This window comes from Carcharodon carcharias, chromosome 2 (genome assembly GCF_017639515.1).
Source record: "Carcharodon carcharias isolate sCarCar2 chromosome 2, sCarCar2.pri, whole genome shotgun sequence".
NCBI lineage: Eukaryota > Metazoa > Chordata > Chondrichthyes > Lamniformes > Lamnidae > Carcharodon > Carcharodon carcharias.
In genome coordinates, this window is record NC_054468.1 from 215,405,944 (window position 1) to 215,672,819 (window position 266,876).

Sequence of the window (266,876 nt, forward strand, 5' to 3'; positions counted from 1 at the left end):
CCTAATAACTTGCGGCGATTCATACTTCTCTTCTTTGCTACAAGTTGCCAGCTGATTTGTGCTCTACTAACACGTGTGTTGTTCAGACACTCCTAATTTTCAGCAAAATCTAGCTCAATGATTTAGATTCAGATCGATGTTTTAAAAGAGGGTCCACACCCAAAACTGTTATTAGTCTGTCCTCTCCACAAATGCTGACGGGCCTGCTGTGTGCTTCTAGCATTTTTGCTTTTGTTTCAGATTTCCGGATCTGCAGTATTTTGCCTTTAACAACTAAAAACTGCCTACAGCTCTCTATTTTCAGAATCTGATCGATTGCATATCTCAATTCAAGTTTTCGCTATTGTTATCAGCTACTTTGCTTTCTCAAGATTCTCTTCCACCATTTATTTATATTTCCTGCTAATCCAGCACTGGATTACACAATCATCCCGATCAGACTCAGAACTTCACAATTTTTAAAAAATTCATTCATGGGATCTGGGCGTTGTTGACTAGTCCAGCATTTATTGTCCATGCCTAATTTCCTTTGGGAAGGTGATGGTGAGCTATCTTCTTGAACCATTGCAGTTCATGTGGCACAGGTACCCCCACAGAGCTGTTAGGGAGTGATGTCCAGGATTTTGACCCAGCGACAGTGAAGGAGCGGCGATATATTTCCAAATCAGGATGGTGTGTGGCCAGGAGGGGATCTTCCAGGTGGTGGTGTTCCAATGCATCTGCTGCCCTTGTCCTTCTCGGTGGTAGTGGTCATAGGCTTAGAAGGTGCTATCTAAGAAGCCTTGGTGAATTCCTGCAGTGCACCTTGTAGATGGCACAGACTGCTGCCACTGTGTGTTGGTGGTGGAGGCAGTGAATGTTTGTGGATTGGGTGCCAATCAAGCTGCTGCTTTGTCCTGGATGATGTCGAGCTTCTTGAGTGTTGTTGGAGCTGCGCTCAGCCAGACAAGTGGAGAGTATTCCATCATGCTCCTGACTTGTGGAGGGTGAACAGGCTTTGGTGAGTGAGAAAGTGAGTTACTCGCTGCAGGCTTCCTAGCCGCTGACCTGCTCTTGTAACCACAGTATTTATATGGCTGGTCTAGTTCAGTTTTTGGTCAATGGTAATCCCCAGGATGTTGCTAGTGGGGGTTTCGGTGATGATAATACCATTTAATATCAAGTGATGATGGTGAGAATCTCTCTTGATAGAGATAGTCATGTCTGGCACTTGTGTGGTGTGAATGTTACTTGCCACCTGTCAGCCCAAGCCTGGATATTGTCCAGGGCTTGCTAAATTTGGACCTGGATTGCTTCAGTATCTGAGGAGTCATGAATGGTAAACATTGTGCAATCATCAGCAAACACCCCCACTGCTGACCTTTTGATGGAAGAAAGGTCATTGATGAAGCAACTGAAGATGGTTGAGCTGAGAATACTACCCTGAGAAGCCCGTGCAGTGATGTCTTGGAACTGAAATGATTGACCTCCAACAACCACAACCATCTTCCTTTGTGCTAGGTACAAATCCAACCAGCGGAGAGTTTTACCCCTGGTTCCAATTGACTCCAGTTTTGCTATAACTCCTTGATGCCATACTCAGTCAAACTTGGTTAAATCTGATTTGTTGGTTGTCAGGCTTACTTCTATTTGTGATGAGATAGATTGTCTTACAACAATATACCGGGGCAATTTAATCCCCTTCATGGACCATTTTTAGTGCACGTATATTCTTACCTGAGAATGAAATCCTAGTCCTTCTATTTAAAAACAGACTGTGATAACATAGTGCAACCAAAATTTATTTGAATGCATAAGCAAGTTCCTAAGACTGGCAGCTAGTAGAAATTAACCCTCAGGGATTTAATGGGTAACCATTTATTCAAAAAAAAGATTTAGATGTGGAAATGTTCAGTTGTATTGTTCTAGTGAATATCCTGATACACACTGCAACAGATTCAACAATTCATGCTGGAAAATGCATTTTTCAACCTTATCTCGTTCGACATCAAGCAACTGAATGATTAAACTCTGGCATTTATTCTCTCCCTTCAAGGATTGTGGATGGACACCAGTTAAACTGCAGGGGTGCTGCCCCCTACTGCCAATTTACTTATGTTTTACCAGTTACATGTTATTGACATTTATTAGTGTGAAGACAGTCAGTGTTCTGTGCAGTTTACGAAATAAAAAATGGGCTTTGTGGTTTCTCTCTGGCAACAACGTTGTTACCACAATATCTTAACAGTTAACCTTAAAGGTTCATTTATGAAACATGTTTTCCACTGTTCCTCAATTCGTAAGAATGACCTTGGTCCACCACTCTTTTAATGCTTACTCTTTGCATTACACATGTGGACTCTGCTGAGTATTGCAGAGATTCAGTTATTTGAGTGTAAAAGTGGAGATCTATTCTTTACATCTACTTCATATTTTATGGTGAGTCATGCTGCTTATAAAAACTGTCTGTTACCAGGAGACAGATGAATGCATGGCTGAAAAGATAGTGCAGGAGAGAGGGCTTTTGATTCCTGGGACATTGGGACCTGTTCTGGGGTAGACGGGATCTATACAGGCAGGGCACCGCAACAGAACCAGGACCAATCTCCTGGCAGGGCAGTTTGCTAGTGCTGTTTGGGAGGTTTAAGGTTTGGGAGGGTTTAAAGGGTTGCAATTGGATGGGAACCTGGATGTTACATTAGAAAGGAGAAACTAGGTATACAATGAGTTGGGAGAGACCAATAAGACTAGAAATAATAAGAAGAAATAATAGGTCTTAGGTGTGGTGAGAGTTGGAGGAACTGCAATCTGGTCTAAATTACATTAACAGTGCATGCTTGGGGAGGCGGTGGCATAATGGTATTGGTATTGTCACTGGTAGAACTTGAATTCAATAATTATCTGGAATAAATATAATAATTATCTGGAAAACCATGAAACCATTGTCAATTGTCATAAAACCCATCTGGTTCACTAATGCTCTTTAGGGAAGGAAATCTGCCGTCCTTACCTAGTGTGGCCTACATGTGATTCCAGTTCCACAGCAATGTGGCTGACACTTAAATGACCGCCAAAATGGCCTAGCAAGTAACTTTGTATCAAACTGCTAAAAACAAGTCCAGAGGAATGAAAACAAAAACAAAAACAGAATTACCTGGAAAAACTCAGCAGGTCTGGCAGCATCGGCGGAGAAGAAAAGAGTTGACGTTTCGAGTCCTCATGATCCTTCGACAGAACTTGAGTTCGAGTCCAAGAAAGAGTTGACATCTTTTGATGATCTGCTTCTATCACTGCTTGTTTGTCCCTATAACCACACCCCCACTCCACCTCTCTCTCTCTCTCTCCGCCCCCCACACACACACCTTAAACCAGCTTATATTTCAACTCTTTCTTGGACTCGAACTCAAGTTCTGTCGAAGGATCATGAGGACTCGAAACGTCAACTCTTTTCTTCTCCGCCAATGCTGCCAGACCTGCTGAGTTTTTCCAGGTAATTCTGTTTTTGTTTTTGTTTTGGATTTCCAGCATCCGCAGTTTTTTTGTTTTTATCCAGAGGAATGAAACCAGGCAGACAACCCAGCATTGACCTAGGCACCTGAAACAACAACGGCAAACTCAGCCCGATCAACCCTGCAAAGTGCTCCTTAAAACATCTGGGGGCTTGTGCCAAAATGGGAAAGCTGTCTCATAGGCTAGTCAAGCAACAGCCTGATGTAATCAAATTCACGGAATCATACCTTATAGGTAACGTCCCAGACACCACCAGCACCATCCCTGAGTATGTCCTGTCAAACCGGCCAAGCAGAGGTGGAGGCACAGTGGTATACAGTCGGGAGGGCATTGCCCTGGGAGTCCTCAACAACGACCCCATGAAGTCTCATGGCATCAGGTCAAACATAGGCAAGGAAACCTCCTGCTGATTACCTTGTCCCCCTCAGCTGATGAATCAGTACTCCTTCATGTTGAACACCACTAGGAGGATGCACTTTGGGTAGCAAGGGCACAGAAATTTACTCTGGGTGGGGAGGCTTCCAATGCCCATCATCAAGAGAGGCTCTGTATCACCACTAGAGACTGAGGTGGCCGTGTCCTAAAGGACATGACTGCTAGCCTGGGTCTGCGGCAGGTGGTAAGGGTACCAACAAGAGGGAAAAACCTACTTGATCTCATCCTCATTAACCTGCCTGCCACAGATGTATTTGTTCATGACAGTTTCAGTAGGAGTGACCAGTGTGCAGACCTTGTAGAGACAAAGTCCAATCTTCACATTGAAGATACCCTCCATTGTGTTGTGTGGCATTACCACAGTGCGAAATATTTTAGATTTCGAACAGATATAGCAACCGTGAGGCACTGTGGGCCGCTAACAGCAGCGGAATTGTATACAATCACAATCTGTAACCTCATGGCCTGGTATATCCATCACTCTACCATTACCACCAAGCCTGGAAGAGTGCAGGAGGGCATGCCAGGAGCAGCACCAGACATATTTAAAAATGAGGTGTCAAACCATTGAAGGTACAACATGGGACCCCTTGCATGCCAAACAGCATAAACAGTAAGTGAAAGATAGAGCTAAGCGATTCTATAACAAACAGATCAGATCTAAGCTCTGCAATCCTGCCACATCCAGTCATGAATGATAGTGGACAATTAAACAACTCACTGGAGGGGGAGGCTCCACAAATATCCCCATCCTCAATGATGAGAGAGCCCAGCATATCAGTGCAAAAGGTTGCAACAATCTTCAGCTAGAAGTGCAGAGTGGATGGTCCATCTTGGCCTCCTCCGGAGGTCCGCAGCATCACAGATGCCAGTCTTCAGCCAATTCCAATTCACTCCACATGAATACAAGAAATGACTGAAGGCACCGGATACTTCAAAGGCTGTGGGCCCTGACAATATTCCAGCAATAGTACTGAAGACTTGTGTTCCAGAAATTGCTGCACTCCTAGCCAAGCTGTTCCAGTACAGCTATAACACTGGCATCTACCATGCAATGTGGAAAATTACCCAGGTATGTCCTGTACACAAAAAGCAGGGCAACTCCAACCCAGCCAATTACCACCCATCTATCTACTCTCCATTACCAGTAAAGTGATGGAAGGGGTCATCAACAGTGCTATCAAGCGGCACTTGCTTAGCAATAACTTGCTCACTAATGCTCAGTTTGGGTTTTGCCAGGGCCACTAAGCTCCTGATCTCATTACCTTGGATCAAACATGGGCAAAAGAGCTGAACTCCAGAGGTGAGGTGACAATGACTGTCCTTGACATCAAGGCTGCATTTGACCAAGTGTGACATCAAGGAGCCCTAGCAAAACTAGAGTCAATGGGAGCTGGGGAAAATTCTCCACTGGTTGGAATCATACCTAGCACAAAGGAAGATGGTTGCAGTTGCTGGAGGTCAATCATCTCAGTTCCAGGACATCAATGCAGGAGTTCCTCAGAGCGGTGTCCTCGGCCCAGCCATCTTCAGCTGCTTCATCAATGACCTTCCTTTCATCATGATATCAGTAGTGGGAATGTTCGCTGATGATTGCACAATGTTCAACGCCATTCGCAACTCCTCAGACACCAAAGCAGTCCATGTCCAAATGTAACAAGACCTGGACAATATCCAGGCTTGGGCTGCCAAGCAGCCAGTCACATTCGCGTTACACAAGTGTCAGATAATGACCATCTCCAATAAGAGAGAAACCAACCATTGCCCTTGACAATCAATGGCATTACCATTGCTGAGTCCCCCATTATCAACGTCCTGGGGGTTACCATTAACCAGAAACTGAACTGGACTAGCCATATAAACACTGTGGCTACAAGAACAGGTCAGAGGCTAGGAATTCTGCAGCGAGCAACTCACCTCCTGACACCCCAAAGCTTGTCCACTATCTACAAGGCACAAGTCAGGGGTGTGATGGAATACTCTCCACTTGCCTGGATGAGTGCAGCTCCAACAATATTCAAGAAGCTTGACATCATCCAGAACAATGCAGCCTGCTTGAGTGGCACCCCATCCACAAAGATTCACTCGCTACACCAGTGACCCACAGTGGTAGCAGTGTGTACCACCTACAAGATGCACTGCAGGAACTCACCAAGTCTCCTTAGACAGCACCTTCTAATCCACGACCACTACCCTCTAGAAGGACAAGGACAGCAGACACATGAGAACACCACCACCTGGAACTTCCCCTCCAAGCCACTCACCATCCTGACTTGGAAATATATTGCCATTCCTTCACAGTCGCTGGGGCAAAATCCTGGAACTCCCTCCTGAACAGTACTGTGGATGTACCTATACCACATTGACTGCAGCGGTTCAAGACGGCAGCTCACCACCACCTTCTCTAATGCAATTGGGGATGGAAAATAAATGCTGGCCTAGCCAGTGATGTCCACATCCCATGAATGAATATAAAAAAATTGTAAATGCCAAAATAGTGCCAAATAAAGTTGTTGAGGTGCAGGCATAGATAGCCACAAATGGAAACATCATGTTGTGGCAATAATAGAGGCCTGAGTCAAAAAAGGGCAGGATTGATTGCTAAATTTTCCCAGATACAAGATGTTCAGGGAAGATAAGGGAGTGAAATAAAGGAGTATTGATTAAGAAGGATATTGTAGTGCTGCACAGAGAGGACATCCACGAGGATTCAAGCACAGAATCTATTTTGTTAGAGTTAGGAAACAATAGCAATGCCATCAGACTACTGGGTGTATTCAACTGGCCACCAACTAGTGGAAAAGATAGAGAGGAGCAAATTTTCAGGAAAATTAGCGGCTCATAAACTTTAAAGCAGTATTACTGGGATAGCACAAATCATTGAATGTGACAGGGCAAGTTAAGAAATGGTTCAAAAGGAATATTAATAAAGTACTTTACAAATAAAGGTACAGAATATAAAAGTAAGGAAATTATGATGATCCTTTATGAAACATTGGTTTGGCCTCAACTGGAGTATCGCTTTCAATTCTGGACACCACACTTTAGGAACAACATGAAGGCTCTAGAGAGGGTGCAGAAAAGATATATGAGAATGGTTTCAGGGATGAGGGACTTTAGTTACTTGGTAATTTGGCAAAGCTCAGGTTGTTTACCATAGAGAAGGTTGAGAGGAGATTTGATACAGATGTTTAAAATAATGTGGCATCTAGACAGAGTAAATAGGAGGAAACCGTTCCTATTGATGGAAGGGGCGAGAACTAGTGGATACAGATTTAAGTTTATTGACAAAAGAACCAATGACGGCACGATGAAAACATTTTACATGCAACGAGTGGTCAGGATCTGGAATGCATTGCCTGAGTTTGTGGTGGAGGCAGATTCAATCAGGGTTTTCAAAAGAGGCTGGATAAATACTTGGAAGAGAAAACATTGCATGGCTGGAGGAAAGGTTGACGGAATGGGACCAGCTGAGTTGTTTTTGCAGAGCGCTGTCATGGACACAGCTGGTCAAATGGCCTCCTTCTGTGTTGTAACATTTCTATAAATCTTTGATTCTATGACAACATATCAAATCTGCACTCATCAGTTGCCTAACAAGTAACTGGTGATACTATCTTTTGCATGGGATGAGTAGGGCCTCTTTGGAATTAAAATTTGGAGTTAATGCAAGACTTCCACTCTGGCCTCTCTGTTATTGGCCTTATTTACAATTTGTCAACGCAAACTTGAGGAACACCACCTCGTTAGGCACTCTACAAACATTCAGCCTCAGCAATGAGTTCAACAACTTCGAACCATAACTAGGACTCCCATTTTCTCAGATAATTTAATGACATAACAATTCTGTTTTTACCATGGACCATCTTTTGGTTCTTCGTTGTCCCATTACCACCCTCTCAGTCTTTCACCATCACTCCTATCATTTAATCATTCCTGCCCTCCACCCTATCACTGCAGGGTTACCACTTCTGATAATCTCCTACCTGCAACTCCCCCGTCCAGTCAACAGTCCTTTCACCCATCTCTAACATTTTTATAATGAAAAGACATAGATAGGCTGGTGGAACGAGCAGATATGCGGCATATGAAATTTAATGCAGAGAAGTGTGAAGTGATAGTTTCCCGCCAAAATGTAACAGAGGCAACATACAAAGGATACAATTCTAAAGGGGGTGCAGGAGTAGAGGGACCTGAGGTATATGTTCACAAACAGTGAAGGTGGCAGATTGAGAAATCGGTTAATAAAGCACATGGGATCCTCGGCTTTATAAACAGAGGTGTAGTGTTATGGTGAACTTTTAAAAAACATAGTTCAGATTCAACTGGAATAGTGTGTTCAATTCTGGGCACCATACTATAGAGAAGGATGTGAAGACGTCGGAGAAGATGCAGTACAAGAATGGATCCAGGGGTGAGAGGCTTCAGTAACATGGATGGATTGGAGAAGCTGGAACTGTTAGCCTTAGAGAAGATTAAGAGGAGATTTGATTGAGGCATTCAAAATAATAAGGGGTCTATGACAAAATAGATAGAGAGAAACCGTTCCCATTGGTGCAAGGATCGAGAACCAGAGGATGCCAATTTAAGGCGACTGGCAATAGAAGCAACAGCAATGTGAGGAAAAAGGTAAAGCAAATGGTTAGGCTCTGGAATGCATTGCCTGAGATTGCGGTGGAGACAGATTCATTTGTGGCTTTCTAACGGGAATTGGATAATTATCTGAAGAGAAAACATTTGCACGGCTGGAAGGAAGAAGACTAGGCAAGTTGCTCTTACAGACAACTGGCACAGACATGACTGGCTGAACGTCCTGCTTTAATGGTGTTAAAACCATTCTATAATTCTAACAATAACGTTCACGCAAATAAATAACTTTTTTTCAATGCCCTTACGATTTTACTCCTGGTTTGCTCCGGTAGATTAATATTTCATTCTTGAAGACTCTAGGAGGGTTCGCAACCCATGTACATGACAGACCAATCAACTTGGACTTTTATACTGTTAAATCTCTAAACTGTTCCAGTTCTGGTCAAAGGTTATCGAACTAAAAACTCTTGTTGTTTTTTCTTCATTTCTCTCCACAGATGCTACTCTGACCTGCATGGCATTTTCAAATATAGGTGCATTTTTTTTCTTCATGGCGGGAAATTTTAACCATAACCAATAGCTGACCTACCCTCATAAGCTACCGCCGTTCCCCGCTCCGACAGGGACAAGGAGTGGCGGGGGCGGAACGCGCGCGCTGACGGCAACGGTAACCGTCACCCTTGCTCGAGCGCCATTACGTCAGCGTTATCCACTAGCAAGATGGTGGCGGCGCCGAGTGCTTTACGTCTCGTCTTTCGGCCTGCACGGGATTTCACCCAGTCAATCTCGCGAGGCTTGGTTTCCCAGTCAATCTCGCGAGGCTTCCGCCGCTTGTTCTGTAGTCGGAGCCCGGTCTGGTTGAGAAGCAGCAGGTTTGCTAGTGGAGTTATGGGCGGATGTTAAGCGATCGAGGGTCTAAATAACACGGACTTGTCGGGATGATGATAGCTCGGGTCACCCGCTTTTGTCACAGGGATTTCGGGAAAAGGGTAAGGAGTTAGTGCCGACCCCAGACCCTAAGGCCAACGTGTCTGAAGCATCTTAAGGAGCACGTCTCAAATAATTGCATTTTTTTTTTTAAAATGACCTTTCATCCTATCGTTCTACTCAGTTTGCAGGTGTATTTTGCATTAAGTAGAATAAATGAATACTACCCAGATCCCGATTAGGCGACATTTGTTTTTGATAATACCTTCGCCCTCTCAATGTACTACCTAACGTTGGATGATGTGTAACTGTGGCCTGTTGAAATGCCAGACTTACACATGCAGACAGATACAGTTAGGCAAAACTGTTATTAAGGAAAATACCAGTGCACTTATGGACATCTGTTATTTTTTTGTTACAGGTGGGTTATTTTGTATAAAATATCCCTGCTGTGCGTGGCAACATGAATGAATTTGTCCATTGCTCAGTTCATGATGTCACAGCAACAATGCATATATGCAAAGACCTTTATTTGTAAAATATAGGATTAAGTAATAATTCAGATGAATCCAGTTCACCTTTAAAGTGTTTTTAAAATCTTTTAAAAGTAGATCAGCAAAGCCTTGTAAGTCACAATATATTTTCTCTTTCCTTTTACCTACACAATACGAAGATAGTGTTGTCGGGTGTTGGTTACAGTTAGGTAGGTCTGGAGAAGCCTTCATAGTCATATGCAGGTTAAAAGTCTTTATTGATTCTTCGGACTATTTGCAAATATACAGGAAAGGATACAAGCTAGAGTTGTCTCCATGCTTGCTGGTACACACAGCTCTGTCGGATATTAGACTGACCCTGGGTGTGGGTTATGTGCTGTCTTACATCACTGTGTGGACAATACTGTACTCTGTGTCACATTAAATCTATATATGCCAGACCCTTATACGACATTTCCTCCAAGTCTTTATCCAAAGTATTAAGTGATTATAGTTTAGCTTATGTCTTACATTATTAGTACGATCATACATTTATGTTGCCATTATTACATTATCACTACCCCATCTCCCCCTTCAAGTTCTTGAATTCAAAGGTTCAGGTGGTCTGGAGGCCTTTATAACCCTTCCATATCTCATTCACCCTACTGTCAGAAGAGTGGTAGGCTCTGTTGCTGCTGGTTCTTCCTGTAAGTTTGGAGGTTGTTCTGGCATCTGGGTATGTTCCTCGATATCTTTCCATTTCATGGTGGGATGACTGGTCTAGCAATGAGGAGGAGACTCTTCCTGTTTCTCCTGAATCTGCCCTCTGCAGCCAACCAGTAGGAGCAAGATTGGCCCACGCTCTTTCTATTGACGGTATCTTCTCTCTCTCTTTGAGGTCTTTAATTAAGACCTTGTCATCTTTCTGTAATTGTAGCAAGTTTCTGGCGTGGTACCTCCAGTTATAAGACTGTTCTCTTGCTTGGATGCCCTGGTAATCCATGGTTACCAACCCTAGAATGAGTTTTTTTGGCAGGATTGAAAGTTTTGTGTGGAGTTTCCTGTCCATCAGGATTTTGAGTGGGAACAGGCCGCATTGTAAAGGAGTGAACCTGTATGTCAGCAGTACCATGTGGAAGTCCTCGTTCTTTTTTAGAAGGCCTTTTACTACACAGACCCCTCTTTCAGCCTCCCCATTTAATTGTGGGTATCTTGGGGACCTGGTGCAGCGGTGGAAGCCAGGTGTGGTGAAGTACTCATTTGAAAATTGTGTGCCATTATCAGAGACAATCTCGTCAGGGGCACCATGGCACGTCAACATCTCTTTTAGTGCCTTAATTACAGCTTCTGTGGTAGTCGTACATGGTTGCTTCACCTCGATCCATCTGGAGAAGTAGGAATGATTTGAAGACAAACAGGTCAACGCCCAGCCTCTTCTGGCCTGGTAAGGAATTGTGTGGGGATAAGGGGCTCTCTTTCGTCCTGCCTGTGCAACACACACACCTGGCAATTTGCAATGGTTTCTTTAATTGCCTTGGAAATGGCTGGCCATCAGACAGCAGATTGGGCCCATGTTCTGCACTTGGTGATGCCCAGGTGGTCTTGATCTATTTTTTGAAGGATCTCTGGCCGCAGGGAGATACTGATGGCCAGCCACTCATTGTAGACCAGGAGGTTTCTATAATCATAAAATGTTTTTGTTGTTCAAACCAGGTTTTTATGGTCCCTCCATTTGGTCTCTGCTGAGGCCATCCTTGCAGTATCTGCGGATGCAGGCACATCCTCATCGCACATTTGTTCCTGGCGGATCTGTTGGAGTTTACTTGTGGTTGCTGGCGAGTGTCTCCTTGTCAATTGGGCGTATGCTTCCAGTTGTGCGTTGATTGACATCCTGTTTTGTCATGAGGCCCACTGTGGCCTTTGAAAGTGTGTCTGCTGTTGTATGTTTTTTGCCTTGGACCATCTTGTAGGCGAACCTCACGAGGCAAAGGCAAACCCTTTGGATTCTGGGAGACATCTTAGCTAGCTCCTTCTCATCCAATAAGGAGATTAGTGACTTGTGGTCCATTTCGATTGTAACCCTGAGTCTGATTATATAGTTTGAAAACTTCTGGCATGCCCACGTGACTGTGAGGCTTTCCTTTTCTATGATGGCATATCGTCGACAGTCCTCTGGAAGCATAGTACACAGGTTGGCAACTTCCATCTAGTTATTCCTGGAACCGGACCGCCCCCACAGACCTGCTATGGTGTTGGGCAGGGGCTGGGTCATAGTGGGCCAGCATCTCAGTGGAGAGCAGCATCGCCTCGAGGCAAGTGAATACTTTCTGTTGATGTGAGTCCCAGCACCATGCTTGGCCTATCTTAAGTAGATGCCTCAAGGGTTCTGAAATCTGTGCCAAGTTAGGTAAAAATATTGCCAGCTGGCTCACCATCCCAAGAATCACTGGAGGCCTATAATCAAAGCTGGAATTGGGAACTCGCTGATAACCTTAGTTTCTTGTGGGTCTGCCATGATGCCTTTATTACTGACAATGTGGCTCAGGAATCGAATCAATGTTTTGGAAAACTCACATTTGTCACTCAGAGTCAGTCCTTCTTCTTGCAAGCGCTCCATGAGTGTTGAGTCTCTTGTCATGTTCATCCACTGTTGCACTGTGAACCAATACAGCCCTGCAGAATGGCCAACGTTATGTTGGAATATTTTTGGTACTGATGTGATTCCAAATGGCAGGCAGTTAAAGCTGAATTTGCTGAAGGGGGTAATAAATGTTGTCAGCAGCCTGGGCTCTTTGTCAAGAGGGAGTTGCCAAAAGCCATTGTTTGCATCCAGTTTTGAAAATACCATGCTCTTCAAGAGTTTAGTCAGGCTTTCGTCCATGAGAATATGGTATGTACTTCTCTGGCTATGACTTTATTGAGCTATGTCCGGTCGACGCAGATACAAATGGACCCATTTGGATTTGGGACTGGATCATCCTGGAATACCATGCAGTTGGTTGTGTGACTGGGGAGATGACTCCCATGTTTGTCATCACATCCAACTGCTGCTGCACCTGGTTCATGGGTGGGTATGAGCTCTTGTGTGGTACAAATAGGCACAAGGGTTTAGCATCCCCTCCTGAGATCCTGTATGTGTTTTTTCAGTTACCCCAGTCCTGTGAAGAGTTTCAGGAACTCACATTTGTACTTGGAGCCAGGCCCTTGCTGGCTGACCTCATCAATCTCCTGTAACAGGTTAAGTTCAACACAGGCTTTGAGGCTTAGGAACGAACAGTCCTGGTTGTGGATCATAAAGAGGATCTCAGGGATTGTTTTATTCTTATATCTGTGTTGCCTATAGGGTGCCTTTCACTGGGAGCTTTAAGCCTCCTGTCCCGTATAGGGGTGTCGTGGGTTATGTCAACCACTGGGTCACTAGCCATGGTTCTTTATTTGACAGGACTGCTATGCTGGCTCCTGTGGCTAATTTAAAACTTGTTAAATGGCCATTGACTGAAATGTCTGCATTCCAAAATGAGAAACAGGATCTTTGATCTCGCCCAAGAAGCATGGCTACGTCTGGGCTTTGCAGTCTCGACCTCGTGGATGATCTTTGGGTCTTCTGTGCATTTCGGTTTCTTGCCTTGCACAGTTTGCTGTAGCGTCAAATCTTTTGCACTGAAAGCATTGGGCTGAAATTGCGGGACATTGATCTCACCTGTGGGGGCACTTTGCTCCACCGCGTTGGTATAGTTGCTCTGCTGGCCGGCTCAGATATTGCTTAACCTGGCCTATGGTGTCCCTTTGACTTTGTTGCTTAACTAGCTGAACTGTGGGCTGCTATCTGCACAACGGTTTATTTTCTCCCCTTGAAATGGTTCTGTATGCTGCTGATGGAGTTCTGACTGCCTAACCATCTGGATTGCCATTTCCAGTGTTAGATCTTCCTTTGTTTGCCAAAAGTCAGAGAGTTCGTCGTTCGCTACTCCTACTACTATTCTGTCTCTGAGTTAAGATTTTAAGTCTCTGTATTCGTAATCTTCTACCATCCTGTACAGATCATTGAATGAATCACCAGGTATTCCTGGCTGCTGGATTCACTTGTTAAATCTAGCTCTTCGTCTAGATTAAAATAAATGTTGAAAGATTTTAGTTCTTCAAATTTAGCAGAGGATTCATTGATTCCCTGTCTTGCAGTAATGTCATCCACAATTGGACCTACCGAGTAAAGCAGCATGTTAACCTGCTCTGCATCTGACTGTTTGTCTAAATCTGAAGCAATGTTGTATTTTAGGAATCTTTGCCTCTGAACTCCCCAGTTATGTGATTGATCTGTGCCTTAGATTATTCCGAATTGATTTGGAAGTGTGGAATTCTAATGCATGGTTACATTTTTTAAAGTGTAGGTTCTGCTTTAAGAGCTTTCTGAATTTCTAGATGGTGTCGCTGTTCACTTGGAGAGAAAGGAATTCCCCTTGCTTGCCTTGGTGGGCTCCACTACAATGGCAATTGCTCTCAGCTTGGGAGAAAAAAAAATTCAACAATGGCTGCGAGTTCTCTTGCTCAGCATTTTACTTTAAAGTCGAAAATTTATCAAATCATGGCTTTTGCTTTCAGCTTAGTTTAGAACTTGCGATTCTCCCAGATTATTTAATTATTTTTTACAATTCAGAGTGCTCGGGCGCCACTTGTTCAGGCACTAACTCAGGAATTGGGTTTTAGTGACAGGTTTTTTTCAAACTGCACTTCTGACTCTGAATTATTTAATAATTTCTCAGGACTTGTAGCCTGGAGTTCTAAAAGATTTAGCTCACCCCTGATAGGTCTGCCGACTCTGCACTCTGGAAGTAGAAGCTGAACTTTCAAAGGAGCTTCAAGGAAGTCTCCTGCTGCTGTAAGGAATTTTAAATTTCTGTCCTCAGCTTCCAAGTTTTTCCCTGGTGATTTTGCCTCTGCACCTCTGCTTCTGGAGTTTCTTTTTAGGAGGTCAGGCTGCATTGCTGAATTTTTTCTCCATCTTCCAGCATTTTAGTTTTATTCTTCATTTTCTGCAAGGTCTTGGGTTTTTCCACAAGCTGCCACCATGTTGTGGGATGTTGGTTACTGTTCTGTAGGCCTGAAGAAGTCTTCATAGTCATATGTAGATGAGTTGTAAGTCTTTATTGATTCTTAGCACTATTTACAAATATACAGTAATGGGTACAAGCTAGGAGCTGTCTCCATGCTTGCTGGTACACATGGTTCTGTCAAACACTAGACTGACCCAGGTTGTGGATCATTTATTCTCTTACATCACTGTGTGAGTGATACTCTACTCAATCTCACATTAACCTTGTGAGCCAGACCCTTATTACTACAGATAGTTCCTTTAAGTTTAACAGCCCCTTCCCCCACCCACCCTATTTTTTTTCATCTTCATGAAATGTCTTGTTATTCTGCCATATATTTCCTGGAAAAATGTTTCAGTCACTAGGTAAGGTAGGTATTTATTCCTACAACTACTGTGCATTGAAAATGCTTGCCTCAGTGCTCCTGGATACTGTACTTTTTAAGTAACAGAAAATGTTGCCCTAAACAGAGCATCAGTTTCCACAAGTATGCTGATCATACTTTGCTCTACTTTACCGCCACCTCTCTTGATCCCTGTACTGACTCTAAATTGTCACACTGCCTGTTTGACATCCAATACTGAATGAGCAGAAATTTCCTTCATCTAAGTATCGGTAAGACTGATGTCTTTGATGCCCGCCACAAACTCTACTATCTAGACACTGACTTTGATAACAGTCCTCTGAAGCGGCTTGGGATCTTTTACTATGCTAAAGACACTATTTAAACAGAAGTTGTTGTATGCATTGCAGATTACAGAGGAACTAGTTTCCCAAGCTTCTTTGGGAAATATCTTCACTAAACGGCCTCTTTCACTACACCAGTTGATGTACTGATTTGAAAAGTTTGACAGTCAGGTCAAATGCATCTATATGTCAACATTATTTCTTGTTATTCCTTATTGAAAATGAGTTGATTTCCAGTTGTGCTATCATGGACAGATTTTTAAAATAAATTTGTATCTCAGTCCTCATGTAATCCATCTTCATTTTTTCTTTGTTTTCTGCTTCCTTCTTTTCCCACGCAAAATATCTGTGATTGTCTCTGTATCTTTCTTTTACATTTTCTTCATCCTGCAATTAAAACCTACCTATCCTACTTGTTTGATACAATGCATTATTGCATTATCACACTGTCCCCTTTGTAGTACTTTTTTTGGCAAAAATGTAAAAACATTAGACTCTATTCTGCTACAACAATAAATCTGTATGACTCCACTGTGACCCATATTCTTTTTACACTTTTTGATAAATATGAAATAATGTTTTTATTAGCTTTATACATATCTTTATGAAATGTAATTGTTGAAAACTTGCTTCTGAGAAATGAGTGAAACCAGCTATGTTTTGAGGTCTTGGTTGTTGTTTATCTCATGTCTTATGAGTCAAAAGTAATGCAACATTCAAATGAGTAAATAGAGTTTAGTGTGTGCCTGAGCCCAATGGACAATATTTTAACGTGCTGTCATTGCTTTAATTAGAATGCTTTCTTTCCCTCTTGAAATAGTTTGTGTCAGCACTGTCTGGGGGAAATGAGTTGCCATCCAATCTCCACCTTCAAACAAACTTCATTGAGATAGAGAAAAAAGGTATGCTATTCAGTATTGTTTTGTTTAATGAAGCACCTAAGCACTGGACCCTCTCCCCACCCCCTAAGTCTGTATGAATAGTCTAATATCAGATTCTGCTTTTATTCAGCTGGTAAGGAGAAGATTGGAAACATGTTGTGGAATGTCATAGCATCCATCTATCCTATTTGTTTGATATAATGCATTATTGCATTATCATGCTGCTTCCTTTGTAGTAATCCTCTGCAAAAGAAATTAGACTCTATTCTGCTACAACAAGTTAATAATAGCCAATAGTTTTGATCAGATTATCCTAGAGCGATAAAATTACTAGCTGGTACTAATGGCCTCAATATCTCAAAATTACCTTTTGCTCTCCACAATTTAAATTGTAGCTGTTGTTTTTGATTAAACAATAAGGCTGTAAATACAGTTCTTGTCTATACCTTACAGAGAGTTCCAAAGATTCACAACATTCTGAAAGAAAAAATTTCTTTTCATCTCCGTCTTAAATGGGAGACCCCTTAATTTTAAGCTGTGTCCCTTAGTTGTAGCCTCTCCCACAAGAGAAACATCCTTTTGGCATCCACCCTGTCAAGTCCCATCAGGATCTGATATGTTTCAATAAGATCACCTCTCAATTTTCAAACTCCATGAATACAGGCCAGCCTGTCCAACCTTTCCTCATAAGATAACCCCACCCCAATCACAGGTATCAGTCAAGTGAACCTTCTGTGATATGCATTAAAAGAGGGTCAAGAATCGATGGAACTCTCTTCCAAAGAAACAGTGGAGGCAGGGTCATTGAATATTTTTAATGCAGAAGTGGATAGATTCTTGACTAACCATGTAGTCAAAGGTTATCAGGGGTAGGCAGAATGTGGAGCTGAGGCCACAATAGGATCAGCCATGATCTTATTGAATAGTGGAGTAGAATCGAGGGCCAAATGATCTACTCCTGCTCCTAATTCATATGTCAGTTCATGTCGAAAAAAATCACACGTAGTGAAAGCAAGTTCATCAACACCTGTCAACAATCCTGGGGATTACTATTGACCAGAAACTGAGCTGGACCAACGATATAAATACTGCGGCTACAAGAGCAGGTCAGAGACGGAAATTCTGCAGTGAGCAACTCGCCTCCTGACACTCCAAAGCCTGTCCACCATCTACAACAAGGCACAAGTCAGCAGTGTGTTGGAATACTCTCCACTTGCTTGGATGAGTGCAGCTTCAACAACACTCAACAAGCTTGATAGCATGCAGGACAAATCAGCCTGCTTGACTGGCATCCCATCACCACCTTAGACATTCACTCTTTACACCACCAGTGCAGAGTGGCAGCAGTGTTTACCATCAACAAGATGCACTGCAGTAACCCACCTAGGCTCCTTTAACAGCACCTTTCATGCCTGTGACTTCTACCACCTAGAAGGACAAGGACAGCAGATGCATGGGAACACAATCACCTGTAAACTCCCCTCCAGGCCACATACCATCCTGATTTGGCACTATATCGCTGTTCCTTCACTATCGCTAGTTCGAAATCCTGGAACTTCCTTTCTCACAGCACTGTGGATATACCTACACTATGGTTTGCAGTGGTTCAAGAAGGTGACTAACCACTACCTTCTCAAGGGCAATAAATGCTGGTCTTGCCATTGATGCCCACCTCCCATGGATGAATAAAGTAAAAAATGGTGAGGAGAGGTTATTCTAGTTATTAGCAATAAAATTGACCAATAAAGTTAGCTACTTGAAGAGGAAAACTACCAAAACCAGGAGGCTGCCTATCGTTCTAGGGAATTCTGATTTCAGTAGTTCAGTGGTCACTCATTTGCCGCACCCAAGGTTGTAAGGTCCATTGTCGGCTTTATTTACACTTGGGCACATTGTGTTCATCCTGAAGTAGAATGTATTTTTAGATTTACATTTTTCAATGGACTTGAAGCAATATAATCTTCTCATAGCATAGTTTTAATTGGTAATACTGTATTCAAGGACAAGTAAGATCATTTTTTTTTTGATTATGGCAGCATTCATAATCTGGTTGATATATTTCAGGACCACCCCCAATTGAATCTGGATTGCCTGTTCTGAGAAAGTGTGAGATAGCAGTTCCTTCACATCTGAAACCCAGACAAGCTTGGCTAGAGTCTTTGCAGGGCTATACTGATGACAAACTAGGTATCGTTGATTTGCATCCTGATGTTTTTGCAGTACCTCCAAGGTAATGTATTCACTATATTTCAAGAGCTGAAATTTTATCTAATTTGTTAATTTAAGATGATCTTAATGTTGTTCCACCACCTTTCCTGACTGCCTAAAAAGAAAATACTAATTGTCATTATATTAGTTTGGCACTGTATAACCAGCTTGTTTCCCAATGCTATTAGTCTATGTACTTATACAAATTAAACTATGTACTTATACGATTTGTATTTATACAAATAAATGTAAAAACAGGTGGAGACTTGGGATTACTATAATCAGTAGACTTAAAAAAATTAGAACATTGAAAATGTATTTCTTGTTATGTAGTGCTGCTGCGTTCATAAATTAGTCTCTGTCCAAGATATAACTTAATGTACTACCTAGTGGATCACCTGTAGCACTGCTGATAGTGAGTTTCGAGGAAATGCTGTTTTATATTATGTAAGGTATAATGTGAGTATTAAGTACTTTTACTATGATAGCAATAGTGCAGACAGCATTTTGAGCACTGAGACTGTACTCGCAAGACCATGGCTTTTGCAATGTGGGGCCAGGAGGATGAGGCAAACGATTGGGTTGAGTCAAAGGAGAAGTTGCAGCCTGGTGATACACAGGGATCTTGGGACGAGGCAAAGGGGCTCAGTACTGTGAGAAGCAGCAAGGAACCATTGGGCAATAGGCTTGATTTTAAGAGATCTGAGATGGTGGCATTTTGGAAAGCAGTGACACAGTCTGAAGGGGAGGGAGAAGAAGGTAATTATAGCACATGGTAAATTTAACTATGATAGGTAGATATGACAGAAATCTGCTTCAGGAAGTGAGTGTGACATTTGCAAGAGTTGCACATTATACACAAGACTTTTCCCATCCAATTAGCAGATCTCTCGTGGCATTATTTATGGTGAGTTAGACAATATGCTGCTCCTTCATCCATGTGGTAATTTTATAGCATCCAAGGAAAAACAAATTATAAAGCTGCTTAAAATTACCAAAGTTTAAAAAAAGGCTCTTAGTTTGCTAAGATGCTACAAGTTAATACTCTCTATTTGTATATTATAATCACTTAAAATGTTCAATCTGTAAATTATAATCACTTAAAACATACAGTTCCCTATGATGGAATTCATCATAGCACTTGCAATATTGTGAAATGTAAGTTTTACAAAAAGCCTAAATGTCTCTCTCACATTTCCTCAATAAAGTTTAATTTGTCAAGGCAACTGGAGTTAAAATTATGTTTGTATACAAAGGAAGATGGTTGTGGTTGTTGGAGATCAGTCATCTCAGCTCCAGGACATCACTGCAAGAGTTCCTCAGGGTAGTGTCCTCGGCCCAACCATCTTCAGCTGCTTCATCAATGACCTTCCTTCCATCATAAGGTCAGAAATGGGGATGTTCGCTGATGATTGCACAATGTTCACCATTTGCGACTCCTCAGATACTGAAGCAGTCCATATCCAAATGCAGCAAGACCTGGACAATATCCAGCTTGGGCTGACAGGTGGCAAGCAACATTCGCACCACACAAGTATCAGACAATGACCCTCTCCAACAAGAGAGAATCCAATCATCGCCCCTTGATGTTCAATGGCATTACCGTCACTGAATCCCCTACTATCAATATCCTGGGGGCTACCAGAAACTGAACTGGACTAGCCATATAAATACCATGGCTACAAGTGCAAGTCAGAGGCTAGGAATCCTGTGACAAGTAACTTGCCTCCTGACTCCCCAAAGCCTGTCCACCATCTACAAGGCACAAGTCAGTTATGCGATGGAATACTTCCCTGGATGAGTGCAGCTCCCATAACATTCGAAGCTTGACACCATCCAGAACAAAGCAGTCCACTTGATTGGCACCACATCCTCGAACATTCACTCCCTCCACCTCCGATGCACAGTAGCAGCAGTGTGTACTATCTACAAGATGCACTGCAGGAATTCACCAAGGCCCTTTAGACAGCACCTTCCAAGCTCATGACCACTATCATCTAGAAGGACAAGGGCAGCAGAGACATGGGAACACCACCACCTAGAAGTTCCCCACCAAGTCACACATCATCCTGACTTGGAAATATATCGCTGTTCTTTCACTGTCATTGGGTCAAAATCCTGGAACTCCCTCCCTGACAGCACTGTGGGTGTACCTATACCACATGGACTGCAGCGGTTCAAGAAGGCAGCTCATCACCACCTCAAGGACAATTAGGGATGGGCAATAAATGCTGGCCCAGTCAGCAAAGCCCACATCCCGTGAATTAATTTTAAAAAAGTATTTATTAAGGATTCAGTTGGAGGGAATTTATGACATGGAAGAAGAGATTTTTTCATTCATTCTCAGGATGTGGGTATTGCTGGCAAGCAAAGTTCCCTCCTAGCTACACACAGCAATTCAGAATGTACTGCGGAGGGAGCCAGCAGGCCACATACAACCAATGTCCCCTTTAAGATATACACATGTATGACAATCTTAAAGTGACCGCACAGTGCCAACAGGCTGCGCACAGCAAAGAGAAATTAAAGGGAATGTTACTGAGAAGGCCAGCATTTATTACTCATCTCTAATTGCCCTTGGTGATGGTGGTGGACCTTCTTGAACAACTGCAGTCCATGTGGTGAAAGTGCTCCTACAATGCTGGTACTGAGGGAGTTCTAGGATTTTGACAATAATGAAGGAACATTGATACATGTCCCAGTTCAGATGGTGTGTGACTTGGGACCTTGCAAGGTGACCATTTTTCCAGGCACCTGCTGCCCTTAGTTTTCTTGGTGATAGTGGTTGTAACCTTGGGAAATGCTATCAAAGAAATTTCCACAAATTGCTGCAGGGCAACTTATGGATGGAATACACTGCAGGCATGGTAGTGGAATGGGTGAAGGTTTAGACTCGTTGATGAGGTGCCAATCAAATGGCCTGCTTTGCTCTTGGTGTCAAAAATGGACCAAGTTTTATTGTAATTGTCAGTTGCATGCAAAATAGCGCATTGAAATGCATTTCTTGAAGAAATTGTTGCACTTTTTACCCACAATAGTACCATACTTTATTACTTGACCTAATGTTGACCAATATAATGTGTTTACAGTGGTTACTTCAGAAAACAAATGCCAAGGATTCATTTTATTTTTATTTTCCAACAGAATTGACATTCTACATGAAGTTGCAATTTGGCAGAAAAATTTTAAAAGAATAGTAAGTACATTTTTTTCTGTTTGTTTAGAAGGTAGGCTATTCAGTTCACAACTAGGTTCATTTTCAAGTTCATAACCTAGAAACAGTAGTAGGTCATCTAGCCCCTTTAGCCTGTCCAGCATATAATTATATCAAGGCTTATCTGTATCTTAAATACCATTTATTGTTTTTCCTTTTACTCTTATTTTGAAAAAAACGATCTTAGTCTTGAGAATTTCCATTGACCCAGAATCCACAGCCCTTTGTGTGGGGTAGGGTGGGGTGGGTTGGTAGTTCCAGATTTCCACTTGCCAGGAGGAAATCATTCCTTTGCTCCCATCCAATCCCTATCAGAGTCTAATTTTAAACACTTGGATTCTAAACTCTAGGGAATGCAAGCTATGTTTAAGCAAGCTGTCCTCATAATGTAACACTGTAACATAGATTAGGACTGTAAAAATACTGAGAGAAAGAAAATCCAATTTAATTCAGTTCTTTTGCTAAATTTGTAGAGCCATGCTAAGGTGAAGACTCGAGCTGAAGTCCGAGGTGGAGGTAGGAAACCATGGCGACAGAAAGGAAGTGGCAGGGCACGCCATGGAAGCATCCGGTCACCAATATGGAGAGGAGGTAATCTAATGTTTAAAACATCCATAATCGTTTCCGTAATTGTGTTAATTTACTTTATTATTCATGCTCGCTTTGGGGGAGGATTCATCCTAAAGAACAAGCAGCGGAAAACTCCTCTTTTCCCCTCCTTCAGTTGAGATGAGAAATTAATTCACTCAAAGAGTTGTGAATCTTTGGAATTCTCTATACCAGAGGGTTGTGGATGATCCACATTGATTACATTTAAGGCTGGGATTTTTGAAATAAGAACAAAGTGCTGGAAAAGCTCAGCTGGTCTGGCAGTATGTGAGGAGAGAGAAACAGAGTTAATGTTTCGAGCCCAATGTGAACTGGTTCCAAAGAAGAGTCATATTGGACTCTCAACATTAACTCTGTTTCTCTCTCCACAGGTGCTGATAGACTAACTGAGCTTTTCCAGTGCTTTGCTTTTATTTCAGATCTCCAGCTTCTGCAGTATTTTGTTTTATTTTGGACAGATTTTTGGTGTCTCGGAATCGAGGTGTATGGGGAGCAGGCAGCAAAGTAGAGTTGAAGCCCAAGATCAGCCATGATTGTGTTGAACGGCAATCTTAACTGGTCTACTCTTCTATTTCTTGTGTTCATTTTTTATTCCAGAAACATAACATGTACCCTTTTTAATTGAATAACATACTTCAACAACTATTGGGTAAATTGTCAGAGGAACCGTTGAGAGAAAGCCTAGTTCTGAAACTTCCAGTAATATTCTATAGTAAAATGGATAGGGTAAAGCAGAATCGTAGAACCATAGATATTTGCATATAACACAGGTGGTGGTATTTGGGTTTTTGTAATGCAACCCAGAACAAATCTCACTGCTCCACTGTCTCCCTTTTAATATTTATTCACTGTTCTCTTAAAAGTTATGTTTTTGAAATATTAGGAAACATAAGCAATGCTCATCTGTACATTAAAATTAGTGCTTCTTACAATGATAGTCTATGGCTATTTGCAGTTCAACAGAAAATTTAAACAATCATTGTGGTATGGAAGAACAATGGGGAAAGGTTTCCACTTTGCTATTCATAGTGAAATAATTGATGGAAACTAATTTGGAGTGAGAACACTCAGCAAAATATAAGCTGGATAACGATCTGGATGAAAAAATTGTCAAGCATCAAAGAAAGTTTCTTTTATAGGCGGTGTTGCCCATGGTCCCCGAGGGCCAACTAGTTATTATTATATGTTGCCCATGAAAGTGCGTGTTATGGGTCTGAAGGTGGCTCTCACTATGAAGTTTGCTCAGGTAAGGATTAGTTTGTACTCTTTCTAACTGTGATTTGTAAACATTATATCTACTTAATTTCACTTTTTGATGTCTCCAAACCTAGACTTTTTTCAGTTGTAACTACCTGGTGGCATATCTGGCCAAGGCAATTTTATTAATTAATACAAAAGCAAAATATAACATGCTGGAAATCTGAAGTAAAAACAGAATGCTGAAAATACTCAGAAGCTTAGGCAGCATCTGTGGAGAGAAACAGAGTTAACATTTCAGCTCTGATGAAAAGTCATAATCATCAGCGCAGAATGTTAACTTTCTCTCCACAGGTGAGCATTTAATTAACATATGGAAGCTACTAAATGAAGTGCCTTAGAATAGTTAAGCTTTTTCAATTCTTAACTCCACTATTCCAGATGAATTAAAGTGCCATTACGTAGGATATATGGCACAGAAACAAGTCAGTGATTACCTTGATAGCCAGTCTGTGAAGGAAGAAACCAGAGCCAACCTTTACTTGGTATAGATTTATTCAGTGAATCATTAAAGGTACATACCTCCCTGCGTCAGCCGATGTCTCCTTTTGTGCTGAAGTAACCAATTCCCTCTGCCTGTATGTATTTAACCTGAACTGATACAATTAACAAGGTCTTTCAGCCCAACCAGTCCATGCAGGTGTTTGTGCTTCACTTGGGCCTTTGGCTATCTTTCTTCATCTCTGTCACTGTCTGTTGAGGTAATTAGCCATTGTCCACAAAGGATCATGGACATCTCTCTCTCTCCATTAGAGAGACACAATTCATTATATATAGCTTGAGGAGCACCACTTTGAAAGACTGGGCAAGGCAAGCCTCCATGAACTACCACAGTCAGCTGAAGCTATGCTGTTGGCATTAGTCTGCATCACACTGCAGTCATCTAGTCAACTGAACTAATCCACCCTACCCCCATCTGTCTGGTGTCATTGTAAATATGCCTCTAGTTGACTGTTATGCCGATGGCCATAGCAAAGAATTCTGCAAATTAGATTGTTCTCCAGCTTTTCTTCCAAACTGTGCCAGGCATTTGAATTATAAAAACTGAAGCAATTATTTGCCAATCTAGTTGCTAGCAAAGCTGTATCTTGGAATGTCAAAATTTGATAGTTTAATTATTCTGTTCACTAATATTTTTTGTACTTATTTGTATTAACTTTACCTGTATTTTTAGGATGACCTTCACATTATTGATTCCCTTGAGATGCCCAGCCCAGATCCTCAATACCTTCTTGACTTGGCACGGTATAGACACTGGGGAGATTCTGTCCTTATTGTAGATGTGTAAGTATCTGTTCTTTGTACTAGGTGGTAATATTTGTGAAGCTCCTAAAAGCATAGGGTGAATAATTGTTTTGCGAGAAAATTAGTACAAGCTTTTCAATTTGCTATTAAAGATAATTTAGATGCAATTTTGCCATTATTGGCTTTACATTAATAAATGCACCAGAGATCTGAATCCAATTGTGCAGTTGTGATGGGCATTTGATTTCATTTTTGCCTTCGTTCTGGGGAACTGAGTTCAACTGCTGGTCAATAAGTCATCACAGGAAATTTGAAACTCTTGAGTTTTCTTAAATAATCTACCAAATAAGTAATTTCAAAGGCCAGTTGAAATGCATTTTATTTGAATCACGCTATTCAGAGTATACTGGGTGTCATAGTATAGCAGGTAGATACTGGACCGGCTACTAAGAAGGTCATCAGTTCCAAGTTTGAAATTGAGTTCAATAAATCTGCTCATTAGTGGTCAAGAAATCATGATGTAAAATGCTAGATTGTTATAAGAACCTAACAGATTCACTAATCTTTCAGGAACTAGTACTGCCCACCTGTGCACAACCCTCTGAAGTGATTTGGCAAGCTATTCATTTGTAAAGTCAATGGCTACAGAAGGCTCACCTTCACTTTATCATGAAGAACTAGCAATGGGAAGTAAATATAGTCCCACAGTTAGTGCCCCATTTATGGAATAAATATCTTTTCTGTTAAGGTAGTTTTTACTTTTAAGGTATAGCCCTATGATAAGTTTTACACAGTCTTTACTGTGATATGTGAAATTCCAACCTTGTGGGAGTTATCTGCCATACAAACTACTACTGCACAAGACATCTGTTAAAAAGGAAACCAGCCAAATAGTTAACCAAAAAGTAGAAGTTCAAGTAAATCTTTTTAGGGGATTCTGCAAATGTGGACTTCAGAATTAATTTCAGTGGTTGGGTAACATTGAAAGAAGAATGCATGTTTTTGGTGCAATTAATGACCTAAGACATATATCCCTGCACTTTCATTAGGGGCTGTTGGGATGGAATTTTGAGAGGAAATGTCAGCTAATGTCAACATTAAAATTTAAATTATAATGTAACTACTATATTGAATGTTTATGTATTGAAATTGATTCACTTACTGTTCATTCCTTTAGTAATGAAGACATGCCAAAAAATATTTTAGCAGCAACAAAATATTCTAAAACTGTAACAGTAATGCCTGTTATAGGTAAGATTTTTTCTTTTGCATTTCTTATTGCTTGGTCCAAAATTGTCTTTAAAGGGAATGTCAAAATATCTAATAATTCATATCAAATAGCTCCAAATATATTTGCCACAATGGCATAACCTTTAATGTGCAATGTGCATTCATTCACTCAGTGGCTCATCCATGTCCTAGTGCAATATTATGCTTTACAAAACAGGAAGGCCCCAGATCTAATAAGTCTGTTGCAGAAGCACACTTAGCTTCTGCAGCTCAGGGGTGGGGGGGGCGCTGGTGGTTGGTGGAAATAAACAGCCTGGGGCTCTCATTCCTAAATATTGACTGCTGCCCCCCCTCCACAATAAAAAGTGTCTGTAGATTTTGGATGTGGATAAGATAAGCATTAGACTGATGTTTTTCCAGGTTCCAGATGAATGGTCATCTAGGTGAGTTATCAGAGGGTTCTCAAAATGCCATGGAACCCAACATGAATTATTGTTTTTAGAAAAAGAGGGTAGGGAGGGAAAAATAACATGTCAGCAACCATATTCAATCAGTGCCTCCCCCCGCCTTTGTATTCCTTCATTAAGTGGATTGCAACCTATTGTAAATCAATATTAGATAGATGTAATTGCTACTCTAGAAACGATGATTTGCTAGAATAGTGAATTTATTTTATGTTTCAGTAAATCTAACAATTTAAAATATGAATAGTATACCTGACTCATTGGAATTGTTTCTATCCATCTATTTTTATTTACTTTCCTGTTCCATTTTATACTACTTTTCAATGAAATCCTGACAGCATGATTTATATTAAATGATCCATGTAATATGATAAACAGTTAAAAGCCTTAAGCAAATAAACCAAAATACATGGAAATCTTACTGAAGCAAAAATACTTGCACCAAACAGGTACTGATAACAAAACATTCCATCTACTCATTCTTATTACAGCATTCAAAACTTGGTAACTGCACCACTACCCATTTCTAATTGCTCTGGGAAAAGCTGTCCCTCCGCTTTTTCTTCTAACCAATATTTAAGCCAAAGTGGGGTAGTTATTTATTTAGGTTACTTTTTAGTAGACAAGCTATGTATTCAATAAGACCATAAGATGCAGGAGCAGAAGTGGCCATTTGGCCCATCGAATCTGCTCCACCATTCAGTGAGATGTGGCTGATCTGATAATCTTCAATTCCACTTTCCTGCCTTTACCTCATAACCCTTGATTCCCTTACAGATTAAAAATGTCTCAGCCTTGAATATACTTAACAACCCAGCCTCTACAGCCCTGTGGTAAAGACTTCCACAGATTCACTACTCTCAGAAGAAATTCCTCCATCTGTTTTAAATGGGCGACCCCTTACTCTGAGATTATGTCCTCTTGTCCTCGACACTCCCACAAGAGGAAACAACCGTCAAGCCCCCGAAGAATCTTATGTTTCAATAAGGTCGCCTCATTCTTCTAAACTCCAATGCATACAGGCCCAATCTACTCACCCTCGCCTCATAAGAAAATCCCTCCATACCTGGGATCAACCTAGTGAACCTTCTCTGGATTGTCTCCAATGCCAGTATATCTCTCCTTTAGATAAGGTGACCAAAACTGTTCACAGTAACCTAGATGTAGTCTTAGTACCTTGTACAGTTTTAGCAAGACTTCCCTATTTTTATACTCCATTCCCTTTGAAATAAAGGCCAACATTCCATTTGCCTCCCCTACTTGTATGCTAGCTTTTTGTGATTCATGCACAAGGACCCCCAAATCCCTCTCTGCTTCAGCTTTCTTTATTCTTCCTGCCAAAGTGCATCTGTCAAGTTTTTGCCCACTCACTTAACCTGTCTATATCCCTCTGTATACTGTCATCCTCACCACTTGCCTTCCCACCTTTTTTTGTCATCTGCAAACTTGGCGATAGTACATTCACTTCCCTCATCCAGGTCATCAATATATATTAGTTTCACTTGCATTTTTAAGAGTGCTCAAGCAATGAAGTAGTTAGAATTAATGTCAGTTTCTTTTAAATAAATTTCTGGAAGAAAACCAATAAGACAAATAATTTATTTGTTGTTTACATAATAAGGCACTACTATTTATATAGTGTGTTTAACAATGTCCTAAGGTACTTCACAGGAGCATTATAAAACAAAATGACAGAGCCATATTAGATCTGAAGACTTGAAGCTTGGTCAAAGAGCTAGATGTCTGTTTGTCTTTTTTTTTGAAGGGCAGTCAATCACAGCTAATTTGAACAGTGAGATTTCACAAATGACAAGATATGACCAGTTAATCAGATGGATTTCCTACCTCTCTATTATTTCCCTAACAGCAATACTGTCAGTGGTTCTCCTGTTGGACCAATTCATTTACCCATTTTTTAGCTGAGTCATATAGACAAGGTCTGAGTCCCTGAATTACAATTGGCTCCTGCATTCCTGCTACTATCAAATAAACTGTCAAGACTTGCATGTGAATAGCGATTACTGGGGAGAGAATTGTGCAAGGTGACTACAGCCCAAGGAAGGTGGCAAATCATGTTGGGATGAATGATAACTAAGAGGTCTACAGTAGGTTTGAGCCATTTGATCACAATGTTGAGGATTTATCCTATATTTAATTTGTACTTCTGGAAACTTGGGCTCTCATGGAATGTAAAAACCATTTTAATTTAATCAAAATGGAGTGCTGTTTCCAAATTGGTCTTGGTTTTGTTTATTGGCTTTCTGAATTGCTGCTCTATTTTTCTTTCAGGGCTGAATGTTCACAGCATGTTGAAACATGAGACCTTGGTTCTAACATTGGATGCAGTCAGTTTTCTAGAGAAGAAGCTGCTATGGCACGATACCAGATTCTCCCCCATCTATCCATTCAAACTACCTTACAAAGACTTTCCTTAAGAATTATGTGGAAAACAAGTTTGGAAAAGAGGACTTTTATTTCATGATTCAATAAAATCTTTGACTTCATTGTGTAATTCATGCTTACTAGTCAATTACAAAAGGAGATAATCAACTATACAGGGCAGAAGAACTTCTGTGGAATGGTCCCACTTGCTAGTTCATGTCTAATTTGCCACCGCAATGCAGACCTTTTCTTCTCTGTTGGTACAACGTAGTTATTTGGAACATAAATGTGTTGCGGTTTCTACAGTGGGGTAAATTCAGAGAAGGTAGTTATTCTATTGATAAGCCACAAGCTACTTCTAAATTTACCAAGGAGCAATTAAATAGATTCACAATATCTACAACAACAACACATTTGTGTCTCTTCAGTTACATAAATGCACATCAAGCATGTCAACTCATTCCAATAATCAGTGATGATACTGTAGATGTAAACTGCAGGTATTTAGTATTTTATATTTTGCATTTGCAATATAATAAAGTCAGCAAGACATATTATTACCATCTAATTTAAAGCTAATGTGACCACCATTATTCAAGAGAATTTGGCTTATATTAGTGGTTGTGGGAAAAGGGAGTCAATAGAAGATGAGAGAAAAGGAAATAGACTACTCACCAGAGGTAGTTGGTTCTTGTAAAACATTTGTTCCTGGGGAAGAACAAGTTACACATGAAATGAGTATCGAAGAGTGCTGACACCCTAGTTTAAAACTATGGCTGTTTTGGTAAAGGATTAGAGATACATACCCTTATTCCCCATCGCAGTTCTTTCCTATCTTTTTCTCCAGGAGCTTTGAAAGTTTCCCAGTTTCGTTTATATTCAAAATACCTTAAAAAGACAAATATGTACTAAAATGTCTACTCAACAGACACCCAACGTGCAGGTTATCACTTGGCTGAAGTTTTGATGAAAATTAAAAAGTCATCCTGTTGGTAAGGGAAGTCCAATAAAATAAAAACAGCTCTAAAGTTAGAGAATAAAAGTATCTATGCTTTTCACTAAAGATTCTAAAGTGATGAGTTTTAGTAATATTTATAGTGAGTGACTTCAAGCACAAATTTGACCATAATGTAGCAAAATCAGCATAAACTTCAAGAGTATCCTATTGAAAGGGATTAAAGTACATATGATGTGGAAAAAAGTGAAGGGGTAGACTTTTGGGAATTTGATGATTAAAAGCCAGGAGTTTTCAACTGACCATAAAAGTTAAACAAATATGAGAGAAGGTGGAAAAAGATTTTGTCATGATCCCAATTTAAATAGCACTGGATGTTCAGAACAAGGAAGAAAAAACTGTGCTGCTGAAAATATGGCAGGCATCTGGAAAAGCATTAAAAGCACTGATCAAAATCAATGGAGTATTGTCATAAAGGCAGTTATGAGCTAAATAGTTGAGCAAATGTTTCAAAACATGTATATGCAGCATGATAATGATAAAGTATTGAAAAAAAAGCATGAAAACGTACATAAAAAATCAAAATGAACAGCGGAGTGGTGGGGGGGTGCGGGCCAGGGGCAATGTAAAAGATCTAATAATAGGAACAGTAGAACACAAAAGACTGGCCAATACCTCTGCTCTGTGCCAACATTTCTGTTCCATCCCCTCTCCCGAACTGTGCTTGGATACATCCCCTCCCTGTCCCAAACCCTCGGTGATCAGCTTCAAGAAAATTATAGTTAAAGGTCAAAAATGAACAACTTTCAGGTCAGAAGGCTGCAGAGTGAGTTCCTGAAACGAGTTGAGCTGGAATAAGAGGGCTAAAGACAAAGGTCAGAGGGAAACATTGTTTGCGAGAATTGAAACGAGTCAGATCAGGATCACGTGGGTAAACAAAATAGACATGGCAAAGTAACCATTGGGTCTCATGAACATTGAATACAGAATGTTGGATTGCAAGAAACACAGGTACAGTACATTGCTCTCATACAAAACAATATCTGGGGCTCTAGGCAATGGCGTAAAAAAAATATGAACAGGTGCTTCTGTTACATGGGAAAGTGTCAGGGAAGAAAAAGATAGCATGATGGAATAATGAACAAAGATATCCCAAAGGAAATGGCCCCTCTAAAAAGCAGAGTGAAGTGGGGGATGAAAGGAGAGGATATTTGTACACCCTGGAAGATGATCTAAAAATTGCAGAGAATAGTGGAATGGAAGATGAAGACATAAGCGACATAAGAGTCAAAGTTTAGAATGCTGGAATCTTTCATCCCAATTGTAATGCAGATTTTTAAAAAATGTACATAATTAACAAATTCAGCACTCACTTTGCTACAGGATCACTCTTCTTTATGTTTCTTGTGTGAGGATGATCCATTAGTGGTCTAATAACTGCAACAACATTGATCCAAAAGATAAGTGTATATTCTGTAACATTTCAGTTAGAAAGAATAATATTTTTGTAATACTTTGTCTCATTACATACCAAGAACATTCCAATACACTTCACAGTCACAATACTTTTGAATGTAGAGTTTCTTATGGAGACAAGGAATTTGCACACAGCAAGGTCCCACAGACAATGATCAGTTAAGTTGGTTTTGGTGGAGGGAGAAATGCTGGCCAGGATCCTAAGAATTTTCCTCCATTTTGAATAGTGTTTTAGGATCTTTTATGCCCATCCTTTGGCCTTTATTGCAGAAGGAATGGAGTATAAAAGTAGGAAAGTCTTATTACAACTGTACAGGGCATTGGAGACAAGTCAGAGAAGGTTCACTAAGTTGATTCCTGGGATGAAGGGGTTGTCTTATGAGGAAAGATTGGGCCTATACTCATTGAAGTTTAGAAGGATAAGAGGTGATCTTATTGAAATATAAGATTCTGAGAAGGACCTGACAGGGTAGATTCTGAGAGGATGTTTCCCCTCATGGGGGAATCATTTCAAAATAAGGGCCTCCCATTTAAGACAGAGATGAAGGGTCCTTTTGTCTTTGGAATTCTCTTCCCCAGAGTGCAGTGGAGGCTGGGTCATTGAATATATTCAAGGCTGAGTTAATTTTTTGATGGACAAGAGAGAGTCAAGAATCATAGGCTAACTGGAGATGCAAGTAGTGAAATGAAGTTAAGAGCACAGTCAGATCAACCACAATCTTATGGAACGCTGCATATGTGGCCTACTCCTGCTCCTAGTTTTACGTTCAACCTGACAGGCATATTTTCCACTAGTTCAATGTCTCATATAAAAGACACATCTCTGACAATACTGAACAGAGTATAGCCCTAAAATAGGAGTTCAGTCCTGGAGTGGCACATGAACGTACAAGCTTCTGTTTGGGTATAAGTGCCACCTCTTACAGCTTGTATACTATTTTAATAGGTCTATAATTTATTATGGGAATGAGAACACCAGATTTAGAGTGCAAAAGACTCTTAGAATCTGAACCAAGAAAATGGCAGTATAAAACTGGGTTTAATAAAGGTCAGCTCTGGATTTTAGTAATGCTTCAGCTTAAAATAGAGAGCATCATAGTTTCACTGGACATTAGGTCCTTTGTACAAAAGATTTACATAGATTCTTAAATTGAGAGAAGCTAATATACAGGAAAGATGAAACTATAATACTCACATGATTTTGGTGCATTTGAAATACAACAAAATCCTTCCGTTCCTCCTGGCCTAGAGCTCCACTGCAGAGAAGAGGAAAACATTGCTGAATCGACATGATGCCTCGTTTGTACAGTCCCAACAAATCTTCAAGGAAAAGAAGCTGCCTGGTCTGGCCTACATATGATTCCAGTTCAATCTGTAGTTTGACTCAATGTCCTTAACCAGTATTACCCACATCCCAAAAACAACATTTTATAAAGAACAGAAATGTATAATTTTATTTCAATGCATGTGAATATTTCATTTTGCAGTTAACACGTAGGATGAAATGTACTAGAGGAAGAAATGTCACGGACCCAAATTGGTACAAAAATAAGCAAAGCTAGGACACCGTTCAGATTAATTACCAGGTCTCTTGTGAAGAATGGTTGGGCAGAATTTGGTCGTCTTCTAGCTATGCTTCCAGTATCAGGTGTGCTGCTCAATTCTTCACTTTCTCTGTCAGACTCTGCTTCATTGCCAAGAGTCTGAAATCTGCTGACCCTCTGTCCCAATTCACTGACTGCATCTTTTTTAAAAAGTTTAAGAGAAGGTTACTGAACCAATGATAAAGAAACTGTTGTGGTTTCACATTAAACAGCAATGCAAAAGTTTTCCATATTTTTTCAGTTTAGGGTTACAATCAACTACTGTGTGTAATAGTGGGGAATTCCACAAAGCAGCAGATTGGCTCCTCACCGTTCCCTCTCCTTCTACAGAGCCTCACGGGTCCTTTGCTCCATCAAAATAGGACCAGGAAAAGTTGCACCATTCATTTCTGCAATGTGAAACTTCACGTTTGCCACCATCTACTCCCATGCATGAAGAATGGCATTGGCAGTACTGAACTGCCTCTTGTTGGAACAAAAAGAATACACTTCTGTCCCTGGAGAAGTCTGTATTTGAAGAGACTTTTAACATATTTCTCTGGATTCCTGAAGATTGTATACTGTAAGGAGAGGGTTCTTCAGTTTGCAGCTTCACCCATCTCTACCTGGTCTCAGCTTATCAGCTGCTGAAACCTTCAATCATCCCTTTGTTCCACAATATATACAGCACAGAAATAGGGCATTGGCTGGTGTTTATACTCCACATGAGGCTTCTCTCATTCCACCGACCTCAGTTCAGCTTTTCAGCATATCTTTTTATTCACTTCTCTCTTATACTTGCCTAGTATCCTTCTGAAAGCACCTAAACTATTTGCTTCAATGACTACTTATGGTAGATGTTCCACATTCTAATTACTGAGTAAAGAAATATCTCATCTCCCCATTAGATTTATTAATAACTACCCTGTGTGGCAGCCCATGGTTTTGGATTCTCTCACAAGTGAAAATATTCTTTCCCTGTCTACCCTGTTCATAATTTTAAAGACCTTTATCAGGTCACCTCTAAGTCTTCTCCTTTCTAAAGAAAAAAATGCCCTAACTTGCTTAATCTTTCCCAATAGCTGTAATCTCTCAGTTCTGATACCATCCTTGTAAATCCTTTTTAAAATTTCTCCATTGCTTTTATATCTTTTTTATAGTCTGAAGTCCAGAATGAGTGCACAATGTTCTACGTGTGGCCTGCCCAAGTTCCTATACAAGGTTAACAAAGCTTCACTACTTTTTAATTCTACTCCCCTAGAAATAAATACCAGTGTTGTTTTTTAGCATTTTAATTGCTTTGCTGATCTTTGATACAGTTTTTAATGATATGTTCACTTGTATCCCTGGATCCCTTTGCTATTCTACACTATTTAGTTTCTAATTTTCTAAAGGTGTAGGTGATGTTTCAGTTTTTCCTTCCAAAGTGCATTACCTCCCATTTATGAATGTTAATGTTCATTTGCCACTTAACTACCCAGCCAGTGTTGTATTCTCAGTGTTAGCTATAAGCCCAGTTTGGTATTATCTGCAAATTTTGATATTAAGTTACTTATTCTTAATTCCAAATCATCAATATAAACTATGAATAACTGTGATCCCAGCACTGATCCTTGTGTAACACTGCTTTCTGCCTTCTTCCAATCTGAATAACAGAGGTTAAGGCTGGTTATTCTTTCTGCTTTTTATTTTTTTTAAACCAATATGCTATCCATTCAGACTCCACATGTCCTAAACTTTGTCATGAGCATATCGTGTGGCACCTAATCAAAGGCCTTTTGAAAATCCAAGTATATGTAACTTACTGTATTATCCTGGTCTACTCTTTTCATTATCACTTCAAAGAATTTTGTCTGCTTAGTTAAGCATTTTGGAATCCATGCCTTTTTTAAATAATATTTTCTGTTTCTTCTTGCAGTAAGTGTTCAGGACAGGGATGGCGAGTGAGGCAGAGCGCGACAGGGTCAAGAGTGGGTAACAAGAGGCAAGTGACAGGGAGAAAGGGAGAAGCGTGCAAGCGGGCAGGGCTGGTCATGAGGGGGAAATCAGCAAGCGGGCGGCTCAGGAAGGGGAAACGGGCAAGCAGGAAGGGGAAGCGGGCAATCAGGAAGGGGAAAGTCAGAAGAAAGAAGCAGCAGTGTATTTAAAAAACAGACTGAGCGTGCACAGTAACCGTGCTAAAATGAAAATGAAGGCAGCACTCTTTGAATAAGTTCCGTTATTTATAAACCGCACTAAAATGAAAACACACTATTAGAACACACTTTAGATGAGGGATTCCTGCACCAGAATAATAAATGACTCTAATGCCAGAGTAGCATTAGTACAACACTCAAACCAAGCACTCAATATATAACTTCAAACATCAAATCACTCTTTTTTTTTTCCCTAGGATAGATAACCTAGACCATGGCAAGCCATTTCACCTTGTCCAGGATAGTAGAACCAAAAGATGGCCTCAACTTGAAGAGGGGGTAATTTCAAAACTAATTTGCAGAAACATTATTTCAGTGAGCGAGCAGAAATTTACAGAACAGGCAGTTTAGGGAGATGGTAGAAGCAGACAATGTTAATTCACTTAAATACAAATTACATAGCTTTCTTCAGAAAATATTAGTGAATACAGGAAATGAGTAATTTGAGACATGACATATTTGTAAATGAAGCATGCTTAGGAAGACCATATGACATTGGATCTATGGTTCCCAAAACTTTCCACCACTGGGGATTCTTCTAGTTTCGTATTTGGGTCTGTTGTAGAATAACTGATAAAAACTGATTGTCGTGATTAGTCAATAACATTATTAAGTTGTGTGACCACCAGAATGGTAGAAATTAAATTAGGTGGATCTTGATCTTTCTTCGTCCATAAATCCCTATGGAATTTGGATATGTTTTGTATTGTGTATTTCTTGTGTATGGGGGCACTGCATTTTTGTGTAATCACAACGGATCGTGTACCCTGCTCCAAAAAGTTGCACATTTCTGCAGTTGAGCTTGTGCTGGAGATTGGAGCCAAGGTGGTTTACCCTATCTAAACATCTGATCTGTGGCCTGGGAGTGCTTGGTGCTAATACTAGGTAGCTAAAATGGGAAGTGGTCCATTCCCTAGTCCTCATGAGCACAAAACTCAAAAAATTGTTAACTAGCCACACATACAAGAATGGTTGCAGGTTCAATCTCCAAGTGACATGATCTCAGACAGGCAGCAGCAAGAGTGCAGTAAAGTTCAAACCTGAAATTATAAAGTACAGCTTCCTGCCTCAGATTTAAAAAAAATTATATTTAATTTTAAAAATCACAAAGCAAGCACATATTCTTCTAAAGATGATGATGATGAACATTAATTTCCTTTATACGCAACAAAACATAAGTCTACACAGGCAATAAGCCGACAAACCTTCAAGCCTTCTTACCAAAAACCTCCTCTTGTGGTTTGTTGAGATCTGTGGCTAAAATACAGTTAGAAGATTCACTTCTACAGAAACTGCTATGCTGACTGACTGTACCTGTATTATTAGAAGACACATCACTTATGTTATCCAGTGCAAACCGAAGCCTGTGGTTGAAAGAATTGGGTGAATCACTGATGGTCTGATCCTGTGAATTATCCTTCCTTTGACTCAAAATATCAGTCCCAGTCAGGTGGTCTAAGAAGGTCTTTCCTTCAACATCTTCCAAAGCCCGAGACTCTTTGTTATTTATTGTGGATTGTTCAGAATCCTCTTGACTTGACTGGTCAAACCAAAACAAAGATGATAGCTTCTTTTCTTCATCACTGCCACTGATCAGTGAATGACCATGTATCGATTTATACATGATTACTCAAGTAACTACTAGATAGTCTAGGTTTTTTCAGTCCTCTTTGACAACTAGCAATTCACCAGCAACACCAATGTTTCAGCAGATGGAGAGGCTTAATAACTCTTTCATGATGAGAATAATAAAAGTAAGAGGCTTAGGGCGCAATGGTTTTAAGCAGCATTTAATTACCGCAGAACCAATAGCTGAACAGACAGACAAATCTCATTTCAACCAGTCTGCCTAATGGAACATGCTTACTTCAGAAGCTAGAAAGGGCGTATACATATGAAGTACACTCCAAGAAGTAACAAATAACCATCCCATGATATTTACCAGAGTCAGTCTCACTGATCATCGATTCGTCACAAACGTGCAATTGTCCATTCTTTCTCCTGCAAAATATAGATAAATTAACTTTCCAAATACTTTACGAACGCATATTGGCCTGTGTCTAACCCATACAACACAAACTGGCACTTTTGGAAACTGGCTACAAAAATGAGAAATTGATCAGCTTCTAAACATTAATATTGTTTCCTTTATGAATGCAGAATTCACTCCAAATTAAAACTTTGGTATTTAAATTTTTAGAACATTTTTATTAATTAGAAAAGTAAGTTAACCAAATTAGCAGTGACTGGGACAAGAGTTCAATTCCTTGTTGTACATAGTATTAAACTATTATGCACAAATCCATGAGGATTCTATAAATGGCTTTGGGGGTTGGGGAAAGCAGAACAGAAATAATTTAAACCCTTTAAAACACTTCTGTATATGGTATTTAGAACCTTCATTTTTATTTAAAATCATCAACAAATAATTTGAAATACTATTGTCATTAACAGAGTTTGCTGTTGAGTTTACCAGAATGTGTACATTAATAAATGTACAAAGCTCAAAAAGCTGCAGCCACAGACTGCAGAGTGTGTGGAAAATTCATTTACTCCTCGACTTATATTCTATTTACATAGTACATAGGAAAAATTTCTAAACATATTTACTATCAGATCCTATTGAGGCTGGAATTTGGAGCGTAAGGCTACATTGTAAACATAAGCGCCCAGAACTTCTGTTCCCCAGGAGTTGTACCCTAGAAGATGCACTGGGGGACCCCCAAAAGTCCCCATGCAAAGACTGCATGGAAATTGCCCGGCAGGTTTAAACTTCTGATGGGCAATTACCCTGAACCCGGAACCATCTGATACTTGGGGTTAAATTGGGCACTTCAGACGGTTCCAAGCTCTCTTAGCAGAAAAGTTAGAAGGATTAAAAGCACTTCTAACTTCTGGGTAACTATGGTACTGACCCCCATTCCCCAACTCTCCCACGATTCGACCACACCCCAACCCCGAGACTACCCCCAACACCAACCCCACTATCCCCCGACTCCACCCTCCCAATCACCCTAACTCCTCACCCACCTACCTTACACACTTACATTCTCTCTGACTTCTCAAAGTGCTGGGACCTTCAAACTTACCTAGTGCCATAAAAAGTGTTTCATGTCCCCTAAGGCTGCTGCCTTGCACTGGAAGGACCCTGAAGCTGCTGCACTGCACATTTCTCACCAGTCCTGCATCGGAAGATCGGGCGAGAAATATACAGCTCCCGACCTGGATAAGCGAAAAGGAGCAGGGTGGCAACCTGATGGTGATTGTCATTCCATGGAAATTGTGGCACAATAGCATAACTAGGAGCAGGAATAGATCATATGGCTCCTAGAGCCTGTAATGCCATTCAATATGATCATGGCTGATCTTTAGCCTCAACTCCTCTTACCCACCCATTCCTCATATCTCTTAAATCCCTGGGAGAACAAAAATCTGTCCATCTCAGCCTTAAATATATTCAACGGTAGAGTATTCTCTAGAGCATTGGGGAGGTGGTAATGTAGCGGTATTGTCACTGGACTAGTAATTGAGACCCCCCACCCCCACAGGGTAATGATCTGGGGACCCAGGTTCGAATTCCACCACTGCAGATCGTGAAATTTTAATTCAATCATTAAAAATCTGGAATTAAAAGTCTAATGATGACCATGAATCCATCGTTGATTATTGTAAAAACCCATCTGGTTCACTAACGTCCTTCAGGGAAGGAAATCTGCTGTCCTTGCCTGATCTGGCCTGCATGTGACTTCGGACCCACAGCAATGTGGTTGATTTTTAACTGCCCTCTCTAGAATGGCCTAACAAGGGCAATTAGGGATGGGCGATAAATGCTGGCCTTATCAGCAACGCCCCCATCCCATGAATGAATAAAAAAAGATATTCACAACCATCTGGGATAGAAAATTCTGAAGATTCACAACCCTTTGAGTGAAGAGTTTCACATCTCCATCCTAAGTAATCAGCTCCTTATCCCAAGACTGTGTCTCCGTCCTCTAGATTCCCTAGCCCAGAGGAATAACCTGTGTTTAGTCCATCAAATCCCTTCAGAACCTTTTAACTTTCAAATGAGATCACCTCTTATTCTTTTAAATTCCAGAAAATATAGGTCCATTTTATTCATTGGTTCCTAGAATGAAAGGATTGTCCAATCTAGTATAGCATGATATTTGAATCTGACTGGTGTGGGATCCCCTGGTTAATCCGTGTTGTGTCTAATTAGCCACACTTTGCCACAGGCTATCCAATTGATCTCTGTATCTTGTGCTAAGGAGCAGCAAGGAAAACGTTTGGTTCCTCATTACTATCAATCGACTGTCAATGGAAAATGTGAGAGAATAGGGTTGGGATTAACTATAATATAGACCCTATTGCCATGCAAGAGTACGTTGCTAACACTATCCAGAGTCACAGAAAAAGAATGGTCAACAGAGAGCTGTACAGTGACTGTAGAATGTGTGGTAGCTCAAATTTACACCTTCAGACGAGAAAGATAAAAATTGGTATGCTTCATCATCCAATAGGACCATAGCTGATCTGCCAACTAACTCCCTATATATGCCTTTTGCCCCGTATCCCTTGGGAAACAAAAAATCCATCAATCTCAGATTCAAAATTTACAACTGATCTATCAATTGCCATTTTTAAGAGAGTTCCAAACTTCTATCACCCTGTGTGTGGAGAAGTGTTTCCTAATTTCACTCTTAAAAAATCTGGCTCCCCAGACTAATGGAAATAGTTTCCAAATTCTCTGTTCCTCTTAATATCTTGAAAACACTGATCATATCACCTCTTAATCTTCTAAATACCACGGTCTACATGTGTAATCTCTCCTTGTACTTAACCCTTAAGAGTCCAGTTATCAAGTTCAATGCACCTCCTCAAAGACCAATACATCCCTCCCAAGATGTGATTCCCTGAATTGCTCACAGTACTCTAGGTGTGGTCTAAACATTATTTTTTGCAGCTGAAGCATAACTTCTATCCCCTTGTACTCCAGTCCTCTAGATAAAAAGCCCAGCATTCCATTAGCCTTTTGATTATTTTCTGTAACTGTTCATGAAATGTTAACGATCTACCTGGATCCATCCCTACCACCCTCAAATCCAAATAAGTTTCTTATAACCTCCACTTTTACTAGTTTTTCACCATTTAGAAGGTATTATGTTCTATCATTTTTAGGTCCTATCTTGTACCTACATTGAAATCCACTTGCCACACTTTTGCTCAATCACTTAGTCTATCAACATCTCTTTGCAATTTTATGTTTCCGTCCACAGTGCTTATAATGCTGCCTATCTTATGTCATTGGCAAATATGGATTTGTGGCTTTCTATCCCATCATCTAATTCATTGATAAATACTATGAATAGTTGAGGCCCCAACACCGATCCTTGTGGGGCATCACTAGTCATGTCATAATTGAACAGGGTGTGACAAAAATAAATTGTCCTACAGTTGGAGTAGACCAGTATATTGGAAGTTCTAAGCAGCTGCAGTTGTAATTGATAGGGCTTCAGAGAAAATTCCTGCTATCAGCTCCACTATCAAGGTTGTGGAGAGAGTCATCCTACTGCCTGTGAATACTGAAAGCCATGCAGAACAGGCCACCTACCTATCCCACAAACGATGAAAGTGCATGGCTGCGGGGAAGGTCAAAGAGGAGAAAATCCCTCACTATTAAATAAAATTAATACTCCAGTCCAAAATGTGATAAATACATAACTATGTTTACAAAACTTATTTGATCATTTCATCTGCTGCTCATAAAAACAAAATCCTGAAAATTTCTATATTTGTATCACAGCTATTTAATTCTGACAACTTCAAGAACATTTCAGCTCTGAAAATAAAATGCATTAAGTTTAAGGCGAAATTAATCTAAATGTATGTTGGAAGTTACCATGGAAATTCAGGATTCAAAATGTTATTTCAACACTTCAACAAAGCTGATAACCGAATTGCAATCTATTCCTGACCAAAAGTAATTTTTGTTCTCAAACTGAATAATTCGAATTAAATATTTTAAATAATAAAGCAAATGAGTGCTACACTTTTTAAAAATCCATTAAAGATATAGATATGCAGTAAATCCAGTTTTCACAAATCTTATCTCACCAAAAAGTGCATTTTCAGTTCACAAAAAAGCTTTCATTTTACATACCGTAATACTTTTCTTCGGATAATCGGTTTTCTGTTGCTTTCAGATGGTACCTCAAGGCTGCTTGTGCTGCTGTTCTCATACTGCACTTGACTGTCATTATTCTCATGATCTGGAGTGTTCTGAAGAATCAGCCTAGTTGGCGCTGACGTACATCTAAATGTATTTGGGACTACCGAGTATCTGCTATATGCATCACACTGATGAAATTCTGCAGGATGACCATATAAAGTCTCAATCCCTCTATGTGAAGACTAAGTGGGAGAGAATGCAACAATTTAAAACTGGGGTCATTTTTACACAACAATTTCATTAGCAAGTTACTGAACTCTGGATTATTAGTCTAGGCTTCAGGAGATAAACTGTCTACCTGAATCAGCTCATTGAGGTTATGTTCCAATATAAACATATTTTGCTCATCAATAATTTTAGTTAAGATTCTTCACTTCACTTTAGGGTCAGTTACTTACTGCTTTAATCATTAGAGTGCCAGGTACTACACAGTTAAGAACAGAAGTCAGGGATACTAATAGACTATTAATGTTCATTGAAATTCATTGCTCCAGATCCTAAATCCCCCATTGCAGCTACAATGTTCTTTAGCAATTTGCCTGGTAGATTATTCCAAGCATTTATCATTCATTGAGAAGATAAACTTTAAACAGATGGAAGTACTTATGTTTGACTAACTTCAGCTCGTTTTCTACATTTTGAAGCATTAACCGGAGGTTACCTTACTTGTACCATTTTATTTATTCTTTCATGGAAGGTGGGCGTTGCTAGCATTTATTGCCCATCCCTAATTGCCCAAGGAGGATGGTCAGCCACCTTCTTGAGCTGCTATAGTCCATCTTGTGTAGGTAGACCAACAATGCTGTTAAGAAGGGAGTTAGCTCTGTTGCATAGTATTTTAAATTCGTCACAGATTCTGGCTTCATTGCCTTCCATCCAGACCAGTTTAGCTTCTCTGCTCTTTCTTCATAAATTGACACTTTATGTTTGAGATCAGCCAAAGTATGGTTTGACCAGCACACTGCAAAGTCTTAATATATCAGAAGACTATCATTCATTCTATTAACTTTTTAAAACTTTTATTGGTTCATCACATTGTCAGGAAAAGGAAAGTTATATGTTTGCTATTAACACTCAAGGTATCTCTAAGTTTATTCTAATCATCATATGTTTGTAATCTGCAATCAACCCATTCTATTGCAAACCTTGAGCTGCAGCCTGTGTTCTCTTGGTGTTATTAGCAAACAAAAATCTACTAACCTGATTCTCTATTCCTGAGTTGAACTCATGCCAAGCTGTAGATTGTGGTGCTGCAAGGGGTTGACGTACGGACCTATTTCTCACCTGTGAATCTTAATAGGAAAGCAGGATCTAAAAAAACTTTAAAATAGTATCCTGCTCTCTACAAATCTTTTACTCTTTAAAGCATTTGAATAGAGCAAATTCTTATACATTCTAATCCATCAGAAGTATTGTAAATGAATTCAGTCAGTAGAGGTAAACTTTTCATATGGAGAGATATATCTTACATTGTTTGTGGAATACAAAAAATAATTCTCAAAATGACCAGCCATTTAACATATGACCAAAATCCTACAAGAAACACCAAGTTTCTCATAAAAAATTTTAATTAACTGAATCTGTCTTCCAATTCACTTCAACATTACTTTCTCAGGAACCTTTATCCTTACATATGAACATGCCTTCTGCATGACTTTGACAATATTGTCTGCAGGTACAACATATTAATTAATAATTCTATAGATAACATTTTCATACTTCATTTATGTCAATTACTATTCTACTGGTTAATTTAAACCAGTACTGACTCATGTTTAAGACAGAATGTTTCGAAAATGTCTAATTTTATGATTCATATATTTTACAAGTAGAACTTTTAGTTTGGGATTGAATTGTTAAATGTAAGGTCAATGGAAAGCCCTGGCGAGAAGCCAGTAAACAGACCTAAAGTAATTGCCAAGGACGGCCTGTATTTATTTAATAAGGTCAGAATTGGAAGTGGGAAAATGTCAATGGATGGCCCCTTGCTGTGTTCCTTGCTGGAGAGGAGATGTCTACAGTTGCCCTCATGAGGGCTTTAAATTATTCATGTGGGTCACAGAATCAAAAGGGTTGTTCTGAAGATAAAGTTAATTAATTGAAATCTCTATTTGGGACATTCCAAATGTGCCACATTGCCATGGGAATAGATTCCAAGGAGAGTTTGGTTTTTTTTGGTTTTGGGTTTATCTGGGTATTTTCTCACAGATACAGGCAGTTTCAGCTGGGTACTTGCAGCAGCTTTGAGAAGCACAAAGAGAATTTGCCAGCAGCTGTAAATTCAGAAGCAAAAGAGCTATCAAAAACCAAGAGTGTTTTCTGATTTTGGAGTCACTGAGTAAGGAAGCAATGAGGGCCATGCTTGAGCTGGAGTGTTCACAATCATGGAGGTAGTTAAAGAGAGTTGAAGAGTCACCTAGCCAGATGTTAGCAGAAGTATCCCAAGAAACCTCATGCCTCAGAATTGCAGGAACACTGAGGAGATTCAGAGTGGATTCTTGAGAGCTGTGGCACACCTTGGTTTCATCCCAGGAGGAGTGAAGAAACCCTCAATGGGGAGTGTCCTGTTGAGATTTTCAGGCTTAAAGAATAAATGTTTACGAAAGAGCTGAACTCCCGAGGGGAGGCGAGAGTGACCACCCTGGACATCAAGGCCGTATTTGACCGGGTGTGGCATCAAGGAGCTCTAGCAAAACTGGAGTCAATGGGAATCATAGGGAAAGCTCTCTGTTGGTTGGAGTCATGTCTAGCATAAAGGAAGATGGTTGTGGTTGTTGCAGGTCAGTCACCTCAGCACCAAGGCATCACTGCAAGAGTTCCTCAGGGTAGTATCGTCAGCCCAACCATCTTCAGCTGCTTCATCAATGACCTTCCTTCCATCACTTGTGGGAATGATCGCTGATGATTGCGCAATGTTCAGCACCTCCTCAGATACTGAAGCTGTCTATGTCCAAATGCAGCAAGACCTGGACAATATCCAGGCTTGGGCTGACAAGTGGCAAATAACATTCACGCCACACAAGTGTCAGGCAATGACCATCTCCAACAAGAAAGAATCCAACCATCGCCCCTTGACATCCAGTGGCATTACTATCACTGAATACCCAACTTTCAACATCCAGGGTGGGTTACCATTGACCAGAAACTGGACTGGACTAGCCATATAAATACTGTGGCTACAAGAGCAGGTCAGAGGCTAGGAATCATGCGATGCGTAACTCACCTCCTGACTTCCCAAAGCCTGTCCACAAGGCACAAGTCAGGAGTGTGATGAAATACTCCCCACTTGCCTGGATAAGTGCAGCTCCCACGATGCTCAAGAAGCTAGACACCATCCAGGACAAAGCAGCCCACTTGATCGGCACCATATCCACACACATTCACTCCCTCCACCACAGACGCACAGTAGCAGGAGTGTGTACCATCTACAAGATGCACTGCAGGAATTCACTAAGGCTCCTTCAACAGCAGCTTCTAAACTCATGACCACTACCATCTAGAAGGACAAGGGCAGCACCTCCACCACCTGGAAGTTCCCCTCCAAGTCACTCACCATCCTGACTTGGAAATATATTCCTTCACTGTCGCTGGGTCAAAATCCTGGAACTCCCTTCCTAACAATACTATGGTGTACCTACACCACATGGACTGCAATGGTTCAAGAAGGCAGCTCAACACCACCTTCTCAAGGGCAACTAGGGTGGGCAATAAATGCTAGCCCAGCCAGCAAAGCCCGCATTATTGAATGAATAGAAAAAAAATTTAAGATAGTTGTACTTGCTTTGTTAACTCCTATACGGTGAAAGGTTTTGTTTAAAATGTGAAATCTTGTGGTGTAATTCTCCATTAACAACTGGGAGTCTGAATTTCCTTTTTTAAAGTTATTGGTCTCCCTCAAGATCATAACAATTGGCTAAGAGACAGAAAGCAAGAGTAGTGGTGAATGATTATTTTCAGACTGGAACAAGGAATACAGTGGTGTCATCTGGTGGCAAATATTAGAACCACCACTCTTCGATATATATTGAGTTGGACTTGGGTATAAAGGGCATAGAATCACAGTACATATTTGACTTTCGTGCCAAACGTAAATAGTGAGGAGAATGGTAGCAGACTTCAAGAAGACATGGACTGCTGAAATGGCCAGACACATGACAGATTACATTTAATGCAAAGGTGTGTGAAGTGATGCATTTTTGAAAGAAAGAATGAGGAAAGGCAATTAACGATACAATTTTAAAGCAGGTGCAGTGACAGAGAGACCTGCAGCACTATATACACAAATCATTAAAAGTTGCAGAACAAATTGAGAAGGAATAAGGGAATTGGTTTTATAAACATAAGCAGAGTACAAAAGTACACAAGTTATGCTAAACCTTTTTTAAAAAAGAAAACCCATGGAGTGTGGGCATCGCTGGCTAGACCAGCATTTGCCCATCCACAATCACCCTTGAGAAGGTGGAATATATTAGTATTATATTATACTAGTGAGGCCTCAGTTGAAGTATATGTCCAATGCAGGGCACCACACTTCAGGAAGGACATCAATACCTTAGAAATATGCAGAGCAGATTTACCAGAATGGTGTGGAAAGACGACAAAGGTGAGAATATTCTCCTTAGAGCAAAGGCGGCTCAGTGGGGATTTATTTGAAGCATTCAAAATAACGAGGGGTTTTGATAAAGTAAATTTGATAGAATTTTTAAAACGTTTTTCACCGACAGGAGAGTCGGTAACCTGACAACACAGGCTTAAGTTAAAAGAACTGGGGGAAGAGGAAGAAAGTTTTTTTTTATGAACACAACTAGTTGTTGATGTAGAATGCACTACCTGAAAAGGGTGGTAGAAGCAAATTCAACAAGAACTTGCAAAAGAAAATTAGATACATACTTTGAAGCAGGCCTAAAGGGAAAGAGCAAGAGTGTGGCAATAATTGAATAACTCTTTCAAAGACCTGACAGAAGCCATTCAGTCCATTGTGCTTTTCTGTGCTGTATGATTCTTTGTCTATGCAAGGAATAATATTGTAGAATCACAAGCTAATTAAGGGAAATTCACCAGCATTCTGCTTAAGCTAACAAAGAACAATATTAATCACATTAAATTAGATGATATTTCACAAGGGCCTGTTACATGACCAAGGACATGAAGTAGAAACTGGTATTTGTGTAGTCATAGTTGGGCCTAAGAGGTTGGGAAAGAAGCCTCCTGATTCACAATTTAAAAAAAAATATTGGAAAAGGCAATAAGATGTTCACATGAGAGATAAGTGAAGGAATGATCTCCTGGGGCTGGAGGCTAGGTTAGGAGGGTCCACCATGGCTGTCTATTCCTTTAGAAATAATTAGAAAACTGAATGAATAAATTAATTAAGCAAATGAGTGATGCGAGGTATCCACCGGGTCCCAAAATAAATAAAACATGCAGTCAAAAAGGGAAGAAAGGCATATGGGGAGAGTCCACCAAGGTGGAACCATGCTAGCTTCAGCTTAACACCTTGGTTAGCTCAGCCTCAAGGTGGATCTATTCTAGTTTTGGCTTAACACCTCAGCCAGCTCAAGAAACAGCCGAAGAACAGACCATTATCGCAGGTTACAAACATCTGTCTGCCCTATCTGTAGTATAAAAGGGCTAACAGAATGGATATGCTAATCTATAGGGCACACGATGATGTGGCACTGCTGTCAGCCAGTTGTGTGAGAGATACTGTAGGGAGCAGACGGGCAGCTCTGAGTTTGGGGGGGGGGGGGGGTGCCCTTCCTTTGACTCACTACGTACATATTGTAAATAAACTAGTTTTAAGTTGACAAACTGATAGGACTACGGTTCTTCCTTGCTAGAATCCTAGCCCAGCACATTGTACAACATGGTAGCAGCGGCAGCACCACCAGTTTAGTCCATTGCTCGTTGTATGGCACCAACACGCATGGCCCAAGACCACAGTCCCGCTTTGGCAAGATGCTTCGTCAAGCATCCCGGTGACAAACTCACCATAGACAGGTAACAATAAAGACCTCTTGCTGCTCTACCTTGTTCATTTTTAAGCCTCGAAGACTTACACAGAAATTGCTGCTGGAAGATGTGCAGTGAAAAATTTCAACAACCAATCCAAATCGGTTCTTACCTTTCTTTTGTGGGGCCGGACGAGAATTGGATCATCAATACCCTTGTCTCGCGGGCTTCAGAAGAGACCATTCACTCGCTCCTGACCACTCCAGGCCCAATCTCAGTAACTCCACTCATGCCATAGCCTGCCAAAATGGTTCAAAAGGCGGAAAACCAGTCCTCCACCAGTTTGAAATGTCAGCGCTGCGGCACAAGACGACAGCACAAAAAGGCAAGACTGCCCATTAGGGGGATGAGTGTTTTAGATGTGACAGGACAAGACATTTCCAGTGTTTCTGCTAAGTAAGAGTTTCCAACAAATGGGGCAAACTACGACACCACTAGAAATTAGTGCCTATCTCGCTTCCTAAGTGAAGTTCACCAGCATTCCCAGGGCTTCTGGACTGTCAACTTAGAGGTCAGAGGGTTCCCAACATGCTTCAAATTTGACACAGGTGTTACGGGTATCTGTATTAGCTGATCACCTTGCATGCTCCGAAAAACTCCTCTTCAGCCTTCCATACAAAACTTCAGGGGCCAGGACAAACAAACCTACATAATAAAGGGGCAGATTATCGCCACATTTTGCCGCAAGGGCAGACAGATCACGAAATCCTTTATGTCATCTGCAACCAAACTATTTCCCTACTTAGCAGGAACGTGTGCACACAGTTAAGTATCATACAGAAAGTCATTGAGATTCTTCCATCCAACTGACACCAGGGTCGCCTTCCATTAGGAATTTCCACGACTTCTTCCAAGGGCTGGGAAGCCAAAGAACAAATATCATATTTCTTTGTTGCCTGACGCCATGCCACTATGTCTGTTCACCCATAGGAGCGTGCCACACCCTCTATTGCCGAAGGTTAAGGAGGAATTTGACTGCATGTTACAGAGTGGTGTTATTTCCCCAGTCACATAATCAACCCACTGGTATTCCAGTCTGGTCACCATTCCCAAGCCTAATGGTCACCTCCAGCTTTACATGGATCTTACACAGCTTAATAAAGACATTCAGAGGGCATCTAATGGTGGTGTCGGTACATGACAATTTGGTGAAGCCTTTTGACTAAGCTCAATGCGAACAGTGGGTTTTGGCAAATGCCCCTTGACAAGGAATCTAAGCTCCTGATGACTTTTTATCATGCCCTTTGGTTGACTTTGCTTGAACAACCTCCCTTTCAGCATTTTGTCTGCCCCAGAAATATTCCAATGTACCACATCAACAATCCTCGAGGGCATATGGAAGACATCCTCATACATGGTTCTACAAGAGCCTGACATGACCATAGGGAAATAGGGGTCCTCAAGACACTCCAGGAAGCAGGTCTCATGCCGAACGGCAAGTGCAAGTTCGCCAGGACCAACATAAAATTTCTAGGACACATCATCCAACGGCATGGTATTACGATCGATCCTCAGGAAACTAAGGCCATTACTGAGCTTCCCTCAGCAACGTACATCACTGATATTCAACCCTTCCTTGGAATAGTAAACCAAGTGGGAAAGTTTATCCCTAACTTGGCCACATTCACTGAACCTTTGAGATCTCTCCTGTGGAAGGGCCACAGTGGTTCTGGGGTGTGGAATAAATCAACGCCTTTCAATCCATTAAAGATCATCTAGTCTTCTCAGATGTCCTGGCACACAATCACCCCATCTGGTCTACAGTCATCGCTGCAGACTCTTCTTTTATGGGGCTTGGCACTGTTCTCAACCAGCTGCAAGAGAATCGTGATAACAAAATAGGCAGATTTTCTTCGAGAGCTCTCAAGGAAACTGAATATACCACTACTCCAAAAGAGGCACTGGCGGTTACATGGGCCGTTGAGCACTTTTCTGATTACCTGATGGGGCTGCCCTTACAGTGGAAACAGACCACAAACCCCATTGTAACACTCCTCAATTCCCTGGAGATTAAGATGCCTATCTGCATCCAACAATTTCATTTCCGGTCGATGTAGTGCCAATACACAACTGTATGTCCCAGGCAATTTACAAACCAGGGCTGATGCTCTCTCCAGAGCCATGGTCAACCATACTGTTGTCATGATTCTACACTGGTGTCAGAAGTAGAAGCATTTTCCTCCACGTCTTGAGTCCACTTCCCATATCCACCACAAAGCTCCAGGGTATTTGATGTGCCCAAAAAGGGGATGGCATTCAAGTGCGGGAGTTTGTCTCCAAGGGTGGTCCAAATACAACCCTACTGATCAACTTTCTGCAAATACTACAAGCAATGAGCCCATTTGATTGTTGTGGATTACTTCATAGTTTATGACCGTCACTCCATGTGAAATGATATTCTTCACAGCCTCCATGGAGGTCACCTAAACATTGCTAAATGCAGAGTGAGAGCCCTGCGATCAGTGCAGTGGCCGGGCATCACATAAGCAGTTCCAGATTTTGTCCTGTCCTGCCACACCTGCCACATTAACACTCCAACACCAATGGAACCCTGGTACCATCTGTCTTTCCTCTCCCATGGCAGAAGTTAGGCCTCTACCTCTTAAGACTTCCATGGCAAGACATATCTCGTGGGGACTGATCATCTCCAACCATTGAGAATAATAATCAGGATTCATACAAGCTCAGTAGAGCTCGTCATCAGGGCGCTACAAACCATTTCTTTAAATACCCAAATGAAGTTATTTCAGATAATGGGCCACAATTTACCAATGAGCATTTTTGGCAGTTCACTCTTGATAACGGGACCTCCCATGTCACCAGCTCCCGTCTTCACCCACAAGCCAAAGGGGAAGCTGAGCAAGCAGTTCGGACCAGTAAAGATTTGATGTCCAAGAATCCAGATCAGCGTGCAGCTCTCATGCAGTATTGGGCTGCTTCCCTAGCCAACGGATTCTTTCTGGCTGTCATTTAAAAATACAGGTCCCCTATTGCCTGCAAACCTTCAGCCTCATATCACCCTAGCTGACCATAACACAGTGAATGTGAAGGACTTGAATGAACCTCAGGGAAAAACTAAACACCATTGGTACAATGCCAGACACAGAGCAAAAGCTTTGTCACCTTTGACCCCAGGCCAGCAAGTAGGACCAAAAAGCCAAAGCCCTCATTCTCACTAGCAGGGAGTATCTGTGCTTGTATTTGGTCCAGACGCCATCTGGTACTATTTGAAGAAACAGATGAGCCCTCATCGCACTCACTCCCACCAGACCACAGGGTTTCAACCATCATGAGATCTGGACAGAAGTCCCCCAAAACATTCCTGGTGCTCAGAGGACTGTTGACCCACTCCAGGACTCACTCCCAATCCTCCAACCCAGTGCAGCAGTCACCAGGACATGTTTGGGGAGGCTGGTGAAGCTTCCCCAGAGGCTCAAGCTGTAGTTGGGAGGCTCTGGGATGGGGAGGAGGCAGCAATGTAAATAGTTTAAAAACAAAAGATCATGTAAAGAAAGAGATCGTGTACTTGGGGACAGTGTAATATAAAGGGTTAACAGGATGTATATGCTAATCTATGGACAGGTGACAAGGTGGCATTGATGTCAGGCAGTCGTTTGTGAAGTAGTGTAGGGAGAAGACCTGTAGCCCTGAGGGGAGATAGGCCTTCCCTATAATTCACTAAGTACATACTGTAAATAGTATAAATAAGCTGGTTTTTAAGTAGATATCCTGGTATGCCTACAGCTCTTCCTTGCTAGAATCCTAGCCCAGTACACTCTACAACACCATCCAGAACCACTAAATTTTTCTCAACTGTTACAGATTGGATGTCTACTGTGTTTATTTCTGATTGAGGAGTGAAAGTTCAAATACAACACAAAAAAAAACCCTTTTTGGTAATCTGTGACCCGTGAATAAATCTTACATCAGTAGTTCTCTCTGAAAATATGGCACACAATAAGACCAGCTGACCAACAGAATAGTCCTTCATGTCATTTTGAGAGTGCAGTTTTGTGCAACTTTCAACAATCTAAGGAAGCCTTACTATCACAAACCAAGGAAATCAAAATTATAATTAAAACATTTAAATTTAAAAGGAAACTTTTCACATTTGTTACACGGTTATGAAAAGCTCTCGCCTCATCAGCAGCATTAATTTGCTTGACAACCAAGTGACAGGGACACTCAAACCCGATATTGGCAACAGTAAACAACTAAATAGGCCAAGAATAGACAGCGCAAAACATGAAGCAAGCGTTCAACCATTCACCAGACTGGCCTACATAACAGAAAGAAATAGGATGAGTAGGCCATGCAGCACCTCGAGCCCACTCTACGATTCAATAAGATCATGGCTGATCTGATCATGGCTTCAGTTCCACTTTCCTGCATTTCCCCATAACCTTTGACTCTGTTGTAGATCAAAAATCTGTAACTAAGCCTTGAATATGTTCAATGATTGAGTCTCCACTGCTCTCTTGTGGTACATAATTCCAAAGATTAACAACCCTCAGAGAAGAAATTCCTCCTCATCTCCGTCTTAAATGGGAAACCCCTTATTTTGAAACTGTGCCACCCTCCCCCCGGTTCTAGATTCTGTCACGAGGAGAAACATCCTCTCAACATCCACCCATATCAATGCCCCTCAGAATCATATAGGTCTAAATAAGATCACCTTTCGTTCTTCGAAATTCCAATGAGTATGGGCCCAACCTGCTCAATCTTTTCCTTATAAGCTGACCTCTTCATCCCAGGAATCAATCGAGCAAACATTCTCTGAACTGTCTCCAACGCAAGTATATCCCTCCTAAAATAAGGAGACCAAACTGTACACGGTATATCAGGTGTGGTCTCTTCAATGCCCTGTACAATGTAGCAAGATTTGCATACTTTTATACTCCTCTTCCCTTGCTATAAAGGCCAATATTCTATTTGCCTTCCTAATCACTTACTGTACCTGCATACTAAGCTTTTGTGATTCATGTACAAGGACACCCAGAGCCTTCTGTAGTCTCTCTTCATTTATATAATAGTTTTTCTATTCTTTCTACCAAAATGGAAAACATCACACTTCCCACATTATGCTCCACTTAAATTTTTGCCACTTATTTAACCAATCAAGTTCCCTTTACAGACTCTACATCCTCCTCACAACTTGCTTTGCCCCTACATGTATGGATCAAAGAGACTAAAGATAAAGAAAAGGTTGACTTGTCAATAGAAAATAAAAATAGCCAGATTGAATTGAGTTGGCTGTCTATTTTCCAGTCAGTTCTATAGTCTTTAGTTAGAAAAGAAAAAGTCACATTTATATAGCACCTTACACAATCTTAGAACTTCCCAAAGTGCTTTAAAGCCAATGAAGTATTTTTTGAAGTGTAGTCATGTTTGTAATTTAGGAAACGCGGTAGCCAATTTGCAAACAGCAGGCTCCAACTAACAGAATATGATGTTAATGGCCAGATAATCTCTTTTTAATGACTTTGCTTAATAGATAAATTTTGGGCCAGGATACAAGATAACATCCACCAATGCTTGCCACCACTCTTCTTCAAAATAGTGCCACGAGATCATTAATGTCAACCTGAGAGCACAGACATGGCCTTGGTTTAATGTCTTATCTGCAGCACCTGCAACAGTATAGCACAACCTCAGTAATGTACTGGACTGTCAGCCTAGATTTTTATGCTCAAGTCTCTGGAGTGGGACTTGCATCCACACCTTTTGACTCAAAGGACTGTACTACTAACTGATCCACAGGTGACATTAAAATTAAGCTAAATTAATCTGCATAATTTTGATTGCCTGGGGTTTGCTGATTAATTAATAGTGACTGCACCAAATTACTGCAAGTTGTATTTACATTGTGCCAAAAGTGCACATGACACCCGAGATCATTCTGTTTGTCATCCCGGTGTCTCCTTCTGCAAAATGGCTGGATTCAATTTGTAGTGTTGTAGTTCAAGTGCTTTGACCTTGAAAAATATAAATTCTTATTCCCTTCAAAAGTTCCAATATTAAGCTCAACATTTGTAATAAATTTCCCATAAATTACATACATTTCTACAGCCATACCAGGAATTCATTTTCAAAATTTCAATCCAGGTTTAATAAACCACCATTGTGACAGAAAATATCTTTCTCCCTCTTTCAGCCTTCACTGATTACATTTCAGTCATTTTATTGCTTATAAACAAGACAAGCTGTTTTTATCACAAATGTCCACACAAAGCATAAGTAACTATACCATAGTTTGGTGACTTCATACTGCCACTTGACTCCACACTATCACTGGCTTTACTTGAACTTTGACTCTTTGAACGCTCGTGCCTGATCAGCTCCTCTAGATCTGAAAGAACAGAATGTGTCATTGCCATTTAGTCCTAGAAAGGGAAAAAAAGGCTTGCCTTTATATAGCGCATTTCATGACCACTGGACGTATCAAAGCACTTGCCTTGTACTGTAGGAAACATGCAGCTAACTTGTGCTGAACAAGCTCCTACAATAGCAATGTGATAATGACTAGATAATCTGTTTTTTGTGATTATGATTGAGGCATAAATATTGGCCAGGACAGCAGGAATAACTTTGCTGCTCTTCTTTGAAATAGTGCTCTAGGATCTTTTACATTGAGCAGGCAGATAGGGCCTCAGTTTAACATCTCATCCGAAAGACAGCATTCCCGACAGTGCAGTGCTCCCTCAATACTGCACTGGAGTGTCAGCCTAGAGTTTTTTTGCTCAAGCCCTGGAGTGGGACTTGAACCTGGAACCTAGCGATCCAGAGGAGAGTGCGACCAACTAAGCCACAGTTGAGACACACAGATCATATTTTGTTTAGAGTTACAATGTAGATCAGACTGCACCCAAATAGTGTCAGGTATTGCAACCCTAACTTTCAAGCAAGATGGTGAGGCTTTAGTTCAGAGCAAACCAGGCCACTAAAGGTACGTGTCAGCAACAGGTGACGTCTCTGGGTTTGGTGGGGGATGGAAAACGAGGAACAATCAATCAGCTCGTGCTTCAACTGGTGCGGCTTTTCACTAAATCAGATTTTACAACTCCACTCTCACAAGATGCATTGCACTCTGCTTGATTTTTAGGATTTGGCAGTGAGGGGAATACCTTCTTCCATTCCTCCACCTGCCACATGTTCTTCACCTTGATGCAAGCAGGAATAGTCAACAGTTCCAAAAAAGATCCACCTACACTTGGGGGTGGCTACTTGGTCAAAGTACCACAACTGTAGGAGTTACAAAATCCCACCATTATCTGCACCTTTAGGAAAGGAATAAAACATATCAGCAAATTTCTGAGTAACTATTTTCTACAACTACAGCTGGGCATGGTGCAGTTTCTTACCTTTTCTAAACTCTCGAAGTTGATGTTGTGGGACATTGTGGTAGCCCAACAAACCCAGTTGTTCTCTAACATCTTGGTCCGTAAAATCCAGTCCCGCCATTGCTGAAGACAAGAACATAAACAAAAGCCTTCATTTTAGCATTGTATTCAGAACGATGGCACACTACTCAGAATAGGCAAATTAAAAACAGTAAAATTATAATATGAACTCTCTTTAGAAGGACCTGTCCAGGAGGCAGATCTCCACAAGGTTGCTGCACCAAGTCCCACTTAATAAGAACATAAGAAATAGGAGCAGGAGTAGGCCATTTGGCCCCTCAAGCCCTTGCCACCATTCAATAAGATCGGGGCTGACCTGCTCCAGGCCTCAACTCCTCTTCTGTGCCAGCTCCTCATAGCCCTCAACTCCCCGATATTTCAAAAATCTATCTTCCCTCCTCTTTAAATACATTCAGTGATCTAGCCTCCACAACCCTCTGAGGTAGGGAATTCCAGACATTCACTTTGTCTTTAAATAATTAGAACCCCATTTAAATGCCTTGACTTCTACACGCCTACCCCGTCCCAACAGCAACAGATCCCACAGGAGAATTTTAAAGCTCACTGACCTTGCGACGCTGCCTCTCTTCCCCGCTATGCGCGTGCGCCCCCCCCCCCCCCCCGGTTCTTTAACGGCTTCCTCGCGCGGACCGAATCGCGGGAACACTCCAACTGTTCAAACAGCGACCGTTAAACACAACTGTCAACAAGACGCTTTCAACTTCGTCGCGCAGCAAGAGGTCGGCTCCACCGACAGCGCCATCTCCAGCCGAGTGTCAAATTTTAACTGCCCGAGGTATTGTACCCAGGTTTCGTTCCCTCCTCGTGCAAGTAATCTTATTTTTGTATACCAATGATGAGAAATACCGATATTCTAATTAGATAACGCCAAGAATATTTTTGAAGCGTTGCCTAGGCAGCTAACTTGATCTCAAGCAATGCGCTAAACGCTTACACTCAGCATTACCCTACAAGCAGCAAATTCGGAGGTTGGCTGAGGGATAAAATGTTGGCCAGAGCATCAGGCAAACTCCCTTGCTTTACAAATAGTGATACGCAATCATTTATTGCTATTTAATCAATTAGGTGAGGGCCTAAGTTTAAACTTCTCATTCAAAAGATGCCATCTTCAACAATGCAGTACTCTTTCACTTCTAAAAGTTTAATGGCTGTTGAAAGATAGAATTACATATGTACAGAAACAGGCCATTCAGCCCAATAGTCTGCTGATGTTATCCTCCACTCAAATCTCCTCCCATTCCATTCACCTTATCTCTGGCCAGAATTTTCCATCCCCGTTGGCATCAGGCATCAAGGCGGGCATGAGCGGACAATATGATGAGAAGGCCAAAAATCGGTTTCAAGCCGTCAATGAAGCCAGTTTGCGATCGTCCACTCCATTCGTACACCTGGCGAGCTGCACTTCTCTCAGTACTTTCAGGTTTGTTTGACTACTTTTCTTTGGGCAGCACTCATTGTCATTAGCACCAGGCAGGCTTCAGGCTTCACAGGCAGCACCACATCCCTTTTAGGGAGGCTCACGGGCAGGTCTCAACCGTAAGGCGGGGGTGGCTTTTTAATGGCTGCAGGGCTGGGGCTTGCTTGGGGAAGGGAGAGAAGTGGCCTCAGGCAAGGGAAGAGGCTGCAGGGCAGGGGCTGTGCTGGTGAAGGGGGGTATACCAGGTTTTGTGTACGGGCACATGTTGATCTGTGCAAGGGGCCTCAAGATGTTGAGGGATGAGGAAGCAGTCACCAGAGGAGATGAAGCCAGATGGAGATGTGAAGGTTTGTGTGAGAGAGTGAGTGGTGATGTGCCTTGAGCTGGCAGTGAGTGAGATGCCAGTGAATGTGTGATGGCCTTGTGAATGTGTGAGTTTAGAGTGATGAGATGGTTGCCTCTTTACCCTGGCGGCAGGAATGAGGTCATTCATCCATTTTCTTCATTAGATGGCCAACCTCTTGTGTGCAGCATTGGCACTGACCACCTCTGTCACTGCCTCCCAAGCTGGAGTGGTGAGACTGATGGGCCACCTGCAGCCACAGCGGGGGTAGAGGCCATTGCAGCAGGTCTCCATGGTGTCCAGAAGGCATCCCAGGGATGCGTCACTGAATCGGAGGGCTGCATTCTTCTTGGCTTTTGGGGCCATGTCTTTGCTGGCGCCCTCCCGGGCTGCAAGCATTGAGAAGTGTGCGTGCAGCTGCAGTTTAAATATGGTGCCCTGCATGAAGAAGCAGTGAAGTAATAGCATGGCAGGCAAATCAGAGGCCACCCGCCAGTGAGACAGCGTGTTTCCTGTGGTTACATAACTAATGAGGTGGGAATGGGACGATACAGCGTGAAAACCCACCATTGAGGCCAGCAGGTAAAACACCCTTTTTCCCATCCGCTACCGCACTTGGTGCAATTCTGGGATGATTCCACCCTCTGTCTTTCAGCATATTCCTTTTTCTCTCATGAATAGGCTGGATCTCTTTTCTCTTGAAACGAGGCTGAGGGTGACCTCAGAGGTACAGAGGTCTTTAAAATTATGAAAGATTTTGGTAGAATAGACAGAGAAAGAATGTTTCAACTTGGGAGGAGGAGCAAAATTAAGGCCACCAATAGTTATCAAGAAGTCAAATAGAGAACTCAGAAGAAATCGCTTTACCCAGAGAGTGGTGAAAGTGTGGAACTCACTACCACATGGAGTAGTTGATGCTCATTATATTCTGATGCATTTGAAAGGAAGCTAGATAAGTGTATGAGGAGAAGGGAATAGACGGTTATGCTGAAAGATGAGATATGATGGGAGGAAGCGCAAGTGGGGCATAAATGTGGAGTTCCCCAGGGACCCTTGCTTTTCTTGATATATATTAATGATCTAGATCTTGGTGTTCACAGGACAGTTTCAAAGTTTGCGGATGATGCGAAGCTTGGGAGTGTCATAAACTGCAAGGAGGACAGTGTAGAACTTCAAAAGGACATAGACAAGTTGGTGGAGTGGGCACATAGGTGGCAGATGAAGTTCAATGCAGAGAAATGTGAGGTTATGCATTTTGGTAGGAAGAACATGGACAGACAATATAAAATAATGGGTGAAATTTTTGAAAAGGTGCAGGAGCAGAAAGATCTGGGTGTATATGTACATAGATCATTGAGGGTGGCAGGACAGGTGGAGAGAATAAAGCATGTAGTATCCTAGGCTTTATTAATAGGGGCATAGAGTACAATAGCAAGAGGGTTATGCTGAATTTATATAAACGCTCGTTAGACCTCAGCTGGAGTATTGTGTACAGTTCTGGGCGCCACATTATAGGAAGAATGTGAACACATTGGAAAGTGCAGAAGAGGTCTACAAAAATGGTTTGAGGGATGAGAAACTTCAGTTATTAAGATAGATTGGAGAGGTTGGGACTGTTTTCCTTGGAGAGAAGAAGGCTAAAAGGAGATTTGATAGAGATGTTCAAAATCATGAGGGGGCTGGACAAGTAGGTAGGGAGAAGCTGTTCCCGCTTGTAAAAGGATCAAGAACGAGAGGGCACAGATTTAAAGTGATTTGCAAAAGAACCAAATGTGATGTGAGAAAAATCTTTTTCACACAATGAGTGGTTCGGGTCTGGAATGCACTGACTGGAAGTGTGATTGAGTCAGGTTCAATCGAGGCATTCAAGAGGGCATTAGATGATTATTTGAATAGAAACAATGTGCAGGGGTACGGGGAAAAGGCAGGGCAATGGCACTAGGTCATAATACTCATTTGGGGAGCCAGTGCAGACATGACGGCCAAATGGCCTCTTTCTGTGCCGTTAAAATTCTGTGATTATATGAAAAGACATCGTCCCTTAAAGGGTTAATACAAGACTCTGACTGCTATTCCTGGAAAGAGCATTCTTTTACAAGAAAGGGTAATTAAGCAGTTGAAAGAAAAATTGTGAACCTCTTGACCTGGATGAACGATGTACAAAGGGGAATCACATGGGTTTTATGGCTCTGGGAAAAAAAAACCATGCCTGAAGACTGTGTTTTAAAAGTGGGTTTTGGTTTTGCTTTGAGAAGAGAAGGGCCAACTGCTTGAGAAGGAAAACAGCAACCTTTTGTAGTCCAGAGCCAGCCCACAGCGGTAAGCAAATATAAGCTGCTCCTGAGATGCTCTACATGCTGGAATAGAGTACCCTAGAGTATTCCATGAGTTCACCTGAAAAGCGCTGCCAGAGTCAATGATTGTTTCACAGATCAGTGCTGAGACACAAACCATATAACCCAGATGCCATTTCAAGAACTCCACCATCTATTCTTTGCCTTTGAATCATTAACTTTTAAACTTTGGTCAAATTCCTCCATTTCTATTTTATTTTCGTGTGGGTGTGTGGGTGTGTGCGTTTGTGTAGTTGTGGTGTGTGTGTGACTGACTTAAGGTATCTCGAAAGAGTAATTAGTATTATTTCATTTTCCATATTGGATGTTGATAAGCTTTGCCTTTCTATTTGACAAGACTGGTTTTATAATAAACTAATGACTTTGTTGTTTATTGAAAGAAGCCTGGTTAAAGTCTCTTTTATTCTTGGTACAAGTAATGAAGGTAAACAAGTCGCCACATTGGTGAGTAATTTAAACATTAAACTAATTGTACGACCTGTAGAGCAGTGGGGCTCGATCAACTGCACACTTCTCCCAGCCTGATCATAACAAAACGTTACTACTCTGTTGCTAAATTAAGCTATTTTAAAATTATTTGAAATGGTTGTCAGAATGGAATAGAGGGGTTCTTCTCCCTGATACCTTTCACATCACCAGTTTTTTGGAAGAACTCCACCAGATGCACAACCAGATAATCTGTTGCGGTGAAGTTGGTTGTGGGATAAGTATTGGGATGCAACATTGAAAGACTTTGAAAACGTACAGAAGAGCTCAAAAAGATTAATTTCCTATTGAAGACAAGTTAGTGGTGGGCTTTAAGAGCTGAGTTTGTTTTACTTTAGAGAAATGTAAACTCAGGGTGAATTGATAGATGTTTATAAAATAATAACGGAACTAAATTGTATCCACGTGGACAAATTACTTCAATGGATATGTTATGGAGGACCAGTCACACTTATAAACAATGTTGGATTTGAACCAATTATCTTTCTTCCAGAAAATGGTAGACATATGGAACAGGTTGCAGAAAGCGAAGTGAGCATTGGTTGTTATCTATCCTCAGGGGAGAGCTGGGTCTGTTTGTGGCTATGGAAGAGATCACGTTTTACAGGCGACAGGTAACCTGTAATATTAGTCAGGTCAATGATCTCATGATTAGTTTTGACCACTTAATGGGTATGAGAACAATATTCCTGTTTTCCCCACCATCACATCACACCACTCTGCACCCTGCACCCCCCCCATCCCCCACAACACCACACACACAATTGGACTGGATTTTGTATTTTGTCTGGTTTATCATCTCTTCCAGAAGATTACGTGACTCTGTATGGTGAGGGAGTGTTTGTATCACGATGCATTAGGCAATCAATACTGATTGGACAGGCTAACTGACCAGCAAGTTTTTCCCATTTTCTTGTTTTCATATGTTGTTAAGGAAAGCCCCAATTATTCAATATGATCATTGTTATCACCTCAGTAACTTACATTTCTCTTGCGCCTTTAACATTGAAAAAACTCTCATGTATCCTCATAGAAGCATAACATGATAAAAAATTAAAAAAGACAGAAATGATTAAAAAAATGAATCACGGTTACAGAAACAGGAGAAGTAATAACCTCTGTCCTAGTTTTTAGGACAAGTAGCAGAGAAAGAAGCTATCTTATTTACATTAAGATAAGGTTTCCTGAAGTGACCTAGAGGAATAAACATAATTTTTTTGTACAAAATCTTGTAAATGGTTAGGGATATCAAAAGACAAAGCAAACAAGGATAAGTCAGGTCACCCTCTGTTAAACAGATACTGTCTTCAGAGTAAGAATAATTTTCATTCACCTAGAGCCAGTGGGAATATTATACTTTAGGAAAACAATTGCTTTCAAGTTGGAATTGAATATGGGGGTGAATCTGGACTGACTAGTTTAATGAATAAGTAAAGTCCTGATTGTTAGAGAAATATTCTGGTATAATATGTAACAAGATAACATCTTTCAAATGAATATAAGGCCAAGAATAAACTTAGAATAATTAACTTGATGTTTTTAGATTTTATGTGGGAGAGCAAACCACACAGGATCAATGTTATTAAATTGAAATGTCAAAAATGGAGAGAAAATTGGCTTATCAGATCTTCACAATGTCATTCAAAATGAAATACAATCAGTTGACTAAAATTCCAGATAGGACACCTTCATGACTATTGTATCACGAATTGGAATTGCTTAAAAATCTTTCTGTAAGTCCATTGTTTTACTTAAGAAGTGAAAATTCAATAATATGAAACTATGTGATCTGAATTCAATCAGAAAAATGAGAATTCTGATTTGAGTTTTTGCAGGTAGACTAGATTAATCTAAGAAGGCACCACTATGTCAGGTCCCTTTACTTCAGATAAGAGCAACCATGTTACCATGTGTGAAACAAAAAATAAGTAGCATTAAAAGTTATAGTAAGAGAAGATGATAAAGTAAAAGATCAGCTTTTATAGATCGTAGCCTGTGTCCACTAGTTACAGATATCAGATAATTGGCTTAAGAACCAGAGGGAAGATGAATAGTTTTCTACACACAGCAGATTATGAAGTTCTGGAATATGTAGTATAAGGGTCTGCCACATATAGGGTTAACATGGGACTGAATACAGTACCACCCACACAGATGATATAAGAGAACACATGACCCGCACCTAGGTATCAGTCTAGTTTTGGACAGAGCCGTATGCACAAGCAGGCATGGAGGCAGCTCCTAGCTTGAACCCTTTACTGTATATATGTGCATAGTTCAAGTACTGAAGTAGGTTAACTGTATGTATTTATTAAGACTATGAAGAGTTCGTTAAGATCTACCTACAACGTGGCAGCTGCCAATGGAAAAACCTAAGACCTCACAAATAATGCAGAGAAAAACTAAAATCCAACAAGACTAGAGAAAAATTCGAAGAAGCATTCTGGCCTGAAGAAAAGTTGAAGAAGCATTCATGCAAAGGAAAATCATCAGGGAAAAACTCCAGAGAAAGGCTTGGAGGCTGTAGGCAGGGATTTGAGGTTCCACATTGCAGCAGAGGATCCAGTGGGGTCTCTTGGAAGTCCAGCTTCAGTGTCTAGAGTACAGAGTTAGCAAACATAGCCAGGATGAGCAAAAGCTTTTAAATTCCAGGATAAAGCAATTCCTAAGAAACTTTTGAATAGTTCTGTCGTCAGAAATTGCCATTTAAAAATTCCATCGGAGGGACCAGATTCCTGAGTCGGCCCCTGAACACATGGCGTCAGTGCTTACTCTAAAAAGGAAAAAAAGAATTCATTAATTAATTCGGAAGAATCGCAACTAAAGAATCAGCTTTAGAGACCAGCATAGGCCAGGATTTTGCGACCCTAAAGTGCAGTGCTGAAACAGAGAAGTCTGCAGCCATTGTTTAAAAATCTTTCAAGGAAGAGGGCAAGTGCCATTGCAGCGGGGGCCCCCCAAGCCGGCAGGTGTGGGTCGTTTGTCTTCAAATGAACAGTGGCGCCATCCTGAATTTTAACAATTTCTTAAAGCTGAACCTACACTTTAAGACTTTTTAACCATGGATCAGAAATCCACTCTTCCAGATCAATTTGGACTTATACAATGCCCAGATCAATCACATATTTGGGGAGTTTGGAGAAAAAGATTGCTTCAGGTCTGGACAAAAAGACAGAAGTCCAACAAGTTAACACACTGCTTTACCCAGTAAGTCAGATAGCAGACAACATTATTCCAGACAAGGAATCAACAAATCATCTGCTAAATTTGAAGAAATACTAAAATCATTCTATGTTTATTTTAACGAAAGAAGTGAACAAAATCCTTGCAAGGGCTAAATTCAAAAAACATGTCCAGCAGCCAGGAGAACCTGTAGACCCATTCATTAATGATCCATAAGATGGCTGAAGGCTGCAAGTATGGAGACCTAAAATCTGAGCTTTTCAGGGATAGAATAGTTGTAGAAATGGTGGATGAATTACTCTCAGACATGCTGCAAGCAAAGGAAGATCTATCCCTTGAACAAGCTATTCAAATTGTTAGGCAGTCTAAACTCCGTGTGCAACACAGGTCCACTTTAAGAGGAGAAAGTAGACTGCGCTACAAAGGAAACCTCACAGTCCAGTTAGTTAATCAGCATAGCAACAGAGACACTCCAGACAAAAGAAAGCACTACCCTAACCGACCTGTAGTGACCATGCAACTGCTGTGGAGCAAAGTGCGAGATCAATGTCCTGCAATTTCAGCCCAATGCTTTCAACGTAAGAATTGAACACTTCAGCAAATTATGCAAGGCCAAAACATGTAAAAGCACAGAAGAACCATAGATGATTCATGAGGTTGGAATTGCACACCAAGAGGACACACAGCCATGCTTCTTAGTTAAGGTCAAAGATCCTGGATTTTTGTATTGTAATGTGGACATTTCAGTTAATGGCCATCTCACAAACTTTAAATTGGACACAGGAGCCAATGTTTTAGTTCTGCCAGACAGAGAACCATGGCTGGTGACGGCTGATGCTGCCCACAACACTCCTATATGAAGCAGGAGGCATAAAGCTCCCATTGAAAGGCACTCTGCAGATGACACTGAGTTACAAGGATAAAAGAATTCAAGAGACCCTGTTCATGGTCCACAACCAGGACTGTTCACTACTAAGCTGCAAAGACTTAACCTTCTACAAAAAATTGACAAGGTCAGTCAAAAGGGGCCTGGCTCCAAGTATAAAAGTGAGCTCCCGAAGCTCTTTACAAGATTAGGGCTACTGAAAAATGCATACAAGATCCCATTAAGAGAGGATGCTAAACCTGTGTGCCTATTCATGCCACAAAATAGTCTCCAGTCACTCATGAAACAAGCCCAGCAGCATCTAGACATGATGACAAACATAGGAGTCATCTCTCCAGTCACAGCCAACCACATGGTGTTCCACGATGGTCCCAGTCCCAAAACCGAACGGGTCCATCTATATTTGCATCAACCTGACACAGCTCAATAAAGCCATAGCCAGAGAAGTACATCCCAGGCCCTCAGTGGATGAAGCCTGACTAAATTCTTGAAGAGCATGTTATTTTCAAAGCTGGATGCCAACAGTGGCTTTTGACAACATCCCCCTTACAAAAAGTCCAGGCTGCCGACAACATTCATTACCCACTTTGACAGATTCTGTTTTAACGCCTGTCGTTTGAAATCACTTCGGCACCAGAAATATTTAAATGTACAATGTCTGCCATTTTGCAGGGCATACAGGGGGTCATTTGCCATGTGGACAATGTCTTGGTTCACAGTACAGCAGTAGAGGAACATGACAAGAGATTCATAGCAGTTCTAGAGTGCCTGCAGGAATCAGGGCTGATGCTGAATGAGAAATGTGAGTTCTCCAAAACATCAATTCAGTTCTTGGGCCACATCGTTAGCAATAAAGGCATCATGGCAGACCCTCAGAAAACTACAGCTATTCTCGAGTTCCCAACCCATGCTCAATTATAGACCTCCAGTGATTCTTGGGGTTGGTGAACCAGCTGGCAAAATTTTTACTAAGTTTGGCACAGGTCCCAGAACCTTTGAGGCATCTGTTTAAGAAAGAGCAAGCATGTTGCTGGGACTTACATCAAGAGCAAGCATTCACTCTCATCAAGGTGATGCTGCTCTCCATTGACATTCTGACCCACTACAACCCATCCCTGTCCACCCACCATTGCAGCGGATGCTTCATCCACAGGCCTTGGGGTTATCCTATTCCAGGAACAATTAAATGGAAGTCATCAACTGATGTACTACGATTCCAAATGGCTGTCAGAGATATGCCATCATAGAAAAGGAAGTCCTCACAGTCACATGGGCATGCAGGAAGTTTTCAAACTATATCATCAGCCTCAAGGTCACAGTCGAAACTGACCATAAGCCACTAGTCTCATTACTGGATGAGAAGGAGCTGGCAAAGATGCCTCCCAGAATCCAGAGGTTCCACCTACGCTTCACAAGGTTTACCCAAGAGATGGCATACATCCAACGTAAAAACCAAACAATGGCAGATAAACTTTCCATGGCCAAAGTAGGCCTTCTGACAAAACAGCACATCAATCTCATCAAGGAGCTGGAAGCGTACTCCCAGTTGACAAGGAGATACCTGCCAGTGAACACAAGTAAACTCCAACAGATTCATCAGGAACAAATTTGCAATGAACAGTGAGCCCGCATCCGGGAAGTAGAAAAAACATGAAACCTCATACATGGGTGGGATGAGGTTTCATGTAGGCTTTAAAAAATTTTAATAAAGATTTTGTAAAAATTACGGACGTATCCCAACTCATGTGACTTTGTCACATAAGGGGACATGTAAGGGAAATTTTTTTTTCTATTTTTAACATTTTTCAATGTACAGCCAATCTCCCTGAGGCAGCACTTTGCCTCAGGGATATGTGCGCGCTTTCGTGTGCATGTGTGAAACAGCGCGTGCTCAATTCTGGGATTCCACCCCCCCATCCCCCGCCCCCCCCACCCGCACAGGGAGCGCATAGTGCTTCCCTGCTGACGTCATGCTGGGCGGGCCTTAATTTACATGGGCCTGCCCATGTAAAATGGCACTGTGCCCCCAATTAGGGGCGCCGATCTGAAGCGTGCGTGTATGCGACCGCCCATCAACTCCCCCCCCCCCCCCAATGGGGGGGAAACTTCAACCCAAAGGATTAGTTTATTTGTGCACAATCAAATTGCGGGAGGAGGAATGCTTCTTTGCATTCATACTGTAAAAGAGGGATATAGAAAAGAAAGATTTACGGTGCAGAGACCACAAAGAAGTGAAACATTAGCAGGGATTTTCCAGCCCCATTGTTGCAGGATCCGCTGTGGGAGATTCGGCAGCCCGGCCAAAAGTCCATTGACTTTTGGCGGGACTGAATAATCCCGGTGGGAGGAGGGTCCAGAAAACCCTGACCAATGTTTCACATGGGCCCACAGTCCAGAATCAAAGTCCAATGAGGTTTTCCTTCACAAAGGTTGGCGAATTGAAAACCTATGCTGTATAAATGATTTTCCTGGTGGTGTTGACTTCACACGGTGAGATAGGCATGCAGGGATGAATCAGTCTTGTAGGCGATGGTACAGAAGTTCCAGCAGAAACAGTGCAGATGGGGCCACCTGGGCAGAGCTCCTTTTCTATGAGGCTACTTGAGTTTTCATTTCCATAGGGCACTGGTTCCACAGTCCAAGGTCCTCATCACATGACTCCCACATCTTCATAGTGTCTTTGACAAAGGGTGTGTATTCCTCACCTGGGGCCCCAAAATGGTTAAACGTCTCAACCATTAAGAATTGAAAGGAAGGTTGCAAGGTCTTTTGTCCTAGCAGATGAGCAGACTCCAGTTGGCCAGCTTGGTTAATGAAATGCAGATAGCCTTAGTATTTGGCCCTTTGAATTTGGTCTGTGCAGCAAAACAGGGGGGTCATTAATGTCTCTTTAGGGATAACAAGGAACAAGCTTATCTCATACTGTCAGGTAGCTCCTTTTGTTCAGGGATCACAGACAGACATGGATTCAGGCACTTTAAAAGGTCTTTGTTCAGTTTTTAAAATTTTAGAAACAGCCATGAGGAAATCTATATATATTTTATGAAAATATACAATGTAGGGTCTTAGTCCCCTCACATACGACAGTCAGAAAGCTGTTATCTGATTTTGCTGCCTTTGAAACATTTTCTATATTTGTTCCATGGCAGTTTACACACAAAAAATCCATTAGCTTCTTAGGTATGTTATTTTGACTGGTTTATCACACTTGTAGCTCCAGGCCAATTTCACATTTGGTACTTGCCTTTGTGTTGAGCCCCTTTGCTTCAATTTGCTCAATTTGCTCTTCTAAAATGTCAGTATTAATCTTCCAGGTATTACCCAGGGAGCTCTTTCTTACAGTGTTTTCCCATTATAAATGTTGGTATACATATTATTAACCAAAAATTGTGACATAAAATAAGGACAATGTGTACAGGGGATTATATGCTGTATGCAAAACTTTTAATAAATTTAGTGAATGTTTTATGGCATACAGCAACTCAGAGGATACATCTTTCTCTTGCCTCGTTATGTTTTAATTTCACTGTTTTCCATCTGTCTGTTAATCTTCTTTGTTAGGTTTCTTTCTGTATAGTTTTGCTCCTTTGTTTCTATTGTTATTTTGTGTTTTGGTGATGGGTGTGGCATGGATCAAATTAGTTGAATTGGTGGTTGTGAGAAAGTTCAGTTTGCAGTCTTTAGTGGTTCCTTCCAGATATGCACTCACTGATATTGCCTTACATGAACCTGCTTGAAACAGAGTAGAACCACAATGGAAGCACTGTTATTTTGAGTGAGACAGATCATTTAGCCAAAGATACAGCTGACAATGGTGCAGAATAAAGATAGGCTTGAGAAGCAGGTCAGCCAACAATTTGAGAAATGTTAGAGGGAGCGAGATGGAAACAGGGAAGAACGAAGGGGAGAAAAGCTTGGAAGAGAGATAGCACAGTTATCTCTCTGAGGACCACTCAGCTACAGGTTAGTGGATTATACAATCTTTTTCTCTGGGTTGACAGGAAAGTTTTAGCTTCTAAATCACTTATTTTACATTTTTGTTGCCTTATCTCTGTTTAAAGGGGTATGAGTGCATGTGGATGGCTGCCTAATTCTTTAATGTGATCTCTTCAAATTGCATAGGTCTTACACCAACATCATGAGGACTTCCCACGCTTTCCGCCCAGAGTTCAAATCCTGCACAATATGTGCAACACCAGTACCTACTGGTACAAAGGCTGCTACAATGCATTAGCAATTTCTGAGATTTTTCCACTGTAAAATGTTGACATAGGGCTTTCTCATTATAAATGGTGACACCAGAAGGATGTGGATAAATTGTGAAACAAGGCTGATGTGGACAGCAGGTGCATGCCATGCACAAGCTTTTTAATATATTAGTCTAGGTGCTCCCTGTGACAGATGATATGTGCCAAGTGAATCAAATCTATGAAGGAAACTTGATCACGCGATCAAAACTGTTTTGCAGTTTATATTTTATTTCAAGATGTGTGCCCTGAATTCAGAGGTAATAAGATTACTGCGACTTCAGAGGTTTTTAGAAAACTAGATTAAACATTTATTAATAAAAGAAAAGATTTCAAGCACATTCATAGGTCTACAAATTACTACTATAATAACTCGTAAAACCTGTAATTAATCTGGCTCCCAGTTACACCTCTGTTAAAGCAACGGTAAAAACAAATAGATTTTAACAGACCCAGGCAAAGCAACATAATACCCTGGACAGGAGAATTCAAAGTGAGTATTCTCAGCTTTGGTTCCTGTAGACAGTAACTTGATGCACAGAAGCTGGAGGCTTTTCACACTTATGTCAGATCTTAGAATGCCTTCTCTCTGACACATAGCCTCATCTCCTTTATATATGTTTCTCCCTTTTTAATGCAAATTCCATTGTTTCAGTATGTGTTTGGAACTTTACCTTTCTCATATTATAAATCTTTTCATATTGTTCATATTATCAGTAGCCTTTGGGAAAAATAAACACACTGTTTGGCTTAGCTTCTTCCAGCTAGGTGTAACATCTTACCATCTCTTTGAAATTCAAACTACCCTAATTTATCTAAAAATGCAAATTTTCCTCACACCTCACATTCTCATACTTCAGCCATGTTTACGTATTTAGCATTTTAGACCTAGCTTCTTGTTGATAAATCAAAGCCTCCAGATCAGCTGTCTCCAATTCAATTAAATCCCCCCACACACATACACACAGAGAAACTGTCCAAACGCCACTATTAACCTACCTTTACAATAAATCACTATAATATTATGAGAATTATTATATTTTCATGATAGTCCCAAATATTATTTTACCAAGCAACACCCCGCCTCCACACCCTCCCCCTCCCCTCAGGGTATCCATGTTCTAGGAAACAGTAATTTTTTATATAACAAATATTCCCAAACCTTTTTTGATGACCCTCCCTCATCTCTTGCTCTCCCTCTCTTCACTCTATTCCTCTCCCAGTAAATAAGGCTAAAAAAAGTGTGACCCTAAATTGTGGTTTATATCTTATGTGGATCTGATAATTGACAAAAAAAATGTACAATAAATGTAATTAATTAGTATCATTACACAATTGTGGTTGGACAACTGGGAAAAGGGAATAACATAGACCATAAGAAACATTCATTCTTTTATTTATAAAACAAAAGCAAAAGTTAAAAACTTGATAATGTAATTTTCTCCTGAATGTAGTGATACATACCAAAGTACAGTTGCACTGGCAACAACCACCTTCAAGTACCTCACTTAAGCATACATTATTCCTATGACTGCCTATACAAATGACTTTTATGGGAGACACCACATTTTTAAAAAACTTAGAGGACTACAAACATAGGAAGCACCTTAGTTGAGCCAAACTTTTTCTCATTTATGTATACATACTGAAACTTTCCAAAGGGAATCACCACATAATGACAATCTGCACAAAAATGGTCCATTTTCTCTTCCTTAATCTGAGCATTGAGACCAAGTTTAACTTCTCCAACTTTATCTGAAAGAAAACTATTCAATAAAATTAATTGTTATACCAATGGTACATCAATGGGTCATTAGCTAAAACAGTACTAAGGAGGATTTGAAGTTAAGAGTTGATTTGAAGTTAAGAGTTGATTTGAAGTATATTCCATTCTATTAATTGTTAGAGGAGACTCCGTTAAAATCGATGGCACAATAGTTGCTTAGAATCTCATTTGTATTTTCTAGTGCACCACCCTCATTACCAACATGAGTAAAAGTATTATTTTGTAAAATCTTCATTTCTTAACAGAGATAGGACTGACATGTTCTTTATCAAAAAATAAAGGCCACATTTTGGAGGACAAACACTGTTGAATAAATAGTGTAGACACATTAGTTACAAGCTTTTGTCCCCATGAGTTGTTGTTGCTGTTAGTTTTGGAAAAGTGTCAGTCATGTGCATGGAGTAAAAATATAGTTCTGCCAATTTTCACTTGTGTTTTTTTGGCAAATTTTCATTATTTAAAACTACTATCACAATCTTAAATAATATATCAAGTCAAACACATGTAACTTGCTTTGATAAAAACAGAAGAAGTAGCAGCAGTAGATCATACAGTCCTTCGAGCCAGTTCCACCAATCAACATAATCATGGCTGAACTTCTACCTGTACTCTACTTTCCCACTCGCTCTCCATATCTATTGATTTTCTGAGAGACCAAAAATCTCAGCCCTGAATATACTCAATGATGGACCTCCACAGTCGTTTGAGGAGAGAACACAGATTAACAACCCTCTGAGTGAAGAAATTTTTCCTCATCTCAGTACTAAATGATTGATCCCTTATCTTGAGACTGTGCCCCACTGTTCTAGATTCCCCAGCCAGGGCATAAAACATCTCAGTATCTACTTTGTCAAGCCAACATGCCATTTGCCTTCCTAATTGCTTGCCATACTTGCATTTAACTTTGTGTTCCTTGTATGAGTACACCCATGTCTCTCTGAACATCAACATTTAGAAGTTTCACACCTTTTAAAAATGATTCTGCTTTTGTATTCTTACTACCAAAGTGAATAACCTCATACTTCGCCACACCATACTCCACCTGCCACTTTGTTGCTCATTTAACTGCCTATATCTCTTTGCAGCCTCTTTGTGTCCTCCTCACATTCCACCTAGCATTGTATCATCAGCAAACTTGGATACATTACTTTCAGTTTCTTCATCTAAGTCATTAATATAGATTGTAAATAGCTGAGGCCTATCTTTGCGGCACTCTGCTAGTTACAGCCTACCAACTTGAAAATGTCTCATTTGTGTTTACTTTTTACTTCCTGTCCATTAATCAATCCTCCATACATGTTAATTTAACACCCTCAATTTCACGAGCCCTTATCTTGCATATTAATGTTTTGTGTGACACTTTGTTGAATGATTTTTGGAAATTCAAGTATACTATATATACTGCTCTCTATCCTCAAAAACTTGAATAAATTTGTCAAACCTTGTTAACTGTCTGATCAAATCAGGATTTTCTAAGTTAAAAGCAAAAAACTGCGGATGCTGGAAATCCAAAACAAAAACAAAAATAAAAATACCTGGAAAAACTCAGCAGGTCTCACAGCATCTGCGGAGAGGAATACAGTTAACATTTCGAGTCTGTATGACTCTTCAACAGATCTAAGGAAAAATAGAAGATTTTCTAAGTGCTTTGTTAAGGCAGGTGCACTGCGGTGCATTATAACTTAGTGTTAATTATGAAAGTGAATGAAGTTCAGCATTTCCACCAAATTTCTAGTTAAATTATTTAAAACAATGATTTTTGATGGGAACAGCTCCAATGAACATCAAGGTCAGAATTTTCACTTGCAGGTTTGGAGCGCAGAGTTGGGACATTTCCCAGCTCTGCAAACCTGAACCAGGAGAATGTGCTCCGAAAGTAAAATCCATTTACTATATTTACATTCCTTCTACCACACAATCCTTTATAAGAACAAACATCTTATCCAAGTGCATAATCCTTTATAAACACAGCATTGGAATTCATAGTCCCACTCCAAAGAGTCTATAACCACTTGGAGCCTTCAATCAAACTGTGAAATAACTGTGATAATGGAAGGTTGTGAAATCAGTTATGCAGCACGAATCCAATAATGGAAGCCCGAAGGCTTATGTCAACAGACAGACTGAAATAGCAAGCAATGATTTTTTAAAAATACTCCAGACATTTTTTTCAAAGATTTGAAGGACAGGAGTTTTAAATGCATTAATAGCTTAACAGCTGCTTTTGACAATTCATTTAGACAGTTTGACAGTTCCAATGACGTTGATGGTTAATGGATTTATGCACTTTTTATGCACAGTATGCCTATTTTTAACAATCCCAAGGGGCACCTGACCTCTCCCCAAAGGTGTCCCAGGACCACATCCAAAAGGGTGCAGCAGGGGTACCCTACCTCTCGAAAGGAGTCTACAAGCTCAGACTTGCTCCTACCGGGTATAACCTACACACATTGTGTTTCACATACCTGGGTCAGAAATTAGACATGAGTGGAGGCAGCCACTGATTTATATGGGCAGCTACCTTCGCAAAACTCACATGTATGAAACACAGCCCACTCCTATTCCTGCCCCTGTGAAATGGTAAGTGCTGTGTTCAGGGGCAGGACTTCCGATTTTCAGCCTCTTCCAACATATTCTCTCATTCATAAAAATCCATTTACTATATTTACATGATAGAGAGGCTCTCTGATATTGCGAACGTCCAGGCCAAAGAGTTTTGTAGGGTGAGGGTAAGGAATGGATGTTGGTATTCCCCGACTGCTATTCTGTGAAAGCTTGGCAACTCTACAATATTATAAATAACATTTTACGTAAGCATTATAAATACTTAATTAAGAGAATTTATAGCATTTAGTGTGTGTACTTATACTGTAATGTTCAAAACGCTACAGCTGTTATTCCAAAACAAATCTGTAAAAGTGTTTAAAGTATTTTGTCCAGAGGAGATAACAATTTTGCTTTTTAAAAAAAGTAAATAATTTATTGCAGAATCCTGCATGTTTGGCAGTGACAAAACTGAGTTAAAGTAAGGATTATCCAAGTTTTTATAGCAGTCAGCTAGATCTATGTATGAGAAATAGCAAATTACCAAATATGGGTGTGGTAGTGCAGTTGCTGTGTTACTGGACTAATAACCAGTGGTCTACATGATAAACCATGATGAAGGGAAGGTAATTGATGAAGCAACTAAGGTGCTTAAGCCTAGGACACTACTCTGAGGAACTCCTGCAGTAATGTCTGAGGACTAAGACGATTGAACTCCAACAACCACAACCATCTTCCTTTGTACTAGGTCTAACTCCAACCAGTGAAGACTTTCCCTTGATTCCCATTGACTCCAGTGTTGCTACAGCTCCTTGATGCAACACTCGCTGCAGTCCCTGTGGTGTCGGTACACCCACAGTGCTGTTAAGGAGGAAGTTCCAGGATTTTGACCCAGCAACAGTGAAGGAACGTCAATATATTTCCAAGTCAGGATGGTGAGTGGCTTGGAAGGGAACTTCCAGGTGGCGGTGTTCCCAAGTATCTGCTGCCCTTGTCCTTCTAGATGGTAGCAGTCTTGGGTTTGGAAAGTGTTGCCTAAGGTGCCTTGGAGAGTTTCTGCAGTGCATCTTGTAGATGGCAACACTGCTGCCATTGTTCGTCAGTGGTGGAGGGAGTGAATGTTTGTGGAAGGGGTGCCAACCTAGTGAGCTGCTTTGTCCTGGATGGTGTTGAGCTTCTTGAGTGTTGTTGGAGCTGCACTCATCCAGATAAGTGGAGAGTATTCCATCACACTCCTGACTTGTGCCTTGGAAAGGGTGGACAGACTTTGGGCAGTCAGGAGGTGAGTTACTCGCTGCAGAATTCCAGACCTCTGACCTGCTCTTGTAGCCACAGTATTTATATGGCTAGTCCAGTTCAGTTTCTGGTCAATGGTAACCCCTGGATGTTGATAGTGGGGGATTCAGCAATGGTAATACCATTGAATGTCAAGGGGCAATGGTTAGATTCTCTCTTGTTGGAGATGTTCATTGCCTGGCACTTGTGTGGCACGAATGTTATTTGCCACTTGTCAGCCCAAGCCTGGATATTGTCCGGGTCTTGCTGCATTTGTACATGGACTGTTTCAGTATCTTGAGGAGTCGCAAATGGTGCTGAACATTGTGCAATCATTAGCAAACATCTCAACTTCTGATCTTATGATGGCAGGAAGGTCATTGATGAAGCAGCTGAATATGGTTGGGCCTAGGACACTATCCTGAGGAACTCCTGCATTGATGTCCTGGAACTGAGATGCTTGACCTCCAACAACCTCAACCATCTTCCTTTGTGCTAGGTGTGACTTCAACCAGAGGAGAGTTTTCCCCCATTCCCATTGACCCCAGTTTTGCTAGTGCGCCTTGATGTTATACTCAGTCAAATTCTGCCTTGATGTCAAGAGCATTCACTCTCACCTCACCTGGAAGAGAGGGGAAAGAAACATTGAAAGAAAACATCCAATGGACGAGCAATGTAAATTCTTTAACAAAAACAAAAACAGAAATACCTGGAAAAACTCAGCAGGTCTGGCAGCATCGGTGGAGAAGAGCACAGTTGACGTTTCGAGTCCTTTATACGAATTATTCTTTATGAATTTATTCTTTACACGAATATATAAACTCGAACAATGTATAACGGACTTTGCACGGTTTCCATTGTACAAAACAGCAGGATACCAGCAACAACGTTAGGGGTTGCTTTCGGCGCACTCTCGACCCGTCTCTTCCCCCGCAGTGACACCTGAAGTTGGTTCACACCTGCAGGGAGCGCCAGTGTACCAGATTGTGTCTCCATGCGAACATGGTGCGCTCCTCGCAGCATCAAATCCCAGGAAGTGGAGCCCCGCTCCTCCACGTCCTGCCTTCCACTCCTATTTTGTTTCATTCGGGTCTCTCCACTTATAGTATAATTTCCAGCCCATCTCTATCAGAGTCCGCTCGTATGGCGACCCTTCAACTCCAGGACAGCCAAGTGCCTGAAGGTACTGTAATCTTGCACCGGCGCAATCTCGGCGTCCGTTTGTTGGTGTCTTATTTCCCAAAAAGGCAACAATGCGCTGAAGCAGCGCTGGTTTTGAAGCTATCGTTTTACAGTCATGCAGTCTGACATTTGTGTTTCCTTTTTTTTTGCTTTATTCGCATTCAAGTATGCGTGTTAGATAAAAATTGGATAAATGATCCAACATTGGAAATGATCAGTTTTAACTCTGGGAAATTGTACAAGGGACCTCATAGCAGTGGTACTTTTAAACGTTTAAATAACTGTTAGTGGCTTCTACAGAATTATTTTTAAATTTGGGTCGATGCTGTATGTTTTCGTTATAAAGTGTAGTTTTAAATATATATAACCAAACCAGCTTTTTATTTCATAATATTGGTTCTTCCTCGTTTTCTTTAACTTTATTTATCCGTTAGAAATATTAAACTACTTTAGTCTATTTTGTTTCACATTAATTCCTTATCTCGATTGAAGGAATCGATTGAATAAAAAATTATTACAGATTAATCTACAATTTTTGCTCAGAATTTCCATGCTTTCCAGCACTTATTACGTCACTGTTGTCCCGATAAGATGGAAAAATGCATTTTTAGCACAATCCGCCATTTAAATGTGAAAGGCAAGTTAAACTTTAAACTTTCCTTAATCTTTTTAACCACTTTCACTGTCCACCGCTCAAATCCCGTGGGACTAATTTGCGTAGGTGTACGAGTCACCTAGTGGCGGTCTAGATGAGAATTTCCTGCTTTTGCGCTACTATTGCACTTTGGGTAACTTACACCATACAAAGGTGCTCATGTCTCCCGCAGTCACATATTTGAGGTGGAGCTTGAGAGTTTTAAAGAGTCCTCAAGTTCTGCTCGCAGATTTCGGGCTTCAGCATGTTTTTTGAAACTCTATGTTATGGGAGTGGCCCCGAGACTTGAACTTTATCCTACTTCCCGCCCCCGTGTTAGGGCTCCATCTTTGGACTTTTACCCCACAATTTAGAATGCCTGTAGAGAACAAAGCAGCATGACAGAAGACACCAGGCCACCAGCTGCTGCGCCGTTTTTTGAGGATTAGAGGAGCTTTGTGTTAGAAGGGTATGATTCTTTAAAGCAGCTGTTGTAGAGATGTGCAGCTTTCTATATAAAGATCAATTTTGCTCAACTGCCAAAACTGTGGATATAACTACTGCCTTGGCATGTTTTACTATATTAAGGTGTCATATGAATGTAAGTTATCATTGTCCTGCATTTCCTAGCTTTGAATCCTTTCAAGCTGCCGTAGGGGATCTGTGTAACATCAGTCAGGCAGCTCTGTGACAGGTCATGGTCATATCCTTCAATGGAACAAATTAACAAATTTGCCATCATACCCAGGGAGCAAAGGGAGAGAGCTAGTGGATTGCCCAAGATGCAGAATGCCATAAATGGCACATACGCAGCTCTGAAGACACCAACAGAAAAGCTTTCAACATACATGAAAAGGAGTTCCATTTGCTGAATATACAAATTTGTCTGTGCTGCCAACCAGAAGATTTTGTTTATCAAAATCAAGCATGCAGTCATTTGCGATGATGAATTTACTTTTCAACATAGCACTCCCTGATCTTTTCCATGAACATAACCGTGTGAATGGATGCATCTTGCAAGACAAAACCTTGCCTCATGACTCCACTGAAACCCCAGGCAGATGTAACCAGGCCATTGTAGCAAGAAAGCTTATAGTGGAAAGGAGCATAGAGACAAAAAGAACAGATTTCACTGCCTAGGCAGATTTGCCAGAGTCCTGCAGTACAAGCCCCAAAGGATCCTGATTGCATGCATGATTGCATGGAACCAAGGCTGGTAAAAGGAGTTAAGATACAAATCAGCCATAATCTAATTGAATTGCCAAATGGCCTACTCCTGCTGCTATGTTTCTGTTCTGTGCCCTACACAATTTTGCATTCCAGGGTGGTCTAAAGTGCAATGTGGATGACGATGAACCAGAGGCACCGGGAAAAGATGCAAGCCACACTCGGAGGAATCATTCCTCAGCTGCAAAGGCCATTGAATTTGGATTCTGGAGGAGGTGTTTATGCAGTGATCAGCTACTGCAGCATATTGCACCTTTGCCTCCTCCTATGCCAGTTACAAGGAAATGATCTTTCTTGAAATCACTGTCAACATGAATATCTCAACAGGATTTTACCAATATTTATTAGCTGAGTATAGAAGTCCACACAAAATGATTGTTCTCTTTAATGAATGACTGTGTGCCCATGAATAATGGAAACCATTAATAACCCATGCCTGTGAGTTTTATCATGACTCTTTACTACAGTATTTGTGCAACCACATTTCTCTCTTGTTTATTTCTGTGGTGTACTTTTATCCTGATGGCTTTTATTGGCTCAAATTGAAGTTTGGCATGAAGAACTGGAGCAATCTTTAGCTCAGCCTTGGCTTGATTCAAATTTTAATCATCTGGCTCACTTCCCTATGCTCATTAGAGAATAATGGAAATCTCAAAAAACACAAGAGAAAAATCAGTGGTGATGAGAGGGGAGGATTGATTTTTTTTGCTTCAGTTGTAACCATGGCCCTGATTTTATAAAGAGGTGAGGAACAGTGTGCATGAGTCACAAAGTGGGCAGCACACCAGAGATTCCAGGAACGTGGAGGCCCTGCTCATCTTAACAGTAGGGCATCATGTAAGTAAAAGTTCCTGAATTACCACCCAACACCTGCAAAAGGAGTGGTAATTTGGCATCAACAGGCCACTGTCAGGACCTCATGGGAATGGACTCCAGCATTTAATGGATACAGGGGCTACTCATGATCCAGGGTTGGAGTTGTTCCATGACATTTGAGGGAGGCCCAAGGACTGTTTGCACAAGGAAATTTGAGGAATGTAATTTTTAAATTGTTACTGTGATCTCTTCAAGCCGGTTACACAGTGCCTCTCGCTGAATTTCTGCTCTTAGGCAGCAGAAAGTGCAGTTCTCTCCCTGACTAGAAGCAAAGACTATGTTGTGGCACTGGAGATGTCATCGGATGCAACTTTCAAATATTATGTCAGCCCCAAACCGCCTTTAGTGCAATCCTTGATGACATGAGTTGCCATCATAAAAATTACAACTGTTGAGAATGGAGTTGGAGCCGGGAACTAGAATTTTTAAATTTTAAACCCTCCGATAGAAGAGGGAAAGGGATTGGGGGATAAATTCTGGTCTACGTCTTGGGCCCTGATTCTCTCAAATAGTAATGTGTTTAGTTGCTTGGTAGTACAGAACTTGAGTACTGCTGAAAAAAGAGACATTCTGTCAAAGCTTTTCATCTTGCACTCATCAGGCCAGGTTCACTACCAAATCTAAGGGGAACAACAGTTCATACTACATGAGAAGAGGGTGCTGATTGGTTGCCAAGAGGACTCTGATTGGTAGAAGTGTTGCCATGGAGAATGCACTGGGAACGGTTTAATTTTAATTTTAATTTTACAGGCTTTGGTTTAATTTACAAACCAGGCCGGTCAACACTGGTCAAGACATATTGCCATGAAAAACCAGCCATTTCCTGGTTCATATTCATATTCTTGCATTATTATCTTTAGTCATATATATATAGGATCCATATGTCTTCTTCATTTTTTTGTTTGTTTCTAACCATTTTAGTTAACTTGAAATTTGAAACAGTCTCCTTTTGTAATGGTGTATCTTTATTCTATAACTTAAAAATATATTGGCTCACAGGACTGTGGATCAACAATGCAATTTTTCTTCCCCCCCCCCCCCCCCCCCCCCCCCCCGCCCACCTCCCCTCAGCTCCACTAGTTCACTTCTTGTCTGTCTGACATCTGGCCTATTCCAATCCAATTCCCTAGTTTTTGGATTAATTTCCATTTCTGTCTGAATCTTAAACAATATTGCAATATGGTTGCTATTCACAAGGTTCTCACCCACATTAACAAATCTAATTCATTTGTTACTCATAACTGTCGCATTAGGGCATTTGGGACTGTAAGGGTTAAAGTGGGGCTGAGGAAACAGTAGCATCTGCATTATGATATGATGGGAGTAGTAGAGTGTAGTGGTGAGTCTGGTAGAAGTCGGCATGAAGATAGCACCTAGTCAGGACTGTATCTTGTATATATGTTTGTAGTTATGTATTATTAATAAAAAGTCACTATTCAACTGTACAAACGTCTAGATCTCTTCATGAAACAGCATACAACATGGTGGCAGCAGATGAAGGACCCCAAAATCCCTAAAAATGAAGAAGTAAAGAAAATGCAATCTGACCTGAGAAAAGCACGCCTAACTTGAAGACCTCAAATACACAGCTGGAGATCGTCTAAGAAGCTTCATTATAGGCATGGAGGATAAAGGGCAGAAGAAAGATCCACTGCAACATAAAAGGACTCCACTAAAACATATGGAGGTCCATCGCCTAGCCAAATCACAAAAGGGTGAGCAAGCTCCAAAAAAAAAAGCTGAAATAAGCTTTTAAATTCAACACAATAATCAGGATGCACTGGTGGACTGTTTTACAAGCACAACTTGAAGAACGCGGCAGCCTGGATCCAAAGCAGAGGAAAGAAAATTTAAAGAGAAGTCAGAGCAAAAAGTCAGCTTTAATTCGATTCTCCAAGCTCAGGGAAAGTAACTAGCTGGCCAAAATACTTTGTTCAAAAGATTTTCTGCAGAATTGTTGAAGTTTAAAACGGCTCCATATCCGTGATGGGAGCCTGCCAAATCACGCTGAGCACAGGAAGAAAAGAAATTTAAAGCTGTGCTCCCCTGTGCTGACAACAGCCATAGATGGGTAAATCAACACTGCCAGACTGATTAGGGCAGTTGAAAGGACCAGACCAGGCACAAAATTGGGCATTATGGAGAAGAAGATTTTTAAGATATACAATAGCATCAGGTTTGAATAAGAAAGCAAAGACTGAACAAATGATTATGCTAATATATTCACTAGGTCCAATAGTCAACTGCATAATTGCCAGACAAGGAATAAATTAATCTTCTGACAACTTTGAAGAGGTCATGAAGTCCTTTGACATCTACTTTGGCCTAAGATTTTGGAGCGAGCAAAATTTATCGAGAGAGTCCAAAAGCCCGGGGAACCCATTGATTCTTTTATAAATGAGTTATAGAGATTCGCTAAAGGCTGTGACTATGGTGACCTTAAGTCAGAGCTCATAAGAGACTGAATAATATTGGGAATGGCCGATGATACTCTTTCAGATGTCCTCCAATCTAGAGAAGATCTGACTTTGGAGAAAGTCTTCCAAATTGTCTGACAATCAGAAGTCCGCTAGCAATACCAATACATTTTGTGTGGCGAAGTTGCATCTTTGTACAGAGCAGCCTCAAAAGTCCAGCTCATAAACTAGCAAAAGGGCAAAGAGACTGCAGGGCAAGGAAAGCGATACCCAAGCAAAACACAAGATAGTGGCAGACCATGTCAGCGCTGTGGCACCAAAAGACTTCACGGATGTGAGCAGTGTCCAGCAATCACTGTCCCGTGCTTTCACTGCAACCACCTGGGACATTTTGGAAAGATGTGTAAGTCAAAAACCTCAATGTGCAGAGGATCCCAAATGAGTCCATGAGATTTCTTGGGAGAAATCAAGGATCCTAGATTCACATTTTGGAATGCTGACATTTCTGCAAATGATCACCTCATGAATTTCAAGTTAGACACAGGAGCCAGTGTGACGGTTCTGTCAAATCAGGAACCATGGCTAAAATATCTTTGGCTATAGACAACAGACACCCACTGTATGGCCCTGAATTGCCGGCGGGTTTTGTGGCAGGCAGGAGTGGAAAATTTGGAGAGAGGCCAAAAATTGGATTCCTGCTGGTGGGTAAATAGCTGGAATTTTCCACCTGCCCTTTTTCATGGTAGGTTGATGGCGGTGGTTCGGTGATCGACATGATTCAAGAGCCACTCCAGTAAGGCAGCAAGCAAATAATTGAAATTCTGTATGTCATCCGCAATCAACTCTTTTTGCTATTGTGCAGAGATGCCTGTGTTGCCCTCAACTTTCTCAAAATGGCAGAAGATGCAAAACCAACCACTGCAGTCAACTACACTGAATTGCAGGCTTCAGAAGTCCACCAGTGCTGATGCTCTCAACTGGGACTTCAATTTGGAATTGTTCTCACTCTTTGCAATTATTCCAGCTCCTTTGCACCCCATGGCAGAAAGTTCTTTTCTTCAGTCACACCAGCCAAATTTCCAGATGAGCACCAACATACTTAAAACAGAATAGACAGGAGAACGAGCAGAAGTAGAAGATTGCGCCAGAACCTCAGAGTCAAATAGTTGCTGTCACAGAACTGAAAAGCTACAGCAATGAAGCTGGAGCTTCAAGCTCGCACACATAATGTGAAGTCGATCCTGGAGCAGGATCGAAGCACCCACCAACTCACCAAGACAAAACTCAGGGAGGCTCAAGTGTGCATGAAGAAACAGAGTGCAGCATTAGAAGCCAAACTGCAGGTTGAGCTCAAGGATGAGGAATATACAAACATTAGGGGTGTAAACCATCAATTTTAAGGAAGAATCTGGCAGACCCCACTGAAAAAGAAAACCTGAGTCCGTTCTATGAATGAAGGGAGTGAACATTCCCTCCAGAAGGAGAGGGATACGCCCTTGGTATCAGACCAAGGAAGAGAGATTGTCGACAAAGAAAATACAACACTAAGGAGTGCAAGAAGCAAACCAGATGTTGACACCCAAATAATTGAAACACTAAGTACCACAACTTCAACTCCAGAACAACAAAGTCAGCCCAAAGCAGTTGAGACTACCACTCCTCGAAACTTGAAAAGAATGAGATCCAAAAGAGCCATAAAGCTTCTGGACTGTCTGAATCTGTACAGTCAAACTTGAGGGGAGAATTGGTAGCATATACATATTATTGTAAATACATTTGGGTAAAAGTATTGGGGGTGGTGTAGCACTGGGATGTTTGGAACTCTAAGGGTTAATGTGGGACCTGGGAAACAGTACAGCCCACATTATGATGTAGAGAGTCACATGAAAGTAGCAGAGTGCAGTGGTGAGTCTGGTAGAAGTCGGCATGAAAATAGCACCTAGTCAGGACTGTATCATGTATGTGTGTGCATACATACATATATAATATATATGTGTGTGTGTGTTTGTTTATTTATACACACATATATTTATGTGTTATCAATAAACAGTTACTGTTCAACCATACAAGCACCTAGACATCTTCATGAGTGAGCATACAACCATAAAACAGTAACTACATCTAACAAAGCCTGTACCCTTACAGACCTAGAAACATGTTGCTTGAGGAAGGAGTCCTCTTTCTCCGTCTTTTGAGAATGGGGGATGTTGTCAACAGTTTTGAATAGATGGGGAAAGTGCTTAAGGAGAAGCAACAATTTACATTTACAGCTAGGGTTGACAATAGGATGAGAAATTAGATTGGCAGCATTTTAGTGGAAAGGGTCAAAGGAACAGGGAATATGTCTTATAGATGAGATGAGCTTGGAGAAGGTGTGATGAGAAATGGGAAAGAAACTAAAGAGTTAGAGGTTCTGAACCAGGATGAATGAGTGCTGTAGAGAGGTGGGCAAGGTGAAGGGAGGAAGGAACAGTTGAACGAATGTCTCAGCCTTAATGACGAAAAATTCCACGAGTTGCAGGACGTAAGAGTGGAGTGGACAGCAGAGAGAGGACAAAGGAAATGGTTGGCAGTGGAATATTTAAGCCAGGTTTTCTGTTTCTTTACAGAATGATCTTACATTAGTGGCTGGTTTTGGCGGAGAAGTGTTTTTGTGCAGCGATGGGAAGGTGCTATGGTCTAGCAGCCAGTGTGATTAAGAAATCAGAAGAATAGTGGAATGTGAGCAATAGGAAACAAGGGCAACTAAGAAAGATAAAGGGATAAGAATATGAAAAGAACAGGTCAAGAGACAGATACATAAGCAAAATAGGCTAGGGTAAGTAAAGAATGATGATGAAAATGAAAACTGAAACATTTTCACTAGTTGACAAATTTAATATCTTAAGTGTCACATCTCATTAGAAAAGGCAGTCAGTTTGTGAACTTGTTTTATATTTTCTCTTCACATTGTATTTAGCTTACATTAAGATAACTATTTTTCCAAAAAAAAATTAACTTTGTGTTTGGGCATTTCCTATTTATGGAACTTAATGCAATAATTACCTTATCAATGTAGCAAATGGAATTTGTGTTTTTCCAAGTTACAGCAAGTCATGCCTGTGTGAACCTGTGTGTTTCGTCTAGCATTGTAATGTGTTACGCAGCCAATTTGTCTGAACACAACCTACTCAGAACTTTATCATTTGAGAGTAGAATTTTGTGATAAATTCATCTAATGCTCATTATGGGTTTTCAGTGGGATAGGAAATATATTTTCTATAAATTAAAATTGCTTTGAGTTCTGTCTTGTACCTGGAGTTTCAGCTCAATTGCTGTGCAATCAACTTTTTGCTGCAATTCACCCAAGATCAGCATAACCAGTGCAAAAGATCACAGAATTTAGAAGGTAAATTATGTTCAGTGCGTCTTGAATTGCTGTAATCTTTTCTGTTAGTTTTAAAAACGCCATGCTGGAAGCAGCCCCACCCACAAAACTGGCCATACTCTCAAGATGTATTAATCACTATTAGGATTTTTGCTCATTTCAGGCCTTTGAGGAGGGTGTAAAATTAAGTTGATTCTTTTCAGTGCAACGACACTAACAGAAGTCTTTTATAATGTTTTTAAATATAATTTCCTAAGAAACTGATTACTGTATCCCAATATAATGAGGAAATAGTTCTCTTTTTTTAGAAGTAATTTTCAATAATCTTCTTGGGTGTGACATTTTACAGCTTTGCAAGTCTAAGTGCAAGTTGGACAGCCAAATCACAGTACTATATGTTGTTAGGTGGATTGTCTTGAATCCTGTGGCAAATTTCCATAGGCCACATTCATTCAAAATGTGGTGAGCAGTCTATCAGTGACCACAGTTGCATGTTGAGCTGTCCTTGAAACTCCATTTGTGGAGGAGGTGTGAAAGGTGCATGGCGAGTGTGGATCCTGTTGGGTGTAGATCACTGTTTTCAAGGGAGGTTGAACCATGGAGGCTGTACTGTCAGATGACCCACCAGATCTTTCTTGATGATATTGGCTTCAGCCCAGAGGTTGCACTATTTGTCCTTTTGGCCAAAATGTACGTCACTGAAAGCATTCGCACAGCTCCAAAAAATGGTTTCCATGATTTGAGTTGCATATGTCGTAGGTTCTAAAGGGCTTCATGAATTGGCAGTTCTGGATTAGCTTCAATGTGGTCAAATTCTTTCAGCGCTTGCCTGCTGGCTTAGACAGTTTGTTTAATATCAGTTTACAGCGGTGTAGTACAAATACTGTAGACCAAAGTCATAGACAGCAATAAAAGTCCAATTATAATTTAGTCACTCAAAAGTTGTCAATATTTATTATTTGATATCAGATTGTGATGACCCATGTGCTTTGGGAAGCCTGTATTTTCTTTTGTGTGATGTCCCTTTAAGAACAAAATGTGTTGGGGAGTATTTTGAAAGAGGGTTAATTGATTATGACATTTTAGGTTCCAAGAAATGCCCTTGAGACCTAGGGTTGGCATGGGGATAAATAGCTAAAAAGCAAAGGGTAAATGAAGCCCAATTTCAGTGGAGTTGGGATTCAGCCTGTTTTTTTCTGTTTGGCAGTTGAGCACACTGAGAATTGGTAGAAAGAGAGAACAAGCTAGGCTCCCTCTGAACGCAATGGTTTTCTGTTTGACAGTCTTTGAACAGATCTCTGAGAATAGAGCAGAGACTGTGTTACTGTGTGTGTTATGCAGTTGGAAAGTACAGAATGCTAAAGACAGGAAGAGTGAAGGATTGTGGTTTGGACAATACCCATTGCTGCTGTTGAAGTGGTGCCAGAGCCCACTAAACCATTTAAAAGTTTAGGAGAAATGAGTCTCTGGGGATTCTGTGCCATAGGGCTGTCGTGACCCAAGTGAGAGATCATTCATACACATATGCCGTGTCCAGGGACCTCAGGTGCAGTACAATTAATAGTGAATGTGATTCAAGGACCAAAATGATTGGGATTGGAAATGAGAGATCCTACAAAACGAAGGCTGAGTTTGAAAGACTGAGAGATTACACTTGATGCCACACTTGTGCGGGAAGTAATGCAAGTACTTGTAAGTACATGAGGCATATCTTTGTTGTATCGACTATTTAAAGTGAAATTTACCTTTTTTATTTGAAATATCCTTCACCTATTTATTAACCTTTCAGTTATGTTGATTTTAGTTGGCTCTTTATGGTATAAGTTTTTAAAAATGAAATCCTGTCCAGTGGTTTTCTTTCCATTGGTGTTGTGGGGATTCTTTTCTTTTTAAAAGTTACTGGTCTCTACAGGGATCATAACAAGATAGCCACTTATTTAAATTAATTTTGGCTGAACTCTAATACATAAACTGTCTTACACTAAACTACGTGGCTATAAAGCAATTAGGCAACATTGGCTTAATAAAAAAGAGAAAAGCATGGCTACTGTAAGCCAGTTGTTTCTACACTCATTGGATTTGAGGCCCCTTATAGTTATCAAAAGTGCTGCACATAGCAAAAAAAAGTACTGAGCTAGGCTGCCTATCAGCACAATACATGAAATGGTACAGATGCTGAGGCATCTCTAAACAATCGTCCCTCAAATGCATGCCACGTTTTTGTAGTAGCTTTAGTGCAGTGATATGTTCTAAGGTGCTTCACAAGACAGTGGCAAAGTCAGACAACAAGCAGGTATTGGGAGAAGATTTATAAGAGGTGACCAAAGGCAAGATTAAAGAGAAAGGTTTAAGGATGAGGAGGGATGACAAGGTTAGAGGAGTTAGGAAGAGAGTTCAAGACTACAGAGTGTTTTAACGGCTCAAACTGTTCTGAGATGGTCCTTCTATCTTGGACTCTAGGCATGGGACTTCGTTAGTAGACAGACTGTACATTAGAGTATCCCATCTGTTAACCTTTTATACTACATCTCCCTGCAAGTATATTATCCTATTTTCAACAACAATATGAAACAATATCTTTAACTCTTTACATTGCATTTCTGTAGCTCCTTTTTTACAACTACAGATCCTACACAACTCCAACTCCTACTCTTCCTCTCCCCAAGTCACGTTCCCATGGGATTCAATCTCCCAGAATATTTTCAGCCCTTAGGGAAGACATCTTGGAGACTTGCAGGCCTTCTTCTTCATCTTGGAGGACATAATTATCATCTGCAGAATAGGACAGCACTTTAGCAGCATTGCTGAGAAGCAGAGTGTAGGTTGTAGGATGACTGAACCGCAAGGGCAACAAAGACTTTTCAATGAAAGGCCGTCACGAGAGAGAAGACTGAGGGGAATTGATCTTTAGATCCTCCTGGACTAGAAGGGAAGAACCCCAGACACCGAGGAACTTGTTGCATCTTCATGACAAGAACTTCAAAAGAGGAACAATCTTCAACTCCAGGGAAGATAGGCATAGCTGTATCTTCCACTGATGTATCAAATGCTGGAAAGGCATTGAAGATCTCAGATTTCAATTAACTTAGACGACAAAGAAAAAAACAACTAATTTCCTGTAAGACTGTCAGAAAAAGAAGAGAAGATGATTTCGCAACGAAATTTCGGGAGGAACGTTTACTTTCTGTGGGCAGCAGTAAGAGAGCCAAGGTTAGACAGATTCTTCAGTCTGTGAGGTTGCTCCATCATGGGCAATGGGAAGAATTGCTGAGGATGTAGTGACAGAACAGCCTCAATTTCCATAAGGAGATAAATTTCCTGTAGATAGTCATCTCGGGGACAAGATTGCTGTACAGGATTCTGCAGCTTCATGTGCTAAAGATTTTGCCTCAGCTTCTGTGTTGACTTCTAGCTCTGGAGGGGAGAAGACTTTCAGCTGGGACTGAAATATGGGTGTTAATTGACTTTCACCCCTGGAAGATACCAGGGCTTTAGCGGTGTGATCCTATATGGTCTCTGACCTGAATTCGGAGAAGGCATTCTCTGTGGAAGACTCTTCATGGACAACAGGAGATAAGCTAGGCAATACATTGGTAAGTTCAATGAAACTAAGATCTGATTGCTGCTCAGCCACTAAAAACACAGTTGACTCCTCTAAAAAGACAACAGTGACTTCATATGGTGCGTCCATCAACTGGAATTATCCTCTAGAATCTCAACCTCCAAGAGATCACTCAGTACTATAGGGGATTCTTCCTCATCATTTTCTAGGAAGAGCCAATTCAGGTCCAGCAGGTCTTCATCTACTGCAGTGCCTACTGTATCTGGCACTTCTGGCCTTACTTCATGAAGAACTGAGAGATTCATAACTTCTATCTCTGCTTGGGGTCTAGTGGATAGCGTCTGTGTGAAAGAAAGAAACTTACTGCTGATTGTATAAACTTCCTCAACTCTGAAGGCTAAAGTTCCACTACTTCTAAAGAAAAGGTTGAAGATTATTGCATGAATAACAGTGAGTCTTTAATCTGAGCACTATCTGTTTTTTCTAGAATTGCGAGAAGTATGCCAACATCGCCACTCAATAAGGATGTATGTTAATTTTGAAGAATATAGGGAGAACCAATGATCTGTCACCCCTTGCAACTAAAAGGAGCAATAATCCTGCCATTGATTCGAAGGTATATGCCTCCTGGACCTTGTAACTTGATGTCTGATGGATGAAGGGTCATTGTCTGAAGCCAGTTGAGGCCATTGGCTAATATGTTAAAAGCAGCTCCAGTATCAATTTTAAGAGTAGTAATGAAGCCTTGAACTTGGACTGTAACGACCAAAGTCTGGGTGAAGACTAGCAACACCCCCTAGGAACTCTGTAATTTCACCTTTTTCTTAACTTTCCATTTCTTAGATGGAACATGTTTTATAAATACTTCCTTGTCTTTGACTTTGATTAAAATAGTTTAATTTTCAGAAACATTTGAAATGTCCTGTTTTGCTGCACTGGTTGCATTCCGCGACCCCTGCTGGGCAGAGCTGGTGTCTGCGTATGCTGGTTTTCACACCACATCGCAAGCATTTCAAAATGACTGCTAGCATGGAGTTTCCCATTATTTTGCCTCGTTTGGCAGGCTTTCTTGTGGGTGAGGCTGCTGCCTGCAGGCTTACACAGTCAACAGAGTCATTTGAAACCTCGGAGTCACACTGAATTATAGCCTGATTTAAATTCTCTAAACTCGGCCTGCTTCACATACTGGACCCCTTGATCCAACATAAGATTATCTTTAGTCTACAGAAAGTCAGAGAGCTTTTCATCCTGGACACCCACGACTATGCAATCACAGATCAGCTTGTTCTTCAGCAAGAACTAGCTAGGCGATAGATTCATAGACTCATAGACATCTAGAGCACAGAAGGAGGCCATTCTACCCATCGTGTCCATGCTGGTCAACAAAGATCTGACTACACTAATCCCATTTTCCAGCGCTTGGCCTGTAGCCCTGGAGGCCATTGGCAACGCATGTGAACGTCTACATACTTCTTATATAGCTATAGGTTGGTTAGAAATAAATTTAGTCGATTCCCCAGGTCTTTGTGACTGCTGGTTAAAATGTGCTCGTTCAATTACCAAGTTTTGCGTTGGGCTAAAATAAGTGTCAAAGGTTTTAAGAATGGACCCAAAGTCCACAGTGGATTCCTGCAGCCCCTACCTTAGGAGAACAAACAAGGCTGAAGCATTTGCAACAATCTTCAGCCAGAAGTGCCGAGTGGATGATCCATCTCTGCCTCCTTTGGAAGTCCCCAGCATCACAGATGCCAGTCTTCAGCCAATTCAGTTCGTTCCACATGATGTCAAGAAATGGCTGAAGGCACTGGATACTGCAAAGGCTATAGGCCCTGACAATATTCTGGCAATAGTACTGGAGACTTGTGCTCCAAAACTCGCTGCATCCCTAGCCAAACTGTTCCAGTACAGCTACAACACCGGCATCTACCGTGCAACGTGGAAAATTGCCCAGGTATATCCTGTACGCAGGACAAATCCAACTCAGCCAATTACCACCCCATGAGACTACTCTTGATCATTAGCAAAGTGATGGAAGGGACCATCAAGCAGCACTTGCTTAGCAATACCTGATCACTGATGCTCAATTTGTGTTTCACCAGGGCCACTGAGCTCCTGACCTCATTACAGCCTTGGCTCAAGCCTGGACAAAAGAGCTGAACTCCGAGGTGAGAGTAACTGGTCTTGGAGTCCTAGCAAAGGAGTCAATGGGAATCATTGCTGTTTGGAGTTATACCTAGCACAAAGGAAGATGGTTGTGGCTGTTGGAGGTCAATCATCTCAGTTTCAGGTCATCACTGCAGGAATTCCTCAGGGTAGTGTCCTAGACCCAACCATCTTCAGCTGCTTCACCAGTGACCTTCCTTCCACCACAAGATCAAAAGTGGGAATGTTCGCTGATGATTGCACAATGTTCACCATTCGTGACTCCTCAGATACTGAAGCAGTCCATGTCCAAATGCAGCACGACCTGGACATTATCCAGGCTTGGGCTGACAAGTGGCAAATAATATTTGCACCACACAAGTGCCAGGCAATGACCATCTTCAACAAGACAGAATCTAACCATCACCCTTTGACATTCAATGGCATTACCATCGCTGAATCCCCCACTATCAACATCCTGGGGGTTATCATTGACCAGAAATTGAACTGGACTAACCATATAAATACTGTGGCTACAAGGTCAGGTCAGAGGCTAGGAATCCTGCAATGAGTAACTCACCTCCTGACTCCCAAAGCCTGTCCACCATCTACAAGGCACAAGTCAGGAGTGTGATGGAATACTCTTTACTTACCTGGATGAGTACAGCTCCAACAACACTCAACAAGCTTGACACCATCCAGGACAAAGCAACCCACTTGATTGGCACCCCATCCACAAACATTCACTCCCTCCAAAACTGACACACAGTGGTAACTGTATGTTCCCTCTCCCAGATGCACTGTAGGAACTCACCAAGGCTCCTTAGACAGCATCTTCCAAACCCACGACCCCTATCATCTAGAACAGTGATGGATGACCTAGGCTAGAGAGTGGGCCGCATGAATGCCCCTCCTTCATTTCACTGGGCCTCAAGATTGAAATCGGGCATGTGCAATAACCATGAACCTATGAATAAGATTAATACATGCCATTTCATAATGAGTTACAGATAATGCCTAACCATTCCTATATTAATAGAACTGTCATCAACTTCAAATGGTAAAAACAAAAGAAATAATTGCGCTTGTCTTACCTACATTAATCCAGGGCATGAACATGAATTAATTCCTCCTCAAACTTTCTTTCATCAACCCCAAGCCTTTGACATACTATGCCGCATTTGCTCAGATCAAATTCAAATGGATTTGAGAGCAGTGAGAAAGGTAGACCTTCAGAGCACTTGGAAAAGAAAAGCAGGTCTCAAAACGCTCTGCTGGTGTCGACAGCACTTGTATGAGAACTGATGGATCATATACATTTCCTTGACCAGAGTGTTTTTCCAGCATTTTTTCAAATTTGGGAAGTGAGTGTGGTCACATCCAAAATCTAGTTTTCATCTTCTAACTCTGGGAGACTGCCAAAAATAACATAAAAAAACGATCGTCCCATGTCCACCAGTGTCATAACCACAGAGGTCTCCCAGGATAGGGTAATTTTGCTAACCTGAGCTTACGTATCCACAATTCGCTATGTGTGCCGATTGAAAAGTAGCAGAATGATCCTGCACGTGGCTAACAGTCAACAAAATGTCTCGCGGGCCGCACTCAGAGCCTTGATGGGCCACAGGTTGCCCACAACTGATCTAGAAGGACAAGGGCAGCAGAAACATGGGAACACCACCAACTGGAAGTTCTCCTCCAAGCCACTCCTGACTTGGAACTATATCGCCGTTCCTTCACTGTCGTTGGGTCAAGATCCTGGAACACCCTCCCTAAAAGCACTGTAGGTGTACTTACACCACATGGACTGTAGCAGTTCAAGAAGGCAGCTCACCACCACCTTCTCAAAGGCAATTAGGGATGGGCAAAAAATGTTGGCCTAGCCAGTGATGCCCACTTCATCTACTACTGGACCTACCACCTAAAGAAAGGAACTGACTTGAAGCTTTTGCTTTTCGTGAAGGCCTGATGCTGCTCGATACCGGAGAAAATAGTGTTTCCATAACTCCCACTACTGGCCTCTGTGCGGGCCTTCAAGGCAGTCAAACAGGCAATGCAAGGACAGGGACTGCTCACCAGGTCCGGTCGTAATTACCTCTCTCCAGTGTGCCTTCTTCCACCGATTTTTTTTTTTGAGCTGTTTTCAAATTTTTCTTCACTCTGTGATTTCTTTGATAACACCGATATGTTTTTTACATTGATGTCTCCATTGTTTGCACCATGTTCTGAGCTGGTCCTTCTATCTTGGACACTAGACGAGGGACTTGGTTAGTAGACACAATGTAGATATACTCTGGTATCTGCTTAACATTTGTTTATTGGTGCTACATATATAACAGGTTACAGAGTAGGCATGTTGCACCTAGTTGGTACATTACTTGCAAACTCTCAAGTGTCTAACATGTGACTGACTGATGTCACTGATACATTATCATCTACGTCATCTGTTAACCCTTTATATTACAAATACCTCTGCTGCCAGCAATGGAGCAGGTGTAAAGGGAGACATTGAGAAATATAGGGCAGAAATTTTCACTCGGCGTGTGCAAGCCCGACCCTTTTTTCGTGAGCGTGAAATGACGCACGTTGAAGTCAGCTGAGTATGCCGATGTCAATGCGTAATCACATGGTAGTTTGGTCGGTGCATGCACTCTGGAGACAGCAGTGCATCCGCTGACAATTAAAAGACCTGTTAAGGCCATTAAGTAATCAATTAATGTAAATTTTTTGCTGCGGTCCAACCTAACGGTAAAAATAAAATAAAAACTTTAATTTTTATTTAATAACATGTCCCTGCTCATGTGTCGGAATCACGTGAGGAGACATGTTTTATTACTTTTTCTTTTATATCTCTTCATGTCCTTGAGGTAGCTCCATGCTTCAGGAAAGTTATGCAGCGCTCACGCATATGCGCGAAGTTCGTGCTCAGCCCATTCACCCATTCGCACTTCCACCCTCCCTGCCCCCCATCGCACAGTAAGTGCTCAGCGCTGCTGCTCGCATTTCATGCTGGGCAGGCCTTAACTGGCCCGCCAGCATGAAATCTCAGTGTGTTGCCGGTTGTGGGCGGCGGTCAGCTTCCTGACCTCCCCTGCTGAGCCTGCCTACCAAGGGCAAAATTCTGCCCATAAGTGCGAAGAGAAGGGACTAGGTTGTGGGCTTGGATGATCTTAAAGAGATAAGCTGGAGGGATACTATAGGGAAATTTGTAGACAAGGATGGAATTTTAAAATCAATGTGTTGGGGCATGGGCAATCACTGTCACGAAGGAAAGGAGATAGTTGAGTGGATGGCAAATAGCTGGATAAATTGGAAGTTGTGTAGGAAGGATCTCAAAGCTGGTGAGGAAAGCATGGGAGAAACTAAGTTTGAAGAAGGTGGGTTTCAGCGTGGTGGGGAAAATAGCCAATATTGCAGAGATGAAAATAGGTAGCCTTGATTATAAATCAGATATGGGATTTGAAGCTTAGTTCAGGACCAAACAAAGCTGCTAGGAAAGATGAGAGGAAATTAGTGAATGAGAACCAAATAGGCTGACTTCAGTTTTACAATTGTAGATGTTGCTCAGTTATTTTTGGTGGGATGTGAGACAGTGTGCAATAACTAAATGGTTATGGTATTGGACTGGCAATCTGGAGGCTGGTGCTGTGATCAGGATAGATAGGTGGCCCACACAAAGGAGGCCCGAGTGGAGCATTCTTACCTTTTTTTGCTCACAAGGAAACCTGAAAAATAAATGTAAAACTTATCTTCTGGCCTAGGATCCTGCTCCTGGCTGATGCTGTCTCCCACCTCCCAGGCCTTAGGTTGATATTGTAAATGGATCTTGATGACTTCATCATACCTTGTCTGCATAATTAAAAATAGGACCTTGCTTCATTCTTGTGGGTGCTCACCTGCTCAAGTGAGCAGCTTAATATAGGGTCCTGATGGAAAGGAGTCAGGATCAGTAGAAGTAAATGTCTCCTTTAAACTCTGTCCTTACCCTCACCCCTGCTGATGTTTGCCAGGTGGAGGCAGTTAAAATCAGGGTCAAAGAGAGTTATAGAGAGAGAGAAAAAGAAAAACATTGAGATTATTCATAAGGATCAAATAGAATTTTGAAAAAGAAATGACAAAATATTTGTTAACGAGTCAGAGTCTTCCACGTTGCTAAGCCACTGTGTGATTATCAGCAATGAGGAGCATTTAAACCCCTTTTAAAATAACTGAGACTAGAATTTGGATCAGCCAAGAACTCAACCTGGAGCTGCACAATCCCACAAACTGCAACAATGGATATTTATGCATCAAATTACTGAAATGTGCTCTTTGCCTATGCTATGAAATAAAATGGCTAAAGATCTATCTCTTATCATGCATATCCAGTTTTGGCTCTGTAAATAAAAGACAATTTTGCTAATAAAGGCAGTTTTGGTTTCCAGTAGAGCTTGTTGAAACATTTGACATGCTCTTACAGGAATTTGTCTGTGGGGCTTGCAATTAAGAATCTGACAGTTAATTGTTCTCTGCTAGCAAGTCATGGCTCCAGAAATATATCTTATAAAGAACTGAGTGTGACTTCCATTTAAATTATATCAAAACAATGTAAATATCCATATAACACTTTTGGAATTTTAACAAGAATATTCTTACTCCTTTACCCAAAAGTGTGCTCAAAATTACCTGATTATAATTCTTAATCTGAACTGCCAGATGCAATACTTATGTAAGAAGACTTTAATTTTGGCTGCTTTTATTTTATCCTTCTATAGTTTATAGTTCTTTTGGGTAGATTTCATCTTCATTTTTTGCCTTTTTCTTTATTTAAGATCAGATTGTCTCATACATGTGCAGTCAGAAAGTTAAGATTGCAATGTTGCGTTCGGTCATACTTACTATGATTCTTTTTTCCTTCAATTTCCTAAATGTCCATTTTGTCAAGTTCTTTTTTGGAAAAAGTATGGATTGATAAGGAAGAGCCAGCATGGATTTCTAAAGGGGAAATCATGATTAACTAACTTGCTGGAGTTTTCAGAAAAGGTCGATGAGGGTAATGCTGTTGTGGTGTACGTTGACTTTCAAAAGGCACTTGCCACAGTGCCACGCAACAGACTTGTGAGAAAAGTTATTGCTCATGGAATAAAAGGGACAGTAGCAACGTGGATACAAAATTGGCTGAAAACTAGGAAGCAGAGAGTAAGTCAATGGATATTTTTCGGGCTGAAGAAAGCTTTGTAGTGGAGTTCCCCAGGTGTGGGTATTGAGACTCTTGCTTTTCCTGATATGTATTAAAGATCTAGATCTTGGTGTGCAGGGGACAATTTCAAAGCTTGCGGATGATACGAAGCTTGGGGGTGTTGTGAACTGTGAGGAGGATGGTGTGGAACTTCAAGAGGACATAGACAAGTTGGTGGAGCAGGCAGATAGGTGGCAGATAAAGTTCAATGTGGAGAAGTGTGAGGTGATGCATTTTGGTAGGAAGAACATGGACAGACAATATAAGATAATGGGTGAAATTTTGAAGGGGGTGCAGGAGCAGAAAGACTTGGGTGTATATGTGCGTAGATCATTGAAGGTGGCAGGACAGGTGGAGGGAGCAGTTAATATAGTATCCTGGGCTTTATTAATATGGGCATGGAGTACAAGAGCAGGGAGATTATGCCGAATTTATATAAGACACTCGTTAGACCTCAGCTGGAGTATTGTGTACAATTCTGGGCGCCACATTATAGAAAGGATGTGAACACATTGGAGAGATTGCAGAAGGGGTTTACAAGAATGGTTCCAGCGATGAGAAACTTCAGCTATGAGGATAGGTTGGAGAGGTTGGGACTGTTCTCCTTGGAGAGAAGAAGGCTAAGAAGATATTTGATAGACATGTTCAAAATCATGAGGGGGCTGGACAGAGTAGATAGGGAGAAGTTGTTCCTGTTTGTAAAAGGATCTAGAATGAGAGAGCACAGATTTAAAATGATTTGCAAAAGAAGCAAATGTGCTGTAAGAAAAAACTTGTCCACACAACGAGTGGTTCGGATCTGGAATGCACTGATTGGAAGTGTGGTGCAGGCAGGTTCAATCAAGGCATTCAAGAGGGCATTAGATGATGATTTGAATAGAAACAATGTGCAGGGCATTAGATGATTATTTGAATAGAAACAATGTGCAGGGGTACGGGGAAAAGGCAGGGCAATGGCACTAGGTCATAATGCTCATTTGGAGAGCCGGCGCAAATACAATGGGCTGTATGGCCTCCTGTGCTGTTAAAATTTTGTGATTCTGTGATTTTTGTTTTCAGCTAGACTAAATTGCAAAGTCTGTGACCATCAACAACAATCTGTTCCTGCTGCTCCTCCTATACATCATATGACTTTCACAGTCTTTGTCTTATGCTGTGAGATTTTGTCAGCTATTTTACCTTCATCTGTCTCCTCCTTACCACTTCAATCATGAATTCTCCTCCCATAAAAGCAAAGCACTGCAAATGCTCAAAATCTGAAGTAAATAAATCTGAAGTCTGTGTTTTGAAGAGGAGTCATATTTGACTCTATGATAATTGTTTCTCTCCATAGATGCTGCCCTGCTGAATATTTCCAGCACTTCCAGTTTTCATTTTGTGAATTCTCCTCACTTCTGTTAGGTGTCCATCGATCTTCTGTAAAATACCTTGTGAGACAACTTATATAGATAAAAGTTTCTGTTTTAGTCAGAATATTCTGAAGCTTTCTAGTAAACTATTTCAACATCTTAACTGAAAGTATTAGGGGAAATGAATGTTTCTATGGGATAAGAAACTGTATTTTCACTTCCAGGACCTGAATTTGAAACCACCACAAAATAATGGGATAAAAGACTTCTTAGCTAGCTGCAAACATTCCTTCTGAAATGTGTTTGGATAGCCCTATCTAGTTTCTAATTTCTTTATTCATTCATTGGATTTTGGTGTCACTGGCAAGGCCAGCATTTATTATCCATTCCTAATTCTCCTTGAGGAGGTGGCAGTGAGCCATTTGCAGTAGGGTACTCCACAGTGCTGTTTGGGGGGAGGGGGATGTAGTTTCAGGATTTTGGCGCAGTGACAATGAAGGAACAACAATATATTTCCAAGTCAGGCTGCTGGATGATTTGGGAGGGTAACTCTGAGGTGATGGTGTTCCCATTCAGCCACTACCTTTGTCCTTCTAGGTGGTAGAAGTTATGGGCTTGGGAGGTGCTATTGAAGAAGCCTTGGTGAATTGCTGCAGTGCATCTTGTAATGGCGCACACTGCAACCACACTGTGGATGCCAGTCGAATGGATTGCTTTGTCCTGGAAATTGTGGAGCTTTGTGTTGTTGGAGCTGCACTCATAGAATCATAGAATGATTACAGCACAGAAGGCCATTTGGGCCAGCCAGCTCTCTGCAACAGCAAATAAGCTAATCCCACTCTCCTACCCTTTCCCCCATAACCCTGATTTTTTTTTTTATCTTCAGGTGCTCATTCAACTCCCTTTTGAAAGCCACAACTGAATCTGCCTACACCATCCTCTCAAGCAATGCATTTCAGCTGCTCACCAACCACTGCATAAAATAAATCCTCATGTTGCCTTTGGTCCTTTTGCCAATCATTTTAAATATGTAACTTCCAGATCTCGGGCCTCCCACCAAAGGGAGCAGTTTCTTTCTATCTGCTCTGTCTAGACCCCTTGTGGTTTTTATTAGCTATCGGATCTCCTCTCAACCTTCTCTTCTCAGGAGAACTGTCTCAGCTTTCCAATCTATCTTCATAACTGAAATCTCTCATCCCTGGAATCATTCCTCTAAATCTTTTCTACACCCTCTCTAAAGCCTTCACATCCTTCCTAAAGTGCAGTGCCCAGATTTGGGCACATTACTCGAATTTAGGCTGAACTTAGTGTTTTATAAAGATTCATCATAACTCCATTGTTTTAGCATTCTATACCTCAATTTACAAAGCCCAGGATCACATATGCCTTTTTAACCACTTTCTCAACCTGCCCTGCCACCTTTAACGATGTGTGCACGTATACCCCCACACATATTTCTTTGTTCCTGCACCCATTTTTAGAATTGTATTCATCCAGGCAAATGGAGAGTATTCCATTATACTCCTAACTTGTGCCTTGTACTTGGTGGAAAGATTTGGCAAGTCACTCACCACAGAATACCCAGCTTCTGACCTGTTCTTGCAGCTACAATATATCTGTAGCTGGTCCAGTCAAGTTTCTGATCAATTGTGACCCTCAGGATGTTGATGGTGGGGAGATTTGATGATGGTCATTGCCTGATACAGTTGTGATGCAGATGTTACATGCTAATTATCAGCCCAAGCCTGAACATTGCGCAGATCTTGTTGCATATGTGCACAGACTGCTTCATTATCTGAGGAGTTGCAAATTAACCTAACCACTACAATCAGCAGCAAACATCCCCACTTCTGACATTATGATGGAGGGAAGTTTATTGATGAAGCAGTTGAAGATAGTCAGATGTGAGAAACTCCTGTAGTGATGTCCTGGGACCAAGATGGTTAGTCTTCAACAATCATAACTATCTTCCTTTGTGCTAGGTATGACTCCAACCAGCAGAGAATTTTCCCTTTGATTCCCACTGACTTCAATTCTAGTTGGGTTCCTTTATGCCACACTCGGTCAAATGCTGCTTTGACGTTAAGGGCAGTCATTCTCACCTCACCTCACAAATTCAGTTCTTTTGTCCATGTTTGGAACAACATGTTTGAGTTCAAGAGCCAAGTGGCCGTGACAGAGCCCAAACCGAGTGTCTGTGAGCAGGTTATTAGTGAGTAAGGGCTCCTTGGTAACACTACGGAGGATCCATTCTATCAATTTTCTGATTGAGAATAGACTGGCAGGATGATAATTGGCCAGATTGGATTTGTCCTGTTTTTGTGGCAGCACATACCTGTCAGGACATATATAATGCATATAGGCCCACAGCACAAAACTATCCTTTATTTGACAGTGATTGTAGCAGGAGAATTCAGGCTGATACATTGTTGGCCTTTATTCTGCTGCTAGTTATGTTGCATCTCGTCTATGAATGGGTGAATCTAACACATTTAATTCCTAAAAAAGGAAAGTGTTTCATTTCCATTGTTAACATCTCTCCCCTTGAGTATAAGTATAAGCTAAAAACATGCACAATACATTTTGCATGTCCATCCTCCTATATTACCTACACTTTCGAAAACAATGAAAATGACATTTATGGGTGGCCTTTAAATGCTGATTCATTTATATAATGCTGCCCTGCATGAAGAATCCCAGGACACCAATTTAACTTGCATTAGACCGTTCCAAACTTAACACCTGATTTACTGCAAATATGACTAAAAGTCTAGTAGATCTTTTTCGAATTTTGTCATATGATTTATATCTTGGCTTCTTAAATCTACAAAACCTAATTTTCAGCCTATGGGCTCAGAAAAATATGTTTTATTTAAAGATAATTCAGTATTCAAAGAGTTAACCAATTATTTGTCATCTACAGATAATGGGAAAAGTCAAGCAAAAAGATTTCTTCACATTTAAAGTTCCTGACTTCAAAGATCTTGGCATGTGAAAACTTGTAATGGGAAAGCTTTCAACTGTAGCTTGTTAATCCATAGAGTGCCGTTAGAACATGAATAAAGCCATAGTATCTTTTACTTTTTCCTTTGCAAACCAAACATATTTGCAATAAACTTTAATGGATGGTGAAGAATATATTTAATGATCACAGATTGGGTAATTAGTTAATTCCTCCTCATCTCCTTCCTCATAACCCCTCGCTGCCACCCGCCCACCTCTCCCCCCCACCACCACCAACATCTCTTCAAGTGCTGATGGTACAGATACTGTCCAGTTAACTACTTCATTAAATTCTGGGGGCAATTTCCTTGCTTGCTACTTTCCTGAAAATGTTGAATCTTGTTGCTGTACAGTATCTTGAGCAGTGGGCACCCTCAGCTGTTGAAAAAGCATTCATGTGGATGCTGAATGAAGACAGGATGTGAAGAAGCGTTAATGTGGATGTTTAATAAAGATATGGCCTTCACTGTGATAACCCCTGTACTTAAATGGCCTGCCAACAAGGCTAATGAACACTTGGGCAAGTATTGAAGGATGATTCACCATGGAACTGGGACCCCAACAAGGAGTGGACCCTATAGGAGGGGAAAAGACAAGCTTGGTAAGAAAAATGCACTAGAAAGCACATTGAACAGCTCTAATGTCTTGTAATCTCTTGCCATCTTCTTAGCAACAGCAACAAAATAAATTGCCTAATCCCTTAGCATAAAAGGCAGCCCATAGGGCTGTAGGGCTGTACAGAGGAGGACAAGAATGGGCACTGAACTATTTTGGAAGGATTACTGAAAGAAAAAAAAGAAAAAGCTTGAACTCAGAACTACTACTGCACAAAACAAAGTTGTCAACGTTGCACTGAAGGCCAAGAAAGTGCAAATTTATAATTAGCCATCATGTACAGTGGCAGCCATTCATAAGTAAGCATTGTTGACCAAATGTCTTCAGCCAGATTAAAGTTAAAGACAATATACCAAAAATAACAATGAGATGAATGATCAGATAACTTGTTTTTGGTGACAGTTGAGGGAAGAATTTTGCTCAGGACACTGAAGTCAACTCGCTGCTCTTTGAATAGTACTGGGAGATCTTTAATGTCCTCCTGGCCTACAGGAACAATTTAACATCTCATCCAATGAATGGGCAGTACAGAATTCCCCCATGTCCTTTTCTAGGTGTTGCACAATAGGGTGAGCTAATTTCATTAAGTTTCTTGTCGATGTGTATTGAGATATTGAAGCTACCTCAGGGCGAAAGGGGAAGTATGCTTTGGTGTGGTTGTGTATTATGTGTTTATCCTAGACTTTGTCTTGATAGTGCTAGTTTACATCTTTGTGGGGCATGGGCAAGACAGGCAGAGGAGAAGAAAAACAAGCTTTAAGTACAGGTGTGTTGTATATCCAGCCAAAGCAATATAGAGCCGTTTAATATACAATCTGCATCTGGATTACAGATTTGGTAGGTTTTCCACTCCCCTGACCCCTTCATGCATAGATTTATAGTATGGGCTCAATTTAACCTCAGCTCTTTACTATACTTCATTCGTCACCTAGATGTAAGTGTTGGAAGAATGATCTGCAAGTTTCGAATAATGTGAACGTACGTGCAAGTGTTAGGACTTTGGAAGATGCAAGCGGATCATGGTGTATTGGGGAAAACAAAAATAAAAATACCTGGAAAAACTCAGCAGGTCTGGCAGCATCTGCGGAGAGGAACACAGTTAACGTTTCGAGTCTGTATGACTCTTCAACAGAACTAAGTAAAAATAGAAGAGAAATGAAATATAAGCTGGTTTAAGGGAAGGTGGGACAAGTAGAGCTGGATAGAGGGCCAGTGATAGGTGGAGATAGCCAAAAGATGTCATAGACAAAAGGACAAAAAGATGTTGAAGGTAGTGATATTATCTAAGGAATGTACTAATTAAGGGTAGAAAGCAGGACAAGCAAAGTACAGATAGCCCTAGTGGGGGTGGGGTGGGGTGAAGGAATCGACAAAGGCTAAAAGGAAGAGATAAAACAATGGATGGGAATACATTTAAAAATAATGGAAATAGGTGGGAAAAGAAAAATCTGTATAAATTATTGGAAAAAAGGGGGGGGGATCGGAAAGGGGGTGGGGATGGAGGAGAGAGTTCATGATCTAAAATTGTTGAGCTCAACATTCAGTCCGGAAGGCTGTAAAGTGTCTAGTCGGAAGATGAGGTGCTGTTCCTCCAGTTTGCGTTGAGCTTCACTGGAACAATGCAGCATGCCAAGGACAGACATGTGGGCATGAGAGCAGGGTAAAGTGTTGAAATGACAAGCGACAGGGAGGTCTGGGTAATGCTTGCGGACAGACCGAAGGTGTTCTGCAAAGCGGTCACCCAGACTCGTGGCAGATGGAATTTCGTGCAGAGAATTGTAAACTCATGTTTTGGTGGAAAGAACAAGGAGATGCCATATAAAGGGATCAGTTCTAAAGAAGGTGCAGGAGAGATAAAAACAAAATGCTGGAAATACTTAGCAGGTTAGGCAGCATCTGTGGAGAGAGAACAGAGTTAAATGTTTCAGATCAATGACTTTTCATCAGAACTGGGAAAAAATAGAAATGTAATCGTTTTAAGGAAGCTAAAGGGGAGAGGGTGAGAAAAAGAACAAAAGAGATGGCCTGTGAAGGTGGGAGGCCGGATAGATTAAATGACAAAAATGTTGGTGGTGCAAGGCCAAAGGGAGTGGTAATGAGACAAGTAAAGAAAGAAAGAATGTGTTTAGAGAAGTGGCAGAATGATGAACAGCTGCCAGCCATACTAACACCATGTCTATAAGAATGAGGACAGAAACTAGGGGCAGAATTTTCTGCATGACATGCGGGGGGGCAGGCCCTGCACGTCAGCGCATAAAATGACGCGCGGTGACTATACCGCGCCCCATTGCGATATTTCACTGGGCAGGCGCATGATGAAGTTTGACACACGCCCGCCATTAATTAATGGGCTAGTTAAGGCCCTTAAATCGTCAATCAACGTTGAATTTCAGTCACCCATGCGATCTTCGGGTCAGCACACGGATGCAATGAGCAGGCAGGTAAGAGACTTTTTAATCAAACTCATCCATGGGCGGGATAAGAGGGCTCAGTGGGGTTGTCAATCTGGTCTGTGAGTATTATAAGTTTTTTAAACTTGCCTGTGTGATCTGTAGCAGTTCAGAATGAATTCCAGCAGCTTTCTGTGTACTTTGAACCTTCAGGTCAGCACTCTGCTGTCAGTAATCTTTATCAGGCCTGAAGCTTTCTGGAGGCCCTCCTTTAGCCTGGTTATAGGTTCTGACCTGTCCACTGGAGGCAGCTCCTCTGAGGAGGGAGGGATAGAATAAGGAGGAGGCCGGGAGTGCACAATCAGCCTCCAGGGGAGCCACCTTTGGGAGTACAGGTGCATGCACAAGGAGTGCAGGGCTAAGAGGTAGTCCAAGGCAGAAGGGGCCGCAGAAGATGCCACTATCCTGCTGCCAGGGTATACAGGCAACAAAGCAGCTACCTCAATATGACTGAGGTTCAGTGCCGAAGGAGGCTCCGATTGTCAAGGGAGACAGTCAACTGTCAGATGATTGGCCCTGAGATCTCTCCTAACTGTGTGGATGGGCACCCCATGCCAGTGGCTCTGATGGTCACAGTTGCCCTCAACTTCTATGCCTCTGGTTCCTTCCAGGGCTCAGTGGGTGATCTTTGCAATGTCTCCCAATCAGCTGTCCACATTTGTGTCAAGTAGGTCACAAACACTCTGTTCAGGCATGCATTGACCTTCATCCACTTCCGCTAGGACCAGGCAAACCAGGTACAACGAGCCAGAGGCTTCACGGCCATTGCTGGCTTCCCCCGCATCCAGGGTGCAATAGACTGCACATGTGGCCATCAAGGCACCAGCAGGTGAGTCTGGTGCCTTCTTCAACAGGAAAGGATTCCAATCCATGAATGTGCAGATAGTGTGTGACCACAGGATGCTGATTCTACAAGTCTGTGCCAGGTACCCAGACAGCTCCCATGACACCTGTATCCTCAGACACTCCCTGGTGCCAGGGCTCTTCAGTGTTCCGGCTCGGCTTGATGGTTGGCTGCTGGGTGACAGAGTTATCCCTTCAGAAGGTGGCTCATGACGCCTCTCCGCCATCCAGTAGCAGAAGCTGAGCAGCAATACAATAGGAGCCACGCCTCCACAAGGGCTGTGGTGGAGGGAGCCATTGGTCTTCTCAAGATGCGCTTCCGATGCCTGGATCTTTCAGGGGCGCACTCCAGTACCCCCCAGATCGTGTGTCGGTGATAGTAGTTGCATGCTGCGCTCTCCACACTCTTGCGCTGGAAAGGGGGGACGTAGTGCACGATGAAGACATTAATGCAGTGGATGCAGCTGCACATGATGAATCCAGCACTGATTCTGAGGGTGAGGAAGGACAGGGGAATGATGAGGGGCTAAATGCTGACCCAGGACTACACCAAGGAGACAGGGACACCTGGGAGACTTTAATCTAACGAACCTTCAGCTAGCTCCACACAAATGGATCAGCAGGACCAGCCTTGCCTGGTGCTTCCATACTCGCCACTTAAGTGCTAAACTGCCAGGTCATCAGCTGCAACTAAGGGCTTTGGACATAAACTTCAATGTCCACTCAAACACTCATGACATGTATGTAAAACATACAAATGCAGAACAAAGGAGCCACCCTCAGCCATGATAACACATCTGGTTTTAATTTTCACCAATTCAAAGTCAAAACAAAATGTTATTCAAGCAGAAACAAATAATAGATCCCTAACCCAAGGCCAACACAAAAACACCAGTGAGAAACCTGTGGTGTGCCTAAGGCGCCTTATGCTTATGATGACGGGTGCTACATCGCTCAGAATGGCATCTGAGATAGCCTGCTGACTATGCTGTCCTGTTGGCCTCAATGACCTTGGCAGTCGTCCTCTGGCCCGTGGAGCCTGTGCTGGGCCCGCCTGGGAGGGATCTGCCAGGTCCACAGCTGGCATCTCCCCAGTTGTCGCAGCCTCACCTGATGAAGCGGTCACTGGAAGAGGGGCGGAACAGCTACTGCTCTCATCCGGAGCGCAGCGAGAGGAGCCTGCAGATACGACAGGCAGCTGCTCCGCCAACGTGATGTTGCCCCACACCTCCCTGCCCACCATCGATGGATGGGCAATGAGCTGGGAATCTTGAAGCCCACACCATCTCCCACATTGGCAATGATCAGCTGTGGCCACTGGCGCTGTGAGGGCCTGTAGGTCCAAGCATAACCCCAGGCGAACCTGTTTTTCTCCTGGAGGCCTCTCCCCACAAGATTCACCACTCTCTCTAAGGAGGATGCATGACGCTCTGCCTTAAGTCTCATTGCATCAGTGATGCTTCGCGTGGACTCCTCCACCACAGACACCAAGCGAAGCATAGTCTCATGTAACACTCCCAGATGCTCCCGCACACCCGGCCGCATTTCCTGCAGCTGCTGCGTCGCGGACGACTCCAGGGGCACATCATCACGCACCGACTGAGCATGCCTGGTCCCCTGCAGTCCTCCAATCGGCACTCTCTGTCTCTGCCAGCTCCTCCAGCGATTGTGAAGTGCCATCTCCGCTGTGCCCTGGGACACTAGCCGATGTTGCAATGCCCACCAAGATGCTAGTATCTGCACTGGTGCCTTCCTCGCAGAAATGGTGTGGTGCAGGTAACACTTGAGGGCCCTCAGGTGTGAGAGAGGACATCTGGAATTCCTCCTAGCGGACAGGCTCTGATGATGCTGAAATTAACAACAAGGACAGTGGATCAGTTAGCGTGCACACAGTGATACACTTCATCCCTTTCCCCCTGGCTCATTATGCGCTCAACCTTCCAGGACCAATGGACACGATTATTAGCGGGGTGGCAAATAGTCAAGAGGATACCCTTACATTACAGGCGGATACCGACGGGCTGGTCAGATGGCCTTAGGAATGCCAAATGGAATGTTATGTGTATAAGTGTGAGGTGCTGCGCTTGGGCAAGAGAAACAAGACACGGGAATACACGAGGAATGGTAGGGCCGTGGAAAGTAAGGAGGATCAGAGAGACTTTGCTGTGCATGTCGACAGGCCTGTTAAGGTAGCGGGACAGGTACGTAAGGTGTTTAAGAAGGTAAATGCCATACTTGCCTTTATTAGCCGAGGAATAGAATACATGTACAAGGAGGTCATGTTCCAAGTGCAGAAAATGCTGCCTAGGCCACAGCTATAGTTCTGTGTGCAGTTGTGAAATGCATTTCACAGGAGGGATGTGATCAGAGTGGAGAGAGTGCAGAAGTCGTTGACCAGGATGCTGGCTGGGCTGGAGAGTTTGACTTATGAGGAGACATAGCATAGACTGGGGTTATTTCCCCTGGAACAGAGGAGATTGAGGGGTGACATTATTGAGGTTTATAACATTATGAGGGGCATAGATAGGGTCGACAGAAAGGAACTTTTCCCCTTGGTGGACAGATGAGTAACCAGGTGGCATAGATTTAAGGGAAGGGGCATGAGGTTGACAGGTGATGTGATGAATAACTTTTGCACACACACTGTGTTGGGAATGTAGAACGCACTGCCTGAAAGGGTGGTGGACACAGAAAGCCTCCTAACATGTAATAAGTATTTGGATGTGCAATTGCGATGCCATGGCATACAAGGCCATGGGGATAGTGGTGGGAAATGGGATAAGGCGACTTTGGAAGGTGCTTGACACGCGCATCTTCAAAGGGCTGAGGGACCTTTGTCTATGATCCACACCTCTGACTCTATCACTCTGTGACCGAGGAGTGTTACAACAATAACAAATCAAACAATCATCAGTGCTATGGATGTTGCGAGGACATAGCGGATGTCACTGTTGGCCTCAAATACCTGGCTATTCCACCCCAGCCTCACCAACACGGGTTGACCTGGGCACACGGCGCTTCTCAAGCTCCAGGGCCACCTGCTCGAAATGGTTTAACATCATGAGCTGGGCCTGGCCGCCTCCAGTCCTCGACTGCTCACACGCATTGTGAGCATTCTTCACTTGAAAAACAGAGACCACCATTCATTGCGGCAATTTGTACAGGGACTCCGCGCGCGCACGCCGCACCCCAACCACAGTGGCCCATATCAGGCCTCCAGTGACTCCTCTCCCCACTACTGCTGTCACAAAGACAGTATGCCTGCCCCCAACCCCCCGCAATGGCCATCTTGGACACATTCTGCGTCCATCACTTTAGGAAACACACGATCTTAGCTCTCATAGCAAGGGGACGCAACTACATGCAGTGCCGAGAGCAGCAGAAGGCTCTTGGTCACGAGACCTTGAGGCTCCCCTTCCACAATCTTATCACCATGAATAGGACGTGTGTTGGAGTCCTGAGCATGCACCTAGCTGCATCTCCTGCCCCCAGACTAGTCATGTGCAACTAAGAGCAACACATGGTGTGGGGGAGAACTCATCTCCTCATGAACTACTCAGGCTGAAGTAAGCGTGGGCACTATCTGCTTGCCTACCCAGCATACGAGAAATGCCCAACAAGATTCAATGCAGTCACGACAGTAAGACTTGTGGTGGGGGGGGGTGCGGGGAGGGGGACCCTCAAAGGCTAAGGCTACCTGCTGGGGTAAATGCCCAATGCCAACATGGTACCCTTCCAGAGCACAACAAATTGTTGAAGCGCTTATGGCACTGGATCCAGGTGCGTCGCACCACGTCGTGGGAGCTCACCACCTCTGCCACCTCCTCCCAGGCATGTTTGGTCATGGACGGGGGCCTCCTCCTCCCACCCTGGGGGACTAACACCTCCTGCCGTGCTGCTACCTCCTCGAGGAGGGCAGCAAGGCAGTCATCAGAAAGGTGAAGGGCACATTGGCACCCCGCTGGCTTGCCCTGCTCCTGTGGCAGACCCTGCATCCTGGCCTGCTACTCTGCCCTTCCATCCAGCATGCCCTGTTCAACCAACCTCCTGCGGTGTGACCTGGAAGTGGCCATTGTGAGCAGCCTTATTGGTGGTAGAGGTCACAGGCCTCTTTTGTGTGTTTGAAGTAAACTTGGTGACTTACTGCAGTGCATTCTATAATAGTCACTGTGCACTGTTGGTAGAGGGCAAGGATAGAGTAGAATGGCAGGGAGCCAATCAAATTAATTACTCTGACTTGTAAACTGTTGAGCTTTGTGAAACTGCAATTATTTAGGTAAGTGGTGATTGTTCCATTACACTATAAACAGACTGCTGGGTCACCATTGGACCTGGTGGTCTGTGCACACCTGCCGCAGCCCGCACACTCCCACTATTCACGGGAGTTGGAAATGCGCTGGGTGGGCCTTAATTGGACCGCCCATGCAAAATGGTGGTGCGGCCCCGATCATGGGTGCCAATCGGGTCCTCGCCCGACTGCGGCCACTCCTGCTCTGCCTGCCTGACAGGCAGAAAATTCTGCCCTAGGTACCCTGTGATGAGTGATAAACCACCTGACCTCTTAAAGTCTTTGCATCATATAAAAGACTCAAATCAAAAGTGTAATGGAACAATCACCTAAGTAACAGCAGTTTCACAACACTCAAAGCTCAACAATTTACAAGACAGGGTAATTAACTTGATTGGCTCCCTGCCATTCTACTCTCGCCCTCTGCCAACAGTGCACAGTGACAATTATAGAATGCAGTGCAGTAAGTCACCAAGTTTTCAAAAACACAAAAGAGGCCTGTGATCTCTACCACCAATAAGAGCAAGAGCAGCAAGATCATGGGGACTCCATTTCCTTCAAGCCAGAAGGCCTGACATGGACAAATATTGTCATTGATTCATCACTGGGTCAAAATCCTGGGATTTCTTGGCCTTCACCAGTGTGCGAGCACCATCACTAGAAGGATTGCAGTGGCTCATTGAAAGTACCACCACCATATTCTCAGGGCAGTCAGGATGGACAACAAATATAGCTTAAGAACAAAATATAGCTTGCCAGCATTGTCCACATCTGGAGATTTTTTCTTCTAAAAGGTTCAGTTTATATAGGATTAATCATAGATTAAGGTATATAAGCCATTTAGACTATTGATTAGAATGGTTCTTAATTTGAAGTATCAAATAGTCCAACTATCACAGGCATTAGTTTCATTATTTTCACGTGTTACATTAGCCTTGTGACAATAAGTTAACGTCTGGTCCTATGTAGTTCTTGCCATTATGATAGATAGGGTTGGCAACTGTGATTAAATGTATACCTGGAGGTTTCATCACATGACTCCGCCCCCATACTCTAGCCATTAATCAACCAACACATCCATCCTTGTGACATACTGCCTTCCTGTGCCAATTGGAAAGCAAAAAAGACTCAATACCTAATTGAGCCAAACAGCCTTTCCCCTGATTTTCAATATTTTTATAAAAACAAAAAAACTGCGGATGCTGGAAATCCAAAACAAAAACAAAAACAGAATTACCTAGAAAAACTCAGCAGGTCTGGCAGCATCGGCGGAGAAGAAAAGAGTTGACGTTTCGAGTCCTCATGACCCTTCGACAGAACTTGAGTTCGAGTCCAAGAAAGAGTTGAAATATAAGCTGGTTTAAGGTGTGTGTGTGGGGGGCGGAGAGATAGAGAGAGAGAGGTGGAGGGGGGGTGTGGTTGTAGGGACAAACAAGCAGTGATAGAAGCAGATCATCAAAAGATGTCAACGACAATAGTACAATAGAACACATAGGTGTTAAAGTTAAAGTTGGTGATATTATCTAAACGAATGTGCTAATTAGGAATGGATGGTAGGGCACTCAAGGTATAGCTCTAGTGGGGTTTTTTTTTATAATGGAAATAGGTGGGAAAAGGAAAATCTTTATAATTTATTGGGGAAAAAAAAGGAAGGGGGAAACAGAAAGGGGGTGGGGATGGGGGAGGGAGCTCACGACCTAAAGTTGTTGAATTCAATATTCAGTCCGGAAGGCTGTAAAGTCCCTAGTCAGAAGATGAGGTGTTGTTCCTCCAGTTTGCGTTGGGCTTCACTGGAACAATGCAGCAAGCCAAGGACAGACATGTGGGCAAGAGAGCAGGGTGGAGTGTTAAAATGGCAAGCGACAGGGAGGTTTGGGTCATTCTTGCGGACAGACCGCAGGTGTTCTGCAAAGCGGTCGCCCAGTTTACGTTTGGTCTCTCCAATGTAGAGGAGACCACATTGGGAGCAACGAATACAGTAGACTAAGTTGGGGGAAATGCAAGTGAAATGCTGCTTCACTTGGAAGGAGTGTTTGGGTCCTTGGACGGTGAGGAGAGAGGAAGTGAAGGGGTAGGTGTTGCATCTTTTGCATGGGCATGGGGTGGTGCCATAGGAGGGGGTTGAGGAGTAGGGGGTGATGGAGGAGTGGACCAGGGTGTCCCGGAGGGAGCGATCCCTACGGAATGCCGATAAGGGGGGTGAAGGGAAGATGTGTTTGGTGGTGGCATCATGCTGGAGTTGGCGGAAATGGCGGAGGATGATCCTTTGAATGCGGAGGCTGGTGTGGTGATAAGTGAGGACAAGGGGGACCCTATCATGTTTCTGGGAGGGAGGAGAAGGCGTGAGGGCGGATGCGCGGGAGATGGGCCGGACACGGTTGAGGGCCCTGTCAACCGTGTCCGGCCCATCTCCCGCGCATCCGCCCTCACGCCTTCTCCTCCCTCCCAGAAACATGATAGGGTCCCCCTTGTCCTCACTTATCACCACACCAGCCTCCGCATTCAAAGGATCATCCTCCGCCATTTCCGCCAACTCCAGCATGATGCCACCACCAAACACATCTTCCCTTCACCCCCCTTATCGGCATTCCATAGGGATCGCTCCCTCCGGGACACCCTGGTCCACTTCTCCATCACCCCCTACTCCTCAGCCCCCTCCTATGGCACCACCCCATGCCCACGCAAAAGATGCAACACCTGCCCCTTCACTTCCTCTCTCCTCACCGTCCAAGGACCCAAACACTCCTTTCAAGTGAAGCAGCATTTCACTTGCATTTCCCCCAACTTAGTCTACTGCATTCGTTGCTCCCAATGTGGTCTCCTCTACATTGGAGAGACCAAACGTAAACTGGGCGACCGCTTTGCAGAACACCTGCGGTCTGTCCGCAAGAATGACCCAAACCTCCCTGTCGCTTGCCATTTTAACACTCCACCCTGCTCTCTTGCCCACATGTCTGTCCTTGGCTTGCTGCATTGTTCCAGTGAAGCCCAACGCAAACTGGAGGAACAACACCTCATCTTCCGACTAGGGACTTTACAGCCTTCCGGACTGAATGTTGAATTCAACAACTTTAGGTCGTGAGCTCCCTCCCCCATCCCCACCCCCTTTCTGTTTCCCCCTTCCTTTTTTTTCCAATAAATTATAAAGATTTTCCTTTTCCCACCTATTTCCATTATATAAAAAAAACCCCAACTAGAGCTATACCTTGAGTGCCCTACCATCCATTCCTAATTAGCACATTCGTTTAGATAATATCACCAACTTTAACTTTAACACCTATGTGTTCTATTGTACTATTGTCGTTGACATCTTTTGATGATCTGCTTCTATCACTGCTTGTTTGTCCCTACAACCACACCCCCCCCCACCTCTCTCTCTCTCTCTCTATCTCTCCGCCCCCCACACACACACCTTAAACCAGCTTATATTTCAACTCTTTCTTGGACTCGAACTCAAGTTCTGTCGAAGGGTCAGGAGGACTCGAAACGTCAACTCTTTTCTTCTCCGCTGATGCTGCCAGACCTGCTGAGTTTTTCCAGGTAATTCTGTTTTTGTTATCAACTGGAGTATGGTGCTCAACTCTGGGCACCACACTTTAGGAAGGATATCAAGACCTTGAACAGGGTGCAGATTTACTAGAATGGTACCAGCTATAAGGGACTGTGGTTATGTAGAGAGACTGGAAAAGCTGGGGTTGTTCATCTTAGACCATAGAGACTTAAGAGGAATTTTGACAGATGTATTCAAAATCATGAATGGTTTTGATATAATAAATAAGAACAAACTGTTTCCAGTGGCAGAAGAATTGGTAAACAGAGGACACAGATTCAAGGTGCTTGACAATAGAACCAGAGGCAACATAAGGAAACATTTATTTGCACAGCGAGTTGTGGTCTGAACTGAACTGCCTAAAGGGGTGGTGGAAGTAGATTCAATAGTAACAGGGATGTGGGGAAACAGCAGGGGAGTGGTATTAATTGGATAACTCCACCAAGGAGCCAAACAGAATAGCCTCTTTAATAAAAGCAAAAAACTGAGGATGCTGGAAATCCAAAATAAAAATAAAAATACCTGGAAAAACTCAGCAGGTCTGGCAGCATCGGCGGAGAGGAACACAGTTAACGTTTCAAGTCCATATGACTCACAACAACAGAACTGTTGAAGAGTCATATGGACTCGAAATGTTAACTGTGTTCCTCTCCGCCGATGGTGCCAGACCTGCTGGTTTTTCCAGGTATTTTTATTTTTGTTTTGGCCTCTTTCTGTGCTGTATTATTCTATGTTTCTCTAAGAAATGAGTGGTAAGGAATTGGGGAATGATCCAGTGACATGATCCAATCAACAACAATCTGGGAAATGGCATTTTATTGTTCTGCAATATTACCTCTGTTCCCATTTAGAGGAATCTTCTGACACATCAATGTTAGCAAGTATTATGATTATGTCCAGGTCAAAACGAAGACAACTAGGAGAAATTCAGAGGAAGATAGTTTACCAAGAAGAAGACAATTGTATCATTACAAAAATAACATCTATCAGACATAATATTGCAAAGGCTTCAGACTTCTGTATGCAATATCTGAGCACAAGTATGCATCCTGTAAAAGTGACTGAATTATTGGATGATCACTATTACAGCTGGAGCTCTCATTGGAAAGATGAAACAGTTCTGATGAGTTTTACCTAAAATATTTTTCTTTTCATACACTGACTGACCCTATGTATATTTTCAGCATTTCCTCTTCTTAGTTCAAACTTTCAGATTTTTTATTTTTGTTTAAATTGCTTATTTGCTCACTGACACCTACACTTCTCAATAAGCTAACAGTTTCTGAAAATTAAGACACTTTTACAGGATGCATACTTGCAATCAGGTGCTGGAACTATGTGGCTGAATCCCATTTAATAGTGTGGCTGGTAAATGCAATTTTTGTAACGTTGTAAGCACAGTACTCACTGAGTTCTCAAATGTCTTGCCCTGAAGCTTTAATTCATTACTCTGACAGCACAACACAACATCAATCATGCAGAAGATTTATAAAATAATTCTGTGGAACAACTCCACACATATTATCAAACCTCTATTTTCAGAGAAATGGAAATGTCAAACCATCAGAATCACCCTGGGGCGAGCATTAATCATCATTCTCTTCATATATGATGAACTGCAAAAACCTTATATAAAAATGAAGGAACACAGAGATCTTCAGGTTGCAGCGTGAAAAGATATTTGCATTTGCTTCATGGACATTGGTTCAGTTATACCTGAAAGAGGCTTTAAGCAGATTTATTTTAAACTAGGAGAAAAAGTCTTAAGCCCTAGTTTTGCAAAGGCCATGCCTAATGTGAATGAATCTGTGGTGGAGGCAGGATCCCTTTAATGACACAAAATCATTACAACATGGTAGGAGGTCACTGGCCTATCAAGGCCATGCCAGCTCTTTGTAAAACAATCCAGTCAGTCTCAAATTCCCCGTTCTATCCCCATAGCCCTGCAAGTTTATTTCCCTATAATATTTATGAGGTTACTCTCTTCCTAATTTTAATACAATCTATGTGTGTGAAAATCTGGCACTGTAAGCTTGACCAACAATTCAATTGACTCAAGATTGGGCAATATGCAAACTAGCTGTTCCTAAATAGATGTTGCTTTCATGAAAGCAGGAAGAATATTTGGTGTGCCCAAACTTCTACTTCCAATTGGAGAACACTCACTAGCTGCAGAAAAAAAGATGCCAGATCAACATTGAATGTCTGCAAATAATCAAAGAATGAATGCCGTGTTACTAATGATAAATATATAAAGCTGACTGTTGAATTTAAATATTCAAGAGGAATAGCAGGAAAGCAGAGCATATGATTAATAACAATCATACATTCATCATGGAAAATGCCAACCACACTTCTTAAAATTTATGTTCACCTAGGTTCAGTGAGGAAACTTGGCGTAATAAAACCTAAGGAGCAAGCATTGGGTCAACATTATGGTGACAGTAGTCAAGTAAAAGTGTGAGAATACACACAATCATAAAGATTTACATAAATCTATAGAAGGAGAGCATTTTACAGTGTAGACTATAGAACAATAGTCTTATGGTTACCAAATGCTAAGACCTTTATCACTCGTTGGAAATTTTGGCTCATCAAAGGGACCTAATGCCTATTTCAAGCATGGGCTCTGATCACCCCCCTTTTTCTGCCTTTACCAATATGGCAGGCTGTGCACTTTCAACCTGTCATGTCATTGTGCTTTTGTAGTGATACAAAATGCCATCATGCTGACATGTAGATTCACAGGGACAAATTACTGCCAGATTCCATGGCCCACCCCTACTTGCAATTCCTTCATGACAAGATGCTCCCAGGCCTATCTCCTGAATAGCTATCTGATGTATGTATGCAGAGGTCAGAGCAAGGCAGAAGAAAATAAACTCAGAAGAGAGGCATGAATTGGCATCACCTTCCCTGTGTCCAGTAAAACTGTAGAAACTCCTATGTTTGAACATGATGGACTATATAGTCGATGTGATTACGGGATTCTAAAGCAGTTTAGTCTCTGAATTTTGTCTTTGAACGTTATTTATCTTCGAATTTTGCTTACTATCATTGTCACATTGCTAAAGGTTGACATAAGTAGCTTTGATGATTGAGAATTGATTTTGTTTTTCTCCTACCCATTCCTAGGTCAAAGCAATTTGTCTTAGAGTTTACCTAAACTTAGAATTTAGGTAAGGAACATAGAAACAGAGTAGGTCATTCAACTCCTTGTGCATTTATGCCATTCAGTTAGATCATGACTGATCTGTATCTTAACTCCATCAATCTGCCTTAGTTTTTCATCCCTTAATACCCTTGCCCAAAAAAAATTAATCAATATCTGTTTTAAAATGTTCAATTAATCCAGCTCAACAGCTTATTGGGAGAGGAAGTTCTTGGTTTCCACTACCCTTTGAATGAAGAAGTGCTTCCTGACATCACTCCTGAATGGCCTAACTCTAATTTAAAGGTTAATACCCCCTTGTTGTGGACTTCCCACTAGAGGAAATAGTTTATCTTTATCTACCCTATCAATTCTATTAATTAACTTAAGCATCACAATTTGATCACCTCTTAATCTGCTAAATGCAAAGGTGTGCAAGTCTCATTTATTCAGTCTGCTCTCATAATTTAATCCATTTACAACAGCCCCCCCGCCCACCACCCCCAAACCACCCCATTATCATTCTGGTGAACCTATGCTGTACTCCTTCCAAGACCAGTACATCCTTCCTGAACTGACTGCAGTACTCTAGATGGCATCTAACCAAGTCTCATTATAGCTGTAACAGAACTTCCATCCTTTGTTTTCCAGCTTTCTTGAGATAAAAGCCAACATTTCATTAACCTTTTAAATTACTTTTCTGCTTTTCCACTTGCTTTCACTAATTTCTGTCGTTGAACCTTTAAACATCTCTACTCCTCCATTGTTCCATTTAGAAAATACTCTGATCTAACTTTCTTGGGCCCAAAGGAGGATGATCTTGTATTTACCCATGAAAATTGTGTTATAGTTATTTTTAATTTATGTATTTTCCTAGTTTTTGTTGCACCACTGGCCTGCCCAAGGTCAGTTAGAAGGCCTTATTCAATCCTCCAGTAGTTTTACTGCAATAGTGGCCTTAGAAATTAGGGATCCATTCTCTTGGATCTTTTTTCCCTACCTGTGTGTAAGGTCTTTGGCTTCCCTCACCACCCCCTGAGACTGAGTGGGTGAGATTAATATAATGCGCTCAATTCCAATATGTTGCATTGAAGGAGTGTTCATAAATTGTATGCATTTATTTTCTTATTATATGCTTCACAATTATGGCATCTCATTTTGTGTAATATTATGTAGATTACTCTTTTTTTTTGATGGACTGTTGTTGTGTTTCTCCTTTTAACAGGAGAAGTAGCCAGAATTCCAGTTGAGGATACAGATCCTAGTGTTCCTGCAGAAATGGTATGACTAATCTGCACTTTGTAAACCTTTTCAAGGGCTTGAATGACTATAGTGTATTAATCATGATGCTTCTGCTTATTTTATTTACTTGCCCTGGCATTGAATCCTCAAATTCCTTAATTTTTGCAGCAAACAGCCACTTGAACATGAATAAAATTTGCATCTACAATATTGTGGCAGTGCTATATTATTTCAGGCATGCTTTTACAAGTGTAAAGCAATAGTATTGACAACATATTTCAATCTTTTTGTAAAAGTGTTCATTCTCATTAGCTAAGATCAATGGTGCGGTAAAAACAAAAAACTGCGGATACTGGAAATCCAAAACAAAAACAGAATTACCTGGAAAAACTCAGCAGGTCTGGCAGCATCGGCGGAGAAGAAAAGAGTTGACGTTTCGAGTCCAGGGTTATGAGGACTCGAAACATCAACTCTTTTCTTCTCCGCCGATGCTGCCAGACCTGCTGAGTTTTTCCAGGTAATTCTGTTTTTGTCAATGGTGCAGTATCCTGTTTATCAAAATATGTAATGAAATCTGTGACAATAAACAACTGTTAGTTATCACATATTTTTCTCCATTTAACAAGGTTGGAATTCTTCCTACTTTCTCCTTTTACCCCTCATGCAGATATCATTGGACCAAGCTTTTGTCGAAAGTATCTTCAGCTGACTCTGAGGAGTTTTGCAACAGTAGCTATGTGATTAAGCTGCCCATGACTTTCCCCCTCCATTCCCTATGGAAGCGTGTACAGGAAGTTTCTGTTTTACAGTAACACAGATTAATTCAGGAATTTGGGCATGTGAATGGTGGGGTTGAACCTGAGTTAGTTGCAACTTTGTGAGGGGAATTTGGCTGCCAGATTTGCTACAAAACAACTGTGACCACTTCAAGAGTAATCTATTGGTTGTGGAATGCTTTGGGACAACTTGAGAATATGAAAGATCCTATATACATGCAAGTTTTACATTACAACACAAAATTAAGATCAGTACTCTTACTCCTCAGTTTTAATCCATTTCCAACTGGCTATATTCTTTGACCAGCTCCCTACAAAGACTCCTATCCACTGCCACCACTGTCCTCAGTGTAGGAAGGCTTGCCCTGTGGCTTAAGCCTTATCACTTCAATACTGTCTAAATCCAGTGTGATGACAAGACTGCAGTGAGCAGTTTTATGGTGAAACTCTTAACCGCTGTTACATAGGACAGGATTTTTCTGATAGCGGGTTTTCTTGCTTGCCACTCGAAGAGTTGGTGGCGAACACATCCCTATCAACCTACAGCAGTTCCACAGACATTTAACGCTCCAAGGAGCTTTAATTGGCTGGAGAAAGGACTCCCACCCCTTACTGAGGTGGAAGCCCTGTGTCAAAGAGCTGCTGGTCGATCCGATTGGCCAACAGCTCCGTAGTCCAGCAGTGACAGTGGCAGCAGTGGCCAGGACTGGGACTACAAGCAGTCTACAGATTCTAAGTTCCAGAATCTAGGACCAGGTAAGTGGTAAGTGTGGGGTTGGGGGTCTCATGGCATGTCAGAGGGGTGGAGGCAATGATGGAGACGTCAGGGAGAAAAGGAGATACAGCAGACCTTGGACGGCGCCTGATATGAAGGGGATTTTCAGAGAGGCACCCTCCTCCTGCCCAAGGCCCAAGCAGGGTGACCTGTCTGACTTCCTCCACTCACCCTTAACTCCTTCCATCAGCCTCAAAATTAAGACTGAGTGGGAAGCAGCACTTAGATGGCCAATAATTAGCTCATAAATAAGAGGTAGGCTGTCCTAAACTTCGCCTGCCTCACATAAAATTGTAGGCAGATTGAGGGTCGGTGGGAGCACCCCCCTCCCCACCCCCCCACCTGCAAACCCATTGGCAAAGGACTGTAAAATTCTGCCCATAATTCTATTTGCTTCTGTTGCACATAAGATCTGATTTCTTCTTACACACAAAATCTAGAAGGTAAGACATTTGCAATTATTAACATTAGATTGTAAATGTTTCTATATGTGTTAAGTAATGTTTTTATCTTTCTGCTTCCACAGATTGAAAAATATCCTATTCAAGCTACAGATCACGGTGTTTCCACTAAAGGTATCAATTTTTGACTCTAGAATACAGTACACACCAGACAGAATTCTCACCAACCTATAACTGAGATAACTGTTATACATGATGCAATGTGCTTTTACTTGGAATAAAAGCTGCCTTTTTTGTATGATGGCCAACATGTACAATACCATTACTTTGAATCAGCAGCCATATTAGACTTGATGCTTGTAGAAAATTGGGTACCAAGGACAAAGCAGTTTAAGCACTTTTATGTTCCTGATCTTGAGTATGTGGTTGTGAAATGAGTAATAAATGCTTAGCATGTTTGTATGAAATTCCATTAGCTATTATTTTAACAAAGGCATTAACCTATTCAAAATCATCAATCTCAAATTTAATAAATAGGTCAGTGCCTTTGTTAGGTTAGGGGACCAAGCAATTTCATACAAATGCAGTAATGAGCTTACTAATAAGTGTGTTCAGATTTTAACTCCAATGTTTCCAGGCTTTCTATCATTGTGATGCACTTGATGGAGTGAACTTCTTTCATGATGCATCCTGTGGGTGCCCGAGAGCCCCAGGCTGAATCCTTGAGGAGAAAGGGTAGCTGGAGTGAGATCGAGCTGCCTGGCACCCGTTTCGCTTACACGCTGTTGGAGGCCAACTATGACATCAGCGATGGAGTTGAGCCCGCGCAGCAGTGGAGAAGCGATGTCCTGGACCAAGGTCTCCATGGTGCCTGCCTTCCTACTATCAGTGTTGACCTCTGTGCATTGGCATGCAGGCACCATTATCTCAGAGTGAAGCCGAATAGACTCCCCCATCATGTTTTGTACTTTGAAGAGTACAGTGGACATCCCTTCCTGATGTTCCCAAGCTTGCCTATGCAGCTCCAGCAACTGTGACCTGACTGAGTCCAGAGGCTCGTCATCTGACTCAGACTCAGCAAATTTCTGGCCTCCAGCAATCCCCTGAGTGCCGGACACCTGGGAAGTCCCTGCTGCCGTCTGCTGTGGATCAGACAGTGAAATGTGTGTAATCCTGAGAATATTCTAAAGCTAGGTTCCACTGAGGTGGAGGGTGTGGGTGAGCGGTGTGATGGGATTTCAAGGAGGGTGCCTCCAGATTCTTCTTCAGAGGTTTCTGCAGGGCTCGATTGGAGGCCCTGGGTCATGGAGTCTGTCGGCTGTTTCCCAGATGTGCCTGTGGAAGGAAAGGCAGGTAATTAGTGCATGGCAGTGGCCTGTGAAACAGGATACATCTCTCACAGCATGGTTGTCTGATGTATGTTGCACTGCTGGACCCTCATTTGGTAGAGCACTGCTGACCTCACCATCAACACAGGACCGGTCCAGACTGTCGCTGGCCAGCTGGATGGCTCTGTTTTCAAAGCCCAAGAGGACCTTGATTTCAGGCATTCCTCCACCAGTCTGTGACCTCTGTTGTTGTGTGCCAGCTTGTCCTGCATGAATAGAAATGGAGAGAGGCCAGATGATAAAGATGCCTGACATGTGGGTGGTGAGTGGTCTCTTGGACAGGATGAGGACAATGACGGTGAGTGTGTGGGAGAGTGAATAGTAATGTCCTTGAACTGTCAGTGAGTGAGATATGTGATGGGTTTTTGAGTGTGAGTGGAGAGTGATGAGAATAGTGACTTACACTGGTGGAACGGAGAAGATAATTCATCCTCTTGTGGCATTGGGTGGCTGCCCTCTTTTGAGGGGCGTTGGTGCTGACCGGTGCTGACCACCACTGCCACCACCTCCCAAGCCTGGTTGGTCAGGCCGCTGCCGGTCTTGTGGCCAAAGCAGGGTAGAGGACATCCCGGAGGGACTCCACAGCATCCAAAAGGTGTTCCAGTGATGCATTGTTAAACCTGGGGCTACAGTCTTTTTGCCTTTCGTGGACATCTTCCCTGCAGCAGTCGTGGGCTGGAAGCACTGAGATGCGCGGCTGGATGATGAAGCAACGAGGTGATGGCAGGCAGGTGAATGAGACCTTGCTCGCCATGGAAACAGCGTGTTTCCTGAGAATGCATTAATAATGTGACAGGACGATACAGCATGAAAACCCACCGTTGTTATTAAACACATTCACAGGAGTCTGCTAGTGTTCTTTTAACAAAAGAGTAAAATAGTTATTAAACAAGAAAAGATGAATTATATTACACTACTTCTTCACCCCAGCTATACCTTTACAGATATATACAAATTTGTAAGAATAATGCAAGTTACAAAATCTATCTTTATGCTCTAATGTTCACAGTAAAATCCATGTAAACTAATTGGCAAACTGTGGTCAGACACACCACACTCCAAAACCAAGTGACAGATGCCACCAAAGCATCTGCCATCAACCCCCCAGTCACTTGTCAGACTTTGAGCCAGCCGGTCTCACTGAAACTCTGTCTTCCTCACGAGGGTTTCCAATCTTCATGCTCGAAGAACTTGCCTTGGAATTTCCCCCAAATGACAGATCCATTTGGACAGCTTCAACAAGGTTTCACCTCCAGGGTTTCAAGCTCTCCTTATGATGTTTCTTCTCCTGGGTCTCTTCATGCATTCAAGCTTCACCTTCCAAACACACTCAGACTTCAGCCATGCCAACAGAACACCACCGCTCCAAAACCCCGTAGTAAGGAGTCACCAACCTTTGGCTGTCTCCTCAAATGTTCTTGCTTCTCTCAAGTCCACGTGGCTTTAAGTCTGCTCCCTGCAGCTCTGAATCTTTAATTTGGAGTCTTTTCATCTGCTCCCTACTTTTAACTTCACTAAACAGGACCTGTTTCTGATTCTTGCCTTTGTTCCTTGACTTGACTGTCTTCTTGGGACCTCTTTCTGTCCTGCTGCCTGGTTTTTGGGCCTATCTTCTTTGTTCTGGGACATGCTCCCTGCAGCTCCTGTATCCTGCTTCTTCTGGCACTTCTTGCAGAATGACACTCCTCTGTGGAGATGTAGAGGTCACTTGACCTTTTCGTGCTGTTTCGCTTTCTTTCACTTCTCCTCTTCTGTGCAAGTGCAGAGCTGGCTTCCAACCTGAAATAAAAATTTTCAAAAAACTGTGGCATATTCATGGAGCTGTTTACTAGTCTGAAGATAAGAATATGACCCAGCTGCAGCCGGCGTGTACACAGAATCTGAAGATTGGGGAAAAAAAACCTGCGCATGTGCAGCCAATCCAAGGTCAGTAGATGTGCAGAGACCACCAGGGCCTGCTGGAAACTGTACTTCCCAAATTCTGAGGCCCAATCTCCAATTTAAGATAAGGTGAGTTACTTTCCCTCTTTTCCCTTTGGGGTTTGTCACACCTCTCCCTTGAAAGAAAATAAGCTTCACAGCAGTGAAGGTTTCTTTACAGTAGCCTTTACACTTGCTTTGCCAGAACTTAACATCGTAAACTTCTAACAAGTAGCTTATTACATATTATGCAAATAAGTTTTTCATCTCATTTCACAACTACACGTCATTTCATACAATTACAAAGATTTAACCAAAACAAAAGTCAACAAATGTAACCAGACTTGCGGAATTTGTACATCATAACTCGACCCTTGCATTTCTTTTTATCTTATTCCCAGTCTTTAGCTGAACAAAGAATGGTTCATTTAAATCTACAGCCCAATGGTCCTTTATGTTAGCTGCAGCCGTAATTCCATCCTCAAGCTCATTTTCCAAACTCAAATCTGGTAAATTCTTATTTTGAGATAATAAGGTCAAAATGCCATCTTTGTATGTTAACAACTCACTTCTCCTCTGATCAAAATCTCTTTTAGCATCTCAAGGATGTTATTGAGATGCCTTTTATGTTCACACAAAAGGGTTTCATGCTCCTGCTTGGTCTGATCTTTGAACATTTTATGATCTTGTTGTTTCCCCCAATCTCATTTCAAACTGGTCTTTTTCAATGTCAATCACTTCCTCCTTCTGGAGTTTTATTGTTCGTTCTGACCCTTTAATTATTTTACATAATTCATGAACTATATCATTCCACTCCTCTGCAGGTTTCAAATGGTCTTTTGTAAACTGTTCACTTGCCTGGATTCCGGCTGCTGTGTCTTGTGCGTTAGCACCAGCAAGCACTTGTATACCAATGTCTCTAGTTATTGAAAACAAAAACAGAACCTGGAAAAACTCAGCAGGTCTGACAGCATCGGTGGAGAAGAAAAGAGTTGACATTTCGAGTTCTCATGACCCTTCGACAGAACTAGGCGAATCCCAGGAAGGGGTGAAATATAAGCTGGTTTAAGGTGGTGGGGGTGTGGGGTTTCTTTTTCCCACCTATTTCCATTATTTTAAAATATTTTTAAAATCTTTTATGCTCTCCCCACCCCCACTAGAGCTATACCTTGAGTGCCCTACCATCCATTCTTAATTAGCACATTCGTTTAGATAATATCACCAACTTCGACACCTATGTGTTCTTTTGTTCTGCTGTCTGTGACATCTTTTGATGATCTGCTTCTATCACTGCTTTTGCCTACAACCACACCACCCCCTCCACTTCTCTCCCCCCATCCAACCCCACCCCCCCACCACCTTAAACCAGCTTATATTTCACCCCTTCCTGGGATTCGTCTAGTTCTGTCGAAGGGTCATGAGGACTCGAAACGTCAACTCTTTTCTTCTCCGCCGATGCTGCCAGACCTGCTGAGTTTTTCCAGGTAATTCTGTTTTTGTTTTGGATTTCCAGCATCCGCAGTTTTTTGTTTTTTGTTTTTTGTTTTTTTGTTTTTATCTCTAGTTATTGACCCTTCCAGATTTTTGTGGTTTCAGTCCTTTTCATTGACAATTCTTTAGTTTCAATCCTGCAGGCACTTCAGTTGCTTCTATATTGCCCATTACCGAGGTTGATACATCAGTAATGTTACTTGGATCAGTTCTTTGTTCAACTGGGTCACAATTCAGCAAGGAGTTTTCATTCACAGGAACAACTTTGGAACTTTGGCACTTCATACCACACATCTCCTCTTTCATTTTCTCCCGACTGCATCGATATTCAAGAACCTCATTACACTTTTCACGAAAAAGCTCTAATAGTCCGCTAATTTTGGTTCTTAACTCTGCATTCAGCCAACTGTTCTGATTCACCAGTAATTCCTTTTCCTGTTCAAGGCATTTTCACAATACTTTATAGAGACTTCTGATGCTTGAACTTCATCAAGTTTTAACTGAAGGTCAACCTTCATCAAATTTGTTTCTACAAGTTTATCATTTAGACATTTCAAGTCCTCAGTCAAGTGTTCTGCTTTCTATGACTGATGCTCAATTGTTCTAACCAATTCTATTTTTTTCTTAGCAAACTCCTCTTTTGTGTGTGAAACTTGGTTCTCTACATTGATCAGGTTTTCCTTCAATTGCTTGTTATCGGCAATAAGCGTCTCGTTTTAAGACCAGCATGATAAAACGCCTGCTGCAATACGTTTGTCACCATGTTACTATGTCTGGTAGCCAAATCATTACCCAGAATAAAATCTATCCCTTCAATCGGTGATCGAGGAATAATTCCCACTGTAACTATTCTATTCATGAAGTGATTTTGTAAATTGACTTTACACAAAGAAACAAGTTCATAAATTCCATTAATATCCCTTATTAAGACATATTCCTTCATAAAACAATCTGGATCACAAATTCTATCATCAGACACCATTAATGATTGATCTGCCCTTGTATCTCTCAAAATTTTAATTTCTTATTTTCTTGGGGGATTAAAGGAACGCTTCTCCCTTTGACATAAAACATTCAGAATCTTCAGTAGCCTGACTCTCTCTAGCAGTAATCAAAGAAGAATTCTCTAAACTATCCTGAGCCATATCTCTCTTTCCCGTAGGTTCTGACAGAACACGTTTCATCTGCATCACTGCTGCAGTTTTAATAGCCATTTTATTTTCTGGTGCAACCTTCCCAGAGGATTCCTTAGGTGATCCTGCTACTGCAATAGGTATCCCATTTAGTTTTCAGCAAGTAGCTTTAGTATATCCAGTTTTGTTACAATAGAAACATACGATTTTCTTCATATCACTTTTAGGTTCTAGCCTACCTCCTTTATTATCTTGGTGTCCTTCTGTTTGCTTTCTTTTCCATCACCAGATTTTCCATTCCTCCAATTTTCCTGTTGAATCTTATATGATAATTTCCTCACGTCTGTGTGAAATGCCATAGGAATCAGCCAAAATTGCCACTTCTCGAATCTTTGATACTTGATGCTCATTTATGTAAGTTTTAATGGTTACTAGGGCATGATTTTTGAATTCTTCCATAATCATGATTTCCCTCACGTTCTCAAAAGTTTTCTAACTTTAGCGATCAAAACCTCTGATCCCACAGCATTTAATTCTCTCTTGCAAATTCGACAAATGTCTGATTGGGTTTCTTTCTTATGATCATAAATTTTAATTGATAAGCTTCTGGGACAAGCTCATAAGCATTTAGTATTGCCCTTTTAACCACTTCATAGTCTGTAGAATGTTCTTCTGACAAACTAAGATACATATTCATAATTGTCCCTGACAGAACACTTTGTAACATTAAATTCCAGCATCTTTTGGCCATTTCAACTTCACAGGTATATTTTCAAATGAGGTGAAATATCTTTCAACTCCATCTTCTGAAAATTTAGGCACTAAATGCAGATTTTTAGTTAAATCAAATTCCTCAGGGGAATCAGAATAATTCCCTGAATTACTAACTCTTCTTTATTTATTTTGAGCTTTTCTCAAGCCAGTTCATACTGTCTGATTTCTTTCTCTCTTTGAAACTCAAGCTCAAGCTTTCGTATTCCCATTTCTTTCAATCTTTTCCTTTTTCCTTTTCCTATCTCCAATTCGAGCTTTTTCATTTCCATTTCTTTCTCTTTCTCAAACTGCTTCATTTGCAACTGAATTTTTGCTAACTCTAGCTGTGATTCATCAATTTCATGTTTCCCTCCTTTTATTTCTAAATGCTGGGTAATTACTTTAATCATATCACCCTGAGGAAATACTGCTTTTATTTCTACATTCACTTTATCTGCTAAATCTCTCAGTTTAGTCTTAATCATGGATTTCAAATAATCCACTGTTAAATTTCCACTCCCAGAAAAGTCTTAGCAACAGTCAAAGCACTTTTGAACTCCAACCTATGTAATATACTTCACAGCAAATCCTGTTCAGTACCTCCACATAACTCATTTAATCAGTCCCACCTTAATGCAACCCTAGATGAGCCCCCACTTTGTTATGGTCCCAGCTGATGTTGCTACTAGACAAGTCAGAGCCGGAGTGAAACCTGGCTTGATAGATTCTAACTTTTTTTGTTGTTGTTTACAAAGGGGGAGGGCAGTTACTGAACACATTCACAGGAATCTGCTGGTGTATTTAACAAAATAACAAACCATTTATTAATATATAAAAGATGAACTACGTTACACTACTCCTTCACCCCGACTATACCTTTTCAGATATATGCAAATTCGTAAGGATAACAGAAGTTACAAAATCTATCCTATACTCTAATGTTCACAGTAAGTATACAGCCCATGTAAACTAATAGGCAAACTGTGATCAGACACAGCACACTCCAAAACCTAGTGACAGAGGCACCAAAGTAGATTCTATGGATCTCCCATCAACCCTCCCCACCCCTGGAGCATGTCACACGGTGAGCCAATAAGGATCCACCTCTTGGGTTTCAAGCTCTCCTTCCAATGCTTCTTCCCCTGGATCTCTTCGTGCATTCAAGCTTCACCTACCACATGCATTCTCTCAGACTTCAGTTGTGCCAACAGAACACCACTGCTCCAAAAGTCGGTACTAAGGAGTCACCAACCTTCGGCTGTCTCTTCAAATCTTCTGGCTTCTCTCAAGTCCACTTTGCTTTAAGTCTGCTCCCTGCAACTCCTCCTCTTTGGCCTGAATCTTTTGGTCGGTGTGCGGGAGCAGGTCCCGCTTGCCGACACGTAAAATGGCGCCCCGATGTCACCGCGCGTCATTCCGATCCTCAATTTAGCAGGCGCACAGCAGAACTATCAAAGGCCTATTAAGACCATTATCAAACTAATTGAGGTACATGTCTGGACTGTCTGTCCAACCTTAATGTTGGCGAGCAAGCGTCGAGCCCAGGCGGCCTTCGCATTTTTCATGGAGCCTCATCCACAGGTGGGATGAAATTTCATGAAGGGTTTATAAGTTTAATCATTTTTATTAAAATTCATTGACATGTCCCAGCTCATGTGACACTGTCACATGGGGGCACATGTCTGAATAATTTTTAAAATTCTTTTATTCAACTTTTCCAAATCAAAGTAATCCCCCTGAGGGAGCTCCATGCCTCAGGGAGATTTCTGCGCTCTTTCGTGAAAGAGTGCAGGCCCCAACTCTCCCTCCTCCCCCTGCCTGCACAGGTAGCAATAAGCGCTTCCGGGTGCACGTCATGATGGGCAGGCCTTAATTGACCCGCCCATGTAAAATGGCAGTACGCAGCCAATCACGAGTGGCAATCAGCCATGCACCTGATCGCACCTGCTCCCGAACTACACGCCCAACAGGGAGAAAATTCTCCCCTTTAATTTGGAGTCTTTTCCTCTGCTCCTTTTAACTTCACTGAACAGGACCTGTTTCCATTTTCTGAACTTGTTCCATGATTTAATTGTCTTCCTGGGACCTGTGTCCCATACACTGATTTTTGCGCCTTTCTTCTTTGTTCCGGGACGTGCTCCCTGCAGCTCCCGTGTTCTGCTTCTTCTGGCACTTTTTGCAGAATGACACTCCTCTGTGGAAATGTAGAAGGTCGCCTGACCTTTTCATGCTGTTTCGCTTTCTTCTACACTTCTTCTGTACAAGTGCAAAATTGGCTTCCAAACAGAAAAAAAACAGTTGCGCATATGTGTAGGGCCTTTTACCAAGCTAAAGACGAGAATATGCCCTAGCTGCATATGTGCAGCCGTTCTCTGGCAAGTGCATGCGCAGAAACTGAAGATTGAAAATAAAACAAACTGCATGTGTGCAGCAATTCCAGCTAACGCATGCGCAGAGACCACCAGGGCCTTGTAGTTTGGAGCTGTAGTTCCTGAACTCCGAGGCCTGATCTCCGATTCAAGATAAAGTAAGTTACTTGCCCTCTTTTCTCTTTGAGGTTTGTCACAATAGGGATTTCCAGGATTTTGACCCAGTGACAATGAAGGAATAGCAGTATATGTCCAAATTTGGATGCTGTGTGATTTGGGAAGAACTTGGGGATGATGGGATTCCCATCCACTTGCTATCCATGTTTTTCTTGGTGGAAGAGGTTGCGGGATTGGGAGTTGTTGTTGAAGAAACCTTGGAAAGTTGCCGCAGTGCATTTTATAGGCAATACGCACTGAACCCATAACGCATTGGTGCTTGAGTGGATGTTTGGCATAATAGATGGTCTGCAGATCACATCTGCTGCTTTGCCCTGGATAATGCCAGGCTTCTTGAGTGGCCATTCTACTCAGAAAGTAGGGCCACAAGGGGGCTAATGTAAGAAATAGGAATATCATGCTGGCATTGTATGGGGGATGCTCCTCTAAAAAGGCAGAGGTTAAACAATTGTTTAAACCTTGAAGTAGCTGACTTGGGTATACTTGATGTTGAAACTAGGCACAAAAAGTGGAAATGTCTCATTTCTTGAATGGTTCCATTTTGATGAAGTATTTTATTTTCTACTTTTTTAAAATTCATTCAAGGGATGTGGGCGTCACTGGCTAAGCCAGCATTTATTGCCCATCCCTAATTGCCTCTGTTGCTTTGCTTCGGATCTCTTCACCGAACACCGCACCCCCCTCCCCCCCGCCTCCCCCCAGTCTCTACAGGTAAGTTACCACACAGTAGCCCAGGCATTAAAGTTCCAAAACTGTTACACCATATGCTGTCTGCATTGAAACAATGCCAAAATGTGGCTCACAAACATCATGAGGAGAATTTTCTCCCAAATTGGGGGGGCTGACCAGGAGCGGGCGTGGGCGGTCGCACAGACAATCGCCGCTCGCGATTGGTTGCATGCTGCCATTTTACATGGGCAAGCCAATTAAGGCTTGCCCAGCATGACACGCACCTGGAAGCGCTGAGCACTCCCTGTGCGGGCAGGAGGAGGAGGCTGAGTCGGGGCCTACGCTCTTTCGCGCATACGCACAAAAGAGTGCAGAAATCTCTGAGGCACGGAGGTGCCTCAGGGAGTTTAATTTCATTATGAAAAATTTAAATAAAGAGAAAAAATTTTTCAGACATGTCTCCTCATGTGACTGTGTCACATGAGCTGGGACGTGTCAATGAACTTTAATAAAAAAATTTGGTTGATTTATAAATCCTTCATGAAACCTCATCCCACCGATGGATGAGGCTTCATGATAAATGTGAAGGCCGCCTGGGCTCTTCGCCTGCCTGCCAACCTTAAGGTTGGATGGCCAGTTCTGTTAATTATTTTAATTCATTTTTAAGTGGCCTTAATAGGCCTTTGACTGTTAAGTGGGCATGCAGCCAACTCCGGTGAGTGCCCGCTGAACTGAAGATAGGAATGACACGCGGTGACATCAGGACGCACGCCCGATTTCACCGCGCGTCATTTTACCCGCCGGCAAGCGAGGCTCGGCCCCGTATGTCGACCAGAAGATTCAGTCCCATTTATCATTTTCTGGTGTCATTTTAGCGCCCCTGTATATTATCTGGAAAATATTATCACTTCTGAGGAAAAGTTCATTTCCTTTGTAGGATAACTGAAGTGGGGAGTGTTCTATGGTAAATTTCTTTCAGTTATTGAGCATTATCATCTATCAATATCTACTAAGCTCAATTAATATTGCTGACAGGTGTTTCAGATCTCCTCGCACAGGACACGGCAACTGTTAACCTGAAACATTTAACTGCAAAGCTTCAAACGACAAGACGGGTAGGAACAAGTTTATTTCTACTTTATTCCCTTCCTTGGTTATGAGCTTTCACAGAGATTAAGTTTCAAAGTATTCTGTCCTCAGTTTAGAAGCACCTTGAAAGGATTTTTAAATTTCTCTCCCTCTACCAACATTCACACCAAGGGACTCTTGTATTGACCACCTACTTCAGCCTCTAAAGTAAGATATTAAAAATTGGGTGTCTTCAAAATAGTAAGATGGCAATGTCAGCTTTGTGATGAGAATTTTAAAATAGCTTATTTAGCACATTAAAAGCTCTTTAGCACTTCAGCATACTGTAACATAGCAAGAAAGATGGGAAAATTGAATAAAAGCAAAAAACTGCGGATGCTGGAAATCCAAAACAAAAACAGAAACAGAAATACCTGGAAAAACTCAGCAGGTCTGGCAGCATCGGCGGAGAAGAGCACAGTTGATGTTTCGAGTCCTCATGACCCATGAGGACTCTAAATGTCAACTGTGCTCTTCTCCGCCAATGCTGCCAGACCTGCTGAGTTTTTCCAGGTATTTCTGTTTGGGAAAATTGAATGGTGGACACCTTGAGCTATTTCTCTGCATTTCCTAATTTCTGGATTGAGTGGAGTTTGGGAATCCTTTCTCTCTTGAATGAGAAATAATTAAAAAAGAAAATGGAATCTGATCTTTAAGAGGATTGAAAAAATGAAATCTCTAGCTTGAGGTGATTTGCAATTTGTGACAGCCTTCATACTGTTCTAATATATATGACAATCACACTCAAAAGGCAGCTGCCCCTTGGATCATCCTGTTATTTTCTAAGATTTTCTTTTCTCTGACTCTTTATCTGCATGTTCAAATTTTGTTGGTACCCGCAACCATTAATTCAAAAATAGTTTTTGTGGCATATTTCCTATCTATTTTCCATGGTAAACATCCACTATAAGCCTGGATTCAAGCTGATCTTCAGAAATGCACAAAATACTCTGAAACATTTAGGAATTATGTGTGCATCTGCTTTCTGCTGGCCAAGGATGACACCAACAGACCAGGAAGGATATAGAAGTAATTTTTAAAAATGCGATGTGTATTCGGTAGGATGTTAGTAAAAGTGCGGGGTTACAGTTATGAAGAGTGGCATGACAAGTTGGTGCCTTTTCACTAGAGCCAAATGTTGAACTCTTGGAGTTTTTAAAGATTATAAATCGTTATGGAAACATGAATAGAATTGTGGAATGTTACAGCAGAGAAACATGTTACTTGGCAAATCGAGACTGGTTAATTCTCCTGATGGGTGAGACAGTAATGAGAAGACAGATTTAAGATATTAACTTCACAGAGAGGAAGGCTAGAATGTTGAAGCAGTGTCCATGAGTTTTTGTTTTAGCCTGTTGCTTGAAAAAGATGAATAATAAAGAATATGATAAGTTAACAGGAAAACTTGATTAAACTAGGTGGCTCTTGCAGAGAAAGGCATGGGGGGTAAATGATCTGCTTCTGTCCTGTATCATTCTGTGATTTTATTATTTCTAATTTTCCTTTAGTTTTCTACCCACACATGTCAGGACCATCTTCAGCATGGCCAGGTAAAGAGAAAAAAATCATAGTCATGATACAGACAGATGTACATTTTATGACTTATTTATTTTATTAGCATCATTTGCAACAAGAAGATAAATCAAAACTTTGGTCTTGTCACATATAAATCAATTGTTAGCGCAGGGCAATATTTGGAAGGCGTCAATGGAAAAGGTCATGACTTCTTGTGGCTGAGGTGAACATGAGTGAAATTTCTTTATTCTAATGCAGACCACTTGTGGAACAGGTTGACGTAGGCATAAAGAGCCAGTTATGGATATTATTGCATTAAACTACAATTGTTTGTATGCATTTTATTTACTTGAACTGCCTTAGAGGACTCCCCTAGTGGCCCAGTGACATAATGTGGAAGACCTCTTGCATTTTTCAGGTGTGATTTAATCTTGGATGGCAGTTGTAATTTGAGTTTGGTTGCAATGACTTGAATGCTAAGCATCTTTTATGACAGAAAAATACTGTATCCTGATCCTGTTGCAAATATGACTTCTGTTTAAAAACTCCTAGCTTTGTATTGTTGTTAAAAAATATTCTTCCCCATGCTTCAAGCACAAATTTTGTGTTCTTACTATATTAACCTCACTGAAATATACTGTAATTGCCATGCAGCTTGAAGAGAATGACAGTCGACACACTGAAGGAGAATGTTTATCAGAAGAAGGTAAAATGAGCCATTTCTATGGTTAATTATCATAACTATAAAAGCTGGTGTTATTTGGGCTGAACTATACAGGTCAGTCTTATCAAATGTTATTTGATAAACATTACATTAAAAATAGAAATGCAGTTCCTTTTGAACCAGGAACTCTTCATTTATATTTACGCTGCAGTTGCTTTTTTTCCCCATCTTTTGCTTTGGGTATTCATTTCATAAATCTCTTTCACTAAACCAGGGTGCTGGTTTTCCTAACCATTCCCCACATCCGTAAGTCAAGAGAAATGGGACAAAGCCATATTAAAGTCTCTGCTCCCTCTATGCTGCTTCACGATTCCTAGGGTGGACTGGTCCTTTGCAGGCCCAGCAATGGTATGAAGAACAGGTAGGAGGGGACATCACAAATCCCCCATCCCAAACTTGCTGCTGTGAGGTACCCAGATGCAGGGGCACCCCAAAATGCTGGCACTGGACCTGCACTGGGATCCCTGCTCAGACCTCAGCAGTGTACCAAATAGAAACTTCAGGGTAGGGTTTTAAATATTTTTTCATTACAAGCAACTGCAACCAGTCAGTTTAACCTTGATCGTGGGCAAGCTTTTAGAAACACTAAACCAGGAAAAAGTTAACAGTCACTTGGACAAGTGTAGATTCATTAATGAAAGCCAGCATAGATTTGTTAAAGGCAAATGTGTTTAACTACCTGGATTGAGTTTTTTAATGAGCTAACAGAGAGGGTTGCTGAAGGCAATTCAGTTAGTGCCGCATAACAGGCTTGTTGGCAAAGTTAAAGCTCAGTGGTAGAGACAGTGGCAGCATAGATACGAAGTTGGCTGAGTGACACGAAATAGAGTGTTGTGGTGAACGGTTGTTTTTCAGACTGGAGGAAGATATACACTGGAATTCCCCAGGGGCCAGTACTAGGACCACTACTTTCCCTGATGCGTATAATGACCTAGACTACTTGGGTGTGCAGGGCACAATTTCAAAATGTGCGGATGACACAAAACTTGTATTGTGAACTATGAGGAGGATAGTGATAAGTTTCAGGAGGACATAAACAGTCTGGTGGAATGGGCAGACACATAGCTGATGAAATTTAATGTAAAGAAGTGTGAGGTGAGACTTTTTGTTCGGAATAATGAGGAGAAGCAATATAAAATAAAGAATTCTAAAGAGGGTGCAGGAGCAGAAGGGCCTGTAGGTATATGCAAATAAATCAATTAAAGTGGAAGTACAGGTTGAGGAAGTGGTTAAAAAGGATTTATTCATTGAGGTATAGAATACAAAAGCAAGGAAGTTACAGTGTAACTTTATAAAACACTGGTTCCATCCCAAATGGAGTATGATGTTCAAATCTGGGGACTGCATTTTAGAAAGGATGTGAAAGCTTTAGGGACATTAATGAGAATGGTTCCAGGGATGAGGGACTTTGGTTACGTGGATAGATGGGAGAAGCTGGGTTTGTTCTCCTTAGAGAAGATTGAGAGCAGATTTGATAGAGGTGTTCAAAATCATGAATGGTCTGGACAGAGTAATTAGGGAGAAACTGTTGCCATGGGTGGAAGGGACGAGAATCAGAGGATAAAATTTAGGCAAAAGGCAAAAGAACCATGAGGAAAAGCATTTTTATGCAGCATCTAGTTAGGAATTGGAATGCATGTGGTGGAGGCAGAGTCAGTTGTGGCTTTTGGAAGGAAATTGGTTAATTATTTGAAGATAAAACATTTGCAGAGCTACAGGGAAAGGGCAGAGGAGTGGGACTAGTTGAGTTGCTCTTACACAGACGCGAAGGGCCAAATGGCCTCCTTCTGTGCTGTAACCATTCTATGAATCTATGAAATCTAGATCTATGGGCCATAGGAGCTACTATTTCCCCAGAAAGCCCTAAGGATACCATTTAGGAACTCAGAGGCCTATAGCTGTGCAGTTAGCAATAGGCCCTACTAGAGAGGTAGACTGCACCAAGGATGCCCCCAACCATCAAGGATAGTAAATATCAACACTTCTGAACATGGGCAGTGTAATACATTTTGGCTGGGGAGAGGGTTGGGTCAAGAAAATCAATCCTACCAATATTATTTTGGTTGCTATTGTTGCCATTAATGAGATTTTCTGAAATATTCCTCCCAATCCACTCTCACATTTTCTTCCTGTCATTCATCTGCATGCAGATCAAGAGTCTATAAGCCACTTTCAATTAAACCAATCATTAAATGTGAATACTAATAAGGTTGAATTTTATTCATTAATTTTATTTGTTTTAATTTCAATGCAATAATTTTCTCCTTCCTTGCTTGTTTTTCCCTTGAGTTGCTAGCTGTGTTTTCAGCACAAATAGCACATTGACTGCCCTGAGTTGAGCGGAGTGGTGATGGCCAACTTGTAATTTTTGATGTCAGGGTTTTAAGGAAAATTCAGGGTTTTTTTCCAGATAGAGTTTCTTGGTGTGTTTCTACAAATAATATAATCTAAATAACAGTTTTGAATATGGATGAAACATGTTTAAAACCACAGAAGTTACAGTACAGATGGAGAATGTTCTCCTTCTGTAACTATTGTCTGAAATGCCATGGGGCTGAGGGAAGTGGTTTTGTGATGGGGAAGGGAAATGGAATTTAGAGCAAAATCCAGATCCAGCACGGGCCCCTTTCTAGCCCCGTTGCAAAATAGGCACTTTCGGGGGTAGGCCTATAAAATGATCGCCCATAAATGAGCGGGCACAAGATAAACCAATGTGAATGAGGAAAATACATCACATGGCCTATTGCCCTCATTTACAGCCTTAGGCATCTTGCCGTGCAGTGATCCAATGAGTTCCCTGTATATATCATTGCTAATTCTGTACTAGGCATGAGGAGAACTTTCTGCAATGAGCAGCCAGAGTGACTTGACTTTTTTACTAAAACTAGCAGAAGGCAGCAGTAAGTTTTAGAACACCACGGCTGCAAAATACCTCTCTCCCATGAGTTAGACGGGTGCCCCAAGCAATTATTCCTCAAATGTAAATCTAGACAGTGAGAGCCTGAGTTCAATTTTGAGGATCATTATACAACCAATCCTTTGGCCCGGATCTTGCACTCAGTTGCGAAGCAGAGGCGTACGCTGCTGACCGCGTTTAAATGGAAGTTCATACTTTTTTGAAGCCTAAAGCGGGAATTTCTTCTCCCAGCTGCAGCGTGGATCCGCCGGCGAATATGGAGGCCTTGTAGCGAAGTGCAATTCCAGCGAAACCATCCCTCCTTTGATGTCACTCAGTGATAGAAGTGTTTTAAATATTTATCATCCTTTTAAATCTTTTCTTTAATCTTTTATTAATTGTAGCTCCCAACCCTAGCGCCGCTCACCACCCTCCCACCAGCCCCCTCTCTTTCGATCTTGCCCCCAGCTCTGCTTCCCTCTATTTGCACTCCCAGGGCGAAGGAGCCAGAGCTGCCAGACGGGGGTCGGGTGGTGTGGGGGTGGATGCCAGGGATGTGAGAGTGTTTTGACATTCCTGCTGCACTCCTGAGCAGGTCCTATGCCTGCTAGGAGCAACTCTAAATAAATTTGCATAAATATTAAGGTAAGTACTAGGCAATTAGACCATGCTGACAGCATTCGCAACCCCCAGAGCCATTTAAGGCGAACCACAACTTCCAGATTCAAGCATAAGTTGGCTCCCTGGAAGCTGTAATTCCGTTGCGGCCCTTAATAGCAACAAACTATTGCAACTATAATTTTCCAGCAGGAGTAACCAGAAGATGATTAGGAGCAGAAATGCATGGATTTTTGTTTCTACTGCAGTGATAAATATAAGCAGTAGCTCTAGAGGTATTGGTGGAAAGCGTTTCTTTGGATGGGTCTGAGTGCCTCGAGAGCATATAGTTTACAGGGGTGTGCTTGACATTGCAGACCATGTTCCCTCTAAGCCTAGTGGCCCACAAGTCCCTGTGGACGTTGCAAACGTCAACCCCTTTAAATTATTGTTTGTGTGTGTGCCCGCATGAAAAAAATTTAAAGGGGCCACACACACCCCATACAAAATGGGAGGGAACGTTGATTGTAGCTGCTATTAATGTGAATGCAGTATTGTAAAGAGGGGAAAAGAAGGATCAAACTTCAGGGAAAACTAAAAAAAACAAGCTGTTTCCTAAAGCTAATTCCCACTTCTTGGTTGCAGATATGAAAGACAGTAAACCATGTACAGATTGTTCAGAAACTACATGTAAAAATTCACCGCTGTGCATCTCTCCTCCTTGTATTGGTGACTTGATGAATGATGAAGATATACTGTACACGCTGAGGTTAAAGCTGGATCCATACCACCCAACCATCAAAAACTGGAGAAACTTTGCCAGCAAATGGGGCATGACCTATGATGAACTGTGCTTTTTGGAGCAGAAACAACAAAGTCCCACTTTAGAGTTCTTATTGAGGAACAGTGAACAAACAGTAGCACAATTGATTGACCTATGCAAATTTTACAAGAGGGTTGATGTGCTAAAAGTCCTGGAGACATGGGTGGAGAAAGAGTGGCCAAAGCAGTGGCATACAAAATAAGGTTCGAAAGAAATTAATAATTAATACTTTTTGTAATCATTTCACGTACAGTTCATTTTTTTTCCATCAACTTGTGTCAAATATGTGGAGACAGGAAGTTCTGAAGTTTGAACACTTAAGTTTTGGGAAAAATATATTCAAAGTGATGGAAAAAAAATTGAGTAAACAGTAAAATGGTTGGAAGAATTGTGTGTACTTGCGGTGTGGCTGCCTCAATTCTTTCCACGGCTGAGTATTTTCTTGTTCCTCATTGTACATGTAGTTCATTGAAGCAACAGAACAATCCATGCAGAATTCGTTGATAAGTGTAAACAAAGGTTTGTGGAAATTTTTGGATCTTAATGGATTCAAATGTTACATTTCTAGTTTGAACTCTGTTTTGTAGCTTTTTTTAAGTTTGAGAGTACATTTAAACTGCCACGTTGTGCCAGTACAAAGAACTTCTGGCCGCACAAAAGTGGCAATATAACCTAGGACTGGCTTCTGGGAAATTGGGAGATTTCCTGAATGCCCCTGTAAATTGTTCCAATGTGCTGTATTACATCTTTCCTTGAGAGTCCCGTGCCTTTTGGGGAAAGCCAATTTACCTCTGAAGACTACCTTGCATAGTAAGACCATGCAGTGTGAGTTTGCATCTTGGGCACTGAAATGTATTCTGCTGTTTTTCCTTGTCTCAAACCATTTGTACTACAACTAAAAAAATGTTTATAAGTTTTGTCTTGTTATCCAATCGTACTAATGAATTGGAATATTGCTGAATGGAACCGAGTTAGTCCAGTCACGTGCGATGATATCTGTTGATTTTCAACGGACACTTAGATTGATGTAAGAATTCTCCTGCGCCACAGGATTCTTCAAAACTAAAGTTTTCACTAGCAAGCAACAGTTGCCAGGAAGCATGGTTCAGGTCAGAACATTTAAGAAACAGCTAGATGTTGCAATGAAGATGATGGAAGAATGTGATCAAATGTGATTCATTCTAATCTGTGATTTTGTATGATAATCTGGATAGTCATATTAACCTTCTTAATTGTATCCTCACCTGACCACCTCTAATTGGGACACCAGTATATGATTTTTAGCTTCTCAACAAATTATTTTGTTTGTCTGGAAATAGACTTTGTTGCTAACAGATCAGTCAATTGCAATATTAAAGCGTACTAAATTCACAAAGAGATCTGGCATACCTTTTTCTACTGAGTGACCGCCCTGTGTCTTTTTATCACAATGACAACACGTGACACTAATGTATCTTGATGAAATTGACATTGCATTACATAGTTGGACACCAACAATAAAATGGTTTGCCAATCACCTTTTTTATGAAGGGGGTTCCTTCTTAAATTACTATTAAGTGGCTTTTCAATCTTAATTCCTTTTATCAGAAAAGATTACTTCACTGTGGATGACATAATGAAATATAGGCCAGGACTTTACCTATGGTAGACGGGCTGGGCAGGAGCGGGCGGGCACAAAGCCGATCGCCACTTGCAATCAGCTCCGAGCTGCCATTTTATGTGGGTGGGCCAATTAAGGCCCGCCCAGCGTAATACGTGGCCAGTAACACTCAGCGCTACCTGTGTGGGTGGGGTAGGAGGGAGAGTCGGGGCCAGCAAATCTCTCTGAAGCACTGAGCTGCCTCGGGGAGATTGAATGGATATTAAGATAATTGAATAAATGATTTAAAAATATATTTAAACATGTCCCCTCACGTGACTGTGTCACATGAGCTGAGACATGTTTTTATATTCACAAAAATGTATTTATTTATTTAGTAAAAGCTTCAGGAAACCTCATCCTGCTCATGAATGAGGTTTCCTGAAAAATGCGAAGGCCACGTGGGCTTTTCGCCTGCCCGCCAACCTTAAGATTGGACGGGCAGTGTTACCAATGACAATAATTGCTTTCTTAATGGCCTTAATAGGCCATTTACATTTCACCGAACAAAACATCGCGATGACGTCGGATGCATGCCCGACGTCATGGTGCATCATTTTACATGTCAGTGTGTCGGGCCTGCCCCCACACGCCGACTGGAAGATTCTGCCCATAGTGAAATTGTACTTTCACAGGTTTAACCCTTGTTTTTGTCCAGTACAGTGTGGTCCATGACAAGCATGCAAAGGAAATTTAATGTGTTAGAAAAATGACAATGATTTTATGAAGAATAACTTTAAAGATTATTTTTAAAATTGCAGGTAATGTCTGTGGCAGACATTCTAAAAGCTCATTTAAATGTAGTGTAATGTAGCATTAAACTTTTGAAATTTGTACTCTTTGTAATTATTATACCAAACAAGTGAAGTTAAATCTTGGGTGCACCAAAATGGAAGGTGTTAGCAAATTTAGGCCCAAAAATACAAGTTTTCTATTGATGCTTTGCAAGGAAAGAGTTTAGTGTGACGGACTATGACCTCACACTACTTTATTTCCATATGTATATAATATATATTTTATAAAATGTATGTACTCATTGCTAAATTTTAAAAATAGGACCTTGGCTGAACAAGATCCTTAAAATGGTTGAACCTATGCCTGTCTGTGACTCCAGTACCAAAGAAGCCACTTTGCAGTTTTGGTAAAACACACACTCGTCATCTCTGAGGAACTACTAACTGTCACCTGGGAACTGCACAACCTAATTTCAAAGAGAGCTATACAAAATCCAGTTGCATTTGATATCCCAGGCTTGCCAGCAGGAGACTGAGTGTCTACTAAGACAAAAGGCCCCTCAAACACTCCTTTCAACTCATAACGGCTGGGATGTTTAGCGGTCTTTGAGACCCAGCTGAATTAGAACCAAAACCATAGGCCAGAATCTTCAGGTCGGCGAGTTGGGGTGGGGCTCGCTCACCGACACGTAAAATGATGCATGGTGGCATCAGGCATGCATCCCAACGTCACCACGCGTCATTCAGATCTTGAGTTTGGCAGGCGTGCACTGGAGTCGGCTGCACACCTGCCAAACTGTCAAGAGCCTAGTAAGGCCATTTAAGTTCCAATTGAAATAATTAACTGAGCTGCCCATCCAACCTTAAGGTTGGTGGGCAGGTGAAGAGCCCAGATGGCCTTCACATTTATCATGAAACCTCATCCACGGGCGGGAGAAGAGGGGTGAATGGGGTTGCGAATGTGATCTTTCAGGTATTTAAATGTTAAAGTTACTTATACTTGCCTCTGTGTGCAGGAATACTTCAAAACTCATACCAACTGCTAGGACAGGAGTAAAAGCCATGATCAAGACTCTACAGTAAAGATCATTTCTGGGGCCTGCAATTTTCAGGAAGCCATCCCTTAGCCTGGGAATGGGAGTTGTGCTCTCTACTGGAGGCACTTCCTCTAAGGAGGAGGGGAGGAGGCCAAGAGTCTGCATTCCGCCTCCAGGGGAGCCACCTTTGGGAGGAGAGGCGCAGGCACAAGGGGTGCAGGGCCAACAGGAAGTGCAAGGCGGAAGAGGATGCAGAAGATGCCAATATGCTGCTGCCAGGGTATACAGGCGGTGAAGCAGCTACCTCAATATGTCTGAGGTCTAGTGCTGAAGGAGGCGCCATCTCTCAATGGAGACAATCACCTCCATCTGTCAGATTATAGGCCCTGAGATGTCTGCAAACTGTGCGGGTGGGCACCCCAAGCCAATGGCTCTAAAGGTCACAGCTGTCCTCAACTTCTATGCCTCCAGCTCTTTCCAGGGGTTGGTGGGTGATCTCTGTGGAGTCTCCCAATCAGCTGTCCACACTTGTGTCAAGCAGGTGACAGACGCTCTACTCAGGCGTGCATTGACTTTCATCCACTACCGCTGGGACGATGCCAGCCAGACAGAGCGAGCCAGAGGCTTTACAGCGATTACTGGCTTCCCCTGTGTCCAGGGTGCAATAGACTGTACACAAGTGGCCATCAAGGCGCCAGCAGGTAAGCACGATGCCTTTATCAACAGGAAGGGATTCCACTCCATGAATGTGCAGATAGTGTGTGATCACAAGGTGCAAAGTACCCAGGGAGCTCCCATGACGCTTACATACTCAGACACTCCCAGGTGCTGAGGCTCTTCAGTGCTCCAGCCCAGTTGGCTGGATGACTGCTGGGCGACAAGGGCTATCCCTTCAGAAGGTGGTGCATGACGCCTCTCTGCCATCCAACAACAGAGGCTGAGCAGCGATGCAATAGGAGCCATGCCTCCACAAGGGCTGTGATGGAGAGAACCATTGGTCTTCCGATGCCTGGATTGCTCAGGGGGCACATATCAATACCCCCCAGATCGTGTGTCGCTGATAATGTTTGCATGCTGCGCTCTCCACAATCTGGCACTGGAAAAGAGTAACGCAGTGGACGAGGAAGGCGCAGACGAGGTTGCTCCGGATGCACAAGATTAGTCCAGCAGTGAGTCCAAGAATGCGCACGCACAGGAGAACACTAAGGGGGTAGACACTGACCCAGGCATACTCCAGGGAGGCAGGGACACCGGGGAGGCTTTAATCCAAAGACCCTTCAGCTAGCCCACCACAGATGGATCTTCAGCACACACCAGGGCTGCAGGCTCCACACTCGATAGCTGAGTCCTAAATCAGCCTGGATACTAACATTAACTAAGGCCCTTGTCAATAAAGCTCAATGTCAAACAACTCACTCATAACATCATGCCTTCCTGTCCATTTGCAGAAGTAAGGAATCACCCTAAATCATGGTAACATGTCAAAATTTATTGCATGAACAAATTTAACTTCATAAAGCAAAACAAAAAAACGGTGATGGACATCACACCAAGTCTTCCACAAAGTACTATGGGCCAACATAAAAGCACCAGTGAGAAACCTGTGGTGTGCCTAAGATGCCTTAAATTTACATTTATGGGGCCACACCTAGGTGCTGTCCCCTCGCTGGCTCTGGCATCTGAGACAGCCTGCTCACTGTGCTGTCCTGTTGGCCTCAATGGCCTTAGCAGGCGTCCTCTGGCCCATGGAGCATTGGTGGCCCCGCCAGGGAGGGAGCAGCTGGCTTCTCCCCAGTCGCCGCAGCCCCATCGGATGCCATGGTCACTGGCAGAGGGGCGGAGGAGCTGCAGCCTTCAACTGGAGCGCCCTGAGAGGAGCCCGCAGATACAACAGGCAGCTGCTGCGCTGATGTGAGATTGCTTCGGACCTCCCTGCTCACCATAGATGGATGGGATACTTGGTGCCCAAACTATCTCCCACACTGACACTGACCAGCTGAGGCTAATGCCGCTGTGAGGGCTTACAGGTCCGGGCGCAACGCCAGGAGGCCCTGATTGGTCTCCTCCAGGAGCCCCTCCATGAGAGTCACCACTCTCTCCAAGGAGGAAGCATGGCACTTAGCCATGAGGCTCATTGCATCGATGATGCTCTGCGTGGACTCCTCCAGCATGGGCATCATGCCATGCATAGCTTCATGTATCTCTGCCAGATCGCCCCACATACCCTGCTGCACTTCCAGGGTTCGCTGCCTCACGGATGACTCCAGAGGCACATCATCAGCCATCGACTGATCATGTACCTGTTCCCCAGCAGCCTTCCAACTGGGCACTCTCTGTCTCTGCCCACACCTCAAGCGAGTGTGAAGTGCCTTCACCGCCATACCCTAGGATACTAGCCGAATATCTAATTCCCACCGAGGTGCTAGTATCTGTGCTGGTGCCTGCCTCGCTGAGATGGTGTGACACTGGTGAGTAGATTTTCTCCGGAGCTTCAGAGGTGAGAGGTGGGCCCTTTGCCTCCTCTTCCTCCCGGCCCTGCTCTGGTGATGCTGAAAGGAAGAAAAAGGACATTTGATTGGTTACAGTGCAGACAGTGTCAACTTGCATGCTGCTCCCCCGGATCATTATGTGCTCATCCTTCCATAATTAATGGTTAACCCATGTTGCTAACTTCAATCATTGAGCATTCAGGCTTCTGTGACACACATGGTGACCTGACTGCTCGCCAGACATACTTCCCCATGGCATCCCAGCCTCACTGCCACCGGTGGACCTGGGGACATGGCGCTTCTCCAGATCCATGGCCTGCTGCTCAAAAGCTGTTAGGATGGCCAACTAGGCCTGCCCTCCGCCAGTCCACATTTGTTGAGAGGCATTGTGCGCAATCTTCTCCTGAAAAGGAGAGAGGAGCATTGATTAGTCCAACATGCACCTGAATTCCCATCGTATTTCTGCCAACCCAGCCAGATTGGGACATTGCAGGACTCCTGTTCTTTGTCACCCGGCAGCTGCCACACACTCACCCAAACAAGCCAGGGTAACCCCCCCATTGCCCAAATGCTGCCTCCTTCACATGTGGCACCACAAGGTGTCACTTTGCTAAGGAAGGAGGCACAAGCACATGGAGCGCAAAGACCAGCAGATGGATTGGTGCCCTGCCAACTGGAAGCTCCCCTCCTAGCATGTTAGCAGCCCGACTTTGACATGCTTTGCAGTTCCAGCACTTTGCTTAGGTGCAGACCCTTGACTTTCAACCCCATTCTATACTCTGGGTGTTAGTGTCACACATGCTGCGGATGCAGAACACATCCTAGCTCAACCCTCTCAGGGTGAACTGGGCATGGGCAATCTCTGCTGGCACACCCAGCGATCGATACATGCCGTGAGGGATTCAATGCCGTTAATGTACTTAGAGTTGCCGGGGTGGGGTTGGAGGGAAAGGTGACAGCTGCATTAAGTGACTTGAGGCAACATGGTACTCACCCTTCCCAAGCGCGGGAGATCGTTGAATCTTTTGCGGCACTGGAGCCGTGTGCGCCACACCAGATCATGGGAACTAACACTCTCGTCCACCTCCTCCCGCATATGTTTAGTCAGCTGGGGAGGCCTCCACCTCCCGTCCCTCGGAAGAAAGAACTCCTGCCACGCTGCCACCTCCTCCTCGTCGGAAAAACGAGGGACATACTGCCCCGCTGGCCTACCCTCCGGCCTGGCCTGCCCTGATGGCCTACCCTCCGGACTTGCATCAGGCACAATGCCCCTCTGATGTGCCCTTCTTTCAGCCATTGTGAGCGGCCTTTCCACGGCTGCCAGACCTTCATTTAAACAGGCTACCAGATCACCATTGGACCCGGTGGTCTGATCGCGCCCACCACCGCCCACTCACTCCCGCTATCCACAAGAGTCGTGAACTACGCTGGGCGAGCCTTAGTTGGCCTGCCTGTGTAAAATGGTGGCACGGACCCCGATAAATGGGCAGTGATCAGGTCCACGCCTGCCTGCGCCCACTCCCGCACGGCCCACCCGACATGGGGAAAATCCTCCTACTTGTGTTTACATATATACCTTTTAACACTACAAATTTCTGTGCTGTACACTTTTTAACCTGTGCTTCTTCTGTCTTTCAGAGTCACTCATTAATTTTCCATCTCCTGTTCCCAGCTCTGACTTTGCCCTCAGGTTCCCATCCCCCTGTCAATCTAGTTTAAAACCTCCCCCATCCAACAGCACTGGCAAATGTCCGTGCAAGGATATTCATCCCAGTGCTGTTCACATGTAAACTGTTCAACTTGTACAGGTCCCACCTTCCCCAAAACCAATCTCAATGCCTCAGAAATCTGATGCCCTTCCTCCAGCCACATGTTCAATCGCTCAATTCTCCTATTTTTATACTTACTTGCACGCTGAACTGGGAGTAATCCTGAGATTATTGCTTTAGAGGTCCTGCTTTTCAATCTCCTTCAGAGCTCCCTGAAATCTGCTTTCAGCACCTCATCCCCTTTCCTACTTATGTCATTGGTACCAACTTGAACCACAACCTCTGGCTCATCACCCTCCCCCAGCCGTTCCGTGACATCCTTGACCCTGGCGCCAGGGAGGCAACATGGTTCCAGATGAATTCCAGACAATGAATACACATCCTTTGTTGAAGACCTGTTGGAGAGGTTGTGGGGGTGGGGAGCATGTAACTTAGGCCTCTGGCTTGTGGAGCAAGTGATATTGCCTTGCTGAACTGTATAGCTCAGTCTGCTCTTTAAAATCTGACTAGCAGCCACACAGAAAGGAGCTCTGACCAGGTTGAACATCTGGCCTAATCTACTGTTGGAAGTTCTGTGCCATTGCCTGCAAGGCTGATTTATCTCTATGTGCCCGTCTCATCTTGTGAAGTCAACACCACCGGAAAAATGAATTCTACAACATCTCTTTTCAATCCGCCGACCTCCATGAAGGAATACCACATTGGACTTTAATCCTGGGCTCTGGAACCCGTGTGAACCAATATTTATTTTCTCTGTGGTCTTTGTACTGTAAAACCTTCTATCCTCTATCCCTGTCTTTACTGCCTGAGACGGATGCGATCTTACAAACCCTCCTTCCCACTTTTTGAGCATGTGCAAATAAATTAACCCATTGAATTCACTGTATCTTGAGTTTGCAGTGGGGTTATTAATAGAAACTTGAATCGCACAAAATCCGAGGAGTTGGGGAAATACACCACTGCTTATAACGAGGGAAACAAATCAAAACATCTTTCTGTTTACAGACAGGTGGTGAGATGAGAAACTAGTGCTGTTTAAATGAACCCCCTTCCTTTCTGTAACATTAGGTTGAGGTTTAGGTTAGCTGTCATGAAGACTATGCCTCTGGAAAGCAAATAGTCATATGAGAGATATGAAAGATGTTTGACCTTTTAAAAAATTGAAATTGAATCAGACATCAGTGATGATGCATGAGTTTCTCTCCGTCTCTCCTAAGCATGCTGACTCATGCTGAGCTATGCTTCTGCGGGCACTGTCTGCCCTCTGATACCTCTAGTAAGTGCCCATTCTTTACATGTAGGGCTAGACAGTCAACATTAGGAAGCTATCCAACTATGGGAGCATTATGCCTTAAGTCTGGTACAATCAGCTCCTGATATTCACACCTGTGATGATATAGCTAGGAGACACTAGTCTGGTCAATAGTGTGACCAGCTGATTGTTTGCCTGCCCCAGGTTTGCTGCAGCAAACTGCAGCACCTGTAATGTTACTGCAACTGAGATCAGCACAGATCAGAGATTGTACCTAGAACCTTCCTGGTCTGCATTACTGTACACAGCTGGGGACAAGCACGTTCACCATAACTAAGTGCTATATTCTGATCATTTACTTGCATTTGAGTTTAACTTCAATGTAAAAGATTAATTAAATTTAGACTATGGTCACCTCTAAAGTCCTGACACTCGAATCCAGCAAAAGTAGGATGGCTGTAAATACTCCCTGTGTACTGTGATGGGAGGTCTTGTGGTGCAGTGGGTAGCATTCCTGCTTCTGAGCCTCATTTTCAGTTTAATATTAACCCCTCATATAGAACATCTGCCTGATGCACACCGCAACTCTCATTCTCAGAAGCGTTTCTACAAAATCATAAATCAATGAGTGAGCTCATATTTTTCTGAAGGAAAAGATCTTTATATCATCCACTTGAGAATGCACAGTGAAGGAACAGGCAGCATGTGCTAAAGATTTGAGTTGCAAAAGCTGATAATCAAAGAGATCTATTTCAAACTAATTATCCCAACAGCATTTATTATCATATTTCTACAAATATGTTAATTACATGGTTAATTTAATAAAAAATGAGTATTTCATATTGGAATAAAGCAATAACACTTGCTACAGAAGAATAACCCTTGAGGTTGACCACTTGAGGGCCTCTTGTAAGACTATACAATAACCATTTAAAATGTTTCAGTAAAACTTTCTTTACAAAGTTTTAAGTTCTCGATATTAAAGAAACTGAATATTTTACAAATTGAATTTGACATTGAAGAATTATGAAAACCTGTACAATCCTGAGTTTTACATTTCCATTTAAGTAAATATATTTAGCATATCTGAATATGTTACTAGCTGTGTTCTATTATAGTAACCCCTGTTATATGTAAGTTTGATGAAGAAAATCTTTTATCTAACCTGACTTAACTGAACATTTAGCATATATATAAAATATTAAATGGTATTAAGATCATTTATAGATTTCTGGAGATTATCAGAGTTAAAATATGTTTTCAAGAAGATTCCTAGGATATAAAGGCATTACCCTTATTCTATCTTTTAAGGACTATGTCAATTGATATCAATGTTTGGTCTTTTTAATATTACCATATTTTTGTGGCAAATGATATGCAGCATCCCTTGCAAAAAGTCATGATTCCCAAATATAATGGCTATTTATATATATTAGAGGGCAAAAGACAATCATTGCAAAGAATTGATTTCAGGAGTAACTTGTATACAAAACTTTTCTTCATGCTGTTACCTGTAGATTTAATGTACATAAACAAAATCCTTTCATTGAAGTCCTGAACTTAAAAAAGCTAGCATTGAGCTGATGGTGGGTGTCTTAGGTGAGGGTCTGCAACAAACTCAATATTCCAGACTGATCCCTTATTGTGTTGTATTTTCATTTTTAGTTTTGTAACATTTTTGTTTTTCCTCAACAAGAATGAGGAAATACAAATTTCAGTGTTGTATTATTGCACTAATACATCAAAGATTCTCTGTATTTGAATTGATTTGAAGGGATTGTAAATTTATCACTGATGCAGAACATGCATCATAATACCAGTTGTGCAAGTCTTCAGTTTTTAGACACAGAGAACTCAAGTTCTGGCAATGGCAACTTTGATGTAAATGTCCCAGAAGAAGATGCTGCCTTTGCCTTTGTGAAGTCAACTGATCCCTTTGATTTATGACTGAAGTTAAAGAACTTTGGGAATTTGAACTTACTTTTTTTATTCATAGAAGCATCAGCGACATGAAGAGTACTGGAAGTTCTTGCTTTTAAATTGGGGTCACTTTCTGGCAGTGTAGATACATCATCAACATCAGATAAAGATGATGATCTTATTTTAAATGTTTCCCTTGAAAATTTATTTTGCATGTTAATATTCTCATCACTACCTATATTTAATTTGGAATCATTCACTTCAGCATAAAGATTTGGTGTGCTCACATCTACACCAATTTCTCGAAAATCACCATGAAGATTTGGCAAATTAACATCGACCTTTGCACCTTTCATGTCCACGTTGGGGTCTTTCAATTTTCTTCCCTGAGCTCCTACACCCGGCATGTGAATGCCTGCATCTCCTCTTATACTGTGTGTTGGTACATTAATGTTCACATCTGGAATGGAAACGTTTCCTGAAGGCATGTTAAGTGAAGGCTTTTTTAAACTTGGGCCTTTGACTTTTGCATCAGGTACTTCAAGGTTCATATCAGGCATATCAAAATCTGCACCAATTGTGCGGTTTTTCAAGTCAACTCCTGCATATCCTATCCCTGTTTTAACTTCTGGAGCTGATACATCAGCCTTTGGAATTTTGACATTACCATCTAAATACATGTTTGATCCTTCAATTCCTGACATCTCTAATTTAGACTTGGTGAATTTCGGGATCTTCAACTTTTGTTTATTAAGTTCTGCATCTGGGATATTTGCAACTATATCCCCTTTTGGAAGATGTAAGTCAACATTTGGCACTGCAATATTTCCCTTAACATTTGGCGCAGACACATCAACACCAGGCACTTTCAGTGAACCATCAACATCCACATCTGGTCCTTTTGGTCCTGATAGTCCAAAGGATGGCATTTCAAATTTTGGCATTTTCCATTTGCCTTTTGCTTCAGGAACATCAGCACTTGAAGCATTGACATCAATACTCGGGCCTTTCATATCTAGGCTTGGGCCTCTGATATCCCCCTGAAGTTCAGGGGCAGAAAGTTCCACCTGACCTTTTGGCATCTTCAGTACTTTATCAGTACCTGACATTGACAATTTACCGCTTGGCAAGCTAAATCCTGGTAATTTGAATTTTCCTCCTTTGAGTTCTGCATCTGGGATGTTTGCATCTATATCCCCTTTTGGAAGATTTAAATCAACATTTGGCATTGCAATATTTCCCTTAACATTTGGCGCAGACACATTGACACCAGGTGCTTTTAGTGAACCATCAACATCCACACCTGGTCCTTTTGGTCCTGATAGTCCAAAGGACGGCATTTCCAATTTTGGCATTTTCCATTTGCCTTTTGCTTCAGGAACATCAAGTCTTGGAGCATTGACATCAATACTCGGGCCTTTCATATCTAGGCTTGGGCCACTGATATCCCCCTGAAAATCAGGGGCAGAAAGTTCCACCTGACCTTTTGGCATCTTCAGTCCTTTATCAGTACCTGACATTGACAATTTATCACCTGGCAAATTAAATCCTGGTAATTTGAACTTTCCTCCTTTGAGTTCTGCATCTGGGATGTTTACATCTATATCCCCTTTTGGAAGCTTGATGTCAACATTTGGAGTCTCATAATTTCCCTTAACCTTTGGCGCAGACACATCGACACCAGGTGCTTTTAGTGAACCATCAACATCCACATCTGGTCCTTTTGGTCCTGATAGTCCAAAGGACGGCATTTCCAATTTTGGCATTTTCCATTTGCTTTTTGCTTCAGGAACTCCGATGTCAACATTTGGAGCCTTTATATCTGTCTTCAAATCTGGCACAGAGGCATCCAGTTCAGGCTTTTTTGGTTTGTTTCCAGAGATTGAAAATGTAGGCTTTTTAAATTTTGGGAATTTAAACTTTCCTTCTGCACCAAAGTCATCAACTTTTGGAGCATTTATTTCAAGGTTTGGACTTTTGACATCAGCATCTATTTTTGGACCAGCAAGATCTATATTTCCTGATGGTAGATTGGCATCCACATGTGGAATGGAAACAGTTTTTCCTGACAAGTTAAGTGAAGGCATTTTAATCCCTGAACCTTTAAGTTTTACATCAGGAACCTCAAGGTTCATGTCCGGCATATCATAATCTGTACTAATTGTAGGCTTTTTAAGGTCCATACCAGCAAATCCTATCCCTGTTTTCATTTCTGGAGCTGAAATGTCAGCCTTGGGAAGTTTTACTTTGCCATCTAAGCGCACAGTAGGCCCTTCAAGTCTTGAAATTTCTAAATTGGGCTTCTTGAGCTTTGGAACCTTCAATTTAGCATCCACATCACTTGTCATAGTTGGTGCTTTTAAATTAAGGTTCATTTCTTGATCTGACAAATTTGCACTTGGCAAGTTAAATTTTGGCATTGTGAATTTTCGCTTACTAAGTTCTGCATCTGGAATGTTTGCATCTATTTCTCCTTTTGGAAGATTTAAATCAACATTTGGCACATGAATATTTCCCTTAACATTTGGCACAGACACATCGACACCAGGTGCTTTCAGTGAAGCATCAACATCCACATCTGGTCCTTTTGGTCCTGATAGTCCAAAGGACGGCATTTCAAATTTTGGCATTTTCCATTTGCCTTTTGCTTCAGGAACATCAAGACTTGGAGCATTGACATCAATACTTGGGCCTTTCATATCTAGGCTTGGGCCTCTGATATCCCCCTGAAAATCAGGGGCAGAAAGTTCCACCTGACCTTTTGGCATCTTCAGTCCTTTATCAGTACCTGACATTGACAATTTACTGCTTGGCAAGTTAAATCCTGGTAATTTGAATTTTCCTCCTTTGAGTTCTGCATCTGGGATGTTTGCATCTATATCCCCTTTTGGAAGATTTAAATCAACATTTGGCACATGAATATTTCCCTTAACATTTGGCGCAGGCACATTGACTCCAGGCGCCTTTAGTGAACCATCAACATCCACATCTGGTCCTTTTGGTCCTGTTAGTCCAAAGGACGGCATTTCCAATTTTGGCATTTTCCATTTGCCTTTTGCTTCAGGAACATCAACATTTGGAGCATTGACATCAATACTCGGGCCTTTCATATCTAGGCTTGGGCCGCTGATATCCCCCTGAAAATCAGGGGCAGAAAGTTCCACCTGACCTTTTGGCATCTTCAGTCCTTTATCAGTACCTGACATTGACAATTTACTGCTTGGCAAGTTAAATCCTGGTAATTTGAATTTTCCTCCTTTGAGTTCTGCATCTGGGATGTTTGCATCTATATCCCCTTTTGGAAGATTTAAATCAACATTTGGCACTGCAATATTTCCCTTAACATTTGGCGCAGACACATCGACACCAGGTGCTTTTAGTGAACCATCAACATCCACATCTGGTCCTTTTGGTCCTGTTAGTCCAAAGGATGGCATTTCAAATTTTGGCATTTTCCATTTGCCTTTTGCTTCAGGAACATCAAGACTTGGAGCATTGACATCAATACTCGGGCCTTTCATATCTAGGCTTGGGCCTCTGATATCCCCCTGAAAATCAGGGGCAGAAAGTTCCACCTGACCTTTTGGCATCTTCAGTCCTTTATCAGTACCTGACATTGACAATTTACTGCTTGGCAAGTTAAATCCTGGTAATTTGAATTTTCCTCCTTTGAGTTCTGCATCTGGGATGTTTGCATCTATATCCCCTTTTGGAAGATTTAAATCAACATTTGGCACATGAATATTTCCCTTAACATTTGGCGCAGGCACATTGACTCCAGGCGCCTTTAGTGAACCATCAACTTCCTCATCTGGTCCTTTTGGTCCTGTTAGTCCAAAGGACGGCATTTCCAATTTTGGCATTTTCCATTTGCCTTTTGCTTCAGGAACATCAACATTTGGAGCATTGACATCAATACTCGGGCCTTTCATATCTAGGCTTGGGCCTCTGATATCCCCCTGAAAATCAGGGGCAGAAAGTTCCACCTGACCTTTTGGCATCTTCAGTCCTTTATCAGTACCTGACATCGATGATTTACCACCTGGCAAGTTAAATCCTGGTAGTTTGAACTTTCCTCCTTTGAGTTCTGCATCAGGGATGTTTGCATCTATATCCCCTTTTGGAAGTTTGATGTCAACATTTGGAGCCTCATAATTTCCCTTAACATTTGGCACAGATACATCGACACCAGGTGCTTTCAGTGAACCATCAACATCCACATCTGGTCCTTTTGGTCCTGATAGTCCAAAGGATGGCATTTCAAATTTTGGCATTTTCCATTTGCCTTTTGCTTCAGGAACATCAAGACTTGGAGCATTGACATCAATACTTGGGCCTTTCATATCTAGGCTTGGGCTTCTGATATCCCCCTGAAAATCAGGGGCAGAAAGTTCCACCTGACCTTTTGGCATCTTCAGTCCTTTATCAGTACCTGACATTGACAATTTACTGCTTGGCAAGTTAAATCCTGGTAATTTGAATTTTCCTCCTTTGAGTTCTGCATCTGGGATGTTTGCATCTATATCCCCTTTTGGAAGATTTAAATCAACATTTGGCACTGCAATATTTCCCTTAACATTTGGCGCAGACACATCGACACCAGGTGCTTTTAGTGAACCATCAACATCCACATCTGGTCCTTTTGGTCCTGTTAGTCCAAAGGACGGCATTTCCAATTTTGGCATTTTCCATTTGCCTTTTGCTTCAGAAACATCAAGACTTGGAGCATTGACATCAATACTCGGGCCTTTCATATCTAGGCTTGGGCCGCTGATATCCCCCTGAAAATCAGGGGCAGAAAGTTCCACCTGACCTTTTGGCATCTTCAGTCCTTTATCAGTACCTGACATTGACAATTTACTGCTTGGCGAGTTAAATCCTGGTAATTTGAATTTTCCTCCTTTGAGTTCTGCATCTGGGTTGTTTGCATCTATATCCCCTTTTGGAAGTTTGATGTCAACATTTGGAGTCTCATAGTTTCCCTTATTGTTTGGAATGGACACATCGACACCAGGTGCTTTTAGTGAACCATCAATATCCACATCTGGTCCTGATAGTCCAAAGGACGGCATTTCCAATTTTGGCATTTTCCATTTGCTTTTTGCTTCTGGAACTCCGATGTCAACATTTGGAGCCTTTATATCTGTCTTCAAATCTGGCACAGAGGCATCCAGTTCAGGCTTTTTTGGTTTGTTTCCAGAGATTGAAAATGTAGGCTTTTTAAATTTTGGGAATTTAAACTTTCCTTCTGCACCAAAGTCATCAACATTTTGAGCATTTATTTCAAGGTTTGGACTTTTGACATCAGCATCTATTTTTGGACCAGCAAGATCTATGTTTCCTGATGGTAGATTGGCATCCACATGTGGAATGGAAACATTTTTTCCTGACAAGTTAAGTGAAGGCATTTTAATCCCTGAACCTTTAAGTTTTACATCAGGAACTTCAAGGTTCATGTCGGGCATATCAAAATCTGCACCAATTGTAGGCTTTTTCAGGTCCATACCTATCCCTGTTTTAATTTCCGGAGCTGATATGTCAGCCTTGGGAAGTTTTACTTTACCTTTTACTGAACCATCAACATCCACATCTGGTCCATTTGGTCCTGATAGTCCAAAGGAAGGCATTTCCAATTTTGGCATTTTCAAATTTGCTTTTGATTCAGGAACATTTACACCTCCTATATCAATATCAGGAACTTTTACATCTGTCTTTGACTCTGGTGCAGACACATCCATTTTGGGTTTGACTCCTGAAATTGAAAATGATCCTGGAGGCTTTATCTTCCCTTCAATCTTAGCGCCATTCAACCTTGGAGTTTCTATATCAAGACTTGGACCTTTGACTTCAGCTTGGAATTTTGGAGCAGCGAGATCAATATTTGTTGGTAGTCTGAGGTCAACATCTGGAATGGAAATATTTGATAGGGACATGTTAATAAAATACATTTTAACTTGATTCCTTTTACCTTTGCATGAGGAACTTCGGGGTCCATATCATGACTGCTTTAGTAAATCCTATCCCTCCTTTACTCTCAGGAGTTGATATATCAGCTGGAGGAAATTTTGTAAAGCTGTCTAAATATACATTAATTCCTTTTGTTCTTGAAATTCCTAAGTGTGGCTTCCTAAACTTTGGAACTTTCAATTTTACATTTGTCCTATGAACATTGTGAATTGTAGCACAAATGCCCAGATAAGCCAGAAAGCTCTGGCTGGTAAAAGTGGGGAAAATCCTAAAATATTCTATAAGTATATCAATGGGAAGAGGATAACCAGGGAAAGAGTAGGGTCCATAAGGGACCAAGGGGGCCATCTATGGGTGGAGCCAGACGACATCGCTAGAGTGTTGAATGAATACTTCACATCCGTCTTCACCCAAGAGAATGAGGATGAAGGTATCGAACTCGGGTACAGAGCCTGCAAGGTTCTTAAGCAAATTGATACAGGTCTGGATGATTTGTGTCCCAGACTGCTGAGGGACGCAAGGGAGGAGATCACAGGGGCTCTGACCCAAATTTTTAATTCCTCTCTGGCCACAGGGGAGGTGCCAGAGGACTGGAGAACAGCTAATGTGGTTCCACTATTTAAGAAGGGTTGTGTGGATAAGCCAGGGAACTACAGGCCAGTGAGTCTCACATCAGTGGTAGGGAAACTATTGGAGAAAATTCTGAAGGAGAGAATCTATCTCCGCTTGGAGAGGCAAGGTTTGATCAGGGATAGTCAGCATGGCTTTGTCAGAGGGAGGTCATGCCTAACAAATTTAATTGAATTTTTTGAGGTGACCAGGTGTGCAGATGAGGGTAGTTTAGATGAGATGTAGTTTATATGGATTTCAGCAAAGTCTTTGACAAGATACCACATGAGAGATTTATAAAGAAGGCAAATGCACATGGGATACAGGGTAATTTGATAAGGTGGATTCAAAATTGGCTTAGTTGTAGGAGACAAAAGGTGATGACAGAATGATGCTTTAGTGACTGGAAGCCAGTGTCCAGTGGCGTACCACAGGGATCTGTGCTGGCTCCCCGATTATTTGTCATTTATATAAACAACATAGATGACTATGTGGGGGGTAGGATTAGTAAGTTTGTGGATGACACAAAATTGGCCGGGTGGTTAACAGTGGGGTTGACTGTCTTGGGCTACAGGAAGATATAGATGGGATGGTCAAAAGGGCAGATAAGTGGCAGATGGAATTTAACCCTGAAAAGTGTGAGATGATACACTTTGGAAGGAATAATTTGACAAGGAATGGCACGACACTAGGAAATTCTGAGGAACAAAGGGACCTTGGCATATGTGTCCATAGATCTCTGAAGGCAGAGGGGCATGTTAGTGGGGTGGTGAAAAAGGCATATGGGACACTTGCCTTTATCAATCGAGGCATAGATTACAAAAGTACGGAGGTCATGTTGGATTTGTATAGAACCTTGGTGAGGCCACAGCTGGAGTACTGTCTACAGTTCTGGTCGCCATATTATAGAAAGGATGTGATTGCACTGGAGGAGGCGCAGAGGAGATTCACCAAGATGTTGCCTGGGATGAAACATTTAAGTTATGAAGAGATGTTGGATAGACTTGGGTTGTTTTCGCTGGAGCAGAGAAGACTGAGGGGCGACCTGATCGAGGTGTACAAGATTATGAGAGGCATGGACAGGGTGGATAAGGAGCAGTTGTTCCCCTTAGTTGAAGGATCAGTCACGAGGGGACAGAAGTTCAAGGTGAGAGGCAGGAGGTTTAGGGGGAATGTGAGGAAAAATTTTTTTACCCAGAGGGTGGTGACAATCTGGAATGCACTGCCTGGGAATGTGGTGGAGACGGGTTGCTTCACATCCTTTAAAAAGTACCTGGATGAGCACTTGGCACGTCATAACATTCAAGTCATGGGCCAAATGCTGGTAAATGGGATTAGGTAGGTATGTCAGGTGTTTCTCACATGTTGGTGTAGACTCGATGGGCCAATGATATCCCTTCATGCAAATTTTGAAATATTTAATATTCGGGACCATAAATTTGTGGTGGTTTTATGGTAAGGCCAATATCTGGACTCGATCATTTTGTTTTTGAATGATGGCATATTGATCTTTCATTCATTAAATCTTACTTCAGGATTGTTCAGAGGAGGAATTTGTTCATCTAAAGTGTTGCTACACAGACCTACGTGAGTTTCCTGGGACCAGACTAAGGGCTGAATCATCCCAGATTTGCATTAGGTGTGGTAGTGGGCGGGTAAAACAACGCTTTATCCACTGGCCGCAATGATGGCTTCTCATGCCATATCGTCCCTAAACTGCCGCATTAATCATGCATTCCCGGGAAACACAGCATTTTGATGGTGGGTGGGCTGTCATTCGCCCGCCATGACATCACCTCGCTGCTTCATCACGCCAGGTGCCATATTTTAAAGTGCAACCGCGTGCACACCTTTCAGTGCTTCCAGCCCACAACTGCTGCACAGAAGACAGGATGGGCCCTAAAGGCAAAAGAAGACTGCAGGTCCCCGCTTCAGTGACGCATTCCTCAAGCACCTTTTGGACACCGTGGAGGCCGGCCATGATGTCCTCTACCCCCACTCTGACTGCAGGATGGGCAGCTGCACCACCAAGCCAGCGTGGGAGCCAGTGGTAGTGCTGGTCTGCACCAATGACCTGCAAAAGAGGATAGCCACCCAGTGCCGCTACAGGATGAATGGTCACATCCATTCCACCAGGATAACCTACTCTTCTCATCACTCTCAACTCACACACTCACAAATCCTTCGCACATTCACAGGGATCTCACACCTCAAAGGGCAACACCACTAACTCTCACACACATCCTCACATCTCCATTAGGCTCATCCTCTCTCAAAGTCATGTCCTCATCCTGCCCATGGCTCTGCTCACCACACAAACATTCCACGCAGTGCCATGTGTCCTGCTCACACTCTCTCCATCTGTTTTCATGCAGGAGAAACCTGTTCACATCAGCAGGGAGCGGTCCCAGACTGGCAGTGGAGCAGCCGACGTTAGGCCTCTCACTCACTTTGAGGAGCATGCCATCACACTGACTGGTGAGGACATGTATTGTGCCTGAGGTGACGATGAGGTCAGCGGTGAACAACCTTGTGAAGATCCTGCACCATATCATCCCTCTCTCAACGCAAATGTGAGTGCTCTCTCTCCTGCTTTTGACTCTGCTGACATGCACTAATTATCTCTGCTTTGGTTCACAGGGAGCTCTGCCAAGCAACCGACACCCTCAACCAGCCTGTCCCTCAGCTCCATCCAGGTCTTCACCTCCAGCCAAGAGAACACCTCCTCCATTGAAGAGCTGGAAATAAGCAGCCTGGAAGGACTGTCACAGTGCTTACCCACACCCTGCACCAGTGAAGACATATACTTCGGTGGAACCTAGATCCAGAGCAGGCTCGGGTTCACAATCTGTTGCCACACGGACATGTGTCCGCAGCAAGAGGCAGGTTCGGCCAAGCTCCCCTGCGCTCAGAGGACTGCTGGGGAAGAAGCATCTGTGAGGTCTGAGTCAGCTGACGAGCCTCAGGATGAGTTTGAAGGCCAAAAGCAGGAGAGTCAGCAGAAGGTAACATCACACACACCCCTGGGTCATCTATTCAGGAATCTCAGGGACTGTCCTCTCCCTCTGTGTCCCCTTTGCCTGTGAGCCCCTCAACCTCATCCTCTGTCACCACAGATGGAGCAGCCGGCCAACGAGCAATTCTGGAGGGAGAAGTGTGTGTGCAGCAGGGCTTTTCAGAGCCTTGTGCAAGCACTGTCCCATTCACACTGATCCTTTGCGCATCACACTCACCTCAATGTCCTGAACATTTTCAGTGTCATACGCTGGGGTTCACTTTCAGTTGTCCATCTGAGCCAACCTACATCTCTGCCCAACCAATGATTACACTCCTCTGTAGCACCTGATCTCGCCCACCATGACTGTCGTTTCACTTTCAATTTAGACAACATGGTCTTAAGTCAGTTTTTCATGTGCTCCCCATCTATTCCCCTCCCCCAATCACCCATTTCCTTTCCCCCATCACTGTTGACCTCCCCCAGCAACACCTTCCACCTCCAGTCGGTGACCTACCAGCCAACCCCATCCAAATTCACCTCCCTGACCTCCTCCTTCCCACCTCCAGGGTCCATGTTTGCCTCCAAGTCCCCGCCAACCACCCTCACCATCCCTTCCACTGTTACTTTTGAACCCTAACCACCCCATACCCTACTGCCTCACTCTGCCTTTGGTCATTCTCACCATTCCCTCCTGCCACGTCCACCCTCGGTTTGCTGCCCAGGAGGCAGTTATGGACTCATCAGAGCACTCCCTCGCACATTCACCTGGACAGCCCCACTCCTGGATCCCTTCCCCCCTTGGAACCCCTTCTCCCCTTTGGAACCCCTTCCCCACCACCCCCCGGACGCCCCCTCCCATGGTCCACATCCCCCCGGCCCCCCGTCTCCACCCCCACTTAGTCCTTCCCCTTCCCTGGCTCCTTAAGACACCTTTATTTCTCACACCACCTTTATTCCTTTCCCCTTCCTGACTCCTTCAGACACCTTTACTCCTCCCTCCACCCTTACTTCTTCCTCCAGCCTTACTCCCTCCTCTCTCCAAACTCCTTCTTCCCCTGGACTTCCTCCCCTCCCCGCAGTCCTTACCCCTCCAAACTCCTTCCTTTACACCTACCTCCCCAGTTGCCATCTTCTCCTCATTACCCCTCCTCCCCCCGTACTCCCTCCCAACCTCCCCCCCGCTGACATCTTAATTCCCCCCAACAACCTTACCCAATCCAGACACCTTCATTGCCCCCCCACAACCTCACCCCATACTGACACCTTCATTCACCCCACAACCTCACCCCATCCTGACACTTTCATTTCCCCCCAACAACCTCATCTAGTCCTGACACCTTCATGCCCCCCCAAACTCACCCCATTCTGACAACTCTTCATCTCCCAGTCGATCTGAGACCTTCCTCTCCCACCCCCCCAGTACATCTTCCTCTCCCAAACACAGCTGGACCTTCCTCTCCACCCCCTCGACCATCATTTATTGTGAACAGACCCTCAGCAGTGACGTTCCAACTTCTGTGAGCTGCTTCACAGCAGAGCCATGTCCATGAGAATCCTGCCAGCATGCCATAGTTGTTCCTCCAGTGTGTTGTTGGTGTCAGGCTCCAGTGTCTTCTGCTCCTCAGATGTCTGCGATGTGAGCAAGGCCCTGGCGGAAAGTCCTGACTTCTGCACGTCGTGAAATCAATTTCTGGCCTTCTCACCATATTGTCCGCTTATGCCGCCGAGCACACCTGACGCCAATGGACATGGAAAATTCCACTCTAAGAAATGGGCAGCTCAGTTTCCCCATTCATCTCGTTGAAGAAACCTGCACAGCAGCTCCTTAGGAATCAACATAAGTCTGCATACTACGCAAATTAATTTCTCCACCCCAGTATCAAGTTTGGATTCCTTCACATCAACGGTAAGATTGTTAATGCCACCTTGAAATTCAGAAGAAAGCTAAATATCTGGCATTGAAGGTTTGTATCTTGTTAATCTGAATTAAGGCACTTTTAATTTTGATTTGGAATTAGGAATCTTAAGGTTTTAATCTCCATCTTTCTTTCTGTTTTTTATATATAAAATACTATGGGATTTCTGTATTTTTAGTATAAATAAAATACTTATTAATATTAGATTTTGGAATATTAGCATCGAAATCTACATTAAATTTTTCAATAGTTTATAAAGTTTTGTTTCCCCTTATTCCTTTTTAGTTTAGTGCAAGATCAAGGTTGTTGATATCAATGAGAGAACACTGCAGTTTTACTTGCAGAGTTAGAAGAAGAATCATTGTTCCCTATAGTCCATATAAGTTGGCTGAGGGCGTTGCAAACGTTGGAGCTTGTAGACATCAAGACCACCTTTTGGAGATTTAACCTCCATCCCAGATACATTTAAATCTTTATTTCATCTTCAAATTCGACATAACCAAGCTTGGACCTTTAAATTCTGTATCTCGCACCTTAAAAGTGAATAATCTTTTGGACGTTTATTGTAGATATTTGAGGTCATCATTCCTCCGGCAATCTTTGGAACTAACACTTTAACATCAGCCATTAACCACATTGCAGTGGGTATAGGGTCACATGTTGGCCAGACAAGGTAAGGAATGCAAATTTTCTTCCCTAAAGGACATGAGTGAACCAGATGGGTTTTTATGGCAATCTGGTGTTTCGTGGTTATCACTGTTGATATTGGCTTTTTATTCCAGATTTATTTCATTGAATTTAAATACCGCCAGCTGCCATGGTGGAAACTGAATTTATATTTCTGCGTGATTAGTCCAGATCCTGGACTGGATCATTCATCCAGACCTCCAGGTTACTAATCCAGTAACATAACCACTAAACTAACATACCCTTCTTGAACTTTCTTTTTATTCTTTCATGGGATGTATGCATTAATGGCTAGGCTAGCATTTATTGCCCATCCCTAATTGCCCTTGAGAAGGTGGTGGTGAGCTGCCTTCTTGAACCGCTGCAGTCCATCTGGTGGTGTTAGGGAGGCAGTACCAGGATTTTGACCTAGCAACAATGAAGGAATGGTGATATAGTTCCAAGTCAGAATGTTGTGTGTTTTGGATGGGAACTTGCAGGTGTTGGTATTCCCATGCATCTGCAGCCCTTGTCCTTCTAGGTGATAGAAGTCACGGGTTTGGAAGGTTCTGTCGAAGGAGCCTTGTTGAATTGCTGCAGTGCATCTTGTAGATAGTACACACTGCTGCCACTGTACATTGGTGATGGAGGGAATGAATGTTTAAGGTGGTGGAGGGGGTGCCAATCAAGTGGGGGTGCTTTATTCCAGATGGTGTCAAGCTTCTTGAGTGCTGTTGGAGCTGCACTCAACCAAGCAAGTGGAGAGTATCCCATCATACTGCTGACTTGTGTCTTGTAGATGGTGGACAGGCTTTGAGGAGTCAGGATGTGAGTTACTCATCACAGAATTCCCAGTCTTTGATCTGCTGTTATAGCCACAATATTTATATGGTTGGCCCAGTTCAGTTTCTGGTCAATGGCAAGCCCCCAGGATGTTGATAGTGGGAATTCAGCGATGGTAATGCCATTGAATGTCAAGGGGAAATGGTCTTCACTGGAGTGCTGCATTAGAATGTTTCAGTTGGAGTTTAGTGAGAGAGGAACTTTTAAGAATTAATTTCTATTTAAAGTCTAATCTTTCTTTAATTTAGCAACTAACTAAAAGTTGCTCTTTGAGTTGGGAGAAGGTGAGTTTAAGTTCAGCGTTAAAACAGGAGTTATACAGGCTCTACTTGCAGCTGCAGCTGGTAAATTAGTTAACTGGCTTAAACAGGTTTTCAGAAGCTAGATTCAGGTGGCATAAAAGCAAACCATCCACAGCGCTGCTTTTGTCTGCACTGCACTGCTGCTTTGGGCTGTATTAGAATGCTTCAGTTGGAGATTGGTGAGAGAGGGTGTTTGGTGAAGAGGGAAGGAGGTGATCTTTTCATTTTCTACCTTTTCTCAGTAAAAAGAGTGGCGGCCTTGGTAAGTAGGACCTGGTAATTATTTCTTTTGTCCTTAATATTCTCTAAACTAGGGGAAGTAAAAGTAAAGGGAGTAATTTAGGGTAAGTCATGGCAGGGCAGCTTGGCCAAGTGGAATGCTCCTCCTGTGCAATGTAGGAAGTCAGGGCAACCATATGTGCAGGAAGTGTCTCCAGCTGCAGCTACTCAAAATCCATGTTTTGGAGCTGGAGCTGTGCCTGGTATCACTGTGGAGCATCCGCAAGAATGAGATCTTTGTAGATAGCACATACGGAGGTAAAGAATACACAGGCAGAAAGGGAATGGATAATTGCCAGAGTAAAAGCACTAGGCAGGTAGCGCAGGAGTCCCCTGGGTCCATCTCCCTCTCCAACAGATGTTCTATTTTGGATACTGCTGGGAGAGATGGTTTCTCAAGGGAATGCAGCAAGAGCCAAGTCCTTGGCATCGCGAGTGGCTCAGCTGCACAGAGGTGGTGTAAAAAGAGTGGTAGTGATAGGGGATTCTATTGTAAGGGGAACAGATGTGACACCAGGATGGTATGTTGCCTCCCTGGTGCCAGGGTCAAGGATATCACTGATTGGCTGCAGGACATTCTGAAGGGGGAAGGTGTACAACCAGAGGCTGTGGCCCATATTGGTACCAACAACCTGGGTAAAAAGAGGGATGAGGGCCTGAAAGCAGAATATAGGGAGCTAGGAAATAAATGAAAAAGCAGGACCTCAAAGATAGTAATCGTATGATTACTCCCAGTGTCACATGCTAGCGAGATCAGGAATAGGAGAATAGACCAGATGAATGCGTGGCTGGAGGTGTAGGAGGGAGGGATTTAGATTCCTGAGGCATTGGGACCGATTCTGGGGAAGATGGGACCTGTACAAGCTGGACGGGTTGCACCCCAAAACAACCAGGACCGATATCCTCGCCAGGGTGTTCGCTAGTGCCGTGGGAGAAGGTTTGAACTAGATTGGCAGGGGGATAGGTACTTAAGTGGGCAGACACAAGAGAGGGAAACAAAGATAGGAATGAAAGACAGAAAAGTAGAAAGCAAAAGTAGAAGGTAAGGGAAACAAGGACTAACAGCAAATAGGATCATAGTACAAAGAAAAGTGTAAAAATATTAAAAAGATAAGCCTAAAGGCACTGTACCTGAATGCACGGAGCATTCGCAATAAGGCAGACAAATTTTCAGCACAAATAGATCTAAACGGGTACGATATGATTGCAATTATGGAGACATGGCTGAAGGGTGACCAAGGCTGGGAACTGAATATCCAAGGGTACTCGATATTTGGAATGGATAGGCAAAAAGGAGAAGGAGGTGTCGTGGTGTTGTTAGTTAAGGATGAAATCAGTATAATAGTGAGAGGGGATATTAACTCAGAAAATCTAGATGTAGAATCAGCCTGGGAGGAGCTAAGGAGCAACAAAGGATGGAAAACATTAATGAGAATTGTCTATAGGTCTCCAAACAGTAGTGATAAGGTAGGGGACAGCATTAAACAGGAAATTAGAGATACATGTAACAAGGATACTACAGTAATCATGGGTGACTTTAATCTACAAATAGACTGGGCAAACTGAGTTAGCAATACTTATGTGGCGAATAAATTCCTGGAGTGTGTATTGTGCAATGAGAATAGTTTAATTAATAATCTTGTTGTGTGGGGTCCTTTAGGGAACAGGGCCATAACATGACAGAAATCATCATTAGGATGGAAAGTGAAGTAGTCCAATCTAAAACTAGGGTCCTAAATCTCAACAAAGGAAACTACAAAGGTATGAGGCATGAGCTGGCTAAGCTAGATTGGGAAACTTCATTAAAAGGCATGATGGTTGATAGACAATGGCTAATATTTAAGGAACAAATATATGCATTACAACAGTTATACATTTCTTTCTAGTGCAAAAACACAACAGGAAAAGTGGTCCAACCATGGCTAACAAAAGAAATTAAGGATAGTATTAGATCCAAAGAGGAGTCATATAAAGTTGCTAGAAAAAGTAGCAAGCCTGAGAATTGGGAGCAAAGGTGGACCAAGAGATTAGTTAAGAGGGGAAAAATAGAGTGAGAGTAAACTTGCAAGGAACATAAAAGAGGACTGTAAAAGCTTCTATAAGTATGTAAAAGATTAATGAAGACTGATGTAGATGCCTTACAGTGTGAAACAAGAGAATTTATAATAGAGCACAAGGAAATGGCACAACAATTAAATAATTACTTTAGTTCTGTCTTCACAGAGGAAGACACAAAAACTTCCCAGAAATACTAGGGGGCCAAGGATCTAGTGAGAACGAGAAATTGAAGGAAATTAGTATTACTAAAACAATAGAGCTGGAGAAATTAATGGGACTGAAAGCCGATAAATCCCCAGGGCCTGATAATCTACATCCTAAGGTACTAAAAGAGTGGATGCATTGGTTGTCATCTTTTGATTAAGTCCCACATAAGAGGTTAGTATGTAAATTAAAGCACATGGCATTGGGGGTAATATGTTGACATGGATTGAGAATTGGTTAACAGATAGGAAACAGAGTAGGAATAAATAGGTCTTTTCGGCGTGGCAGGTGGTGACTAATGGGGTACCGCAGGGCCCTAGCTATTCACAATATATATCAATGATTTTGATGAAGGAACCAAATGTAATATTTCCAAGTCTGCTGATGACACAAAACTTGGTGAGAATGTGCGCGATGAGGAGGGTGTTAAGAGGCTTCAAGTCGATTTATTCAGATTGAGTAAGTGGGCAAAAACATGGCAGATGCAGAGGAACATGGATAAGTGTGAAGTTATCCACTTCGGTAGGAAAAACAAAATGGCAGAGTATTGTTTAAAGGATGATAGATTGGGAAGTGTTGATGTACAAAGGGACCTGGGTGTCCTTGTACACCAATCATTGAAAGCAAGCATGCAGGTGTAGCAAGCAGTGAAGAAGGCAAATGGTATGTTAGCCTTCATTGTGAAAGGACTTGAGTACAGGAATAAAGATGTCTTGCTGCAGCTGTACAGGGCCTTTGGTAAGACCACACCTCGAGTATTGTGTGCAGTTTTCATCTCCTTACCTAAGAAAGGATGTATTTGTCATAGAGGTAGTGCAGCGAAGGTTCACAGACTGATTCCTGGGATGGCAGGATTGTCGTATGAGAAGAGATTGGACCGACGAAGCCTGTATTCACTGCTGCTTAGAAGAATGAGAGGAATCTCATTGAAACATATAAAATTCTGACAGGGATGGACAGACTGGAGGCAGGGATGATATTTCCTCTGGCTGGGGGGTCTAGAACAAGGGGTCACAGTCTCAGGACATGGGGTTAACCATTTAGGACTGAGATGAGGAGAAACTTCTTCACTCAGAGGGTGGTGAACCTATGGAATTCTCTACCACAGAAGGCTGTGGAGGCCCAGTCACTGAATACATTTAAGAAGGAAATAGATAGATTTCTGGACTCTAAAGGCATCAAGAGATATGGGGAGAGAGCAGGAGTACGGTGTTAAGATAGAGGATCAGCCATGATCATACTGAATGGTGGAGCAGGATCCTATTTTCTATGTTGCTATATTTCTAGGTTAGATTTTCTTTTGTTGGAGATGGTCATTGGCCAGCACTTGTGTGGCAGGAATGTTACTTGCCACTTATCAGCTCAAGCCTGAATGTTGTCCAGGTCTTCCTTCATTTCAACATGGACTGCATCAGTAGTTGAGGAGTCACAAATGGTGCTGAACATTGTGCAATCATCAGCAAACATCCCCACTTCTGACCTCACGATGGAGGATGGTCATTGGTGATGCAGCTGAAGATGGTCGGGCCTAGGACACTATCCTGAGTATCTCACGCAGTGATGCTCTAGAACTGAGATGATTGACCTCCAACAACTGCAACCTTCTTCCTTTGTGCTGGGTACAACTCCAACCAGTGAAGAGTTTTCCCCCCCGATTCCCATTGACTCCAGTTTTGCTAGATGCCACACTCGGTCAAATGCTGCCTTGATGCCAAGGGCAGTTACTCTTACCTCACCTCTTGAGTTCAGCTTTTTTGTTCATGATTGGACCAAGGTTGTAATGAGGTCAGAAGCTGAGTGATCCTGGTGGAACCCAAACTGAGCATCAGTGAGCAGGTTAGTACTGAGTAAGTGCTGCTTGATCGCACCTTGGACATCAATTTCCATCACTTTACTAGTGATCGAGAGTATACTGATGGGGCGGTAATTGGCCAGGTCAGATTTGTTCTGCTTTTTTGTACAGGACATACCTAGCCATTTTTTCACATAGCCAGGTGAATGTCATTGTTGTAGCTGTACTGGAACAGCTTGGCTAGGGGTGCGGCAAGTCCTGGAGCACAAGTCTTCAGTACTAATGCCAGGATATTGTCAGGGCCCATAGCCATTGCAGTATCCAGTGCCTTCAGCCATTTCCTGATATCATACGGATTTAATTGAATTGGCTGAAGACTGGCATCTGTGATGCTGGGAGCCTCAGGAGGAGTCCAAGGTGGATCATCCACAGTACTTGAGGCTGAAGATGGTTGCAACTGCTTCAGCCTTCTCTTTGCACTGATGTGCTGGGCTCCCCATTATTGAGGATAGGGATATTTGTGGAGCCTCCTCCTCCAGTGAGTTGTTTAATTGAACACCACCATTCACATGGATATGGCAGGAATACAGAGCTTAGATCTGATCCATTGGTTGTGGGATTGCTTAGTTCTATCATATGTTACTTATGCTATTTGGCATGCACATAGTTCTGTGTTGTAGCTTCACCAGGTTGACACCTCATTTTTAGGCATGCCTGGTGCTGCTCCTGGCATGCCCTCCTGAACTCTTCATTGAACCAGGGTTGATCCCCTGGCTTGATGGCAATAGTGGAGTGGGGGATATGCTGGGCCCTGAGGTTACAGATTGTGGTTGAGTACAATTCTGCTGCTGCTGATGGCCAACAGCACCTCATAAATGTCCAGTCTTGAGTTGGTAGATCTGTTCGAAATCTATCTCACTTGACACGGTGAGAGCGCCACACAACATGGTGGAGGGTATCCTTAACGTGAAGACAGGATGACATCTCTACAAGAACTGTTACTCCTACCGATGCCATCATGGACAAATGCATCTGCGACAGGTAGATTGGTAAAGACGAGGTCAAGTACATGTTTCTCTCTTGGTTCCCTCACCACCTGCTGCAGACCCAGTCTAGCAGCTTTTCCTTTAGGACTCGTCCAGTTCAGTCAATAGTGGTGCTGCTGAGCCACTCTTGGTGGTGGACATTGAAGTCTCCCATAAAGAGTACATTTTGTGCCCTTGCCACTCTCAGTGCTTCCTCCAAGTGGTGTTCAACATGGAGGAGTACTGATACATCAACTGAGGGGGTGTGGTAGGTGATATTCATGCAGACATTTTCCTTGCTCATGTTTGACCTGTTGCCATGAGTCTTCATGGGGTCCAGAGTCAATGTTGAGGACTCCCAGGGCAACTCTCTCCCAACTGTTTACCACTGTACTGCCATCCCTGGTATGTCTGACCTACCGGTGGGACAGGACATACCCAAGGATAGTGATGATGTCGTCTGGGACATTATCTGAAAGTATGATTCCGTGAGTATGACCATGTCAGGCAATTGCTTGATTAGTCTGTGGGACGGCTCTCCCAATTTTGGCACAAGCCCTCAGATGTTATTAAGGAGAACTTTGCAGGGTCAACAGGGCTGGGTAAACCACTGTCATTTCCAGTGCCTAGGTCGATGTGGAATGATCCGTTCAATGATTCATTCCTTATTGACTTTTTTGTAGTGGTTTAATACAACTGAGTGGCTTGCTAGGCCATTTCAGAGGGCACTTAAGAGTAAACCACATTGCCTTGGGTCTGGTGTCACATGTAGCCCAGACCAAGTAAGGATGGCAGATGTCCTTCCCTAAAGGACACTAGTGAACCAGATGACAATCGATAATGGGTTTCATGGGCACCATTACTGAGTATAGCTTTTAATTCCAGATTTCTTAATTACAGATTTCTTAATTGAATTCAATATTATGAAAGGAATGTAACATGGGTTCTGGCTTTATCATTTTGGTATTTAAGCCATTTGTACCATTAATGTCAAAGCTAGACATCTTCACATCCATAGTTAGTAAATCCATTTTTAATATCGAAGTATAAGTATTACCTTTAGTTGCCTTTAGGTTCATGTCAATATCAGGAGAGGATATCCCTTTCACGTTGAATGAAGGCATTTTATTTTTTCCATTGACATCCATGTCTGGACCATCAACACTCAGATCTGGTTTTGTTAGCTTAAGGTGTGGTTTAATCTTGCTGTTGTATAGCTTTAAGTAAGCCTGATCACCAGATCCCTACAAAGAAAAAATAATTTGTAATGTAAGTATACTCAGTTGATTTTGGTTTCTCAATGGTCTAAATATTTCATACATAAGATCATAAGAAATAGGAGCAGGAGTAGGCTGTTCAGCCTCTTGAACCTGCTGATATGATCATATAATAAGATCATGGCTGATTGGATTGTGGCCTTAGCTCCACTTTCCTGCTTGCCTCTCAAAACCCTTGACTCCCTTGAAGATCAAAAATCTAACTCAGCCTTGAACATAGTAAGTCCTCACTTAACTTCATAGTTGCATTCCTGAATATGCAACTTTAAGTGAAAGAACGTTAAGTGAGTCAGACCTTCCCATTACAACCAATGTAAAAACTGTACTTAGGTTCTGTAGGACCTTTCTCCTTCATAAAATAATATCTTGCAGTTGAAATACATTACATTGCTAAGTTCTTATATTCATAAATGAACTAACTTTTAAAATAAAATAAATTGAAATATATAAAAGGAATGTGCCTTTTCTGCTTAATTCCTACACCTGCCTCTCCTCACCAATCCTCCTGTTTGCTGCCTCTCCTGCACACAGACCCACCCTGCTCCTTACCTCTCCCGCTCCCCAACCCTCCCAATCACCATCGATCTTGCTTGCCGAACCTCCCGCTTGCCACACATCATACTGCCTGACTTCCTGGTCACTGACCGACCTTCCCAGTCGCAGGCTGACCCTCTTGGTTGCTAGCTGACCCTCTCAGTTGCCGCCGATTGTGCTTACCAAACTTCTCACTCACCGTACTCATGCTCCCAGACCCTTCCCGTCGCTGGCCGACTCTCCTACTCCCCGTCTCTCCCACCTCTACTGCTCCCCACCTTTCCCACTCCATGCCTCTCTCACTCACCGCTTCCTTCTCTTGCACTCTCACTAGTAGCAAGGGTTCAGGAGATGAGCAGCGACAGGCAGGAAGAGTAGCTTTGGAGTGAGAGCAGCTTTGAATTGTAGGGTTGCACAGATAAATTGCAAGCTGAAGAAGCAGAGAGAGGGAGGGTTAGCAAGAGGGAGGATTGGCCAGCAACCAAGAGGGTCAGAGACCAGGAGAGTCGTCCGGCAACCAGGACAATCAGGAAGAATGATGTACAGTGAGCAGCAGGTTCAGCATGCACTGGGAAGGTCAGGGACCGGGATGACTGGCCAGCAACCTGGAGTGGAGGGGATTAGGTGGGTTGGGGACCAGGGGTTTCAGGGGCAATGAGGGTTGGGGACTGGGGGTGGGGGTCAGCAAAAGGAAGGGTCGGCCAGCAAATGGGTGAGTCAGGGACCAGGAGGGTCAGGGACAAGATGGATTGGGGACTGGAAGAGTTGGGACAAAGAGGGTCAGGGGCTGAGTGGGCCGGCAAGAGAGAAGGTCCACGAGAGGGCAGGTCTGCGAGAGGAAGGATAAAGTGAGAGGGAAGGTCTGCAAGAGGAAGAGTCACAAGAGAGGGGGTTGGTGAGAAGGAGGGTCCATGAGCGGGAAGGGCCATGAGAGGGAGGGTCTGCGATAGGGAGGGCGGGAGAAAGGGTGGACAAAAGGAAGGGCTAGTGAGGGGGAGGGTGGGTGAGAGGAGGTTAGGCCGAGGGTGGGTGAGAGGAGGTTAGGCCAGCGACCAGGAGGGTCAGCGAGAGGAAGGGTCATGCAACCCTATGTCACACCTGGCGCGATACAACATTAAATAAAATTCCTGATGTTAATCGCGAATACCTACCCCATTAACTTACCGAAATTGCAACAACTTAAACCAGGGCAACCTAAACTTACCATATACTGAGGACTTACTGTATTCAATGAATCAACCTCCACTGCTCTCTGGAGAAGAGTATTCCAAAGACTAACAACTCTCAGAGAAGAAATTTCTTCTCATCTCCATAATAAATGGGAAACCCCTTATTTTTAAACTGTGTCCCCAATTCTAGATTCCTCCACATCAGCTCAGCATCTATGCTGTCAAGTCCCTTCAGAATCTTATGCTTCAATAAAATCACCTCTCATTCTTCTAAACTCCAATGAGTATAGGCCCAACCTTTCCTCATAAGGCAATCCCTTCATCCCATGAATCAGCCTAGACAGCCTCTTTGAACTGCTTCCACTGCAAGTATATCTTCCTTAAGTAAGGAGACCAAAACTGTAAATAGTACACTAGGTGCAATCTCATCAATGCCCTGTACAATTGTCGCAAGACTTCCCTACTTTTATACTTCATCCCCCTTGCAATAAAGGCCAACATTCTATTTGCCAATCTAATTACTTGCTTTACCTGCACGCTAACTTTCTGTGATTCACGTACAAGGACACCCAATCTCTCTGTACCGCAACATTCTGCAGTCTCTCTCCATTTAAATAGTATACTGCTGCTCTATTCTTCCTGCCAAAGAGGACAACCACATATTTTCCCAAATTATACTCCATGTGCCAAATTTTTTGCCCATTCACGTAACCTAACGCTTTGCAGACTTTGCCTCCTCACAACTTGCTTTCCTACCTATCTTTATATTGTCAGCAAATTTGGCTACAATGCAGTTGGTCCCTTCATTCAACTCATTAATATAAATCATAAATAGCTGAGGCTTCACCATTGATCCCTGTGGCACTCCACTGGTTTGCCAACCCGAAAATGACCAATTTATCCCAACTCTCTGCTTCCTATTAGTTAACCAATCCTCTATCCATATTACAAACCGCCCCCCCCCCACCACCCCCATCTACTCAGAATTCAGTTGTGGCAGGAGACTCCTGGGAGGTCAGCAGAAATGCTTAAGAATGTCCTCAAAGCATCAGTCCAGACATCAAACAATCCTGCCAGCTCAAGGGAGTCCCTGGGATTTTGACCACCCAAAATGGAGATGGTTCATCCAGGAAGGCAACAAAAACTTCAAGAGACTTGTCGGGAATGTGCAAAGATGAGGTTGAGACATCAGAGGGAGCGCACAAACCTCCAAACAACCCATCTACCCAACCCTTCAAGCACCATCTGCCCCGCATTGGGAAAATCTGCAGATCATGAATTGGACTTATCAGCCACCTCAGAATTCATCGAACCAGAGTGGAAGTAAGTCATCCTCGATCCCAAGGGATTGCCTAAGAAGAAGAAGGGGAGATCACCCCCAATATCATGAGCTCTTTTTATGTGGCACCTTGTCAAATTCCTTTTTTGGAAATCCAAATGCACAATATCTACTGGTTCCCCTTTATCCACCCTACTTGTTACATCCTCAAATACCTCTAATAAATTTGTCAAACAGTATTTCCCTTTCACAAAACCATGTCAGTTTTTCCTGATTGTATAATGATTTTCTAAATGTACTGCTACTACCTTCTTAATAATGGATTCTAGAATTTTCAGAATGGCAGATGAACATACTGGTATAAAGAATTTTTTTTTTTTACCATGTCAGGACTGTTGTATCTGAAATCTGGACTCTTGAGTTCTTCTTTCTCATTCAGTTTTAGACTTGTTTTGTATGGTTCTGAATATTTTAGTATTTTGCTAACCTCTTTACTGTTTAGATTGTCAAAATGTATTGTTACTGCATTCAGTTGATCACCTACAAGATAACGAAGATAAGTTTATAAGTTTGTTTGTCATAAAATAACATGTACCATACGTTTCCAGATAATATGTTATACTGAAATTTGTTCAACAGTTGAGTACAAGAATAAACACCAGCAATATTATCATATAGATCAAAGCATGTTTTATTCAACATTTTGCAGAAGGAGGCCGGGATATCAAATAATCATATAACCTGAGGGATATCCAACAGATATAATTTACTTTGATTTTCAGAAGGCATTGGAAAAGTTCCACATCTGTGGATTTTAGAAATAATTAAAGCTCATGCAATGACTAGAGTATTAGTTAATTTGATTGAAAATTGCCTTGACAATGGAAAGCAGAAGGTGAATATAAATGGGAAAAGTTCAATGTGGAAAATTACAGTAATTCCTCACTTAACGTTGCAGTTGTGTATCTGAAAAGTGTAACTTTAATTGAAACTACTTCAAGTAAAACAGATTTTCACATTACAACCAATTTAAAAGCTGTAGATAGATGTCCTACAGAATCTCTCGTCAGAAAAAACAAGAAAACATTATACCCTGTAAATTGAAATACTATACATTCCTAAATTCCTATACCTATATTCAGTGAGTCAACAAGTGGGAGAGGGTCAGGGATTGGTAGAGAGTCAGCAAGCAGGAGAAAGTCAATGAGCGGGAGAGTTGGGGAGCAGGAGAGAGTCAGGGAGAGAAAGAGTCAGAGAGTTGACAAGCAGGAAAGAGTCTGTGCACGGGAGAGTGTCAGCAAGTGGCAGGGAGTTGGGGAATGGGAGAAAATCTGGGAGAAGGAGAGAGTCGGGGAGAAGGAGAGAGTCAGGGAGCAGGAGCGAGTCAGCAAGGGGGAGAGTGTCGACGAATAGAAAAGAGTTGGTGAGCGGGAGAATCTCGGCAAGTGGCAGGGAGTTGGGCAGAGGGAGAGAATTGGCAAGTGAGGAAGAGTCAACAAGAGGAAGGAGCCATTCCAAAATGGCGTTGATCAGATCATGCAATGCTATGTCAGCCTCAGCATGAAATATACTAAAGCGGAAATCCCAATGCTGAGTTTGCATACTAGCCCCATTATATCTGTGACACTAAAGCAGAACAACACTGAATGAGGCAATTTAAAACAGGGACTTAGAGTAATGAAAGATAAGGAGGAAGAGACTTAGGGTTATATTGTTAGGCTTTTGGATGCCTATATTCCATTTGAGCTGAATCAAACAAAATACAATGACAAGAAGTGGAGACTGCTGAAAACTAATTGACACAATGCATTCTTCTTACAAGAGGAATCAACATTAAAAAAATAAGGAACAGAGGGCTGCATGGAGTCAAAAACTATACATTAAGAAGAAAAGGTTCAGGCAATCCTTCACATAAACCTCACCCCAGTATTTTAGTGACAGAATTGGGAGCACAGTCAGTTTGAGGTGGCAACCCGTATATCTGAAAAATCCCAAAATATCAAGTATGCATTCTACTTACAGAACTAAAAAAGTGGTGAGAAGCAGCAATGGGAGACCAAGTGAACCTTGGTGGCCCTTGTCTTTCCAGAAATTGAAACCCAGGAAGTAGCATTTAGGAAGAGGATGAACAGCAAAATGCTACTCCAGGCAATGCTGGTGGCCACTCATCTATCCCCTCAATAATGCTCTATCTCTTGCACTCAGTGTCCCAGAGAGACACACTTGGGGCAACTAGATAATACAAGTGAGAATTTGACACTGGGTAATGCATGGAATGCAAAGGAGCAGTTGTGGCAGTGAAGCCTAATATTGCTGGGCAGAGGTTTAGAAAATGTCAGCTCCTTTCTTCTTTTTTTTTGAAGACTTAGATCTCAGGCATCCTGCCATGAAAATAAGGATGTTAGCAGAGCACATGCGGAGGCATGTAGCAGACTCTCAGAAGATCTACAGCAGTTGGCTGGGATTGACTCTAATATTATACTGTTTAGCACCATTCGGAGAATAATTCACATTAATGCAGTATATTTTGGAGCACCTGGCAGCTTTAGGAACATCTGCAAACATTCCACAGTATGCTGAGGCCTCCAGGCCAATCATTGATTCCAGTGTGGTAATGCTGACTGCAAGTCTTGGGGATGGTTTGGAGAGATTGATGCCTATTGGACTTTGTAACATCCAGGGCAGCACCTCAGGCTTACACGATATTGAGGGTTAGCTCTCATGGAATTGAGAGGCAAGTTTTGACTTGGCGCAGTAGTGCAAAATGAATCAGCAACCCATGTTACATCTTTCATGATTTGTATTGCCACTTATCAAAATCTGCCTCTAAGAATCTTAAATGAGTTCATAAGGTCGGTTCTTGCAGCAGATCACTTCGCCTATTTTTTTTTTGCAAGTGCCAGTCCGATTACAGGAGTCTGCACAGAATGAGATTGCTTTTTCTCAAAACAGCAGCAAAAGAAGACACTGTGAACAGTTCCCTCAGATGTCTTCACAGGTGGAAATTAATCTTCAGAACCAGTGTGACAACGAACCAATGCCAGAGACGTGGCCTATTGCCAGTCCACTCCAGGACTCAGCACTGAGAGGAAAGCCACTTCAACCTCATGAGCATCACTGTAGCAAGCATCCACGTTTCAGACCCAGGCCACGAAGTGGCTTCTAAAAAAATTGTTAGAATAGAATAGCAAACCTATTCTGGTTAGCTTGGGTGCCAAGTATGGTGGAGTGCAAAGGAAAGTCCTTTGGATATAACGTTGCAACAAATTATCTGAACAATTGATGGACTGGCCATTTACTATTTGATTAGCGTTAAGAAGAATCAGGTATAGTTATGATGTTGCATTTATCTTTTCCATTGGTCCTAATTGTGCTGGGACCTCATTAAAATGGTAAAAGCGTACAGCCAGTGTTATCTGTGCTACTCATTGGCTCTACACAAACTTAGGGGGTCAGAAAATCAGACATGTTTGATTGCAATCAGCACCTCTCTAAGGGTAGACACATTTTGGCTGTAGACAGCAGTAAAATTTCCTATATTGAAGAAGGCGGCCAGGACAAGATGCCCAGGTTCTCTGATGCTGCATTGCAGGCGCTGGTCTAGGCAATGAACAAGAGACAAAATGGGCTGAATTTTCCCACCTTAGGTTTTTTCTGGACTCGGGGACCATTTTCAAGCCTCCAACCCAATCGCCGCCACAGTGGAACTACCAGTACAATCTTCTGAGAGAGGTCCAATCAAGAGGGCACCTCCGAGATCACTCCAATTGGAGACAGTTGGCAGGCTGAGGAAATGGGAGGGCAATTCTGAGCATTCAATTGCAAGGGCCTTCACACTGCCTGCAGTGAGAAAGCTGCTGAGGTGAATGGGATGAGACAGGGCGCAACAAAATGGATGCATGAAACAGCTGGAGGAAACAGCAGCCACTATGTCAACAGTAGCACTATCCATGACATCAGTCTCCAGGGGCTAATCATAGATTTGAAAGCTTCTGCCTCCAGATAACGTCAAGCTTGCCCATTTGCACCTTTATAGTTCAAGTTGCAGATTATTTTTATATTCCTCCAACCTTCCACTGTGCACTCAGCTCCTGCAAGTTAATGAGCTGCAGACAATGCTGAGATCCTGCACACTGCTGGTAAAATTCCATTGCTCTCAGAAAATGCTTGCTAATTGCTTCATTAACAACTCCAATTGGCTTCTCGCTGCTGCCGGAGTGTTTGCCATTGACACACAGGAAGCTACCTCTAGGAAAGGCAGGGACATATCGATATTCCTGTTCAACGTCATTTTTCTAATTTTCCTCGGCTAGAACGAGAGGAAGGATGTTCACTGATAAATAACAGGCCACATGTGGGCAGGAGCTCGGGCAAGGGAAAAGGACGCCATTGGTACCAGCTCACCAGAGGGCAAGGCCGAGTATTAGCTCTGCTGCAGAAGAGGGCCCAGGTCACTGAATAAGGCTAATGGATATGCATCACGAAATGCAAAGGGCACATGGCGACCTGGCAGTAAGCTTGCACAATCTTGGAGGAGTAGAGCTTAAACTTGCATCAAGGTTTCACACAGAGCATGGAACCCATTCTGCCCAACATGTATGGTCACCTCCATGAGCAGGCAAATTAGTTAGATAGTGAGGGAGAGGAAGCCCTTTCGATTCCTAAAGATACCAGGATGGTGATGGAGAACACACAAGGCAATGTTGGTGCACGGTACAGGGAAAGGAATAAATGCATCTGTGCTGCCAGCTATAGTGTCCAATATTTTGGGGGCTGAAAAACAAGCATGGCACCAACAAATTTCAAGTCAGTGAGTTTTTATCTATTTGTTTTGACCATTGTAATAAAATTGTGTTGATTCTAGGTCTGTATCACCTCTGGCATATATTATATATCATCATACATCAAAAGAAAAGCAATAGTTACCTTTTTTCAAAGTGCCAGCTTTTGCAACTGGAGAGTTTTGTTGAATGTTCTCAATAATAATACCTCCATCAGCTGCATCGGTGAGGGTAAGTCCATCAGACAAGGCCCCAACATTCCCTGGGAGAACGACCGCTGTGCTCTGGTCAAAGCTGAAATTCTAGTTTCAGAAGAAAGATCATACATAAGGACTTGGAATGTTATTCTCAAAGCCTGATAATTCACCCATAGATTTTAAGTGAATGGATGTATTTCTACGTATTTCAGTGTTGCATTGAAGGGGAAGTACTTTTCCCCATTTATGGTATCAGTGGGTGCAAGATCAGGATATTGTAGAGGGGAAAGCTCTATACAAAATGTCTGCTCCCATGCCCATCCTGCCATGCCTGCTGTCCTACAGCAATATAAAGAGCAACCTTGGTGACTTCTTCTGGTTATCTGGTGTTTATGTTTAGGCTGTGTATTTTAATTGCTTCCTTGTGGATTGATACCCAGCAACAATGAAGGAATATGTGTCCAAGTCAGGATGGCATAAGACTCAAAGGGGAACTTGAAGGCGCTAGTGTTCCCATACTCCAAAGCCTTTGTCGTTCTAGGTAGTAGAGGTGCTGTCAAAAAAAGCTTGGAGAATTACTTCAGTGCATCCTGTAAATATTACAAACTGAAGCCATGGTATACCAGAGATGGAAGCATCCCATTATAATCAGGTTCATTTGCTAGAAAATACTTTTCTAACATAAATAGATGAATGAATATAGAAGCCAGAGAGACTTCAAAATGATGTAAGAGAGGTGATGGAACATAGAAAGCATTGGAATTGTCAGTCTAATGGTGAGCTCACATAACTAAACATGCAAAGACAATTACATACCATTCTGCTTCCTCAGTCACTGCTCTTCCAATATAAATCCCTGAAGACAGAAAAACAAAATGGAAATCTTGAATGTTCTACAATATCGGCACCACATTTCATTTTATTCTGCCTTCAAATTCCTCCCTTTTTCCCTGAAGGCGCTGATTCATTCCATAGGCACCAGTTGCCTTCCAGTATGTTGTGGCATTTCTGCACCAACGAGGCTACTAAGTGACTATCGCCAGCCATTCAACTGGGGATATTGCACGTGAGCCCAAAGCTTATAAAAGATTTTAATCAACACAGTGCAGATTGTTTTTGTGGAAAACCTGTCTCTGTTGGATAAAGTATTCTTCCAATCTCTGGCAGTATTCTTCAGTTCTGCGCCCACTTTTCAAGTCAAGTCACCTAGCTGGTTTCATTTACATCATCTGTGTCTTTCAATTTGTTAATGCCTGGTTCACGTAGCAACATAGAAATTTTATTGCATGAGGGGAGGCCATTCAACCCATCATGTCCTTTCGGCCAAAAGAAAGAGTTATTCAACCCTAATCCACTTCCCAGCTCTTGGTCCATAACCCTGTAGGTTACAGCATTTCAAGTGCATATCGAAGAAATGTTTTGACTGCCCTCTATCCTCTTTTCCCTAAAGAATATTAGTTGAGGCCTGCGACTCTCCTCATAATTGAAGATCTTAAGTTCTTTGAACTAGAGACAATGGATTGGGAGTGGGGGGAATGGTGGGGGGAGTGGGGGGGGTGGAGGTGTGGAGTGGGATGTGGGGGGTGGGTTGGGGTTTCCTCCTAACTTCAGTAGGTTTCTGTGCAGCCCACAGCAGGGCAAGGTCACACCAACTTTAATAACTAGTCCACTTCCAGACCAGAACAGGTGTCTGCTGTCCTCTAGAAAATCTCTGACAGAGAGAGAAAAAAGGCTACAGAAGTTAAGATTGCATAGCTGTAGCAGTCAGATGAGTGTGCCATAAGTTACTCTGAGATCAAGGGATGTGAGGTTGAAGCCAACTAGCTTGAATCCAGTTATCAGAATGGGAGGGTGAATATACCCAAGAGCAGAGGATCCAGGTGTAGGTCCCTCAGGGAAGCAGTGCAATATTTCACGATCCACTGGGAGGCACCACGACATTGTCTATAGTCTCAGTGGCTTGCAGCCAATTAACATAAAAGCTTGACATTTTCAGAGATGAAAAATAGTGGTTTTAGTAAAATTTCTCACTTGAAAGTGCAAATTATCAGTTTAAAATGGTTTCATTGCCCAGACAGTAATAACTTGGATTTCTCAAAGAAAAGCACATCACTTAGAACATTAGTGAAGTTTACAAGGGAGAGAGCAGGATTTTGAAGGGCAGATGTAATTTTAATTTTTTAAAGAGTGAACCAGAAGAGGAAGATTTTCGGAGACGTTTTGCAGGAAGGTAGAGAAGTGGCAAGGTGAAAGGCTAGGCGATGTTGACAGAGAAGGGCTCATTGGTTCTTCCCCTCAGTGACTGACGGATCAGCCTCTGTTGGAGAAGTGGAGGGAGGAGGATAAAAGCAGGAATTGAAAGTCAGAGGGTAGAGATGCAGAGTGGGATGTGGGGTTGAAAATATTGTTCAGTTAAGGTGGAGTGAGAGTGTGATGGGATTCGAGAAAGAGGACCTTGAACTTAACGTCCTGGGAAGAGGGATCCATGACAGAGCTCAGAAAACAGTTAGTGTCATCTTGCTGTGCTTGCTTAAAAGATACAATGAGTCAATGTTCAGTTCTATTTATTTAATGGGGCCTAAGGATTTACAACTAAAGAGTTTCTTTCTCTCTGTAGGTCATTGTGTTCATTATGTCATCAAATGACTCGAACAATGATAAAAACTTTAAAGCTTATATCAGTTTCAACAAAACAATAGGCTGAATTTTACCCCCGTTTGGGGTGGGGGGGGGGGGCTGTTGGTTGATTGTGCAGGAATGGGTTCGAACACAATCGTCACCCCTGATCGGGTGCACACCGCCATTTTACGTGGGTGGGCCAATTAGAGCCCACCCAGTGTGATGCTCGCCCAGAAGTACTGAGCGCTCCCTGTGCGGGTGGGGGATGAAGGATTCCCTGAATCTGGGCCTGCGCGCTTTTCGCATGTGCACGAAAGAGCACAGAAATCTCCCTGAGGCTCCTCTGTGCCTCAGGGAGATTTGTTTAAGATTCAAACATTTAAATAAAGAATTGAAAATATTTTAAGACATGTCCCCTCATGTGACAGTGTCACATGAGCTGGGACATGTCAAGGAACATTAATAAAAAAATGTATTTAATTTATAAACACTTCATGAAACCTCAACCTGTGGATGAGGTTCCATGAAAAATGCAAAGGTCGCCTGGACTCTTCGCCTGCCCGCCAACCTTAAGGCTGGATGGGCAGCTCATTTAATTGATTTAATTAGCTTTGAACAGGCCTTAATAATCCTTTGACAGTCGGCTGCGTGCCCACCAAACTGAAAATCTAAATGACGCGTGGTGATGTCAGGATGCCCGTCCGATGTCACCGTGCATCATTTTGCACGTCGGTGAGCGGGCCCTGCCCCCACTTGCCGATCAGAAAATTCTCCCCAATATATAAGCCCAGAATTTTGACTCCTTTCCAATCAAGTTTATCCAATCAATAACTGAGCTGCACACACCAGAGAAGCCCTTCAGTTTGTTCCAGAGTCTGCGGTGAATTAACTTATCTCAGCTGGGGTGGTGCCAGGGGGACAACAATTAATCCCCAAATCTGTGGGTTAAGCAGGGTCCCTACTGCTGACTGCCATCCAGTGGTCCATGCTGGGAAAGAGTATTTGTGTGCAGTCATCAAGTGAGGAGAGCATTGGGCTTGGCTGATACCTCATGGATGAATAGTCTTTGAACATTCATTGTATACATTTGGAGGTATTTTGTTCCCCACAGTGTGATTCCTATGAAAAGCAAGGTATTTTTCTCTTTTCTGCTTTGTGGGCTTCCCCAGACCTGGCTGAGGAAGAAACCCATTTTCTGTCCTCTGCTAGTGTCAGTTTGAAACTGGCCTCTAGGAAGCGTGTGACAGCGGTGCTGACGTGAGCCCTTAATGTGGGGGATGGAAAATAAAGAAAAACTGACATTTATATAGCACCTTCCATGACCTCATGGCATCCCAAAATGCTTTACAACCAATTAATTATTTTTTTCTGATGTATCTCCTTTAAGACACTCCTTAAGACCCTACCTCTTTGAGCCAGCTTTTGGTCATCTAACCTAATACCTCCTTATGTGGTTTGGTGTCTGATTTCATAAAGCTCCTGTGAAATGCCTCGGAATGTTTCATTACATTAACAGTACTTTATAAGTTGTTGTTGCTGTGCTGTTGTCGTCACTGTTATAATGTAGGAAGTGCGGCAGCAAATTTGTAGACAGCAAGCTGCCACAAACATAAGTGTGTGATAAAAACTGGATAATTTGTTTTAGTGATGTTGGTTGAGGGATAAACATTAACCAGAATCTGATAGGCCTCTTCTGTAGAATCGAGTTTGAGAATGTTTTTAGAGTTTCATGAGAAACAATAACTGGTGGAGATCAGAAAGTTGTGGAGGCTAGATCACTGGAAGCATTTGAAGAGGAGGTAGATAGATTTTTATAATATCGGGGAGTTGAGGGTTATGAGGAGCTGGCATGAGAGAGCAGCTGAGGTCTGGGGTAGGTCAGTCATGATCTTATTGATTGGCGCAGCAGGCTTGAGGGGCTGAATGGCCCACTCCTGCTCCTATTTCTATGTTCTTATGTTCATATCTTTGCACCATGTTTGCAGATTTTACTAATATGTTAAACAAGATCTTACCTGTGAGAGGATCCCGAGTGCTATTACTATATTACTATGTGAGTATGGCACACACACACAATTCACGGTGCACAGAGCATGACTCTAACTCCCAATTAATTCCAAAAGTACATTTTTTTTTAAATTCACATAATACAGTGCAAATGAGGGCAACAACAGCTGATCATGCAATGTCAGCTTTGGGCAAGACATATGCATGTTTATATTGACGATCTGACTTTATGCAATATTGCTGTTGTATTAAAGATACCAGTTTGGCGCCAGTGTTCTTGTTAGTGGTGAACAATGCTGCCAGATTCGTATATTGCCCTGTACTGTGGCAAATTAGAGTTTGTTGACTGATCCAACATCACCTGTTTCACATATTGCGAAAAGTTAAAATTACTCCCAAGTATTATCGGGATATTGAGATGTGTGCATTGATGCAAAGCAAAAATTATGTAGCATCAATGGAGAAACTGCAGTATATTTGATCTATCAAAGATACATTTGTGTCTATGTTATGAAACCACTTGAGTCAGATGATCAAAAGAAATGAGGAGTAGAACTATGATCACACTGGCCTAAATTTCCTGATTCATGTTAATTTACTGCTGCTGTTAACCCATTTTGATTAACACTGACATTAAAATAATGCTGTTAGATAATACAGGTAACTGACTTGTGTGTGCGCATGTGTAAGCAAGTGTGCACAAGAGTGCTGCAAATACAATCCTCTCTAGTTTGGTTTGAATCCAATTTGTTACTGATACTCAAAAAAAATATGGCTTTCATTTGAAACAATTTATGCCAGGCTTACAGTGTGATATTAGCAAACTAACGTGTCAATGCACCGCACTGCCTTTCTTTCATCTCACATTTTTCTTGCCATTGGTAAACTCTTTAGCTCAATTACATCATCTTCGTGGCAATAGCTTGTTTGAGAACATCATGTCGTGAAGGTGTTGCCACCAAAATGAAAATCAAACTCAAATCCCCACCTGTACAAGGGTGGGGCCTTATAGCCTCAACAAACAGGTGCAAATTCAAATGATATACGTCAAGAAAGTTATGGCATTCCACAAGTCATTCTGACTGGATATAAGATATATGTAACATATCGGCACAGCCCAGGTTACTGTTGTTAATTGTTGTTACAGTAACTGCATTAATAGTTTCAACTTATTCGTTTTTATTTTCCAAGGCAAATTTCACACAGATGTGTGACAGTCAAGCATTAGGTCAAAACTGAAGCACCACTGTAGTATTTATAATATTGGCCTTCAAGATCTGCAGGGGCGACATCTGGGTGCGTAAGTGCCAGAATTCATCTGCTAACAGTCCCTTCCCCTAGTCCTCATTGGCCATTCCTGATTAAGCAGGGCAAAGGAAGATCCCTTCTTTTACAGGTTTGTGATGGGCCCCCTTGCCACCAGAGGCAAGTGTTGGGCGTTTGCCAGCCAGGCAGGCCACCAGAGAAGCTTTGGCTGCTCAATGGGTGGGATGAAGGGGATGTCCAAATCTCCCCTCTAGGTAACATTGTTTTTTTCCAAAAATATAGTTTATTCATAAAATTTGTCAAATAGTGGTTTGTTAGTACAGAACTTCAGTAATGCTGAAAAAAAGAGACATGTCTAAGCTTTTTGTCTTGCACTTATCAGGACACTTCACAAGAATACCAATAGAAGGGGAAAGCAACAATTTATATTGTATGTGAAGAGAGTGCTGATTGGTTGGCAAGTGGCAGTGCAATGGAGAATGGATGAGTCCGTCCACCTTCAGGCTGAGGTGATAACGCCAACCTGCCAACGCACCGAGGTCAACACTGGTAGGGCGGCAGCTGTGATGGAGACCTTGGTCCAGGACTTCACTCCTTCACTGCTGTGCGGCTCAACTCCATCGCTGATGCCATAGTTAGCCTCCAACAATGTGTAGACGAGACGGATGCTGGGCAGGTTGATCTCACTCCAGCTACTCCTGCTCCTCAAGGAGTCAGCCTGGGGCCTCCAGGCACCCATAGGGAGGAGGATCAGCAGGTGCACACTCCGGGCCCATCCATCCAGTTGACTCTGAGAGTGTCTGGCCAATCCAACTCCCCACTTCCTGTGACCGCAGCAGCTCCAGCTCCATAGGCCAAGGACAGTGCCACTGCCACATTGCATGTCCCCAAAAGCAGGCCAGGGCCCTCCAAGTCTCGGCCCTCCAGAGGACACCCACCAAAGTCGTCACAGACAGGGCATCAGCAGGTTGCCTCCACCTCCGCTGTGGATGTCCGGGAAGCAAAAAGACATAGCGGCAGGGTTAGGAAATTTAAGGAGAATTAGTTGCACAACCTGGGCACGGGTGTTAATCATTTGTACATACTGTTCACTATTGTCAATAAACTCCAAGAATGTCTCCCTGCCTATGGCTCCTTGTTCTGATGAGCACTGTTCTTGTCACTCAGATGTGAAACCTTTCTACACAAGATAAAGGCAGGTGTCACAGCCCAGGGCCTCTTCCCTGTGCTATGTGAAGCCTTCAGACCAAAGTGATGGTCCGGCCTCACATCCCCGGAAACATTATGGATGCCTGCGCCTTGGCGGTGCTTGTCATTGCTGCCAGAATGTAGCGGGCAGGCATCACCGAGTTCTCTCGTTCTCTCGGTGTGCTCTCAGCACCTTTAAGGAGGGGCTGTCCCCCATCTCTTCAGCAGCTGTGACCACTGATGCTGTGCTCCAGCTCCTGAAGGGCTCAGGTGCTGAAGGTGAACAAAGCATCAGAACTTCTAAAGTTTCATGTCTGCATCTCTATGATATTACCCTGATCACGCAGCACAAGGGAGCTGCCCTCAGCCAGACAGGAGTCAGACATTCTCAGAGGCTACATGAAGATTTTCTGGAGTGTCCTCACTCCTAACCATCATCATCCTCCTGCAATCTGAGCTACTATTAGGGTCTCCACTGCATCTCCATGTCAGAAGCATTCTCACAGAGGATATTCACCCTACCATAAGCCAGACTGGAGTCAAATGTTCCCAAATGCAATGTGAGGATCTATGGGCTCACCTCACTGCATGTTGTCATCATCCTCCACAAAGCTAGCAGCTATGAGGGCCTCCCATATGTGCCTGCCTAGCCTAGCCAGTGCAAGGACCTCATCGCCATCATCGTCGCCTCTGAAGGCCATCTCACCCTCATCACCATCAGCATCCTCCACAGAGGAGACGTGCAACTCCTCCATCTCCTCTTCAGCCAGCTCGTCTCCCAGTTGCAGAGCCAGATTGTAAAGGGCGCAGCAGATGATGATGATGCGTGACACCCTCTGCAGACTGTCTTGCAGGGTTCCACCAGACCAGTCCAGGCACCGGAACTTCATCTTCAGCATCCCGATGGTCTGCTCCTCCAAGTTGTGAGCTGCACCATGAGCTTCATTACACTGTTGCTCTGCTGCAGTCTGAGGCCGCTGCATGGGTTTCATCAGCCACGGCCTCTGCGGGAAGCCAACCCTGAACCTTCTGTGGACCCTGGAAGACTGCAGGGATCTGTGACTGGCTCAGGATGTAGGCGCGTGCACACTCCCTGGAAACAGTGTGCACACCTGCAGGATGCAATTCTGGTGGTTACATACCAGCCGCACATTCAGTGAATGAATCCCTTGCAGTTGATATCACCCACCGTGTGTAGCGACAGAAACCTAAGCGCCAGTCAATCACACCCTGTACATGTGCGAATCCCAAGATGCGGGAAAATCCAATGGCCCTTGCATCCTGGCTGTCACGGTCCCAGGCGCAATGCACAATGTTGTGTGCCCTTGAGAATATGGCATCCGTGACCACATGGATGCATTTGTGGGTGACAGCCTGTGATACCCCACAGAGGTCACCTGTGGAGCCCTGAAAGAAGCCACTGGCATAAAAATTAAGCGTCGTGGTCACTTTCACAGCCACTGGCAGTGAATGCCCTCCATAACCCCTTCGTGCAAAGCCCTGCCAAGAGTGATCAGATCCCTAGACATGAGCAGTCATCGGCGACACTGGTCTCAGTCATCTGCAGGAATGACATGTGGTATCCGTAGATCCTGAGTGTCGCTAGGTGCTGACCAGCCACGGCTCACTGTTGCTCCTGGGCAGCGTGTGTGGGAGCCCCAGCATCCCCCTCTTCCTGAGGTTGCTGCTCCTGCCTTTGCACGGCCAGGAACCTCAGTCGCGCTCTCCTCCATCTTCTCCCCTCTCTGTAGGCCATCAGGCATACAACTAGGTCACCAGGCTTCATGCTCCTGATGTGGTCCTCCTGCGACGTGAAAGAGAGAGAGAGGTGTGTACTTAGGACCTTTCCTGGTCCTGTGTGATGGCCCCTTAATGCTTCCCCGAGGGTGCTGGCCATCCCTTGGGTGGCCACTGATGAGTGCGCTGCATGGCTGCCCTGTCAGCCTGTGACACGGGGGAAACTGCTCCTAACCGGACTGCTGAGATTGCAAGGGTCTGTGAGCACCTCCAGCAGTGACTGTTACATGGCCAGCGTTGACGAGGAGATTGTACAACGTGTGCAGTCCAGCTGCTCCATGGTCCAATAAGTGGTTGCGGACTCGCAGTCTGTGCTGGGGGGACCCAGCTGGGGGGGTGGGGGGGTGGTGTTGTAAGGTCTGGAGCACCTGGTGGCACTTTGGTGCCTCCGCTTTGCTTGCATGGAAGGGCAGGCTAAGAGCCCGACCCCAATCATATCACTGTGGCTGCACCTGGACTGTCTCAGTTGCAGAGAAATAGTCAGTTTACACAGGTGCCCCTACTGCATGGCCACTTCCCTTGCTTACCCTGCCGCCTCACCTTGATTTCTTGTGCGCAGGATCCAACACCAGGGCAGCAGTTGCTCCCCACCTCCTCCTTAGCCTCCCGAAAACAGTCACCTCCAAGGCTGGGCAGCAGTTGCCCCCGGACACCACCGGCCCACCTCGACAACAGTCCTCTCCGTGGCAGGTTGGCATTTCAACCCAGCCCCCCCCGGCGTCCCTGAAGCCTGCAAAGCAACAGGCGACCCTGGCGAGGCGTGAAAAATGATGCAGTTCACTCACCTCCAGTTCCCCCAAAGTGAAGGCCACCAAGTGCATATCGCTTGCGTGCTGAGTGAAACACGTCGATGTGCTTTCCCGCCGACGTGGACCAAGAGCTTGGTGGAATGGCCTTTTAATGATATGATGTATTACAATGAGCTCCCTGAGGACCGTTGGTGGGAAACGCAACCCGCCGTTGGTGGGCTGAGCGGACAATCGTGACCTGCCTTCCCGCTGTCGTGAAACTGATCACGCCACATTGTCCATGCACGGCACCCATCATGCCCATTGCCAGCAGACACAGAAAATTCCTCCCAAAGTCAAAAAAGAAGTCAAATTAATCAATCACAATATGTGAGCACATGAAACAGAAAATTCTATGTTGGGTAATTACCCTTCAGAAGAACATCTTAAGAAGGATAGTATAAACTTCTTTAGCCTTGAAGGAAGAAGTGTTGGTTATGGGCACAGCAAAATTAGTCAGCTCCCTCATCATAAAACTTCCTGTAACAGTGTATCATTTTGGGCTGTGTGCTTCAGCCAGGCAATTTAAAATGTCTGAATTGTTCACCAGTGTGTTCCCAAATATATTGGCAACTGGTGAAATTCCGGCATTTAGCCTCTTGCTTCTTCAGAGATTTTCCAAATAAATATCAGCAGCATGGAACCTCTCCCAGCAGGTTTGCATATCAGGAGGTTGCAAATATGTTCCCTGTGACAAACCATTACGCATTCCTGGTAGTTGAAGTGGTGTGAGGGGTTGGTGAGCGCATGGAGGCGCCTGTGGTGTAACAGACCTGGAAAAGCGGTACTTAGAAATTCCAATTGTTGAACTTCATATGTAACAACTTAAGGATCTCACATTACATTCCTGTATGCATTACCTCAATGTAGAACTTAACATTTTTATTTCAAATAAATTTACATCTGCATACAAATAACAGGTGTAGGGGTGTTGTGGTATGAGTGTTTTAAGCTTTGGTAATTACATTCATCAATCAGAATTTAAAGTCAAATTATTTGGAGAGATTAGAGAAACTGGAAAACTGGAATTGTGCTCCTTAGAACAAAGAAGACGAAGTGGAGATTTAATAGCAATGTCAAAAAGTTATGAGGTGTTTTGAAGAGAAACTGCGTGTTGGGGATGGTTGGTAGTGAGAGAACACTCATTTAAGGTAATTGGCAAAAAAACTAGAGGGGAAATGAGGAGATTTTCTTATACACAACGATGATCTGGAATGGACTGCCTTATGGGGTAGTGGATGCAAATTCAATAGTGACTTTCAAAGAAGAATTGGGTAAATACTCGAAAAGAAATAAATTTCCGACTTATGGGGAATGAGGCTAATTGAATTGCTCTTTCAAAGAGTCACCTCAGACATGATAGGCTGAATTATCTCCTTCTGACCTCCAAAATTCTATAATTCTGAGTATTTAAACAAATATAACAACATTGTATTCATATTTTACAATATATATACACATGCACATACATTATGTAAGAATGAACTTAGCCAGGGTTAACAGCAGGGAAAATACATTAGAATTCAAACATAAGAATGTCCAGACGTGAATTGTTCATTTGTCTCATCATACCACTCTATTTAAAACTCATGTTTTCATTATTCTATCATAAGCTTCCTTCCCGTCAATGCCACCAGCAGCTTATATCCTCCCTTAAAGAATATTAACTTCTGTCTATTAACTCTCCCACAAAGAAACAAACAAGAATAGCAGTTTTCTTTCCTGATTGGAGCAAACAGTGAATGATGAAAATTGAGGAAGAACTGTGAATCACCAAAGATCACCAAAGTGATCATTCTGTAATCTGTCAATCCAGCTCTCTTTTAAAGGTACCAATTGACAGTAAATCAATGACCTTCCCTAGGAACCTGTACCATAGATCCTCTACCTGACAAGAAATATGTTTTTATTCTAATCTCAATTCAAGGAAGGTTGTTAACTAAATGTAACAAGAAGCTCACAATGGACCAACTCTTTCAGGTTATAGAAAAATGCTATTTACATTGAAATAAATAAAAGCAGAAAGTGCTGGAAAAGTTCAACAGGTCTGGCAACATCTGTGGAGATAGAAACTGAGTTAACATTTTGAGTCCAATCTTCGTAACTATTTACATTGGTGCAGGTATCAGCAATTTACATCAATTATATATCTAATCTAGAATCAAAATCCCTGTCTGTTCTTTAATTAAATATGAGACATGATTTCAAATATGTTAAGATCTGAAATTCTAAATCTTTAAATAAATACATGTTTATTTCCTCTGCACAATGACTCAATAAATTACAAAATGATCACTTTGGTGAAGTGACATAGAAACCTACCAAAATTAAATCTATATAAATCAGGAGTAAAAACACAGGGGAAACCATTGGAAAAAGCACTGAACTGACATTGACCTTCAATATGAAATATCTCCATTTCATGGTTCTTCCCCAATTTTCATCTTTCACTGTTTGCTCCAGTCAAAAAGGAAACTGCTATTCTATTTCAAAGTCTATCAATCTGTACACAGTATGACCAACGCCACTTGTATTAGCACACAATCCAGTATCGCTGAAAGGGAGCTAAGATTGTTTGTTAAGGGAGAAGAATGTTGCCCGTGTAACGGGATCTACAGCATTCCTTCCCACCCTACATCAACATGCAAAGAAAGTCCTGTTTTGTTTAGAACTCACTGCTGGAATATGCTATTGTGTAGCAGAGATTGAAAGACATGGTCGTTAACAGCCCATTGAATAAAAATATATCCAATAGTTCTATTAAAGAAAGCAGAGCTTTAAGGAAAAGAGAAGGCCATTCGGCCAGGGAAGAGCTCATCCACTTGTATATTAATTCTCCTTTCATGGCATAGGAACACCGCCACTTGCAAGTTCTCCTCCAAACCACACGCCATCCTGACTTGGAACTATATCTTGGTTCCTTCACTGTCACTGAGTCAAAATCCTGGAACTCATTAACAGCACTGTGCGTGTGCCTGCATCAGATGGACCGCAATGGTTCAAGAAGGTGGCTCGACACCACTTTCTCAAGGGCAACTGGGTAACAAATACTGGCCTATGGAGCAATGCCCACATCCCATGAAAGAATGAAAAAATCTAACTACATTTCCCTGGTATTAGTTCTAAAATTTATAATTCACTTATTTCCATCAATGCTCTGGTCTTACCTTATAATGGTTTACTTTGCATTATTGAATAGGATAACTGAAATTATTTTAATAAGATTGATATTGAAACATGCAATAATAGCTTTAGGATAACAAATGTAGTTATGAGAGCTTTCTAAGCATGATGGGATACTTAAACCAAAATGATTTTGGGGATATTGGCTTGTTACTTAACAATTACTGTCTTAACAGCTTATATAAACAGACTATTCATTGTTATACAGAAGAAGGAGGTAAGGGAGAACTAAAGGCTATACCCACTGCTGAGGGGTGAGATAATGGGAGCATCTGCTGATGGAAAAGTATGGTTGGTTAAGAAATTAATGAGAGACTTAATAATGACAAGTAGAAAGACCAGAACTATAAATCTCTGCTACAAACCCTGTATCATTGATACAGGTTCTCCATCTCTCCAGCATATTACTTGAAAGCTCACAGATTCAGAGTGGTTGTTTTTACCACAAAAGTATTAATATGGGTAAATCTAACATGGAATATATGGCACAGAAAAAGGCCATTCAGTCCATGCTTATCCATCTATTCAATTAAATAATATTCTACATACTCAAATGAAGCTACCCCAAACCTACTTCTTTTTAGACTGTATAACTTATACCTTTCAAATCTTTCCTAATTGTTCATTCCTTTTACCCCAGGATCATCTTTTTTTACTCCTTTGTGAATCTTTTCTAATCCTGAAATTCCAAAGGTGGTAGTTCTAGTGCTTTTTCCACCTTGTACCACAGGTGCCCTCCAACATTTACACCTCTGAAGGGTAGGTTGAGTAGGAGGGCACCTAATTTCCATGGGTCAGATGGTTGCAGTTGTCCCACATCAGCTGAAATTGACCCAGTTCCAATGCACTGTTCCAAGAAGCCCTTGAGCAAGGGAACCAATCCAAAACTCATTTTTTTAACTGCCATCTTTGAAGGTTTAGACCACTTCCTAGGCACTTGCGTCCACAATGAACACCCTAGTGGTGGCCAGTATGCCTCATCTTACTGGATGTGTCAATCAAGACAGGTCCTGATTGAAGTTCAGGAGTGGAAACTCCAGATTAGGGAATCCTCATCCTAAACACTGCTTCTGATTTGTCACTTGCCTTGGAAGGGAAGATGGAGATCCACTTCCACCTCCACTCCTGACATTCTACCAGCTTTTTTAAAAACTGATTTGATATGTTAGTCTTTAATGCACTCTTCAAACAAGAGGATAAAAATGAGCAAGCTGATTTAAAAAGCAACACAAAAAATGTAAAAACTTACTATCTAATAATGATGGATATGAAAAGTAACACTCAAGTGTGCAGAATTCCTCTTAGATCACACTGTTCTTGGACTAAGTGTCAATGGGTTTTTTGCTCATGTGGTCCTGACAAGGTTAAACATATTTTACTCAATCCTATTTTTAGGTGCAAATTGAAATACAGGTAACACACATTTAGAGTACGTTCTAAGAAGACGTTACAGCAGTTTTAAAAATAGGGAACGTTCCTGAATAGCACTGCCATGACCTTAATTTTTGATTTAACGTGGCTCCTGAGTTATTACTCTGCATATGAAGCTTGCCAAAATTTTGCTTCAGTTTCAATGCTTTCAGCTTTCACAACTCAGTGATTTTTTGTAAAATACTGTATAAGGCACAGTGGGCTACCAGTTTTCCAGGCTGATGATATCTGTTCTCCAGTAGCTGGGCTGCACACCCTTCATCCTGTACCAACCATCCCTCCTGCCAGGCTCCAGCCTCCTGCTGGCCTCCTGCCCCACTCAGTCAGGTTACCACCTACAGGCTCCCAGAAAGAAAAACCAATTCAAAATAATTAAATCCCAGTAAAAATCAATAATACTGGCACCAATGATATTGGAGTTCTATTTTAAGGTATACAAGACCAGTTTGGACGAGTTTTCTTGTGCCCTTTCCGCCTCCCGGGACAGAGCCTTGGCCACAGTGCGGTGCTTTCAAAGTGATGCAGGCTGCCCCACTGCTTGAGGTCAATGTGGGTGGTGACAATGAGGAACAACTGGGAGCCAGTCAGGCAAGCCCAATGCAGGTATTTGACGTGGCTGCTCAGGCCTAGGCTGGTGGACACCACCAGGCCCCAATGTGAGCCTTCCAGAAGGCAGAATGTTAGCCTAGCTCTCCCACTCAAAGAAATGCTCCCAAATCAGGTACAGGCCATTTCCCACCCCCCTACCCACAACCGTCCCACCACTACTGCTCACAGTCCTATAAGAGTGTTCCTGTCCCTTTTCAGGAAGCTTTCTGGCAGCTCCCTTTGCATTGTGTTAGTTCAGTTGCCGATAGGATTGCCAACCCTTCAGGACTGCTGTGTGACCCTGGAGAAAAATCATCAGGACATCAAAAGAGATAGATTTCTAAATATTTTCTTTGAACATTTCCCTTTACCAGAGATAGGAGTGTTTAAATTTGGCGGGGGCGTGGAGGGTTCTTTGGCTTACAGTCAAGCATCATCCAATTGGGCAATGAGACTTCTTGCTTTCCAGTTGGCGTAGGAAGGCAGTGAGTCACAAGGATGGATGTGTTGGCTGACTAATAGGTGGAGTGTGAGGGCAAGTCATGTGATGAATACATTTAAACACAGTTGGCAACCCTGGTTGCCATTCAGGTATTTTTCTGGTAGTGCTTGTCCAGTGTGGTTACAATGAGCTGGGAAGAAGAGAGTGGGCAGCACTTTGTCCAGGGAAGGAATGTAAACCAGTTTTACATTTTTTCTTATTGCAAAATTATTTCTGTTTAGCACATTTTCAATCAGCACCCTGTTTTTCAGAAACACATCAGACAAGCTAAACGAGGGATATCTGTAGTAATTCACTTTGAATGAAACATAATATGTAGAATATCTTTTGGTAGCCTGTGAGATAATTCCTGATGTGTTTCTGATCTGACCATGCATGCGCTGCAGGACATACAGGTAGTGACCCATGGCTCTGCCGGTCCATGGGGATGTCTGTACAGTGCATTCGAAGCAGTGCTATGTGAATAGATTTCTTACCCAAAGGCTGCAAAGTTGGACTCCTCAGTGCAAGTGGTGTCAGCGTGACAGGAGCCCAGGGATGCTGAAAATGGCAGCTAATCTGCAACCTGCCATTTTTAACTTCACAGGTCCTGTTAAAGTACTCTCTTAAACATTCACAGCTGAACATGGATTCAGCTGCACGAATGACCCCATTCCCACTGGTGCTATTTAGAAGAATCAGCACGAAACTTTCAGATGAGGTGCTTTTGACTTTCTTTTGCTGTTGTGGAGTTAGTGGAAGTACTGTGTACTGTGTAGTTGGAGGTGCTCTCAGTAACTGTTGGAGTCAGAAGGGACTGAACTTTTTCCAATGAGCTCAGTGGAGTTTGCAGACCTCTTGGGATTGCAGCATGACAGGAAGATGGGGCACAAGCAGAAGAGATTGGAAGCTGGTGTGCAGCAGAAAAAGGAGGGCAGCTCTGGACAGATGGCCATACCACTTCTCCTATCTCTACCTCAGCCAGGAGCACCATCTGAGGTGGCTACAATTCACCAACGAGCTGATCACTGAAAATGCCACTTTTTCCAACTGAACCTGCAGCCGTAGAACAGGGCAAGAATGGCACTGCTATTGGCTGTCAAGGTCACCGTCACCCTCAGTTTTTATGCCTCAGGATCCTTCCAGGCTGAAGCCAATTTCAACGTCAACATCCCTTAGTCCACTGTGCATTGACGCATTTGGGGGTCACGGAAGCCTTGTGCACAAGGTCAGGAGACTTTAGTCTTCTCTCCAAGCAATGAGAATTGGGGATGCCCAAGAGGCCAGAATTCAAGGAGCACAGAGATCACAAAGGGTTTTTATTTTATATTTATTCATGGGATGTTGGACTCACTGGCTAGGCCAGCATTTATTGCCCATCCCCAATTGCCCTTGAGAAGGTGGAGGCATGCTGCCTTCTTAAACCGCTGCAAGGCTGAAAGAGGCTATGGGGAGGAGGACAATCTAGGGAGGGATTTGAATACAAGGATGAAAATTTTAAAATTAACGCATTTCCAGACCTGGGGCTAATGTAAATCAGTGAGCACAGGTTGATGGGTGAATGTAACTTGGTACAAGTTACGGATATGGACAGGAGAACTTTAGATGACCTCAGGTTTACAGTAGATGGATATTGGGAGGCCAACTAGGAGAGCATTGGAACATTCAAATGTAGAGGTAATGACAAGGACATGAGCATTTTGCCAGAACCTGTGTTGAAACAAGAGTGGAGACAGGCGATGTTACAGAGGTGGAAGTGGTTTTAGTGATGGAGAGGATTTGGAGTCAAACTCATTTCAAAATCGTTAAGATGGCATGGTTTTGAATGTCTGGTGATGGATATGAAGTGCACAAATGCATAAAGTTTTGACTAGATTGCCAGTGGATCTCTTTCCTGTTGATGAAGTGTGGGAATAAACCTGCCTCATAATTGCATCCTCCAATACTGAGCGTGTATTATTCTCAACCACCCGAAATACTCAATGCTAATTCATACAAATTCCAATCATTCCACAAGCTGCCTCCTGGCAAGTAATTGAGATTGCCTGTAATAATTTGCTCTTAATTGTTAACACCTATCTAGGAAAGCAAACTTTTGTGCCATCAATTTGGCCTTGGTGTACAGCACTGAGTTGAAGCAACCAGGTCACGTTGCTCCCAACTCCTAAAAAGAGACATTATAAAATTGGCAAAAAACTATTGTTTTGATGATTTTTTAATTTGAGAACAGCATTCAGTAGACATAAAGGGAAGGAGGGCAGATAAGAATATAAATGACCTTCACTGATTGTTTCATGCAAATAGGCAAGTGTACATTCCCATGTGCTTGAGTAACGTAGTGTTGCATGGCTCTTTTATTTGTTGTTGCAAACTTTGATTTTAGGACATTTCTTTATATTAAGGGTGCAAATGTAAGTGCAACTTATTGTATATGTTAAAGGGAATGTAAAATGGGTATATTGAACTTTTCTTCCATTTATTATTACCACTTAAGTTCTGTTTTGTTCACAACCTAAAATGCAATCAGAGAACAACTGTTTATGCTAAATGATGGCCTTATTAAAAGCTTATTTAAGAAATGCATATTTTTGCTCAAATGGAACACAAATGCAAAGTGTACCCTGAACTTCTGTCCTTCCCACATGAAACAGTATTAGAAGAGCCTTTTGTAAAAATTTTTCTACCTGTTCCATTTAAACTCTTTTTTAAATTCATTAATGTGATGTGGGTGTTGCTGGCTATGCCAGCACCTATTGCCCATTCTTAGTTGCCCTTGAGAAGGTAGTGGTGAGCTGCCTTCATGAGCTGCTGCAGTCCATGTGGTGTGGGCACACCCACAGTGCTGTTAAGGGACGGAGTTCCAGGATTTTTACCCAGTTGACAGTGAAGGAATGGCAATATATTTCCAATTCAGGATGGTGAGTGGCTTGGAGGCGAACTTGCAGGTGGCGGTGTTCCCATCTATCTGCTGCCCTTGTCCTTCTAGATAGTAGTGATCATGGGTTTGGAAGGTGCTGCCTAAGGATCCTTGGTGAGTTCCTGCAGTGCATCTTGTAGACGGTACACACTACTGCCCCAGTTCATCAGTTTGTGGATGGAGTGCCAGTCAAGCGGGTTGCTTTGTCCTGGATAGTGTCAAGCTTCTTGAGTGTTGGTGGAACTGCACTCATTTTCACCAACAGGTCACAATAATCAGGGCAGGCTCACACTCGGTATTTTGAACACTCAGAATTAGAAACATAGAATTGTCCTCATAATTAGGAATTCTTACTTCTGTTAAAATTGAGAAACTCAGGCTGAAAGCCAGGCTAATTACTTAGCACCCAGTCTGAAGGTCTCAAATTTGTGAGTTACTTGCAAGATTGCCTCTTGCACAGATTCAGCTTAGTGATTGGACCGTGTTCAACCAGCAACTAGATGTTGAGTACTTGCACTGAGAAGACATTCCATATTAAGGTGGGGATAGAGGGTGGAGAGAAAGAAACATCATTTAACTGACTCACAACTCCCAAATTATTACTAAATCAACTATAGCAATTATCTTTCCAAAATATTTCAAAATTGAACTATTAACTATCAATTACACTGTAATCCATGGTGTTACTCATGATTTGGAAAAACAATCAAATTTTTTAAAAGTCCAATTACAAATACATACATATTTGACCAATATATAAATTGTCTTTAAATGGCTTTAACCTGTGACTTAAGTGTAATGTTACTCTCCACATAATTGAAAAATTATCTGGTGCTGTTCAGACATGGAGCACATAAACACAATCTTGTCCCTTTTAAACAGACTGAACAATTTAACCATTTGTATTACTGTTAGAAGATAAGATAAATGATGACTAAGAAAAGGACATTCAACCAATCAAGCTCTAGTAATACAACTCATCCGGCCTAGCACCCAACTGTACTTTGAATCCCTGAAGTTTTGACTGTAGTACCTCCATTGGTAGATTATTTCTAATGTTTACTGTTGTGCATTTTTTTTCCTTTAACATCAGTTTTTAAAATTTATTTTTCAGTAATTTTCTTCTGGCCCTATTTGTCTGACTTGCTTGGAAATAATATGTGAGGTTCACCTTATCTGTTGCATTTAAAATTAAGGTCTAGAGTTAGCTTTGTGCCCAACTTCATATGTAACATAACTGCAAACCAGCCCACTAACACTTATACACAGGAGGACCAAGCAAAATTTGACCTTGCGTATCATCAAGATGTAACCAGTGTATTGAGAACTCCAGCAGTGCCCTAGAGACCATGCGAAGAAGTCACAAAGATCAGCCGCAGGACTTCCAGCACTGGACCTATGGTGAGTTCAGGAGGAAGGGGATTAAATTTTTTTCTCCTAGTCATTCCAGACCCTCTCACAACAACAGGATGTCCTAAAGCACTTGACAGCCAATGAAATACTTTTGAAATGTAGTCACTGTTGTAATGTAGGAAACACAGCAGCTAGTTTGCACACAGTAAGTTCCAAAAACAGCAATGTGACAATGACCAGATAATATTTTTCATGATATTGATTGAGGGACAAATATTGGCTAAATTCCCCTAAATAAAGTTGTGCAATATTTTACAATACCTACTCATTCACCTCCAGTTTTTAAACTCAGTCCTTTGCTTATTGTAGATGAGTTTTCTTTGGCTCCCACTCAATTCTTCACCCTGCAACATTCAATTCTGTCTGAATATCCTACTGGAGTCCAGGATTTGGGGCTTAGAACCCACAACCTTCTTTCTCAGAGATAAGGGTGCTACCCACTGCACCACTGTTGACAATAATAAACTCACATAAAGAAAGTTACAGGTTCAATCCCAGATTTCTATTGCTAGGGCAGATTGTGTGTTCAGCATTTGAGATGCTACATTTGTCTCAAACATGAGTGTGTTAGGGAGGAGTAAAGGATCTGCCAGGGTTCCTGCTTTTGGTTGCTATTTGGTGAATACCCACCACCACTGGAAATGCATGTGGATGGTCCTTCTGTGAGGGTGGGATCAGGTTTAACTGTGATATCTCCCTTGGTCAGATTAGTTGCCAGTTCTTGCTGTCAATGCTCATACATGAAAATAATGGGCACTTGGGAAAAGTACCAGAGGGTGACTCTACCTCAGCAAGGAATCACTGTCTGAGGGGCAGCAAACTTCCTCTGGCCACTATGCAACATAATAAAAATAATGCTACTATTTCTGAAGTGCTAGCAAAATGTAAACATGTTCTGGAGGGATTCTTTTACTATTTTGCTGGAAATAGTGTGTGTGGGGAATCCTTGGGCTACATTTACAGTGTCAACAACACTGTTATCATCCAATAAATGACATTATCCAGCAGAGGAAAGAGGGCAAGCAAACTGGTAGTGAATGCAAATGAGAGAAGAGGGATTTAAAAAAATAAAATCACAATTTACTCATACTGCAACTGAGCTATTTATAGCACTTATTGTTTAAACATTTCTGACTTACAGCTTAGATTTCTTGAGAGCTCTTTACATATACATGGCTATGATCTTCCTAAATTCCCTAGATTTTGGAACAGCCCGGCAGATTGTAAATTAGCAAATGTAGCACCGCTATTCAAGAAAGAAGGGAGAGTGAAAACAGAGAGCTATAGGTCAGTTAGCTTGACATCAGTCATAGGGGAAGTGAATTGGAGAACAGTCTCGATGGACTGTGTTCTTATAAAACAGTACAAAAACAATTGCATACTTCTTTGCACTGTTATATTTTGATCTGGGAGCTATAGTTACACTGATCCAAACAGCTTTAAAATATCTTCACTCAAAAACATTCTGCAGAAATAATCTTTGCACCTAGAAAAGCATAATATGATTAGAACAAGTCAAAGTGGTGTACAAACGAGAAATCCTATTTGACAAATTTATTAGAGTTTTTTGAGGGTGTAACTAGTAGGGTAGATAAAGGGGAACCAGTAGATGTTAGTATATTTGGATTTCCAAAAGGCATTTGATAAGGTGTCACACAAAAAGTTAATACACAAAATAAGGCTCAAGAAGTTGAGGGTGATATATATTAGCATGGACAGAGGACTGGCTAACAGAAGCAGAGAGTAGGGACAAATGGGGCATTTTCAAGTTGGCAGGCTCTGGCTAATGTTGTGCCACAAGGATAGGTGCTGGAGTCTCAGCTATTTATAATCTACACTAGACAAAGAGACAGAGGTTAAAGCATCTAAGTTTGCTGACGATACAAAGCTAGGTAGGAATGCAAGCTGTGAGGAGGACATAAAGAGGTTACAAAGAGATATAGACAGGCTGAGCAAGTGGGAAAAGGTGGCAAATGGGATAAAATGTGAAAGTGTGAGGTTATTCACTCTGAATGTAAGAATATAAATGCAGAATATTTTTAAAGGGACAAAACTTCTAAATGTTGATGTTCAGGAAGACTTTTGTGTACTTGTACAAGAAACACAAAAAGTTAGCATGTGGGTACAGCAAGCAATTGGGAAGGCAAATGGCCTGTTGGCCTTTGTTACAAGAGGATTGGAGTACATGAATAAAGAAACCTTGCTACAATTGTACATGGCCTTGGTGAGACCACATCTGGAATACTGGGTGAAATTTTGGTCTCCATATTTAAGGAGGGATATACTTGCATTGAAGGCAGTACAGCAAAGATTGAATAGCTTGGTCCCTGGGATGAAAGGGTTGTCCTTTCATGAGAGGCTGAGTTAGTTGGGTCTATGTTCTCTGGAGTTTAGAAGAATGAGAGGTGCTCTCATTGAAACATTCAAGATTATGGGTAGACACTGAGACGTTGTTTTCCCTGGCTGAGGAATCCAGAACAAGGGGCACAGTTTTAAAATAAGGGGCTGATCATTTAGGACTGAGATGGGGAGAAATTTCTTCACTCAAAGGGTTGTGAATCTTTGGAATTCTCCACCCCAGGGGGTTGTGGACACTCCATCGTTGAATATATTCAAAGCTGAGATAGACAGATTTTTGGTCTCTCAGGGAATCAAGGGATATGGGGAGGGGTTTGGAAAGTGCAGTTGAAGCCCAAGGTTAGCTATGATGGTATTGAATGGCAGAACAGACTCCATGCGCGGTATGGTCTTCTGCTCCTATTTCTTATGTTCTTATAAAACAGTACAGAAGCAATTGCATGCTTCTTTACACTATTATATTTTAATCTCAGAGTGTAGTTACACAACTTTAAAATATCCTCCCTCAAAAACATTCTACAGAAATAATCTTTGCACCTGTCAGTTTTACGATATTTTTTCTTTATCTTCTTACAGATTGATTACAAAGTTATACACCAGGTTAATACAAGACCACAAATCTTTCCCTATCTCATGGAACTTATTTTTAAAAGCTTTGGTATTTAGTGTTGTCATTTGGGGTCAAAATTTTAACATAAAGAAGTGTGAGGTCATATATTTAAGGAGGTCAAACAGTTACAGGGATTACAAAATAAATGGGAATATACTAAGAGGGGTAAATGAAGTGAGAGATCTTGGCGTACAAGTACACAGGTCCCTGAAGGCAGCAGTTCAAGTAGACAAGGTTGTAAAGAAGGCATATGGAATGCTCTCCTTCATTGGTAGAGGTATAGAATATAAAAGTAAGGATGTAATGTTGGAATTGTATAAAACACTGGTGAGGCCACAACTGGAGTATTGTGTGCAGTTCCACACTACAGGAAGGACATAATAGCTCAGGAGAGAGTGCAGAGGAGGTTTACAAGAATGTTGCCAGGGTTAGAAAAGTGTAGCTATGAGGAGAGATTAGATAAATTGGGGTTATTTTCCGTGGAACAAAGAAGGCTGAGAGGTGACTTGATTGAGGTGTACAAAATTATGAGGGGAATAGATAGAGTGGACAGGATAAAATTGTTTCCCTTGATAGAGAATTCTAGAACCAGGGGACATAGATTCAAGATAATTGGCAGAAGGTGTAGATGGGACATGAGGAAGAACATTTTTACGCAGAGGGTAGTGGGTGTGTGGAATTCGCTGCCCAAGTTGGTGATAGAGGTATAAACTTTAAACTCTTTCAAAAAGTATCTGGATCTGCACCTAAAGTGCTGTAAGCTGCAGGGCCATGCACCTGGTGCAGGAAGGTGGGATTAGAAAGGGCACCTGGGTGTCCTCAGTCTGGCATGGACAAGATGGGCCGAATGGCCTCCTTCTGTGCTGTAACTTTTCTATGGTTCTATGGTTCTAATTCCAGTTATGATTTGCAGCACGCTCTTGTCTTTTTCTGTCCAAGTGTCTAACTAATTTCCGTTCAGACGCAAAAACATACAAGTCACAATATTCCTGACCTCCTGCCTCAGCAAAGGAATCAAGTAGATCGGCCTGGTCCCAAATACATGAGCACATGCCAAGATATTCAACAACCTACATTGGCAGTCTGATGTTGAACCCATGCAGGACTACCCCTGCGCAAATGAGATGAAAAACTAGTATTCTTTATATAAAAAACTTAGCTGTCACATATCACAATTTTCCCTTAGAGTCATCAATTGATGTGGAATCGATATTGGTTCAAAGCACAATACTCCAGCGCGCACAAGTTAGCTTCCTACCTGCAGTGACTGTCAGGAGTTCTCCACAGAAGCACAGTGGTGCCTCTCTGTGTGTTGCAGGTGCACCGGAGCAGGGACGCTGCTCCTAGTCTTTGCTGTCTCCGAAAGTCATCAGACAGGTTTATCAGCAAATGCGCTGGGATGGGTGTGTTTTCAAAATCCCCTCAGGGAGGGGCCTGGATAAACACACACACACACACAGTCACAGGTTTAGTCAGGTATGTAGTTTCTGAAAACACAACGTTGGATTTGGGCTATCCCTTGCCCTGCCGGGCTGCACGCTTCCCCCCACCCCAAACTTCCGCTTTGTTTGTGGAAAACTTCGAAGGAGTCTGGAGTAATGGTTAAGTGAGAATGTACTTCGCAAATCATCTCGCTTTCTGGCAAAAGCGTTGTTCTATATTTTTAAAATGCTTACTTACTCCCTCTATGGTTTACAAATCACCTCAGAGTAGCCCAAAAGTTTCAGAATTAACAAAGACCGTAAAATAAACCACGGTAAGCGGTAACCTTTGCATTGCAAGCAATGGGCACTAGGGGTAGGAGTAGTTGAGGGTTAGTGGACCCATATCCAGCAAGGGATGTCATGTCTTCAGGAGCAAAGGGAAGAGTAGAAAATCGAAGAGAGGGAAGATCACCTCTTGTCGTACCCTATCTCTGATCGTTCTGTGGGTAAATGTTTTGAGTGACATAGTATTCAGCCTTTCAGAGGACGCAGAGCACCTAATCTCTGACTAATTGATCTCAGGTGGTGCGACACTACTATACCTGGTCAATGGAAATGAAGGTGGGTTCTCACTCATGAATGCTATAACCTGGAAAATGCACAGGTTCTTGAGTACAACAACATGCAACAACTCAATGAGAGGGAGTGCAATTCTGGATTTAGTCTTAGGAAATGAAGCTGGGCAAGTGGATGAAGTAGCAATGGGGGACCATTTTGGAGATAGTGACCATAATACAGTTAGATACAGCATCATTATGGGAAAAGACAAAAGAACAGGAGTAAAAGTTTTAAATTGGTACCCATAGCAACACAACACCTTTTATTTCGAGGAAGTAAAAGGTGTGGCTCCAAATAAAAGGTGTGGCTATAGGTACCCGCATGGGTCCCAGTTATGCCTGTCTCTTTATGGGGTATGTGGAACATTCCTTGTTCCAGTCCTACTAAGGCCCCCTCCTGCAACTCGTGTTTTGGTACATCAATGACTGTTTTGGTGCTGCTTCATGCTCTCACCTGGACCTGGAAAAATTTATAAATTTTGCTTGCAATTTCCATCCCTCTCTCACCTCCACATGGTCTATCGTCACACTTCCCTTCCCTCCCTTAACCTTTCTGTCTCCATTTCTGGTGATAGACTGCCCACCAATATTCATTACAAGCCCACCGACTCCCATAGCTACCTCGACTACAACTCCTCACACCCCGATTCCTGTAAGGACTCCATCCCATTCTCTCAGTCTCTTCGCTTCCATCACATCTGTTCTGATGATGCCACTATCCAGAACAGCACTTCTGACATGTCTTCCTTCTTCCTTAAACAAGGTTTCCCCCACAGTGTGGTTAACAGGGCTCTCAGCCATTTCCAACCCATCTCCCATGCCTCTACCCTCACAACTTCCCCTCCCTCTCTGAACCATGATAGGGCCCTCCTTGCCCTCAATTTTCACCCCACCAGCTTCCCCATTTGAAGGGTCATCCTCTGCCATTTCTGCCAACTTCAGCATGATACCACCACCAAACACATCTTCCCCTCATCTGTCTGTCACCATTCCGTAGGGACCATTCCCTCAGGGACACCTGGTCCACTCCTCCATCACCCCCAACACCTCATCCCCTTCCCACGGCATCTCCCATGCAATTGCAGAAAATGCAACACTTGCCCCTTTACCTCCTCCCTCCTCACCGTCCAAGGGCCCAAACATTCCTTTCAGGTGAAGCAGCACTTCACTTGCACCTCCTTCAATTTGGTCTACTGCATCCGCTGCTCCCAATGTGGTCTCCTCTACATTGGGGAGAGCAAGCGCAGACAAAGTGACTGCTTTGTGGGACACCTCTGGTGCATGACCCAGACCTCCCTGTCGCTTGTCATTTCAACACACCACCCTGCTGTCATGCCCACATGTCCGTCCTTGGCCTGCTGCAATGTTGCAGTGAAGCCCAACGCAAACTGGAGGAACAGCACCTCATCTTCCGATTACAGCCTTCCAGACTTAACATTGAGTTCAATAACTTCAGACCATGAACTCTCTCCTCCATCCTTACCCCCTTTTTCTAACCCCCTTTTTTCTACATTCGTTTTTATTTTTTTATCCACTTATTTTTACTTTTATTCATTTATCTGTGGTTTTATCCCCCTTTTTATCCCACCTTCCATCCCATTTCCGATCCTTTTTCTCCCCCCATCACCCCTCCGCCACCCTATACCATACAGAGCTATCTGTTACTTTATTGAATGTTGTTCTTTCACTCAATGCTACCCTTGTTCTGTTATTATCACATTCTGTTTTCTTACCTTTATGCCACCATCAGCACCTTTTTTAGTACTAACCACTACCATTAACACTCCCTTTGTCCTTTAGTCCAAGGCATCTTTGTCAATCCCTCCTTTGTCCCCACATACCGCTGGCCTTCAGTCCAGCTTCACCTGCCCCAACCACCTTAAACATATAAATGTCATCACATTTCCACTTCTCTTCAGCTCTGAAAAGGGTCATATGGACTCAAAACGTTAACACTGTTTCTCTCTCCACAGATGCCGCCAGACCTGCTGAGCTTTTCCAGCATTTTCTGTTTTTGTTTCAGATTTCCAGCGTCCGCAGTATTTTGCTTTTAGCTTAAGCAAAGGGTAATGGTTGATGGATGTTTTTGCGAATGGAAAGTGGTTTTCAGTGGCATCCACAGGGCTCAGTGCTGGGACCCTAGCTGTTTATTGTATATTTATGATTTGGGTTTAAATGTGGGAGTCATGATCGGAAAATTTACAGATGACACAAAAATTGACTGTGTTGTTGATAGTGAAGAGAATAGTTGTTGTCTCCTGAATTATATCAATGGTTTGGTCGAGTGTGTGGAAAAATGGTAAATGGAATTCAATCTGGAAAAGTGTGAGGCAATGCATTTGGGAAGGACAAACAAAGCAAGGGAATACTCAATAAATGGGAGGATATTGAGAGGACTTGAGGAAGTGAGAGACCTAGGAGTACATGTCCACAAGTCCCTAAAGGTAGCAGGACAGGTGGATAAGGTGGTAAAGAAAGCATATGGAATGCTTTCCTCCATTGAATGAGGTATTGAATACAAAAGCAGGGATGCTGTATAAAATGCTGGTTAGCTGAAATTTTGTGTACAGTTCTGTTCACCACATTACAGGAAGAACATAATTGCTCTGGAGAGAGTACAGAGGAGATTTACAAGAATGTTGCCAGGGCTTGAAAATTACAGCTATGAGGAAAGATTGGATAGGCTGGGGTTGTTTTCCCTGGAACTGAGGAGGCTGAGGGGTGATCTGATTGAGGTGTACAAAATTATGAGCAGCCTAGATAGGGTAGACAGGAAAGATTGTTTACCCTAGCTAAGTGTTCAATTACCAGGGGTCATAGATTTAAGATGATTATTAGAAGGATTAGAGGGAACATGAGGAAAAACCTTTTCAGCCAGAGAGTGGTGGGCGTCTGGAATTCATTGCCTAAATTGGTGGTTGAGACTGAAATGCTCAACTCATTTAAAAGGAATCTGGACCTGCATCTGAAGTGCTACAGCCTGCAAGGCTACAGACCTGGTGCTGGAAAGTGCGATTAAAAATGAGTGGCTTGTTTCCTTTTTTCTCTTTTTTTGGCCAGTGTGGACATGATGGGCTGAATGGTTTCTCTCTGTGCCGTAAACTTTCTATGGTTCTATGGTTTGTTCTGGCCAGCAAAGGTTTTGACTTGGCCTAATCTTTTTATTTATTTGCTCTCAGGATGCGGACAAAAGTGTTGTGGGGCCATTAATGCTCACCTAAACAGATAGCCAGGCCATTGGTTGAACATTTGGATGGTAAACACATCCAGAAATAGAATATGTCTGTAGTATCATGCATATATCATAGAGTCATTATGGCACAGAAGGAGGCTATTCAGCTCAATAGGTCCATGTCAGCTCTTTGTAGAGCAATCCAGTCATTTCCATTCCTCTGCTCTGTCTCTACAGCCTGCAGATATGATTTAGATGATGTGCGGAATTCCTGGACTTGAATATGAACCCACAACCTCTGATTCAGAAGCAAGAATGGTACCAACTGATTGAAGCTATCAATAAGAGGAATGGAAAACGTTGCCAAATATTCAAAGTGCGGTATTAAATGATCAACAGGGATAAGGACATGATCTTTCCACCAGCCAGCTGGAAAATATCCAGGCATGTTGCCCAATACAAGGAGACAGAATGGCGGAGCAGGTGAGCACCAGAACCATGGCTGCAGTGCAAGAAAAAGTTCAATGACTTCATAAGGTTAGCTAAGGTAAGCCTCCTAGCTCATATCTCTCATTAATCATCTCCTTAGCTTTACATGGCCTCTAGCCCAGGCATTCATACTCCTAACCTTTCCCATTCCCAACACCCCCAGCCCCCAATCCCAGGCACTCTTCCAGAGCTGCACACACTTCACATCAGCTCCTACTGCAGCACTATGCACCTGCTACTTTCCTCAATTGCTATTACTCCTCTCATAGCCTCAAACCGCTGCCATATTTCACACACCAGCAACACTCTTCAACCCTGATATATACATCCTCAAGGTATCCCTCTACTAGGGCCAAGGAGCATAGGACTCAGGAGCAGGAGTAGGCCATTCAGCCCTTTGAGTCTGCTGTGCCATTCGATAAGATCATGGATGATCTGGTTGGGATCACAACTCCACTTTCTTGCCTGTGCCCCAAAACCCTTGACTCCCTTGCCTATCAAAAATCTATCTAACTCATCCTTGAATAAATGTAATGACCCAGCTATCACTGCTTTCTGGGGAAGAGAATTCCACAGCTGATGAGCCTCTGAGAGAAAAAAAATCTCTCCTCATCTCCATCTTGAAAGAGAGAGAGCATTAACATACTCCTTACTTTCTTGCAGGACATGCTTGCACGCAGTAAGAGGGAGCAGGCAACCAAAGGCAGAGGGATACTATTCATCCATGTGCTGTTCCCAATGGAAGGAGAGATGATGGACATTGTGGACAGGAGGCACATCTGGTGAGGAGAGAGAACAAGTCCCACATGGTTTTCTACCATCTTTCTCTGGCTCTCTTTTTGCTTAAATCTCACTCACACAAATTATGCGTGACAAATTGCTGCTGGTTTCAGAAGCCACTCATCTGTCTCTGATTACCCATGCCACTAAACACTAAGTCTTGTCCCTTACTGCCAAAGGAACATAAGACTTAGCAGCAGGAGTAGGTCATTCGGCCCTCTGTACCTGCTTCACCACTCGATAAGATCGTGGCTGATCTGGTTGTGTGTCAACTCCACTTTCTTGTCTGCCCCCTCCATAAATGTTGACTCCTTCATATATCAGAAATCTACCTAATTCAGCCTTGAATAAATTCAATGACCCTGCCTCCACTGCTCTCTGTGGAAGAGATTTCCACATACTAATGACCCTGTGAGAGAAAAAAATTTTCTCATCTTGTCAACCTCTTTATTCTTAAACAGTGTCCCCTAGTTCTATTCTCCCCCACGAGGAGACACATCCTCCCGGTATCCACCCTATCAAGTCTGCCCAGGACTTGATATGTTTCTATAAGATCGCCTCTCATTCTTCTAAACTCCAAGGGTACAGGCCTGACTTGTTCAACCTTTCTTCATAAGATAAGCCCTTCAACCCAGGAATGATTCAAATGAACTTTCTCTGAACTGCTTCTAATGCAATTATATCCTTTATCAAATAAGGAGAACAAAACTGTACACAATACTCCAAGATATGGTCTCACCCAGGCCCTGTATAGCTGCAGTAAAACTTCTCTACTTTTATATTTCATTCCCCTTACAATAGATGCCAACATTCCATTTGCCTTCCTAATCACGTGCTGTACCTGCATACTAACTTTTTGTGATTTATGTATCAAGACACCCAGATCCATCTCCGAATTCTGCAATCCGTCTCCGTTTAAATACTATACTACTTTTCTATTCTTCCTGCCAAAGTGGACAAGTTTACATTTTCCCACATTATAGTCCATCTTCCAAATTTTTGCCCACTCACTTAACCTACTTATATCCCTTTACAGACTCTCTATCTGCTCTTGACAAATTACTTTCCTACCTACCTTGGTGTCATCAACAAATTTAGCTACCATACATTCAGTCTCTTCATCCAAGTCATGATGTAGATTGTAAATTGTTGAGGCCCCAGCGCTGATCCCTTTGGCACTCCACTAATTGCAGCTTGCCAACCTGAAAAAGATCCATTTATCCCTACCCTCTGCTTCCTGTTATCCAACCATTCCTTTATCCATGCTACTAATGTTACTCCCTACACCTTATGAAGTAACCTTTGATGTGGCACCTTATCAAATGCCTTTTGGAAATTCAAGTACACCACACCTATAGGTTTCCTTTTATCCAGCTTTCTTGTTATTTCCTCAATAAACTAATAATTTAGTTGAATGCAAGTTCCCTTTCAAAAAACCATGTTGATTCTGCCTGATTCTACTCTAAATATCTAAGTATCCTGCTAAAACCTCCTTAATAATAGATTCTTGCAATTTCCCTATGACAGATGTCTGGCCTGAAGTTTCTTGCTTTCTGTCTCCTTCCTTTCTTGAATAAAAGTGTTGCAATCCACTGGGACCCTTCCAGATTCTTAGGAATTTTGGAAGATTGCAACCAATGCCTCTACTATCTCTGCAGCCACTTCTTTTAAGGCCCTAGGATGTAGGCCATCTGGTCCTGGGGACTTGTCAGCCTTTAAGTCTAATAGTTTTCCCAGCACCTTTTCCCTGGTGATGGTGATTGTATTAAGTTCCCCCTTTCCTTTCATCTCTTGATTTTCAAGTATTTTTGGGAAGCTTTCTAAGTCTTCTACAGTTAAGACTAGTTCAATGCCTCCGCCCATTTTTTTATTTTTCATTATCAATTTCTCAGACTCGTTCTCTATAGGACCAACACTAGCTACTCTTTTCCTATTTAATTACTTGTAGGAATGATTACTTTCAGTTTTATATTACTAGCTTAGCTTTCTCTCATACCCTACTTTTTCCCTCTTTATTTTTTTTAGTCTTTTTTTTGCTGGTTTTTAAAACCTGATCACCCTTCTGGCCTATTATTAATCTTTGCAGATTTATACAGTGTTTCTTTCAATTTGATACAATCCTGAACTTCCTTATTTAGCCATGGATGATGCATCCTTCTCAAAGAGTCTTTCTTTTTCACTGGGATAAATCATTGTTGAGCGTTATTGAGTATCTCCTTAAAAGTCTGGCATTGCACTGTCCTACCTTTTAACCTAGTTTCCAAGTTCACTTTACTCAACTTTGCCTTCATATCCTTATGGTTACTTTTATTTAGGTTTAAAACACTAGTCTTAGACCCACATGTCTCCCCTTCAAATTGAACATGAAATTCCAGCATGTTATGATTGCTATAGCCTAAAGGCTCCTTTACGGCTAAACAGGTTAGGCCTTTATTCATTAGAGTTTAGAAGAATGAGGGGTGATCTTGTTGAAATGTACAAGATTCTGAGGGGGCTTGACAGGGTAGATGTTGAGAAAATGTTTCCACTCATGGGGGAATCTCAAACTAGGGGACATAGTTACAGAATAAGGGGACACTCATTTAAAAATGAGATGTGAAGGAATTTCTTCTCTCAAAGGGTAGTGAATGTCTGGAATTCTCTACCCCAGAGAGTTGTGGAGGCTAGATCACTAAATGTATTTAAAGAGGAGGTAGACAGATTTTTGAAATATCAGGGAGTTGAGGGCCATGAGAAGCTGGCACGAAAGAGGAGTTGAGGCCTGGGGCAGGTCAGCCATGATCTTATTGAATGTCGGGCAAGCTTGAGGGGCTGAATAACCTACTCCTGCTCATATTTCTTATGTTCTTACCATGAGGTTATTGATTAATCGTGTCTTATTTTACATTACTAGGTCTAGAATGGACTGCTCCCTGGTTGGCTCTAGATTGTATTGCTCAAAGAGATTGTCCCGAACACAGCTTATGAACTCAGGCTACCTTTGCCAATCTGATTCATCCAATCTACATGTAGATTAACGTCACCCATAATTTTTGCGGTACATTTCTTACATGCCCCATTTATTTCTTCCTGTATAATCTATCCTACAGTGTATCTCCTGTTAGGGGGCCTATAAACTACTCCCACAATTGACCTCTTACCTTTCCTATTTTTTTTCTCTACCCAAACTAAGGTCACCTCTCACTTCTGTACTAATGACATCTTTGATTAACAGAGCTACCCAACCACCTTTCCCTGCTTCCTGTCTCTGAATTGCCAAATACCCTTCAATATTCAGGTCCCAGCCTTGGTGTCCTTGCATATCTCTGTGATGGCTATCAGGTCATACTTTTTATATTTCTATCTGCGCTAACAATTCATCGATTTTGATACAAATGCTGCATGCATTCAGATACAGAGCCTTTAACTCTGCCGTGTTACTATTTTTGCAATCTTTGGCCTTATCTGCTAACGCACTCCTTGTGTGCTCTATCCCTTCCTGCCATATTCTGGTTATCATTACCTAAATTGCTACCCTGCTCTATTACCTTGTTGTTTCCCTTTGATTTACCACATCTCCCCTCACATGATGTCTTCCCGCAGCTCCTTAGTTTAAAGCCATCTCTACTGCCCTAGTTAAGTCCAGAAGCTTCCTGTCATATCGCCATGAAGGAGTGGAAGAAGAATAAGAGGGCAGCACTGCAGAACAGGAAGCATTGCTCAACTATACATTTGTAGGCTAGGATTTTCCACCGGTGGGAGCAGAAATTCCCACCCTAAGTCCATATTTTCTGTCCTGCCAATGACTTTCCTGCCAAGGGCGGGACTGGAAAATCCGAGCTGTAGGCTCTAGTTCAGAGGCTGACATCACATGTTGTTCAGAGGAATGATTAGAGGGGGGCTACATTACATGCTCCCAATACTAGTAAACAGAATCAAGGGCAGGGGGATAAGAAGGCCTGGGAATCAGCATGCTAGTGAGAGTGCTTGCATTCAAGCCTTGCTGCAGAAGGCACAGATGAAGAGATCAAGTGTTCCACTTATGAAATCAACATTGTTCTGAGTGCACTGGCCCGCTCATCAGCGGGTTTGCGCACATCATCTAAGAGCGTGGGGGTCCTTAAGATAAGGACCTTTTCAAATAATGCTTGTGAAGGCTGCTTCTTGACTAATCCCACCATGATTTGCTGGGTAAGATTCGGAAGTGTCTCAGGCATACATGGGCACCAACTTCTCAAATGGGTCTGGATTGGCCTTTATTAGCATATTTTAATGATGCCTGTATTTTTGCTCGGGGCGCCTAGTGAGTGCCCAAGCCATCAGGTGTCCTTCTGGTACCATCATGACCCTCGGCAGTGCATTGCAACATTCAGTTTTGTGGTGCCCACTTTGGACTCAAAAATTGAGCAAGATCTATGCTGATTTATACCTCACTTTGCCCCATGCCTGCAAAACTCTTTTAAACTGCAGGAATTAAGGATTTGTTTGAACTATGAAGTAAACTGGAATGGTGGAGGTTGGATTCTAGGCAATGTACTTGTATTTCCTCATTAGCAACCCATGGGATCCTCGGCAGAAGTGTTTAAAGTGCACTATGGAAATTAAAGTGCAATTTCAGATATTGCCACACACTAAAAACACAGGTTGCTATGTGGGAAAGGCAGAGGTGGAACTGTGTGGTTCCAGTGCAACATCCTATTGTTCACTAACATTGTTAAAATTTTGTTTGGTTTACAGTCAGATTCGATCATAAGGAGTGAACATCACATTCCTCACTAGCATATAGTTGGCCAACTCTCTGGCCATATTTAAAGAGTGTGCAGGAGGAAAAAGTAGAAGAAATATTTTGATAATGTTTCACAACAAAAAGTCTAAAGTTTAAGAAGAATAAATTAAACCACTTTTGACCGTTTCTGTATCTTTTGTACAGGTTTATGGTGCTGCATCAGATATGGACCTTATATATTTATTGGTCTCGGGATGTGGATATGACTGAAAGGATCATCATTTATTGTCCATTCCCACAGTTGCCCTTTTAAAAGGACAGCACTTAAGAATCAATTACTTTGGTGTGGGTTAGGAGTCATATAAAGACCAGACAAGATAAGGACAGTAAAGGATTAGGGGCAGAATTTTCGCCCCGTTGGGGAGGTTGTGAACCCGATCAGTGCTGCCGATTGGGCCCATGCCGCTATTTTACGTGGACGGGCTAATTAAGGCCCACCCAACGTGATGTGCACCCAGAAGCACTGTGCGCTCCCTGTGTAGGCGGGTGGAGTTCCCTGAGTTAGGACTGTGCTCCTTTGTGCATGCGCACGAAAGAGAGCAGAAAATGAAAGAGATTAGTTTTAAGTTTTAACAGTTCAATGAAGTGTTGAAAATTTTTTTATGACATGTGAAACTATCACATGAGCTGGAACATGTGCATTAATTTCAATAAAAAATTTTGAGAAAATTTAAAATCATTCATGAAACCTCATCCCACCCAAGGATGAGGTTCCATGAAAAATGCAAAGGCCGCCTGGGCTCATCGCCTTAAGGTTGGATGGGCAGCTCCGTTAATTATTTAAATTGCTGGTTAAATGGTCTTAATAGGCCTTTGACATTTCAGCAGGCGCGCAGCCGAGTTGGCTGTGTGCCTGCTGAACTGAAAATCTAAATGACACACGGTAATGCCCGACACACCCCACGTCATTTTACGCCTCGGCGAGCAGGCCTCGCCCCCACTCGCTGAGCCGAAGATCCTCCCCTAGGTTTTTAATGACAATCTTCCAACTTACATAAATTGAATTCATATCCTCAAACAGCCATAGTGGGATTAGAACACACATTTTATGGATTATTAGCCCAAACCTCTAGATTACTAGGACAATTGCATAATCATTACATTACCATAAACCCTGTTATTATGCATTATGCGTTCCCAGATAACACAAGATGGTGTAGCTCACTCAAGGGGAAGCCTGAAAAGGAGCCAGCGTTTAAAAAGCTCAAATTCCAGCGCTCGTGTTCAAGTTAAGATACAACCTTTCATTTTATGTTACCTGAAACCAGCAGCATTTTCAAACTTTGGATCACATCCTTTCTACTTCAGAAGCAAACTAATACTTAAAGAGCCCAGTTTATTTTCAATTTGTGGCCAGTTCATTATAACAGTAAAGTCTATCAAAGAAATGTGTTACAAAGTTACATAAATCTTTTCTTTCCACTTGGACAATTTCAGAGGAATTCCCCATGAACACACAGGCGGACTTTGCAAAAGACTTCAGTCTGTGATCTAAAGAAATAAAGGAAAGACTATATAAATAAAATCCTTGGCTGTGATTAAAAATCATCTGGATGGATGTGCAGAATATAGGCAGGCTCAGCTTTGGCAGCGACTTAGCTAAATTGTGAATAAGCCTTAAGTAATAAACTTCATTCATTTGACTTATGTGTTTTGTTTAGTGCTCATCAGCACTCTGCACCCTACATGTGTTGGTGACAACCATGTCAACTTAGTGCCCAGAATAATTTCTTATCTACTGCATTATAAATCTGCTGTTTTAAGTGGATCTGAGACAACTAGCTTTATTAAAAATAGACTTTTCCATTCAGTAGCAGTATTGGTAATTGATAGTTGGTATCCACAAACTGGACAGAAACAGATGTTGTTGTCAGACTGCCAGAAGAGAAAATGGCATAAAAGAACACAGTAAGTGGAACCTTAGCATCACACTAACAAGGCAGCACCATTAATTGACTCGGTCAAAATAAAATGAAAACAGCAACAAGGTGTAATTGGTGCAATCTTCTGTTCGATAGAGGAAGGAGAGATAGAGGTTCAGATCCTTCTAAGCCAGTTTGTACAAGGAGGCATTGAGTCACACTTCAGCAAGATCCCCTAGCAAATGACTGTGGAAGGTATATCTGGCAACCTGAGAGTTGAATGTTCTACCACCTTCCTATCCTTATAGAAAATGGAAAGGCAACTGATTGGGATTCAACACTGTTGACTGCAATGTCAGATTGGTGCAGTACCCTACAATTTTTACGCACTTCTCTCCAAGATCTTGGCAAAAATTCAGAGTTTCCCTCCTTGGCTGAGCATCAAATCAACTTCTTACCTTAAGAGGTTGGGTAACTTGGGTTGGACATGATTATTTTATTTCCTGCACATACAACACAATAGCCTTAGGAACACAGGAATGGACAAAAAAGCTAATAGTGTTTATCAGGCCAGTCGCACAGCATGGAAAATTTTAACTCTTATATTGCCCCAATCACTTCTCTTACCAAATATTTCTTTTAATTATCCTTAAAGGGACAAAAATGTTCAACGAAATTAGGAATGGGAAACATTAAGTGACCTGAAGTAAACTTTTTTTTGGAAAAATATACTTTATTCATAAAATATCTGAAAAAACATTACAAAACATTTCTAAATGGCCATCACAAAAAGTTTAATCATATTCAACTTTTCCATATTGATCATGAGGTGCTTCATGAGGTGATCTGAAGTAAACTCCCAACTCAATGTAATTGGAATTGGTTTTATTTGTTTTGATCCAAATTAAGTTCTTTTCAGGTGCAGGTTGGCCTGTCCCTTTAAAAAAAAAGGGTAGCGCAAATGTGAACATGTGCAGGATCATTTTCTTGTTGTCGTGGAAACAGTGGACCAGAATCTGCAACAAAGCTGCATTTATTCATGGGGCACCTATCTCCTTTAGGCAGGCACCTCATCCACCTGCAGAATCATACAGGTTAAAATCTGAAATGCTTGCCAGGTTTCCGCCCTTGTGAAACCTGAATTGGCACAAGCTCCAATGCTGTCAGTACTACAAGCTGATGAAAATGTGCTGCTACGCATTAGTTTTCCTAACGATAGCACATCACAGGGTAGATGTGAAAAAAACAAAGCCCTTGCATAATTTTTACCACAGTAACACATTCAAAAGGGCTATCACAATTAACTTCAAAATGTTACTAAGTTATTAAATTGTGTGTTTGAAAACCACAATTTGCATCTGTATAGCGCATTTTAAGTAAGAAAACATTCCCATCAAGCTTCGTGGAGGAATGAACAAAGGAATACAGGGAACAGTAACATGTAGACCTTCAATACGTGGGGTAGACTGGGCTAGAAGGGCAAGACCCTTAAGTGCAAGCTCCAAATGCCAAGGCCAGCCCTGACATCCCTTCAGGCTAACTACCTATAATCAGACAGAGAACTCATCAAATTAAATAACATTGTTTAACATAATTGCATCATAGTTTTTGCTGCTCTAACACAGACCCCATAGAACCTTACAGGACTGAAGGAGGCCATTCTGCCCACTGTGCCTGGGCCAGCACTTTGAAAGGGCTATGCAACTAGTCCACTCCTTTTCTCATAGCCCGACAAATTTTTCCTTTTCAATATACATCCGATTCCCCTTTGAAAGTTACTTTTGCCTTCGTTTCCACCTCCTTTTCAGGTTGTTCATTGAACTAACTCATTGTATAAAAACATTTCTTCTCATCTAACCCCCCTCCTTCCTATTCTTTTTCCAATTATCTTAAATTTGCCTCTTTTGGTTACTAACCCTTCTGCCACTGAAACAGTTTCTTTATTTACTGATAAGCCAGGAAGAAACATTTTAATAGTGATTCTCTCCTCTGCTGGTGGATTCTGAATAGTGGCCAAGGATGAGTTTGTGCCCAACTTTCATTCCTCCTCTCCTGAAGCTACCAGCTCATAATGGTGTTTAGTTCCACTGATGCTGGCTGCCTGTGGTGCCTTGTCAAAGTGGTCATTCTTGAATAAAAGCAAAATACTGTGGATGCTGGAAATCTGAACTAAAAACTGAAAGTGCTGGAGATACTCTGGAATCATCTGTGGAGAAAGAAACCAAGTTAATGGGCGGAATCTTCCATTCTAGAGTCTACATTTGGTGGTGGGGACAGAAGTGAGAGTGATTTTCGCTGGGGGGGAGGTGGGGTGATGAACAGCTGGCCACACTTGATCTTGTGCTGTTCACTCATTACATATTCACATGCGTGGATCTCAATGAATCTTGCGGCTGGATGGGGAGGAGCCACCATCCCTGCATCACCAAATGGGGCCGAAGATCCTGGCACCATATTTAAAGGGCGCCCGAACAGCTATTCACTCACTGAAAGCCAGGAGCATCAGCCTGATCATGCCCCAGACAGTATGTCTTTCTTCCCCACTTAGCCTGCCTCTCCTGTCCAGCCTTTTTTTTTTGAAAAATATACTTTATTCATAAGATATCTGGAAGAACATTACAAAACATTTCTAAATCACCATCACAAAAAGTGCAATCAGATTCAAGTTTTACACATGGATCACGAGGTGCTTCAATACAATCGATGAATATTATAATCATTTCAATATGGTCATTACAGACAGTCAGACAGTGCAATGGTATTGGAGTTATCAACATACATCATGTTGCACTCTGAGGTGCTTCAATACAATTATAACACAATTAGTATTCACTACTTACGTTTATTGTGAGCCATACAGCCGGAGGGGTCTATACCTTTCCCAGCCCCTCAGCGCACTATGGCAGAAAGGTCTTAGACAGTGACCTTTCCCCATTGTACCGGCTGCCCCAAGCTTTAGTGCGTCCTTCAGCACATAGTCCTGGACCTTGGAATGTGCCAGTCTGCAACACTCAGTCGGGGACAACTCTTTGCACTGGAGGACCAACAAGCTTTGGGCAGACCAAAGAGTGTCTTTCATCAAGTTGATGATCCTCCTCTCCTGTCCAGCCTTTGTGCAGTTTGGCCTACCAGTACCCGATCTCAATCAATATTCCTGGACAATCCCCAGAAGTGACAAAGCAGCAGCTACTTACTTTAAAGCCATGGAAGAAATGAACTTCACCAGGTGCATGCCACTTATATGCAGTCGTAAATGTGAACATTCTAATTCCTCACTGGTGGGGAACTTAATTTGGAGGGGGAACTTAATTCTGGTGAGCTGGCTTTTTAATAAGCATGCATGACATGCAAAGGGGCTTCCTGACACACTTCATTGGGAAGCTCGACCTGCCTGAGAACTTAATTGCAAAAGTTCACCCCGCTGTCGGGAAAGTGATTTTTGGCCTCCTGCCAAATTAAGTTCCCCCACCCACCAAGCTTCCTGCTGCAGGTGGGACCGGAAGGTGCCAGCCAACATCAGAACTTCTGTGGCCAATTATAGGGCCCATGCTGCTGCTGGTAAGGCACAGCCCTAACCGCAGACCTGAGAACCTTCCTGTTCCAAGCATTGTATCTTCTTCTTAAACCAAAAATGAATCCCTCCCCAATTCTTTTCTTTCCACCTGTTTGTTCCAATGTGGTAGAATGGGTCCATCATGTAGTAGTCACTGCATTTAAAAAAAATGACAGCAGACATTGATTAGAACTCAGATCATAGGTAAGAACCTCACTGCATTCCAGATGGAAAGTGTAGGAGTCTAAGTACATTTTAATAATAGTAGGTGGAGCGCAGCTTCCCAATTGCAGGGCTCATGCTAATCTTCCCTCTGAGGTTATTGCACATAGCATAGCCCAGGTGTGTCTGCTACTGGATGTTGAATCCATTGGTTATCAAGCGAGAACTTTGAGAGGGAAGTTCTGAGAACCATGGGACGGAATCATCCCAGATTTGCACTAAGTCCGGTTGCAGGCGGGAAAAAGAACGTTATACCTGTTGGCCGCAATAGCAGCTTTTCACGCCGTACAGTCCCAAACCTGCTCATTAATCTTGTATTCCCAGGAAACACGCCGTTTCGATAGCGGGCGGGTTCTCTCTCAGGCACTATGTCTTCACCACTCCGCTTCTTCACGCTGGGCGCCATGTGCAGCCGCGTACACACCTCTCAGTGCTTCCAGCCCAGGACTACTGCACAGAAGACATGACCCTGAAAGGCAAGAAGACTGCAGCCCCCCAATTCAGTGATGCATCCCTGGAACGCCCCTTAGACACCATGGAGGCCCGTCGTGGTGCCCTCTACCCCTGCTCTGGCTGTAGGAGGGGCAGCAACATCACTAATCCAGTTTGGCAGTGATGGTCAGTGCCAATGCCCCGCAAAACAGTACCACCACCCAGTGCTGAGAGAGGATGAATGATCTCTTCCATTCCGCCAGTGTAGGTCACTCTTCTCATCACCCTCAACTCACACACTCACAAACCCATCACACATCCACAGGGATTGCACTCACTGCTGGTTCCAGGGACATCACCATTCACTTTCTCACACTCACCGGCATTGTCTTCATCCCATCCATGGCACCAGTCACCACCCACACATGCCAGGCATACTTATCATCTGGCCTGGCAGGCATCCTGCTTACACTCTCTCTAATTGTCTTCACGCAGGACAAGCTGGCACACGACAAAAGAGAGATGTCACAGAATGGTGGGGGAATACCTAAAATCAAGATCCTCATGGACTTTGAAATAGAGTCACACAACTGGCAGCAAAGATCTGGACTGTCCTTGTGCTGATAGTGAGGTTGTCGATGCTCAGCTAAGTGAAGACCCAGCAATGCAACATCCGTCAGCCAACCATGCTGTGAGTGATGTGCCCTGTTTCACAGGCCACTGCCATGCACTAATTATCTCTCCTTGTTTTCATAGGCACACCTCGGAAGCAGCCGAGGGCGTCCACAACCCAGGTCCTCGACTCAAGCCCTGTAGACACCTTGGAAGAGGAATCTGCTGCAACCCCAATTGAAGTCCCATCACAGTGCGCACCCACACCCTCCACCAGTGCAGAAACATGGGCCTTGTAGGATCTAGTTCTAGAGTAGCCTTGGGGGTCACAATCTGGTGAGCACATTGCACTGTCCGATCCACAGCAAGCAGTGGCACAGACTTCCCAGATTTCCGGCACTCAGAGGACAGCTGGAGGCCAGAAATCTGCTCAGTCCAAATCTGATGACGAGCCTCTGGGCCCAGTCATGTCACGGTTGCTGGAGCTGCAAAGGCAAGCTCAGGAACATCAGGAAGGGATGTCCGCTGCACTCCTCAGATTGCAAAACACGATGGAGCAGTCCATCCATCTTCACCCTGAGGTGATAGCACTGACATGCCAATGCCCTGAGGGCAACACTGGTAGGGTGACAGCCACCATGGAGATCTTGGTCCAGGACATCGGTCCTGCACTACTGCACGGGCTGAACTCCATTGCTGACACGATAGTTGGCCTCTAACAGTGTCAATGCAAGAGAGTTACAGGGCAGCTCAATCTCACTCCACCTTCCCCTTCTCCTCAAGGAGTCAGCCTGGGGCACTTCGGCACCCATAAGGAGGAAGATCACCAGGTACACACCTCAAGGCCGTTGGCCCAGGTGACTCCAGGGGTGTCCAGACCATCCGAATCCCTTCCTCCAAAGACCCCAGCAGCTCCAGCTCCACAGGCCGAGGAGGGTGCCACTGCCACACAGCTGGGCCTCTAAAGCAGCCCGGTACCTCTAGATCTCGGCCCTCCAGAGGATGCCCGACAAGGTCATCACAGACAAGACGTAGCAGTCAGCAGGCTGCTCCACCTTTGCTGCGGATTTTGGGCAGCACCAAGATGTAGCGGCAGGGTTAGGAAAGTTAAGAAGATGTTGCACAGTCTGGGCACAGGTGTTGATCACCTGTACATACTGTTCGCTATTGTAAATAACCTCCCAAGAATCTCTCCTTGCCTATGGCTCCTTGTTATGATGAGCAGTATTCGTGTTACTCAGATGTGAAACCTTGGTTCCTGCACAAGATAAAAGCAAGTGTCTCAGCCCAGGGCCTCTTCCCTGTGCAATGTGTAACCTTCAGGTCAAAGTGATGGTCCAGCTTCACACTCACTGGACACACTAGTGATGCCTGCACCTTGACAGTGCTTGTCATTGCTGCCAGAATTTAGTGGGCAGGTGTCACGGAGTTCCATCATTCTCCCTGTGTGCTCTCAGTACCTCTGAGGTAGGGCATCTTCAGCATCTGTCACCGGTGATGCATTGCTCCTGAAGGGGTCAGGTGCTGAAGGCAGATGAAGGATCAGATGCTTTTAAAGTTTCTGATTGGCTGTGTCTCTATGATATGACCCTGATCACAGAGTGTAAGTGAGCTGCCCTCAGCCAGGCAGGAGTCAGACATTCACAGAGGCTATGTAATGATCTATGGAGTATCTTCACTGCATGTTGTCATCATCCTCTTGGAATCTAGTGATTATTAGGGTCTGCGCTGCATCGCCATGACAGGAGCATTCTCACAGAGGGTATCAGCCAGACTGGAGTCAAATGTTCACATGTGAACATCGATAGTGTCTCCTCACTGCATGTCATCATCATCCTCCACAAATCTAGAAGCTATGAGGGCCTCCCAAGCACGCCTGCTTATCTGGCCAGTGTGATGTCCTCATCGCTGGCATTCTCGCCTGCGAGGACCTCCTCACCCTCATCCCAGTTGACATCCTCCTCATCAGAGGAGACCTCCAGCTCCTGCATCTCCTCCTCAGCGAGCTCCTTGTCCCCATTGCAGCAGGCAACAACAACCCTCTGAGGACTATATTGCAAGGTCCACCAGACCGGCCCAGGCACTGGAACCTCATTTTCAACTTACTGATGGTTTGCTCCACCAAAGTGCAAGTTGCAAGCATAAGCCTCCTTGTACCTTCTCTCTGCTGCATTCTGAGGCCGCTGCACGGGTGCCATCAGCCACGTCCTCTGCAGGCAGCTTTGTCCTTGAGGAGCCAACCCTCCAGCCTCTGTGGACCCTTGAAGATATCAGGGATCTGAGACCTGCTAAGGATGGAGAAGTCGTAGACACTCCCTGGGAACCAGGTGCAGACCTGTAGGGTGTGTTTGGGGTGGTCGCACACTAACTGAACATTCAGCGAGTGGAAGCTCTTGCGGTTGACATAGTTGAACATGTGTTGCGATGGAGATCTGAGCACCACGTGAGTGCAGTCAATGGCACCCTGCACCTGTGGGAAACCCAAGATCTGGGCAAATCCGAGCACTCTTGCATTCTGGCTTTCCTGGACCTGGGCGAAATGCACAAAGTTGTGTGCCCTCGTGAAGATGGCATCTGTGACTTCATGGATGCATTTGTGGATGAAGGCTTGTGATAACCCACAGAGGTTACCTGTGGAGCCCTGAAAGGAGCCATTAACATAAAAATTGAGTGCCATGACCACATTCACGACCACTTGCAGTGGATGCCCTCCATGCCCCCATGGCGCCAAATCCTGCAGCAGGTGGCATATGTGACTGACCAGTTCTTTAGACATGCACAGACTTCAGCAACACTGGTTCTCGGTCATCTGCAGGCATGAAAGGCAGCGTCTATAGACCCTGGGTCTATCTAGGGGCTGACCAGTGATGGTGGCTCTGCAGCGGTATGTGCCGGAGCCCCAGCTGCCCCTTCTTCCTGAGGATGCTGCACCTCCCTCTGCCCAGCCAGGCGCCTTTGTCTTTCTCTTCTCCTTTGTCTGCACTCTCTGTAAGCCATGAGGCATACAGCTCCATGCTCCTGATGTACTCCTCCTGCAGGATGAAAGAGAAGGACACCTGGGTTAACTTGGGTGTACTAAGAACCTCTCTTGGTTAAGTCTGAAGGACCCTTAAAGTATCCAAGAGAGTGCTGGCAACCACTTGGATGGCCAGAGTTTAGTGCGCTGCATGGCTACCCAAAACCCCAACCACCTCCACACACTGGAATGCAGGCTGTACTCTCAGCTTAAGCGCAGGCATTCTCCTAACCCACACTGCAAGGCTGCATTGTTAGCTTTAACCATGGGGAAGACTGGTCCAAACCTGAACAATGACATTGCAAGGGGCTGTGAGCGTCTCCATCAGTGACTGCTCCATGGCCAGCTTTCGCAAGGAGGTTGTACAATTTGCGCAGTTGTCCAGTGGTTCTGCAGTCCATTAAAACGCTCATTAGTTTGCAGTCTGTGCCCGAAGGATGAAGAGCTCTGGAGCAATTGGTGGCAGTTTCATGTCTCTGCTTTGCTGGAGTGGGCAGATAAACTAGAGGCCCGACTCCAAGCATGTCAATGTGGCCGCACTTGAGCTGCCTCAGCTGTGGAGAAATGGTCACTTTATATAAGGTTTACTTAATATGTGGGTCCTTCCCTCCCTCCCCACCCCACATGTGCTTGTGCACTACCATCAACCACAGGGCAGCCCTTGCCTCCCTGCAAGTCACCTCAATCACAATGCAGTCCTTGCCCCCTCCTCCAACTTGCCTCAACCGCTGTGCAGCCCTGCACCCCCCTCCCCACCAGAACATGCCTGACCCGCAGTGTAGCCCTTGCCCCGGCACCGCACTGTCAACCATCTGGGATAAAGCCTGTGCCCTCACCTGCATAAGGGGTTCCTCAATCTTGAGGTCCAACAGGCAGCCCTTGCAAGCACTGTGCAATGTTACTGTGCTTGCCTCCGAGTTCCCCTCAAAGTGCAACTTGCCAACCTTATAAATGCTGTTCTGAAACACGCCAACGTGCTCAGATTATCCAACATAGGGGTAGGATTCCGGCAAGCTGTGCTTTTAATGATATGCAGATGTGTCACAGTGAAGTTCCTGACGTCCAGCAGCGGGAAATGGCAGAGCGGACAGTTGCAAACCTGTTTCACAAGAATGTGAAACCAATTTTTGGCCTTCCCACCATATTGTCTGCTCATGCCCTCCAAGACGCCCGACGCCAGCAGGCACGGAAAATTCCTCCCATGGATAAGGTTATAAATTCCAAGAATTCCTGCTTTCTGCCAAATAGAAAAATTGTTTATTCAGTGCTCCTGTAAGAGAGAATGAATAGAAGAGAGAGTGAGAGAGAAAAATGGAGAGAAGGAAAGAGATAAAGAAAGAGAAAAAAAGGTTTTCTTTTGTAGGGAGTTAAGTACATTTGAAGTGTAGGAAATAAGAGGGAAATGATGGTTACAACAGACAGTGTAAGCAACGGGCTAGGACTCAGGTATGGTGAGTTAAGTAGCCACCTTCAATGCTGAGGTTCATCTGATTATAAATCTCATTTTATAGAGCAGGGCAGTTTCACAAGAAGAGCCTTCACTAGAAAGATGGATTTCTAAAAAGTTGGGAATTTGTGCCATTGACCAAGGCAAATGGCATTCAAATTCATTTACTCCTATTCTGTTACAATAAATAAAATCCTAACTGGTGCCACACCTAGCAACAAGAACTCTCCGGAGAATCCTAAACACACCACAAAATCCCGTAGAAAGCTGTAACTTGTCACTTTGCATTGTTGTGGAAGGGTTTGGCATGACAGAAATGTAACCTAGCGAAGATGTTTAGAGGAAATGCCTCTGAGACAGTAATGTTGATTCTTAACAAATAAACTGTTGGCAATGGATGTTTTAAGCCTTGACTGACAATGGATGGTTTATTTAAATATCCAGGCATTAATTCAATTATCTAAACTAATCCTAGGTTCTCCTGACCAATGGAATTGCCAGGGCTGGTATGCAGGGGAAAGGTCTCTGCTGACCTAAGGAGGTTGGCGCTGACCCCAGAAATCTTTCCAAGATCAGGCCCACTTAAATTTTAAAAACAAAAAAACTGCGGATGCTGGAAATCCAAAACAAAAACAGAATTACCTGGATAAACTCAGCAGGTCTGGCAGCATCGGCAGAGAAGAAAAGAGTTGACATTTCGAGTCCTCATGACCCTTCGACAGAACTTGCGTAAATTTTCTTCAGCGGGCTCCCAGCAGCAATTCTGCATGTACTTTGGAGCTGGTCATCGAGAAGAGTGGGAAGTGGCTGCTAATTAGATTAAAAGATCAGGTAACATCCCAAACAATATTGATGCTTCCACTGAAGGCCCCAGAGTCAAACTGTTTGGCAAATGCCCATCAACCATCCATCCTCTGTTTATTTAAATATTTGCTGTCACCATTAATGTTCACCATCAGCATTTCCTGAAACTTAACAATGTTGAGAACCTGCTGTGAGATATAAGTTAGGTCCTTACAAATCTGGATATATCTATAATGGTATAGTTGTGAGTGAAGGAATATTGTAGTATAGTTGTGCGTGAAGGAATATTGTAGTATAGTTCATCTTTTCCTGTTCAATAAATGTTTTATTCTTTTGTTAAAAGTTCCTCAGCTGACTCCTGTGACTGTTCAGCAGCCACTCTCCACATATCGAAACAAAACATAAAAGTTCGGATCTATCAAGCTGGGTTCCACCCTGGGATCTGACTTGTCCAGTAGTAACATCAGCTGGGATCATAACAATAGGTAAACTGTAGGACTAAGTCTGGATTCATATCACTAGCTAGAGTTTAAGTAAGTCACTAATGAGGTTTATAGACTTAGAGGCTTTCCTGTGTCTAGTGACACATGAGACAGACAAAACATGTCCTTATGTCTGTTTCCAAAGGTAATTTTTCCTGGATCAGGTCACTAGTCTGTTGTCAGAGGTTATAGCTTGAAGGACGCCACTCCGCACCAAGCATGGCTGGCCAGGAGACTTTCCCATTCTTATCACCTGCCATCAGGATTTACAAGTTTGGCCATATTATGGACGCACCTTCTGTGGCCATCAAGTCCTATAGTGGGATGCAAATCCAGAGTTTCTGGCTCAGAGCCAGGGACGCTACCCATTGCACCACATGACATTCCCTAATGAGATTTATAGACCAATTGTTAATCTAAATTGGTTTATGTTTGGAAAATATAGAAACTCACCATTTTATACCAAATCGCCTGATTTTTAAGAGTTAGTCTTCTGAGTTACCAGACGGTGGGGCTGGCAATACTATGAAGATGCAATGCAGTCATACAATCAGAATCACTCTCATAAGTTGGTTATCAGAATAAGTGACTCATTTGTTTGGACTTTTTTTAATATTCACAAGTATGAATATATGAAAATGTTAGACAGAAAGAGACTAGCTGGTCCATCAAGCCTGTCCGACAGTTAAGATGCCTGGAACATAGACACTTTCCATCCTTCCCCAACCCCAACACACACAGACACACACGTAGACACATACACACCCTCACACACACACAGACACGTACACACATACACACGCACAATTCGTGTCCAGGCCCCTCAGGCAATCAAAACCAATCCAGTGCATTATATCTACCTGTGTAATATATATGTATTTGAGTTAATGAAATATACCCTTAGATATAACCTCTCTACAAAAATATGCACCCACGTTTCCCACTTGCTGAGCTCCCCATCTAAGTTGTACCAATTGAGCCAGATGTTAATTGGCTACAGACATGCAGGGGAAGCAGAAGGTGAATCACCTCAGGTGCCCATGTACACATCATGGCACAGAGCGGTATTGCTGGACATTGCTGTTCCTCAGATTGGGCCCTAATAGAGAAATAAAGAAAATAAACGAAATGTTGCACAGCATGGAAGACAACCAACCAAAAGTAACAAAAAAAGTCCAAATTTTTGCTTCAAGTCACGTGAGTATGAAAGAAGTTGTTCCACTTATTAATCCTGATCTTACTCAACAGATGACAATGGCAGGTAAGGGTTGCTGGATTACTCCTATATAGATCTAAGGGCTTCCTGAATGCTCCTGAACCCTGTCATCTCCCACATACTGAATTGACTCATGCATTAAAAACTTTGGTGACCTGACCAGTTACAATTAGTCACCATCCTATTTTTTTTTACACAGGATTACATGGTAATTACAGCACAGAAATAGATCACTTGGCCCAACTGGTCCCTGTTGCCATTTATGTTTCTCATGAGCTTCCTACTATCCTATTTCATCTAATCCTGTCAGAATAACCTTACATACCCTTCTACCTTAGATGTTTCTCTAGCTTCTCATCCTTGTTTTCAAATCCCTTCATGGCCTTGTCCCTCTCTATCTCTGTAAAGTGCTCCTGCCCCACAACTCTCCGAGATATCTGTGCTCCTCTAATTCAGGCTTTGCGCATCCCCGATTGGATAATCCATCATTGGTGGCTGCGCCGTCAGTTGCCTATTCTAAACTCTGGAATACCCTTGCTACACCTCTCTGCCTCTCTGTCTCACATTCCTCCTTAAGACACTGCTTAAAACCTAAATCTTTGACCTAGTTTTTGGTCATCTAACCTAATATCTCCTTATGTGCTTCAGTGTCAAATTTTGTTTTACATTCGCTCCTGTGAAGCGCCTTGGGATGTTTTACTATATTAAAGGTGCTATATAACTTTAAGTTGTTGTTATTCTTGTTATTTCCCTTAAATGCATCAATGCTATTTCCCTCAACTACCACATGTGGTAGCAAGTTCCACTGTCTGGATAAAGAAGTTGCTCCTGAATTATTAGTGACAAGCTTACGTTTATGGTCTCTAGTTTTGAACATTCTCCACAAGAGGGGTTTACTGTAAGTGCTCTGATATAATGGGTTGAGGTTGTTTATTTGACCAAAGAGATAGTGAGGTTGTTGGGTATTTGGCAAACCTAAAGCAGATATTTGGTACAACATTCACAGAGTTTCTCATTCCGTAAACAGTTTCTGGGAGTGGCACATGCAGAATGCCAGAAATGTTTGTTCCCTTAAGTTGCTACAGGAGACACCTTAAGTATTCTGTCACCTGAGACTGAAGCAAAGCAATGTTATAGCCAGGTCAATTACTGATAAGGTAAGGAAGGAATTGTGACACAAATAATATTTTTATGTGGATATAATCATAGCGGAATGCATTAAAAAAACATAAAAAGGTAGGTCTCGATAAAAATGCAGTTCGCTGATCCAAGATCAGCTTAAGATATATTTATTTAACAAATATCCACCACTGAGAACACAATAACCTCCTGGAGTGGGAAACGAGAACAGTAATCCATCATAACAAACATGTCCCAACAGGCTGTGGGTCCATACAGACAACGGATTTCTTGGGTTCAATCTCGTCTCTGAAATGAGTTAGTTTATCAATGTAGTGGATGAAGCTTTGTGATTGGGTCAATGCATCTAGACTAAAGAAAGGAAACACCAGACGAGTTTCCTGATCACTATCTGGTGACCTTTGCTTTAAATTGTGTGTATGTATGTGTGTCTGCATGACTTGTTGTGATGCCTCATAAAGTTGAACACCCTGGCAATTTTCATATCCAGGCCCAGTCACAAAGACTGCACAGTAGTGTTTGGTTACTGTACTGTACTCTAACCCAAGAGAGAAAAGGAAGGTCTATGTATTGTGTAATGTGTGTTGTCAATTCTTCTCAATGTTTGAATGTCTGTGGCACAATAACATAGAGCTGAATTTTACAGTCCTCCCTTGGTGAGTTTGCATGTGGAGTGACTTGTAAAATTCGCTGGAGGCCTTCCCACAATCCTCCTGCCCACCCTAACCTGTCTGCAATTTTACGTGAGGCATGCAAGGCCTGGAGCCCGGTCTTGCCCCAAACAAGGCCTTTAAAAGGCCAATCAACTAATTGCCTGGATTAGGATTTGTCCTTTTTTATGGATGGGTCATACCTGGGCAATTTACCACATTGTCTGTTAGATGCCAGTGTTGTAGCCGTACAGAACAGCTTGGTTGAGGCTAGACTAGTTCTGGAGCACACATCTCCAATACCACAGCCGGGAAGCTGTCAGGCCCACAGCCTTTGCTCTTATCCCAAAACGTTCTAGAGTAAGGGGTAGAAATTAATCTCGGGCAGTGGCACACAATCTCAGATTGGAGGCCCAGCCAATAAGCAGTGTCTAAGATTCTGTTCCACGATGGACAATCTAATATCACCTGCTCTGCATCGCCATCTGAGACAAATTTCTAGCCCTAAAGCTATTATGAGTCTGATAAACTATAATTAGATTTTTGCAGCTTTCTCCCACACAAAGTAAAAGTTTAACCTAAAAGTTAACTTCATAAGCATGTAACGAAGTGAAAGACCTTATTTGCATTGTATTGTGCGATCATTTAAATAATATTTCAATGTTGCAGTGGCTTTTGTGTTGGTAACAAACACTAAAATAAAAGAAAAGAATAAAAATAAAAGAGCGTGGCCAAAGTTACTGCTCCTGAATGTGTTCTATTCACTCTCTAATCTCTTTCATCAATGGAGCCAGGATTGTTCTTCTTTAGTTTCATTGTTTTAAAACTCAACATATACAGTCTCATAATTCCCAACAGCTCTGATGCTCTACATAAGCCCTTTTTGCCTTGAGCAATAAAGATATTCAAAGTGAAATTTAATTCCTAAAAAGCCCAGGAGTGCAATACCTTACCACGTGTGCTGGGTGTCACGTTACACGTGTTCAGTTTGGATTTTAAAAGCCTGTAAATTGTAAGATAGGCAAGACTGAAGGGGAAGTAAACCTCAGCAACTTCAGTGCCCATCCTCCTCAATAATTATTAGATCCCTAGCACTGGCACACTGTTTAAGGAAAATAACTGAGAGACCTTTAGCCTTTCTGGAATCTGCTTTATTGTCCTGTCTCCAACAGGACTGAAGGCCTATCCTACAGCAACTGAAGAGTTAATAAATTCAGCGTGTAAGATGGTTATTAGCTTTCCTAACTAGTATAGTCTCCTTACATCACCTTGCTGGTAAATGGCACTATTTTTGCATGAATTTTACATGAGTGCATTAGTTAGTTTGCTGAAAGCATTCCTCAACAACTCTGTCATGAATTGATTTGCTAACAGTCCATTGAAATCACCTCAAGGCTGAGTCCAAAAAGAGAAACACCTCATTTGGAAACCAGGTAGCTTACATTTTTGTGAAAAAAAAATTACACTAAGAAGAAAGAGTTTTCTGTGCATTGCCAAGGCACAGAATACACCTTAACAAAACCAGGTGGTCCCTACAATGCTAAAGAGAGAGCTATTATGTAACTTAAATACTGAAAGTAGAGTTTCGGTGTCAAACTAATATCTACAGGACTCTGCCATTTTTGAGGAGTGCAATGAAACTATATGGCTTAAAGAATGTAGAAGATCTGAGATGTCTTTTTATTAATGTTTCTCAACGTTAATTGGAAATGATCAATTGTCAATCTTGCTGAAAAAAGACACATCAAAGCTTTTCATCTTGCACTCATCAGGACACTTTGCAAGGATACCAGTATAAGAGAAAAACAACAATTTATACTGTATGTGAAGAGAGTGCTGATTGGTTGGCAAGTGGGTTCTGATTGGTAGAGGCGTTGCTATGGAGAATGCACAAATGATGGTGATTGACAGTTAATTGCCAAGCATTGTTTGAAATTTAAACCAGGCAGCTTGACCCTGATTGGTGAAGGCATTGCCTTGAGGAATGAGTCAGCAAATGGCTGTCAGTTATTTTGTTTAGCTGAAACAGGTGCAATGTGTGTGTAATGTGCAATCACAGATTGGACAACATTTCTTAAATAATCCTCAGTGTACTAAAAATTATGCTGACAACCAATTTAAGAATGTCAGTTGGGCTTGCATTGTGGTGCATTTGCATGTACTGGAAGCTACACATATTAATACACAGGACCCTATTCTTTGCAGACAGAACAAACATGTACACACATTGTACCTGTTTCAGCTAAATGAAATAAGTGACAGCCTGGATGTGTGGAGGCAAATTTAATTGAGGCATTCAAGAGGGTATTAGATGATTATTTGAATAGAAACAATGTGCAAGGTAGGGGGAAAAGGCAGGGCAATGGCACTAGGTCATAATGCTCATGTGGCGAGCCAGTGCAGACATGATGGGCCAAATGGCCTCCTTCTATGCTGCTAAAATTCTGTGATTTGCTGACTCATTTCACAGGGCAATGCCTTGACCAATCAGGGTCAAGCTGCCTGGTTTAAATTTCAAACAATGCTTGGCAGTTAACTGTCAGTCACCATCAACTGTCATTCTCCATGGTAATACCTCTGCCAATCAGAGTCCACTTGCCAACCAATCAGCACCCTCTTCTCATACAGTATAAATTATTGCTTTCCCCTTACACTGGTATTCTTGTGAAGGGTCCTGATGAGTACAAGACAAAAAGCTTTGACATGTCTCTTTTTTCAACAATACTCAAGTTCTGTATTACCAAACAACTAATTGTCAAAATTGTGTGACAAAGATAAAGCTATCCCTCCACATCCTCCTCGATCTCTCCTTTTTCACATTTGCATGCTGCCTCTTGGCAGCATCATCCAAAAGCAGCATTAGTGTTCACATGTACACTGACAACACCCAGTGATACCACACCACCACTTGTCTCTCGACACGGTTGTTTCTAAATTATCAGACTGCTTATCTGACACCCAGTACTGGATGAGCAAAAATTTCCTCCAATTTTGAAACCTTTGTTTTCAGTACCTGTTACAAACTCTGTTCCCTAGCTATCGGCCCCATATTAGACTGCTCACAACCTTGGGGTCATATTTGACCCTAATGAGCTTCCAACTACATACCCACATCATCGCTAAGACCTCCTACTTCCATGCCTTTGTTGCCTCTAGAATTGACTATTTCAACACACTATTGATCAGCTTCCCAGGCTCTGTCTCCAACAAACTTGAGGTCACCCAATACTCTGCTACTTGTGCCCTAAATCGTGCCAGACCCATTCACCCCTGTGCTTGATGGCCTACTTTGGCTCCTGGTCAAGAACCAGCTAAATTTTAAAATTCTCTACATTGTTTTCAAATCACACCATGGCCTCACAACCTCCCCCCCCAATATCTGTAATCTCCTCCACAAAATCACAGAATTGTTACAGTGCAGAAGAAGGCCATTTGGCCCATCGTGTCTGCACCAGCTCTCTAGCCCCACAACCTTCTGAGATATCTGTGCTCAACTAATTCTGACCACTGAGCATCTCCAAATGCAATCGCTCCACCATTGGTGGCTGTGCCTTCACTTGCCTAAGCCCTGAATTCTGGAATTCCCTCCCTACACCTCTCCCCCACTCCAACTCTCTTTCCACCTTTAAGATGCTCCTCTTTGACAGTGCATTTAGTCATCTGCTATGATACCTTTTTTGGTTCACTGTCAAATTTTTCTTTATAATGTCCCTGCATGTGAAGCACATTGGGACATTTTATTACAATAACAGTGCTATATAAATACAAGCCTTTGTTGTTTGAATTGTAGTGCCAGCCTCAGTGGTAGACAAATGTGAGGAAATATAGAGTGGGATTTTCCCATGGGCTTCAGGACCCTTTGTAAGGCACTGAAGCATTTTCAAGAAATGTTTCTCCTTTTCTTGGGTGGAGGCCATGAATCAGGCCTCAGCCTCTTGGGCCCTACAGTTTCCATGGCAGCACATTAAAATTCAACAACTTTCTCAGGATGTGGATAATGGCAGGATTTATTGACTATCCCTCAATATGTTGAGAAGGTAGCAGTGGGCTTTCTCCTGGAACCACTGAAGTCCTTATGATGATGGTGCTCCCACAATGATGTTGAACCACCCACAATGAGTGAATGGTGATGTATGTCCAAGTCAGGATGCTGTGTGAGACTTGAAGGGGATGTAGGAACTGATAGTGTGCCTATAACATTGCTGCTCTTGCCTTTTTTGGTGGCTGAGAGCAGAGGTGAGAGACACCTTATCAAAGCCATCTTGATGAGTTGCTGCAGTGCAGCCTGTAGATACTGCAGCCACGTTGCACTGGTGGTGGAGGGTGATGGTGGTGTTATTGAGTTTGGTAGCAGGGACAGATCAAATGAACTAATTCATCCTGGGTTGTGTTGTGCTTCTTCATGCTGTTGTTACAATCCTTGATCAGACCCCATGACGTGGGAAGAGGTCTGGCTAGGGACCAGTAACATTTTGTTTAAAATAGATTCAAGACACCTGCTTTTGGAATAAAGCCACAAGATTCCACAAGCTTTGAACAAACAAAAACAAAATTTACTATACAAGTTTAGAAAGATAAAACAATTTACTAGATATATCTTATGATCTAACTTTCAGAATCAACTTGAGGTACATGTGAATTAACAAGTAAACTGTGGTCAAGCACATCACACTGCTGAATAATTGGCAGTTGCAATCAATGGGTTTCTCAAGAACCCACCCAGACGTTAGTATTCACTGTGAACTACACAGTCTCTTTAAAACTCTGTCTCCCTTTTGATGAATTTCCAGTCATCACCTTTGAAGATCCAGCCTCTGAATTCCCTCCAAAAATCACTCCGTTTTGGACTGCCTTAACGACTGCTCCCTTGCAGGGTTTGCTCCTCTGTACTTCTCCCGAGCCCTGACTGCCTGGAGACTGCTCACCATGACACCCCTGCTGCCTGGAGCCTCTTCTCCCTGCTTCTGAACACACCCAGTCACCTAGGATTTCTTGAGCCCCAATTCTTGGCTGCACTGAGCTACCAATATCTCCCAAAGCTTCTTCTAAGCTGAACTCCCTCAGCAGCACAGAACAAGCAAATGGTTACTGTGGCTTCTTTTGAGCCCCAACTGTACAGAGTTAACAAAGGCTCCCAGGGCTAACAGCAGCACTTTATCTCCATGGATCTAGTCACCTTCTTTTTCACCTGCTCTTGACTAACTGACTGGCTAAAATTAACTGACCCTTAAACTGACCTGGGGATTCTATCAACACACTCACAGCAGGTCCCACCCTTGGTACTAGGCAGGAACCGCTGTAACAGCGTTAGAACATGCCGCACCTTAACTGTTACAATTTCCACAGGGACACACAGGTCAGTGGATTTCCTAACAAAGTGTTGCTGCACATGCACCCATTTGGGTGAGGTGAACATTCCATAACACTCCCGAACTGAGCCTTGTAGATGGTGGAGAGCCTTTGAGAAGTGAAGCAGTGAGCACCTCATTGTAGGATGCCCAGCCTCTTCCCTGCTCTTGTAGTCATGGTGTTAATATGACTGGTCCCACGCAGTTTCTGGTCAAGGATGGCCTTCAGGATGTTGATGGTGAGGAACTTACCAATTGTGGTTCCTTTGAAGGTCACAGGAAGATGGCTTTGCTTTCTCTTGTTTGAAGTAGTCATTATCTGACACATTTGTGGCATGAATGTTACCTGTCACTATTCAGCCCAAGACTGGTACTTCTTTAAGCCGGCATGCAATTCTTTATTATTGGAGGAGTTCTGAACTGAGGAGAGCACTTTGGGAACAGCCCCAGTCATAACATTATGACAGAGTGAAGGTCATTGAAAAAACAGCTGAAGATGGTTGGACCAAGGAAGTTTCTTTGAGGAATATGGATGTCCTGGAGCAAATAGTTGGCACATGAAAATGTGGAATTCGAATGGTCAATACCTGCTCTTTTGTCATATTGTTCTGTCATGAGTTTTCTAGTGGGGCTCAATTAAATTTATCATTTCAATTTATCAGGATAAAGCAGCCTGCTTGATTGGCACCCCATTCACAAACATTCACTCCCTGCATCACTGATGCACACTGGCAGTAGTATGTACCATCTACAAGCTGCACTGCAGGAACTCACCAAGCCTCCTTAGACAGCACCTCCCAAACCCACAATCGCTACCACCTAGAAGGGCAAGGGCAGCAGATACATGGGAACAGCACCTGGAAGTTCCCCTCCAAGCCACTCACCATCCTGGCTTGGAAATGTATCACCGTTCCTTCACTGTCACTGGGTCAAAATCCTGGAACTCCCTTCCTAAGAGAACTGTGGGTGTACCTACACCACATGGACTGCAGTAGTTCAAAAAGGCAGCTCACCACCACCTTCTAAAGGGCAATTAGGAATGGGCAATAAATGCTGGCCTAGCCAGCGACATCCACATCCCATGCTAATAAAACAACAATTTCAGAGGAGTCATTTATAGTGATTGGACCCAATGTGGTTGACTGGTTTAACTAGTTGCTATGAAACAAAGAGGTTGGGGAGGCTGCAGCCTGATGCTATTGGCTGCAGAAGGTTGTTATAATCTGGCTCTGAATGTTGGTTACTGCCAAGAGTGGACATTCTTCAGATTCCTCTTCCTGATGTTGCTGAGCTCCAGAATCTTCCGTGACACCAGACTGGCCTGCTACTTCAGCTGGTTCCAGTCTTATACCTTCTTGCAAGGCAAAGTATTGAAGCAGTCCTCCCCTAGTTGCCTATCTTCTCCCCACCCACCCACACCTGAATTATCCAGACACCAGCAAACACACTTCCGCAACCCATTTGTCCTTTCTATGAGAACTCAAGTAACCACATCTACCTCATTTTAACAGTGGTCTGTCATCCACAACTATAAAAGCTGGCCCAACCATAGTTTACAGTGAGGCTTGTTGCCAGTGAGTGCAAAAAGGGTTCCCTATTACTAAGGCTGGAATCTTCTGTCCCTGTTGGCATTGGGCATCATGGCGGGTATGAGAGGACAATACGGCGAGAAGGCCAAACATCGGTTTCATGCCATCATGAAACCAGTTTGCGATCATCTGCTCCACCTGTCAATGGCGGGCTGCATTTCCTGCAGCCACACATCAGGAATGCTATTTTAATACATTTAAATCTAATTATAGGCCCTACTCGCTGGAATCATCCCCCTAAGCTGGATCATTCAGGTACAATCACACCGACATGTTTCACAGCAGCGTTTAAAAGGCGCACACCTGGCGAGCTGAACTTCGAAGGGAACTCGGAGATGGCCACACACTGACATTGTACAGCGTTCACAAGGGTCGCCATTCCACTTCAAGTAAGAGGTGCCGCGCATTCAGGCGAGGGCACAGGCAAGTTGTTTTTTCCCGGCTGGCTGACAGTGCAGGGCCTAAACTTTTCACCCCTTGGGTACAGACTGCAAAATAATGAACTGTGGACTGCAGAACAATTGGACAACTGCACCCGTTGCACAATCTCCTTGCTAAAACTAGCCATGGAGCAGTCACCGGTGGAGGTGCTCACAGTCCCTCGCAATGCAATCATTCAGTTTTGGACAATCTACCCCATAGTTCAAGCTAACAGTGCAGCCTTGCAGTGCAGGTTCGGAGAATGCCTGTGCCTGAGCTGATAGCACAGCGTACAGTCCAATGGGCAAAGCTGCCGCCAATTGGTCACATAGAGTGGGGCAGAGGTGGGTTGGGTTTCGGGCAGCCATGCAGTGCACTGAACTCTGATCATCCAAGTGGTGGCCCAGCACTCTCTGGGATGCATTAAGGGACCTTCACACTTAACCAGAACAGGTTCTCAGTACACCCAAGCTAACCCATGCGTCTCTCTCTCTTTCATCCTGCAGGAGGAGTAAATCAGGAGCATATAGCCTGGTGACTTGCTGTATGCCTCATGGATTACAAGGGAGCGGAGACAAAGGAGAAGAGAACGATGGAGGCACCTGGTTGTGCAGATGGAGCAGCAGCACCCTCAGGAAGAAGGGGCGGCTGGGGGTGCTGCACAAGCTGCTGAAGAGCCACCGCGAGCTGTCACTGGTCAGCGCCTCGCTAGACCCAAGATCTACAGACGGCAATTTTCATTCCTGCAGATGACCAAGAATCAGTGTCGCCAAAGACTGTGCATGTCCAGGGAACTGGTTGGTCATATCTGCCACCTGCTGCAAGATTTGGTACCATGGGGACATGGAAGGCATCCACTGCCAGCGGCCATGAAAGTGACCATGGCGTTCAATTTCTATGCCCTAGGCTCTTTTCAGGGCTCCACAGGTGATCTCTGCAGCATCTTGCAAACCTCCACGCAAGTGCATCCAGGAGGTAAAAGCAAAATACTGCAGATGCCGGAAATCTGGAATAAAAATAGAAAATGCTGGAAAAATTCTGAAGAAGAGTCATACAGACTCAAAACATTAACTCTATTTCTCTCTCCACAGATGCTGTCAGACCTGCTGAGCTTTTCCAACAATTCTGTTTTATTGCATCCAGGAGGTCACAGAAGCCATATTCGCAAAGGCCACCACTTTGCGCTGGGATTTGCGCAGGTCTCGGGTCTCCCACAGGTGCAGGGAGTCATCGACTGCACTCACCTGGTGCTTAGCTCTCTGTGGCAACAAGCAGTCAACTACGTCAATCCAATGGCTTCCACTCGCTGAATGTTTAGCTGATGTGCGACCACCACAAACGCATCCTACAGGTCTGTACACAATTCCCAGGGAAGGTCTATGATTCCTACATTCTCAGTAGGTCTCAGATCCCTGACATCTTTCAGGGTCCAGAGAGGCTGCAGGGTTGGCTCCTCGGGGACAAGGGCACAAGACATGGCTAATGACGCCCGTGCGGCAGACTCAGAGTGCAGATTGCAGGTACAATGAGGCTCATGCTGCAACTCGCACTTTGGTCAAGCAAATCACTGGGATGTTGAAAATCAGGTTCCGGTGCCTGGATCGTCCTGGTGGAGCCCTGCAATACAGCCCACACAGGGTGTCACACATCATCGTCACCTGCTGTTCCCTTCACAACCCAGCGCTGCAATAGGGGGTGGAGCTGGCTGAGAAGGAGATGGAGGAGCTGCACCTCTCCGCTAAAGAGGAGGACATTGACAGGGATGAAGGTGATGAGGACCTCGAAGACGAGGATGATGGCAGTGAGGCCATCGCGTAGTCCAAATAAGGCAGGCATGCATGGGAGATCCTCATAGCTGCTAGATTTGTTGGAGGATGGTGACGATATGCAGTGAGGTGATGCCATAGATCCTCACATTGCATCTGTGAATGTTTGACTCCTGTCTGGCTGATGGCAGTGCACATACCCTCTGTGATAAGGCTCCTATCATGGAGACGCAGCAGTTGCCTATTGTCCCTACATTCCAAGAAGATGATGACAAGTGCAGTGGGGACACTCCATAGATCCTCCACATAGCTTATATGAATGTCTGACTCCTGTCTGGCTGATGTTACCTCGCTTGTGCTCTGTGAACAGGGTCATATCATGGAGATGCAGGGGAGAGACTTTAACTTCTCCTGATCCTACAGCATCCTTGATGAGCTGAACCCTTCAGGACCACACTGTCATCGGACACAGATGCTGATGAGATGGTGGGGGGGAAGGGGTCAGCCGCATCTCAAAGGTGCTGAGAGCACAGAGAGAGAATGATGGAACTGTGTGCCGCAGGCCCAGGACATTCTGGCAGCAATGATAAGCCCCATTGAGGTGCAGGAATGACTGATGTGTCCAGTAACTGTGAAGGCTCACCATCAGTGTGCTGGGAAGGCTGCACAAAGCACAGGGAAGAGGCTCTGGACTGAGACACCTGCCTTTATCTTGTGCAGGGACCAAGGTTTCATATCTGAGTAACACAAACACTGCTCATCAGAACAAGGAGCCATAGGCAGGGAGTCATTCTTGGGAGTTTATTTACAATAGTGAACATTAAGTACAAATGATTAACACCTATGTCTAGGCTGTGCAACTAATCTTCTTAACACATTTTCGTTTAAAGTTTGTAAGTTTCCTTTAAACTTTGTCTTAGTTTTACAGCTGACCTGAATTAGGGGCTGTGCTTGATTGGTCCTTCATTTTGTTAATTTAGTTTAATTGTTTTAACTCTAAAAGAGTTACATGTTTTTAACCTTCCTAACCCTGCCGCTATGTCTTGGTGCTCCCCCGACATCCACAGCAGAGGTGGAGGCAGCCTGCTGACTGCTACTCCCTGTCCGAGCTGACATTGGGGGACCAAGACCTGGAGGGCCCTGGCCTGCTTTCGGGCTTCTGCTGTGTGGCAGTGGCACCCTCCTCTGCCTGGGCAGCTGGAGCTGCTCAGATCACAGGAAGAGGTGATTTATATGGGCCCAACACTCCTGGAGTCACCTGGATGAATGGCCTGAGGGGTGTGCAGCTGCTGATCCTCCTCCTTATGGGTGCCCGAGGAAAAGGGGAAGCTGGAGTGAGATCGAGCTGTCGAGTACCTCTCTCACATTGACACTGTTGGAGGATAACTATGTGATCAGTAACGGAGTTCAGCCCATGCAGGAGTGTAGGACTGATGCCCTGGACAAAAGTCTCCATGGCGGCTTCATTCTATCAGTGTTGACCTCGGTACACCATCATCTCAGCCTGAAGATGGACGGATTCCTCCATCATGACTTGCAATCTGAGGAGTGCAGCGGACATCCTTTCCAGATGTTCCCAAGCTTGTCTTTACAGCTCCAGCAACTGAGGTATGACTGAGTCCAGAGGCTCCTCATCTGACTTTCCACCTGGGAAACCTGGGAAGTCCATGCCACTGCCTGTGGATCAGACAGTGCGATGTGCTCACCAGATTGTGACCCCGAGGCTACAATAGAGCTATGTCCCACCGGGGTGTGTGTCTCTGCGCTGGTGGAGGGTGTGGGTGAGCGCTGTGATGGGCCTTCAATTAGGGTGCCATCAGATTCTTCTTCCGAGCTGTCTTTGGGGTTTGCCTCGAGGACCTGGGTCATGGACCCCCTCGGCTGCTTCCCAGATGTGCCTGTGAAAGCAAGGAGAGATGATTAGTGCATGGCAGGGACTGTGAAACAGGGGAACTGACTCACAGCATGGTTTGCCTGATGCATGTTGCACTGCTGGATCCTCACTTCATTGAGCACCTCCAACCTCGCCATCAGCACAGGAATGGTCCAGATCGTCACCGGCCAGTTAAATGACTCTAGTTTCAATGTCTGTGAGGACCTTAATGTCAGACGTTCTTCCACTAGTCTGTGACCTTTCCCTTTTGTTGTGTGCCAGCTTGTCCTGCATGAATACAGATGGAGAGAATGTAAGCAGGAAGCCTGCCGGCTAAATAATGATGATGCCTGGCACGTGTGGGTGGTGAGTGGTGCCATGGATGGGATGACATGATCCGCAGGGTGGATGAAGGCGAGAATGAAAGAGTGAACGGTGGCAGTGAGTGAGATCCCTGTGGGTGTGTGATGGGCTTCTGAGTGTGTGAGTTGAGAGTGATGAGAAGAGTGACTTACCCTAGCGCAACAGAGGAGATCATTCATCCTATTGCGGCACTGGGTGGCTGTCATTTTTTGCAAGGTGTTGGCACTGACCACCACTGCCACCGCCTCCCATGCTAGATTGATGACCTTGCTTGCTAGTCTTTGCCCAGACTGGGGGGGTGGAGGACTTTGCAGCAGACCTTCACTGTGCACAGTAGGCGCTCGAGGGAGGCGTCAATAACCTTGGGGGCAGCATGTTTCCTCCCTTTGGCAGCCATCAGTTCCCAGCAGCTTCCTACCCTTTGAAGAGGGCTCGGTCTGCGCAGGGCCGGCCTTTAAATATGGCGCCCGGTTTACTGAAGGCCTAAGGTGACAGCGGGGTGGGCGAATCACAGGCCAGCGACCCAGCGTGTTTCCTGAGAATGCAAAATTAATGAGGCAGGTTGCACCAGGTATGGGACAATACAACCCGAAATGTCGCCATTGCGGCTGGCGGGTAAAATGTCCAGTTCCCCGCCCACTACAGCACTTAGTGCAAATCTGGGACAATTCCACCCTTAGTTATGAGATGCCATAAATGCCATGTATTCTTGAGAACAAAATATGGACACATGGGCTTACATTCCGCAAAGAAGTGTGGGCTAAGGGGGTTTCTGCCATGTCTTATCAGAAATATTTTTAAGTACCAGTTGTTTTCATTCACAGAAACCAAAATAGACTTCAATGCCTTTTGAGAATAAGATCCAAGGCATATCCTTAATGTACTTGTACACGTAGGTGAAACTTCCTTGTATCTCTTTAAACACTTACTTCACCCCTGCCCACAATAACGCAGCTGGCATCCTTTGCCAAAAGATGATCCAATCACATTGAGAAATACATGTGTAAACTCTTTCCTGTTCCCCATGCCTCCCAGGTTTTCTGCAAAATGGGTTTATCTTTGCTGCCATGTTGCTGGAAGTATGCTGCACTCAGTCCATTGCAGCAACATCTTAGTACTTGCAAGTACATGTTTTCAATATTTAAAAGGCAGTAAAAACCCTGTAAATTGTTCATTGCCATGTTCAGTTAGGACCACAACCACCAGCAAAGGAAACCAGAAGTAACTCATGAGGAATTAGTGGATTTAAGAAAAGTTTTGTAAAATGGCAATGGGAAAAAAAGAGGGACTTAAGATAGATTGGACTTGATGGATTCCACCTCAGGGTTTTAAAGAAGTAATTGTTGCATTAATCACTCACTTGATTTGGGAATTGTAAATTATTTGCCGCTTATATGATTTACTGTTATTATTTAAGACGGGTGGGAGAGAGAAACCAGGGGCAGAATTTTTCATGCTGCGGGTGGGTGCAGGCCTGACTCGAATGGGAGTGAAATAGTGCGCGATGACATCGAGCAAGTGCCGTGCACCAGAGCACAGGAAAGATTTTGGCCTTGAAGAAGTTATGGAACAAAGGTAAATGAGACGGATCAGCCATGATCTAATTGAATGGAACAACAGGCTTCAGGGGTTGAGTGACCTACTCTTAGATCCAAGTATCTTCTTTATGTTTTGACAGAAGCAATCATTAACCCCTCAATGGCTGAATGCCCTTTGCAGTTCTACAAGGATTCAGGTGTTATCAGTCAGACATCTGCTAAAAATAATTTTGTGAATTGTGTGAAATTGAACCCATGTTATTTTGTTCTTTCACCAAACAATTTTCTCCATTGTGTTTATATTGGAACTATATGCTAGTATCTAGTGTCCTGAGTCTTTATGGTGTCAGATACTACCAAACTCCCAAATCTTAACTGGAATCTTTCTAATCCCCAATGTATTTCATGTCTTGCACATTTCACCTGCAAGATATGAAAAATATGTTTCATTGTTTTTTTCCAGTTATGATTCACTCTCCTGGTTTATTAAAATAAGACCATTTATTGGTTCAGAGCCTGAGGCTTGGTCTGCTAAGAATTCAACTTCCATGGAGTTTATGTCACCCCATTAAAACTCTTTAAAATACATTGATGTACAGAGCGATACTTTAAGGGAAAAAACTATCAATTTACAAAAGGTCGAAGGGGTGTTGATGGTGGTGATACTGGCTAAAGGAGGTGCTAATGGTGACATTAAGAGTAGAAAGGCAGAATGAACAAGTGACAGATGGCCCTAGTGGGGGTGGGGTAAGGGACGGTGTGGGAAAAAAAATCAAAATAGGCCAAAAGGTAGGGATAAAGCATTGAATGGAAATAAATTTTTAAAATAATAATAATAGAAATAGGTGGGAAAAAATATATATATAAAAATTAAAAAATAAATATTTGAAAAAAGGAGATCAAAAAGGGATGAGGATGGAGGAGACAGTTCATGGTCTGAAGTTGTTGAACTCAATATTCAGTCCGGAAGGCCGTAAAGTGCCTAATTAGAAGATGAGGTGCTGTTCCTCCAGTTTGCATCGAGCTTCACTGGAACATTGCAGTAGGCCAAGGACAGACATGTGGGTATGAGAACAGGGTGGTGTATTGAAATGGCAAGTGACATTTAGATCTGGGTCATGCTTGCGGACAGACCGAAGGTGTTCGGCAAAGCGGTCACCCAGTCTGCGTTTGGTCTCCCCAATGTAGAGGAGTGTTTGGACCCTTGGACGGTGAGAAGCAGGTGTTGCACCTTCTGCGATTGCATGGGAAGGTGCAGTGGGAGGGGGTTGAGGTATAGGGGGTGATGGAGGATTGGACCAGGGTGTCCCAGAGGGAATGGTCCCTACAGAGTGCCGACAGGGGGAGTGAAGGGAAGATGTATTTGGTGGTGGCATTATGCTGGAGTTGGCAGAAGTGGCGGAGGAATTTGAATGCAGAGGCTTGTGGGGTGAAAAGTGAGGACAAGGGGGACCCTATCATGGTTCTGGGAGGGAGAGGAAGGTGTGAAGGCAGAGGCGTGGGAGATGGGTCGGACATGATTGGGGGCCCTGTCAACCACCGTGGGTGCGGAACCTCGGTTAAGGAAGACACGTCAGAAGCACTGTTTTGGAAAGTGGCATCATCAGAACAGATATGACGGAGGTGAAGGAACTGGGGGAATGGGATGGAGTCATTATAGGAAGCGGGTGTGAGGAGCTATAGTCAAGGTAGCTGTGGGAGTTGGTAGGCTTGTGGTAAATATTGGTGGACAGTCTATCACCAGAAATTGAGACAGAGAGGTCAAGGAAGGGAAGGGAAGTGTCAGTGATGGACCTTGTGAAAGCGATGGAGGGGTGGAAATTGGAAGCAAAATTAATAAATATTTCCAGGTCCAGACGAGAGCATGAAGTGGCACTGATACAGTCATCGATGTACCAGAGAAAGAGTTGTGGGAAGGGGCCTGAGTAGGACTGGAACAAGGAATGTTCCACATACCCCAAAAAGAGACGGGCATAACTGGGGCCCATGCGGGTACCCATAGCCACACATTTTACTTGGAGGAACTGAGACAGTTTAAGGAGAAATTTTTCAGTGAGAGAGCAAGTTCAGCCAGACGGAGGAGAGTGGTGGTGGATGGGGATTGTTCGGGCCTCTGTTCAAGGAAGAAGTGTAGAACCCTCAGACCATCCCGGTGGGGGATGGAGGTGTAGAGGGAGTGGACATCCATGGTGAAGAGGAGGTGGTTGAGGCCAGGGAACAGTAAATTGTTGATATGATGTAGGGCATGAGGGCAATCGCAGATGTAGGTGGGAAGAGACTGGACAAGGGGAGAGAGAATGGAGTCAAGATAGGAAGAAATGAGTTCCATGGGGCAGGAACAGGCTGATTGGTCTATAGGGACAGTCCTGTTTGTGGATTTTGGGAAGGAGGTAGAAGTGGGCTGTCTAAGGTTGGGAGACTATGAGGTTGGAAGCTGTGGACAGAAGATCTCCAGAGGAAATGAGGTCAGTGACAGTCCTGGAAACAATGGCTTGATGTTCGGTGGTGGGGTCATGGTCCAGGGGGAGGTAGGAGGAAGTGTCTGCGAGTTGGCGTTCAGCGTCTGCGAGGTAGAGGTCAGTACACCAGACAACAACAGCACCACCCTTGTCAGCAGGTTTGATAACAAAGTCAGGGTTGGACCTAAGAGAACAGAGTGTGGCAAGTTCAGAAGGAGGCAGGCTAGAGTGGGTGAGAGGAGCAGAGAAATTCAGAGGGCCGATGTCACGCCGACAGTTCTCAATGAAAAGATCAACAGCCGGTAAGAGGCCAGAGGGAGGGGTCCAGGGGGAGGGAGAATACTGGAGGTGGGTGAAAGGATCTGATGAACGGGGAGAGGACTCCTGCCCAAAGAAGTGAGCACAGAGACAAAGGTGGCAGAAGAAGAGTTCAGCATCGTGCCGAGCCCGAAATTCATTGAGGTGAGGGTGTAAGGGGATGAAACTGAGTCCTTTGCTGAGCACTGAACGTTCAGCATCAGAGAGGGGAAGGTCAGGGGGTATAGTGAATACACGGCTGGGGCTGGGATTGGAAGACAGGATGGGGACAGAGGGATAGGGAGGGGTGGAGGGTCCTGGATGGGCGTTGGTATCAATGAGTTGTTGGATCTTGTGTTCCTTAGCACCTGAAAGAAAGAGACAAAGTTTCTTGTTAAGATGTCAGATGAGACAAAGAATAAAATGAAACAAAGGGCAAGGACAGCTTTGAGATAGGCTGAGGCAGTGCTGCTGGAGGGAGAGGTTGAGTGTATTCATATAGCAGCGCATGGCACTGAGTGTGGATCTCAGGATGCAGCGAGAACAGCAGTCCAAGGAGCATTGTATGCTCCGGAGATACCTGTAATCCTGGGTGGATTTGAAACATGAGGGATGGAACTTCGGTTGGAATCCACATGGGGTAAGTCGGAGATGGAGACAGTCACTGTGGAAGGAAATATGACTGTGAAAGCGAGTTTTGGTAAACACCTTGTCAAACACCAGGAGGGAAATGGAAAGCAATGAAGGTGAACAGGGCAAAAGAGACAAGCGGAAATCCTGTTGGAGAGAAGAGCAGTACTTCTTCAAGGTAGGCATTCCTGGAAGAGAAGTGACAGTCAATTAAACACTAAGATAAAAGCAAAATACTGCGGATGCTGGTAACCTGAAACAAAAACAAAAATTGCTCGAAAAACTCAGCACATCTGACAGCATCTGTGGAGAGAAAGACAGAGTTAACGTTTCGAGTCCGTATGACTCTTCTTCAGAACCAAAGAGAAGTAAAAGTGTGGTGAAATATATACTGTTTAAGGGGGATGGGTAAGATGAAGCTGGATAGAAGGTCAGTGATAGGTGGAGGCAAAGGAGAGATTTGGCCTACTGTATTCATTGCTCCCAATGCGGTCTCCTCTACGTTGGAGAGACCAAACGCAGATTGGGTGACCGCTTTGCAGAACACCTTCATTCTGTCCGCAAGCATGACCCAGACCTCCCTGTTGCTTGCCATTTCAACACACCACCCTGCTCTCATGCCCACGTGTCCGTCCTTGGCCTGCTGCAATGTTCCAGTGAAGCTCAACGCAAACTGGAGGAACAGCACCTCATCTTCCGACTAGGCACTTTACAGTCTTCCGAGCTTAACATTGAGTTCAACATCTTCAGATCATGAACTCTCTCCACCATCCTCACCCCTTTTTGACCCCCTTTTTTCAAATATTTATTTTTTAAGTTTTATAAAAATATATTTTTTCCCATCTATTTCTATTATTATTTTAAATTTATTTCCTTTTAGTATTTTATCCCCACCTTTTAGCCTATTTCGATCTTTTTATCCACACTGTCCCCTCCCCCACCCCCACCAGGGCCACCTGTCACTTGCTCATTCTGCTTTCTACCCTTAATGTCACCATTAGCACCTCCTTTAGCCAGTATCACCACCATCAATACCCCTTCGACCTTTTGTTTATGACATCTTTTGCAATTTCTCCTTTGCCTCCACCTCTCACTGGCCTTCTATCCAGCTTCACCTGTCCCACTCCCCCTTAAACAGTATATTTTTCATCACATTTTTACTTCTCTTTAGCTCTGAAGAAGAGTCATACGGACTCGAAACGCTAACTCTGTCTTTCTCTCCACAGATACTGTTAGACCTGCTGAGTTTTTCCAGCAATTTTTGTTTTGCTTTTTGTTTCAGATTTCCAGCATCTGCAGTATCTTGCTTTTATCTTGCTGCTATCGATTTAGCTAGATTCCACTTACAACAACCAACTATTTAACATCCACATGTCTTTCCACCCTCCAGCTCAGTGCCTGTTACTATGGTAAACAATTGCACAAGAAAACAGGAAGAATGCACTAGACTGCTTTTAAACAGTTTAAGATACTTGATGGTACTTTAAGAATTTTCAAGCGACTATTCCTTTTGTTTGTAGATGTACATATTAAAATGAAGAAATGAATTTTCCTTATTACTCTCTTTCCAACCTTTAGCAAAAATTCTTCGTTTTTATGCTGGTAAAACTGCAATGGACAGGAGAAAATGCTTTCCAGCAGTTTGTTGTCAATGGCCATGAAGCCATGTACAAAATAATTGAAACCTCACAGAACAGGAAGAAATGTTTGCATTCCATCTACTCTATTACCCTGAGTGATTTTGTGATTATTGAATATAAGATGTGAGCTATTTGAGCAGTTTCTGCTTGACGCATGTTGGACTCTCTGGAACCAGTTGCTCTTGGTTTATGTGAATCAGTGGAATTCTTGCTGCAGTTCATTATTTTAAACAGGTTTCAGCATTCTGCATGGCTCTGATCATAGTCTCAGCACTATGATCAGGTATAAACAGTGAGTTATGCTAAAGAATTTTAATTCCAGGCATATTTGCGTTCTTACTTAAACAAGTCAAACAGGGTAGACAAGTGTAGGAAAAAGAAGCAAATGAAAATCATGATTATCACATCTATGTTTGTTATTTTCTTGGTGCCAATATCACCAGATATTCCTACACCTAAACCGTATATCCCCTTACAATTTGAATTGAACATTTTTCTGCCTAGTATCTTGGCACATAAAAGTAAGACTGAGTGATTGTAATAGAAAACCTTTACTCTGTAAATCAGCTACTGGATGTATCACATGCTGCCATTTGATTCTCCTGTCATTGAAGAGTGAAGTGCAGGTAAATTTTTACCAGATGAAGCCTCTGAAGAAATAAACAATTTTATTTTTATTAAACCAGGAGAATAGGTCATATAAAACAAGGGAACGTGCATTTTTCTACTCTTCTCAATATATAGAAGTATAAAGCCACCTGCCAGTTTCTCTCCAAACAGACTTTAAACAGAAGTTTGTATGGTGTAGCTTCAGTCTGGCATTGCATCCCTACTGATTCAGAGCCACTTAGAGCTCCTGGCTGCCTGTAAACTGTCTCCTAAAGTAAGTTTATCCGCAGAAATATGATCCAATTTCTTCAAGATTATTCAGAAATAAAAGGCAGTCAAGAACTCCATCTCCAATTAATTAAATTAAAATGAACAGATATCTATGAAAATTGAACAATAGCCTACCTTTGACCAAATATAATTTCTCTGGTAAGTTTGCACATTAGTTTTTTTTATATGGTTACCAGGAACTCGCACAGTCCAGCAGCTAGACTGTTTGGGCTTTTGAACTGATGGTGTTTCTGTTGAGAACTGCTTAGTACAATCTTGGATGTTAATGCCTTGGCATCTTGTTTCTTGTAATGCAAAATACGATAAAAACCTAAGACAGGCAAAGAATAATTTTTGCCGCCATGATGAACTAGTGCTGTTGTTGCTTGTTGTAAGGTTTCAGAGTTACAGGAAAATTGTCTCTACACTGTAAATATTTGCCCTGAATTTGGTCAGCTTATAAATTAAGCTGTGAATTGAAATCCTGGGATCTTCCTTCTGTTTTATTTAATCGGCATAATTGGGTTCAAGTTCATCCATTGTCAAATGGGCAGACACAGGAAAAACTGTTCTGGAATTAGGATAAATACAACATCAAATGAAAAAAATAGGAACATAAATCAAGAGCAGGTCAGAGGCTGGGAATTCTGTGGTGAGTAACTTACCTCCTGACTCCCCAAAGCCTGTCCACCATCTGCAAGACACAAATCAGGAGTGTGATGGAATACTCTACTTTCCTGGATGAATGCCACTCCCACAACACTCTAGAAGCTTGACAGCAGGACAAAGCAGCCGGCTTGATTGGCACCACATCCATCACTTTCAACATCCACTCCCTCCACCACCAATGCAGAGTGGCAGCAGTGTTTACCATCTAAAAGATGTACTGCAGCAACTCACCAAGACTCCTTCAAAGGCACCTTCCAAACCTGTGACCTCTACCCCCCAGAAGGGCAAGGGCAGCAGTTGCATGGGAACACCACCACCTACAAGTTCCCCTCCAAGTCACTCACCATCCTGACTTGGAACTATATTGTAATCCTTCACTGTTGCTGAGACAAAATCCTGGAATTTCCTCCCTAAAGGCATGTGGGTATTCTGACACCACATAGACTGCAGCTGTCCAAGAGGCAGCTCACCACTACCTTCTCAATGGCAATGGGGATGGATAACAAATGCTGGTCTAGCCAGATATCATGAACGAGTAAACAAGAAAAATACATTTAAGAGGAAGCTAGATAAACACATGAGAGATGTGCTGTCATCCTGAGAGATGGCAATATCCTGGAGTGACAACTCCTGGGTGATTCAATTTTTGTCATTCTCTTCGCTACCGCCACCATCATTATCATCATCAATCTGTGCCAGCCATCTTGTGGTGGATTTGCAGCAAAGGACATTGGAATCCAAGAATTCCCTTGGGACTAATGAGAAAGAGAGGGGTTGGAAGGTTGTGACTGTGTGGAGGTTCACTGAGTTGACAATGGAACAGCCTCAGTGTCAATATCTTCATGGTGTCAAGATGCCACTAACATCATTATCTTGCATGGCATGAGTTGATTTCCTTCCCACAAGCTCAAAGCCTTGTCTTTAAGTGGGCTGAGAAGTTTAAAGTTGGGAATCTCTCCCTTTCCTGGATATCTTGGGCCAGGTTGTCCTGCAAAAAAAGGCTTGAATGAGGGCAAGGCTTGCAGTTGAGAAGTGTGCACTAAATGGCATTGGAGAGCAGATATATGAAGAAATAAGGCTGTTAAAGTGGAGGAAAAGATTTTAGGTTTGTGCATAAAAGTAATTGATATGAGGGAAAGCATAATGCAAGATGTCATGTTGATTTTTATTGCTATTGCACCCTTAAACATCCACAAGCATCCACTTGTGACCTCTATAGTTTCCTGAGACTGCTTATGCATATACATTGGTGCAGGCACTGGTATAAACCCAGTGTAACCAGCTAAACTACCTGAATATTTCTGTGCAGCATATAAAAGCTCAGCCTGCGCTGAACTACAACAGACTGGGAGGTTAATTGTTGAGAGAGCAACAATCACTTCACTCTCTAATAACTTTATTCCATGTCTTAGCAAGATTTTATTTTACTTCTAGACTTATGACTACTGAAGCACAGCCTGCGCCCAAAAGAAATTGACTCATTTGGACAGCAAAGCCCTCCTGGGGCACTGGAAGGTTTGTTGAGTGAGTATTGCTTTAAGAGAGTGCTGGTGGGCAACTAAGAAAAGTGGGGAGATGTGCAATGAGCTACATTCCTGCTCAGCTGAGGATATGGAACACACACATGCACTTGCACACACATGTACACACCTGTTTTTCCTGCTTTCCTTTCCTACAGGGCTTGGAAGTCTGTATCTGAATGCAAAGTTCTTCAATGGTTTGGTGCCCTCTGGGAACAGATTGTGCTTCCGTAGTCTTAACTCTCATAAAATCTTGCTTCGCTCTGGTTCAATGGGTTCTGAGGTGGCTGAGAAGCCTAGTGCATGACCTGCAGACTCTGTCACATGTGAGGTAGGTAGTGCTTGAAGGGTCAGGTAAACGAGTTGTTTGAAGGTTTGTGCACTGTCTTTGATGCCTCAACTTCGCCTCTGTGTGTTCCCGAGGAAGTTTCTGGATGTGTTTTGTTCCTTTCCGAATGAACCTTCTTCATTTTGGTCAGTCACAAACCAGAAGCTCCCATGCGTTGGTGGGGATGTTTGACCTCTTCTGGGATGCTTTGAGGACATTTCTAAAACATTTCCATTGTCCTCCTGGGGCGTTCTGAGTTGAGCAGATGCTTTGGGAGTGTGGTGTCAGGCTACTTAAATAAGGGGAACATGATGCCAACATGCTACGCAAGCAGAGGCGACCGTCTTGGCGTGTCTGGGTGTGTTAACTTGGGTTCCCCCAGTTCAGTCGGGAGCCTAATTTAAAATTCACTGGTGCAGCGTGGGTTTCCTGACTACTGGCAATGAAAGAATAGCGGTAGCTGCCAGCTCCGCATGTTAAGTGGATTTTCTTACACTCCTTGTGGACCAGGAACAAGAATGGTGCTCCCCACCGACCTTTCCAACAATCTTTTGCCTTCCATGTCAGTCAATCTCTCCTATCCGCGCACCCCCCCCCCACCCCCGCAACCGCCACTCCCACTATTTGAATCGTCGACCTTCCACCCTGTTAACCCTTTGTTGCAATCCATGGGCTCCCACCGACTGGTCCCTCCTCCCCCCAACAATTTGGCCAGCTGGCAGGCAGGAAACCAATTTTAAAAATGATAATGAGATCCTACCATTAAGTTTGACAGGGGCTTCATGTCTCTGGCCCTATTCGGTTCTTTGGCCATTTTCGGCTTCCCCTACACCCTCCCCGAAATCAGGGCCACAGTAATCAGGAGGAGACCCGGACACGAGCCAGGATTAACACTGAAAGTTTACATTGAAATAGGTAAACCTGGTTAGCCACCAGCATAACACCTGAAATAAATACTTAGAGGTATAGCTCCACCTCCAGTGGTAGACCCTGCGCTGAGGATTTGGCCTCTGAGGCCGGGAAGAATTGCAATATTTTGTGAGGAACAAGGAGAACCTGACTCCATATATGTGAGTCCCAGGAAATTTTGGCAAGTTCCTGAAAAATTTTTACCCCAGAGGTGGGAAATAGGAGCCAGGTTTGTTTTTGGGCCAGAATTCCTCCTCTGGCGGGAAACTGATTAAAGTTCAGATTTTCACCTTAATTGGTATGGAGATGGGTGGGGGATGGGAGCGGTGTGGGAGTGTGGGAAGAGGCCAGTCTGATCCAGTAAGGGAATCGTCTAGACTCCCATCACCGAAGCTGCTGGTTATCCTGCGGTTTATGACGAAGACGTCCATTGCAGAGGGAAGCAACATGTAGCAGGGAAGCCAGAGGCCTGGCAGCCCCTCGTTTCATCGATGCCAACAATGCTGGAGACCATGAGGGAGAGATGGGAGATCCTATTCCCAGAGGATGGCAAGAGGAGAACACTGCTGTGCAGCAGGGGCACTTCTCTCTCTTCAGTGTCATCTCCCTCTGCTTCCAATTCATCCTCCTCTCTTACATCCTGCTCCTCCCCCAACGAGCTGACTTCTTTTAGGGCCTCACCATCCCCAAGGTTCACGCCTCTCTGGAGGGCTCTGGAGAGCGCTGCAGACCACCTCAATGACCTCTCTTACAGGAAGCTGTTGGAAGGCATGTGACCAATCCAGGCACTGGAATCACATCTTCAGAAACCCCAAATGGTTTGCTCAATAGTTGTCCTGCTGAGTAGGTGGCATTGGCTATATCACCTCTGTATCTCAGTCTGGGACTTCCACAGAGGGATATTACTTGTCCCTAGGATCCATCCACACACTTGAGGTTGGAGTGAAGATCTTTTTTTTTTCCTTTATTCTTTGATTGGGTATTGCCATCACTGGCAATGCCAGCATTTGTTGCCCATCCCTAACTGCCCTCGAATGGAATGGCTTACAATTCAACTTCAGAGGGCAGTTAAGAGTCAATGACATTGCTGTGGGTCTGGAGTCACATGTAGGCCAGGCTGGGTAAGGATGGCAGTTTTCCTTCCCTAAAGGATATTAGTGAACCTTATGGGTTTTTATGGCAATTGATGATAGTTTCATGGTCACCGTTACTGAGATTAGCTTCAGATTCCAGATTTATTTATTGAATTTAAATTTCACCAGCTGCCGTGGTGGGATTTGAACCTATGTCCCCAAAGCATTAGTCTGTGCCTCTAGATTACTAGTCCTGTGGCATTACCACTACATCAACATCTCTGAGGCAGCCTGAACTGGCAGACAATGAAGGAATCATGGCAGCTGCCAGAAAAGCAAGTGCACAAATAGAGGAAACTCTTGTTATGGTCACAAACCAGTTGGATGTTGAGGGAGTGGAAGCCCTTCCTGTTGATGGATCTCACTGATTGGTCATTTGGTGCCTTGATGACCACATGTGGGTGCAATCGATGATACTCTGCACCTGGAGAAATCCAGCAATGGAGGCAAAACCCAATGCCCTCTGTTGCTGCAAGGCTTTGTCTTTCATTAAATGAATCTGCAATCCAGCTCTGGCTAAGAGGACATTAATGACCAGCAAAATGTAGTGGTGTGTAACTGTTTTTGAGATGCCACTAAAGCCTACAAATGTTCCTTGGAATGCACCAGAAGTGAAGAGGTTCAAGGTCACAGTGATCTTGACAGCCGCTGGCAGGGCACAGCAACCAGCGCTGCGAGGTGCAAGATGTGACCAACTGCCTGGAGAGTCGCAGTCTCCTGCAGAACTGATTCTCAGTCATCTCCAGGTATAGCTCCATTTCCAGTGGTAGATCCTGCACTGAGGATTTGGCTTCGGTTACTTTCCTGTCCCCCTTTCCTCTCCCATGGCCTTCTGATGCCTTTCCTATGGAGGGTGGGCCCCTCATAGCCACTGGATCCAGAACCTGACTCCATTGCCAGCTAGAGCCTTACCTTTGGGAAAGTGGCTGCCCATCTGTCCTTGGCAGCCTTGCCCCCTACACTCCAATCCCCTTGATGCCTGGGGGTGCCAACCCTGCTCCAATCCGGGTGCTGGATACCCAATCTCCTCGCCACCTGCACAGCTGCAAGAGCACTCCCTTACCAAGTGCCATGACCCCATTTGCCCCACACACCTCTTATGGGGCCAGGGTACCTGGGCACCCTTGACCGACTCCCTAGTCTGTACCTGCTTCCCTTCAGATAATTTATTTTGAAGGTGTGGGTAAACGTTAAAATATTTAATATCAAACCTTGACAAACTCTTAACGGGCTTTTAAATAGCTTCGATTAGGAGAAGATGGATATCTGTCCTGCCCTCCCCACCCTGGTGATTGTTGCTGGCATTGAGATTGGTATCTGGAAATTGGCACGCTGATTGGCACTGGTATTTTCAGGGCACCCCACCTCAGTTCCTGACCTTGGGAGGGCCTAAAAATTCTACCTATTATGTCAGATAGAGAGGAGCCTGTTCTTCTTGAGGTTTGAAACGTAATATATGTGGAGAACAGAACAATTTCTCATCCAAATGTCCAAACTCAACGGACTTGCTTAACAAATGCTTCACAGTGCTTTCTGGTTAAGGAGGGTGGCTCCAACAAAAGTAAAAAGTAAAAGTTATAGCTGCGAACGAAGCTCATTGTGACTCAGATCTAGGTTACTTTCTCTTACTCAAGACTGTTGGTACCAATTATTGGGAAGACCAGAGCTATTGGGCAGGATTTCCCCCGTGAGCATCTGAACCCCACAGTTAGGCTTAAATGGGGTCAGAAATCCACACCGTATGGGGAATGGTCATTCATTGTGATTTTCCCTCAATTGGCCAATTAGTGGCCAGAGGGTGGGCTCACCATCCAGTTAAAGGTAATGGGTGGACTCTCAATGTTGGAGAGCCAATAGGAGGCCCTCCAGCTTGAAAGCAGCAGCAGGATGCAACAGCGGATAAGTGTGGGAGAGGGCCAAACCCCCCCACAAAATGGAGGGGTCTCTCTTCAACTTTTTAAAATATAAAATGAAAAATGGTCTTTACAGCTGGGTTACCATTAAGGAGGGTGGGGTAGCCTGCTGCTGCAGTTGAACCTAAGCAAGCAGGGAAGGCCTCCAAGTTTACCTACAGCACTGGCCCCCTGGTCTACTGTCTCCAGGTGGCTGCACTGTCCTCCACCAACTGCAAAGACGTGGGGCCAACTGGGATTTTCCAGGACCAACAACGTGGCTTGGTAGGTAGCTCTGCCATCCCTCCCCACCCCCATCCCACCAGGAAAATGGCCCAGGGGTTGGATGGAGTTGGGAAACTGGCATGACAGTTGGTACACAAAATTCCATGCCCACCCACCACCATGCCCCATTAGGGGCTAAAAATTCAGTCCACTCTTTTTGGTTCCTACCACAAACTTACTCCTAGCCCCCAACTCCTATCCCTCTTCCTGGTAATTGTCTGAGGTTGAACCAGACGTTCACAAATTTGATGTTATAGTGACTCAAAGATATATGTCAAACCTCATATTCATGCTACAATCAAGACTGCCTCCCTCCTGTTACAACCTATGTTCAAAATCAATTGATTATTGTTGATAAGACATTCTTATTTAAGAGTTAATTTAATTTGAACAGCATGATGTGTCAATACTCATGTAACTTTGTATGCATTGCCAAGTACAGGAAGCTCTCTTCCTATTCTCTTGACCAGGATGTGTTTCTATGATAGCTGCTTGTAGTTTAATTAAATGATGGGGAGCACAGGTTTTGAAGCTCTGATGTCTTTATAGGTTGTTACCAACCAAATTTAATAACAAACACTGCAAAAATTGGAACAGACAAACATAATTAAGCCCAATTATAAATTTTGGTCCTACTTCAGATTCTTTCATGGGTACAGAGAGTTGGGATTAAGGGGGGCATTTTCAGAATGGCAACCTGTAACTAGTGGAGTGCCACAGGGATCAGTGCTGGGGCCTCAATTATTTACAATATGGGCCAAATCTTATAGCCCCATTTCAGCAGGGATGGGGTGGTAAAATGTGGCAAGACATTCTAAACTTCATTGGCTTTGGCGGGAACGTGAAATCCCACTGCCGTAAAATTTCACCTCATTTAGATGAGGGAAGTGAATGTACTATCGCCAAGTTTGCGGATGACACAAAAATAGGTGGGAAGGCAATTGGTGAGGATGACCCAAGGAGGGATATAGACAGGTTAAGTGAGTGGGCAAAGATTTGGCAGAGGGAATATAATGTGGGAAAATGTGAGGTTATGCACTTTAGCAGGAAGAATAGAGGAGCTGAATATTATTTAAATGGAGAAAGACTGCAGAAGGCTGCAGCACAGAGGGATTCAGGAGTCCTTGTGCATGAACCCCAAAAAACTAACATACATGTTCAACAGGTAATAGGGAAGGCAAATGGAATGTTGGCCTTTATTTCAAAGGGAATGGAGTATAAAAATAGGGAAGTCTTGCTAAAACTATACAAGGCACTGGTTAGACCTAATCTAGAATACAGTGAACAATTTTGGTCCCTTTATCTAAGGAAAGATATATTGGCATTGGAGGCAGTCCAGAGAAGGTTCACAAGGTTGATCCTGGGTATGGAGGGATTTTCTTATGAGGAGAGGTTGAGTAGGTTGGGCCTGTACTCATTGGAGTTCAGAAGGATGAGAGGCAACATTACTGAAACATATAAGATTCTTAGGGATCTTGGCAGGGCAGATGCTGAGAGGTTGTTTCTCCTTGTGGGAGATTCTAGGACCAGAGGATATAATCTCAGAGTAAGGGGGTGCCCATTTAAAACAGAGATAAGAAGGAACTTCTTCTCTCAGAGGGTAGTGAATCTGTGAAATTCTTTGCTGCAGAGGGCTCTAGAGGCTGGGTCATTAAATATATTCAAGGCTGAGATAGACAGATTTTTAATCAGTAAGGGAATCAAGAGTCATGGGGAAAAGGCAGGAAAGTGGAATTGAGGATTATCAGATCATCCATGATCTCATTGAATGGAGGACCAGACTTGATGGGCAGAATGGCCTACTTCTGCTCCTACATCTTATGGTCTTATAAGCATGTCTTAAACCCTTTAGTATCAGGGTTGATCTGTACTGTCCAAAATCTAATTGTATGATAACATGACCCAGAGGTGTTACAGAAGAACCCTCTTGATATATGAACTGGTTACCAAAAACTTTCACATGCCCTCAACTGCACCTTCCCAACTACCAAGGACCGATAAAGACGTATGTGAGATAAGGCTAAATACAAACTATTAAACTACTTTATTTGGCAACCAGTAAGTTAATATACAGAGTAACAGCTGTAGCAAACCTGACTTAAAGATAATTTTATTCCACCTCGTAGTAAAGAAAACAATCAAAGCACAATACATTGTTAAAAGGCTAAGTAACATTCTCTTTCGTCCAGCTCTATCTCTGACCTGGACCAAGGTTTGCACTTGGCCTTGTCGGCTTTCTTCTTAAACTAAACTGGCCTCGACCAGCTTCTCTTGGCAGAATTTGTGAACGGCCCCAGAACCTGTGATTTCCTGTTATTTTGTTCCTTTTCTGCATAGGAAATTGAGGGTTTGCCCTCCAACCTTTTCCCTTTCAATTAAGAGAAAGTCAATGATTAAAGAAAATGAGGGTGAGTTCATAATGCACACATCTTAGGTGCTCCCTTTGGCCTGCCTACCAGCACTAGTGGAACCCTATTTAAAAAAAAAATCTCAGTTCAGTTTAAAAAGCACACAGAAGCATGAAAGAATGTTTTAAAATATGAGGAAAAATGTTCTCTTTCTTCATAAAGAAGCAATACATCATTCACAGAGAACATCACACCTCTTTAGGCGGCAGTAGTCACACGTTTTAATCATCACATGTTGTTAGCTGTTAATATTTGCTTTGTTAATCACTATACACAGTCGGCATTCAACAAGAACAAGGATTCAAGTCTTGCCAAACTTCTGTCAATTTTGCTTTCTTTATTGAAAATATTTGCTTTGGGTTGTGCCTTATTCGAATAAGGAGGAATGAATGAGCAGGTTGTCTTCTGAGGAAAGGTTAGACGGACTGGGCTTGTTTTCACTAGGGTTTAGAAGATAGAGGGATTAATTGTTTGAAGTATATAAGATCCTGAATGGTACTGAGAAGGTGGACATGGAAAGGATGCTTCCTTAAGCGGGTGAGTCCAGAACTAAGGGGTACTGATTTAAAATTAGGGGTTACCCTTTTAGGACAGAGATGAGGAGAAATTGTTTTCTCTCAGAGGGTTGTGCGACATTGGGACTCTGCCTCAGAAGGTGGGGTCATTAAATGCTTTTAAGGTGGAGGTAGATAGAATCTTGCTAGGCAAAGGAATCAAAGGTTATTGGGGGTAGATGGGAATGTGGAACTTGAACTACAATCTTATTGAATGGTGGGGCAGGCTCAAGGAGCTGAATGGCCTACTTCTGCTCCTATTTCATACGTTCAAATGAAAGGTATCCAATGATATAAGAAGGTTAGATGTATCAATTCTCCAAGTTCACCTTCTCAATGCCACTGCACCACAATCTCAAAAAGTAACTTTTAAAATATAAAAACTGTTCCTAATGTTTTTATTTTCGATTGAGATGCAACCAATTTGGCACATTCTGTCACTTGGACTTGAAACGTTAACTCTGTTTCTCTCTCCACAGATGCTGCCAGACCTGCTGTGTTTTTCTGGCATTTTCTGTTTTTATTTTAGATTTCCAGCACCTGCAGTATTTTGCTTTTACTTTAGTGGATTTTGAAACTATTCTTCAGAAGCATGGCAAATGGTAAGAAGGACAAAAGAATGGATTTGAAGATTTGATGACAAGATAATGCCGTTTCTAAAGTACAACTGAAAGGTTTAAGTGAAAATCAGCTCGAGTACAGCTATATGCAGGAAGCAAATAAAAGCAGTTAAGAGAAACATTCCTTCTAATTATTCTTTTGTTGAGCACAGCCTATTTAGTTAAGTGCATGTGCCCTTTATATTTTTCATGCAATTGCACACACGCAGTAATTAAAGAGGCACCAACCTGGGCTTGGGGACTTCTGGGTTGCGAAGCAGCCACACAGCTTAGAGGAAAAATTGCTTATGAATTAATAGAATGGGTTCTCCTCTCCAGGGTAGAGTTCCGATGGGACTGTTACTGCAGAACCACAAGAAGCCTCCAAGCAGTTAAAAGGGCAGAAGTGGTACAACGATTGGGAAATCAACAACAAAAATAAAAATACCTGGAAAAACTCAGCAGGTCTGACAGCATCTGTGGAGAGGAACACAGTTAACGTTTCGAGTCCGTATGACTCTTCAGCAGAACTAAGGAAAAATGGAAAAGAGGTGAAATATAAGCTGGTTTAAGGGGCGGTGGGACAGGTAGAGCTGGATAGAGGGCCAGTGATAGGTGGAGATAACCAAAACATGTCATAGACAAAAGGACAAAGAGGTGTTGAAGCTGGTGATATTATCTAAGGAATGTGCCAATAGGTGACATTAAGGGTAGAAAGCAGGCCAAGCAAGGTACAGACAGTCCTAGTGGGGGTGGGGTGGGGGGAAGGGATCGAAATAGGCTAAACGGTAGAGATAAAACAATGGATGGAAATACATTTAAAAATAATGGAAATAGGTGGGAAAACAAAAATCTATTTCAATTATTGGAAAAAAGGGGGATCGGAAAAGGGGTGGGGATGGAGGAGAGTTCATGATCTAAAATTGTTGAACTCAATATTCAGTCCGGAAGGCTGTAAAGTGTCTAGTCGGAAGATGAGATGCTGTTCCTCCAGTTTGCGTTGAAGCAGCATTTCACTTGCACTTCCCTCAATTTAGTCTACTGCATTCACTGCTCCCAGTGCGGCCTCCTCTACAATGGAGAGACCAAATGCAGACTGGGTGACCGCTTTGCGGAACACCTTCGGTCTGTCCGCGAGCATGACCCAGACCTCCGTTAACGTCAAAACGTTGACTGTATTCCTCTCTGCAGATGCTGTCAGAATGCTGAGTTTTTCCAGGTATTTTTATTTTTGTTTTGGATTTCCAGCATCCACAGTTTTTTGCTTTTATCTTAGTGGGAAATCAACACACTGGTCTGAGGCTTAAAAAAAAAGGTTGGGTATTAGCCATGGCTCAGTGGGTACCACTCCCACCTCAGAGTCAGAAGATTGTAGATTCACATCCCACTCCAGAGACTTGAGCACAAAACCTAGGAATCACCCTCCAGCATAGTACTGAGGGAGTGCTGCACTGTCAGGAGAGCCACTTTTGGATCAGATGCTAAACCAAGGCCCCATCTGCCCTCATGGATGGACAAAAAATATTCCACTCAATATTTCAAAGAAGGCTTCTTCCCCATGTCTTGACCAATATTTAACCTTCAATCAACAGCGCAGAATATCTGATTTTTATCTCATTGCTGCTAGTGGGACCTTGCTGTGCATAAAATTAGCTGCCACATTCCCTACATTACAGCAGTGACTACACTTCAAAAAGCACATCATTAACTGTAAAGTGCTTTTGGACATTCTGAGGCCTTGAAAATCACTATATAAATGCATGTCAATCAAAATGGGGTTGTATATAGCCCTCTCCCCTGATTCAGAGCATTACCGTGTCTCCCAGGGTTTACAGCTACATATAGCAGCAATAAGTAGGTTGGACTCCAAAAGAATCTAGAGGAGAGCAGGGAAAGGACAGTGAGCAGCATGCTGGGGGTGAAAATGCACATTGGACAATAAGGTGATGGTAGGGCCTCACTGTCAGAATTCTTCCCCATTCTCTGCTGCTTCTACACCTGATTTTAAGAGAAATCATAGAGGAGCCACAGTCTAAAATCTTTAGAAGGGGAAAGAAAAATATACTGTGAAATGGGTTTGGGTAGTCTCTGTACAATTCCTAATGAGCACCGGCCTGTAACACAGAACTATCTCTGAATTGGCAATCACAATCAGATTGGACCTTGGCGAAACTGGTGTGGGAACTGTTGCAGTAGGTGAACTTACTTGTAATGTTGCCATGGGTTTAGAAAAAACTATATGTGCTTCTCCTGTTGGTGTGGAAAAGCATGTCTGGAGGCACTAGAAGCACTTCATGAAGTAACAATGACAAAGTTTTGGATATTTTATTTCCACTCAGTAAAGACAGTTTATTGTCGGAAAAAGCCAAGTTAAGGTAACGACTGATGTCAGCTAGATGGTGTAAGATGGCTGGTTAAGCTTCCACAATTACTATGTAGTGTTGCATTCATCTGCAAAAATGGTACAGGGGCTGAATCTGGAATTACCATGTGCATGAATGCCTGTTGCAGTAATTTTCCTGTTACTGCTGGTTCCTCCTCTTCATCTGATATTGTTACATCATGGACCTCCCTTTCACCTGCTTCATATTTACTCTGTGGTATGAAGTCATGCAACATGAAACAGCCAAGTAATTATTCTGAACGTCTTTGATGGGCTACAATGAAGTACTGAGTAATTCAAACAGTGAAATCTTTGCATGTATTTATATTCTGTTGCTGTTTCAGGGTTTCGCATTGGGGTCACCAGCTAAGGCTGGAGAGGACAGTAGCCATCTGTCCCATCTATATGTGCCTTCAAATACTGCAGGCATAGAGGACTTCCTGCATAATGAAGGATACCACAGGCGCTTCCCAAATAATGTGCATTGACTTGTCTTCTGATGGTTCTGTGTTTAAACACCATCTGAAGATTAATTGAATGTAAATCCTTTTTGTGTATGTGTGATGGGTGGGAGGAGTCCAGGATCTCATACAGGTGCTATCTGTTACACCCTGGATTCTTGGCAATCCTGCCAAAGCCTCAGTGTTTTGTTTTTGTCTTAAGAGTTTAATTCACTGCCACTTCTTTTCCAGGAATGTCTACCTTTAAGAAGTGCTGCCCTTCTCTCAGACAGGATTTCCGTTTGACTCGAAAAACTCAGCAGGTCTGGCAGCATCGGCGGAGAAGAAAAGAGTTGACGTTTCGAGTCCTCATGACACTTCAGTAGAACAGCTCTGTCGAAGGGTCATGAGGACTAGAAATGTCAACTCTTTTCTTCTCCGCCGATGCTGCCAGACCTGCTGAGTTTTTCCAGGTAATTCTGTTTTTGTTTTGGATTTCCAGCTTCTGCACTTTTTTGTTTTTATTTCAGTTTGTCTCTTTCACCCTGTTCACCTTCATTGCTTTCCATTTCCCTCCTGATGTTTGACAAAGTGTTTACCAAAGCTCTCTTTCACAGCCATATTTCCTTCCTCAGTGACTTACCCCAAGTGGATTCCAACTGAAGTTCCATCCCTCATGTTTCGGATCCACCCAGGATTATAGGTATGTCTGTGGCATGCAATGTTCCTCGGACTGCTGTCTTTGCCACATCCTGAAATCCACTCAGTGCCTTGCATCACCATATGAACACACTCGACCCCTCTCTCCAACAGCACTGACTCACCCTATCTCAAAGCTGTCCTTGTCCCCAGTTTCATTTCATTTTTTGTCTCATCCAATTCCTTAACAAGAAACTTTTTCTCTTCCTTTTAGATGTTAAGAAACTCAAGCTCCAACAATTTATTGATATCAATGCCCATCCAGGACCCTCCACCTCTTCCCATCCTTCTGACCCCATCCCTTCTTCAAATCCCAGCCCTTTTCGTGTATTCACCATACCCTCTGGCTTTCCCCTCTCTGATGCTGAACAATCTGTACCAGCAAAGGACTCAGTTTCATCCCCTTACGCCCCCAACTCAATGAATTTTGGGATCGGCACAATGCTGAACTCTTCTTCCGCCACCTTCATCTCTGTGCTCACTTCTTTGGACACGAGTCCTCCCCCCACAACCCCGGCCATTCAACGGGTCCTTTCACCCACCTCCAGTAATGTCCGTCCACCTGGACCCCTCCCTCTGGCCTCTGACCTGCTCTTGATCTTTTCATTGAGAACAGTTGGCGTGACATCGACCCTCTGAATTTCTCTGCTCCTCTCACCCACTCTAACCTGCCTCCTTCTGAACTTACTGTACTCCATTCTCTCAGGTCCAACCCTGACTTTATTATCAAACCTGTCAGCAAGGGTGGTGCTGTTGTTGTCTGGCGTACTGACCTCTTACCTTGCAGAGGCTGAACGCCAACTCTCAGGAACTTCTTCCTACCTCACCCCTGGATCATGACCCCACCACCAAATATCAAGCCATTGTTTCCAGGACTGTCACTGACTTCATCTCCTCTGGAGATCTTCCATCCACAGCTTCCATTCTCATAGTGTCCCAAACCCGGACAGCCCGCTTCTACCTCCTTCCCAAAATCCACAAACAGGACTGTCCCAGTAGATCCATCGTGTCAGTCTGTTCCTGCGCCAAGGAACTCGTTTAGAACATAAGAACATAAGAACTAGGAGCAAGAATAGGCAATTCAGCTCCTCGAGCCTGCCCTGCCATTCATTACAATCTTGGCTGACCTCATTTCGGCCTCAACTCCAATTTCCCGACCTCTCTCCATAACTTTTCTACCCATTACTAATTAAAAATCTATCTATCTCCTCCTTAAATTTATTCAGCGTCCCGGCATCCACTGCACTCTGAGGTAGTGAATTCCACAGATTCATTACCCTTTGAGAAAAGTAATTCCTCCTCATCTCTGATTTAAATCTACCACCCCTTAACCTAAAATTATGGCCTCTAGTTCTAGAATGCCCCACAAGGGGAAACATCCGCTCCACGTCTAACTTGTCTATCCCTTTTAGCATTTCTTCCTATCTTGACTCCATTCTCCCTCCCCTTGTCCTGTCTCTTCCCACCTATGTCCGTGATTCCTCTGATGCCCTACATCATATCAACTATTTTCAGTTTCCTGGCACTAACAGCCTCCTCTTCACCATGGACGTCCCATCCCTCTACACCTCCACCCCCCAACAGGATGGTCTGAGGGCTCTTTACTTCTTCTTTGAACAGTCCCCATCCACCACCACTCTCCTCCATCTGGCTGAACTTGTTCTCTCACTGAACAATTCCTCCTTTAACTTGTCTCATTTCCTCCAAATAAAAGGTGTGGGTACCCACATGGGCCCCAGTTATGCCTGTCTCTTTATGGGGTATGTGGGACATTCCTTGCTCCAGTCCTACTCAGGCCCCCTCCCACAACTCTTTTGTCAGTACATCAACGACTGTATCAGTGCTGCTTCATGCTCTTGTCTGGATCTGGAAAAATTTTATCAATTTTGCTTCCAATTTCCACCTATCACATTCACTTGGTCCATCTCTGACACTGTCCTTCCCTCCCTTGACCTCTCTGTCTCAATTTCTCGTGATAGACTATCCACCACTATTCATTACAAGCCCGCCAACTCCCACAGCTACCTCGACTGCAGCTCCTCACACCCTACTTCCTATAAGGACTCCATCCCATTCTCTCAGTTCTTTCACCTCTTTCTCATCTGTTCTGATGATGCCACATTCCAAAACGGTGCTTCTGACATGTCTTCCTTCTTCCTTAACCGAGATTTCCCCCCACTGTGGTTGATAGGGCTCTCAACCATGTCTGACCCATCTCTTGCGCCTCTGCCCTTGCTCCTTCCCCTCCTTCCCAGTCCAAGGTCCCCATCATCCTCACTTTTCACCCCACTAGCCTCCGCATTCAAAGGATCACCCTCCGCCATATCCGCCAACTCCAGCATGATGCCACCACCAAACACATCTTCCCCTCACAACAGCAACCCCGCCACAACCCCCCCCCCCCCCACCCACCCCTGTCAGCATTCCGTTGGGACCATTCCCTCCGTGATACCCAGGTCCACTCTTCCATCACCCCCAACTCCTCATCCCCTTCCCATGGCACCCTCCCATGCAATCACAGAAGGTGCAACGCCTGCCCCTTTACTTCCTCCCTCCTCACTGTTCAAGGGCCCAAACACTCCTTCCAGGTGAAGCAGTGCCTCACATGCATATCCTTCAATTTGGCCTATTGCATTCACTGCTCCTGATGCAGTTTCCTCTACATTGGGGAGACCAAATGCAGACTGAGTGACCACTTTGCGGAACATCTTCGGTCTGTCTGCAAGCATGACTCAGGCCTTCCTGTTGCTTGCTATTTCAACACACCACCCTGATCTCATGCCCACATGTCTGTCCTTGGCCTGCTGCAATGTTCCAGTAAAATCCAATGCAAACTGGAAGAACAGCACCTCATCTTCCGATTAGGCACGTTACAGCCTTCTGGACTTAACACGGAGTTCAACAACTTCAGACCATGAACTCCTCTTTCTTCACCCTTTTTAAAATTGTATTTTTATTTACTTATTTTCATTTTTATTCATTGTTTAATCCCTTTTTTATCCCTCCTTTTTTTATCCTTTTCCCAGCCACCACCCCACTCCCAAAAAGGGCCATCTGTCACTTGTTCTATGTTGTTCTTTCACAGTGCTGACCCTTGGTCTGCTATTAACACATTCTGCTTTCTTACCTTTATGCCACCATCAACACCTTCTTTAGTTTTCACCACTATCATTAACACTCCCTTTGTCTTGTGTCCATGACATCTTGGTCAATCTCTCCTTAGTTCCCACCTATCGCTGACCTCCTATCCTGCTTTACCTGCTCCAGCCTCTCTTAAACAGTATAAATTACATGACATTTCTACTTCTCTTTAGCTCTGAAGACTCATACGGACTCGAAACGTTAACTCTGTTTCTCTCTCCATAGATGCTGTCAGACCTGCTGAGATTTTCCAGCATTTCCTGGTTTTATTACTGCCAGATCTGTACCCTAATACTTTTGATGGGGAGTTATTACTCCTTGCAAATACAGCACCTTCACTTACTTGATGCAAAGAGGGTGATAGCAAATTGGCAGTCTGTTTGACCAGTTAGTAAAACTGGACGGAGTGCAAAGCAAGCTGTTGATGCACTATTACTCATTCTGGGCTGCCACCCCTCCCCCACCTCCACCCCAAGAGGAATTTCACCTGCTGGGCACCAAAGTAGATGAATTATTTACACAAAGAGCATTGACTAATGTGGCATTGTATAATAATGGACTGAGCAATTAACAGCACCTTAATGCTATTTTCAATATTTACATGAGCGCTAATGCATTAGAACAATATGGATTGATAGTTTGCCATTTTATATCACTGAGTAAATAAGAGTGCTTCTACAATCTGGCAGAGCAGAATGCAGAATCTCTCAGGATTAAACATATGCTAATCTAGAGACACATTTCTACAATTTTGCAAGGCTGTGGGAAAATGCATAGCAGTGGGAGCATTTTGGATCACTTTCACAGAGCCAGCACAGTTAAGGTGGGTTGAAAGGCACCCTTCTGTGCTCTATGACTTTAAATATCCAACACCAGTATTTTTCTCTTCTCAAGATTGTCATTAGTAACACTAGTAGAGCTTATTTTTTACTTTACTTTTTTGAAAAATATACTTTATTCATAAAATATCTGGAAGAACATTCCAAAACATTTCTAAATCGCCATCACAAAAAATGCAATCAGATTCAACTTTTACACATGGATCACAAGGTGCTTCATTACAATCAATGAATATTACAGTCATTTCAATATGGTCATTACAGACAGTCAGACAATCGTATTGGAGTTATCAACATACATCATGTTGCACTCTGAGGTGCTTCAATACAATGCCCCCTGAACATCCCACTCCTCAGCAGAGCGAATCAATGGAGGAGGAAGCAGCAGAAAATCATCAGGGGGAGTGGCAGCTGTTGAAGAGAGTGAAAAAGAAGAAGGGGCTAAGAAGGACCAAGCCACTTCCCAGACGAGTGGCAAGAGGCGCCTCCCATCTGACATGGATGACAAGGGCAGCTGCTCTTCGGACAAAGAAAGGCAAAGGCGGCACCTACAGAAGAAGCAGCAAAGTTCTAGGGAGTTGGAGGATGAGACACCTGAGCCCTAGAACAGTGGAGACAATGAGGAGAGCAGCGCATCCCAACTTTACCCACAACTCGAAGAGGCCAGCGCACCCCAGCCCCAGGAATCTGGGTGCAGTGAAGTGCTCAGCGCACCCCAGCTCCGGGAAGCTGGGAGCAGCAACGCCCCAGAGGGGGAGAGGATCGGAGAGACTTCTCCAACAGAGAATAATTCAAACCTCGTCCCTTGCACAAACCCCCAGATGCCACCTGAGTGGAACATCTCCAATTGGATGGTTCAGGACAGTTTCCTCACCCATCCAACTTGAGACAATTTGTAAACATTATGGGTATGCAGGAGCAGACCAAAGGTCTGGAACTCTCAAAGACAGCAGTTTTGGCAAGCGACAAAATGCTTTAAAAATGGGGATAAAGATTGTATCCATAAATGTGCGTAGCATTAAATCTACTACGCGATCTGTTGCAACCTTGGACTACCTTGCCAAAGTCAAAGCTGACCTGTTGTTTCTGCAGGAGTGTGCGACACCGCACCTCAGCTCCTACAGGCAATGGTCACGTTGGTGGTCCCATGGGCCATCGATCTGGTCGGGAGGAAATGACTCATGTTCCTCCAGTCTGGGTAGTCTGCTGCGGGGAGGCAACTTCACCGTCTCCGAGGTTAAGGAGGTGGTGGGTGGGCGCCTCCTCGTAGCAGACGTAATGTACAAGAATGCTCCACTCTGGTTAATTAACGTCTCCGCCCCGGCACAAAAGGCCAAGCGGCTGGCGGTTTTTCAGCAGCTCCCACTGCTGCTGGCGACCTCCAGGTCGATCATTCTGGGCGGTGACTTCAACTGCATCATTGATGCATCTGGATGATCCAATAGGGCCAACAGCAGATTGGACACTACATCCAGATCCCTGATGGAAACAGTAAAGGATGCCAAGCTGCATGATGTCTTCAGCAACCCTGCAGGCAGAGCGCAGCGTGGATACACCTGGTCGCAGCCAGACAGGTCCATCTGTTCCAGGATAGACTTCCTGTTTGTGTCCCGTACGTTCACAGTCAGATCCACCGACATCAAGCTGGTGTTCTTCTCTGACCACTGCCTGCTGCTGGCTGACTGTCACTTAGAGGAAGACCAGAGAGTTGGCAGGGGGTGGGGGCATGGAAGCTGAACGTGCAACTGCTGACCCCAGAGAACATTGAGGAGCTCAAGAGGGATTACAAAGGTTGGAGAACCGTGAAATCCCTCTGAGTCCCTGACACACTGGTGAGAAACGATCAAGGGAAACATCAAGAGCTTTTTCATCCTCAAAGGCATCCAGAAAGCTAGAAAGGAACAGAGGGAAATGTCCCGACTCCAGAAAAACATGCAGAACCTGCTCCGGCTGCAGTCGATGGGGGTTGATGTCAACACTAGTGGAGCTTATGTTAATATGTTACTTCACTTCATTTTTCTCTCTCGTTATGGTACTCAGAATTCTGCAGTACAGGATCAAAACCAACCACTATAGTCCATCTGACAAATCCTGGTGTTAAGGAAACAGCTGCACATCACTCATACACTTCTATTAATTTTTACTTCATATTATCAAACAACCTCTTGAATTTAATGATAGTGTCTTTCCTCATCCACCCACCCTTCCTGCCTCAGCAGGCTAGTTAATGCATTCACTATCCTTTGCATAAACCGGTTCATTTAAATCATTCTTTCATCCTGCTTCTTCTAAGTTTGTGGCTATGTCATTTTCAGTTGAAGGAAATTTGATTCAAGGAATTGCTGCCTTGACTGATGTATATCTTTTTCAGGGGTGACGAAACAGCTTCTGAAGATTGCTACTATGGAATAAAAGATGGTTTAATATATTGATATTTGTTAGGTGTAGCACCATCCATGTCCAGTATCATCCTTGAAAGCTGTCTGCATAGGCATAGATGTCCTGCATTTACAGGTAAAAGTTTCAAAGAGTGCTCTGAGCAACAAACACCCTTTGTGTTTGATACCCTTATACTGTGTTTTTGGAGGCATATCTTAAGCTGTCTTGCACTAAATCAGCAGTCAGTCTGAAACCATTAATGATAGAAAAGCCACTGATTTAAGATATGAAGGCTATGCCCAATACCTCTCCTCCATCATCCAGCTGGGTGGTATAGCCCTTGCCTAGTTCGATTCTTATCTGTCCCATTATAGCCAGAGAATCACCTGCAACGGCTTTGCTTTGCACGCCATGACCTCTGGAGTTCCCCAAGAATCCTTGGACCTGTCCTATTTCTGACCTATGCACTGTCCCTCGTCAATGTCATCTGAAAACGTATCAGGTTCCACATGTACATTGACAACAACCAGCTCCACCTCACTGACATCTCTACAAACACTTCACTGTCTCTGATTTATAATGCTACTTTCCTGAAATTGAGTATTGGATGATTGGAAATTTTTCCAATTAAATATCGGGGAAGACTGTTTCCTGCCATGAACTCTGGTCGTTAGCCGCAGACTCAATCACTCACCCTGGCATCTGTCTGAGGCTGAAGCAGACCATCGCAATTCTGGCATCCTATTCGACCTGGGGATGAGCTTCCATCCATATTTCCTCCAATCACCGAAACAGTCTACTTCACTTCTAACATTGGCTTTTTCCAACCCTGCCTCAGCTCATTTGCTGCTAAAACCCTCATTAATTACTTCTAGACCTGACTACTGTATTCTAATACAAAAACAGAATTACCTGGAAAAACTCAGCAGGTCTGGCAGCATCAGTGAAGGAGAAAAGAGTTGATGTTTCGAGTCCTCATGACCCTTCAACAGAACTGATCTTTCTTTACGAGAGGGAAATATAAGCTGGATTAAGGTAGGGGGGTGGGGGGGGGGGGGGAGAGAGAAGTGGAAGGGGGGGCTGTTAGGATAGGAGCAGATCATCAGAAGATGTCACAGACAAAAGAACACAAAGGTGTTGAAGTTGGTGATATTATCTAAACGAATGTGCTAATTAAGAATGGTCTGTCCGCAAGAATGACCCAAACCTCCCTGTCGCTTGCCATTTTAACACTTCACCCTGCTCTCTTGCCCACATGTCTGTCCTTGGCCTGCTGCATTGTTCCAGTGAAGCCCAATGCAAACTGGAGGAACAGCACCTCATCTTCCAACTAGGCACTTTACAGCCTTCCGGATGAATATTGAATTCAACAACTTTAGGTCTTGAGCTCCCTCCTCCATCCCCACTCCCTTTCTGTTTCTTCCCCCTTCCTTTTTTTTCCAATAATTTATATAGATTTTTCTTTTCCCACCAATTTCCATTATTTTTAAATCTTTTATGCTCCCCCACCCCCACTAGAGCTATACCTTGAGTGCCCTACCATCCATTCTTAATTAGCACATTCGTTTAGATAATATCACCAACTTTAACACCTCTGTTCTTTTGTCTGTGACATCTTTTGATGATCTGCTCCTATCCTAACACCCCCCCCCCCACCTTAAACCAGCTTATATTTCCCTCTCCTTGTAAAGAAAGATCAGTTCTGTTGAAGGGTCATGAGGACTTGAAACGTCAACTCTTTTCTTTTCCGCCGATGCTGCCAGACCTGCTGAGTTTTTCCAGGTAATTCTGTTTTTGTTTTGGATTTCCAGCATCCGCAGTTTTTAATTTTTATTACTATATTCTAATGTTGTCTGGGCACACCTCCCATTCTCCACTTTCTATAAACTCGAGCTCATCCAACACACTGCTGCCCATATCCTATATTTACAAGTCCCATCATCCCTGACCTACATTTGCTGTTGGTTAAATAACACTTCAATTTTAAATTTTTCTTCCTTGTTTTCAAATCCTTCCATTGCCTTGCCCTTCTCTATCTCTGTATTCTGCTCCAGCCCTAAAACCTTCCAAGATATCAATTCCCCTCAAATTATGGCAATTTGCTCATTCCATCTTTGATCGTTCTGCAATTGGCGGTCATGCCTTCAGTTGCCTGGGCTCTCTCTCTCCTTTAAAAAGCTCCTTAAGTCCTAGTTCTTTTACTAAGCTTTTGGTCACTTACCTAATATCACTTTTGATGGCTTGGTGTCAAACGTTGTTTTACAACAATGGTGTGACAAGCCTCAGGATATTTTTGCACTTATATAGCACCTTTAAGATAGCAAGTTGTTGTTTCAAAACTTAGTGCAGGAAAAGTGCTTTTGTTGTTTTTGTTCTGCCATATAGAATAAGGTCTGTAAATGCAGCAAATTTATTTAAGTAATATTGTTCACTTGTCAGTTTAATTTTATGAATTTACATGTCTGTTTATACCATAAGCCAAGCTAGTATAATGTTGAGTCTTCTGTTTATAGAAGTTGACATAACCATATGGGGCTTGAGATATATTTGAAATACATTGGTAAGGGTTATCTGATCAACCCAGGGGCTTGTTACATTTACATAGATACTGATCACGCCACACTTCTTTACATGGTCAAAATCCAAGAACAAGTGCTTGCTTACATGAGTGGTGTCTGTGCTCAACCTTAAAACACAGTATTGGCAAATGTGGTTTTTGCCTCACCATTTTGCTGCTGTTCATTCAACTCCAACAGTTGTCCAATAGTCCCTGGACATCAGAACATACAGAAGCCCTATACGAAGTCAATACACCAGCATCCTTGCTCTCAGTCAAGTAATGTGTGACGTAGCGTTTGCACCTAGGGTAGCACCTTCAAGAACTAAAGGCCTCAATTGTTGACTTCTGGGGTGGAGAAAGGAAATATGAAAAGTAAAAATTGAAATGGAACTTTATAAGTTTAAAATTGAAAATACTCCCAGCAGCAGGTGGTGCTGCAGACTAGGGGCCTCAGGATCAGAGTCCTGACGTTACAAAAAGGACATTGTCAGCAAGTCTTGAATTAAATTTGGGGCTACTATTACAGCACCACCTGCTGACATGTTAGAAGGAAACATATCAGGGAACTATATAGATAAATTTGGAGATTGCAGTGTGGGGTTATACAGGCAGTTGTCACTTTCGCTGGAAAAGATGGGGATAAAATTGAAACTAGGGAAGAAAGATTTTGGATGATGTGAATGTATCCTTGCCTCTCTCCTACTTCCCATCAAAATGCTTCCCCTCGGCAACATCATCTGAAGGCACAGCACAAGTTTCCAAATGTATGCTGATGACACCCAGCTCTCACCACCACCTCTCCCGATTCCTCCGCTGTTGCTAAATTATCTTACAGTTTATCTGACATCCACTACTGGAAGAGCAGAAATTTCCTCTAATCAAATATTGGGAACACTGAGGTCATTGTTTTCAGTACCCGCTTTAAACTTGGTTCCCTAATGACTGACTCCATCCGGCTCCCTAACAAGTCTGAGATTGAGCCAGTCTGTTCGCAACCTTATCATATTTGATCCTGAGCTGAGCTACTGCCTATTTTCACCTCTATAATATCACCCACCTCAGCTCATCTGCTGTTGAAATCTTCATTCATGCCTTCGTTACCTCTACACTTGACTATTCCAACACACTTCTGGCTGGTCTCCCACATTCTACCCTTCGTAAACTTGAGGTCAGGCTGCTGCCTGTGTCTCACCTCGCAGCAAGTTCCATTCCCCCATCACCCCATGTCTATCGACGCCTTGATCTTAAAATTCTCATCTGTTTTTAAATCTCTCAGTGGCCTTGCCTCTCTCTCTGTCATCTTCTCCTCCCCTGAAACCCTCTGACAAATCTACACTCCTCTAATCCTGGCCTCTTGGGTTGTGTTGTTATATTAAAAGTTACTATTAAAAAAAATTGCATTGTTGCTATCGGTAGATAGTTCTAGTAAAATGAGCAATTAGAAAAAAAGCTTAAACAATCAATGAGAAGGAAGAAATTGACCAATGGTTTGACAATTATAATGCTAAGGAGACTCACACAGGGGAGAAACAAGAAATTGTAGTTTTTGTTCACATAAACTACAAGTCACCCCTGAAGTAACTGTAGATTTATTAAAGAGCTGTCAAGTGTAAAGATGCCGATGCTTTGAGGGTAAAAGCAGCAAAAGCTAAACCAAAAAAAAATTCTAGAAATATAATAAACCAGATCAGGCAACAGTTGTGAATAGAAAAGGTGAACTAACATTATGGGTTTAGACATTTTGTCAAAACTGGAACTCTGAAATAAAACAGAAATTGATACTGACATAAAAAAAACAGGTTTATCATTAGCCTCTGTTTTGAGATATCTGTGTATTTCAAGCATTCGCTGCAAAACACATGATCTTATTTATTAACGGAAGATACAAACTTAGTTATTGACAATCACATTTGCTGCAGACAAACTGCACAAGGAACAAAACCTCCCCCAAAATATCCCAGTAGTAATGATGCCAATAGTGCAGATTTGGTGCTATAAAACTCACTGCTGCTTGGCATTCTGACTGCCAGAACCCTAAATAATTTGTCCAATTTTAATGTCACTATTCTGAACATTCAAATGGCTTCTAACAGAAAACACAAGCTGGTAAAAAGAGTAGAATAATCTGAAGAGTAACACCTAAAGGGATCCTGGTCCTTCATAGAACTATTGAAAATGGAGAAATTACTCAAGAATTACTCAGTGCAGACACAATGGGCCAAATGGCTTCCTTCTGCACCATAACAATTCTGTGATTCTGAGAATAGAAACAAGCAGAATAGTTTCTTTTAATAAAGCATCTTTGGAGGTGCTTTTGTAGGAGGTTCTGCAAATAAAAGTAGTTCTATTTGGAGCATAGGGCCACTTCCGGTTAAGCCCAGTACCATGTGAACAGGTGAAGGCTGATGAAAAACAGATAGGAAATAATTTGCTGGCCTCAGGAAGCTGACAAGGTAGGAGCTGCTCACATTTTGCATATTGATTTGATGAAGAAGAGTCCCAAAGTTGACTCATAGTGACTCAAAACATTAACTCTGTTTCTCCACAGATGCTGCCAGAGCCGCTGAGTTTTTCCAGCATTTTCTGTTTTTATTTCAGATTTCCAGCATCCGCAGTATTTTGATCTTATCAATTCATCGCCAGTCTCTCTTTCCTCTATGAACATGTTGTCATATTTATCGCAACTCAATGTTTGAATCTCTCCAACTTAGCTTAAAGATATTTCAGTGCTGTAATGTAATTAGTTACAAATGGCTCAGTGACCGTGACAAGGATGGATTTTCTCTCAACTTCCCTGCAGCCTCAACTTGATTAATCACAGATTAGCTTCCTCTCTCACCTATACAAATTGGAGCCAGAGCATCTTGAGCAATGGCTTCTCTTCCCACCTGTGCACCATTACCCCCAAAATCCTTCCAAAGATCAATTCTTGACCCCACCTCCATCATCTGGTCTTGAATGAAGCACACTTGCTTCCAGTTAAACATGGTGAAAACCAAAGCTATTGTCTTCAACTCCTCATACCAAATTCTGCATCCTTTCCACCA

At 42.9% G+C, this 266,876-nt stretch overlaps 4 protein-coding genes and 1 long non-coding RNA gene across 8 annotated transcripts; 3 read left to right on the forward strand and 2 right to left on the reverse strand.

Moving 5' to 3' along the window:
* Positions 1–9,331: 9,331 nt before the first annotated feature.
* mrpl4 (mitochondrial ribosomal protein L4) lies at positions 9,332–29,303 on the forward strand. The gene is made up of 9 exons (XM_041217134.1): positions 9,332–9,503; positions 16,512–16,593; positions 18,637–18,802; positions 21,925–21,976; positions 22,468–22,585; positions 23,743–23,849; positions 25,035–25,144; positions 26,283–26,356; positions 29,089–29,303. The coding sequence occupies exons 1-9, from the start codon at positions 9,453–9,455 to the stop codon at positions 29,232–29,234; spliced, it is 906 nt and encodes a 301-aa protein (XP_041073068.1). The 5' UTR covers positions 9,332–9,452; the 3' UTR covers positions 29,235–29,303.
* On the reverse strand, positions 29,254–55,366 carry si:dkey-23f9.4 (hydrolethalus syndrome protein 1 homolog). Its single transcript, XM_041217125.1, has 12 exons — positions 55,348–55,366; positions 54,993–55,094; positions 53,879–53,980; positions 42,820–42,911; positions 41,551–41,801; positions 37,333–37,391; positions 33,196–33,356; positions 32,808–32,868; positions 31,510–31,573; positions 29,988–30,069; positions 29,857–29,889; positions 29,254–29,481 (listed from the first exon to the last, which is right to left on the reverse strand). The coding sequence occupies exons 2-12, from the start codon at positions 55,090–55,092 to the stop codon at positions 29,350–29,352; spliced, it is 1,137 nt and encodes a 378-aa protein (XP_041073059.1). The 5' UTR covers positions 55,093–55,094; positions 55,348–55,366; the 3' UTR covers positions 29,254–29,349.
* Positions 55,367–74,591: 19,225 nt separating this feature from the next.
* On the forward strand, positions 74,592–136,048 carry edaradd (EDAR-associated death domain). 2 transcript variants are annotated; one of them, XM_041208673.1, is made up of 7 exons: positions 74,592–74,756; positions 114,673–114,728; positions 116,767–116,815; positions 127,577–127,656; positions 129,178–129,219; positions 129,839–129,890; positions 134,047–136,048. In XM_041208673.1, the coding sequence occupies exons 1-7, from the start codon at positions 74,717–74,719 to the stop codon at positions 134,424–134,426; spliced, it is 699 nt and encodes a 232-aa protein (XP_041064607.1). In that variant the 5' UTR covers positions 74,592–74,716; the 3' UTR covers positions 134,427–136,048. The 2 variants fall into 2 exon arrangements, with proteins under 2 accessions (XP_041064607.1, XP_041064616.1); XM_041208682.1 differs by lacking the exon at positions 129,178–129,219.
* Positions 136,049–143,902: 7,854 nt separating this feature from the next.
* Positions 143,903–196,977, reverse strand: si:ch211-125o16.4 (neuroblast differentiation-associated protein AHNAK). Of its 2 annotated transcripts, XM_041177100.1 has the most exons (6): positions 196,865–196,977; positions 173,777–173,816; positions 172,909–173,065; positions 168,365–168,522; positions 164,781–164,967; positions 143,903–150,969 (listed from the first exon to the last, which is right to left on the reverse strand). In XM_041177100.1, exons 2-6 carry the CDS (start codon positions 173,777–173,779, stop codon positions 144,977–144,979), a joined length of 6,498 nt encoding a protein of 2,165 aa, XP_041033034.1. In that variant the 5' UTR covers positions 173,780–173,816; positions 196,865–196,977; the 3' UTR covers positions 143,903–144,976. The 2 variants fall into 2 exon arrangements, with proteins under 2 accessions (XP_041033034.1, XP_041033044.1); XM_041177110.1 differs by lacking the exons at positions 168,365–168,522; positions 173,777–173,816; positions 196,865–196,977 and having other exon boundaries at positions 172,909–172,924.
* A 109-nt stretch (positions 196,978–197,086) lies between these two features.
* Positions 197,087–208,462, forward strand: LOC121271275. 2 transcript variants are annotated; one of them, XR_005941696.1, is made up of 4 exons: positions 197,087–197,212; positions 201,057–201,366; positions 201,972–202,090; positions 208,291–208,462. It is a non-coding gene; the product is annotated as an uncharacterized LOC121271275 (long non-coding RNA). The 2 variants fall into 2 exon arrangements; XR_005941697.1 differs by having other exon boundaries at positions 197,090–197,207.
* The last annotated feature ends 58,414 nt before the right edge of the window (positions 208,463–266,876 follow it).

Bases quoted from the DNA above. Each gene is read 5' to 3' on its own strand.
- mrpl4 (XM_041217134.1), top strand. From the start codon at position 9,453: ATGATGATAGCTCGGGTCACCCGCTTTTGTCACAGGGATTTCGGGAAA. The intron at 9,504-16,511 runs GTAAGGAGTTAG...CTCTTGAAATAG, and splicing joins ACAGGGATTTCGGGAAAAGG to TTTGTGTCAGCACTGTCTGG. The intron at 22,586-23,742 runs GTAATCTAATGT...TTTCTTTTATAG, and splicing joins GTCACCAATATGGAGAGGAG to GCGGTGTTGCCCATGGTCCC.
- si:dkey-23f9.4 (XM_041217125.1), bottom strand. From the start codon at position 55,092: ATGGCGGGACTGGATTTTACGGACCAAGATGTTAGAGAACAACTGGGT. The intron at 41,802-42,819 runs GTTAGTAGATTT...TCTCCCACTTAG, and splicing joins ACTCAGGAATAGAGAATCAG to TCTTCACATAGAGGGATTGA. The intron at 32,869-33,195 runs GTAATTAATCTG...TCTTCTCTGCAG, and splicing joins CATTCTTCACAAGAGACCTG to TGGAGCTCTAGGCCAGGAGG.
- edaradd (XM_041208673.1), top strand. From the start codon at position 74,717: ATGGCGACCCTTCAACTCCAGGACAGCCAAGTGCCTGAAG. The intron at 74,757-114,672 runs GTACTGTAATCT...TCCTTTTAACAG, and splicing joins GGACAGCCAAGTGCCTGAAG to GAGAAGTAGCCAGAATTCCA. The intron at 114,729-116,766 runs GTATGACTAATC...CTGCTTCCACAG, and splicing joins CTAGTGTTCCTGCAGAAATG to ATTGAAAAATATCCTATTCA.
- si:ch211-125o16.4 (XM_041177100.1), bottom strand. The intron at 168,523-172,908 runs GTAACTATTGCT...GTTATCTTGTAG, and splicing joins AGCTGGCACTTTGAAAAAAG to GTGATCAACTGAATGCAGTA. The intron at 150,970-164,780 runs GTAATACTTATA...TTTCCATTCCAG, and splicing joins GAACCTAAAGGCAACTAAAG to ATGTTGACCTCAGACTACCA.